This window comes from Pocillopora verrucosa, chromosome 4 (genome assembly GCF_036669915.1).
Source record: "Pocillopora verrucosa isolate sample1 chromosome 4, ASM3666991v2, whole genome shotgun sequence".
In the NCBI taxonomy this organism is placed as follows: domain Eukaryota; kingdom Metazoa; phylum Cnidaria; class Anthozoa; order Scleractinia; family Pocilloporidae; genus Pocillopora; species Pocillopora verrucosa.
In genome coordinates, this window is record NC_089315.1 from 2,268,595 (window position 1) to 2,497,667 (window position 229,073).

Consider the following 229,073-nt stretch of genomic DNA (forward strand, 5'->3'; position numbering starts at 1 on the left):
TAATGCTGTGCTTAGTTTCTTTGTATCTATTGTAAAAGTAACCTCAATTTAATATTTATTCTACGAAGAAAGAAAACATCAACAACGTCATCACTAGGCAAGCATGAATTGATACAAAGTGGTGTGAACATTGAAGACCACAAACTTTAAGAAACAAAGGAAAAGGCAACATTTAGTATTATTCGAACTTCATCACTGATAGTTGGGTCGGCGTTTGCATGAAAACTGCGTGCGAGACAATAGGCCTGTGAGCTAGGACCAAAGGTCATTTACACAGTTTTTCATTCGATAGCAGAGACGTACCTTGCACTTTTCGTTGTCTCGTGTTTGTTCGTCATTTATCGACTCTAATTTGATCTTTTTTCTCAAAACCTATTGTCTGTCGATTAGTCTGTTTTGGTGCTGTGCCAAAAAGCAATTGGCCAGACTTGAATAAGGTACGAATGAGGTAGCCTCTTCTGACGCGTGAGGGCAAAGTCTGTTTGTGGCCTTATTTCTCTTCAGTTCAAATCCTACTCACCTTGAAAACACTTAACAGCATTGACATCAGTTAAAGGTGAATACGTTCTCAGGTTATGCCATCGCATAAAAACACGAGAAGGTATGATATATGAGTGTATTTTTTAAAGCCTACGATAAGAATATTTATTTGTTTATTATCATTTTTAAACAGTTGAGATCTCTTCCATCTGCTACGTTACCATTTGTCTATGTGAAACAAATTTATATTTTGAATCGTAAATAAAAAGCCTGCGATGAGAATATTTATTCAGTTTTTTTTTTTACTATCGTAAAGTCTTCATTGTGCTTCGTTACTTTTTGTTATTGTGAAAAACATTGGTACATTGAATATTGAGTAAAAAAAAGAAAAGAAAAAGAGAAAAGTGGATCCAAAGTGGAATGAACACCAGCAAAGACTCTGAAAGGAAAATTTATAGCGAGCGAAGCACGCCCCTCTTATCTAACTATGCTTTCTAGTTGAAGAAGTTGAATGTTGAATTATGGACTTTGCTCGAGGCGTGTCTTTGATCAATTTATTTCTTTGCTCCATCTTTTGACACTTTCTATCTCATGGTGTGGTGCTTTGTTTTCATTTCTCCATAAACGAACTGGTGTCAATTGAAAACTTTCTTCAAAGATAAGTATATACATATATTTATATATACCAACCAAAACTGTAACAATGGGCAATCACATGTTGAGGCAAAGTGACTTGAACAGGAGAAAAGACCACTAACTTAAAAGAACAGCAGGCGGAAGTTTATTCGAACTTCGTCACTGATAATTACATTACAAGTCAGTGCGTGGTACTGGATGCAGTGGTAACTGTGAATTGCTCGCTTAATTGCCTTCTCGTTAGCTAAGACTAATTTTTCTTACACTGCTCTTTAATATCATTTTGGAGGCGTATCCGTCAACCATTTTTCCCGTATCTTTCCTCAACTGTTCGAAACCAACTGTAACTGTGTGCTTGACCCATTGTCTATCTGTTTGTTTGATTTGGTGTGATGCCAAAATACTTGATAAAAATTGCGGTTTAAACTTGTCTTAAGCGCCATGTGGCCAGAAATTTTTGTGGGTTTTGCGGAAGCGTGTGGCTTTTCTTTGACGTTATTTTTATTTAGATCGATCACGTTCAACTATCTGTACAAACGAGGAGCAGCACAGATATAATTTAAAACTGGTTAACTTGTGCCAGTTGACAAAACGTTTCGTACGATCGATGTAGACATTACTTTTAGAGTCTTCTTTTAATTTGTTAAACAGGCGAGATCTCTTCACTGTGTTTTGTTCCATTTTGCTACTGTAAAGCTAACTTATATATTGCGAAAAATTCTAATTATCTAAGTAAATGACAACCTCTAGCTTACTAATATACTAAGAACTTTAAATTCAGCAAGAGGCGTGTTTTCTGGTCTCTGTCTTTCTCTTGGCGACGCAATGCTTTCATTAATTTTGTTCCACTTTTTGACTCTTGCTTTCTTATAATATTGTGCTTTGATTCCTTTTCTATAGTAAAAGAACCAGCTTCAAGTGGATATGTTTTAAAAAAAAAGGGAAAGAAAACTAGAGAAAAAAGCAATTTAAGTACGTCAACAGTTGGCAAGCTCACTATGAAAACTGATTGGAATGTAAATTAGCAAAAGCACAAATTTTGGGAATTAAAAGGAGAAGAGCAACGTGCTATTTATCTGAGCAATTTCCACGCCTTTCAGTTTTTTCAGTAAGAGAAAGGAAAGAGTTTGCATAAAAATAAGCATTGCGAAAAGCGTGCTGTCTTTGCACAGCTCCTTAATTTCGTCATGTAGGCGTATCCCTTTTCATTTTTTCCCATGTCTGTTCGACTTTGACCGAATTAAACTCCCTTCAAGACCTATTGTCTATCTGTTGATCTGATTTTGTGCAGTGCCAAAAACAATCGGTTAGGAATTGTTTGAGGAAGAGTTGAAACTAGTCTTGGGCCCCAGGAGACCAGGCAATTGCGTACTCTGCGCATGCCCTTAGGTTGCTTATCACGTTAAGTTTTGTTCACTCACGTTTAACAGACCTCAAAAACATTGAAAAGTATTAATATCAGGTAAAGTGAATACGTTATACCAACGCTCAAAGCATGAAAAGGTATGATGTATGTGCATATTTCTTTACGAGCCCTTGACGAAAGTGCCGGTATTTCATATGTTTTTCTATATTACATAATGTCTTTGACGATGGCTCCAACTGAGTGCGTGTTTCAGGTTTTATTTTAAGTTTAAAGTTTGCTACTCTGTTTGTCTTTCAATAACGATGTGTTCATTTTTCATTGACATATGAAGTTCAAAAAGAAACTTCCTATTTCGACCGAAACATTCTTCAGTGTTGCAGAAAAATCTCAGAGCTTTTAGACGTCGCGGGTCGCGTGTCATTGCAGTGCGTGCCGGCTAGTGCACTTCAACATTTATTTCATTGACATTGTCGAGAGATAACGTTCGGACAATTCAACTTCTCGTTTATTTTTTTGTAGTAGTTTGTAGTAGAAGTAGTTTGCCAGAAGGACGCGAAAACGGCATTTATTTTTAAATATGTACGCTTTGTCTTTCCTGTCTATTCAGATTGTGTCAGTGATACCTCTACCAGTGAGGGAAAGGGGGTGTTTCTCCCAAAAGAACATTCCAGTCACTTAGCGTTTACTTAATTTTCTTTTATAGAAATCCACAAGTCAGTACAATGGGAAAGATTCTTCGCTGCATTAAGCAGAGAACGAATGACGTTCTCCAATGGGCTATTAACTGGTTGGGGCTCAATCAACTTGGCGCAGACAGACCTTTCATGACGCTGTTCCTGGCGGCATTTCTCGTCATTGGATTTTTGCCAATGATGATCTATGTGGGGTTCACGATTGTGTCCGTTTCCTTGGGCGTTTTCCTATTGGTTGTTATCGAAGGGGGGATCATTATCGTGGCAACAGTAGTGTTATTGGCCTGTCTAATCATTCCAGCTTGCATCGCAGGCGGAGTATCTGCTTTTGTCTGCGCAATCTACTTTGCTCTTTCTCAGATGAGACAACTTGTAGATACCGCTGTGAACGCTCCGCAGAAGCTGTTTTCTTTTGACAGGCAAGTAACAATGGATGAGAAGCCGAAATTTGTCCACGGCAAAGCCCGTTTCAGGCGGGCAAGAATTTCTTATACCCCTGACAATGACTCTGACAGCGAAAGTGATGATGTTAAAGGATCATTTCGATACCAAGCCCACTGGGTATTTGGAGCTGATCGTGTTCGTGCTTAAACATCGATAAATCTCTGATAGTTACAAACGTTTGCTATTGATAAAAACGTTCACTGTCTTTAACAAGCTCTATTATCCACTGCACAACGTAGAAAACAAATAACGCGCAAATCGAGTACAAATATCCCCCGGTATTGTACGGTTAATTTAGAAAGTTGGTTATTTTGTACTGTAATCCAACGCAAGCGTTATGCGAGACCTGTCACAAGCCGTTTCTCTGTTTACTTCGCTTTTCCCGCCTTCTTAGAAATGCATCTAAAATAAAGCAGTTGGATGATAGATAGGCTATTACACGTTTTGGTGTGTGGTATCGCTGAGGGTTTTTTTTTACTCGTTTGTGCTTTGACTCACCCTGCGGGCTCATCAAAATGCGGCACATCTCGGAAAAAATACGCAACGATACTACAAATCAAAACGTCTAATGAGATGTGTGCATTGCTTGATACAACTGGAAAGTTACGTATTTTGTCTATTTATTATAGATACATGCACATTTTAATGATTTTTGTTCAGTTACACTGATGTTCTTTGTATTTGAGAAAGAAGGAACCATGCTCACTATGGTTGGTCAATTCGCCGTTTTCTTTTTGTGTTTTAGGGGACTCTATGGGTACATATTTTTTAGGATGAGGGTATTAATAGAAGATAAAAAGGACATCGTATGTGTGTAATTATAGAAAGACTGTAACCTGATAAAAGATAAAAAAAACTCCTTCAAATGTGGCCGTCGTCTGGGGTTTGTCGTTGTTTGAGTGTTGCTCGTTGGTCTCCTCGGATTGCGCGTAAAACTAGGTTCTCAGGGGTATATACAGTTGTGTTTATTGAGTTACGTATCTCAGAAATTGGAAATTGGACTGAATTGGCTCACTTTCAACAAGTGGTTAGAGCGTTCAACAACTATTCGCTCTGACAAAAGGCTAAGGGTTGAAACGTCAGCTTCGGAAACTCTACGTTGGCAAATTTGCATTATCATTTCAATTGATAAAACCAAATTTTCTATTATCTGAAGGGCTCGGGTTCAAATCCCGTCGGAGCCTGGATTTTCTGTAATTGCAGCTCATCCGCGGAATCAGAGCTTTACTAGGTAGGTGGATTGGTCGCTTGGTGAGGGTTCCTTCTTTCGGTCTTAGTTTTATCTATAACAAGAAAACAAATTTCTTTATTGGCTTTGATTGTGATGAGGGTTGGACTTCATTTATAGTGTTAATTGCTTTCTTTCGTAGGTTCGGAGGTGAAGCTCGCAGTGTGAAGTCCGCAGAGGAACAAGACTAGAAGCTGAAGTTGGTTGTATAGAATGTTAGGTGACTCCTGGCATAATAGTTCATTATTACCGCTTTGATTTCACAGACGATTTCTATGGTACGGATCTGTGCTATGTTTGGGGAATAATGTCTTCCTTTCCAGAGAGGAGAACGTTCTGAGTGAGGTAGCGCTTTGCTGGACTTTGTTGATTGAGGAGATCGACGTTGTTTTTGTTTTGTCACTCAAATTTTATCCATTTTGTATGTCTAGAATTAATAAGGTTATCATCAACAGAATGAGATTTTTGATGTATGAAACTCAACAGAATAAAGATAAACTTGATAATTGTCTTTGGTTTTTATCGGTTCCTTAAATGAATGCTCTGATTTGCTTATGGTGAATTGAGGCCCTTTCTCTCATATGTTGTTCGCTTGCTCGGTTATGGTACGTTTGAAGTCAGAATGGCTCCTAGGACAAACAAATCTCGAGGATTTTGGATCAGTTGTCGTTCAATGAACGTGAAACGGATGTTATGGCGGCTCTCTGCCAGATCATACGTCTGTTGTCCAGATTCCTCGCAAATTAACTGGCTCTTGGCCCAAGGTTTTGGCATACACGATTGAAAATAGGAGATCAACCAAGGGTAAAATTCAAAACTACATAAATAGGTGTTGTCTTTCGGCTTTCAGTGTAAATCCTTCCATACGATAATATGCTATACTATAAGCAAATATGTGCTAAATTATAATGTACAAAAAAGATATTAACAGCGATAAAATATGAAACAGTGTGCTGTCGTTCATTACTTCACGCTGCTCCAATGATATTTCTTCTAGGTTACCATGTCCTTGTAACTAAACAAATCACATTCTATGTAGTTCATGGCAGAACAATTTCAGATAACTTGGTGGGAATGTTAAAAAGTTTAACGTAGTCATTTCAAAACTCGGTGAAATCAAGAAACCAAAGCATTCGATCAACCAGTAGTGTGAAATTACTCAAAAGCGGTAGTGGCCAGTTGTAGAGCAAAGAATCATTTGGATATGACGGAATAAGCGGACAACAGTTGTCTAAGCTAAGCAGAATTTTTGATTGCGAAAACATCTGATTCTCACGAGCGTTACCGGCAGGCAAGATGCCCTAATTTACTAGTAGAACTTACTCAAGGATGAGTCTTCGCTAAAACTCGTGGATCCTTTATAAATGTTTTCCTTATAACCGGAAACAACAACTCATGTAGAGCGATCCACACATGAAATCATCCCAGTAACATCATCAGGGACGGTCAAGTTGAAATCTCAGATGCATGAATACTACATTGAAGGAACACAACAACTGGAGAGCCATGCGGGAGCGTACTATCTGGGGAATGCTTCCTCGAAATGCGCCAATCATAGAGGTTTATACAAACCAATCACAGCTAAATATAATGGTTCAAAAGGTGATGCGTACCCTATACCTTTCCAAAAAACTCAAACTAAGTTGTCGAAACGTCGCGATCAAATACGGAACAATCACATCGTGAGACAAACGAAGGTGCTTATTTGAAATGTTTTCACCGCCATGAATAACCACTACCTTTCCTTTTGCGATGTTATCTCATGTAATGGTTGAATGTACCTACGCTTTTTGCTTATTCATAATTCGAATGTCTTTAAGATATTATAGCTGTTAACAAGCCACCATTAGAGCCACTTATATGATCAAAATAAGCTGCGGCGTGCGAGAGTTACGACCTGCTAAAGACGCGACTGGCACAATTTCGCTATTAGGGCATAAACAAGTTGACTGTGTTCTCTATTTCTTTATTGCAAATCTGTAAAAAGAACCTCACATTGCCCGAAATTTTGAAAATTTTATCATAATGTCTTACTCTCCCAGAGCTTGGATGTTGAGTGTAGCGAGTTATTGCCCCAAGGCATCCACTACGTATCTATTTTGCTTCAATCTCACCCGAGTGAACTTACTTTCTGTGCCCTGTTTTTTTTTTTGTCGGGTGTTACTTCAAAATTTTTAAATCACTAATTTTAAGAGAAACTGATCAGTGCAATTCAATTTTTGGGGTGTTAAAGGCATTTGTTGTCGTATAGCGGGCTGAAATTAGTTTAATTAAAATGATAAAAAATCTCGGTTCAATTATTTACAACGGAGTCAAATTGTCTAACGGTAGGGGTAAACAAAGAAAAATAAATTACAGAGCATAATACACTGTGCGATATGCTTGCGCTATACCTTTTAAAGCGTTTCTCTGATATAAATTGTACTTGTGATTTTTTGTTTAATTTTCGATACTCCGCTTTGAATTACATTTGTAGATGTGATTTGAATTCTGTTTCATTCTTTCATTCAAAAACTGTAATTGTAACTAAACTTAAGTATTTCAAACAAACAATATTTAGGAAATCTGGTTTCCTGCATGTACTGTAATCGGTCGAGACAATAATTCAAGCTGATCTTTTGAGACACAAACGAAATGGTAGAATTCAGATTTCTCTCTTACCATGAACAAAGAGTTTGAAACTTGCAGTTCCGCTGATTCAAAGAATGTAACCGAGCAATTTTTCATTTCCCCTCCCGAATCAATTCTCTAAAATTGTTTAAAGATTCCAGCTGAGATGAGAATTAAAATTTGCGCAACTGTTCATCATAGAAACAAAATCTCAGGGATTTATCTTGAGGGCACATGAAGTTTCTGTCATTTTTATCTTTTGTAATATTTTTTACTATTGTAATTTCGAAGTGTGCTGAAAATCTGAAAGCGGGAAAAATTCAGATGTATACAAATTCGATAACTTAGAGTGTCAATGTACTAACTCAGTATTACTCAAAACCAAAAACGAAAATAGAACCTCGCGCCTTCATCGACTGATTTGATTTCCGCGTTAATGAATTATTTTCACAGTCGAAACTTTGGGTGCCAAATCAGAGATGACCCGGAGATCAGATTTGTGCTCAGCTCTGGCAGCTGCAAGACGAGTACTTTGAAAAATACACACTGACGAGCGCTGTTTTATGATCGCAGAGAGTGCGATTAACAAGTGTATAAAGGGTTTTTCTTTCTAGGATCTAATTTTCCGGCACTTTTAGCAACTGCATATATTTCGCTGAATAGCTTTTCAATCTTTAAAGTTATTGTTCACTCACCGTCTGCATCTGTTAAAAGAAATGACGACCTACGAAGAGGTATTACTTAATTAGGAAGACGGAAACTAAACAACATTAGATTGTAAAAAGCCTGGGGTATCGTTGCTTGTTTAACTTATGACAGAAAATCAAAGGGTATTGAAACGCGAAAAGGAAAAACTCTCGCCGAAGCCTCAGCTTACTTAAATAGTTTTCGCTTTTGAATGGATTCACTTTGTTGAAAGTTTTGGATTACAGTCAACTGAAAGGTATCAAACCCTCTTTTTATTATTATTGTTATTTGTTATCGAAATAACCACAGCATCTGCTTTGAAATCGGCAAAATTAAAATCATTGCAAGAAAGAGATTGAAAAATGTGTAAATTACTCCTAATTAATCGCGGCCGAGAATTGAAATACAGTATTTTTTAGGTTGGTAGTTTCTATGTATTTCTCAGCCTAATGTATCACTCAGTGCATTCAATAAGTAATTTTCTTCTACTCCTGATATCCGCCCGGCCTCAGTTATTAGCGAGAACATTTGTCAAGATCTTGTGCGAGCTGAAAACACCTTAATGCCTTCTTTTGTGTGTACATAGTGCTTAACTGTGTTGCAAGGATTAGGTGACAGCCCACTTTTACCCATTAATTTATTTATGGAAATGTAAAACTACTTTCAGAGCGGCACGCACGCAAATCAAAGTACTGGTCTACTTTGACGTGACGCAGAGTGGATGATATCGACTTCACAATAAATGACGGGTGAGTTTTATAAGTGCATTAGATGAGCTCAAAAAAATCGCATTAAAATGCACCACTCTTATGCAGAATAAGTATTAGTCACACGAGCGAATATCATATATTGTTTTTCTTTTTTTTCACATGCGAATTAGTTTGTGGTTTTTTATTTTTCTTAACCTTTGTGATAAGTTATGTGCACATCAGGAATGAGGGACAACTTTCCAAACTTTTTTTTACGACTCTTAGTTTTGGTACAATAAAGTTTTGATTCGTTTGCGGTTTTGATTTTAAATCATATTCACCCCATTTCCGTGAGTGCGGGCACATATCACTTACAGAACTTTTCAAACATGCAAAATCTACTTCTTTCATTCTGGCTAATTTATTATCACAGATAGGATTTTGCATAAATAACAATGTTTTCAAACTCGTTTTGTAACTATTTCTTTCTCTGTGTTTTTCTTTATGTCGTTATTTTCAGGAATGTGTTTTACAATTTGTTCTAGTACTTTCCACGCTAGCTGTAGAATGTAAACAACACTCTTCTTGACTGTTCTATCTTTCATTTTAACGCTGCATTCTGCTATTTCGATAATCTTCTAAAAGCACCTGGTCTTTACGGAGATCATTCGAAGGACTAGGTAAAGTTCTCAGCGAAGAAAACAAATCGTTACAACTGCAATGTTATCGTTGACCAGAATTAAACCACAAACCATACCTCGTGAATGACAGCGGGATCATGCAAACTCATGCGAAATAAAACACCACATTTGTTCAACTGAGATTCGATGCTAAAGCTTAAATGGCGCGGGGCAATGCAAATAAATACATTAAATGCACGCCTTCATCACCGCCTCAATCACAACTGCTATCTTAGTGGTGAGTGATGAATGTCTATAGTTATTGTTGAGTGAGGATCACAGGATTCATTCGTACTTTCCGCTAAGTTCGGTCGGCAATTTCATATGTTATTGGTTTTATGGCAGCTAAAGTGAGTTTTAGAACTTCGTTTAGGAAGAAGCTGTTTATGTGAATCAGCTGACCGCGGGGAATCTCACTCGACACAAACAGAGCGAGTGCAAAAGTAAGTGAAGTAGTGATTTCTGTTCCACAAAATTTGAGTCCTTATGCGAGTTGCTCATTTTGGAAGTCAGCACAAGTAACGTAAACACTAGTATTTACATGTAGGCTGTTTTATGCATAAAACTTAATACTATAGAGCAGAAAAAACTGCGCCTACGTCAAACTTCCACTGGTCGTCTGTTATTTGTAAAAGTTAGCTGTAATTGTCACAGGTTTACATATATTTTTATTGAGATATTTTTTTTATACGGTGGAAACCCGTATGAAATGCGCCATGAAATAAGTCCGCCTGGAGAAAATTTGCCCAATTCAGTACTGAATCCCTGTAGTTTCTCGTCGTAGAATTGTGGCTGATCCAGATTATTTGCTGAAAAAGACTGCCATTAGATCCTCTTCTCAATTATGAATCGATTGAAAAAAAAATTGCGTACATGTCAAGTGTTAATCGCTTAACCCGACGGCCTCAGTTAAAAGCACATTAAGTAAACGACAAGGTATTCAGGGCGCCAGTAGATATAAGTAGATTAGCTGGAAATATGGCGCCGTGAAGGCGTGGACAGAAAAAAGTTTTCCCATTCTAATATAGTCATCCCATGGGCCTTGGTTTTGGTGCATATACTCTCGAAAAAGCTCTTTGGCCTTTCAATAGGTCGTTAGTGAAGCGCGAATCGTAAATATTCAACCACTATCGACTTCCTTATCTGACTGACTTCCTCCAGTCAAATTTTCCGTTTAATCATAACCAGACAGTTTCCTGCAATAGTGTATTTGAATTCTGAAAAAAACAACTCAATTCGTAGACTGCTGCAAGTGCTCGAGTAAGTGAATGCCATTTTTTTGCGCCTATTATGAGACGGTACGCATCCTAAAAATCTACACTATCCTTTCGGACTGCGAAATGGTCTTCCTTGCACTTTTTTTCCCATTGGTTTGTTGCTTTTTCGTAATTCATGATTTTTATTATTTTTTCTTTGAATGCACGAGACCATTCCTCCCTCGTTTTCCGTCACATTTAGCGATACGGTAATTTGTAATAGGTCTTCCTCCAGCTTGTGCAGTTTTCCGCTTCAATCTTGAAAAACTCCTGCCGGTAGTTTTCAAATGTTTTTTTTTTAATGTATTTGTGAGATGCCTCGAGCATAATTCGCATCTGATACACAGATGTTTCAGAATGGAGACCAGCTTTTTCGTAGAGGAGAGAAAGTAAGTTTTTAACGACGCTATTCTTAGCTTCAACTCAGATATTCCTTGATTGATAAATGAAGCATGCAGCTGACTTTATGAAACCTTTCTCAGGAAAATTAAACAGTCTTTGAATGGCATCACGAATCCGCTAATTTCATTTCTTCAAGTCAGTCTCTTTTGTACCGTGAACTTTTACATGACAAAACCGAAATTAGCCGTACCTTTAAATTTTACAAATGGGAAATGAGCCGAATATACTCGTTTTCAATTATTACTGAAACAAGTGATGGAAAACATCGATTTAATGTTTCTCCTGTCTTTGCTGTATTTGGCTAGTCAAAATATAGAGGGGTGGACGGACAAAAGCGAACGCATAGTAAATTAAACTGTGCTCGTTTTCATACACGCATAACCGTTTTTCGCTATATTAACAAGGCTTCTTTCGTCAAATAACCAGTAAATTTCATGCACCACTCAGTGCAAGCCTTCTTATGGTTAATATTTGGTCTCTTTCGATGTCAGTCAAATTTTAGAATTTCTTTTCCGAGTGTAGCAAAATGCAATTTCAGTCTCCTAAACCGCTCGGAGCTGCGTCTATTCCTTTTGCTCGTAAACAAAGCTCATTGAGTGAATTCAATAGACATACACAGCTTATATTTGCACTATGCTGGTAGAGGAACAGTATTTTCCTTCATATGTAAGCACGGATTAGTGACAATGTTTTGTCGGAATCGTGTATTAGCTGAAATTGATAAGGGAGTACATTTCAGTTAACGATGCAAGAAGCTACTTCCCTACTAAGAGCTTATATAGTATAATATCAGTAGACGGACACACACACAAAAAAACCGTAAACACCATGCGTTATATCTTGGTTTATATTACGCTTTTTTCCTCTTGCTTGTCTCAAACAATTTGAAGCGGCGAGGCAAAGTAAAATACTCTTGCAAAGTCGAAGCCCCGCTAATAATTCGAAATTCATTAAGGCAAACTTGTTGTCTCAACAAACCTTTGTTTGATGATCAGTGGTAGTTCATGTTTCGCTTTATCAAGGGTGCCCCTGCAATAATTTTACAAGCTTATTTCAACTTGTCAACCGCGTAGCCGTAGGTTGATTTTTCTGTCCAATAATTAATGCTGCTCTACTCCATAATAATGCTAATGTTTTCATCAGCATTTTGACACCGTCTATTCTAAGTTTGGTTGTCAGCATGATAGAGAACAATTCTTAGAGATCTTTTCGATGTTTCGTTTTGTTAGGCAAGTTGTGAACAGAGTATTTTCATTCCTTTATTTGTTCACATTACAAATAGCAAATGTGTGTAATTAAAAAATGAATAAAACGTGAATTTTTCGCTTACTTTAAAAGCCGATCGAGCAAGTGAAAATTCTTGTATTGGACGTAAAAACTGAAGGGATAGATTCTCGCTCTGTATTCACTGTATTCATGGTAACACCGTCAAGAATTTCCATTGAAATATCCATCTGTGGTTGTTGGTTTTTGTGGTTGCAATATAGCAAAATGTTCAAAAAGGATTAAGAGCCGTCAAAGAAAAGGAGAAAAAAATATATGGATATCTGTAAAGCAGCCAATTCAAGGATGCTTTGAGTTTCTTATCAACTGAATGGAGATCACTCATAATCTGGCAGCTGCTAGCCACATTGTCGAACAAGAAATTTCACAAAAACTGTTAATTATCCCACTGTTTAGGGGAACGCGAACGGTTATTAAGATAAAAAGATAAAAGATAAACCTCTCCGCCATTTATCCGAAACAAAAATAAAACGAAGGTGCCTGCAGCCAGAGGATTTATAGAGACCATTGTTGATATAAATTATCCCCAAGGATATACGCACGCGAAGATGAATTAAAGAACCGTTTAAGCTTACTCCAGAAAGCAATGTTTCTTTGCAATATCGCATTACAATGAAACATGAAATTTAAATGGGGAAGGCTTTTCATCAGAGAAATAAAACAGACTGAAAGTTATTTTTATTGAGATTGTCAGTGTGCATGAAATTATAAGCTTGAACGAAGCAAACCATCTTAGATTCACATTTTAATATTAAATACCCTCATAATCAATCAAACTAACATTTATAACCCGCTTCGAGGTTGATATCCAAAAAAAAAAAAAGATCAAAGACAGAGAGATTCACAAGTCAAGCGACAAAACTTACACTTCAATTTTTGTCGTGATAAATATATGTGTTTTATTAAGAATCTTTCGCCGAATCGTTCGCGATGTTTTATCGGCTGTTTTGTCATGTTTTCAAAATCAACTTCTCTATTCTCTTTGTCGATATCTTTTTCCAGTTTTAAAGGAAAAAAAAACAAATGAAAATACAAAATCAAACGTTACAGTCTTTAAATAACTAGAAATATTAGGATTTCATATTGCTGAGAAAAACTAATTTTTTTCCCGTTGCGTCCTAATATGTGTGATTTGCATTAAAATGCTTAAAGGTGAGTAAAAAGGGTCTTATCTTACACACAAAACATCGGTTTGTATTCATTAGTATTTCTGCATCAAAATTTTTTCCTAATTTCTTTCGGGAGAAGCAATTTTCTTGAGCTGGGACGCGATTATTTAATCTAGAAGGCATCTTGTTTGGTTTCTAGTCGTGTTAAGTAGCTTAAGTGCTTTTAGCAAAGAAATTGTTTGCCTCATCATAATTTTGCTTATTAGTCAAATATTAATTCATCATTCGTGCGTAGCTGGAGAATGGCCGCGCTGCGGGACCCATTTTAGGACAATAACCGGTTTTACTCATTCGGAGTTAATTTCCCCCGAGGGGTTCGCGATAATAATTCGAAAGAAACCCACAATTGCTCGAGAAAAAAAGAAAGAAACAGTTGTTTAACGGCGCCGATGACAATGAAATTGTCGAAGAAATAGTCAACACGGACGCGCGCCTGTTCAAGTTTCTTGAATTTACGGCTGAGGTAGTGCTGATGTAGCCTCCTCTTAATTGCCGGTGACTAAGATTAAAAGTACGTACAGCTTAGTCGAAATGAACTGATTAAAAATCCCGAAAAGATTCACTTCCGACGATAATTTAAACTCTTCGAAGTGAATTATTGAGAGAAAAAAAGAAAAAGCGAAGAGCGACCGGGTGGCGATTTCCCATACTGTGAGGGTTGGATTTTCAACCCCGCACTTAAACATTTTTTTTTAAATTTAATAATATAACATTTTCGTTTCGCTTGGACGGGAAGCAAATCAAAACGAAGAGACAATATTACGCAGATTTGCACGGCTTACTAATGGATGTAGTTAAAATGCCTCGTCCGCTAAATCTGAAATCAATTACGAATCAGTCTCTTGTCACATCAAGCACTTCAATTCGCAAGTTCTTATGAATACCCAGCTCTAATTCTACATTCATTAGTAAGATCCCTAGAGCGCAATTTCTTGAACTTAGCTGGAAAACGATAGAAGAACAGAGTTCGATATGTTTTTATTGACTTGTTTTAATCGGTTGGCACATCACCACAGTAGAAAAATCATAAGGAACACAGAATTCACACTTCCTCCATAACTGATCGATCATATCGCAGTGTTCATTAGCGCGCGACAGCCAAAATGATTGCAAACAAATCGCATCCTGTCGGGATTAAAGGGTGAGCAAACGTTTCTGAATTTAATAGTCACTTTACACAACTTAGCGGTGAATTCAGAGCAAGCTTCGCTGAACATGAATTTGATTTCGCAACACGCATTCATCTTACGAATTAATTTGATTAAATTTCTGTAAAGAAGACCTGCTTGCACCTGTTGCAGCCTTGGTAGAAGAATAATGAGCTTTCTCCCACGTCCGTGATAATTAGCGCGTCATCGTTCTCCCCCGCAGATTAAAGTGGTGTTTTCAAGTGAGATCACTCCGTTTGACGGATCCAAACACCGTTTATTGTGCGAACCAATGACTGTAGCACGTGGATCATTCATGGATAAACACACATCAAAGACTAAATTTATCATATAAATAATTTATGAAAAACAGAAATAAACTCCAAGATTTCCCTTCCCGTCCCAGCTTGTGCGGAAACGGGCTGATAAGAGCATTTTAAACGAAACGTGATCAAAAAAAACGGCTCGATATAACAACATCGGTTATCGCAAAAAGTGTGGTTTTCTGTATCGTTTGAACTGAAGTTGTGTTTTGACTGGCTCTTTCCTTAATGACCTCCCTCCCATCATGGGCAGTTAAGAACGCGGAAAATCCGACGAAGTAGACAGAGAACAATTGAAATCGTTTTATCAAACCGCTAATGACGAACTCCATTCTGAGCTTGGCACCACCAAAGGAGCCACAAATCTGACAAAGCGGGCGATGTCCGTCAGTTCTATCAGCCAATCAAACGCTCGCTCCTTGCGCTTCGCGCGTGTGCGCCAAAACGTTGTTGCTATGGTGTTCACCTGCCGCATCTACTACCGCTGTGATAGGTTTTGTTCTTACGAGTTTAAAAAGGCATGACATCAAAAAATGCCTTTATTGTAAAACGACCGCTTCAAGTCGCTTTTGCACTCGAGACAACTCACAGATTTCTTGAGTCGGACTCCGCCGAGCGAGATCAAAAGATGCCTAAGTCATTCTTGGTCAAAAAGCGGGTAGCGATAACAGCTTGCATAGACTCCCAAGAAATCCCAGACACTGAGATAAAAAGCGAATCTGGTAAGGTGCAAGGATTAGAGTTGCTCTTTTATGGAAGGGTTTTAATGGTCATGATTTATTTTTCCGTGTGATCGAATTTTTCGAGACAGACATTCAGTACTTCAGATGTTCAACCGGTTATTCTACGAAAAAAGTCTTTTTGAGGTAATTTTAACGCAAAGCTAAATGAAAGTCAAAATAGAATTTGCTAAGGAATTTCTAAGGAACAGAATCGTGCACCCGGCTGTAGGATTTTTTCTTTTATTGGTGTGAAATCATAACTGATAAATTGGGGATTTATCTTATTCGAGATTGTTCACAAAAGCGCAGTGTTCTGTGAAAACTAAATGCGGTCAGACTTTAATGGATCTGAATATTCAGGCTTTATTTTCCATCTTGAGTGCATGATGATTTAAACACGCGCTAGTTAACCGTCAAGTTTTCTCTTCTTTCTTTTTAAGGACAAACAGCTGAAATGGTACGAGATGACTCGGAGGAGAAAGAGACGAAAAGCGCCCCATCAAATAGACCTTTTGATATTGTAAACTTATTCGCGCCCGATAAGCTGACGAAAAAGGAGACCAGTCCTACACAGTGGAGACCCTTCGTTCCAAATAGACCAAATTTGGGGCTAATGGAACCGAATGTACTTTCTGCAAATGGTAATTATAATTTTTGACTTGTTGCGTATCAGTTTGGGTTGTTAAGCGAACGCCGGTCTTAAAAGCCCGTTTTCCTTAAGTAAATGAGAGCTCTTAAAATCAGAGCAAGAATATTTGCCTCGCATTAGTATAACTCTTATCGCATTGGCGACATTAGAATATTTTTCTCTGTCTCATGATATATTGCCAGATGGTGAAGTATTTTACTAAACTTTCAGCAGAAAATTTGCTGCTTGAATTAGGGATATAAATTCGGAACGCGCCTTCGTCGAAATTTACATATGAGAATTCTTGGCCCATGTAGTTCTAGTTTTAATTTAGGAAATCAGAACTCGCGAATTGCCGTAATAAGGCACACAGGAAATGATCCCGCTTGCATATAGACTTTGCGTGTAAATAGCGCGTATTTTCACGGCTCTATCATAGACAAGATTTAAAATCTGCAAACAAACCGCTGCAAATGGTGTAAAGTCGAGCGGAACACTTTTTATTTGATTACCAATCGCGTGCGAGTCTACAAGATGAAAATATTACTTGTATTGGGTTGCTGTATATCATAGAGCCACAAGACATTGACAAGTAAATAAAGATTAATTAACCCGGAGAAAAACCCTAACAATACCACAAAGACTGTATGTTTAACTCGCTGGAGTTTAATTGTTAAAACAGTGTGTATACTTCGACCTAGTGTTGAGTTTATTAAAAACAGCATATGAAACTAGTGCCACCTATAGAATTGTCTCCGTAAATTAAATTGGAACAGAGTGGCTTAAGCTCGGTCAGAACGGAAAATGAAGCTGGGAACAAACCAGAGGAAATGGAAGTGAATTCGTTTTGGTGCCTTTTATATTTTTTCCGTTCAGATTAATCGACACAGAGGCTTAATTACGCCTCTTATTTAGAGGAAATATCACACAAAGTCATTTCTTTTACACTCCCTTTCAGCCATTGTTACCATTTGGATGGTTTGTTTCTTCCTCAATCAGGGCTGAAAACACCCTTTTAGAGTGTAAAATGAAGCGGTATCTATAAAGGGTTTTAATTTGAGTGAATCATCACTCAGCTTTTTTGAATTGACCCGGACTCTAGTGAAAAGGTTATTACAATAGGCCTCTCTAAACGAATTTTACATTCAAATGTTCTACGCAAACACTATAAAGGGAAAACTTATCAGGCGCGCAGATTGCCCGTCTCGTTTAGGATTTTTAAACATGTACGAGATCTCTGTATTTGAATAGCCCTTCCGAAAGCACTTTTGATGTTTTTGTTTGTTCGAACCTGGTCATAAATCACGAAAATTTAACGCTGTACTCCGTCATTAATCCGCAGTAAAACACAAATCTTGAATCCAGTTTATTATTATTATTATTATTATATTTTTTCGAGGTTCGTGGGATAGAGCTACAGAATTCATAAAGTTAACACAGTGTTTTTTCGTTATCTCTTAGGTGGCAGACCTTATCTTCCTCGCTTTTCAAGCCCATATACACCCGATGCGTTCAGTCCATTCCTTGGTTTGTCTCCTTTTGTACGTCTCCCGCCTCAGCCATTCTTGGGCGACCGCAGATTACCTTTTCCTTATTGGCAATCAACATTCTTTGCAAACCCTTTCACAAACTCGTTCGTGCGTGTCGGAAATGGAACAGAAAACGCGTTTAAACAGACTTTGCGTGGAACCACCCCGTCAAATGTAAGCGAGAAGAAGAAACCCGAACAGGCGTACAACGGTCAAACGTTCGATTGCCTCAACTGTAAGAAGGTTTTCAGCACACCGCATGGTTTGGAAGTACACGTGCGACGTTCGCACTCTGGACAGCGACCCTTTGCTTGCGACGTGTGCGGGAAAACGTTTGGCCATACAGTTAGCTTAGAGCAACACAAGAACATCCACACGAACGAAAGATCGTTCGAGTGTAAACAATGCAATAAGACTTTTAAGCGCTCATCCACCCTCTCAACTCACATGTTGATTCACTCAGACACAAGACCCTTTCCTTGCGACTACTGCGGAAAAAGATTCCATCAAAAGTCTGACATGAAGAAACACACATACATTCACACGGGAGAGAAGCCTCACAAGTGTCTGCAGTGTGGCAAGGCGTTTAGTCAGTCTTCAAATCTTATCACACACAGTCGCAAACACTCCGGTTTTAAACCGTTCGCTTGTCGCCACTGTGATCGAGCATTCTACCGCAAAGTCGATTTAAGACGTCATGCTTACACTCATGAAATGGACCCGCTAGCGATGAAAGATTCGCAGAATAATTTTTAGTGACATTTTCTGCTTTTATAATCTGTTAAACTAAAAATGCTAAACCAAGACATGATCTAAATTTTGTAGAAAAATTAACAATAATAATTATGATGAAATAAAATCCAAATAGTAGAGTTAATGACCTGGTCTAAATTCTGGAACACTTCTTACAATGAATTTGTTGCCACAGGAAAAAAAAAGAGGAAGTTTGTTCGTAAATAAATGTAGAGGAGATGCTCCCGTGGTGTATTTCAAATATAATACAAATCAATCGTTCGTATAATACAAATCAATGGTACGTATAAAAGCTAAGCTCTTTCTAAATCAAATTGTGTTTCCTTTTTTGAAAGCTTGTTAACCGTATCGTCTGCTTATATTAAAAGGAAGAACATGTGTTGAATATATTTAGGATATATGCATCAGCCTTTTAATAAAATGTGATTTAAATTCTATCGCGAGCTATCCTTTTTCGGTTTGCTGTTTGGTATTGTGAAATCCCATTTATTGTGTTCGTCGCTGTTGAATCGTTCATTAATTTATAATCAATAGACGAGGCAGTTAAAATTGCTCGTGTTTAACTTTCAGTCAATGTGATAAAGAGAAAAAAGAATTTAAATGTCCATGTCAAAACACACGTCTTACAACTGTTCCCGACGCGTCTATGAATGAATTTTGCAAATGCTAAAACCAACCTTTATCAAACTGTGTTAAAAAATTCATTGAAAGTTGAAAATCACTGTATACATCCAGTTGCATATTTGTTTAATTCTTAGGGACGGGTTTAATTAAGAAAAATATTCCAGAATTCAGAATTTCGACTCGAAATGAAATTCACATATATTTAATTTTGGTTCAGAAACTTTATCCGCTGTTCGAAAGTTTAAAACTTCACGTTGAGACATATGGACTTCCAATTTTTAGCATCAGAAAAATGTTTGCCGAATTCTGGGGGATGATATTCGGAAAACACCTTAGTTACTGCTACGTCCAGTATTAAATCATTATTCTTCTTTTACATCCACTGGGTAAATTTTAATTTTTTTTTTGAATGAAATGTTCCTATTCAGAAGTCTGAAAGAAAACTTGTTAAAACTCTTAAAAACAAAGGAGATATTTAACAGATGCTCACACTGTGTCAATAACGAAACTCAACAAAGCGAAAATGTAAACAATACATAAGAGAATGGTAATGATCTGGTGGATTTAAGAAACAATTCTTTGAAAAAAAACTTGCGGCGTTAAATTTGGCATAGAAATTCCGACAAGTCCATTTAAAATTGACTTGACCATTTTTTTTCCATGGTTTACTTAGATTATAAAAAAACCCACTTCAATATTTAATAATTGCCGGACAGGCTGCACAGTTTTCTCAATAACGGAATTTTGGTTGCGTAAACACAAATGCAGTAGTGGTTTGAAACCCACAACACGACAAAGATAAATTTAGAACGAGGTAAACTTGAAAGAAGGAAATTATATCAAACAAAACCAGTTCGAAAAACATATGCTGTTAAAATGCCAAACTAAAATAATAAAAGGTAAATTTCAAAGTGTCTAAAGTTGTCTTTATTTTTTGTCTCCGCAAAACTTTCGTCTTTAATTGACGAGTGTCTAAACAACTGCAAGTTATTGATTAATTCACGAATACGGATCACACTTACTGTCAACTGAAGTATTTTAATCGATTTGCGGTCTTTTCATGTTTGAATACGTCATGAAGTTAACTAAGATTGAAGTAAATATAATGAGCACGAGATCGTGTTTTCAAAACAACTTTGGTTTTTTACATATTCCTTCCAAACGCTTTAAAACATATGTTTCTAGGTATTTATACTTCCAAATTCCTATCTAACATTCATTTCTCATCTGTCTCTGTCAAATATTACTCAAATCGAAAGATTCCGGCGCCTGCATGTCGTAAGAATACCAGCTCTTATCTCTCTTTCTTTCAGCCGGTTTGAAGGAAAGTTTTCACAGCCGTCTTGACAGACAATATTTATTACTTGTTCCAATAAAATCCGTTGAATCTTCCGCTGTTTAGGAAGAAAGGTTGTGGATATAGAGTAAACTGTAATCATTAGTTGACGGAATCGTCAAGTTGCACGACTCAGGTGAAAAATATGGCTCTCACTTGCTGGAAAAAAAAAAAAACAGGAAAACGAGAACAACAACAACACGCTCTTAACACAGCAATTCGTATTTCTTCACTATTTCCTAACGATCTCCCCACATATAGGACTTCAACTTCAATCAAGCGGAGACCAAAGTACAGTATAGGAAAAAGAATAGCACTGCGGAATTTTTAATGTAGCTCTGTATTCATTATGTATTCACTCTCTCTCTTTCTTGGCATCGAAAAATCATAACAACAACAATCGGAAATAAAAGCAACGAAACCTGTAAAGTGGGTTCTTCGAAATTAAATAGTATTCCTTCCGTTAGAGGGGAAAACAAATGGTTGCAAACCAATTGTAAAGCACTTCATTTACGTTTATCTAATTTGTTTGGGCGCGTGAAGAGTGGTGTGAATTTTTAAAGCACCAACGAACACTCCTGGCAGAGAAGAAAGAAAAACACCTCTTTCGCTGCCAGGCATTTATTCTTTTAAGATTTTTATCCGTTATGGGTAAGGAAAAATCTTTGAACAACGATCACATACAATTTCCTGGAATCGGATGTGATGACTCTCAATAGAACAAGTTATGGAAGCAACACTCCGGAAAGTAAATTTCTAATTTTTGACGCTTCATTGATAATTTTGCAAAGAGAGGGACAGATAAAGGAGTTCAATTAGCGCTGAAAAAAGGCTACGATTTAAACGAAGAAGCTCAAAATCTAATCAATGTTCTCTTCAGAAGAAATACCGGGTGGAAGACCTTTATTATTTCAAATTGATTTGAGAGATCTTTGGCTAAAAAATGAGCGGCAGGTTTCAGATTGAAATCATGTTGATATAAACGATATGAGAAATTCATTCCCGGCCACAGGTCAATCTCCATGCCTTATGCTCTGATATTAAAATCAGTGATTCGGAGTTATAATTTTGTTTTTGCTAAATTTTTTGTTTTGATCTAGTACACTCAAACACGCTCAGGCAAATTTGTTCATTGCTCATTCGTTTGAAGGACTAAAGAAACCTTTTTCCATCGGAAGGTTTTACCTTTCTCATATTTTGCTTGTTTTAATGGAAATATTCCTGCACTTGGCAAGCGGAATAGAGTATTTTCATGATTATTGTAGCATTAATAGGCAGTCCAGCATTTTTATCAGTCCCTTTTGGAAACAGATCGGTCAGACAAGATTATTATAAATTTGACCAGTATAGAATACAAGTTTATTTTAAAACTTGTAAACATACCTGGTTTAAGCAATGTTATTTTTCCTCTTATATTAATATCTCGTTTGAGAAATAGTGAGGAACCATAAACACCGTTCATAATATGCCAATGATCTCTTTAAAAATCCTGATGTGTCGCACGAAGTAAGCAAGTTTTTTTACCAACACAGAATTGAAATTGTCGAGCAATAATTACATCTACGCTTAAATAGCTTTCTTTTTAGCCCCTATGTAAAAAAAATAAACATATGATAGAGTAAATTTTCGAATCTCCAGGTTATCATAAATCAACTTTCAGGTGCCGCATTTCAGCATGGCTCACGCTGAAACATCTCAAATTCCGAAACGGAATTTCCGGATCTACATCCGTTTTTAGGATCAAAATATTATTTTGAAATATCTGTCTGGTGTGTTGCACTTTTCAACTTTGCGCAGATAGCACCACATGACATTTTCAGTTAGCATTGAGGGCCTCAAGACCGGTGAAAGTCTCAATAATTATCTCATAATTACCGATGCAGTATAAATTACTATTAGCACCTTGAAGAAAAAAAAAACCATGTTTGCCTCCTGCATATATAGAAGTGAAAGGTTTTCAGCACATTAAAATTGACGTCCTGAAAACTTTCGATGCATCCGTGCCCAAACATGCCGTTCCATTTTTTGAAACAGAATTTGATTCTCGAGCAATTTTGAAAATAATATTATACCTAAACACTAATAAAGATATGCAAGATGGCCGAGCTCAAGCTAACAACAGCTTCACTCTTCACGTTAAATATTCTAAGGGAGGGTAAACGTTAATAATTCTATCTTAAGTAAAACATATTTCATTCAGGGGCGTAATAGTAATTGACAAGTAATTTTCTGGAGTAGTTTATTGGCGGTTATTCAACTTTCAGTTCAAGGCGCTGTTTTCATTGAAACCCCAGAAACGATCTCGTTCTATCCGTTTCCGGTGATTTTACGTCTATTTTATTTCGTTTTATGTCAACATTTTTTTTTGTAATAAAGCTAAACATCGGTTACAGTGTAGCCAGAAAAAAGTGGCACAATAAATTCTATGGCTTCTTTATATTTTTTATTGTTATTCAGTTTTATGCAAATGCATTAAAACAAGTTTTTGACGGAAAACTTTTTAGTTATGACAGTCGGAAAACTTTTCAAAGGAATAGAAATGAACTCAAAAGACGTCTTACATCATTTATTTACGTTTTTCTGTAGATATGACAAAGCTATATGCCAATTAACATGAATGAAGATACCAATATTGGTTCAGTTTAATTTCGAGTCATTTTCATGCCTGTTTACCAGGTCAGTTATTAACTTTGTCATTGATATTCTTTCACCTGCTTAAACATGAATTGAAAAATGAGGGATTTGGAAAGATCTTTGTTCTGTTTGGACTTTAAACGCTGTTATTTACCGAATGAGGCCCACACCGGCGTGTATGTCGCTGGGTTGTAAGTGATGACTTAGAACACTGCTAATGAGAGATTCGATCGATTCCAAATTCATGTATTACAAATAGAGGGAGAAAATTTTCCTGTTCTATGAAGTGACAGCGCTAGATCAATTTTCAGCGTTTTCATGTTCTCAGTCTGATTGGCTTTTTGAACTCTCTTTAGAAATGTGAGAGACTAAAGTTTGACAACGTCACTTTTCAAAAGAAGAAATGTCGAGAACAGTTTTCAGTACTTAGTTGTGTCTTTATAAACCGGAACGCTATGCAGCGCAATGTAACTGTTATATTCTGAAATTAAAGCATATTCTGTAAAATAATGTCCGATTTGAATGTAGTGAGCTGATAAACGTGCAAGTTTTACGGCGATCTAAATGGCACGGATTGAATTACTAACACGAATGAACTTAGAATCCGTGACACTTGTAGCTGGATCACCAATGTAAAAACAAACTTTTTCCATAATTCAGTTGAGATGGAAATGAATGTTTGGTCGGTTTTAGGTATGAAACTTGAGAATGTTTTGTGTATGTCTCTCTCGATGTACTGAATGATCGCCAAGCCTGTTTTAATTTTAACAGTATCCCTGAAGTGTTTTCGCTGGGCGAGTTCAAACTTTTTGACATCGAAAAAGCTTCAGTTAATTAAGAAACTAATACACTTCTAAACTTTGAGGCGTGGGAGCCTCAAAGAAATTTGTAATAAGGAAAGTGTTGATGCGTTACTCTATCATGCTGTTTTTAGCCCATTTCTTTCGCAAATTAGACATGTTATTTAACACTCCTTTATTAACGATATTGATAAAGACTTAAAGTGTGAATTTCACGCGCCGGCAAAGGTTTGTGCCTCTCATCTGTTCTTGAATTTCTCTATCTGACAAGGTAGTACCGAATACTTATGCGAGTGCAATCGAATTGAAGATTATTTGTCTGGGAAAGCTGTTCAAATGTACCAAGAAATGAGAAATTATTGCCCACGATAGGTTTGCATTTGTGTCTTGTGTCTGGTTTTCAGATGAAAAATAATGCAGTTTGGTCAAAAGAAATATTGTTTCGTAGGTTCAAGTTATATTGAATATATGCTGTACATGAGTCAAGATTTAAAAAAAGATCTTTTAACGATGTTGTTTTAGCTGTATTTCTATAATTCATGGGCACAATTTTTTCTACTGTATTGAATAGTTTCTTTAGTTTACAATTCCTGTCTCCAGACACATTTAAGCCTTAACAAAGACAAAATTGATATGGCGTCCCTTTTAACTTTCATAGCTTAAGAAAAATTTCATGCTAATTTTTGAACATGGCAACCGCGATCAGGGTTCGTAATAAATTCAGAATCGAAGCTTCGAGGAACTTAATCGAAACAGGAATATGAAATCATATGAAACGAAAGAAAGAAATTAATTTTTTTCTTGGGGTAAAGGTTTTTGTTGTTAGTAGGTTAAAATGTTTTTTTAATTCTAGGCAATTTTAGATTTACCAAGCGAATATTTTTTGAATCTGATGATCATTCGACAACGGTGAAACAAATACATCTTCCAGTTGGTCTTGGATATCAAATTACTGTTTAAAAGCTGATCATTAAAATGCGAAAGCCACTCGTTTTTCTACGCCAATAAAATGTGTCATTATCAATAACAGTTGGTAAACAAAGGCTAATAAGCTAATAACTTTGCGGTCGTGACAAGTTTAGAGCTTATTTTAATTATCATAGAGTTTAAAAATAGGCTTCATTACACAGTTCAGTAATCATAGAACGAAACAGACATCTTTGTTGAAATTGCCCAATGAAATCCTAAGTGGTAGTGATAGTTAGTGTTAAAATTAGGGGTTCGCTTTTTCGGAGATTAAGGTGTGGAACATTGTTGTGTCTTTGGAAAATGTGTTAATCGGCTTTATTATCAGAAAATAGCTTCAGTTTGTTTAATCGTTTAAAAATGCATCGACAGAAGTCTACTTGTTACGCAATGTTGCTTTCCTAAGCACCCGCATAGCAGGTGCGCGTTTTGGGAAGCAGATGTGACTACAATTTTCAGCCTTGTTAGGCGATTCATATCGCTGACGCACGCTACAATATTTGCAACCCACGGTCAATTTATTACATGAATATGCTTCCCAATATTTACATGATATTCTTTTGCGGCTTCTTCCCCAACTTAGTTTTCGTCAGGTGCACAGGCGCCCTTATTAATGAAAACTGTCAATAACTTCCCACGAGCAGTGCAAACATGAACGCCGCGGAAAAAATTAAGTTGGTCTTAGACAAGACAAGACGAGACTTTCATTGCCGTGCCATCAATTCTTTGATTATGGGCTCAAAAAGATTTGTTTAACCTCCCCCTGTTTTCATTAAGAAACCTTCCTGATGTTGGCGTAGAAAAAAACAAATGTTTTGTTCGGACAAACCAATAACGTATTAATTTCTGCAGAGAACTCACGATATTCTGATTTCAAACGCCTTTAGGCCTGGTTTTTGAAACGTAAGCAGATTATAAATACTCCTTCAAAGTCAATTTAGAATATTTTCAGCATCATGTAAGTGTGGTCATGAAAACAACCTAGTACCTTGAGAGAAAAGGCCGGCTGCAATTTAGGTAAACTCTAAAAGAATAAAAGAAGGTTACGGAATGGACGCGTGTATGGGAAAACAAAGCTTTTTCCTCAAGGTTTTTTGATGAGCCGACCTAGCCTCATTCTTAAGCCAATTGAAATGAAATATTAGATGTCATGCGAATTTGATGGCGAAATATTACTAATCTATTGTTTGCTTTTAAGCCCGTTTGGCCAAACAAACAAATTATGAACAACGGCAGTTAACAGCCGAATTTTTGTAAATGTGATGAGCTATTCAACACTTTTTACGCTCTAAATTCCCGGCGCCTATTGCTAACCTATGATCACCTTTGCTGTTAAATAAGAAGATCACTTTTTTCTTTGTAGTTTGCCGCAATTATTCAAAATGATGGTGCGGTTTCGAGTTTTAGGTTAACACGACGAGGCAGCTGATGCATAATTATTAACTTGAGCAAAGATAGGTGACAATTCTCCTTGAAAAATGGAAGGGTCGCACTCTTCTTTGGTGGATAAGAAACGGGAAAAAATATCACTCTCTGAAATAGTAGTTTTTGAACAAGAGGAAATGTCAACGTACTAAAAACTTTATCAAGGACAATGCTCGGGGGTGTAGATAACTCAGCGAGAAGGAAACTTTTCAAGGAGGAAGTCGTTAAGCGGCTTAAGATTAATTCTTTTCTGGCAAGTTTTTTAATTGTTAATGTAGGTAACGAGGGTCTAGAGTTAACATGCCTATTTATCCGTCTAAGGATGAGGTAACGTCAATAAAGCCGGTGTTTTGCACGTGTTATACATCTCTAGGCAAACACGCACACTTGTTTGCTAAGCGTAATTACCTTTACAAAAATGTAAAAGTTCTAGGTAAATGGAGACCCTACGTCGTCCTACTGCAAGACAACCTTTGTCTTCGAGAATAACTACGAGTTCTGAAAAAGTATCTGGATAGGATCCATAAAAATTAAAATTAAAAAAAACCACTCCAATACTGGAAAATTCGTAAAGAAAAATCATCCTTTAACAACTTGAAGACTTAGGGTAATTTTCTGATGTTTTGTTATCTAAACAAAAAAAAGTCAAATAATGAGGTCAAATTTAAGGCAGTGGCTTGTAGACAGTCGAGATGTCATGTTTTTCATTGTAATCATCTTGAAAGAAAAGACGAAATAAGTTTTCGACCATTTCGGGGTCTTTTCTTTCGGCAGAAACGGATCTTACCAAATAATAATGGACTATTTCAAGAACTGTACCATTTACATATTACTTCAGTACTGATTCCAAGCTTTAACAGCATTTTAAGGCAATTGTTCTGTCGTTAATGGACACCGTAGCTTATGCAGACAAATTTCGAATTTTCCGCATTCAAATAAAAATTTCTTCTCTATTAAGTGTTGCAAACGATCCATCCACGATGCACTTAATAAGGGAAACATTTCAAAGAACTCTTCCGTTATCACTGAAAAAAGCTCTTGGGAAATTAATACGTGAAGAAATTTCGTGCTTTACTCTTTAGGCCATGTTAAACATTGTGTGTTTTGTGAATAGAAAAGCATCTAAGGGCGTTCAATACAGAGTCCTTGCAACTAACAATACGTTGTATGCTGATCGCTTAGCGTTTCCGTGTGGCCGAATGTGCTTGCATGGTGATGCAGGTAGTCTTTACGGCCTGACTAAACACTCTGCGTAAAACCTTTCAAAGGTCGTTTCGTCGAGCATGAAAGTCTTACACCTAACTTCGAGAGAGAACATTGCAAACATGCATTTCACTGTTCAACAACAACTAACATTTGACTGTAAATTAACAATAATTTTATCTTTAGCGAGAACTCATGTCCTTAAAACAATAATTCTAATATTTTTGTAATTTTTGGGATTAAAATAAAATTGAAAAAGCCGCTAGTTGCATTTTTAATATTGTACAAATATGAACAAACATCTTTTTATGCTTCTATCTAGCCGCAAAAGTAAAGCATTGTGCGTTTTGTGAATAGAAAAGCATCTAAGGGTGTTCAATACAGAGTCCTTGCAACTAACAATACGTTGTATGCTGATCGCTTAGCGTTTCCGTGTGGCCGAATGTGCTTGCATGGTGATGCAGGTAGTCTTTACGGCCTGACTAAACACTCTGCGTAAAACCTTTCAAAGGTCGTTTCGTCGAGCATAAAAGTCTTACATCTAACTTCGAGAGAGAAAATTGCAAACATGCATTTCACTTTTCAACCACTAACATTGACTGTAAATTAACAATAATTTTATCTTTAGCGAGAACTCATGTCCTTAAAACAATAATTCTAATATTTTTGTAATTTTTGGGATTAAAATAAAATTGAAAAGGCCACTAGTTGCATTTTTAATATTGTACAAATATGAACAAACATCATTTTAGACTTATATCTAGCCGCTTCAGTGACTGAATAAGGCTTTGCTTCTCGATCTCTAGATTTAGAGGTGCATGGAATCGCTACTGTCCGAGAAATGCGTTCTGTGTGAACAGGTTCGAAATGCAATGAAATTGTGTCATTTAAGCAAATTTTCATGATAGATACAAAGCGTATATGGATTAATCTATCGAAAACAACATTGAGAGAAACTCTCTCTGTTAGAGTTTGACTTAATCTGAAAGAGAATATTTGCTGTAAGAGTTTTACCCTAAAACCTATCTTTTGGTCAGCGGTCGCTCAGAAGACGTAACAAGATGGCGGACAATGGCAACAAACGTGAAAGGAAGGGGAGGCGTCAATTGCTTTCTCAAGCAATAAGAACTCATAAATATAGCTTTACACCTCTAAATTACAGCTCATCCCTTCCCTGCAACAACATAGAAGGTATGAAATAAGAGATTTTGTTTTATTTTTATTCTTAAAAACAAAGTTGCGAAAGGCAAGAGGGAAATGAGAAAAGTTATAAGGCTGAGAAGTGGAGGGCTTACTTGTTCGAATTTTATTCGGGATAATCTAGAAATGCAAATTCATATCAAGTTATTTGCTTGAATTTTAATATACTATGAATTAGAAGCGTTTCACCCATTTTCAACCTGATGTATGTTGTGCTTCCAACAAAATAGAAAAACAGAGAGAGAACCGATGCGATTTGTGTGATTCAGTATACATGGAACAGCTAAATCTAACTTTTTTTCTAAGCAGGGTCAAAGAATACCCCAATTAGTCAACTTTAAGACCCATTTAAAGACCTGATGACAATATTTTCTCCTTCATGCTCATTCGTACAACTTGCCTACTTTACTACTCAAAGTACCTCTTGGCTGCACCCCTTAAATCTAAGTCCCCTTTATTCGTTCCTAAACCCACCCGACAGAGATCAATACTTGTTTTCTTCTATCAGTTAAAACGTATTATCAAGCAGATGGTAACGAGAAAATAGAAATGACAGGCAAAACAGGAGAAAATTTATTTCCTGACAGTCGGAAGAATCCTTCTTTAAGGATTAGGTATTTAGGGGCTCGTTTCTCGAAAGTCTTGTTAACTTAACGGTCCCGAAACCAATCTTTAAAACCAAAATTTAACTGATAGAGAAGCAGTTTCTGGCACCCGGCGTAACTAGTCCGTTTTGTTTCTTAAACTGATAGTTTTTTTTTTTTTGTATCGTTCTCAAAACCTTTGAAAGCACAATCTGTAATGAAAATTAGAACCGCTTTACGGGCCCGCCAAGTTACAGGGACTTTCAGGGTTAAGTTACAAGGACTTTTTGATCCAAGCTCTTTCGTCAAAGTTCTAATGAACTGCGGAGCAAGAACCACTACAAAAGTTTGGCACACTCAAATGATGCTATTTTAATGAACAGTCTCCTTTATTATGTTGGTACATTTTTTATTTGTGGGTTTTACAGCCAATTTCTATCAGAAGAACAATGTAAACGGTTGTTTGGGTTGCGTAATTTTTTTATGTATGCAAATATTCGTAACGAAAATGTAGCAATGGCCATAAAAGTCTTGTAAAAATGCGATTGTGACAAGAAACTTAAATCATTCGAGGCTATAAACTGAAAAGATTCGCATGCAGTGCTTCAAACGAAAAATCGCGAAGCACTTAACATACAATTATTTTGTATCAAGTTCGCTTACATTTGGAATAGGCTTGTAAGTTTAGTATAAGTGAAAATATGTTGCTTGTCTATAAAACCAAAGTCTATACAAGTATTGTCCCTAAAGCAGTAATATAACAGTATAAATAGGTAAAATCCATTTTTTTTTGCACTGGATACACTTATAAATGATAAAAGCACTGAGTATTTAAATCAAAGCTAAAAACAGTTTTTTACTGAACTGCACTGCTTTAGGACTACTGAGAGAAATAAACTTCCAAACGTAATATATCGAAGAGTTTTACAAAAATCTTACGATTTTAGCCGGTGGTACAAAAGCGGCTAAGAGAGAAATAAAACTGACTTCAAGTCGGTTTTACTGAGAATTTTTTATCTATTTACACCTATACAATCATCATGGATTTACGTTCAGACATATATTATACAATTTTAGCTAAATTTATCCAAATTATTGTATTAATAAATAATATCTTAAAACGACTTTGGAAGAAAAAATCTCTAATTCTCCTTAACATTGTCAAATTACTAACACTGATATAGATATTTTTACTTTTGGACTGTTTAAAAGATATGCAGCTCAGAATACAATGATGAATTTAGGCTTAATAGATTGTAAGCTGTCCTTCACTAGGGACATCGTAGCATCTTAATGAGAAAAATTATTTACATTCCTTCTTTATTTGCTTCTATGATATAAATTGTCTCTACAAATAAGCTACTTAGTCAAGGATAAAATTCTGATAATGTTGTTCTAAGTGTCCCTGCTTACGTATCTGGGTCTTTTATTGTCCCCATATGGTGCAATACTAACATGAAGGAATGCTTGCACGTTTCTCTTTCTAATGTTTCTTTGATGGTCAATTTTACGTTTCTCGTGTTCTTAATGGTATAGTATCTCTGAGAAGCCAAGGCTACTGAAGTAAAAATAAATTTTCGATGCACTTTATCAGAACTGAAGAAAGCCAATTATAATCAAGGGAACAACTGACATTGCTCTGGAACGAAGATATTGGGTTCAGTCTCAAACGAAGGAAACTTTTTTCTTATGGCGCGGCTGCATCAAGAAATAACTGCTCGTTTTTACAGTTTCAGCGATGTTATGTTCGCCTCTTTGCAGCTGGCTATATCATAATTTTTTTTGATATTGATCAAAATAGAAAACCCTAGCTTAGTGTCATATGAAATGGGAAAGGGTGCATTTACAGAGTTTCAACGACATGTGGAAGGTAGTGTTGAAAAATATAAAAAAAACCATAAGAAAAACGTTTTAATTTTCCAGTTCGTGGATGTACATATGTCTTCTCAAATCAACTTTTCGCATGAAGGACACTCCGCAGTCATCGCAGGAAAATGGTTGAAAGCCTTTGTGTTTCCGACAATGTGTGATCAGATTTGAAGACTGACTGAACGACTTCCCGCAAAAATTGCATTGGTGAGGCTTCTCTCCTGTATGGATGTACGTATGCTTCTTCATATCAGACTTCTGATGGAATTTCTTGCCGCAAAAGTGACACTCAAACGGACGCGTGTCCGAATGAATCAACATGTGTGTTGATAACGTCGAGGAGCGTTTGAAGCTTTTCCCGCAAACCCTACATTGGAATGGCTTCTTGTTCGAATGCACTATCATATGCTGCTTCAAGCTGATGGAGTTGTTGAATACTTTATCACAAACTTGACAGTTGTACAACTGTCTTGTTACTGACCCAGGCATCTTTACTTTGCCTTCTTTTGCAATATCTTTCGATTCAGCCCCGCTTTCGTTTAATAAGTGGCCATTTTCTTTCTGAAGTTCCTCGTCTTTTTGATCGTTCAATTTGTACTTTGGTCCTCCCTGGGACATAGGTGCATGGTAGAATCGATACAAGCCAGCGGATGGATCGCTTTGAAGCCTTCTCATCTCCGTCCATTGCTGCATCCACCGTGCAAATGGGTCGAGTCCTTTGTAAGGCTGCTGCCTGCAGTTCCACAGAGGGAACTGTGGGAATTTCAAATGTGGGCCTTCATGTCCTTTAGCGGTGGAAGGGGGGAATGTTTGCAGAAATCTTAGACCAGATCCAATAGGTATGGCTTAAATTGAAAAATAACATTGGGAAAGTCAGATAATCAGATTAATAATTACTCTTGAAGGCGATGGAGGTCTGCATCGGTTTATAGACTTACACTCAACCCTGTATTAAGCGGTCAGCCATGGGGAATGGCGTGGTGACCGCTTACAACTATTTTCACAGAATAGGGTTGTTATGAAGAAACAATAAAAAAGCCTTATTATGCCATATTTGACCACTTAATGTACAAAAATCCAAATTACTACTGACGTTGATTTCGGGAGATAAATGTGAATTAAATTCGAACGATTATTGTTAGTTCTATTTGAGTGAGTGATCGTTCAAGAAAGATTTAGGACAATTCAAACAGGCCTTTTGAACTCAGTAAAAGGGTGACCTCGAGCGCTTGACAGAGGTGACCGCCATAGAAACATGAAAATTACAGTAATAAAGGGGTAAACATTTCGGGACTTTGAAAACCGCCCGCTTAACACAGGGTGAGTGCTTATTACGGTGCCGCTTAATACAGGTTCGACTATAGTGAGACCTAGTAAGGAAATGGTCTAAGGGATGAGATGGCAAAAATGGCTACAAATTCTCTCATCAATAACATGTTGCAACTCTTATTTCACCTGAGGAATAAGTTGGGTATCTGCCTTGTGATTGGCTTCCATGGCTACTGTTCCCATCATCTGTGTCCTCCTCTGAACTGGACTCATCATCTGGGTTTCCCTTGTAATTTCCATTCTCATCAGTGTCACTTTCATCTAAAATAAGAAATATATACATAAAAAAAATGAATTACATAGCTCTTCAAAGAAGTGATCTCTATACAGACTTATGGGCTTAATCACGACTTGAATTGCTATCGTTTTGGAGTTTCCACAAGCAAACCGAAAATCTACGGTTGTAAATACCTTCCCGCCTTTGTAGCGGTTTATAAACCTTCATAGACCCAAAGTTATGAAATCTATGTTGCTTCACGATTAGGAATAAAAAAATTGATTTTAAACTGGTATCTAAGCAGTGATTACCACCAGCACTGATACACCGATATAGTTGCTCTCACCAACAACCTGAGTCTAACATGACACTTGTTTACTGGACCCGCTTGAGGGAAAATTTGCCATTTTCCTGAAATTGCTCGGAGAAATTCCAAGAATTTTGAATAAAAGAGTCGAGAACATGATTTCATCTTCCGGCCATTGTCTCTCACGAATTCAAGAGCAATCGCTTATCATCGATCATCACAGAAAGGCATCGCCAGATAAACAAACAAAAAAGATATGGTTGTCTTAGCTCTGGTTTTAAGGGAATAATGCTGAAAATGAAATGCTACCCCTCTCCCTTTTCAAAAACTCACCAGTTCTTATAACACTCAAGTCGCGCCCCTTTAACAGGTATCAATTAACCTCAGGTTTTGAGCTGTCATTAACTTGTGTCATGATTGCCTTTTGATAAAAACTAGGTTAAACTCTCCGAGCGGGGCTGCTTCCATGTGAATTTTACGCGATCTAGAAGCTAAGGTTTAGGGTGATTAGAAGTGATCAAAAATTAGGAAACGGTTATGTGAATCAATGCCTTTCAGTCAAAGACCTCAGAGGGAAATGGCCTTTTTATATCAGTCATGATGTCATTTAAAGAAACTTCTTGGAAAGGTACGAATTATTTTTTTTAGCTTGTTTTGTTAAATAAGATTCAGTTTTATCTGAATGTTATCCCAGAACCCAAAACTCAGTTAGGAAAAAATCAAACAGTACTACACCAAAAGAAAGAAAACCACAAAGTTTTTGTCACACTGAAAATGAAACAATTGAACCTTTAGGTTCCAAGAGATTACTTCCGGAACGAATCGGCGGAAAACACGATGTGCCAGAATAGGAAATATGCTGTGATATTTTTCTGTGATTAAAGAAAAATGTAACAAAATTAAAAGAATGGAAACGCGCAAGCCGCCGAGAAGGAAAATACCTTCCATTTTAGATTCGCGTGAAGATGAAAACAATAGGCCCTATTTGGCGCGAATTATGCACGGATATTTGTCCACGGATCGACTTTATCTGTTCCAGGATACAAAACGTTTTCCGAGGGTGAAGCTCACCGATTTAGTTGCAGTAGAGTCCATTGTGTTTATCACCATTCAAATATTTTGCAACGCGAACAGCTTACTGATGCGTGGAATGTTTTCTGTTCAGTGTTCTCTGGTACGACTTTGTGAACAAAGAAACACAGCCAAACCTGTATTCGGGGAATTTCGGCGTGATCGCTTAATACAGGTTGACCACTAAAATAGATTCCACAGATTAAGGGTATTATAAAATAATAATAATAAAAAAAAAGCCATAAAAAACGCCATTTTGTTGCATAATTGACCATTTTATGTTCAAAATCTTGTTCGGAAATATCACTTTTGGGAGTGAATCATGGACTAAGAGTTACTCGAAGTAGCATCCTTAGTTTTATTCGAGTGGTGTCGCTTTCGGTGACAGTTCAATACAGGTGGAGAGCAATAAAAACAGGCCTTTAGAAGTTAGTAAAGGGTGATCAGGAACGTTTGATAAAGATGACCGTTTCGTAAAGGTGAAAATTACAGTGATTAAGAGTAAACAAATTCGGGACTTTGAAAACTGACCGCTTATTACGATACCGTTTCATACAGGTTTGATTGTATTTGCCTTCTTCTGTAACAACCATAGAACACTCTCTTATCTTGAAGAAAATTTTAAACGAAGACTTATAGTGATTGACGTACGGTTTGAAAATTGGAAAAAAAAGGAAATAGTATTTCTTTGATTAAGAAGACATAAAAACTAAATTTTACAAATATTGCATGAAATGAAATAAAAAAATTATCCAATTCAATGAGCCATTGGGTTTAACTCTTACACGAATTAATGATATTTTACCGATTTGTCAATGCCTCTGAATTTTCCTCCTTTTTAGAGAGGTTAACGTAGCTTCTGTTAGCTGGAAATAACCTTGTTATACATGTATTGTAGCCCTAAAATGAAATCGCGTTGAAGGACAACATCCGTTTTTTGAAGATTTCTAAAAGGTCAGATTTCTAAAAAGTGCGTTGAAGTCTTTCGAGTGTTATTTTGTATGATTTTTTCGAGCAAAGATTCGATAGAAAACACTACATAGATTCTTTGCGTGAATTCAAAGCTGTAAAATCTAAACATCAACCGCTCTGAACACTTGTAGAATCTGGATAGCACCTTTCGCGAAATTAATGAGAATGTTCCCGCGGAAAAGTTTTACATATGTCTTCGATTTTCTCTTTTATCGGTAAAGCTAACATTCTACACTAGTAATGCTCCCTGGGAAAAGTTCCCGGGGGAAAGTTCCCTACCATATTTGTACTCCCTGTGGCTTGCACCTTCATTTTCCGCCTTCGATGAAACTTTGGGTTTTATGAGGAATGATTTTGGCATGGCCAACGAATCTGCAGCGACCGAGACACGAAATGAGAGTGCTGTTTTGTGCAGGGCTTCATATCAATTGGGTTGTTACGACAGGGTGTGGTCCAACGTGGACACCAGCGACAATTGAGGAGATTTTACACACATACGGCTCCACATAATTGGGCAGAACTAGCGCTGACGACAACATTCAATAAAATGCTCATAGACTAACTAGGAGAAGGTGTTTATTGAAAAGATTCTAATTAAAGTTTTATCTCACGCCAGAATGAACAGGATAAAACAAAATAATGCTATAGGAAAAATGAAATACGATATTCCGTGAAGGAAATTTAAGAATGCTTATTCTTAAGAGGTCGTTCCGCATATTTTATAAACATTTTGTTTAGAAAATTAATTTTTTCATATCAACCCTCCGATCCAAGAGAGTTCTAGGTTGAAATCAACTTTACACTGAGTTTTTGGGATCAGATGTACTTATGGGAGAAGCTTTCTGAAACTATTCTTTCTTTGCTGTTTAAAGGCTATTTTACCGATGAAGTGTTGCATTAGGGCGTTATCCACTCGATAGCGAGAGCAGTTCTCACCATTAACACTTATGGTTCCGATTTCTTTCCCTTTAAAACTCTACTGGAACATAATGTCAACAAAACTTGCGACGTTGTTTTCGGAAATATAAGCAAGAGATTTATTTGCTATGGACCGTGAATTTCAACCAAACCATTATAAACAAAGTACATATAGATTGCAGGGGTTTAAATATTTTATTTACTCAACTAAGGCCGGACAAAACACGCATGAAAACACGCATGAATAATTGCTGAGATTGAATATGCACATCAAAGAGGGAAACAGCGCGCAGAGCAGAAATTTGCTTTCCCTTCAAATACAAGGATTAATTTCGGAAAATGGTTAAATCGGTAAAATTCAGTAAAATCTCTCTCTCTGTGGCTCTGGATTATCATTAAAACACTCGCTTTGTTGACAATTCACCTCTCTCAACATGACATACATAGGTTATCACTGAAATTCTGAAGTTTAACTGTTGTATTTTGAATCTTCTTATCGAAAACCTGGTATCTGAATTACGAAAAAGGTCGTGTCGATATCACCTTAAATACCGAAATCCTCTCCAAAATACCCTTATCTAGATTTTTCATGATTAGCTGGAAAGATTTCAAATTGTGTTTTTGCTAACGTCAGAACAGGTGCTAAATAGAATCGTATTTCCTAAGACATGTTTGTTGATGGATTAACACATGTCGAGAATCATGAAAATTTCAAGAAGAAAATCACTGAAATAAAGATTTCGACGAAATAATTCTTACGTTTTAAACCAAAATTTTGTTTTACTCAAACGGACAAGAGAGTCTTCGTTAAACAGCATGATCATAGCCGCTTTTTAAATGAAGGATTTATGATTTAAGGCGCGTTCTCGAAGAAAATGCACAATTTCCAAGATCAAATTTGCAGGATTTATCCACACAAGAGAACTCTTTTGTTACTTGAAGTGTGCTTGAGGGAAATGTGACGAGCATCGAAGGTTCTCGAACGAAAGTCTGCTATCAACTTCTCGAGCGATAGGCCTTTGTAAATGTCAAAAACGTCATTAATTTTGTATCAAACGGTTTTTGCCTTAAGGCTTCAGAAAGTGACATGCTCCTAGAGAACTTTATATCTAAGCACCTGGGTATAGAAAAATTATCGATACAATAATACTGCAGGGATTATATGCATTGTTGGTGAAAATCTTGACTTGAAAGTTTGGAAATCCAAAATGAAATCTGGGCAAAAACTGATTAATAGCAACGTCATGCTGTAAAATGGCTCGCAGCCAATAAAACCCTTTTAGGAAAATCCTTTGACAATATGCCGCCAGCATTAACGGGGCAAATTATATTTGATAATGAACACAACAACGTTATTGATAAAAGGTAAATCCAATACTCAAATAATTTGCATTCTTAGTTTTAATGATTTTTCTTTTGGTCAACATTAAACAAGGCTAAAAAAGGTTCGAAACACCCACTCCGTGGTAAAGAAAAACTTGAGAAATTATTAGTCAATGATCATTGGAAACCGCGACCTAAACAGTATGTCAGTGCACAAATGTGGAAGGAAGTAAGTCTGAAAATGAAATGGGTGATAAAATTCGCCTAAAATCAAATTAAAATTGAAGCATTCAGAAAACAGAGAGAGATTGAAATATATACGGTTGATGTTTCAGCACAAAGTTAGTCATTTGGAATCTGTTTGCTTTTAGAGTGGATGGGACTCAGTAGAAAATGAATCTAACAAAATTTCAATTTAATTTATGAATGAGGCTCAGCTTGAGGAGTGTAGAATTTCAAATCCTATCCCCAACTTAAACCTTAAAAGGTAGTTAATTTAGCCAGTCCAGCACAGATTATTGCATGAAATTCACTCCTCATATTTATCCTGCCTTGTGTTTTAAATATAACAAGTAAAAATTTATCGAGGCTTGAAAAAAAAATTAAGAAAGTCTGTTTAAACCCTACGCAAGATGTTCTGTTCACGTTCCTTCAAGAAGCTTCACGACAAAAAATTTATCAAGACATAGTCCAACTAAATTGTTAGTGACACAACAGTTAAAGTAATGGTATGCACGATTTCAAGGACGTTGTTAGTTATTTGCTAAGAGACTTAAGTTTATTTCGCTCTTTAAAAGACCAACAACATTATACATTTTATGTTACGGAAGTGTGAGAAAACAATTTTTATCTCCCAGGAGTAAGCAAATTCTTTTTCGTGTGTGTTATTAATTTAATTGTAAATGTGTTATTCCAAAAAGACTACTCGTGCAAGTTGTACATAATCAAAATCACATCCAGCTAAAATATAGCAACAAGCTAAGGCGTGCATACGCGATGAACATGAAGATATTCTTATCTGGACCAACTGCAAAATTATAAAATTGCAACTGTCAGGCTCTGCTTAGTTTACACTGCATTGCGCCAAAATATAACTCAGGGCGTTCCAAAGAAAAATAGTAACTTTTTATACAAATACTTCTAAGTTTAACAAAGATTCGTTTGCAGATTCAATCCTGCTGCTGCAACTGACTTGTTAATACTAAATTTTGATTATGAATGAAGCTTTTTAGGTTCTCTGTCAAAAAACTGTAACTGGTTAAGGGCCACTCTAAATGACTTAATACAACAACTTAACTCATCAAAACTGGCCGTGAGTAGACACTTTTTTTGTCTTCCTCTCTGCCATAGCATATTGCCTGAAACCGCGGGTAGAATTGCAACATGGCGCGTTTCTTTTCAATCCACATGCATTATCGTCTAAATGCTCTTTCAAAATTCTTGGACAAGAAATGATTTTAAGGAGTCTTTTCGTTACGGATGACCGAAAAAAAGGATATACCGTGTCTTAGCCGTTAAAATCATCTGTAGTTTTAAGAGTTTAGCAAACACTCGTCTTTAACACGCAAGGTGATTTTCAGAGGAACTCATACTGTTAGCTGTCAAGGATACGAATCTACTACTGATTAACAGAGATTTAAAATACTGTTTCATTGAATTTACAACTATGATTTAAGAATAGAATAAATAAGCATTTTTTTTTAATTTTTCGAGGAGGAAGCTTAAACAGATGTTTATTAGGTGTGGCTACAGGGGTAGAAAATTGCAAAAGTTGCGCAATCACTTAAAAAAAGATTTTTAACCAGACAGCAGGTTCTCTATTCAGCTAGCTTTATAGAGTTGTCTTTCTAGCCACCCAAAACCTCAAACAGAACGTTCACAGGCATATTCTAAATTTTAGCCAAGCATAATAATAGTTTTTAAGAGAACTCTTAACAATATTTCAACTTGAAATTGCTTCAAATTACCAATTTTGGGAAAAAAACACCAATTTTGCTTGAATCGTAATTTAATATATTTGAATCTCAATCAACTAGGCTTTTCTGTATTTAATTAACTTTGAAAGCGAACCAAAATGACGACGCTGGAATTCTATTAAGACATGAAGATTTAAAACATTTTATTAAGCGTGCGAAATCAGATTTAATTCAATGGCATAACTTTGAAAATTGATAATGTTTTAACGGAATCAGAACACCAATAAAAAAGCTTTTGAATTTCGAAGTTTCTCGCCCTAACAGGCAAAGAAGTAAAGAAAAAATGACATGAAACGATTCGTTTTTGATGATGCGCGGATAAAATGCATAGAAAAAGGCATTACGACTGTAAATTCGACACATAAGTTATGGCCACCAGTTGTGAATAAACAGTAGATTTTGGCCTTGAAATCAAAAGAGGCAATTAGCTTGCCAATGATTTTACCGATATTCTCTAGTAGGTAGAGAGATTTTTCTATTTTTTGGGGTTGCTGTAAAACGAAAACGCCTTCAAGAAATTCTCTTTTCATTTGTATTCGGAAAAGGGCACAATTCGGGAAGCAAGATTACGAATTTGTCACATATCAATTTAATTTGTCAAAATTTTCAAACTTAAATTTACGCGTTCTGATGTGAAAGAGGTTGCGCCTGAGTACTTTATTTCTAGAACCAGAAGATCAGCTGAATTAAAATAATTCGAAGGATTATGAAAACAAAAATATCCATATGCCTCGAAAAGTACCTTTGAGGTCCGTGTTGCTGTTGGAGGTATTCGGTGAATAACAGTCATCTTTGGAAATTTGTTGTGGGACGATTGCCGCTTCATCTCTCTCTGTAAGAGGAGAACCACATTTGATCTCATAATGTCGCGCGGAGGAATTTTGTTTTCCTAAAATGCCAGACAAAACAGAATAGGCATACTACTTTAAACACAAATTTCTAAATCATAGAATTTCGTTAAGATAAATCAAACTTTGAATAAGGGCTAACGGAGGGATTCTCGAAGCAATCTCGAATTGCTCGCATGTGTTGCCGTCAAATACATGATCCGCTCAGAAGCGAGATGGAAATTGGAATCTTTGATGCGTAACGTCTACGGGTACCGGAAAGAAGTTGACTGGAAATGTGCAACTCATAACAAAGGAAACCTGACTGAAAAATCACAACCAGGTATTTACCTTGTTTATTTCCCTTTTCAACACCCTGGTGAGAAGCCTCGCTGGAAACTGCGGTAGACTTCGTGCGCACGAGAAAAGCTCTTGGCATTTTGATTTCTTGTCGTTTAATACTCCAGAAAGACCGAGTATCGTCAAGTTGCTCACGTTTTGAATTTGCGTGCAGAGCTCAGAGAGCGGATGTTGCGAGCTGTGAGTTATACGTGGGTTGTTTATCCAATTGGCGAATGTATGCGGTAAATATTTGATACACGTAAAGATTGAACTCCACAGCCTCTTCTTGAAGCAGGAGGGCAGGTGTTCCGATCTTGCAAATGTTCCAAGATTAACTGCGGTTTTGTCAAACTCCACCTGCTTGTAAACTACGCGTTTGGAAACTCTAAAGGTAATTTGCCATTTACTTAAAATACGCACACACTGAATGACATCAGCTCGAAGTGCTCTTGGCGAAAGAATAGAAGTCCACGCCCAGATGTCTCTGTATGACCAACGAAATGTCCCATAGTGCCCTCATTTCGATTTAAATTTTCAAACAGTGCTTGTTTGCTTTGCTTGACTATAAATAAGCTCTTGCGCGAGCTCTATTGTTGTGCAGATCCGGGCAAAAAGTGGCGCTTGCTTCTCATAACTAATTAAACAGTGCCCGTTTAAATGAGGAGCAAAACCGCGAATCTCTGTCACAAGAGCCGGTATGCGTAATGACTTGCGCTCTCAATGTTTACTTTTAACAGAGCTAAGCTTTATCTCACGAAACTTTCAACCCTGAAGGTTATCGACATTTTCAAGTGAGACAGCAGAAGTAGTCCTCAGCGGTATTTGTTTTTTGGACAGAAACAATCCGTCTCCGCACTGTGCCCAACATATTCTAACCTTTTCATTTTGTTAATACATGAAATATCTTTTTCTAGATTTTATTCTTTACTGTATATATAGATACGAAAGGTACATGCTATTTAAAAAAAAAGGAAATTGAATCAATAATCAAAAAATTTCTTTCCTCTCTCAGCGACACCCACCAGGCGGGGAGGTTGTCATTTACTTTGTTGGTGAACTTGAACTCGATATATTGATTTCGGTATGTAAACAAATTCAAGTCACATCCCTTAAAATTTCAAGTTCCTCTCGAAAATTTTCATACGCGGGGGGGAGGGGGGGGGCGGCTAAATAACGCGCTTAAACAACTTTGGGCATTAGGTACTTCATATTCTTGGAGTAAACTTTAATATTCCCGTTATATTTGCTTCGGCATGGTTACTATACCATAAACATAACATTTATACTTAAAGTAAAATGTTATTCAACTAAAAATTCTTATTTAACAAGCTAATCAAGGCAACTTATCAGAAGTAATGATGACACTCTCTCGTTTGCGTAACCCAAGGTACGGTCGAATTAGGAAAATGCAACATATTTAGAAATTGTTACTAGAGATTTGACCCAGTAACTATCTGGTTTTCCACGTGTTTTCATGTCGAGTTGCTAATTAGTTGACTTAGAAATAAGTAAGGTTTGATCTAAGCATAACTCCCCTAGCGTTTTATTGTTTCTATGGTAACTAAGTCGATGAACGTGGCTGTGCCTCCTTAAGTCTACTTTACGATAGAAAGCTCTACTGCATGTTGGACAAGCGAAAGGTTTAAATCCCAGATGCTTACGGCTATGAGTAATGAGATTAGAAGACTGACTGAAACACTTGCCGCACTGGCGACACTTATGGGGCTTCTCGCCTGTGTGAACGAGCATATGCTTTTTCATGTCCGACTTCTGATGGAATCTCTTCCCGCAGTAATCACAAGAAAAAGGCCTGATATCGGCGTGTATCAGCATGTGCGTAGATAACGTGGATGAGCGCTTGAAATGTTTCCCGCATGTCTTGCATTCGAATATTTTGACGGTTGAATGTGTCTTCCTGTGTTGCGCAAGGCTTACGTAATGACTGAACGTTTTTCCGCATGTAGAGCAGCCGTACGGGCGATTACCTGCGTGCGATCGTCGCACGTGTACCTCCAGACCATGTGGTGTGCAAAACATTTTCTGACACGTATTGCACGCATATGTGTCATGACAGTCGGACTTCCGAGACTCGTTTTCATGCTGCACTCGCGCTTTATTGTTTCCATCAAATAGCTCAACTTCATGGCTAAATAAGCGTTTTATGTCTTTGGTGCAAGATTTACTTTCGGGCGGGTGACTGATCCTCTGACTGGAAGCGTTTACAATCACTGAAGCTCTTTGTTCCAATAGCCATTGTTCGTTCGACTTCGGAAAAATGATTGGAACATGACTTTCTTGAATCTTGAATTCTGGGAAAGGATGAAGATATTTAAACGTTAAATGTAAACAGGAGGTGAATCTAATTAATTAGTATGTGCGTGAACGAAGCAATTATTTTGCAACCAGAAATTTTAAGCAGACTGCAGGGAATAGAACGCTACGAATTCCAGAATCAATTTATCGCTCTTTTTTCACAGGAGAACTTATTTTCGTCTGATAGAAGTTACAATTTGGACTTTTTAAGTTGATGTTGGAATACAAATGAACTCTTTTATCATGAAATAGTAAACCAAGAGCTCTTGTCAGCAGAAAGCCTCCGGCTATCTTGTTTGGTCATTAGAGTTGTAACTCAGTGTGAAGCCACAGACTCATTTATGCCGGAGGCCACACGGTGAATTTGTAACCTTGGCATGATTTTGTAGCGTCCTTAGGGACATTTCATCATTAAATTTTAAGCGTATGGAAACAACTGAGGAATTTTCGTCCCTGTCGTGTCATTTTCTCTTGTTTAAGTTTGAGTAACTTGGCGCACCACTGATAAAGCATATTATTTACTCGACTTCTGGCAAGTTGACGAGTTTCCTTCCTTCTTGTTTTCGGTTTGAAAAAAATATTCTTATTTTTAAGTGCCTTTTTGGGAAAATCATCAACTCTAAGTGTGACAAAAAAGCATAGTTTTATGCTTCTATTAATGTTTCTAACTATTCAGGAAAACGTTTCTCCGAAATTGATTTTTTTTTTCAGAGAAAGTACTTCACGTTTCCGGGGAAGAACCTGGTAAAAATAACCGATTTTGTTTACCAAAAGCCTAACAATTTCTTCACATCACGCACTTTCCTGAGTTATTAGCTCATTTTTATAACAGATAGCGGATGAGATTTGGAGACTCGTTAGATATCTCTAAAGATAGAAATTTCCTGATTGGAAAATGTCGTGTTTTTCTGCCTGTTGGCGTGTTTTTTAGTCAGTTAGTTTTTTTAGATGGAAAATGGGCATGTCAAAAGAAAACAAGAAGAAAGGCAATCACATGACTATGGGTTAAAATTTGGAAAAGGGGTAAATGAAATAAACTTAGGTAAGGAGAGACGTTATGGTCTACATAGCGACAAACAATCGGTTTTTACATTTTCACGTCCTGTAATCTGAACAAGTTCTTTTAAATTGCTCAAGTTTAATTCCTTCAAAACCGTTTTCCTCAAGCCGAGGCTAGAGATAATGTTTCTGAGGCTTCCGAAAGCACTGGGGTGAGTATAAGAATCTACTAGAAATAGACTTGTTCATTTGTGATTCCTAGTCAAAGGTAAAGGATAACTCTGTTTATTTTTTTTTCAGATATGCTCTAAAAACGCAGAATATAAGAGTCCGGAAGCATGAAGATTCTAGTGTTCAAAAGACAAATTCACATTAAATCTGAACATATCATAGGAAAGTGACTGTTTGAAATGTACTCCGGAGAAGTCGGAAAGACAAGGAAGTTGCTTTCAAAATTATTGATTTTTAGTGTTGGTTTTATCTCGTTGATTCTGAGCGACTGTCCTGGTGTTTATCCAACAACGTCTTGTGGTGACATTTTACGCAAAGAGGAAGTTTTAACCCGCAAATATCTTCTTGCTTCAGCAGTGAGTAGTTTTTTTGTTCGATTTATCTGAATTTTTGCAACGAATTTTAGTGACTAAACCACCTTGCAGAATTGTTTAAGACAAGAAACCTGAAAGATCTCTGAACCGGGCCCTAACGGACGAAGTTCGAGAAAGCTTTTCTAAACCCGAGAAAGGAAAGGGCTTTCAAAGAAAAATTTCCCCCATAAGAAATTTATAAAACGAAGTGAAGAGAATTTTGTTTCTGATCAAAGTTTTCTTCATTAACAAAAGAAGGAGTGCGATAAATATCTTAGCGTCTTTTAGACCATGTACTCTGTGTAATTTTGGATAGAGCATGCAATATCTCCCCAAAAAAATTCCTACTATTTTTTTTATTCATTGCGAGCTAGGAGAGTCGATTTTTTTCCCGATGACATATAAAAATTGAACTTTCCGTTTGTTTCGACAGTCAAATCTAAAATACGATCTGATTTAAACACTTCAAGCGCTTCTTGAAACCTCGTGCGCAATATCACTCGAGCGATAAAGAAAGTTTGAGACTGAATAATTGTCGGTTACGATATGAATGGAGCAGGTGAACTGAGTGTATGTTTCCACTTTAATCACTGACTATTTACTCAGTGGAGTTAACTCATTATGCAGATTAACTTCATTGAAAGTAAATTGTACAACATGGTATCTTTAAATCAACCGTAAAATGTTTTCCGTTTCTCGCTCAAGAAGAACTGGTAAAAATTCATTTTTTCTTGTGGTAGCTTATAAATTCTTCATAATCCAAGTTCATCTCATTTCAACCGGTAAATATCGTCCTTATATAGACCTCCTGCGGGTTTAAATCTTCAATAGCACCGGATCCCTTCCCACGAAGGTAGCACAAATACGAAATCGGCTTTATGTGCTTTATGAAGCCAGCTATTGTCCTACAAATAAGAGACACTTTTCACCTTTCTTTTCTGTTTTGTTTGCTTAAGCGCCGGCTGAAAGGCGAACATCTCATATCCGGCCCTGAACCAAATGAGCTTTTTGACTGAACGTTCAAAACTGTGATTTTGGAGGAAATCAAATTTCTATAGGAAATCAAATTTCTTCAGTTCTCTCAGCTGGGTGTAAGCCAAACAAAGACACAATTGTGAAGGAATACGAAAACTTTATAAAGCAGAGCCATGAATTATTTAATGCACTGAAAGGAGAGAAAATAACGAAGGCGTACGATGTCTGACATCGGCTTCTTTTTGTCACATTACTTGTGAGAAGTTTTCTTTTACCAAACTCCCGTCATGACGCTGCGCCGAGCGCCAAATTTTTTTTGATGAAAGACTTTGTTCTTGAAAAATGTTAGCGTACGCTTAACATATACTTCAATCTTCCCTTTTGATGGAATATTTGAAGAAGGAGTGATAGATTGCGACCAAAATTCTTTACATTTCGAATGCTTTGAGCAGAAAATCCCAACATCATCTTTAGTCTTAACTTCCGTTGAGGAATCACATGAAGAAGTTTTCAATCTCAGGGCGGAGAATATTTCCAGTAAAAGAAGCGAATTAAAACTGCTCTTAGCCCGCCCAGAAACTAGAAAGTACCGCATTACCTTTAAATTTAATGTGGACAGTTTTAAAACTCAGTGGCGGAAAACAAAGTCTTGGTTTTTAACAAAATTGTTAAAACTAACGCACATAAAACAAAAAATATTCATTTCAAACCTTCAGGCGTGCTGTGAGAGATTTCTGAAAGCCCCTTGCGGACTCGAACAAGGAAGGATTTTGGCATGATTTTCATATGATTTTGGGAGATTCTGATCTGTTTTCCTAGCCTGTTGTCGAAGAGCCGTCAGAGTTATAAAACATTGGCGTTTCAATGGAGAAGTGTTGACTCTTGAGCTCTTGGCAGAGTTTGAAGGCAGTTTCAAGCTGGCTATCAAATTTATTTCAATCAGTCGGGGTGAACAAATGTTACTGTAATTACACACATCAGCTGAAAATCTATTCTGGTTTTGCTATACACAAACTTGAGATCACTGCTCGCATCCCATTGGCTATCGCTCAAAAGGCAGATTGTTTCATGCTAATGAACTGGCCGAAACTGATTTGTGAGTTATTTGGTAAAGAGAGGAAATTGAAGGCGAACTTGATTATAAAGATTACCAACAAAGTGAGTTCGATTGTAATTACAATTCTCGCCCAGTAAACTTTTCCTAAACAAGCAAACGCGAGTGAACCGTATTCGCGTGTGTAAATCTCTTCCACAGCACCCTGCCTCATAGAGAAAATTTCCATGAGAAAACAAAATAAATCATCTGTGTATTAGGTATTCTTTTGACTTCAAAGTGTAATTTTAACATTGAATTAAGGGTATGACTTTAATGAAACTTGTTAAATGAAGACTAAAGTGAGTGTCCTTGCAGCTGAAGTAAATATTAATGCCGACGGGATTACACCGACGAATCTGGTTTCGTTCGTTACAATTTGGTATCTGATGGTTTTGGTGGCACACCTTGTGGTCTTGGAGTAATCGATTTGAGTCGTAAAAATATTGAACGGCTCAAGCAAAACATCCCCAAGTATTTGACCTGACTTTGTAATTCTGTTCTCCGTACGTTAATTCGTTTTAGATAAAACAAAAGAAAAAAGATTACAAAAACGGAACATTTTTATTGAATGGATTTCCCAACTAAAATTTGTCACGCTAAGTTAATAAAAGAATCGCAACACCTTTTGCCTAAGAAAATTTAATTTATCTTTCAGCTTACATACAAAATAAAATTTAATTGTTTCATTAAAGCCATTAGTTTTATCAGCACTTTGAAACGTGCCAGTGTGTAACAGATAAGAATATTTAAGAAGCTCAGCAAAGCCCGATAAATTTAATTCATAATTCTTATTTCGCGGGATTATGAATGAAGGTGCCGCAGGGAAAAGTCAATTAAAATGTTAGAATAATCAAATCTGCCAGCTCTGCTTTGTTAAGATAATACCTGTGATAATCGCAGAGGATGTTTTCATGATGCAGGGCGTCGATCAAATAGACTGTGTAGTGATATAGGTAATGAATCTGTGAACAGCAGATCTGTGATATGTTCAAACAGTGATATATCTTTGTCTAGTTCTGGCCTACCGCATTGTTCAATTTCGGCGTGAATTAGTTATTACACAGATGATTTATTTTTGCTTTTAATCCCTTGCTGAGTTCAACTAAGAAATTATGCGACGGTTTTGAATGCGGCATTCACAAATTTCCATCGACTGTTTTAATTGATGATGGATTAATTGGGATGACTCACTTTAAGAAAAATTCATTGTGACAAATTCACTATGAGGTTCTTGAATTGACTGCTTCTTTTCTGAGTCATAAATTATCGTAAAGTGAACTCAAACGGATAAAAATCACTGAGAAAATTGAACACTAATGTAGCTTGCCAAATCTTGCCTTTGTTGGAAAATTAGCACAAAATTTAAAAGGAATGCTAGTCTTCGACGGAGAGTGAAATTAAGAGCAAGGTTTCACTGATTAGGATTGATTTATTTTATGAATTAAACCACGGTATTTGATTCATTTTGGAAAGGGAATCTTGGTTCAATATTTCATTTTTAATTAGTGGCTTCAAATTGTTAAAGTATCCACTTTAGCTGCATGCTATGATCATACCAATATAGGGTGAAAAACTAAAATTATTTCAAATCAATACTTGAGGTTAACTGAATTCCTTAGTCTTTGAGTTAAGAGAACGTTTGACTCAAAAATCTTTCTTCAAGCTGTTAATCCGCTGTTAGGCAAACGGGAGAAAAATTGTATTAGCATGAAAAGTTACGCACTAATAAAACCAAGAGTTCGCTCATGTTTCCATAACAAAACTCAAAGCTCAAGAAAGAAGCGCACGTTTCAGGGTAGACGAAAAACAAATCATGAAAATTGATTCATTAAAATTAGTTCTGGATTCATCAGAAGACTAAGTGACATCCATTTCCTTCCATTTGCAGTTTACTCATCTTTATTAATTAGATTTAACTCCGCAAGACATTTTAATTGATGAGCCTTGGAAGGTATATTACAACATCCTTCTGCAGTTAATTTAAGCCGGAGGGGCCTGTTGGAGTGTTTTCTATTCATTACGTGAAACAATCACTTAAACCAAGTTAAGATTTCAACTGATTCGATCTTTAGACTGAGTGTATATGACTTTTTTCAATGAAAAATGAATTATTATAGTATACCTTCTGTTTGATAAAATTACTTCAGAAATATGGTTAATATGGCATAAATAGCTCGAAAATATGATGCTGATTAAAGACATTTATGAACACAAGTTTTGAGTGGCGTACATGAAGAGTTTCGCTAAAAAACAAGCTACAAAATTCTCCATGGTAAAGAAATCGAGAATATAGTGACTGTGAATATTTAGCTCTTGACGCCAATGAGAAGTTCTCCTTCGGATGACCTTTTTGGGAATGAGAAGATTTAATCTTCCTCTTTCAAATACCAATTTTCTTTGTCAATATTTTAAACACGCTGTTACTCAGACCATAGTGATATTTTCTATGTTTACACTTTTCATTTCGGCTCGTAAAAGGAAAATGTTGGTCTCCATCACAATGTGTAAAGACAGTTCAAGCCACATCTGGTTGTAAGAGGCGATGCTTGCTGTTCATGGTTTTCGGCGGAAAAGAATGGAAAAATAGAACAAACGGAAACTGCTCCCTCTTAATTCAAACCAACACTCAGAAACTTTAAGATACCTCGTGATCCGCCCTTCTATATCACCTGCTGTCATTCTTTGTTCTGTTGTTTAGAGAAAAACCGCAATCGTTAAATGTGCGTGATATGAGAATATTGTTGCGTGATACGTCAACCGAAAGGATGAGCTTTTGTATATTTTTTAAACTGTGATCGAGCACGCAATACCGGTACCTGCCTTGCACCGAAAATCTACTAATTTAAACCCGATTTTCATTTCTTATACAGGAGTGAAAGATAAATCGGTCTCTAAACTAGATGACAAGTTTCTCTGTGATCATTCTACTCTAGAATCCTTAGCTAAAAGCCATGTCATTCTTATAATTGGAAAATTTTTCCATCTCGTTAAGGAATTGCGTTGATACACCGCATAGGTTCCTTCTGAATACAAGACCGCGACGATTCCTCGTGCTTGAAAGTATTTCATCAATACACTTTTAAGTAAAAAGATGTTCAAAGTTGTTAACCGCGGCGAAAACTTTGGGTATGTATAGAAGTGTATCTTTCCTAAGCCAATCCCTCTAGCATCGCCAAACTAGTTACTGCTCCATTTTTATCATTAGAGATCTTAAGTTAAGACGTTTTCCGGTCGTGGACGTCCGCTGGAAGTAAACGATTTTTTTCTCCCGAGTGCTTGCCACATGATTTTTGACTTCAAGGTTAATTTTCAAAAGTAAAGGACTCCGTGGTTGATTTGTTGATGTCGAAGCGCGCCGGAAGTAGTTTTTATTCTCCTACCAGCCGCTGTCCACGTCTCAAAATCGTCCGGGCTTCAGGCATGAGGAGGATGTGTGTGCGGGGGGGTTGAGGCAAGTTGTTCCAACGTTTAAAATCCGAATATAATAGTCTTCAAATGTAGTCACGCGTCATAGCTCAATACCAGTTCAATTTTTGTTTTTGTACTGACGCGCAGTTAGTAACAGATACTCTTATCTCGCCCCAATGTTAATGAAGACATCAGTTGATTTCCTATTTTCCTCCGTATATGAGTTCAAATGCAAACTTGCATCATTTGAGAAGAAAACATTGAGAGACGTAAAATTAAATGGTCTCGCAATTTCTGAAGATTCTAGACTAACATATCATCAAGAGGATAAGAAATAAACACTTATGCAACCGCATTTTGCCCTCTGTTTGGGATACAGTATTTGTAGAAGGTTACTCACTGTTAAATTTGCCGGAAAATACTCCACTTTACTTACTTTGTGATCCTTTTTTGTATCCGTTTATTTATTTTTTTTTTTTTCTGCCGTTTGAAAATTTTTAGGTCTCGCTTGAACGCTTCCTTGCGTTTCAAGTTTGAAGGTCAATTAGATTCTCAGCATTTGCGGTTTTGGTGGCCACCTGTAAGGTCCATTTAACAGGACCTCTTGAAAGGGCTGTAATATATATGCATATCGTTAGCTAGGACGCCATAAACGTGGAAATTTAAATTTCAAAACAGAACATCGTGGGAAAATAATAGCTTTTAGTGACAAAGCAGAAACTTGTTTATTAAAGACTATGGAACAAAACTTACGAAGGACCGAAAAAAAAAGAGAGGAAGGAAAGGAAAAACAGAGGGAAACCGAAATTTTCCCTTAAACCTTGGCCGACACTTTTTTTAACGGTCGTTTTATTGTTTGTTTATTAAGGTTTGTCCAAAGCTCTTTAAAAGTGAAAATAAATGGTCATGGAAACTTGGAAAAATTTAGTTACGCTTCAGTTATACAATACATACTACATTTCTATCTGTATAAAGTAAACAGCAAAAAATATCCTTTATAAAAATTTTAAACTTATCGGATGTTTGATTTTTCAAATTCCTTTCAAATGACTAATTACAATGAGTTCGATAAAAAAAAGAATCATCGATGTTGAAAAGCTTTCTCTAATGCGTAAGCACTTTGCCTCACCCTTAGGGGTAACGCTTCGACCACAGTAATTTGTCTTAACTTCACTTTTTTCAGAATCACTTCTTCAAAAACCACGACTACTTCTTTAGTGAAATTATGCTCTTCTGGATTTATGTTTTAAATGTTTGTCAATTCCTTTCTCTAAGTAGGCAGAATGGAGCTTCTATTCTTGGCGAGTTTTCTTGGCTGCACTGAATTAACTCCATTTATCCGCCTCGCTTAATTGAAGAATAATTATAGGATTCAAAATATATATGGCGACATCGCAGTTCAACGGTCCGACTTCCACTTAAAACACTTGAACAATATTGGTAGCTATTGGTTTAATCTATTTCCTCCACCTCTAAGATTACCAGTTGTTTGGGTACGTTATATAAATAAATGATTCAGCGAAAAAACGTTCAAAGACACGCCACTATCAAGCAAGAACGAAGTTCATGAAAGGAGGAAAACACACCGTCAATCGTCAGTCTTTCTACTTTGTGATGAAGGCCATTCTTTGTTTCGCTTTTATCAGCCTGCTGGTATTAAGTATTGCTCCGCATGCCGTGGAAATGCGTAGGATTAATAATACACCCTTTAAGTGGAGCAACCGTTTGCCATCGCAGTGGAAAAAGAGAGAGTTCACGAACGAACATCACAACAAGCTGGACACAGGCTTTCAGAGGAGGTACATGTTTTCTCTTTTAATCTGAGATTTTGAGATTTTTATTCTTAGCGTTTTCCAAGCATCTCAAGTGTACGATACTGTCTTCAATGAATGTGTCAGCTAGAATAAGAGATTTTCTTATCTTTTCTAACATCTCTATTCATGTGAAGCGCAGTGAAGTCAGAAATGGGCTCGATCAGAACTTCTGCATTATCATATTTATGAAGGGCTTCCTAAGAACAGTGCGCAGAGACAGTTATGCGGCAAATTTGATCGGCCAACCTGGGAGAAGACAAAAAAAAAATAACTAAGGGAGGGTAAGGCTGCCAAAACCCAGCCTGCCTTCCCTTCCAAGCTTCCAAGCTTTCCTCCCCCCTCATTGTTCATCTAAAAATCCAATCTTCAGTTCACCGACAGTCCGCATGGAGACCCAAAGATTTATGCACAAAAGTGAGGGGTTGCGTCGACCGTCTAACTAAACAAATATGGGTTGAGAGGGGAGGGTGGGTAAGGCGTTCATCGATCGGGAGAGAACCCCTCGGGAAAATAAAGATTGTAAGAGGTCGAGAAATTATAAACTGTAATATCACTTGAAGAGATCCAATTGATCTTTTTTCCCCTTCATTTGTCTCCTCAGTGATGAACTTTCCAGACTGGATAAAGTGGAAGGAAACACTTTTGAGCCGCCACAATTCCCTCGACCCGGGAAGAGACAGATCCATCCAGCGTAACTGTGGACTACGATGAATAACTTCAAAACTCCAGTAGAGAGCCTTGTAGGATCTAGCAATTATAGAATTTATGAAGCGCAGTGTGTTATGTTACCTTTGTCTGTTTTTTTGAATTCTAGACTGATAACGGCAATTTTGCCATGGACTGATTTTGTTGTAGAGAACATTATTGATCTGTTGATTTGTTTCTGTTAGTTGCATGCTCCAATTATGATAGGGCTCCCGTTACGCTGTCGACTTTCAGCTCCATAAAATTAAAACCTTGGTTTCATGTACTATGTGGTTGACCAATCAGCTTCTGAATAAAGTGGGTAACTCTCTCAAGAAACTGTGGTACTGCGTCGGTGGGAGAGTATAACAGGGTAAACTAACATTATCATCTGAGCTGATAACGTAAATTGGCCATCGTAAAGAGTTTTAAAGCTGACATTTCGAGCGTTAGCCCTTCCTTATTCGCTCTAAGGGTTAACGCCCGAAACGTGAGCTTTAAAACTCTTAACGGTGGCCAATTTACGTTCTCAACTCATTGATAATACGAAATGACCTAATCAGCTACTAGTTCAGCTGTTGCATACCAAATGGTCTATAGTGTGTTCAGTTGCCAACGCTTTCATTTCTTCCTCAGAACGATCGCGAGTTTCTTGTGAAGTTCTCCGTAAACACTTTACGTTCAAAATGCATTACTGCGGGTGAAAAATTACGTGCAGGGCAAGTGGCAAACGGCAAAATTTCAACTTATTTCCACCTTCTGTGCTCTACCACTGAGTTATAGTGTCTCTGTGGCTTAGCGGTAGAGCATCGGAGCGCGAAATCCAAAGGAGTCTGAGGTTCAATTCCTCATGGGAACTCAGAATTTTTTCTTTGTCCCACGCTCGTAACAAGACGAAAAACATTTTTCTAGATGTAGTATTTTGTTTATCATATAAACACAATAGCACTTCATTGACAAGAAAAGTCGACTTTATGAACAAATGAAAATAAAAGGATCGCCAACCCCGAAAAAAATTGTGAATAAGTGCGTTGGCGCTAAGGTTCAAGATAAAAAAACGCGTTGAATCATAACAAAACAGCAATGGCCGTAATCTTCAATTTACAAAATTCTCAGTTATGGACTTTGTCCTTACCGACAGAAGAAATCTTTCAGGTACACAGCCAAAAGCGGTCTATGGTAAATCTTTCAGTAGTCGATTTTCGTTCTCAGCCGCGAGAAATACAATTACCAAAGCCACTGAATACGAAACTTTCGGTTTTTCTTTTCTTAGTTTGGTTTTCTTTCCCTTCTAAGAAAGTATGAACGGCACTGTCAGTAAGCGATACGAATTTTTTCAGCGTTTTAGAGGCCTTAATCCGAGAAAATTCCAACAAACAACCGCGGATTGAGAGTAGTGAAGGCTTTGCTGTTAATTCATCAACCTGACCGAGTGGCGCGAAAGGCAAGTGACGTGTCAGCAGCTGATTGACGATATCAACCACACCAGAAAAAATATCGTATTTTGTGACGTGTGTTGTTACGACTTTTCTCAGGGCTAGAAATCCTTGTGCAACACCTTAGTTTATATGATAAAACTCATTTTCTCCTTTAAGGTTTGACACTTAGCCTCGTTTTGAGGGTTTTTGTAACTCGGAAATGGCCGATTGGTGTTGAACCTATCGACTCGTGTTACCTGTGCTCGCTGCGCTTTTTGGCGCTCACCAAATTATACGACGATCAGTCTTTCCTTCTTGACCCGAACCTTTGTGCAAACCAAATAGAAATTGCCGACAAGGAAATGTAATATCCTGGCTACGCTTGAGTGCGACACTGAAGGATTTTTGGACGATTTCATTTGATTCGCCCGATGACTTTGAACTCTTTGTCTGGAGGACCTTTATGATCCTCAATTACCTTTATCATAATACCGACTTTACCCTTCCAATGAACCTCTCTACAGACAATTCTCCATCTTCATATTGGTGAAAACCGTTTTATTATAACTTACCGCCCCGTTATTATATTTATATGCAAATTCTCGCAAACAAAATGTTCTTTTTTTCTGAATACAATACGAATTGAAAGTAAGTTGTGTGATTCGAGGAGAGTATTTTGCGACTGAGTTCAGTTACTGTCTACTGTATCACTTTATTCTTAAACTAGCATTGTTGAGAACAGAGCTCACAAGATTAAAACGTGGCCCCAGATCCTTAAGAGCGCACAGAATAAAACGGCTATCAGAACCAAATTAGACAAAGAACAACTGAGCCATCATCCGTCCTGAAACAAAGTGTCTATATGTATCTGACTCCACGAAACACAACAATTGTTATACCTGGAATAATAATAAAAATAAAACGGATGTCACTTAACGAGAGAGATCAACAAGCATAGAGAAAATGAGGAACATATATATCGATTTTGGCGAAAGATTGAATGGTAAAGGGTAAAAAATAAAGAGGTTTCAATAAATTTGCCAATAAGTGGCTGCCGATGGTGTAATAGGAGGTTGTGTCCAGAGGGGTCTGGGGGCAAGCTAATAAGCGGCGGTAGACCGCTGGTCACCGACGTTTATCGATACCCCTGGAATTGGGGACTGGAGAGTGTAAGGAAGATGGGAAGAGAGCTAAAGGGAGCGACTTTAGGAAGGAAGAGGAGGGAGGATTTGTAGGAAGAGAGGATGGAGGCAAGTAATGAAGGAGATGACAACGGAGGGTGTGGAGGGAGGGGGAGAAGAGCAAAACAAGAGAACAACAACAACAACGACAAAAATGAGGGTTTTACTTACTTGTACATGAGTATCTTTCTCAAAAGGTTCTTTTCTTCTTTCACTATAACTCCGCATTCTGGTGAAAAAATGAAACGAAAAAAAACATTCAATCCAGTGAATGTTTATGGTTCACCAATTGCAATTAAAGCCTCTGTCACTGAGGCGAACAAACCTTTTTCTTCCTTGATCAAATACTGTAAAGAGAGTCAGGACAACAACCTAAAACATAAAGAAAACAGTATACTCTCTTATTATTATCACAATTTTTTCAAGCTTATCATTTGTTTTATAGTTTGTCTAGTGACGAAAATTATCAAGGGCTCATATACTTTCAAACGTTTTACAACGCCTCGGAACCAGAGCCATATATGAAGAACTACTACACAGCTTCACTCATTTATTTCAACCAACTAATACTCATAAACTTTCTAATGGTATGAAGTTCACGCTAATAGTAAATTTATGATCTTGCAAAAGCACCTGTTCGAACCTGTTCTGAATTGAAATGCCTCTAATCGTCAGCGGAGCAAAAACATACGATAGCGAGTTTAAGCAAGGAGTTAGGGCACCGGCAAACGGCCTCAAACAAACTCTGAGTTTAATTCCCCAGTAGAATCTATAAATCAACCTTGTACAAAAGGTACTCTGATCACAGCCAACGCAAACGTCGTTCAATCTTGAGGGTCAAAGGGGCTGTAAGCAGACAGAAGAGGTGTGACCTTTGATGTTTGCCCTAAACGGTGTCCTCAACCCCCCAATTTATTAGGCCTTAGAACATCATGTTTGTAGTTATTGGTCTTGTACTTCAGTTCTTTTTTCTTTTTTTTTTTTTTTCACTTTTGTCATACTTTCGCAAGCAAGACTAAATTTCTAAAAGATCCATTGAGGTTACCTGAAATCCAAGAATCCCTGCTAGCACCTGAACAGAGACAAAGTACAAAAAAGGAATCAAGTCTCCTTCAACTCCACGATGGCTACCTCACATTTTAAAATGAAATATCTAGCGTTGACTCACCACCAATAAAAGACATTTCACTTCTGTCTTACCGCTATAATTGCAACACGAACGCGTTGAAAAGCGACTAAAAAAGCGTACTGCATTCTAAACGACCGATGCGTATCTCACTTCCAACCCAGAGTGTGTCAAACACGAAAGGTTACGATTATAGATGCCTCAGTCTTAGCCTGGAGACAAAGATTTCCATGTACTTACCACAGTTGACCACTGAAATGTCAAATAGTTTTCTGTCAATCCACTGATGGTTGGTCCTAAAAAAGCACTACAACATGAACCAAAAGGAGTAAAATTGAATAAAAGAAATGAAACAAAAGCATAGACAAAATGTGCAAATCGTGGAATTGGAACTTGGAGTGTTTGGGTTCTGTGGGCTCGATTATCGCTGTTTCTCTCGGGTTCGAGCTTCCGTCCTTACCCAAAATGAACGAGGAGCGCAGCTCATTTCCCGAACAGCGGCCGGTAATCGAGCCTTGGTCTCTGTGACAGGAGGATATCTGACAATTCAGATATAAACCCTTGCAGCAAGGATGACAACCTGTCGCGAACTCGATCCATATGTGATGCTAGGTACAAAAATCGAACGAGAATGACAAGTGGTGTGAAGCGAGCGCTCAAGGCACCGCACTCGAGCTGTTCACTCCTTACCCTATACTTGCCGTCGCATTGAAAATACCGGAGAGCACTCCATGGGTAGTGATGTCATCGGGCATTCCATGTTCCCTGAAGAGATACATCGGCACAAGTCAATTTTAGGCCACAAGGAAGCTCTCCCAACCTCGCCCTCCATGTGTCATGTTATGAATAGATCACAAGAATTATATCAAAGTTTATCCTTTTCACTTTTCTTGGAAAGGGTTGACTAATATTTGAGCATAATCGATTTTAAACCATATTTTTCGCAGTGAAACATAACAAACTACAAAGTAGCGGTAGTTACTTAGTTCCCAGGAGAATTCCCCAAGGCTTTCTACTTGAGGAGTGGTTACTCTGCACTCTGCAAAAGAAACACTTCTAGTGTAACGGTGTAAATTATTACCTGGCTGTTTCCAACATGTCTGGCATACAAGGTACTTGATACGCACTGACGGCAGCACCTAACATACCCATGGATACACACACCAACCATACCTTCCTGGAAATCATAAGAAAAAGAATGATTGCCCTACGCATACTTTTCCGACTAAAGACCTCTGTTGGAGCATTGAGAACTACTAAGCTTAGGGTGTCGGGCGCCATAATTATGACGATCAATTGGAACAGTATAAATACATAAGAAGGCGTGCGCATTTTAATTTAATGAACAGCAAACAATTCCAAGTATCACAATGACGAACCTTTGAGGAAGAAATGTTAGGAATGGAGCCGGAGCCAGCATCAGAATCCCAATAATTACGAAAGCTGCGCCAATAATTATGACCACACGTGTTCTCCCCTATAGTATAGAGACCAAACCATCTGATTAGAGGTAAAAGTTGTAAGTATTAAGACTTAAGACTAAACCGTGCAACAGAACATGTTTCTTACCGTCTTATCACTTATCCAGCCAACCAATGGAGCTGAAATAGCGTAACATCCGGCACAAAGGAGGAAGAGTAAACCAACTTTACTGGGACCAAGTCCAAACTAAGAAACAGACATTCAAACAGCTTTCGTAAAACCTTACAGCGACTCGAGACTACTAGTAAAACGGACAATTCAATAGCCAAAATTGCGTTAAACCCTTATTCCAGCAAATGAATAAAAGGGGGTAAGTTTCTGTGGTAAGAAACTGTGGTGCTGCGTCGGTGGGAGAGTATAGCAGGTAATTTAGTGTTAACAACTGAGTTGAAAAGGTAAATTGGCCACCGTAAAGGGTAAAAAAGCTAACGTTTCGAGCGCTCGAAACGTTAGCTTTTTTTACCCTTTACGGTGGCCAATTTACCTTTTCAACTCAGTTGTTAACTCTAAATTACCTTATTCTAGCAGTTATGTAAATTAAGATTTCGACAGATTAAACCAGATTACCCGGAAAAGTGCCAATGACGAGGGGAGACTGACGAGCTGAATAAAAGTTAAATAAAATTAAAGAATTAATTAATCCTCACAATATCATGCAAAAAGGCGAAGAGATGAAAGGAAAATGCTAACACTAAGTACCCAGTGGTATTTAGTCGGAAATTAAAAAAAAGAGAGCCTTAAAAAAAAAAAAAAAGGAAAAAGTTAAATGCAGGTAAATTTCAGTTTTTACTGATACCTTCTTCATATAGGGCGCAAATGTTGGATCTAAAAAACCCAGCACTAATCCCGATACAAGGATAGATAAACCTGAAAATATAACGAGTGCAATCGTCTTTAATAAGTTCACACATGATACAGTGAATAAAAAACTTGCAGCCGGCTAGCATCAAGATGTTTTTGCAAAAGGCACGTTTGAATAATCACGTGACAAGCAAATGTTTCAGCTCGATGGTTACATATTTCCTTAGATATGGGGCCCCTTTCAAGTGCATCTCAGCAAGAAGGGGCACAAAAATGAAAGACCTCATCAGTTAAAAGAGGGCAGGTAATGATAGCTCAAAACAACTGTAATTCACAGGGATAAATAGCAAAACGAAAATGACTGTTTCAAAGGAATCGAAGATCAATTTCACACACATACCTATCACAGCAATTCCTGGAATCTTTGTCATTCGAAATAGTGAGCCAGTGTCTACTTTTCGCGGAAGGTCTATAAAGCAAGTAACCAAAGTTTGACACTTTGTCAATTAAATTTGGAAAAGGAAAAGAATGAGGATGAAGTAAGAGAAGAATGAAAATGATCATGAAGGATCAAAACAAGGAAGAAGGTTAGAGAATTGAAGAGCCAGTGGGCCAAGACATTGAGACAACAGCAGGTGCTCGGGGAGGAAAAGACATGATGACAAGAGGACAGAAAGTTAATAAAGAGAGTGAACAGCAAGTAAGAGCAAACAAACATAATTTGCACCTTGGTCTTTTGGTAAAATAAGCATAACCACAGGAAGTATTGACAAAAGAAGGCCACCAAGCACGATAAACGGAAGTTTAAATCCACCAGCCTAAAACATTAAATGAAAGAAAAATTGAGGCTTGTTCAAAGAAGGAAAAAACTTTGAAAAATTTAAGACAAATTCAAAAAGGCTCACAGTATTTTGAGCAGGAGTTAGTATTGAAGTAGTTTTTTTTGTCACTTATCATGATTATACTTGTTATCAAATATTGTTAACAGCATTTCACTGATTAAGAATCTCAGAAACATGAATTTTTGCAATGCAGAGTAAAAGTTTATCAAAATCACATAGCAGTACAGAGCAAAATAATTGATGAAAACTATAACTTGCACTTTGCAGGATAATGTTTTAAAGGAGTATGGAAACAAGCATAGATTCTTAGATAGAAAAAGGACAATTTTAGTATGCCATCATAAACCCTAAAAGAAGTTGAAACCAATCAGTCATTTCATTACTCACAGAATATAAAACTCCACCCAGAGGTGGACCTAGCATAAAGCCCAGACCAGTGAATGTCTCCATGGCTCCCTACAACATCCACAAATGGCATGCTAATTAGTATGAGGATTACAGGATTGTACAAACTGAAGAGCTTAGAGAACACTGTCAGTACAATCTTTAATTAATAACTCAGTTTGAAACTGATAACAACATACTTGTAAACTTTGCAACTAGCAAGCATTTTTAAAATTGATCATGTGATGACTGAGATTGCAGGTCCTAAACACCTCACACTGTATATGTTGTGGTTAAAATTTTTCTTGGTTTTAAAATTTTCAAAGAAATTTATGTTTTGTGTTCTACTGTCTCAGAAAAAACTGGTTTGAAAATTTTAAATCAGCTGGGAAAAAGTTGGACTATACCGAATACGCTGTCAAAGCTTGGATCATTTTATAAATTCTTCATCTCTGAGGACCAAAGGAGAGATGATGTACAAAGCTACCTCAAAAGTTGAGCCCACACAAGACTCATTCTTAATTGAGTTTGTGGTCTGTTATTGCAGTTACATGAAGAGAATATCTTCTATACATTGCACTGCTGTTAACTATTTTTGTGGTCAAGTAATGTTAGACACACTCAAACATAAGAGCCACAAGACAGTTGATATCTCGTCAACCCTTACCGTCACTGTGCCTATATTGGAACCAAATTCTCCTGCTACGATAGCAAATGATGCAGTGTCTGCTGCAGCTCCACCCATTGCCATCACAACTCGAAGGAGGAAACAGAAAACCACAAAAACTACACCCTTGGGTAACATTGATACAAATCTGTCAAGAGGAAGAGATGAAGGCCATAAGTTATTTACAATTTCTTCTCCCAAAATTGATTAATAAGTGTAAATTTTTTACATTGAAAACTTGTCAATTTATTGAGGTAAAGATATAACAGAGCTTTTGCAAATAAATTGCAAGTTTAGTCATAGGATAAACTACAATGGTATAACTACAATGGTATAACTGAAATACCCAAATAATATCTGTGATCCAGCACAAAGGAACAGTCCTGCTGTCAATGTGAATCTTGGACCAACTGTTGGGAGCTAAACAACAATGAAAAGAAAGAAATCATCACCTTAAAAAATGGAAGCAAAGTGATTAAAGTATGAGGTCATTTCTCCTTTAAAAAATCACACACAAGTTGCTGTAGACATTAAACTTACCAAGACTCCTATTAGTGGTGCCACAACAAACACCACCAGGGGATATATTCCAAAGATGAGACCAATCTCAGTACCTGAGGCATTCATTTTTTGCGCCTAAAAAAAAGATGAAATGTCAAGGGTCAATATTAAAAAACAATCAGTATAATTCAATTATGTATTTGCTCCTTTTTTGGGTTGCTTTTTTTAAATTTCATTGGCAATACACTTGAATTACTTGCAATACAATACAGACATTACTTAAAAGCTACAGCTACATGTAATACAATGTAAACAATACCTATAATACTACAGCCACTTACTACTAACATTACTTATAAAACTTATTACTTAACAACTACAGATTTTACAATTACAGTTATATTGTATGTACAGACATTTGAATTGACCAGTGCTGATAAAAAACATGATTACAGTAAAGTAATTATTGTTGCTCAATACAAAAGCTAAAAAAAAACATTACATGGAAAAAAAAGAAACCTAAAGTATACATGTCAACTACATGGCATTTATTATGCAGTTGTTATACACTGAGATGTATGCTGCCAGACCTGTTATGGATTATTATGACATTTTCTACAATCATCCTACAGAAAGTGTTACTTTGCAAAACTGGGTATTTAATTCCAAGAAGGCATTCCTTGAAAAATTATTTCTGTTTCTAGAGAGAAATTAAAAACGTTTAAAAAAAAAACACGATTGTTCAGAAAACTACTTATCGTGAGTAATAACACTTAACCAGTGATCATTTTCTTCTACTCAGGCTTAGTGACTATTTTCAATACACCCGGCCCTCTGAACTTCCTGTGACTTTCACCTCCCCTCTCATGCAAGTCATCCTTGATTGATTTAAAAATCAGTTATCCAGAATTTCTACCTCTCTTCAGGAAGGCAGTATGAACTGAAAACTGGATATGCATCCAATGGGATGCAGGGGTGTGGAATGGGGGTCGTTTCCTTGCTGCCGCCTTTGTCACACTTGCTCGCAGGTGCATATAACAAAACTGAGCTTGTGTGGATTGTTGAGATTTGGGCACTAATACCTGGAAACAATCTTCACTTGCTGACTCAGCTGAGAAGTTTCCATGTAATCACAACAACTATCAAGAGCTCGACTTACCAAGCGAGCCCACCTCATGCGATCTCGCCGCTTCACAAAAAGTATTTAGAGAGATTATGAGAAGTTAATTAACACATCAAGGAGAGTCAGTTGAAGATGAGGGGAAAAAAAAAATGACGATAAATAATGTTGCTTTTCACCAAAATTTTTAACCAATTTGAATGAGAACGATTTCCCAGTGGAATTTTGCATAGTATTATTCCCTGCATGCACAACCTTACGCAATTTGTTGTCGGATTTCAGCTGCATCGTGAAGCAGTGAACCGGTATATTTTTTTTCAGGCTCCCTTTGAGTGGAAAGTAGCACAATGTACCCTCGTTATTTCAGTTCCCTTCCCATAATAAATTTATCATACCTCTCCGGGAAAAAAGGGAGAGAGAATCGCGAAAGAGGCTGTCGCCGCGAAGTAAACAAGACACAGAGACACCAGTGTGAGTTTACTCCTCGTCGTATTCCAGATGCCATTTTGTGTTCCATCGGATGATCCGTCATCTGTATCATCGGGCGGGTGCTCCCCAAAGAAATCGGCTGAAGATACACTGGACTGCTTGCGGAAAATGGGACTGGCGTTAACACTTGCGATACGAGAATAACTTGGCCTCCGGGTCGACATTGTATGCCGGATACATTCCCTTGTTTGACGGTATGTTGGAGGTCAACTGGAGTGAGGACAAATCTATTCCACTCTGGGGGAGGGTAACAGCTTCAAACGTTTTGGCGTGAAGCGAGGGATCATTGTTGTAATTTTTTTGTAGAATTACGCATAGCAGTCTCGTTTCTGTACAGTTCCTAACTATTACGTAGTCAATATCCGGTAAAGTCGAAAACTGCAAAGCAATCATTAATTCAAGCTGTCTTCCTCCACTCTCCTAGGGCAAGGTTTTCTGTGACTCAGGGAGAGAGAGCGAACGGCGGCCTGATGTTCTATTTAAAATGGTCAGAGGTGCTGAATGAAATGTGACGTTTTACTTCCGAGTCAAGTAGCTGTAAATGTTTTTGTTTTATCTGACGTGATCATCCCACCCCCTAAAGGATATTTCTTTCAGCCAGTTGGATTTTGGTGTGGGGACAACCATGACACAGTCCGAGGGAGACATCTAAATCCCTAGGGGAACTCCCCTACGAAAATGACCTGGACATCTGTCACAAGTTCATTTGGAAAACTCTCTTTAAATGATTAGCCTACAGAGCAGGCGTAATTTTGGCGAGCGAGTGCTCAGTGTTTTCTTAACGGAAATTATTGCCGCCATCTTTTATTTTAATGGCAGCGGAAGACTGGGGAGAGAAAGAAATTTGTATTAAGGGGGCGAAAGATGATCAAAAATTCACAGTGGGATGGGGGTAGCGGAGTGAAGATCGCCTTTTCTCCGCCCCCTACCCCCACCGTCCACTCCAACTCCAATTCAAACATGGCGGATCGAATAAACGATCGCGAACCCATAACGCTAGCTGGCACTGATAAGACGCCTGCACTGCAGGCTTTTAAATGATCTGAATATTTTTCTGGGGGTGCAACCCAGGGAGAGGAACTTCCCAACCAGCTTTTGACCTTGGGATGACTTACAGGTATATATTCAATGAGGAATTACAAGGTTTTTTTTTCATTATATGGAAGCCTGAATTCTAATATTTGACAGATCAATATGCCCTTGCACCAGAGAAACCTTACCAGCAGTATTTAAGCCCTTAATAGTACCAATACAGATAATTTACTATTTCAATGGTTATGACAATTTTAATAAGGAGCGAAACCCATGTCAAAGAAAGAACTACTGTGCATAAAAAACACAAACTTTGTTAATTAAAAACAAATTTTGATAACTTTTCAAGCATGAGCATGACTTCTCAAATTTTGCTAAGAATAGTTACAAATGCAGCATATTAGCTACTGTATGAAACCAATAAAAATTACAAACTTTGATTATAAGAAAAAATTATAACTTTTCTATCAAAAAGGAGACTCCTTCATTTTGCTAAGAATAGTTATAAAATTCAGCATATTACCTAACTTATGAAACCAATAAAATAACAAAATTTGATGACTAAAAGCAAATTTTTATAACTTTTCTATCAAAAAGATGACTCTTCCATTCTGCTCAAAATAAGTCATAAATTGTAAACTCTTTGCTAACTTAGGAAGCCAATGGTTGAATGCATGCTTAGAAGAGAATGGGTTTAAAAAGGGAGTCTTTTTTAATGAACCAGATCTCGTTGTGGCGGTTAAAAAGTTTAAAAGGGCTATCATAGCCAGCAGTGAAAAATATGTCTTTCCTAAATGAATCACCAAGTCCATCCTTCACAAGGTCTTCACTCAATTTTTCAGAGTACTCCTGAACTTTGTTAATTTTGGAGAAGCCTCCATACACTATAACGTATGCACAGAACCTTTTTAAGGTTGAGATGTAGACATCCTTGTCTGTAGGTGCGGCAGGGTTTTCTTGATCCTCAAAAGGTACAAAGAAGTTGATTGTGAAGTTGTTTTTGCAGAAAGGACCCTGTCCTGGTTGGACTTCTACAGCAACTGGGGCAGTCATGGGGATTTTCTTCTTTGGTACGTTTCCGCCCTCTATGTAAGCAAACAGTCGCTCGAAACCCATACTAACAGCCTTGTCGTACTCGTAACCTGCCGAGAAAAATGAAATGAAAAATTTCATTGACTATCAAAGGGAATTAGAAGGTCATTTCAGAAATCAAAGGTGAGAGAAAAAACACATATACAATAGAAAAGATCCGTAGTGAGATTGGTACGAATAGACAGTGATGTGACACCCTCTTACAAAATTGCGTCACACAACCCCTAAGAAGGAACGTTGCATAATAGTATAATTGAAACATAAATTTCTAGAGAGTAAATAGGAAAGATATAAAATATCATACCAGCTACAATTGTAGAGGCCCACTTGTAGTCTTCTTTGTAACACCGGAGTTCATAATTAGCTGTTTTGTTAACAGTTTTAAAGTGGGGGCATTCAAGTCCGTTGCAAAACGCTGGTTCGCCGTTCATCGGTTTTGCTTCGGTAAACGCCAGAAGGCCAACGGAAAGTAGGGCGATGAGGCGCTGCATCTAAACAACAGAATTGTATTACATTTCTGTGATTTGACTAAAGGAAACACTATGTTTTACGTTGAAACTTACAAAATAGCTGCGATGAATTACGTAACCGATGTAATCTCGAGTTCGCAAAGAAAAATCGAAACACATTTGACTTAAAGAAAAATCATTAGCTACAGACATAATTCATCCCCAAGTGCACCTCGCTATTGCCAAGTTAGTCAAAAGAACTGTTTCACAACAGTTATGTTTTGGTGCTGTAACTAAGTTTTCGCGATCCGGTTTTTCCTAACTTCATTACTCTTGGGACAATAAATATTTCATTCACTATAGAAAACTCAAATACATGCAAATTCATTTGTATTACAATCGAGCGCTGTGAACAACATAAAATTGAAAGCTCTTTGAGAATAAGCTCTCACCTTTTTGAAAAGCTTCACAACACTTGTCCGCGTAACACTTCCTTCGTCGCTAATTTTGCAGAAGTAGTTGTACTTTCAAAAGTGCTGCAGCATCTTTTATATGCAAATATACTGTTGTGTTGCAATATTAGTCATGTGACTTCATACAGGAACCGCAAAACGTGACTATATCGCATGACGAGAATTACGTTGTGACCGTTCTCCACGTGATTGAATACCTGTCATGGCTACGGGAAGGCAAAAGCAACTATTTGGCTTTTTCTTCTTCTACGGACGCATCAGGATGTCAGCAATTTTAAATTTTTGATCGCACAATTTATGTAACTCATTTATTCAATTTCTATTACTACTCTGGTAAAAAAGAAGTTAATTATTTCCTCTTGGGAGGCACCTGAACGGACCATTTCTACGTGGAATTTCTTGATGTTCGTGAGAAAAAAATTCAGGAATTTTTTAGAACTATTGATATTTTCCTTTCAAGCGAGGGGACAGAGTTTCTCGTCATCCACTGTCTGTAAAAGTTGAAGTTGTTGCATACGGTAACTTGCATGTGACTTAAAAATCTTTCCTCCTATCACAATCTCCTGACCGTAACTGATTGTAAAACTGGTGTTGTAGCTTTCTGGCGAGGGGAGATATTTGACCTAAAAGTTATCAAATATGTCCAAATATTTGAATTAATCGAAAAGTTCAAAAATACAGTCAATTATTTGCCTCTTTTGATTTAAAAGCCGTCAATCAGATGTTGATAATTAACACCCATGTACCCAAGCCGACCACTTGTCAAACGAATTAAAGGGCTTACAGAAGCGCACTATGCTATCATATCAGGGCTTACTAGTTTAGAGACACGTTTTGATCGGACACAGGCTCAAACGGTCAAAATGTTCCAGGACATCAGAAACAATTCTGATCACAAACTAAACAGATATTTTCCAAAGCCAGATAAACTGATGTAGTTTTAATCTGAGAAATAATCGTAGATATCACGATTTGGAAAACGAACAGACTCAAGGAAAGTTTTTTTTTACACCAATTGTATATAGACGATTTTATTTGGTTGTTTTATTGGGTATTTTATGAATCACCTAATTCAACTCTAGAGCTGTATTTTCGAAACTGCAATAAACTATCTATTGACTGACACTTGTTGCGTGCATTCCGATTAGGGATTTACCAATATGTGAACACTCAGAGTAATTGGTTAAATACAGTTGCAGTGACAACTTCACACATTCTAACTATTCTGAAAACCTAGAAAAGCCGGGATCAGAAACAGAAACCAGTTAGTTTGGGTTAGACCCTTTATGTTGGCAAAGTTTTATTTTAACGGGTGGGATGGCATGTAGCATGATTGCCTGGTGTTCTCGTAGACTGGCAAAGTTTCATTTTAATGGGTACGTGAGATGGCATATACCATGACTGCCTGGTGTTCTTGTACACTGACAGTCTTGATCGAAGAGGTAAATGCCAGAAATTTCAAAAGGGGAAAATATAGGAGGAGGCGGGTTGAGAAAGAGATACACTTGAAAAAGCTTGAGGGGTGACAAGGGACATACAAAAAGTGCGAGACTCTTAAAAAGTTCCGTATCAAGAGAAATATTTTTGGGATGTTCTGATTACGTCAGCTTTAATGTTGCTGACAGCTATACTAAAGAAGTTGGATCAATATCAGTATCTGGGCAACTGCCCACCTACCCCTCCCCTAACTCAACGATAGTCAATTAATAACAGCTTAGGGTTAATGTTGGGTTAGGGGAAGGGTAGGTGGGCAGTTGCCCAGATACTGATATTGATCCAACAAGTTAACGTTGTAGACTCTCTGAATTCTCATCTTTTGCTTTGAGCTCTAAACAATGTGACAACACAATATGTTAATGAAGTCAGTAAATTCTAGAGACTGTTAATTACACGCATATTTCGCTTTTTTTTTGTCCATGATAAACAAACTCTGTGAACCGTGGGTCTAAAGCCTACCGTAATCTTGGACCTTGCTCTCTTTAAGTCTGACGAACTTCCACATGTCTTAGGGAATTAACGGTGGCATGGAACCGTCCTAAAATATGTATGGGATCCAGGCCATCAAAGGTTCGTAAGTCTCCGATCAAAAGCGCGCGTCCATCACCGCGCTCGGTCAAGGAAAATCACGACAGTCACCAGCGTCAAGGTAGGAAGCTACGTATCACCTTTTTTCATCCTTTGAGAATCGAAATCCCTACAGACTACAGTTAATGCTCTGGCACTTTTCACTTCCTCGCTTTCAATTCTTAAGTATGCTTCACATTAATCTTAACCGACTGTGCATCTAAGTCTTAAGTATAATCCTCAATATTGTAAGAAAGTCTTCAGGATATTTTCCCTGATCAGGTTTTTAATCAGTTCTTCAATTTCGTTCTTGTTGATTCTTTAGCTACTTCTGTGCGTTCTTACGTCCTTGATGTACGTAAATACTACAATGTTTTGAATTGGTACTTGAAATGCTATGGAAGCAAATATTTGCCATCTTCGTAAATGTCTAATGAATAAGCCTATAGAAGCTCTCTTAATAAAAGTTTTGGCGAAGAGTCGTTAAATAGACTGAAATAAGCTGAAAATTGAACAGCTTTGTGCTTATGGACACCAACATTTTGCGACAACTTAACTTAACGAAGTAACCTGAGTGTTATGTAAATTTCAGTCTTCAAGCTTCACTGATTTTCTTTCATGGTTTTCTAATCACGCTTATAATTAATTAGTCGAACTTGGGTTGCAACAGTTTTTTTCTGTGACGTAACAGAGCAGCCGTAAAACGTGACTTCCCTGCGTGACGAGGACTAAGTCGTGACTAGACTTTACCGCGAGTAATTCGCTCTTGGTAGTGACCTTTCTGCAAGTAATTTGTACTTTTCTTTCAACATGAAAGATCCACTTCAATATGGAGAATATACTTTGCTGACTAAGAAATATTTAGATCAATCCATTGCAAAGGGAGAAGCAATTTTTTTTTTCTACAAAAGGGAAATTCCTTTTTTCACACATTATAACTTCGGGAATTGTAGGTAAAAGGCGAAATACACAACTTTCGTATCTTATGGCAATGTCATTTTAATCCGACACTGGCTTATCAGTTATGCAAATCATGATCCTATCATAATTTGACAGGATGTATTATATTTAATAATTCATATCCTCTTAGACGTTGCCTTCACAGCGTTCTCTAAAATTGTCTGCTCGAAAATCTGTTTGTGATGTTATTCTAGGGCTCCACAATCCTTTATTTAAAGCTACATTTCTAGGTTTTAGCAAATTAAATCCTCAGATATTTAGGACATATAGCTGCTCATCCTAGTCAGCTTGCGTAGCAGTCGGTCAAGCACACTTCAGCGTAAGAGCCCTATGAACAAACATTCTCAACGGGAACCATGCCATTGGTTCGATCACTCAAATTTGTCTCAGAATACATTTACAATAGAAAGATCATTCTCTTGTTGGGGATCCTGAGTGAGTATGAAACAAGGAGTTGATGTACCCGTACTGAACAACGTATCCTCAGTCCGCTTTAATTTTCATCCTCGGAAATACTTGAGAGGGAATAGTTACATTTTTTGTTTCAGTTCTCCTCCTAATTTGACATGCAATCTTTGCAGCTGGGAAAAAAAAGCAGAAGGTATTCCCTTCCTAACCTCTCAGAAATTATTTATTTGCACAGAATATTTCAACAATAATGATATACAAGTGAAGGATCTCTTGTGATATAGTAATTGAGGAAGGTTTTTCGTCTTGTCACGAGCGTTGGATTAAGGGTAAAACGCTTTTCCCTGCTGATCCTAGTACGGTATGTAGGACGTGTGTCATACACGAAATTGATAATACCTTTGCTCACCAGAGTGTCTCTGTGACACAGTTGTGGAGCATCGGAGCGCGGAAACCGAGGGTCTGAAGTTCGATTCCACATGAGAACTCATAATTTTTTCTTTATTAGTCCTATGCTCGTCGCGAGACGAAAAACGTATATTTCTCTTTTTCTTTTTTTTTCTTTACCGCACTCTTAATTTACTATTTTTCATTCTATGTTTACAAATAAAAGAGTAGTTCCTCTCTCAAACGTTTTCCAGTATACGGTGAGAAAATAAGAGCGAGGGAAGGGTATGAAATGTTATACGGCAGTGATGAATCTAAAGGGGCAGTAATAATACGTTGCTGATCAATTCTTTTATCTCAAATGTGGAAATTCGGCGACATATTGTTGGAGGGGGTGATGAAAAATACCTTTGGTAAAATTTTCCCCTGCCAAACAGTTCAGTCGCGTATGGATCATTCTCATAGTAGCAGTTTTTAAGAGAGCTTGCATTGCAATCTTTGAGGCATTCAAAATAGATTCGTTCCACCTATAACAATTGCGTTAAAAGGAGAAATGGTGGAAGGGGTGAGGGAATTTTTGTTCGGTTTGCCAAATAGCCCTTTTAAACAGTTCTTGCATGTAAAGAGGTCAGTTTCTTATGTAAAAAATACATTTAATATGCATTATGGAGAACAATCACAACCACTATTTATATATACTAAAAATTTTGAAGGAGTGAAAGATAATCGAAGACTGAGTTATGCTGATTTTGGTTCTCATTAATTTCTATTTACTTCAGACTGATTTCCTCAGTTTTTGTTACAAGCTCTACTGCAGTGTTTTAAGGTATCAAAAAATAACATTTGCAAACATTTATTGCATGTCACTTCTGAGAAAACCGTAAAGAACTTTTGTCTGATACTAAGGTTGCAACTAAAATACGCTCAAGATCTACAAATTGCCGATTTCAAAATCTTCTTCAATCTCCTCACTTGAATTTGGGCTGTGCGTCTTACTCACGATCCAAATCTCGTTACGGCGGTTAAATAACTCCCATGGGCTGTTGTAACCAGCAGTGTAGAACGTATCGGTGGAGATATCCCCATCAAGTTCATCCCTTTTCAGCGACCTCACCAAAGCGTCGTAGTTTTCCTTCACCTTCCTGATGTTTGAAAAACCACCGTATACCTTTACATACGCGCAGAAGGGCTGCACGACTGACAGATGAACGTCCTCTTCGGATGGAGCAGGAGCGTCTTCCTGATGCTTGTAAGGGATAAAGAAACTCATGGTGAAGTTCATCTTGTAGAAGGTGTTCGATTCAGGGTCCTCCAACTGCATGCTGTTTGTCACTGGTACTGTCATCTCGATTTTCATCCCTCCTTCGTTGTTGCCTTGGATGTATCTGAAAAGTTTCCAGAAGGCAGTTCTGCTGGCGTCTTTGGAAGCTTGGCCTGGTAAATACAAAAGTATGACGAGGAATTATCATCGAGAGACGCAGTCGTAAACATTGAGGAAGCTGAAAACGTCGCAACATAACGCGCGCACCGAAAAAGGGAAACCTCAGAGCAAGGCGTATCAGTTTCAATCCTTGTGTTGGCGCTTGCAGTGTTCTTGAGGTGAATGTTTCAGTTTATTAGAAACATTGAAGGTATGTATTCATTTCTGTTTCGTTTGAGACTAATGATCAGTTCTATACAAGGATAAAGTACAAAGCGAGCCCGAAGCAAGGAGGTGTGCAGGACCGGGAAAGGATTACAGAAACTTCCATTCTTAGAAAAATCAAACAAATTGATTTAAAGCAGCTAACAGTTCTTGCACAAAGAGTTTCGAAAGTTTGCAAAGTTTTGCTTGTTGCCTAAAAAGTACCGATTGCGACTGAAGAGGCTATGGGGAGGGGGGCGGGGGGGGTTTGGGGTACCCTATGAAATATTCCTCTAATTTCAGCCACCCCTTCCCCCCCCTCCCTTATCACAATCCGCAATCTAACATCTTCATTGTTCTACTTTTCATCTGAGCCACTTTTCTACACAACTTCGAGGCTTCTGAGCTAAGTGCTGCCAACTATATTACTCAATAGCTTGAACGATTTTGTTTTACCTTCGACAGTGGTTGAGACCCATTTGTATGGCTTCGGATAACAGCGTAAAGTATAATCCGATGCATTGACCTTTTCATAGAATCGAGGGCAGTCGTGCTTAGAACAGAATGAAGGCAAGCCATCAGGAGAAGGTGTACTTGTCGGTGAAACTGGCCTCTGTTGTCCAAATCCGAGAATCTTTGGAAGCCTAGACAAAATTTTATTTGCAAAATCAGCAACGCTGAATCCTCCTGAAGGACGTTTGCCAAATAAGCGACCAAGCTTTAGGCTATCAGACTCTGTCGAGACCAGGAGTAGCACAAGAAGTGGGAGAACTAACTTAATCTGCAAAGAAAACACTTTAAAGTCAAAAGATTATGTAGAAAGCAATGATCTTGTTTGCATGTCAGATTACTTCTCTGATTGGCACGCAAAGCGCCCACAAAATGCCAAAAAAAATAACGCCTGTTCTGCAGGCTACTGCGTGATGGCCAACGTGCATAGTTAGTAGATTTCCAGGAAGCTACAAAAACGAGCGGCATCAAAGGAAAGTATTTTAAAAGTAAAGATACAGAGAAAATATTCACACCCTTGTCGAACTTTAAGTCTGAACTTGAGCAGCAAAATTTATTCCTAAGGAACACAGAATCCATTCCGCAAACAAACCTTCTTCGGAAGTTTAACATTCTGAACTGTATATTGTCAGCAGTAAACCGGGTTTAAAGCAACTCGCTCTTCAGGCCCCCTCGCATTTCAGGTTTAAAAAGAAAAGAAAATTGAAGAACGAAAAACAGGATATCTTTGACATGTTTAAAAATATTTTCCCAGAGATCGCTCGAATAGAAACAACACGCTTTGGAGAGCCAGCGCTTCGGATTACGTAACTAAAACATCGTAATTTTGCCAAGCTATAAAATCTCAATCATGTCCAAACATAAGACACAAGATCATTCCTTCAGCTTGTGGATTTTAGGCTGCATCAAAATTTCAAGCACATGGTGACGTTTGCCAAAAAACCTTTTTGCTGACGCAAAATGTGGAGATTTTCAGCGATCATTTAGTTCAATTAAACTGCACCTCTAAATTACTTCACCTTCATTTGTTATGCAAATTAATTACGTAACTTATTACGCATTCGACTTCGATTCCCTCTTTTAAACATTGATACTTTCAGATCATTCGCCATCATAACGAACACAATAAAATGTTGGAATAAAGTCACTTTAAAGAGAATACAACGCCATAGAATCTTACCATAATCGTCATTGCTGTGTACCTATAGCTTATCTGTCGCTGTCCTCAGGGATTCATGAGCCAAGTGTGTCAGTGCTGGCCTTTATAGCAGACATCTCGTGCCAATGGCCCAAAAGGATTGTTGTGCACGTGCATGCTTTGTCATCCCGGTCCGTGTCAAATAACATTTCTCACGGTGAAGCTTTACAATAACCCATTGATGCACAATTGGACTTTGAAATTGTAACTTAAGAGGCGCTTAAAAGCCGGACGTTACATAATGTGCGAGTTACATAAGATAAGATAGATTACATACAGATAAGTTTCTGTTTTCCATTGTTACGTAATTCAACGAGATATCTCGAGAACAACAACAACAAAAAAAACAAAACAAAAGACAAGAAGTCTGACACGTGACACCAAGTTATTTTTGAGATTATGATATATTGTCAGTTGTGGAAACAAGCTGTAAGCTTGCCAGAGTAAACATGGCCTCCTACAATTCTTACTAAGGCATGCACCTTAGATCAAAATGGGGGCAACTTCGTTATTCTTTTGTCTCTTCGTTAATTTACCCTCCTTGCCCTGTTTCAAGCTAAAGATTGTAAACGAAGGTAAAAAACCGTTGCTTGTCGATGCTCCCTCGTCAAACCATTTTCAGACGACCCTAGCCCAGGGCTCGTTTAATGGCAGTCCGAGTAACTTAACTTGCCCGAAGCCATATACTTTGAATCACAATCTTTAAAATGTTGGTGTCGACTCTGTTTCAATCATTATTCCTGTCATTTTTTTATTGGTGGTAACAAAGTCCTTGATACCATCTCGATTGAAAACATAATCGACTAAGATCAGCTTGTAATAACATTGACTTTCGAGAAATGGGCTGGTCTGGCCTGGCCTCTTAAATCAACATTCGGTTGCGATATACTTGGTTGCGCGATCCATTACGCTTAGTTTATGTTGCAGAGTGACTGAGCTTCGCATCATGGCAGAAGTCAAGAACTTAGTAGAATTCACCTGAAAACTCAGTCCAAATGATACGTTTTGTTAATTTGTCTTTCATCGGAGAGTACTTTGACCCATTCATATCGATTTCCCTTTGGCAACACACAGTGAGGTTACGGTTGGGCGACATCCTAAAGAGCGGCGGAGCGGCTGGGAATGTAGATAGGACTTGATACAACTGGCAAGATTAATGCAAAATGGAGAGTGGGCGACATATTTATTCTGCAAGCCACTTTAATTCATGTTCCAAGAGAAGTATGCGTTTTGAGATTGCATACTGTTACCTACTAGTACTGTCCAGCATTGTTTGATTCAGGAAACAAATTTTGTGTAGATCCCATTGTCCAAAGAGATCGCTGAAAGATCACATTTCGCTCATTTGAAGACAGTCTTCGTCATCGAAGAGTATAGTCACTCTTTGGAATCTAAAAATGTGACCAAAGTTCTAATTTCATCTATATGATTAGCTGAATTCTACGTGCATTTTGATTGTTTCCTGTACTTATAATCTATTGGAATGACGGCACAAGTTTTTGCTCCTTTATTTCATAAAACAAACCAATTCTATGTTGATTCTATGTTGCCGTGGATCTGTTCAATAATAGATCTTGATACACTTTTCAAAGACGGAGGAAAAAATTGTATGGTTTTTAGAGCATACGTAACAACATAATGCGGTCAATTTTAATTGCTAGTAGTTTATGGTGATGTTTCCGGGAGGTGCATCTTTCTTTTTTCTTCTTTTTTTCATTCAGTTTTCACAAATGAAAAACGTTATTATTATACATATAAATATATTTTTTGTACTCTCTCACTTTAAAGTTCTTCTTTTCATCTCGGGTTTTAATCAAGTCGAAACATGGGGTTTTATCAGAATGATAAGTAAAGAATGATGCAGGACTCTAAGCGATAGAGGGAGAATTGGAATTTGGTCAACGTGTTTACGTAGGAACAAAAATTGTCTTTACAAATTGTGCGTTTATCAAAGCAGTCTTAGCGTTCTGTCGCAAACGCTGCAAGCTGAGCATGATTGGTTGCTACGTTACACACTATCCATTCCGTGATAGATGTTGAGAAAAGTGAGTGGTGCCTGGTTTGACTTTACTGGTATCATTATTCGATAGAAATATAGGCTTGGCTTGTAACATATAAGTTTTGAACGACCAGTAGCTTTCTGCTGAGATAATCAGATTATTTTCTTTTCATTTCTAGGCGTGACAATTGATTCGAAATTTGTCCACATCAACTATCACGCGATAGAAATCTCGCGCTCATAATCTAATTTACAATTATATTAATTATGGTGCACCAGATTACGATGAAGCTCGTTTGTATTTATTATGAAAACAAACAAACAAAAAATGAAGCAAAACATAACAAAAAAAGGAGAGAAACATTCTATATAAGAAATAAATCTTAAAATACCACAAACCGTGTAGCAATTTCCTGTCTTGCTAAGAAACCTCGGTGATTGGCTCCCTCACAGTTTCTTCGTCATCCAAGAAACAATAATTGCTTGCGATCTCCTTTTCTTAAATGATATCTGAATGTTAGGGAGTGATATATAACATTACCCGACATGGGTATAACGTTATTCATTCAAGAAAATGGATTGAAAATTTCACCCAAGCAACAAAAAAACTTTGAAGTGGGAACTTAGTAACTCAAATTGCTATATCACGCAATGTTTACTCTCCGACAGATTGCGTGACGAACGGTATATTTAAAGAACCTACGTCTTACATCCACCCACTCATTTACGTACATGCAGATGTCAGCAATCTGTTATGTTCGAAATAAAGCATGATCCTTCAATTATTTTTTCCATAATTTCAAACAGACGTTGTGCCGTGGAAATTTCGCGTCGATCTTCCTCAAATTGGATTGTTCGCTGCACCTGCAGTTGATGTGAGTCATTGCTTGTACCCATAATGCAATTGAGAACAAAATGGCTGAACTTGGAATTATGGTGAACATCTTTTAATTTAAATTGTCTTTCTTGCTCTTCTGGATCACAGAGATGCCCCTTTTTAAGTCAAGAAAAGTGAGCAAAGACGAGTCAAAGAAACGAGTGGAAAGATGCATGGTCGTGGTTAGTAAACCATCGATTAGTGTCGTAGAAATGTTTATTTTGATTTCGTCAGAGACTGAACTTGGTTGTTTCATCTTTGTGCATGATTGTCAATTAGCCAAGGAACGGTACACACAGCGGTTGTCATCCCTTAATACATACTCTTTTAGTGGTTAGATAACTCGTACGCCTTTAAAAGCATGTGAGAAGAGTTTATAGTGAAGACGAATCTGCCAAATAATTGAAGTTGTACGGGTGGCCATGGCTAATGCATAAGTGACAGTCGACTGTGTTGGGGGATTGCTTCTTCTAAGATGGTTCGATAAAAAAAAACAAATACCGCAACAGTTGTACAGTTGTCTCAAGTTTGCGTTTTATGATGCTTTTTCTTTCGTTCCAGCTTTGATTATTCAACTTTTAAGTCAGATTTCTATGCTGTTCTCCGAGTTTGTTTATGCCGATACTTTTTACAAGAATGCAAATAATTTGTTGAACAGTGATCATGGCTGTCAGAGGTCTGATTAGAAATAAGCTCTGGGAGAGGATTGCGTTTTTTAATTAATATTTGATGGTGGTATCAACAAGATATTTATCTGGCCTGGATTGCTTGATAGTTGGATTGCACTATCCAATGACTACATGTAAATCTTTATCTGGTGGATAGCACAGTACTTTTTGCTATCACTCACTGCTGGATAACGATTTATTCAACTGAGCCCAGGTGAACTCAGTAGATTCTCCAATTATAATTGACATTTTGAGTTAAGTTATATTCAGTAAAATATTTGATATATAGTCAGGTTAAGTTTACTTTTGTTTGATGTGGGGCAACTGAGGTAATTTTCTTGTAGAGTTTACATTTTAAATCCATGGAAGGTGTTTTGAATTTTGAATGTGTTTTTGAATCATATACAAGAATGTGTAAAGCAATATTGAAAATTGACTTATTTTGAATGTTATAAGAATAACATGATATGCAATTAACTAGTGAAATAGCTCTCATCTACAGCTCCTTTTTTTAAAAAAAAGTATCAAATTTTCTGTGGGTGCCATAAATCATGTAGTGAAATGTCTTAACACTGGTTGCTGTGGGCAAGCAACATTATATGATCATTTCAAGGTAACTTGTCTTTCAGTCAACTTCACTTAATGGTGAGGTGTCACCTCCCCTAGCATAATTATTTCCTCAATTTTGTTTAGTACTGCATCATAATTTATAGTCTATAAAAGATGAAATGGAATCCCTTTCACTAGTTTTAGATTTTATGTTTTAATTTAAGCCATGAAGTACATTGTGGTCTGAGATTTTATGTCTAAGCTTTCTGTCTGTTCAAAGAAATCTGTCATCAACTGCTACAAGCTCAAACTTTTTTTGAGCAACTGTCATAAATGATTTGGTTTTTTGTACCAAATACAAAAATTAAGCCAGACTATTTGTTTTATGCCATTTATGAAGAGGAAACTTATGCTTCAAAATAAAGAATTTTGTTTTTCCTATGTAGCCAAAGGGTACTGACAGTTGTATTTTTGATGAATGATATTTAAGTTAAATTTGTAACATTTTACAATGTTAAATTATTAGGCTAAATTGAAAAAAAAGTGCCAATGAACCTCCACGCAACTATATGTAAACAAGTGTTTTTCAGGGATTTTAAAGTCATGGGCTTGATGACTAGTTTTGTACTTTTAGAATTCCTGTCTGAGAAAGGTTGTGTGAAGGTTAGAGATAAGGGTGAATATGGAGCTGCTCACATAAAGTTGTATGCCACTGATCAGTTGAAATGAAGAGAGCTCTGACTGACTCTTTCAATCTGAAAAAATATTGAAAAAGAAAGGAAAACTTAAGTCTTTGAACCCTGCCGGCAGGTTTTGATTTATTTGTAAATATAATTGATTGCATATGGATTGAGATGCCTTTTTTGTCAGCTGGAGCATTGTAGCCATGCTAATTCTTTCTAGAGTCCAATTTGCAGGTGTTGAGTTGTCACTGAAAATTGGTTGCAATATTCTTAATTCTCTCTTTTTCGATAGGTCCCCAAGGGAGTGTACTCATTATGTAGGGTACTTCAAAAAGAGGTATGTTCAAACATAACTTGATCTACAGAGCAAATAATTTTATTGACAAGAGTGGATCTGTCAGTACCTAATTTCAATAGTTTAAGTTTTCCATAATCAATGTTACAAATTGTGATTAATAAGAACTTTGGTTGACAGAGTATATAAGATCAATAATTCCTGGGTTGGTTTCCACAAGGATGTACAAAAACTTATTTTCTTGCTACGGAAAAATTGTTTCCCTTCCAGCGTCATAGACAGGATTATCTCAAGACATCTGGCCAAGAGCTATAATCCTTCTCCCACGCATAACGCCACATTAAACTCCGGAAACCCTTCTTCGCATTATTTTAAACTTCCTTATGTTGGGCGGTTTTCTGACATCGCTCAAACCAAGTTAAGGCATCTACTGAAACGTTATTGTAGACCTGATTTAGATATTAAGTTAGTCTTCAATACGTTTAAGCTCAGAAACTTGTTCAGTGTGAAAGATTCAGTACCACCAGGTCTACGTTCGCGTGTCGTTTATAAATTTTCGTGTGCTGGCTGTAATGCCAATTATATTGGTGAGACCACTTGCCACATCTGTACACGGGTTCGTGAGCACCTCTTGTCTGACAAAACTTCACACATTTACAAGCACCTACAATCATCAAAGGCCTGTCTCGACTCTTGTGGTACAGAATGTTTCACCATTTTAGATTCTGCCGCTTCGAAATACAAAATTAAGATCAAAGAGGCATTGCATATTAAGTGGGACAAACCCATCCTTAATCAGCAATTGAAGCATCTAGAGTTGTCTCTTTCCTTTTGATTCTGTCATCATAATAATTTTTCTTATTATGATCATTATTTTTCTTTTCTCCTTCTTTCCCCATCTGGCGCGTGCTATGTCACGTTTTTTCGTATTTAATATTCAAATTGTAACGTAAACAATATGACGTAATTTGTAACGTAATCTCATATAAATTCAAATGTACAACCGTTAAAATCGCATTTACAACTGAAGATGACATAAGAATGTCGAAACATGTCTTGCAAACTAAAAGTTGTGGTTTCTTTATTAAGAATTATTGCCACTCTGCTGTCTTTACGTCCTTTTGGTATCATTTTAATGAATGTTACTGCTACTACTGAACAATATGATAAACATTCTAACCAGATATTGTTCTTCTTAATACAGAAACTAAAGATATTTAATGCCATGTTGCATTTTGGGGATCAGATTTTTGGGTTGGAGATTGTGGAAACAACTATTTTTCAGTTTGAACCTGGCTTTGTTTTGCTAGGACCTTACTTGTATTTTGCTGGAGAGAGATCCATTTGTAAAATCCACAAAAATTAAAATCAGCTTAATTTTCAATGCCAATTGTGTTATGACCAAGTTGTCACCATTCTCAGATGTGAATATGCTGAGAGCTTTTGCAGAATTCAGTCAGACTGAAAGATGTGATTGTTAGTATTTAATTCAGAGGTTTTCAGTACCTTTTCCCATAAATGGCTAATGGCTGGCAATGTTGTAGTAACTGGCTATGCTGATAAGTGAAATCCATACACCATAGCCTGCTTGTAAGCTGAACAGACAGCAGTGAGAGGTTGTATAGGTAACTATAGACCACCTGTAACCAGTGTTTAACAAAACCCTGTAAATGTACCATTAAAATTTTTTCAACATGCTTTTGTATATTTTAGGCACTTTTATTGTTTGACAATGATTTATCAAATCTAAAAGGTGGAGGAGACCTAAAGGATCTGTCAAATCTAAGGGTGAGATATGACAATCATAATGATTTTTGTCAATTTGTGATATTTTTTTAAGAAATAGACTTAAATTTACCAATAAATTCTGAAATACTAATGTAGCAATTGATAAGATATTTTCCTTTCTTTTCTGAAATAATTTTAGTTTGATCATGAGAATTTAAACCAAAGAATAACACTCTGACTACTGATACAATTTTTAGGTTAGCTAGTTTTAGCTCCAAGGAAAATAGAGGGTAATTTAGGTTGTCCAGCTTGACTGATACCCAAACTCTTCCTTAGTAATTAGTATAGAACTTTAAATTATGTGAAGCGCTTCTGAATATTGTTTATAGTTTTAGCCCTATATAAATTCCTTATCCTTATCATTATCATTAGAGTGTGCGGCATTTTACACATTAATAACCCCTTGTTACTGGCTAGTATAAATTTAATGTTCCTTCTCATAGATTATCAGAACTGTTTATTTTAATTATCGAATTCAGAGTTGAAAGTATTTTAAATTTGCCTCCTCCCAGGTGTTGGATCTTCATGATAACCATATAACAACCCTTCCTGCAGCTATTGATGAGCTGAAATCACTACAGGTATGAAAAATGCCCAATTAACATCATATTCATTTGGTAAATTATTAGTTATTAGCCCTTTAACCCCCAAGATCTGATAGTTAATTCTCCTCTCTAGCTGCTACTCATTAACTCATAAATTACTTATGAAAATATAATTTTAAATCAAGATAAGAAATTCCAGCTGATAAGTTTGTCTGAGTACTGTCAGTAATGATTCAATTTTGTGCCCTCCTTTCAACAAGTGCTCCCTCTTTAATTAGAGCCCTCCACCCTTAAATTTGTTTTTTTAGATGTAAATAAGCATCCCTATCCTAATAAGCACCCCCGTTGAGTATTAGCACCCTCATTCCAATAAGCACCCCTTAATTCCAATGAACGCCCCCGTTCTGTTTTTCCTGTGTACTGGATGCCAGTCCATTACTGGTTATATCTATTAGCTTGCCTTTCTTCCCTCCCTCCCTCCCTCCCTCCCTGCCCTGTACTTTTTCAGATTTCACTGACAGTTGATTAGCAGCCACACTCTTGGATGGAGCAAGACACTGTGAAAGCTTAATGTTTTGTTTCAAGAACACAGTACAATGAGCCAGTCAGGGCTCAAAACAAAAACTTCTAATCCAAAGTCACCTGCTCACGGTTGTCTATTAGTGATACAAAGACTTGGCAAACAATTAAGCCACCTTCTTTATCAAGATACATGTAATTAAAGCAGTGTAGTTACTTGCTTGTTAATACCCACCAGCAAGCATGGGTTGAATGGGGCAAACATTGGACAAAATTCTCTTGTGGGAGATCTTTCAGATGTGAGAGATTTTAGGGGCCAGCTACGCTTGGTAAAAATAAATACAACACAACAATTTGTATGCGTCCAGATTCCTTGTATTCTTATAAACAACAACCACAAGAATTTACATACAGAGATCTATTCAGTGATTTGAAGTTATTACTTCTAAGAGGATAGCCTTAAAATTGTTTACTCAAAACTTATCTTGGCAAGAATTACAATCAGTGTACATAATGTGGGAAACTGCACCCTAGGTATATTGTCAGCTGTTCTATAAACTGTATTTAAATGCAGTGAATCATACAATCTTTCCACTATTGAAAAAATCCCCTCTATTTTCCTTGAACCTAAAACCAGCTAACCTAAAAATTGTAATTTACTGAACTTTTATTTGCTCTGCTACAAGAGGAAACAGTGATGTGCTCATCAGTAGTCAGAGAGTTATTCTTTGGTTTAAATTCTCATGATCACACTAAAATTATTTTATTAATCCCATCCTGCCAAAAGGAAACTTTCATAATAAAATTTTACAGTTACTTCCCTTTGTTATGTCTGAGGAGTAATTTCTGGTTTTTCAGGTGCTAAATGTTCAAGGGAACAAACTTAAAGCTGTTCCTCCCAGCATTGGAAACTTAGCATCTCTTCAAAGCTTAATCCTTCAAGGTACAATTGTATTCTTTCCACCTGCACTCAGTCAAATTTATGTCTTCTCATACAAGTAAAGAGGCTTATGGAAGACTTTGATGTTGTTGTTATTTACAGCAAATGACCTTCGTGGCCTCCCACCTGAAGTAGGAAATCTCAAAAGCTTGAGGACACTGAATATTTCTGAAAACAGCAATTTGCCTGGAGTTCCCCCAACTTTGGCTCGTGTGAGAACTTTGGAGGTAAAGTAAAGTTCAGTATATTTAATTGTCCATGGAACGCATGTACTCAATTCAATTTATTGAGACCTCCAATACCTTGCTGAATATCTTTTTGTAACCCAGGAGTCCCAAGATTGAAAGTACCATGCACAGACCTTATCAGATTTACCAAAGCCTGTACACTTGAATAAAATATAATCCCTTTTTTTTCAGAACATTATTCTTGATGTAAACATAGTATCATTTCCACCCAGAGGTAATCAAGATCTTTATTTGTTAGAGATGTTTGCAGTAATCATTTCTGCAGAATTACACAGATCAGTTAAGATAATAAAAATGTTTGGAAGAATTGTGTGATTGTCTGTTCATTTTCATAGATGTGGCAGCTGAGGGAACAGCCTCCATTATGAAATATCTTTGCAAAGGTATGCCAATTAGGATTTAGTTTCAAACTTGTATCAAATGTGTATTTTCCCCTATGACCAGTATATTGTTTATTGATGTCAAACTTGGTGTCATCATTCAATCTAATAATGATCAGATGGTGATTAATATGAGTATTAATGATTTTTTTTTTCATATAGTGGCTGAAATTGAGTATGTCCCTCCATCCAAGCATCTACTAAATGTTCTGGGTATGCTCTATCTACACATAAGAGAGTTTTTCAGTTGAGTGTTGTAAAACCAAAGTCAAAGTAATCACTGACAACAGCTAATGCGAAGAAAGGAAAATTCCCCTAAGAGTCAATGAGAACTGAAAGTAAAACCAACACATCAGCAGATGTAAACACGTCTTGCTGCACCCACTTGTGGGCTGCCACATATAGCAATCTTTGGCTTCTTGATTTCATGGCCATGAAAACCAAACCCAGGGTTCAAATTTTTGTTAGGGACTGCCCACTTATTTAATTTATTTTTACACATGGTATGGTCAACATAGTTGGGCAGATTTGTTTTATTTTTACATCTGATTGGTTGAGAGAGTAGTGCACATTTTCTGGACTAATCACAGAGCAAAGTAAAGAAGATACAAAGCAATCCCACATTACTTTCAACACTCAATTGAAGCTGCTCTGATTTATTAATGAGTTATTAATAAACTGAAATAACAAGTATTGACGCTCAAGTTTTACTGTTGTCCAGTGAATTAATATTTTTATTGTGTGAGAGTATTCTATCATCCAATGGTGCAAGTATTGTTTTGATGTTACAGGTTTTTCATACAATGCTTTCATTTCATTTTCTTTTCTGATCCAATAGGAAATGGAACAGCTTCAAATAAACAATTGAACCCTACACCAGTGGATGATCTTGTGGCAGTAAGTTGCAAATTATTTGAAGTGATCAAATTGAAGATGACGTATTTTGTTTTTGCTTGTTGCACAACTTTACTTTAGTGCAGGCAGGGCTTTTGGGTTAAGATATCAAAGGTAAAATTACAGTAACTTTTTCTCCTGACATTGACACCAGTTGTGCAACTGACGACACCTGCTGGTCTCACTGATTTGTATGTACCATTTCACCATTTTCACAAAGCTTTCCCTGTTATTTCCTCATCATTTCACACACGAACATTTTTGTTTTCAGAGCACTTTATCAAAGCATGAAGCAGAGAAGGTTTGCATGTCACCTTTTTTTTTATTTCCATGAGTCGTTTTTGTTGTTACTTTTCCTTGTTTTGTTCCCGTTTTATTTCAATCTGGTTTTTGCATTTAATTTACAAAAACGGTTAGCACTGTACATGTTTATCATTAGTATCATTCATGTTTAACACATTGACATATCACATGCCAGTGACTAAGTATTTACTTGAAGATGGTGCAATGTTTAATTTTTTAACTTGGAAACAGAGGTGAAGGTTTCACTCGATCAAGATACTTAATGAGTGCTTTGCAGAGTTGCTGACTATCTCCTAAGTCACCATTAGAGCTTTCTGCTCAGCCGGGGTTTAAATGACATTCACTTGTGAAAGTGTATTTTAACCTCATGACGTCTTGATCCACAGGAAAGGAGACGACAGCAAATGATCGAAATAGAGAAACAGCTTCATGAAACAGAGCTGGAGCAGCAGGCTCTCGCTGCAGCAGCTAGTAAACAACGTACTGACCTTATGGACAAGATACGAATGGTAATCAAAGCCTGTTCTTTACCTTAAGCTGATTAAAAAAAAACAAGAAAAAAAAAACAGGAATTTCTTTCTAAATCACAGCTGTGGCTTTTAATGAAATGATCATATGATCTCTGCTGGGCAGTTTTCTCGTAATGTGTGGGCCTTTAATGTTTCCTCCCACCCTCTTGAAAGATTTCTGAATTTTTTTACTAGAAAAATGTAATTAATATGTACAATTATTATCAGTGTCTTGCCAATTGTATAATTCTCAATTTTCTTGATGTGCATGTATAACATTTCTTTGTGGGAAAAACAAGGTCTTGGCAGTCAGCTAGTCTTATATAATTATTAGGTAATTTAGTGTTAACAACTGAGTTGAAAACGTAAATTGGCCACCGTAAAGGGTAAAAAAGCTGACATTTCGAGCGTTAGCCCTTCGTCAGAGCGATAGGAGGAATTGTGGGTTGTGTGTGGGTTTCTATGCAGAGAGTGGTGCTACGCTATCGGTGGAAATATGTTGACGAGAAAACAGGAATAAATTAGTTGAATGAAAAACGCTCGTTGATTCCGTGGGGATTAAGGGTGCCGATTTGGAGGATAAATTTTTGTTCTAGTGTTTAGCGGAGTTCTTGACGTGTGATGGGTGTGAAGATGAATACAACAAGTAACTATGTGAATCTGTAGGTTTGTAGTAAACACTAGTGCATAAACCGTTGTCTTCAATTTAAATTTTGATGTCTAGAAAAGCCAAAGAAGAGTCGGAAATTTCCCAGGTATATTTAAGAGCCGGGTGAAAGGAATTGACGGCAGTTATAAATTGAGTGAGTTCCTCTCTTGTAGAGGAGGTAGCGCCCATGCAATCGTCGATGTAACGGCGGTAGAGTTCAGATTTTGGCCGTGGTATTGACTAAAAAATTGATGTTCGATAAAACCTATTAAAAGATTGGCGTAGCTGGGTCCCATTTTAGTACCCATGGCCACGCCATTAGTTTGTTTGTAGTAGTTACCACCGAATGAAAAGCAATTGAGTGTGAGTACTAGTTCGGCCAAACGGAGTAGTGTTTCAGAGCTAGGTTCCTTAACAGTGCGAAGATCGAAAAAATGTTTGAGGGCCCGGAGATCTTCATCACTGGGAATGACAGTATAAAGAGATGGAATATCCATAGTGAAAATAAGTTTGTTTTGGCCGAGGAAACTAAAGTCACGAAATATTTCAAGTACGTGTTGGCTGTCCTTAACGTAAGATGGTAAAGTTTTGACGATAGGTGTCATGATTTTGTCTAAATAGCTGGAAATAAGTTCGGTGGGACAACTGCAGGCAGAAACGATGGGTCGACCTGGGTTGTTAGGTTTGTGGACTAAAACAGCATATGGCAGTTTTCGGCCTTTCCTTACATCTAGGCAGTTCGGAAAGTTGCAAAACAAATTTTTGCCATCTCCTTTTTTTCTTTTTTTATAAATAAATATTGAACAATGTGTGAGGCCGCTGAGGGGTAACAATAGTTTCTCGTGCACTTAAATGCACTTGTAGGCTGAAGCAGAAATAGATGACCTCACATTGATGCAGCAACAGCAACAAGAGGTTGAGAGAAAAAAGCTTGTATCAGCAATGGCAGCAGGTACTATGTGTGTTTAAGTTAGATATGCCTTACAGTGTGTGCAATACGATAGAGAGCACTTGGTAGCGTTTATCACTTTTGGTGATCTGGCTGTTTGACATTACTTCTGAGTTGTTGATCGTGTGTCTTATGAGATGGGATATGGAAGAATCTTTATGGCTAACAAAAAAGAAATCAACCGCAACAACAACAACAAAACAATACAAAACAACAACAACAACAAAAATTCATTGCTCTGCCTTGTTGTGGCATTTTTCTTCAACTTTATTAGAAGCCCTCATTCTGTTATATCCATCATTCCTTTTTATCACTTTTTTGATGAATTTTCAATACTTATGTTTCAGATGAACAACTCACCAATGACACTGTGGCTATGATTTTGCAAGTGAATGAACGGTAATGCTCCTGCTTTTCTTTCTTTTCTCTCATCGTCAACCTCATTATTCATTCACACAGTACAGTGCACATGCATCATTTATACCTTACATCAAGGGCCATGATCAGGTTTGTTTGTAGTCACTGCTTGGGTATACGTAGACTGCGAGTAGGCCCTGATTATCAGCGCTTCAACACGAGATTTTCTTCGCCTGCGGGACAATGTGACGCCTTGAGCAATGGGAACAGGCGAGAGATCTGCAAGGGGTCTGGCACTGATAATTATTATAGTGCTCAGATCTCCGGCAAACCTCTCCAAGACTCGTCTCAAATTTTCCCTCGGATGGAGAAACACGCGTCCTGCAGCGCTTATAATGAGGTTCTACTTGCTGGCTAAGTTCTACGTTTTTTTGTGCACGAAAGATTCCACTTGATTAGTATATTTTGATTGATTTTCTTGGAGATACGTGCTGTTCTACTCCAATACTGCGTTGACAGTCTCTCAAAACTCGACCTCGATCCATGCAACATTCTTGATCCTCGATTCTCGAAAACTTTGAGGATCGAGAGTCGAGGGGAGTTTGTAGACGTCCGAGGCCGTTTGAGAAATTTTTGTGGGCTTTTAAGAAAGTTCGAGTCAATAGAAAAAGGATACCTCGCGCGATCAATTTTTCACACGACTGAACTAGATTACATTGTGGGAACTTAAATTACACATTCTTCGTTATTATAAGTTTTACATCCTTTTGAAAGCTGTTCCACACTGTTATTAACTTTTGGCTGTTGGACTCTAGAGCTCAGAAGGCGGAAATGATTTTGGATGAGATGGAAAAAGAAAGGTAGGATTTTTGTTGTTTTCTTTGAGAAATTTGAGAATAGCTGTCGTATCGTTAGAAGAGGTTAATGATTGGTGGAGATCAGTCGGTTAAAGACATTTTGTTTTTTCTGTGCAGAATGAGAACTGAGCAACTGGTGAAAGTGACTCAGGAAGAGGCCGAGAAACTGAGAAAAGAAGAAATGTTAGGTTGGTAATACTTAATTACAATCTCTATGACTTAAGAGGTTGCTATTTGCGACTAAATCATTAGAATCTATCATCGGTAAATAGGCTCCTTCGTCGTAGAAAACACGGGCATTGTCATGATTTTTTGCCTTAAAACATATGATAAAATTTCTCTTGTAGAACCGTATTGACGGAAATGATTTAGGGATGAACCTGTCTTAGTAAGCCTTCTGCTTTCTGGTGTCTCTTTTCAAGTTCTTTTCCTACCTTTCTTCGGAAAGAATTCAGTTTTTTTGGTTGTGTCTTCATAGTATATGGTAGACTGAAGTCATTTCACAAAATGTTACCGCTATTTTGAAGCATTTGTTATCCAGAGTTAATAAGAGGAATCTGAATACATCATAGTATTGAACACAGTGTCCGTCGTAATGCAACAGATTGTCAATTTCCTGTTTCATTTCCCTTAGTGTCCATGGCTCGTCTTTTGGAAAGTCAAGAAAGTCAGAGTCGTCTCATTAGAGAATACGAACGGGCAAGAGATAGGACTGCTAGTCAGGCCATGAATGAGTAAGAAATAAGTTTTTATTTCCAGCGTGAATACTGCATAATATTGCTTACATCGTAGTTGAGAAACTGCGCAAAACCATTTTATCTACCTCACTAATTCAATCAGTTTGATACCATCAATGCAATAAAATGTGCTACATAGGCGCCACTCCTTTACACAGTGCTGTATTAATGTTTTAAGAGGGTAAGTTTCTAAACTAAACTGTGATGCTGCGTTGGTGGGATGAATTACAAGATAATTTGGTTGTATCAACTGAACTGATATATATGAATGTAAATTGGCTACCGGAAATAGTTTCTAAATCTGACGTTTCGAGCGTTAGCCCTTCGTCTATCGCTCTGAAGGGCTAACGCTCGAAACGTCAGCTTTTAAATCCTTTTCGGTGGCCAATTTACGTTACCAACTCAGTTGATGATACTAAATTACCCTGAATCTATGAATAGCTGCTTAATCGGGTGACGTGAAGTGATGACGTCACAAGTGTTATGACCACTATATTTTGAAAAGGCACTTTATGCATCAGGTTACTGAGCTCTATTGAAAAAGAAAGAAATAAGGAAATAAAAGAATACTATCAAGAGATTATAACACTTTATTATCTCTTGGTACTTGTCAGTCTAGTATTATGAATAATGATAATTATCGTTTCCGTACTCTGTACAAGTGTCTTGTTTAAGTTTCAGTTTTTTCTGTTTTTTTTTCACCAGGGCTTTGGAAGAAGACGTACGGTTGCTTGGCATTCTGAATGAACAGTATGAGGACAGAGATACTTTGATCTCCGAGATTTCCAAAGAGGTTTGTTAATAGGACATACATTGCATTTAAATTCTTCAGTTTCTTTTGGTGTAGTAGCGATGATGATGAGTCAATAAACAAACTACTCCTTTGCAACAAATCAACAACACACATTTATGACCTCGTGGTTTCCGACTCACTTGCGCGTGATCATTAGAAATTTTCACCTAAATTCGGGTGTAGTGGCCTAAGGCCGAAATAGATGGGATCCCCAGTGAAACCGTGACTTCGCCGCTCAGATTTGTTTCGCATTCCTTTTTGCTTACTTGGTAATAGAGGACCTGTAATTGTATTATTTTTTTTTATTTAAGGAACGCGCACAAATGGAAGCGATCCAAGTTCTCCAGCTACAAACGGACGCAAAACATCGTAGAATTACCGGCCAGGTAAAGAAGTCGTGTCGATGTTTTTAAGTCAAATTTAATATGTTGAAAGATTGTATTTTTTTTCAACTAGCGCCCAAAGTAGTTTAAGTAACATATTCATCTTTAAGTAATGACATTCTCGTGTAATTATAGTTTCTTTTTTCGATTTCCTCATGTACTTATAGCTCACTTCTTCCGTATTTCCACTTTACGCTGGTCTCCCTTGTGGTGACGCTAAAAATCTGTACAACTTTTGCCTTGATTTGAAAGTTTGTAGTACTTTCCTTTAGATAATTTTTACACACGAAAGTCTTAAATTTAACTTCAGATTTCAATGCTACAAGACGAGCTCACGAAATTGACGCTAACAGAACTGGAGAAAAAAGATGAACGCCAAGATGCGGAGAGGGTATGTCGGTGCCTTTCTTATCGTTTAACTTCTTTTTGATTTTTCCTTTGGTGAAGCGAATGTTTTTACTTTTTTTCTGCCTCGACTGCATGGCTCTTTTTTCTATTCTTTTTTTTTTCTCTCTCTCTCTTTTTTATATTTTTTCCAAATCCTTTCTCTCTCTTCCTCCGTTTAAAAGTTTTTGAGCGCTATACTCACTATTGTTGGTACCTCAATGCACTGCGAAAGTAGATCTTTGAGAAAACGTTGAGATATACACGGGATTTGAACACGAAAAGTTAAAAGGGATTTTTTTCCACGCGTTAAGAGTAAAAATGGCTGTCGCCGTCAAAAACTTGCAGTTAAGATTCGTTTGCGTTTGATTTCGTAAGCGGGACAACGAGGCACGCTGCAATCTCCTGTGCAAGTGTTTTTGTGCTCAGACATCTCTCACTTTTATTGTCTGGAATGATAAGCGACCCAGCTCAGAGGGGCATTGTCTTTTTCGCTGTAGAACATGGTAATGTACCAAGAGTGCATTATCTTTTGAGGACACTTAGTTAACCGTTTCGTTGTTGTCATTCAGGCTGCGCTGGAATCGAGGAGAGAAGCTTTGACAGGTCTGATGGTTCAGCTTGTTAGCGAACAACAGAAGAGAGAAGATGAGCTTATGAAGAGACTTGTAAGTTTTTGGTGTATAAGCTTACCTTAACATCAGTAAAGTAATGAATTTAGCTGACCAATGTTTTATGGTAAAAATGAAGTGGTATTTTAGTTACATTTGTTTATTTTCATGAATGGTTCGATCTAAACCTTGCACTTATGGTCACGTAACAAACAACAATGTTTCGGAGGCTTAATTTACTCAACACTTCATTCCAATTTAAGATAAACGTTGAACAAATCGGGTGACATACATATATTTCAAGGTTAGACTCACTGTTTCACCTGTCCTTTTTTCTCACATTCATGTTCCTCTCTAACATTTTTGTAAGTTTATTCGAGTTCTTCTACAGTTTTAGTCTGTGGTTTCTCTAACCCGGTGATCAGTGCTTAAATCAATTTTTGTTTGAGTGCCTTACACTCCTTAAAGGAACCTCTGTGCTTTTCTTGGTCAGGTTGAGATGGAACACAAGAGAGAAACGGATATTGAGGATTACTGGCTGATTCAGTATCAGAGGCTCCTTGAAAGCAAACCAGATACTCTGCTTGCGAAGGTACAAAGAGCCTTGTAATTATGTGAGAATTATGTGATCTTTTATTCGATTACTAAAAGGCGCTTATAAAATTTTTCTACCTACAGGGTGGGCGCTTATTCAATCAAATACGGAATATCGAACGTTGAATGGCCTTGACTGATTTTAAATCTCTACTATTATTTTAAAATAACTGTAATTTCGAATAATGTCTTGAGTTAAGGTTATTTGGAAAAAGGGCTAGTGAAAGTAATCATCAAGTTAGAATTAAGAATTTTTTCTTTGAAATTACAGCAGTGCGATGGTGTGATTTCCGATATCCTCGCAGAAGCTGAAGCTCAGGACTACGCCTCGCACTTTGCCCGTCACCGAATCACGTGGGAAATGCTTAAAACCATGACAGACCAAGAACTGAAGGAGGTGAGTGATGAAGTCTCCGTTTGCTGTCTGTTTGTTGTTAAGGAGCTGCAGGTGGTTAGAGTGTAGGAGATTCCATATCGAGAGATCTGGATTTGAGCCTGGGTAGAGACATTGTGTTGTATTCTTGAGTGAGACACTCTACTCTCGCAGTGGCTGTCACCACCCAGGAGTTCAACGGTTCGCCGGCTGGAAGTTAACCTGCGATAATCTTGCTTCTCGCCCAGCAGCTGCACCATTTCTCCTCGTATCCTGCCTCATGTCAGGGAAACGAGGGCATGCTGAGGCAGTAATCAGCCGCTCTGTTCAACTCCTGTCTTGAGAGTTACTAAAGGGTTATGAGGTGTCGTACGAAGAGGGTTCATAAAATTTGTAACAGAACATTGCCCCTATTTTTAGTAAAGGAGATGATATCCTATTCCCCTGCCCCTCCTCCGCCGTCCACTGGCGTATTTCCGCTCTTCCCCCCTCAACCATGGCTGAATATCATTCCTGATACATCGTAACGCTTTGTTTTGCTTTGATTAGCTGGGTATACACGAGCTTGGAGTTCGCAAGGCAATAATGAACGTTGTCCAGGAACGGCTTCGCTTCGATTCAAAGGCGAAGGAAAAAGAAAGCAAGATTGAAAACCCTGAGGTGAGTTGTACATAACATGTGGTTGCGTGAAGATAGTCGACGTTACTAGACTTCTTTTCCTTTCCTCTACCCTCTTCCCTCTCTCTTTCTCCCTGACCTTCCCCCACCCCCCTTCCCCCCCTCTCCCTTCCTTTCTTACTTTACTCCTCATTCTATCTTTCCTAATTCTTCCTGGTCTGAAGAGCAGAGCTAGTGCGACTTGTGAAAGCGTTTGCTATAGTAAAGGCTTACCTTTTAATATGAACGTGGTTAATTGACTCGATTACCCAACTCTGAGAAGCTGCTTCGCGTTTTATTTCATCCCCATCCGGTAAAGTTACTTATTGTGTAAATACTTTTGGTAGCGCCTCAAATTATCTCACTGTCTTGAGGATGGTCTGTTAGCCTTGTACGTTATGTAACGGTCATGGAATGTTGTGCCTTACAGGTACCAGTCCCTCAACCACCTAGCTCCAACACACCGGTGGCACCTATAGTTGAACACCGTGACATGACTACGGAATGCGTGATTTGCATGGACCAAAGGGTAAGTAGATACTCGCCTTTCGCTACCTAGCGTGACGTCTTAGAACTGGAATGTGAAGATGGAGAAAAAAGTCAGGTTGAGACAAACATAGACATTTCTTTGTACTTAAATCTCATTCATTTTAAGGCAATTTTTTAGCTGCGTTGGCAGACTGTTTGAATATTTTGTAGTTACTTAAGGGAAAAATATCTTAGAAAAGCTCACGTTTTGATCGTTAGCTCTTGAGCGGAGCTAGGGGGAGGAAGGGGGGGGGGGTCAGAGGATTTGGTTGTAACAATAAAATTTACCTGATCCCCCCATAAGGTTCTGTTGTATTCGAACGATCCCCCCTTCCGTCCCCCCTGAAAACCATTTGACCCCCCACCATCCCCCCTCCCTCCTTGATGAATATTGAGTGGTTCTTTGGAGGAAATGCGTTATTTTTCTCGTTCATGGCACAGGTATATCTTTTTCCTTATTTCACTGACGTGTTTTTTTTTCTTAACAGTCGGACGTGGTATTGCTGAATTGTGGTCACGTTTGTTGTTGTTTCAACTGCTCCAGCTCGATAACCAGCTGTCCAATGTGCCGTAACCCTGTCGTACAACGCATCAGGATATTTGTCTCTTAAATTAACAGTAGTTGTGTGCTTTGTTTCTGTGCACAAGGTATATATTATTCCATAGCAATACATTGTCGACGTTAGTCGGGAGAACAATTGTTGCTTTCGTTAGCTATCGTTTCGGAACCGGAAAAGGTCGTTTTTTATATTTTTTAATCAAAATATCTCTCGGATTGTAAGGCGAGATTGTCTCCTTTTTGTTGAAGTCTTGTTTGTTCCTTTACAACCTCTCAAGTTATTGAAAACGAAGTTGTTCCCTCCGACTAATACAAGTTTATATCAGGGCCTGCATGATTGCGATCGGTATTTCTATTCGGATCTGATTTTTTCATCTTTCGAGGGCAAACCATCCTGATTCTCAGTTATCGTCATGTATTTGTTGTCGAGGTTCTCATAATACGCGAAACGTATATGTAGGATTAAGTCATTATTATTTAATATTTTGTTTGCCTTACTGGCCAAAACGCCCAGAAAATTGCAAACCACTCACGTTAAAGAAAAAATTGTCCTGATACTCAAAAGAGGCGAACATTGTTGAATTTAAAACGTCGTATCTCTCGTATTTTGCAATGTAGACTTGAGATTTGAGAGGATTATTCATCCCTCGGCTTATATTATCAAATGAGTAAATGTGACTTAAGGAATTGTATCTCTGACCCCCGAGCCACGTTTTAAGTGGATATTTTTTTCCTCTTTACAATTAGTGCTAAAGGTTTCACTGTTTCAAAGCTGGCGTCCAGCCGTAGTCTAGAAAAATCCCCTAGTACTGATTAAGCGTAGTCAAAGATAAAATTTCTTCCTAGAGATATTTGAATTCCTCAACAACTGAATATTTCAACAATTTTTTAATTTCATAAAAACTGTAGTTACATGCCTTTCTCTCTGTTTTTTGATGTATTTCGAGGTTTTATTTGTGAAATTTTTCTCTTACATTTTCAAACAAAGCTTTTAAGCTTCAACATAGCAACAATATACAATTTAACTACCACCGTAGATTAGGTGAGTTGTTTCTCTGTCACCCATACAGGCGGAGGTGAGAAACGGTTGTAGTTGCGATTGAGGACTCGAACTCCTAAAGTTAACAGCATAAAAAGTATCGAAATTGCTGCTTAGGAACTTGAATATTAGTAATGAAAATCAGCGAAGTTCTCTGAAACAATGAGATTGGCCTTTGAACGTAGACCGAAAGTTTTTCAAACTTTCGAAATATATGGCAGTAACATGTCATTATCTTTGTGCATCGAATAAATTCAACATTTATATGTGTAGTGTTAAGAGCCGAACCTCCTTGTGCTTAAAGAGGCCAGTCATTTCGGCTTCTCACCCCCATAAAAGGTGACATCTATTTAAGGGATAATCGAGACGCAGATGTTATTAATCGAGACGCAGTTTATTTTAAACACGTAAATAATTTAGATTGAAATGGAATGGCTGCATTGATAGTGCAAAGGAGAAAGATTAAGCAGTCGGAAAAACGAATTTTGTTGGCAGAAATCGGTGGAATTCAATTTTTTTCTCATTCCTTAAACGTGAGCATCATGTCTCAATATTACGTCATGTTGCGTAGCGACGTTTCTGGCTCAAAAAAATTGTGTGCTCAGTGTAGTTCGGATATTTTCCCAAGATATGGTCAGTGGCAACTACTGAAACGTGCTTAGGAAATGAAGGAGGTTAACTTAGGTTCGTTTTGCAAAATATTCAATGAAAGTAAAGTAATGCTAAACGTAACCGTTCCCGTATAGTGTGTATCATACTAAAACATATTTCTTATAATTTGTAGAAAGCAAATAAACGCAAAATGTAACATCGCATTCAAATAAAAAATTTGAAATGTAGAGTAAGTTTGTGGGTGTAGTCGCTTGAAAATGAAGGTGGAAGGATTTCTGACATTTTAGTCTGTCGAAGGCCGCTGTGACGTTATGCAAAATTAGCGCGAAGTGAGTAAATGGAGGTTTTGAACGGGTCAAATCTCCGCCTTGTTTTTCGCTCAGCGCCGTCTAATAACTATACACTTGGAAGAGGTTACCTGGAATTATACTCACAGTCATAATCTAATGTTAATCTCGGCAATTATTAAAAGAGTCTCCTCTATAGAAACCAAAAAAAAAACATAAATCAAACGAAACCATCATGTACACGACAAAAATCTGACTAAAACCTATTCACTCCATTGTGAATGTGACTCCTGCGGGTAAGTGCGACGTTACTCGAGAGACAATCGGCTCGGATTTCTAGCAATTTTTGTCATCGCTGTTAAGTATTAGGTCTCGAGGATCAATTATAGGTATAGAAAATACACTTTTTGTTGGTGAGCTTCCTTTAATCCAGTGTGGCACGATCTATGATGGACAGAATCCATCATCTTGACGATGGAACGCTGGCAAATTTCAACATGAGATTTAAAAGCCAAAACATACCATTATATATCACTTTCTGATGCTGAATTGAATAAATCTGCAGAGTCGAAGTGGAACAAATTATCAACTGCGAAACCATACTCTAAGAAAAGCTCTTTCGTTTTCAATCGCTTAAGGATTGATGCCTTCCGGCTCAAGTTTTTCAAGGCATTAAGCGGTCAGCGGTATCTTGAACTCTGTAGCAGGTTACCAAGATTTTTGAGAACCGAGCTTTCCCACCACATATTTTGTCTTTCAACCATTTACCATCCTAAGGTGAAAGGGGCACTGTAAAAATCAAGTTCCTCGCCTTGATAATACGTCACTGATTATGCTTGTAATTGATTAGGAGTCCTTCATCTCTATTTTTATTCAGAGTTAAATATTCTTTTTTTTTACTTAAAAGTCAATGGGTATTCTAAGTGCACCCGTAACAAGAATGACACAAGAATATCTAGGTACGTTTTTAATGTGCCAGTTTATTGATTACAATTGTCTGTGTTACAGCAATGGTGCTCACATCTCAAAACCTCCCCCCTGAGCAGAGTGGTCACCATTGATTCGAACCCCTCACAAACACTTTCATCATGGCAATAGTAGTCTGCCTCTGCCATGGTGTAGCAACCTTTCTGCAGATCATCGGTCAAGCCGTGTTCTGGGTCTAGGTCCCTGGTGTTGTAAGTGAAGCATTGTCCATCACAATCTACGAAACCACAATGCTTATCCCGTGGATCACATTCCAGGGGCCACACTGCGCATGAACGCAATCCATCCCTTTCAGGCTTTCTCAGGTGAGATTTCAACGCCCCACCTATGAAAATAAAAAATAGTGGAATCAGAATCTAACCTCACGAAAAATTGTAGAAACGAAAACGAAGAAAACAACTTGATATAGCTCTCAGTTTGAATTTTCTAGTTTTAAAAGATGTACATATGAATAAGGGAGAGGAAAAACTTCAGTAGTGTACAGTTAAATTATTTGTTTTTTTTTTTTTCTGTTATTCAGTTTTTTTTAATGCAATTTAGCTTCTTTATGGTTTCAAATTCTCGTGAATTCAATAGAATGCCTTTCGTCACTCCATTATCTCGTTGATTCATAATTAAAAGATAGTCTTTGGCTGAATATCGATCTCATCAATGAAATCTTTACTTGTCATCTGGATTTCCGTTGGATAACCATAACCTGATCGATAAGTCGTTTTGTCTAAAATTTTCTGTTTCCGCACGAACTTTTGACGGAAAAAAAAAATGAAATTTCAATCATGAACTAAAGGCATAGAATAAAATTGGTTATCTAATGTGGTGGTTTTCTCTATATAGGAGTCTTGAAAGAGGCGCTATTATAGACTTTGAAGATGCACTTACCCCGAACAAGTTGTACTATCGACACGATGGCAATTATCAGAACAATAACAAGCTTTTGCATGGTGTTCGATCTGAAAATTGAACACAATAACTTGTAAAGTAAATAAGCCCTTCTTCCACCACGGTTCGTTATTGATCAAAGGCACAGGGGTTTATTGGTTAAAGGGTGTCTTGCTCATTCTGTTTATGCCGTAAAATCCCTTTTTTAATTGACTCTTTCCCTAAGCAATAAAGTCGTTTCTATTACATAAGAACTAATTTGCAAAATCATCACTTGAAAATAAATAGGAATTTTTTTTACTGGAATTCTTTCTTTCTTTAGTGACGAATAGATTGTATATTTCTTCTCATGTGATTTACGTATGTCCTTTCTGAGGAATTGCGTATTTTTTCCTGCATGAATACCAGTCATTGACCAAAACAAAGTTGACGAGGAACACTGTGGCTATGATTTTCTTCTGGTTAGGCCGCTCAATCTTCGACCCGAATTGTTGGAATACAACAAGTGAGTTTGAGGGTTTTAATATTTGGCATGAAATAACGAATATGATTTTTCTTAGAGATCTCGAAACATCCAACATTTGGTTCAATTGCTGTGGGGTTTGAAGCCGGACTCTCTCTACCTGAAACAGAAGTACCCTTGTGCAGCATGAAATATGCAGAGATGTTTCGCGTGCCATGCGGAGTTACTTCTAGGTTCCCATAGAAAAAAATTTTGCACTGTCTGTAATGATTCCGATTTATTTTAGGCTGTAATCAAAGTTTAATCCTTGAGATAAAAGCTATATTCCAGGCATAACTGCATGTCACAATGCCAGTTGCCTTCAGTGGCTCATTTCTTGAAACCTTCACAAAGCATTTCCTTTCGAATTCTGATATGAATTTTAAATCCTTACCTCGACTTCCGATGAAAGTGAAGTTCTGTTAATCTTGTTATACGTAGTGGCAAGTGGATGGTATTGGTTGTCTTTTCGAAACCTCCTCTGTACGACCTAACCCTGCATTTTTACAACAGTGCTTCCCACATAAGTAACAAGCGAGCGTTGTGGTTGGTCGAATAACTCAGCATATGACCAAAACGAGCCACTTTACGACAGCTGTTGACCAGGTAAGCGTTGTCATAAAATATTTAAATCAAAGAGCTCAGGAGTAAATGGAATATTTTAAATGTTCCTTTCTTTCTTAGCCGTCAATTACTATTTATGTCTTAAATAAAGAGATTGCAAGGCTTTAGGTATTATTACAAGGTGGTAAATTTTTCAACCGGGACATTTTTAACGACGCTTACTAACAACGCGTTAAAAATAATCATTCATAATTCATATGCGCGACAGCTGGGATATTTCCCCTTTTGGAGGTATCAGCAGTAATTTATTTAGTGCGATGGTTTTTCTTACTCTTTTATGCACATCAAACACATTTATTTTAAGTTTCCTCTGGGGCTTGCGATTGCATACGCGCGTTAAAAGGATAGATACGATACGAAACTAAATTTATTCTATAAAATAACTCCCGTCACTGAACTTCTTAACACCCGATTAGTGGCTCACCAGAAAAGAATCGATCACAATCTATTCTACCAAGGTATACGTTATCAATTTTTTTTCAAGTTTCCAAAACCGAGCAAAAATAGAATTTGAGCTTTTTTCCCGCTGTCATCTGCTAAGCGTCCTCGTTGTCAGGATGTTTAGGGATTTTTACAGAAGTTAGCGCGCTTTTCAAGTGTATGTTGTAAACCCAAAACCAAAGTTATCACACGACAAATGAGAAGAAACTGAAGTTCATATGAAAAAAGAAATTTTCAATTGAGTGTCGAAAGTAATCCAGAATTGCTTTGGTTTTGCATTAATTTGCTGTGATTGGTTCAGAAAACTTGCGCCACTCTCTCAACCAATCAGATGAAAAAGTGACGCCAATCTTAAAATGGTTGCCCGCGCTTTCCCGCGCTTTAGGCAACTTGCTCGTTTTTACTTGGAGTTCTCATTGGCTCCTCAAAGTATTTTTCTTTCTGCTGATTGGCTGTTTTACTACTTACTCTGGTTTTGGAGTAGTTAAGCAAAACTAAAGCAAACGGGTGGATTAATTTCGACACTCAATCAAAAAGTCCTCTCTTCAACAACAACTGCGTCGATTTCTTCACAGCTGACAGAAATCTTCCCGTACGATCTACAAGCCTACTCGGCAGTCTGTCGCCATAACACTGTAGCACTAAGCTCTAATGACTCGTGATGGAAGAACACTATGAAATAGTGCAATTTTCAATTAAATATCGAAATTACTCCCGGATTGCTTTCGTTTTACGTAACTTTGCTTTGTGCTTAATCGAGAAAACTTTCCCGCGCTACCAGCAATATACTTGTTCTCATTTTGAGGTTTCATTGGCAAATAATAATATGGCTCTATGTTCTAATTGATCGTCGGGATTACTTTAATGCTAGTTTTTACGACAGTAAATTGAAAACTGCTTTATTACATCGTAGTCTGATTTTCTTTTTCCAACACCACACAGATAATAATGAAGCAAAAAAGTGCGTGGATGCTTAAGGATGGCAAAATTGAGCTTGAATTGTAAACGATAGATTGAGGAAAAAGTGAAGGTTCATTGTTCCATAATGTTCAAACTGACAGATTCCTTGAACAATGACTCCAAATAATATCGAAAATAGCCACACTTTACAAGACATTTTCAGCCGCTGTTTATTGATAAAAATAAAATGCCCGATTTAATTCTTAAATAAACTCTGAAAATAATAATTTCACAAGGCCTTAGTGATGTGAGAAAACTTTGACCCGCATACACCAAGAAAAAAACACAGTCAATAAATAAGAAGTAACATTTCTTTAAAAGAACAAATGCCAGTATGGTGAATAATCGTGAGAACTCTTAGAATAGTTACATTTTTATTCAAAAATTACATATCAAACGTTGGGCGTTTGAACGAGGTCACAAAATTCAGCCATGATTCCAATTTCCTTCCCTTTTCCTTATGATGAAGAAATTCTTGTCAAGAACCAGAGTCATTCATTGAAAAGAGCAAGCGCCCTCATTCGGAACTCTCGTTATAATACCGCTAATTTCATCACACCCTAGATAAGGTGTTTAACATTTTTCCTTTGATCACCAAACTGTCAGTCAACAATTATTATTTAGGAATGGAAGAACAAAACAATTCCATCAACGCTTAAAACAATTCAAACGTTTGTGCTAAAAATGACTCTGATATTGATCAAGCAATATAACAATACTTTATATTAAATCTTCTTATTGTGACTAAATTGTGTATAAATCAACACTTATATTAAATAAATAACCTTAGTGTCCACTTAACTTATAGCCCATTTATGTGAAATAAATTATTTGCATTTATATGACATTTTTTTTTTCAGAAAATGTGAAAAGACCTTCTTTCAATAAATTAACTAAAACACAGAGAAATTGGTCAAGATTAATTTCAACCTATGTGAGTGAGTTATCAGCTTCTAATAACTCCTTACAGTATCACTGGAGAAACCAACATTAGGGTTATGAAAATAAAGGACCTGATCACCACATCATTTCATTGGGCAAACTCTTGCTAAGGAGGCTAAAGAAAACACCGTCATATTTTTGTCAGAAGGTGCTCGATTCCCCAATAAAGTGCTTCTTCCTTATGAAGAATTGGTTAGTTTCATAAAAGTCTTAGACACCTGAACTTAATGCACTTCTGTGAGGGTGAAAAAATGATTTTGTGCAAATTAGGATCAATTGGGAGAAATATGCATTCTCAAGAGAGACTGGTTTAATAATGAGCATTAGTGGTAAAATGTAATAAATAAGGACCAAGTTTTCTGATAAGAATGAATAAACCAAATATAATTTGTCATTAAACATTCTCCTGAAAACACAAATGTTTGTCTTACCCCTTAACTCCAAGAAGCGATTAACATGCAAATTCTATAAGCTATCTTGTAAACAGGTGATGAGAACAGACAAGCTTGTCTGCTGGATGGTGTTATTTTGGAATGAGACCAAATTCTCCTGTTGAATTTACAAGAAAAAGTATAGCACTAAGGACAAAGAATTACTAATTGGATCTTGGAAGTTGAAGGGTTAACAGTACCAAACTGTTTGCAAATACATGTAGACTTTCACTTGAGTTAGGACATCTACAGTCCCAAATTTGAACAAAGAGTTGAAGGCACAAAGCTAACTGTAAATATCAGTTGAGACTGCCCATTCACAATCTGTAATGGTAATAGGAATGAGTGGAGTCCAATTCCTTCCCTAATCATACAAGTGATAAACAGAATTAAATTCCTGTGTCACAGTCCTCTGATTTGTTAATCATGAGTATGATTATAGACAGAATTGGACAATATGAAGTCTTAATGTTACCAATTAATCAAAACCACAACAAAATCCAAGAAAGAAACTAGACATCTGTTTCATGTTTTCATAAAAAAAGCAACAGCAGTGTGCACACAAGCATGACAATTACAAGCATGACATGTACACTGTCTTGTTAGTACTCAAATCAGGCTGGTGATAACCAGTCATGTTAGAGAATTTTGTTATAGTTTTGATTAAATATTTTAAATTTAAATAGAACAGTGAATCTAGAGACTGTTGGTTTAAATAATACAGTCATGAATCTCTGATTGAATTCAAGGTCCTGCTTCTTCAACATAATTTGGATCACCTTTCTTGTCAACAAGATTAGTTTTCATCTCAATGTCTTCGGAATTTGTAGTCTTGCTGGCATCTGCTCCTCTATCACAAGAAAGATGAAGTATTTTTAAGTAAGGACACCAAAGTACAAAGATTTCTTGTCCAATAGAGAACAAACATGTACCATTATGATATTACAAGAAAAACTTGGCCAATGTTAACACTAGACTGGTCATGAATTGAATAAATGCTTTAGAATGCTCATGGTCTTGCTGGTGCTTTCAGTGTGGGCAGGTGAACTTGGTGGCTTATTAAGTCTGGTGAGTGAAGAACTCACATTAAATCTCTTAACCCTTTAACTCCCATAGGTACCTAAGACAGAATTTTACCTTAAAATGTCAAAACAATATCATGCAGGCAAGTGACAAGAGTAAAGAAAAATATCATTTAACATGATTATTACAGAATATTGTTGATACAGTATCAAACTCTCCAAACTAACATCATAAGAATTTTATGTCAGTCTGTAGAGAGAACTACTCATGAAATCTTGTGAGTGAAAGGGTTATAAACAAAGAGATGAAGAAAAGATAAGGGATGTACCAAATAAATTAATTTCTAATGTGCATCTTTTGTTGAAGTACGTCAGTGTACTTATTTGTAAACAAATGGCACATCAATTGTCTAAGATAATTTTCACTTACTTTTTCCCAATGGCCAAAACACCATACAAAGCAGCTGTGATCATAACAGAGCCACAGCCAACAAAGGTGGAGACTTCTAGGCAAAAAATAATTGGAAGGAGAGCCAACCTAGATAATTAAACAAAAACTGAATTCAGTAAACATCAAGCTTATATATTGAAGGCATTGCACTGATTGCACAATGCATTAGCAATTCATGAACCCTTAAACTCCCAAGATCTAATTCTTCCCTCCAGCTGCTTCACATTTCTTAGCAAAAACAGTAACAAGAATTTGGTGTTAGACCAAGATAACAATTATTGTGTGATACATGCAAGTTTAAGTGTTTTCAATATCTGTTTGCTGTATATTGTGTGGATATCATAAGGAGAAAATACATGTTAATCTTTTCTGAGAGTTAAAGAATTAAGCATACATGTGCTGGGTCATATTTCAAGCTCATACTGTTAAAACCTCTTCAAAGTGTAATGCTGATGGGTAACTTGGCCTGAAGAGCAATCTTATGAACAATAAAAACTTACAGAAAATACAAGCATCCTCTCATCCAGAATCTAAAGTGACTCTCAATCCAGTTACTCATGGTTACTAGAGCTGGTACATACTGGCAACACATTGGAGCCTCAAAAGCTAAGATAACTGCACCCATCATTCTAAAAAATTACACAACAACATTACAAACAATTTCTCATCCCCATAAATTGAATGACTACCTCCTTAGAGGGTGCGTTATGAAAAGGTATACAAATTGAGAATCTCATCAAGTCAGTCAGCTAGTAAATGTTTTGAGTCCTGCTTCTGAAACGTTAATTATCTTCAAAACTTGTATTACATGCTGTCAAAGCAAGAGGTGGGCAGTAAAAAATTATTTCTGTGGGCCGTTTATTAGGTAGTTAGTAATAATTAACAATTACTCACCAAAGTGGAGGTGTATAGTGGTGGATGTTTACTTAGCCTCAAAACAACAAGGTAAATATCCACCACTTTTACTGACACTGAAGTGAATAATTGTTTTAGTATATACCACACAGATACCAAAAAAATTATTTTCTTTCTGTCATATCCCAAAAAATGGCCAGAAATTACAGCTGTAAATTGTTAATGTGTGATTTTGTCTCTTTAGCTGCTAAGAGGTGAATAGTACTTGCTTATCACTTCTGAACCAGCCAATCACCATGCACAAAAAGAACTATTCACCTGTGGTATAAACTAAAAATCAATATTCCAATATTTTTTAAGCAATGAGGGGTACAGTCAAGTGTGTGTGTGCGCAGTGTAGTGTGCAAGTCAAAAGCTTGATTTAAGGTTAAAAAATATCTTTAGGGCCTCCCTAACCCTACCTTGATGCAATACATTCAAGCATATCAATCAAACATGAAACCTGCTCCCTATACAGCGCCTTCAATGCAAGATTTAAATTCTAACAAATGTTAACTCATAATTGTACTTACATCATATAAATACCCATTCCTAAACATGTTGCTGATAATGTAAAAAGTACAAAGAAGCCAAGTGCTGCTGAACCTAACAGACAATAACATGATAGTACATGTAAGTTATCTATAAAATGTTCTGCCTAAAAACAAGACTCTGGTCTAAAGGCAAAGTACAGGTACATGGTAAGTCAGCTGTTTGATAATGGTAAAATTGTTATACAGCTCATAACTAATTTCAGACTCTTATAATTGGAAACCACTCCCAAAACTGTTGTCAAGGAAGCCATCACCCCCCGTTCAATTCCCTAAAAACCTGATTAACAGCAGGCCTGTGTTGTTTGAAAAGGGATGTTCATCTCCTTAAATCTTAGATAAATCCCTATCTGATGGATAGCATGGTACATTTTGTCCACACTTAATCCTTCAACTCCCAAGATCTCATTAGTAATTCTCCTTACTATCTAACAAATGATTCTTATTATGTTAGTTTGGAGAATACGGTATCAAATCAATTATTAATCCCATAATTGATATTTTTCTTAATTATCATTACTTGTCTACATGGTATTGCATATAATATATATAATAAGGAGAAATTCTGTCTAGATCTCTCAAGAGAGTTAAAGGGTTAACCAATGAATAGGGATTTATCCATTAGTTTCCCTTGTCTAGCCTTAGAACTACTTGATTGGCCCAGTAGAAAATATCCTTTCCCAAACAATAAACAAATCAAGTATTTCATTCCTCCAAAATGTTAGGAGTGCAAGTGAACTCAGTTTCACTTGCCTTGAGGTAACAAATAGTAACCGGTTATTTCCCTCTGCAGAACTATATTTGGAGGGCAACAACTTCCTTCATCACAATGTGGGGAGGTTAATACCACGCCACAGTTATTCAACTATAATTACCAAACAATTCAGAGGAAAGTTGCGCTTTTGATTACTTGTTGGCCTCTGCTATTATGTTTATTATTATCTGTACCATTTTGAAACACAACGCTCAAAACACTTCCATATTAGACCCTAATAATTCAAAAGAAAAAGTACACCTGAAATAATCATCACTGAAATTAATATTTCCTCATTTCTCATTTTCCGTAACAGTAAATATCCGGGAATTACATGTACATGGAGCAATTTCGATACAATTTGCCCACCATCTTCTAATTCTTGCAAATACCAAGATTTAGTTTGCAAAACATCAGATCAATTGTTATGCACTGTCGATGGAGTACCAAGCTAATGAGATTTTTAATCCACTTGCGGGTTTTCGTATCGTTTGGCAGCATACAACATAAATTTAAAGCTATGAAGGTTCAATTGAATTTTCGAAGTTAATTTTCGATTCGCAAATGAAAATTAAAAATTCGCTCTCTATTTGAGAGCAATCGTGGTTAAATGCATCGTCAACTCCTGAAAACACCGGACTAAAACGACGAAAAGTTTAACACAATCGTGATCTTTGACAAGCCGTAAATCAACTCTCAATTAATGAAGCCAGTAAGTTTCCCTGCCAGAATATATTCGACGACTTGAAATATCTTGTTGACTCAGACCAGACAAAAAACCAGCAAAACAACTAAGTCATACTCGTCTATTAATCAAAGAAAAGAAAAATCTTAATAGAAAAACTGTCAACAAATATTTCCTAGAGCGATCAAAATATCGAAATACGAACGATCAAAATTCAACAACACTCACACAGCCCGGACACGGCGCCCCAAAATCTCACTACCACTCTCAATCCTCTGGGAACTTCTGTCGTGTTTGTCTCATCTGCCATCCTTCAAACAGAAAGTGTATTCAATGTATACCTGAATGAATTTTTGCTTTGATCCTAATTCACATTATTCATGAATTCACAACTCGCAGTATCAACTCATTTCCATAGCAGAGACCGTGAATACTGTCTGCGTGGAAAATGCATCGTACATATTCGGAAATCACGACGCTTTCCGATCTTTTTGAAAGCCCATATTTGGTTGCAATATTCATTCTTGTAAATGGTCGGATTTATATGCGCATTACTCTTAAAATCTGGTCAACATCTGCGCATGAAAGTCAACTTTGTGTCACGAAAGTCTTGTTTTTCAAAACTTTAACTTGGAGATGAAAAATAACGCCAAATATGAGGGAATTTGAACTTCAAAGCTTGAAATCACTTCGATCTGTCCCTCTCGTTTGTATAAAAATCATTAGCTCGTCAGGAAAAGCAAGTAATCTAACAGTAAGTTTACGTGATACAGTGAAGGCCGTGAAAGATAAAGCACTAGGGGGAGAATTTTCGAAGGAATCTCCGTGCTATAAACTCATCCTCGCCAGATCGAGTAGTGAACTGATTGACCAGAAAACTCTAGAGGAAGAGAATGTACAAGATAATGGTAAGTGCCGAATTTCATATCAAGACGTCTAAGTGGATATTATTGTATCTTTAGAGCAAACCCTATAATTCAATTTACTGTTGTTGTTTGTCTCGCTTCCAGACGAATTAGTACTCATCAGAAAACGACCTCATACTAGTGCTGATATCGCCGAAAAAGTAAGTGTTTTCTCGAACATTTTGTATATTCAGTGTAGACTAAATGATCACGATTCTAACTCCTTCATGTTTTGAAGGACGTTATCTGGAAAATTTCTCTTGGTCCTAAAGCTAATGGTATTAAATTCGTATTCAGTCCAAATCAAAGCAATCTAAATTTAGAAGTAGCTTCTATTTTTCTCTGTAATGCTTACAATATGTGGGTTAAATTAGGAGGTTATACTGTCGGAGATATTATTAAAAGGCAGACTGACTAATATACATACAGATTTCAAAGCACTTCAATATAAGTCATAAAAGTTGTATCGCATGCACACATTTGCCACTTTGTCCCCCTAGAATTTTTTTTGAGTTTCGAGCTTATAGTTCTTTGTCTCTTTAATCAAGTCATCTTTTCTGTAGACTATCTTTGAGCTCCTACTCTAGAAGCTACATTAAAACGACTCACTGTTGTTTTAATGTGAGGGTAAAGTTTCCTTATGTTTCTTTGCTGATTTGTCATTCAAAAAACTACATAGGAGTGTAAAACAAGTCCTTACCAAGTGCCTGACCTAAAGGGGGTCAAGAAGCTGACTGCCAAGCTTGTCGCTGGTAAGATAAAGGAGCCATCACCCAGCTTGTCACCTCTCACTTTAGATGTAAGTAAGATCTTCATTAGATTCATTTATCCAGTAACCACTAAATAAATTCATTGAACAACTATGTGAGTGATAAGAAAAGGCAACTTGGATAGGAAACAATGGCAAATTACAACTTGCAGACTATCTGTTTAAATTAAAGAGGAAAAAAATTGTCTAAAGTAGGATTTGATAGATGCAAACTTCACAAATGGATTAATTAGCAGACCACAGGAGGTGGAAGAAAGTGAAAAAATGTAAAAGCTATTGACAAAAGAACAATGGAAATGACTGGCTGATTGATTAAAGCCAATAAATGATCATAACAGTATTAATAATTTAACACTAATGTAAGAGTTAAAAGAAAAGTTAAGATAACAAGGATCTTGAATTTAAAACAGCATACTAATTCAGCTCAGCTGGGTTTTCTATGTGCCCTTGTGTATCCAGTCTCCTTGAGATGGGACTCCTGGAGATATAGGCAGCTGACAGTTTCACTGCTGAATCCACTGTGTGCAGAATCCAACATATTATAACAAAACTGTTATCTTTCTTTTGATAAAACAATGAGGTATACATGATATTTGTCACTCCAAAGGGAATAATTTAAAAACATGGTAGTTCTACAAAATAATCATGCTGTTGTGTCATCACTGTTTGTTAGCAAAACAGAGGGTTGTATCAAGGTGTTTGTAAGAAACCTGTTGCATTGTACAATCAAATTCAAACAGTAAGCCAAAATGAAAAAAAGAAAAAAAAAAGGAAATAATCATTTGAACAAATTTTTTTTCCACAACAACAAAATTTGGACTGTAGATCATTTGCAGGAAAGATCCCAACATGAGGTTTCAAACTTGACTTTTTGCTATTGCTTATACAATTTGATGTATAATTTTACCACTTTATTAAAATAAATTTACTTATTTTCACAAAGGATGATGTTGAGCTGGGCAATGATTTTTGGGTTCTGCAAATTAAAAACCAGTTCCAGTTGTATCATTAGTATTAAAATTGATAATTGTAACAATAAACTATAACTTGATGATTTTTTGAATTTAGTTCAATTCAGAACTCAGGAGAATACTCATCTCCTTGATTGACTCTTCCATACTTCTTCAATCTGTGAATGCTGCTGATGAAACTGATAGCTCAGGTATGCGACAAATGAAATTATCTCGATTCTTTGGAAAAAGATCAGATTAAGAATTTCAGTTTTTCACTATACTTTCCTTATCACATACCTGTCTTTCATCTGGATTTTTCTTTGACTGTCTCAAATGGGAGTAATCCTTAAAGCATTGAATTAAGCTGAAATTCCACTTGAATCTTTGATAATAATAATTTAGTGGACTTCGTTTCTTTCTGTTGGAAGTCTGCTAAATGTTTAAACTTTTTGCTAATTGTGATCTGTGAGTCATTTTTTTCTATCACACAGTACTGAATTTGTTATTTTATGCACAATCACCAGAGGATCTAATTGATGTTGTTTGAGCACACCTTTATGTTTTATGTACAGATTTTTATATTTTTACTGGACTATATTTCAGGTCAAGAAGAGGACAATCAGCCTAATGTTGATCCAGTAAGAGAACAAACACTTGCTTTGTTTTTTTTTATATTTAATATGAGGAATATTTGCTATAATAGAAAGTGTTGTTGTTCATCATGGTTTTAAAAATAGATGAACATTTAATTGTTTGTTTCACAATGTAAGAGTCAGGTTAGTCAACTATGTATTGATTGCAACTTTTTGACATGTAAACTTTCGATCTTGTAGCTGTATGAAGAGTAGCAGTATATATAGCAGTTGAAATTTTGTGATCAAGACTCAATTGATTAGCCTGACTCTTACATTGTGAGACAAATGATGAAACGTTCACTTGTGGAGTATATTTGTTGTGTTTCAGTTTTTTGTGTGGTTGCAAATTTGTCAAACCTCTCATTACAAACATGCATGTACTTGTCTCTAATCTTTACCACTGTGTTGCAACTTGAAACAAGGCAAAATAAAAATCAAAACAGTTTGAATGAAAGTAATGAAATCACATGAAAAAAAATTCGAACTAGAGCATCCTCATAAATTGATGCAGAGTCATAAATTTGTTCAATTGTTATTAGTAATTTTTATCAAGTACATATTTATTGTTGATTTTGCAGACTGCACTCAAACAATTAGTAGATATGGGATTCAAAGACTCAAGAGCTAAAAAGGCTCTGATATTGAACAGGTAATTTATGTAGAATTTATGAATAATTATTATTATTTTTCTGCTAAGCACAGATGATGATAAGGGAGCCCAAAGACAAAATATTTGCCTTGCCTAATAAATGTCAATTACTGTCTCAGGATACATACATGTGTATTATCTGGTTAATGATTTTTATAACAATCCATCAAGCACTTTTTTCTTATTCTTTAGTCATCAATTAATGTGAGACCAGATTCCCTTATAGGGAATGTTGCTTCCTTTCCTAGAAGTGGTCTCATAGTTTAGTTGGTACTCAGCACCCTTTTAGAACATGTATCTGGGAGGCACAAGTTTGAACCTGTCAAATCCTGAATTTTTCTGGCTTCTTTTTCTCCAAATTGCAGTGTATCTGTGTGCGCTATTTGTTTATTTGTTTGGAAATGTCAGGTAAAAAAGAAAGTGGCATGGCTCAGATCTGTAGTTTCATGAATTGATGGAACTGCATTTTTTCCTAAACTCTCTGATCCTCCTTTTATTATGACAGAATGTCTCCTATGCTGGCTATGGAATGGCTTCTACAGCATGAAAATGATGCCGACATAGACGAGCCTCTGACATTAGGGGCAAGAGCTGGGAAGAGTCGTAGGAAAAGGAAGGAGTTTGTTCCCAATCCAAGGGTGAGTTGCCTTCAGTGCACAAACACTGATGAGATACACTATATTACACATGTGCAGTGGATAGGGCAAGTTTGTAAATGAACAGTGTAGGTCACTATTTCCAGTGGACTTGAGGTGGTTGTATGTATTGTTACAAAGTGGTGGTAACTTGTTTTCTTAGGACCATTACATTTAGGAAAACCAAGTGAATCTTGAATGTCTGAGCGGATTGGGACTTCCATAAGAAAGTAAATGTATTGCGTGATAAAATTTATATACTGAAATATGACAGAAAGACAAAATGAGATTTAAATTGTGCAGTGGATAGGGCAAGTTTGTAAATGAACAGTGTAGGTCACTATTTCCAGTGGACTTGAGGTGGTTGTATGTATTGTTACAAAGTGGTGGTAACTTGTTTTCTTAGGACCATTACATTTAGGAAAACCAAGTGAATCTTGAATGTCTGAGCGGATTGGGACTTTCATAAGAAAGTAAATGTATTGTGTGATAAAATTTATATACTGAAATATGACAGAAAGACAAAATGAGATTTAAATTGTTGGAGTTTGTTTGAGTAAACTATGAAGTTATTCTAATATGACAAACCCTTTAGAATGTAATGTATCTGTCAATCACCTTAATTATTGGTTTGTAGCATGACTACTTAACCTGAACAAACCAACAAACTGTTTATGTTAAATATCTTTCAATAACAGTGTGAAAATTGACGCATTATGAAGTATGCGTTCATATTTATAACTTGTAATCTGTGAACATTTACATGTACAGTGTATTGTGCATCAGGATATTGCAATTAAGTCTTCAAACAAAATATGCTCATTATAACAAATTGTTAATTTTTGATATGCAAAATTTTAAATGATTTTAATAAGATGTTAAAATGAAATTATGTTTTTTTCTGTGTTGCAGGCTGTAAACAACCTGAAAGAAATGGGCTTTCAGGAAGAAGAAATTCTAGCAGCACTCAAAGCAACTGGGAACAATCAAGAAGCTGCTGTGAGTATAATATTCACAATATGGTCTATTGAACTTAATTTATTTTTGATTACAGTGAGTTCCAGTTCTTCAACTGAAAGCAGTACGCTCTATCCCTAATTGGCAAACATTTTGTTTCTACAAAATTACAAGGTTTTGCATGCCTTTATCTGGAAAGCTGATTCCACAAACTGAGCAACTTGTAACATAAAAGAAAAAGTTTCTTACAGTGCTTTAGTTAAATGTTGCTAGAAACAACTGTAAGTAGATACCTGTTTCAATCATCATCATGTTTGCATAAACATTAATGACCTCTCTATTAAAAAAAGAAATACTTTGTAATGGCCTTGCTCACTGTAGAGTCTCTGTGGCTCAGTGGTAGAGCATCAGAGTGTGGAATCAGAAGGTGTGAGGTTTGATTCCTCATGAACATAGAATTTTTTTCCTTTGTCCCATGCTCTTGTCAAGATTTAAAAAACCTTTTTTCATTTTTTCACTGAGCTCAAAATTTACCATCTTTTTCATTTTATTTGTAACTCATGTTATACTTTCAACAAATTATGTACATGTCTTTTTCAGAAGAATATACATGTGAAGTTTTATTTTTTGATGACAATGGTTACAATCATTGGTGTAAAATAATTCTAAATTGATTGTTGTTTTCTGCAGTGTGATTGGTTGCTTGGTGACAGACAGGGAGGAATAGGAGATATCAATGAAGGCTTGGACCAGTCTAGGTACAGATGCTGTAGATTAATTTTCAGGTTTTCCAGAGGGGTGCCCTTAGTTAAAATGAAGGCTTTCTATAAACTATTTTTGAACCAAAATACCAATCTCCTGAACTATTGCTCTGCTTTCAGGTACAGGTACCTTTTTTTCTTTTGCTGAAATGTTACCCTGTGCAATTTCAGAACAATTTAACAATATCATTAATTGTGTTGCATTGTGCAAGAATGTCAGGGGCCGCCTTTTTGCTCCCTTTTGAGATTTTTTTTTGTTATTAGTACTTCTAGGGGAATCATGGTGGGGAGGGGGGAGGGGAGTGGTGGAGCTTTTTACCCATTTGATTTTAAAAGGAGGGATGACTACAGGAGCAGAATCTTTTCAAGCACTTATGTTATGCATTTGTTCTGCTTTTTTCTTTGATCAATGGTGTGTATTGAGTGAAATGAACTTGTCAAGTATTGTTTCCTGTCTGATTTCTTACCTAGTCCATTGTATCAGGCCATTATGGAGAATCCTTTAGTCCAGCTTAGTCTTAATAATGCTCGAATTCTAGGAGGTATGTATATACGTCAAAAACTTGGGAATTCAATTATGTTCCATTTTGCCTTGTGTCAGTTCTGTTTTAGTAACAAAGAGGTCAAAATGTGACCATAAACAAGAACACGAGACGAGCTGCATGTAGTTGTATCGCTGATATTCTTAAACTACATTTTGGAAGTCGTTAGGGATCTTTAACTGAACAGACCACAGCAAAATAGATCTATCTGTTTAATACTTACAATTAAAAAGAAGGAAAAGTGAGGGAAATAATCACCAATTGCCTGGTTACGCTCGACCATTCGAGTTGTATATTTCTATTTCGGTAATTTGCTTGCTTGTGTAAGGTGCTACGGATTCCGTTTCTCTTTCTTGCTTGCTAACCGCTCTTGAAAAGTTTTTCGATGCTATAGTTAATCTTAGTAAAATGTCACAGACATAAATTTTCTGAAAACTGCATGCCATGATGGTCAAAGTTTAAATAAAATTTTGAATGACGACATCAGTTCGTCTTTACTTTTATACACTATAAAAGTAAAGGCTTCGACCAATCACGGTGCACATAATATAAACTTCATGATATAATTGAAAGAATAACAGCAATTTTGCGCATTTACTCTTGTGTTTTAACGAAGTGCTGTTTTACGATCACGCTCTATAACTCAACTCTCAGTCATTCTGTAAATTCTTGTTTTCTTCTTTTTCAGCATTTGAAGACATGCTTGAAAATCCGTCGACAAGTTCATTCTACATTAACGACCCAGAAACTGGGCCAGTCTTACTACAAGTCTCACGGATTGTGCAGGGATTTGCTAGATGATACTGAATCATATTACTAAACCTGTAAATATTTCATGTATATCAGTAGTGCAGTCTTATAACTCTTCTGAAAAGAGCGCTTATTTGCTGATCACGTTAACATGGGTCTAGGAATGAAACAACCACGATTGTGAGTTTCACGGGAACTGCTCGACGATGAAAGTGGGACAACTACTCAAGTTACAAAGTTTTTGTATCTGTTTTCAATTAGTTTTTTACGTTAAGTGTAAGGTAGCTAATTTTTGCCGCACAGTGCCCGGAAACTGTGGAGAATTCCAAATCACGGGCGACAAAATTGTGTACAACAGGCAGTTACTGTGAATAGGTTTCGCTGGTATAAGGTCCTATAGTTACTGTAATACAACATTAAATTTTCTACCACATAGGTTTTAGCTTAGTACTTTGCTGATTTTTTTTATAAAGTGTTGAGTTCTTGAGATGTTCCAGAATCCATTTGATTTATATCTCCTTCATCACAAAGTACATATTACAGTAATGACAGTGACCGCGTTTTGAGATTCTAGGGATCAGCATTACCTTTGACTGCTCGCGCCCGCCGCTATTCTCAAGCCAGCTGAGCAACCTGGCTACTATCAGATCTAAGTTGAAAAACTAGTTTGTAACATTTCTTTCTGTGATATTCTTGCCGTTTGAACTTCAAAATTGTCAATATCTCGATCTTTCTTACTATGTTACTGGAAACTTTGAGAAACATGCCCCAGGTGGCTGAATTTTTGGAGTACATATATTTATTTCAATTTTTTTCATTATAGCGTGGAATTTTCAGAGCATTTATCGTCAATATTCGAAGGGCTAGGTTACCTTGTTGAATCTCAAAACGTGGTGAGCTGTAATCAGTTTTAATTTGTACTTGTCAATGGCAGTGATTAAAGAAGGAAAGGAATTTAAGATGTTATTTGATTTTTGGAGCACGTTTCTACTTTGAAAGGAAACTGATATTTTTTTGGCGACAGGAATTTCTAGAGAACGTTGCCATCAATTTTCTCTTTAAAAATTTTCCTTGGTATATAACTCACAATTGAATAGTGCTTTTCATGCGCGTTGATTGGCTTGTTCGGAGGTGAATAGCGAATACTATTCACCTCCACAGGTGAATAGCGAATACTGTTCACCTCCGAACAGCCAATAAGACAAAATCGCGCGTCAAGGGTTAAATTTCTGACCATTTTTCGGTATATTGAGAGAAAGAAACTACGTTTTTTGGACCTGTGTGGTATGAACAAAAGCAATTATTCAACATCAGCGTCGGTGAAAGTGGTGGATATTACCCCACTGCATTTCAGCTCGGTTAATATCTACCACTATTCACCTCCACTTTCGTGAACAATTTTTAATTATGTGCTCCTTTCTAAAAACCGATTTTGGGACATTGTATTGTCTATTAAAAGTTACTAAGAGTTGTAACAGAGAATGATCTGGCTCCAATCCTCTGAGGCAAAAACAGGGTGCTCTTTGGCCTTTTTTGGTTTGCAATTTTTTTTTGTTTTTTTGTTTTTTCAATATTTGCAAACCAAGGCAATTGATGTTGAATATTTTGTTCAATATACTATTTATACTTTATTTTGGTTGAGATGTTAGACCATTGGTATCTGATTATATAGGGTTTCACCCTAAAATCAACCTTTCGCAGGTGTAAGTAGTTATAATTTTGGAATAATTTCAATTGAATATTTTTTAGTATTTTTTTTAGGGAAATTTTCAAAAGAACAAGATCTCCATGCTATGGATGCTGTAGTGCTTAAGTGCGGAAAATAAGCGATAAAAAAAGGGCTCCTTGTACGTCACGATAGGCAAATCTATCACCAAGCCTAGATAGATTGTTAGACAGGAAGTGAAGTAAACAAGATGAAATTGAATTGAGTTCTAAGCGTGTTTTATCTCTGAACCGAAACACCAGACAAGGTTTTTGTTTGTGGATATATAGGCGTGTTTTTATCTCGTGCTTCTTTTGCGCCTTCTGCCTCTGTTCGACGCTGATCTCCGCTGACCCTCAACGGTGTACAAAAGAAGTCACGCATGAGCGATCTTGAGAAATGAATTTATTGGATTCTCTCCTTGCCATAGTTGGTAATAAAACCGGGCCTCGATCCAATCCCCTTCCGTAGGTTTTTGGGGGGGCAATTTGTCACTTATCATCCACTGTGGGCAAGATGATTTATCATAAAAATTGTTTGTTAATCAAACAAGTGAAACATTTTAAAACATTTTAACAAGTGATAGAGATAATTTATTGAAAGTCACACAAAGTTTTGGGCGGCTTGTGATGTATTCAAATCCCTGAGATCGGTTTTACGTCAGAAGCATATCTTTGATCTCGTGGACGGGTGAACTCAAGCATCACTAATTTTACAGAATAGAACACGTAGCGTAAAACGAGAGGCATATACTGTATCTCTGTTACTATCCAGAGTTTTATTCAAAGCCTTACCCGACATTGATCGAGAAATGCACAGTCATTCGAGATTGAGTAAGGCTAGGAAAACTTTTCTTCTCAAAAAACATTTTATAAACGGAAATCCTGTCACTCTTGAAATAGAGAGGCCCTTTGTTTCTCCTTTCCGAGAAATTGATCGTAACATTAAACATACAAATTAAATTTCCGAGAAAGCTTTACAGTTCGGGTCATTATCTATTTTTATTTCCAGTTAAATGTCCGCATCTGTCTGTTGTTCGATGAAAGTTATAATTTTGTCGGAAAATCAGGTCTGCCCTATCGCGTAAAGTCCCTCTGGTGCATGGAATGGAAAGGCCATAATTTCCTTTTCTTAAAGACAAATGATTGACTTGCAATGGCCCGGTGTCTCTTGACCTTCAATTTTCGACAGCAAGGGCCTCATCCATGTGCACACATCCGTCATGCTAAATTTCGCTCGCATACATTACATACCAGCAAGATTTCATTGGCTAAACTAGATCTTAGCCCAAGGGGTTGCCATGGACGCTAGATTTATGCAGATGCTAATTAAGTCTTAACCAGAGAAGTAATAATTAACTCGATGTTTCCTGTAGACAGCATGCTCAAAATAAATTTCCATCGCGAAACAGCCGCGCAATATGAGGGCAACTCATGAAGCTTCCGCTTTCTCAACTAGAGGCATTTACTTTAGACCACCCATCAGGCTGGACTTAGTTCTGAAGCGTCTTAAGCAGTGACTTGTTTTACTTGGATAAAGGTTTGTCTGCAACTTTGCGACTTTTTGATTTGTGTTATCTCTTCTGCACGAAGGTTTATAAAATAGATTAAAACCGTGCAGCTATCAGTCATAGTTAAGTAATTTACTGTTAGCACGTGCTCTCTTCAGTGTCTAACATAACATCATGATGTCGCTTTTAAAATTCTCTATTCCTCCTATGTCTCTGTCTCTGGCGTCGAAGGAAAGTTTCCCTCGTCTGCTAATTCTTGGTGAACCTGTTTATTTCTTAGTTCATGTCCTTTTACAGGCCGTGCCTTTGTGTTTAGTCCGCTTTCGTCTTCGTATCTTCGCTTTCGGTCCGCTGCTCTCACAAATTTAGTCACATTTTATTTTCTTCCTGCCGGTCTATAAATCAGCGTATAACTGCAAATGTAGCTAAAGTGAAGTGTTAAGCGAAGAAATTTGTCTGATCCGATGTTTTCATGCTTTGGGTTAAAAATACAGAGTATTGTTTGCAGAGCGGTACCGTGGAGCTACACATTACATTTCAATCAGTTCTACTCTTTCATCCGTTGAAACCTTCATAAGGCAATATTCTATCAAAATAATAAACTGCGTTATATCGCTAACGTTAGTAACTTCCAGACAAGGAAGGAATCGTGAGCATGCTGATAAAAAAAGAGTTTATTTAATATTTGTTCTTTTTGATAACCTAATCAACAATTAAATAGAAGAAGTTCACTTGTGAAAATTATCCGTGAGTTTATTTGATTCGAAACCTCGCGTGATCTAGATGAAATTCGTTTTTACTTTTGTTGACATTTATGTGTATGACAGTATTATGTTATGGTAATTTCAAGGGTCGAATCTAACGTATCTTTCCTTCTCGAAACTGTGATCGGATTTCCATAATTCGTGAGTTTGTACATAGAATCATTTAGGCAATCATTGATAAATACCTTGTCGCCCGGCTTCCAAATCGATCATGTGACGTTTTGACATTTGAGAAAATAAGCGGTGCAATTCAAATTTTTATTCTAAAACCCTGAAGTTGAGCCTGCCTTATCGTTTTATGAGATTTGTGATCGAGAAATACTCATTCATACAAGACATTTGAGAACAAAGAATCTTTGAAAGTCAAAACACCTCATTGCTCCTTAAATCATGCATATCCTTTGATAACCATTTCGGAGAAATTGATTGAGTTATTCTAAGAAAGCTTTCGTCATTTATTGTATTTTTTCCTGCAGATCAAGTTTCCTCGTTTGAATATCATCTGCAAAAGTGCTCTTCTAATTATAGTAAAGAAGATTTCGTCGGGGAAATATCTCTCAACATGGAAATGGAGTGATATTTTGTGATACAAATTAAGGAAATATGAAGTGCAATTCTCTCCTTGGACATACGAGATAAGATTATTCTCTAAGACATATCCCTGTTTATTATTGAGTGGTTTCCGGAGAAATTGATCGAGGTATTCCAAGAAGGCTTACGACATATCTATTTTTCCTGAGCTGAATTTTTCTTGTTTGAATATTATGTGCGAAAAATGCTCTTATTGTAAAGAAGATTTAATGAGGGAAAAATTTTTTTTGATGAAATATGAAGTGCAATTCGTATTGTGGAAGAGGTTAGCTGCTCCTCTCTCCATCCATTTGAATTTACGCATATTTTGCTGCTAATTTTTATCGCACTGGCTCTTGAACACAGCAATTTTTATTCAAGGCATTTCATGGAAGATAGAAAATCATTGTAAAACCGTCTCAAAAACACGCCGACGCGGCTGTGAAACACTTGACCGCGCACAGTAGGGTGATCCACCCTCTTTCATGCATTTTTCGATTCCACCACCCGAGGTTTTTCTTAGTAACCATTCTTTCAATTAGCTGGTCTCAATTTTTAATTGTTTCACTCTGTGACCGCTCCATCTACTTGATGAGGTGACGCTTTTTTGCGAAACTTCGTACATTACCTTCTGTAGGCAGGTCTGGATAAGAACTTGTGGCTATTAGTTCAGTTAACTAAGTGACTTGCATGCAAAGAACGATTAGAAACGGAACTGATATGAAGCTGATCCGTTTTGTAGCAATCAACATATCGAGGGAATCCGCCTTTACCTGCGCAAACCTTGCGTGATCGGTGGACAGGGATATGTATAACAGCATTATGTACACGCTTATTTTACAATTAGATATCCAAATAAGAACTTGAACTATGATTAACTTCCTTTGTATAACCATGCTGTTTAAAACTGTAATCAAAGTCCACGCTTATTTTACAATTAGATATCCAAATAAGAACTTGAACTATGATTAACTTCCTTTGTGTAACCATGCTGTTTAAAACTGTAATCAAAGTGATTAGTCCTCTATTGTCTGGTTTACAACTGCAACATGATAGCGAGTACATGTAATGTTTTTACAGTTTGGATAATTTGTGACATGTGACTCACTTTTTTTTTAAACCCCAAAATTGGGAGTCTTGCTTACCAGTTGTGATAGAATATTCATAGACATGATGGAGAAATGGGCATTTATTCAAGACTTTGGGTACGAAGATGATTAATTTTTCAAATTCAAAGCTATATAGCAGAACATCCTATTTTCTCTCGATAGTGTTCCATTGTTAATCGACCATTTCCGCGAAAATGATCGAGAAATTCCGAAAAAGCCGAACTCGCGCCGAGTTATACTCTCTTAAGACAGTTTAAATACTAACTCCCTTAATCCGGCCTTTGTTCTATCTTAAAGATCCTTGTGCTTAAAAAAAATTTTGATATATGAAATTTATCCGTCTTTAGCCATGAATCCTTCGTATGCACTTCTGGATCTACCCGTGAATGAGTGCAAGACTCTTGACGAAGACGGAGTGCTTTATACTTTTAAAAAGGCCGATCATGCCAAAATTTTGTTGAAGAACCTCGCCTTGATGCAAGCAAATGAAGGACTTTTGACAGACGTGGTCCTGCGCTCTACGTCCAAAGATTACGAGGAGCCCCTTCATTCCATTCTGCTTGCTGCCTGCAGTCCTACCCTTAAACAGAATCTTACAGGAAGGGACTTTGATATCACCGGTGGCAAACTCTCTTTGAAGGGATTGAGCACAGATGCACTTGTTGCCTTTCGTGTTTTCCTTTACAAAACAGAGTTCCCATCACGTCAAGAACTGGTAGATGGCCTTCGAAAGGTTGCTGCAACACACGGAATCGACTCTCTGAAAAAGCTTTGTGACCGTAACAGCAATGAACAAATGTCGGTGTTGTGGAATAGTCACCGTGAAGATCTGCTTTTGCAACTGTACGAAATGTACCAAAAGTCTGAGTTGACCTCCTGTTTGTTAGACGATGGTCATGGTGTAACACAGAAAGTCCATGCACCAGTTGTCGCAGCAGCATCGCCAGTGTTGTGGACAAATTTGGCAAATGATCTGTCCTCATCAGAAGAGACAAGATATCGTCTAAAGGAGATTGCGTCCCATGTCTTGGAGGATTTTGTGAAGTACATATATACAGGTAATGTTGCAGTGAACGGGGAAAACGTGGTTGGTCTTCTTAAAGCTGGATGTGGTTATGAGATTCCCGCACTTGCAAGAGCCTGCTGCGATTGGCTGAGTCTAAAGATGGATTGCTTTAATGCAGTCAATATCCTGTGGCTGGCACGTGAGGAGAATTGTAAAGAAACCAAGGTTCTTCAAGAAGAGGCCAAAAATTTCATAATTGGCAACTTTACAAGCGTTAGTGAAGAAGACGAGTTCGTCGAGCTTGAGTACGAAGATCTGAAAGCGATCATACAGTTCGACAATCTTAATGTGAATTGTGAAGAAGAAGTCTTTAACGCGGTTGCCAAATGGGTTAGTGCTGAGGATGAGCGCATACGTTACCTACCAGAGTTGCTGAAGTGCATTCGACTGGAGAATACAAGTCCCGAGTTCCTTCGAAGTCTTCTGCAGCATCCTCTTATAATGAAGAGTGCTACGTGCGTTGAATATGTTCAAAATGTCCTGGAAAGTCAAGTCTTGTTTCATTTGCAAGAAGACACAACTCCAACTGAAACCTTTTACGAGTCTGAGCAAGCCTTCTACCCTAATCAATACGGCTTTGAAGACGCTATTGCCAGTGACCTGACACCAGAATTTCTGACGTCGAAGTTAGAGTTTTTCGAGTCAGAGATACCAGCTGTGCAGACGCCAAGGAGGGGTCAAAGGAAGGATGGAACTCCTGACATGAGGTTTAAAGAGAACAGGCGATCGTTAGGCCTGCAGAATAAGGACCACTCTCCCGATATGCGGTTTAAAGTTAACAAACGAGGCCTCAACCCCGCTGTAAAAAAGGATGGCAGTGCAGACATGAGGTTCAAAACAAACCGTCAATCCCTGGGCAGAGATGACGAGGGGCGACCACTGACAAAGGCAGGTACGCCAGATAGAAGATTCAAAGTAACGAGAGATAAAGAAGCCATGGTGCAATCTTCTTTAAAGAGTGACAGAACACCAAGTACTGGCCCTGTCAAGAAAGACGGTACGCCTGACATGCGCTACACTATCAACAAAGATGACAAAGGGCGACCACTGACAAAGGCAGGTACGCCAGATAGAAGATTTAAAATAACGAGAGATAAGGAAGCCATGGTGCAATCTTCTTTAAAGAGTAACAGAACACCAAGCACTGGCCCTGTCAAGAAAGATGGCAAGCCTGACATGCGTTACACCGTTAACAAACACCCCAACAGCCTGCTGACCTCATCACAATCAACATCGGCAAGTGCTCAGGTGAATAGTTCCCCGCGTGTTGGTGGACCTTTAAAGAAAGACGGAACTCCTGACATGAGGTATGCAGTCAATAAACAGTCTTCCTCACCCTATCTTTCCAGCAGCTATGTAGGTAGTCCTTTACAACTCTCATCATACGTGGATTCACTTGGCCCACTGAAGAGAGATGGAACTCCTGACATGAGGTATGCAGTCAACAAACAGTTTTCCTCACCCTCTCCTTTCAGCAGCTATGGAGATAGTCCTTTGCAGCTCTCATCGTATCTGGATTCAAGTGGCCCACTGAAGAGAGATGGAACTCCTGACATGAGGTATGCAGTCAACAAACAGTTTTCCTCACCCTCTCCTTTCAGCAGCTATGGAAGTAGTCCTTTGCAGCTCCCATCATACGCGGATTCACCCTCTCCTTTCAGCAGCTATGGAGATAGTCCTTTGCAGCTCTCATCGTATCTAGATTCAAGTGGCCCACTGAAGAGAGACGGAACTCCTGACATGAGATATGCAGTCAACAAACAGTTTTACTCACCCTCTCCTTTCAGCAGCTATGGAAGTAGTCCTTTGCAGCTCCCATCATACGCGGATTCACCCTCTCCTTTCAGCAGCTATGGAGATAGTCCTTTGCAGCTCTCATCGTATCTAAATTCAAGTGGCCCACTGAAGAGAGATGGAACTCCCGACATGAGGTATGCAGTCAACAAACAGTTTTCCTCACCCTCTCCTTTCAGCAGCTATGGAGATAGTCCCTTGCAGCTCTCATCATATGGAGATTCAAGTGGAGCTTCCTGTGGTCCCTGTGGTCCCTTAAAGAAGGATGGTACCCCAGATATGCGATATAAAGCTAACTGGCGGTAAAAAACTCCAAGTACGAAAGGTATCAGACTATTTTTTTAGCCCAATAATTCCTTTGTCATTTCGTAATGATTCTATGATAGGTGTATTAAAATCTCATTTTTCTGGTTCCAAATGTCAGATCTCAGGCGGGCAGAAGGATCCATACTTTCAGTGAAAATATTTCAATCAGGTTCGAGTTGTTCGAAGCTTGATGAACAGTAATCCATAACCAAGTTCTGTGGCAACGAGCCCTCGAACATCATGGCTTTGTCATCTAAGCCCTGTTTAACCTTTTTCAAATAAATAAATTTTCTTTCCAAACAAAACAAATGTGCATATTAGTTTTTGAAATAAGCCTGAATGCAGCCTGTGATCATTAGCCAGCACTAAACAATAATGATTTAAATACAAAACCGCTTAACACTGAGACATAGCTAGTTACCTATACAGTTAGGTGAAGTCTGAAGTATGCGCCTTAATCTCGTCACGTTAACCACATACCACCCATATGATAGCTAGAGTAAGTGCCATTATATATCAAGCTGGGTACTCTTGTGTGCAGAACAGGAATTCTTTTGATAGCTACGCGTTCAATGCTAACAGTTATCTTGTTGAACATCGGTTATCTTATCACTCATGTGTGTTGAAGTACTTGCGCTGCAAGTACTTTGTCGATAGAGCAGTTTTTAATTCAGTGTCGAAAATCATCCGGGATTGCTTTGATTTTACTTAAATTTACTCTGTGGTTGGTCCAGAAAACTCACACTTTTCTCTCAACAAATCAGATGAAAACTTAGAACAAGCGCAATTTGGTCACTCGCGTTTTCCCGCGCCTCTAGCAGTTTGCTTTTTTTCACTTTGAGTTCTTATTGGCTAAGGGCAATATGCACCTTTGTTATGATTGGTCGCTTTGATTACTCTGGTTTTGGTTTATCGACTCTAAATTGAAAACTGCGCTAATTATCTTTATCTATGATAGGGAAAAAATAGTGAAGTATTGTTTTGAAAGGTCTCTAGACGTTGGTGAAGCTATATACAGATATACTGCCGGGTTTGTTTACGTTACATTTTTCTTTAAACTTTGCTGTATGAAGGTGATACTTTGTGTTCCTTGGCATACTTGTGAAGGCACTTGTTTAACCAAACTATTTTGCACGTTCGTCTTAATTTGGTTTAGTTGCTGGATGCCATTTCACTGTTATAATTGGCTGCCACTTCGACAGTGGGAAATAGTTCCTGTTCGACTGATACTTGTGCCGGTAATGCAGCTGTAGTGAAAATTGGCACCTAACCTACAGTTGTTGCGACTTTGTCGTGCAACCTTGTTAAAAAATACTTCGTTCAACATCATGGTGGTCATCTGATGATGATGCCTGGTTCACAGAAATCTTTTATCAGCTCACGATCATTAACGTATTTTCCAGTTGCGTATTGCATACATAGGGGTATCAATGCAAGGTGACACGCATGATTCTTTAAGACATCATTCTCACACATGATTTTCCGTTGTGATTCCCCAAAATTCTCACGACTCTAAGAAGCCTGAGAAAGCAGCTAGAGGCTGTCTTGGTGCTTAAATTTGTAGAGAGGTGTTAGCCGTTAGCGAGGTTTTGAAAATGGAACACCGGCTGACTCGTAATGTTTTTCGCCTGAGTCACTTGATTTGTGTCAGAATCACGACAGACGATCATGCATCACGTCTCTTACACTAGGATCAGATGTAGGCACAGCACTGATGTTAACTGCAACATCTAATCTTGAATAACATTAAAGCAATGACAAAAATAGGTTTTCAAAGATTTAATCGAAGAGTGGTCCAAAGTGCGCGGAATGTTAAGTCAACGTTAACCATAATACATTATGTTGCGCCAATTTGCATTAACTTCCTGGTTGGTTGAAGTAGCGCCACAGTTTCCTAGCATGGATCGAATAGTGAGTGATCTTCTTTAACTGATCACTGGCTTTTTTGTTAGCGAAAGTGTCTTCGTTTTAACTCTTCGTGGTTGGTATGGACAATAAGCTGTCTATAGTTGAAATATCAACCTTATTTTTATAACTCATTATCATTCATTGAAGTAGCGTTCTCCATATTTTTGTCTCATAGCTCCTTGAGGAACAATTTTATATACTTTGTTGCTACTTTTTTTGTAATTAAGCTTTTTCTTGTTAAGAAAGATATACTGAAACACTTATAACGCTAAACATAATATTTGTAAACTAATGGTTTCATGTGTTGACGATTAAGAATTTGTTCTTTTTAAGCTCAATTGCTGTCAACGTCAAATCTGTCTAAGACTCCTGAATCATTAACATGGAATCCCAGAATCACACGAGGCCGCAATGGGAGGCTTTTGGCCAGTGCATTCTTCATCTGACACTTTGACTTTCTTGTTGGATGGGGTTGTCCTCACGCAACTTACTTCAATCATTCTCAAACCTTGACCACAAACGGCAGAGCACTGGAACAAAAACAAGAAGTTTTGCTCGTAATGAGTATTGACCTTAGAATGCTTTTCTACTTTATGTCATGAAACCAAAACTAAAGTGATTTGGTAAGATTTCCAAGAAAGATTCGACTTACCACTTGTATCAATGAAATTTAGTTGATTCTGATTTGCGTTTTCTAGCCTAAGCAATGTTCTGTGGTTTTCGCATCTTGCACAATTCTCTGAGACACCAGGAAATTTCTTGCGATTTAATCTTTTTTGCAGCTCTACCCCTTTCTGTAGTTTAGAAACCTTAGCCACCATCCGCTAGATTTCCCCCGGAATTCTCGTCTTTCTTCTTTCCACACCATTCCTACACCGATCCCTACAACTTCGATTTATTTCCTGTGCTTTTGGTTTTTTTTAAATCAGCTAATTATAAGATTAAGTTAACCATCCCACGCTTTCTGGGATTAATATTACTTCGGCTATCCCTGTAAGCAGCTTATTCCACTGTGAAAATGCACTATACCCCCTAAAATGGAATGGCAGAGTTTATTTCTGGATCACTGAGTCTCACACCCTCCCTTAATGACTTACCGGACCTGACGAAAGTGTGACCCACTCAGCAGGACAGGGTTGCATTGCGCATGTCTCTCGTGTGGCAGGTTTTGGTCCTGCGCAGTAGGATTCTGAATCTTCCGTCTCGATTTCATGAGATTCATCGACACACATTATCTCCCGCGTCCTCTCCCCAGGGTTTCCATCGTTGCAGGTCTTGGAGCAGTCGGACCATTCTCCAGTTTTCCATCTGAGAGTGAGACATATTTTACTAAGAAATGCTCTTCGTGCCTATTATGAGGTATCATGACTCGAGGAAAACGAGAAGAACAATAGTAGTTAAGTTTTTATTACCTAGCTGGACATTTTCGAATATTGCACTCAGAATTCTCTTCATCAGGCTTTACTCCCTTACAGTAGTGGTCACTGACAATGGATCCGTCATCAGCGCGAGCACAGGTTGGTCTGCGTACCTCTATACCTGTTAAAGATCACGAACAATTTTTGTTTTGTTAGCAGCACAAATTACTTTCCTGCAGTATCAAAAAATGGTTTTCGAATTTAGAAAAATAATAAAAAACTTAGTTCCTTTTCTAGCCATTGTAATGAATCAGTTAAAAAATTTCCTACCAACCTCCACCACAGGTCTCGGAGCAGCCCAAAGATCGCCTTATCCATTGGAAAGTGACTTCGTCCTGCTTAAGGCTCCGCTCAATTCTCGTATCGTCGTCGTTTTCCTCCTTTAAACGAGGGACGAGATAACGAATCCTGACTTGGTATTCTTCCTTCCATGATTGAACCAGATACTGAAAAACACGAAATTGATCAGTGGTAAAACAAATCCATGACAAAAAAATTCATATACTCATAATTTGACGACGTCGAGATTAATTTTGGTCCCAGAATCTTTCTTCTTTCTCCCGGTCCAGTCCCCCTTTTAGAGTCAAGGGATATCCCCTTCCCTCTGCCATTGAACCCTTAAACACTTAAGAGTGACCAGCTTCTTATTTCACCTTCTAGTATCCTTGCTGAATCATACACTAAGATCATGAGAAACGAAATGATCTTGACACAATTTTCTTTGTCAACCTCATATAATAATTGTATGGAGACCAGTATGGATACAAAGGATTAAAATGTGTTGTCAGATTTTCCGGTTCCGTTTTTGGTAGATCAAACACAACCGCTGATCTGTTTTCTCACCAGCAACTCTACATCTTGGTTGAGGGGTCCTTGTGCAGTTATTCTCTCCCTTCCGTTCTCATCCCTTACGTATTTAAACCTTGTACCAGCGCCGACAAACGCGAATGAACGAGGTTTGATACGGAAGTCCATGTTGAGTAGATCTTCGCCGGCAACTGTCATCATGGCTGTTGATGGTAGCAAAGATAGTGAGCACTGAAACGGCTATGCCAAAAAAAATGTTGTGAAAAAAATAGGTTTAATCGCGCAAAGTAAAAGCTGGTTCATGAACGGGCGCGGCACACGAATAATAATAAAATTATCATATTGAATAACTAATTATAGAAGATAGAGAAGCGATAGTCAACTTACAGCCAGACCTGAACTTACCCAAGTAATTCTTGAAACCACTTAGTTCCTTAATTTGGATATTTCTCGTTCCGTCTGGAATTAGTGCGATCGACTGATAATGTCCTGGCACAGTTGATAAAAACAGAGTATAAGAAACGATGAGAGAGTTACAGAACAACTTTTTACGTCCGCAGTTGCCTGGAGGAGAGACGCTATTCTTACATTTTGCAGGCGTGCACATGTTGAGGAAAATATGTAAGCAAAGAATGACACCAGCTCTGCAAGCCACGTAAACACAGTTATACGTAGTTAAAAATAACGCCAACAGTTGAGTCTTTTTCCGAATTTCTCTCACTTTCTTTCATTTTACAATAAATCGTTTATTTCGTTCACGCTTATTGAAATACCTTCGTCCACAGCTTTTTTAGTTTTAATTTCGTGTATTTTAAAACTTTAATCCACTGACCTTTTATGGGATTAGGCAGCCCTTTATATGTTAACCTTTTGCCAATGCATGTAGTTCCGTCCCCATCACATACGCCACAACGATCAAACTTTTGACTGGAGCCGAGAACTTTGTCACAACCTAGTGGCTAGAGGGTGACAAAAACGCGGGGTTAGACTTAATTTTTCTGAATTTTAGGGAACAGCCGACATTTCGTAAGAGTTTCTGTGTATATGGCGTTCGTGTGTGTTTGAGAAGGGAGGAGTGGGAGAGGTTCAGGGGAGGTTGTGCTATCTTGGTGTGTGTAAGAAAGAATGTTATCACTTTTCCACCTAATCTCTTTGCTTGGATATCAGGGAAATTGTTTCAGCATAATCGGGTAAGGAACAACATGTTGGTAGGACTATGATTTATAACTTGCATTCAGAAATATTTTCTTGAGCATCAAAAGTCTCGCGTAAGCTATAAACAACGCTTGGATGACGGAAATAAGCATTAGCGAATAAGTTTTACAAAGACAGCATTACCTGACATTTTCCATTGACACAAAGCCCACTGTTTTCGTCATAGTCATCACACCGAGTTCCGTCGGCCACGAAACCAAATGAGTACTTGGCGAATTGCCGAATACCTACCTCAGCGATACACGATAACTTACACTGCTGACCGGCTGAAACGAGAAGCAAGATGGCAAAGTAGTTCACTCGACATACTCGTGAGCAGTTTTATGTCAATTCGTGCTTCGTAGCTAAGTGAATACAAAAAAATGTTCAAGTAATGGCGTTAAAAATCTCCAAGTAGACGTAAATGCTAGTGCATGTAATATCTTTTTGATCCCTCTAAATTGAACACGAAACCTTTGAATTTTAATTTCCTAACTGACAAAGCCAAACATGGTACTAGAGATAAAACTTTGACTTTATTAATATTTTTTTTCAAGTCTTGTAGTAATAAACTTCTCTGACGATATTCTATCTCAGCTGCTTACACTGTATTCAAACCGTAGGCGACGTGAAAGGTGGAACCACACGAGGAAAATATGTTGTTAATTTTCGATTCAATGCTTTTATTGTATGCTTTAATTTATAATCTTGCGCAGGGATATACATGTATTAAGGATCCTTTAACAAACACCTCACCTGGTACTGGAATTGCTGGATTGTATGCCCATTGATATTTGTTACCATCAATGAATCGCATCTGTTGCTTTGATTCACACTGTTCTGCTCTTGGAGTGGGTGTTCCTGCCGGACATTTCTGGGTAATATGAATCAGAAGTCAATTTTCTTTTATCTTTTGTTAAATTTGCAATGGGAATGGGTCGTCTCACAGATTTGTATCGGTGAGAAAGTTTGGCAAAGTCTTGACATGTAAGTAAAAACAGTCCTTCTCTCTCACATCTCGACCAATAAGAATTGCTCTTAAAAGGTGAAGTTCGAGCTGGGACGAACAAAAATCTAGTAAATTGTAACATGGAGGAATACTCACCGGTGTATTGCAGTACTGAAACTCCTCTGAATGTTCTAAGCACAACTTGCCACCGTTTTTGGGCCTGAAAAGAATATCTCATTGATGGAAAATGATAAAATATGACACCTACTACTCATCGTACTAAACTACTCTTTGTATTCAAATGTTTGAACAGTAAACATTTTTGAAAGCAGGCACACAAATTTCTAGAAAATCTTTTTCAATTTCTAAGTTCCAGAACAAACTTACTCGGGATTGTCGCATTTTCTCTGTCTAGTTATCAGTCCCCCACCGCACGAATGAGAACAGCCGCTCCATTCACCCCACGGACCATAGCCACCGTCAATAGCTTCAGGTCCCTCGCTACCATATGGGACGCACTTCCCTCGCCGGCACCACTGGTGGATAAACAACGAATTATCATTTCTCGTTTGACTTTCTCTGCAAATTATTTCCCACCAAAGCACCCACGATATACAAAACCTTAAAATAACCTCAGTCATTGACTACAGTCTTACCATCTGATGACCACACTCCGTGCCTTCAGCTGCAGGCTCATGTAGTGTTACGCACATTCCATTCTCTGGTTTAACACACCACAGCTGAACGCAAACTTTCTAAAAGCACGAAAACAAAGCACTACTTAAGCGCAGAAACCTTTTCTACAATGGCCTTCATTATTTTCACTTAATATAAAGTTGGTAGGGAGATTTAGCCACGTAAAACCGTCGCAAGCAGAGAAAACTCTCGCTGTATGGGTCGGCTCCGACAAATAAAAGGAAAAGATGCTAAAGGACCAAACACAAGAGAGCACTGAAGCGCTGATTGTGTACGAACAAACAACCGTTTGGGAGCACGGTAAGATATTGCTGTGTTGAAACTAAAAAAAAAACACGTTACCGGCCTATTTCAAGAGCAGGAAACACAGCTATTACCCACTCGAAAGCTGAAATAGGTTTGCCTACGAGCCCTGTCATGAAATCTCAGAATATTCAATATTTTACACTTTGTTTATGACGATGTGCCTCTTTAATGAGCTTTAATGTATCCTACCTCACTGCACGCGAACTTTTCACCACTGGAATGTTTTATTGCTTGTTCCCTCTTAACACGCCATCAATTCAATCAGGAAAATCCTGATCTGCCTTTACTTTCGACACACCTACATTGCCTGAACCATTTCCAAACCTAGCTTTGACCCACCTATTCGAACGTAATCATACCCCGTGTAGCATCAAACGAAAAGCGACGAGGGAAATCTCCTAAAGGACTTTTGTATTTCATTTACTTACGGCTTTCAAAAAAGGTGCTGGACATTCCCGCGATTCATCTCCATAGGTCCGTTTACATTGATCGTCAGCGTTATACAACTCTCCTGGCAGCCGTTGCGGTAATTCCACGGTCTTTTGTGGTTTGTCATTTAAGCACTGTGCATGATCACCGCTAGGAAATGAAAGTGCCACAAAAAATATAAGATACAATCAGATAGTTGTATTTTGTAGAATTGAAATGTCAAAACATACGTTGTAAGGAAAGGATTCTTTGGGGCAAAAGGTAGCAAAATAACGATTTAATTTAGAAGCAAACATATTCCAGCCGACCTGCAAGAAAATGAAGAGTTTTGTTTTCACAGCTATGCTTACAAAACTAGCTTCGTAAGTTTCTCAGAGAGATTTTTCCTAGTTTCCACTGACTTAGGGCAAATAATACAATACAACGAATAAGAAGCTTAAAGAATATCCCTTGCGAGCATGTCGCAAATAATGTGGTTTAAATGGTCGAGGAATTTCTAAGCGGAATTAATATCATAATGGAATAAGAACTCACGATAGGAAAGCGTGAATTGAACGTCTACTACACGAAGACCATTCAAACGCTGTTTCTTTACCACTGGCTCGTGTAGACATGATGTTTTTGACATCAGCGCAGGGGTTACCTGCACTGTCGTGCTGAGCTCCAAGGCTGTTGAAAAAAAAAAGGAAAAAAGAAAATGGGAGACATAAAAAATGAAGAAATAAGATACTTACCTTGGTCAAAACGTGAGAAGTAACGACGAAGAACGTTAACAATTCACTTTCACCCTGGCAGACCCCGGGATGTAGAGTCAAATGCAATTCGCTCATAATCATAACTGTTACCCTGGAGCCCAGTTCACGTGCCTCATTGTTTAGAGTACAAGCATTGCGTCTCTATGCTACCCAACTCTACCACTGACTTGCGTAATATAAAAGGTAACTTTCCACTCGATTCAAGTGGATCACCAAGTTCCGGAGCGTATCCTAATCTCCGTAGCATGAAGCGAATGTTACCATTCCCTCCTGAAGTGGATACCAGTCCTCCGCAGGTTACTAACCCCACCCCCTCCCCTCCCAATATTTCGTCAGGTTTCCCTTGCAGACTAGACTAAATGTCTTGCAGAAGAAGACAAAACAACAACTCGACTAGGTCTCGAACCCAGACCTCACGACTGCACTCACTTGTGTCCTGTCTCGTGTGCAATGGTGTAAGCCGTACCCAGACCTCCATCCTTGCTCAAAGTACAGCTTCCTGTTAAACTGCACATTCCTTCGACTTGTGCCAGACCTTTGCGAAAGATTAAGCAGTAATAGTCATAAAAACAGTAAAAACGACAGCTACAACAGCGACGAAAGTTGTTAGCGTAGGTGGATAAAATATAGCTCCATATTGCTTCTCAAGCATTGATCAAGGCCTCACCTAATACTTTCTCGCAGCTCTGGCTCTCTTGGTGATCTGAATTTCGGCAGAAGTCGTACCTGCAATGAAATGGGCCGACACGTGCTAGTGAACCACTTAAACTGAAAAACACGTATGAAGCGCTTTGCGATCACGATGAGAAGATATGACATGATTTTTTTTTCGTTGAGATTAGTAATTTGTTGACAGATTGTTGTTGCATAGAAATTTTGGGCAGAGGCGAGATGATCTGCGAGTCTTGCTGCTTTAACTTAAGTTCATGCCTACCTGGAGATGAGAGCTGCATGATCAAAGTGATCAGGATTGTTATCATCCTGAATGTTTTGTCTTTTAGTCCACTCACAGAAGCTTGCCATGGTGTTACCAGCATGTGGGCTTATCACAAGACCTTCCTAAAAATATCCGAACAAGTGATATGAATATACATGGCCATGTTGATACGCGCTTAGTACACTATGCGCCGCTGTATGCTAACGAGATATCATTTGAAGTAAATAAGTTCATCGAGAGTTCCCTCTAACTGCTACCAGGGCTGGAGAAAATCGGAAGCATGCTTACGAAGAGTCGAAAACGTGTGTTTTACATCTCGATCAAGGGTAGATAATTTTTGAAATTGGAAAGCAACAACTAAACGTAGTAATAAAAACGGATTTAACTGTGATCATCCATGTAGCGAATTTTCTCATCCACTTCTTTTTAGTCGATTGAAGTCTGGCGTGTTGGTTTTTGTAGTGGAATGAGATCTCGAAGAAAAGCCTTCAGAGAAAGAAAGGCGAGAAGCTGAACATCAGCTGTTTGCAAACTGCGGCCAGGTTACTCAGTTGTGTTCAAAATGGCGGCGTCCATCTTCGAAATGTTGGATTATTCTTTGGAATTTCAAAAAAGGGTTAGGCAATACATTTATGCCCTTTTTTGTGTGTTTGTAAAAATGTGAATCATGTTAACAAAGGATCACACACAATCCGCTTACCTGATCATGCTCCAGAATCAGCAGCTTCTGTAAGACGTATTTTACGTTCGCTCCAATGGAAGTGTCGCTTAAAAGATTGTAAACCTAACGTGCAATGCTATCGATTAATAAAGAAAGAAAAAACCTTCCATGCCGTCTGTACAAAATAGGTTTTTTTAATTACACATAATAGCAAATTGGTGTAAATCATGGATCGTATTCTTCTCTTGCATTTCCCTTTTTTCCCAAACGTAAAATATATGTTTTTAAACGTATGTTTCTAGAACGAGAGGTAAACTTACAATATTTATAAGACTTGGCACATAAACTTTGAGCTCTTCAATTCCATGAAAATCTGTCATCTTTTTGTCGACAACGACAAGCGTTTCTATTGTGAAGTCCCGGCTATAATCCGCTGAGGCGGGCAGATCAAATATTGCGCGTTTTATTCTAGGGCTTGGTTCGTCTACAACGGCAAAAAAAAAGATATTCATCACGGTCGACCCTAACTTGTTTAAAGTTCAATGAAATAGTTATGAACCTTTGTGGCGAACTTTAGAATTATTGCCTCTTGAGTTTCTAAAGTTATCCGGGGCTGTGAAAGTTTTATGCAACTGGCTCTGTGATTGATCTAGAAATTGACTTATACTATATTTTCAACCAATCAAGTGCAAGCCTAAAACCGTGGCTACTTGCGACTTTTATGTGTATTCAGTTCGATTTCTTGTTGACTCCTAATAATATTTATTTTCGTACTGATAAATAGCTTTTTCCGAATGCTCAAGAAGAAAACCGACCTCAAGCGAAGTCTATTGGCCAAGACTGGGGGTATTGATCATCAGTGGCGACAATCGAAAATGCGGGCGAACGAAAGCAGCGCGGGTCTTCGGACGAAAATGGACGCTCGTCCGCCTGCTAAATTTCGATCGTCCCCACTGGCCTGCTAAAGGGTAAAGGAACTCATTCCAGGGGAACATGAGCATATCCTGCTGAAAATGTTTTGTTTGAAATTAAAACGGTTATTGCAATGAATTAGAGTTTCATCTTCCTAAAACGGCCACATTTGATACTTTGTCAATTACTCGCTCGGCATTTGCTGAACACAAATTAATCTGATACGCTGCACTAAACGGATTGTTCCAAGAACCCCGCAGTTTCTCTGTATCTAGGTTAGATCTCTAGTTGTTTTTCGGGAATTGAACCTGCGCTCCTCTTTCTTCTTGAGAGAATCGGAAATTGGAGGTAAAAAAGGTGAACATTGAGTCGACATTGTGTTTGGCTTAGAAATGAATTGTTCCACAATAGTGAAAAACTGCCAGAAAATTACATTTTATATAAGTATTCTTTTTACGTTAACTACTACCTTGAACTCCACACCAGTTTTCGGATCGTTTCTCAACTCTGAGAGCCTTCCCAACACTCTCCAGGGGTGTGGTAGACCTTCTGTGGATCACGTGAGCTCGTGTTTTGTTCTTGTCCAGTCCTAATCGGTCGGGTAATGGATTTATTGTAAAAACGTCCTCAGGAGTACGAATCAAACCTCGCTAGAAAGAGAATTGTTGATCGGTGAAAGTAAGTATCAAGACATTTTGTCATTGCAAGGAATTCAGCAGTATCAAAACATTACTCACCAGTCCATCACAGTTACTCACGGCCACTCTAGTTCCTAATCCTTTTGAAGATACTACCTGGCCGGTGTAATGGCAATGTTCAAAATCCAAATGAAATCGAGAACTCTGATTTCCTCGAATCTCGACCACAAAGTTGGGTGAGAGTAGTTCATCATTTAAAGTTACGTTCAAGTGAAAGTTTTGGCCAAACGCTGACAAGTGGAAGTACATTGGTTCTCCTTTTGCTCCTGCTAAATCTCGGCGCTTTCTTTGATTTCCATTTGAGAGGTCACGAGTCAAGAAGTTGGCACTTTCGTCAACTTGAACGGGATGGGTAACGTGATAATCTGGAACTAAATTAATGCGTTGTTGAGATAGAAGCTAGATTTTACCCTTAAAAGCATGGGTTGTAACACTTCTTAGAGTTCTTAAGATCACGAAATGTTTTCTCAGGAGAAATGAAAATGTAATGAAATGGTGCACGATTTGAGCTCATCATCCAAGAAATATTTCATGGAGGGACGGCATAGGCGTAAGAAGTTATACCAAAAATTCAATAAAACAGTAAAAAAAAATCCCTAAAAAAATTAATATTATCATGATCTTTGCCTCTTTCACAAAGACTAGTATTCAAACGAACTACACTTTATATTAGGAACAAAATGCTATCAGCCATTTCACTCATATGTACCTTTCATGATTTGCATTTGCAATAAATATTTATTGCAAGAAGAGAAAAACTTTTTTGAGCAATGAAAACTTGAAATATCACATTTGACTGAATGACCACTTAATCTATACTTTTCTGATGGACAGAGTCATGTATTGATCTCAAAAAGGCGTATATTACAGCTTGCATTTAAACGTCAGCCAGGAGAATATTCCCCGCTTTTCTACCCATGCTGAAGTTGTTACATGTTACATTGACCTAATAAATGTTCCCTCTCATTATGCTTTAATCATGGTTGAATAATCTTCTGAACTTAACAGTTTCTTTATTTTAGTCTGAGCCGTTAATGATACTTCACTGGATTTTTACAGTTTTAATTAGCCCTAATTTTATACCGCACGCATTTATGCAGAATTGATGACTCTTGTTGCGGCTAACTGGAGTAATGCAACCATTAGTACTTAGAGCATTGTAAGATAGCGTTTTGAAGTGTGAATAGAGATAAAAGGTAAAAGTGTAGCTGATTCTGAATGGAGATATGAGGTACATATTTTTAAAAAAATCGATTGTTTGCTTATGTTTTAAAGTTCAGTTATAATTTCGTAGAACATTTTCCAAGAACTAATGTGTTTCTATCTCAATATGTAGATACATTGTAGATATAGACAGTCTTAACCGGAAAAGATCACATTAGTCATGGCTCGATCGTTCTTTGTTTAAGATAACAGACATGATCGGAGGACAATATGTCGCCAGCAGATATTTATCTACCTGCATAGGACTGACTTATTGATTGGCGAGTCTTTATGCGGCCCGCGCGATTGAAAACCAAATCCCCGACAATGCTTTTACCATTGAAATATCCATTGTATGATCAGTACGTACTGTGAGATTTAAGTGGCAATTATGCAGATATTTATTGCGTAGTAAAACCAGAAAGTGGTATTATGTCGACTTGAAGTATTTGGAGACTCTTTTTCAAAAATAAGTAATCCGATGAAATAAAAATGACAGACCTGTGACCGCAGTAATTTTGCAGAGTAATTTCAAGTCAATAATTTTTCTCAATAATATAATTGCACTATTCGATTAAATAGCATTTTAAGAATTTTCGACTTGCATGTGTCGAATGATTCGATCTGATCAATTCGTCAGAAGTATTCCCTCTTCGATACCGAAATTATACTTGGACCTACTCGTATTTTTTAACTGTTTCATCAACTAAGAGGAACGACTTAGAATTCCTAACTCTGTCAGTAATCACATAAAATTTCAAATTTCATTTGATTAAAGCTTTTATCGGACTGAATTGATTAAGAAATGCGATAGCCACCATTTCAGAGGAAATAGAAAGAGTTCCTGCCAAAAAACGTGCGACTTAAATCAGTTTTAATTTTCCTCAGCTTAGATTGTGGTCAGATTATTCGAAACCACTTTTAACATATGTCTTCCAGCCAAGTTAATCTAAATAATTCTTGCCTATATCTTTTTCTCAGATCGTGTCGGCAGGAATCAGACACGAAGATCCATAGCTTTTTTGAGCTCCAAACAAAGGGTTCTAATTAAGCCGTAATCTTTCCAGTCTTTGAAACCTTTGATAAAATACTCCTATTCAATAATCCTTGAAATTAGCTTTACATCTACTGATACCATTAGATTATGGCAATTTGCGCTTAAAAGTCACAAAATTGAAAAATTTCAGTGGTAAATGTTTTACTGGTATCGGCTGTGTGAGGAAAAAATTCATAAGATCGCAACAGCTCTGCCAAATAAAAGAGGCTTTCTGATCAAACACATGATCTCACACGTGGTTGTAACGGTTTTGCACACTGATACATTTCCCTTCCTGTCTTTTTCAAAACAAAACCTTTGTTCTTAGCTTCGCGACAGTTCAAAACATGAACAAAAAGAATAGAATTCAATCATATGTTTTTGAAATAAAAAGGTTTATCGCCATTTGTACATCTGGTGGCGGAAGAGAAAAGATCCGAGGAAACTGAGTAGCTAAGTTGATAAAATTGCCAGATGTAACTTGATGTGATTTATATCTTGATATAACCTAAAAAATAACTCCTTTTTTGTCGCAAGATTTAAATTGAATTCTTAAAGCTTTTTACAATGCAACACGAATAACTGAATTAATTTTTATCTTGTGTGTGAGAATTTGTATGATGAGTTGGCTTCCTAGATTAACTACGATCGTTACAATTACAAATCTGAATGATATATTGCCACTCCTCCCTGTTCAAAAATTGGATACAAGACAAAAAGAAACCTGAGCTGAGCTCAAAAGAACATTTCACAGTACTCACCACTTTGTGGAAAAGGTTCCCCGAATATCTTCTCCCTTTCGTCTGGTGTCAACAAAGTGTGCACATTCTCGATTCGAAACAAAGCAGTAACATATAAGCACAGTTTTACGCATTGAATCCGAGTGAAAATTAAATTAATTCATATTTGAAATTGTTTTGTTTCTCACATTTAACCTCTCCTACCTTGTAAGGATTTGCTGTAGCCCGCGGAATAAAAATTAAAACGAAAAACGGTGTAAGAGAATACAAGATCATCTTCCCATGAAAGCCACAAGTTACTTGCCAGCCGACAACCCTTGACTAAATGAAGTCGTATTGAGGTGCACCTCAGTGAGTATGTGTGTATTTCCTGAGATAATTATACTTTCAAATGAGCAAAAATTTCGCTGTTGTTTTGATGTTTTTATTCGATATTGATGGAATATTGCTGGCAGCTCCTCAATGATTTTGTCTCAGTCGGTTCCTCTCCAAACTTCTGCCCATTAAAGACCTAAATAAACAAAGAAACACAATTAGAAGGCACAACCTGCCTCCTTTTAAAGCTTCTGAGGGTGTCAGGGAGTTCTTTTCGATATGACACTTTCTAATGTTGATAACATCTTTTCCACCTCGCTTGCTTCAAAAAAATATTTAAAATTGTCTTATTTCCTGTAGTAAGAATACCCAACAGAACGTCCCTAATAGTTCAAATTATTATGCTCTCACATCTGTAGGACAGTAAATGGTATAATGGCTAAAAATAAAAGTTAAAAGAATTCCCGCTGTTTCTTCGAAAAATTCGGGTTAACCGCAGTACACCAAGCCATCTCAGCAATAATTTGACCTTAAAATGGCAAAATTGGCGTGTTGACTGTAGTAATTTTACTTCAACAGGTTGACTCACCAATTCTTAATTGCAACTTCCATGTTTTCGAAATGTTCCCAACGCTAGCAAGGGTTTCGCTTCACCGTATTTTACCGAGGAAGTCACAGATAAACTTACTCATTCCTTTCGCGATTGACGAAGATCAGATTTTGGTTATAAGTAACATAATTTCTGTGGAGGAAAAAAATGAAGTACGCTCGATTATGAAGGTAGCTAGGGCATAAGTTATGTGTGTTTTTTTTTCACCGCAGAGGGAGAACGAATGCATGAAAGCTTCTGATTCTTGTTTACTCTATTTATATTTCTTGTCTGTTATTAATTATCGTTCTGATACAAGACATGGCAAAAGGAATTGAAAGAGAGATATTTATGGAAAAAAAGGAGCTAATCAGATAAACATCTGTATGGAAAAGGAAGTTTTATTTCCAACAAAATTTGAATGGTACGGGATCTTTGGATCTGTAAGGAAAAAAAAAACCGTTGTGAATTTATTGTAGTAATTGTTTTGGATTCACTTCATATTAAATTTAAAAGAAAAAGTCTTTCTTTTCATGCAACATTTAAAACTTTCTCGCGGAAACTGCAGAATACAATTTTTCTTTAAAAAAATATACAGCCGCCATACACTCAGGATTTTTCTTTCCGGATTGCTGCAGGTTACGCCCACAAAAGTGAACGCCCTTCTTGGCCGAACTTGGCTTTTCATTTAAGTTTATGTTTTGAAAAGCATAGTCTGTTCTGCTAAAGGTCTGAATGAATCCTAGGCGGAATTTCTCAATGGCATTGAAAGTAATCAACTATTTAATTGTTATTTGCTGTGTGGTGAATTCCGATTAAAAAGGGACACAACACGACAATTTTCCATTATTTTCAATAAAGGCAGCAGTAAGTAAACATCTGAGGTCTCGTAACCACCGTTCCGTCGATTAATTACGTTTACGGTCTTTCCGGCGCCTGAGGCACTCAAAGTGGGCTGAACTTAATATCAGAAGATCTCTGGAAAAATCTCTAATTTTTCCGAATAAATCTCTTTATCGAGGACACATAATATCAGCTGATTTTAAGTGAAATTAACTCGAAAGTAAGCATGAAGGACAGTATTAGGAAATTCGGTAGGATTCGTTGAATTATAAATTCGGAATGATCAATTTATTGTGTGAAATATAAATTGACTGAATTTGATAAAAACTATGACATTTATCAATGAAGGACACCAGAGGTAGCTTTCAGCATTCAGAGAATCCACCTTCTTCAATTTTTGCCGTTCTTCCGTGTGGTGTCAATCAAAATTTTGAGAATGACTTTGCCCCTGGATGAAGAAATGAAAAGAGAAGATTTTGAATTTGCTCATGATTTTCTTTCGCCTCTAACCTGGTTTCAAAGAAAATCAAGGTCCAGATATACGGAGGGAATCAGATCGTTTCTCTTCATCACGCCAGTGACAAACGAACAATATCATTCTTTCTTAATTTTATCGATAGTACATTCGCCGTTGAGGAAGTGATATGGCACTCTTTGAGTGAAGAGGCGAAAGTGAATTCAAATAACTAAATGTTTGTGTTTCTACTCCGGGAATTACCCACAAAATGCGGAATATACTAGGCCATAGATTCATATGCAGTGACATATAAGTTACAATTTACAGCATATAAGTCAATTTCTACATAAAGTTCGATTATATGTAGCCTTTCCAAACTTATGCGATAAAAGTCGAATAGGCTATCATAATTCAATATATCCCTGACGTCGACCTTTGAATGCAAAGCTTTCTCAATGACATATCATGTTCCGGCCTACACCTTTTGATTACAAGCTTATGAGAGTGCATGCTTAACTTGGCCGCACGTCTAAGCGTTTTAGTCACCCCACGATTACATTTGGACTCTGAGACAAAAATAGTTCACAGTTTCTTTCGCGTGGGCGAAAATTCAAATAACAGCCAAAAATACATGTTAGAGGCTAAGAATAGAGATTACCCACACCGGTGAGGTCTGCGAAGTCTTAAAATTTTGATTACGTTTTGAAATACAAGAGTGAATTCGATCACTCAGGAAATTATTCATGAAAGCAAAACCATGATTTTAACTTGACTTGGTTCCATGATGATTTATATATATTCGTGAGCGAAAGACCTTTGTTCACCTACAGTAAGATTGTCATTTAATTACTGTATGGGTTTTTTCTTTTCTTTCTTTTCCTCATTAATGTATTCTTTCCATTTGGAGCATTGTAGCTTGTGCATTGTTTCGTTTAATCCAAGCTGTCGAATTCAATTTGATTCCGAGTCCTGTAGAGTTTAGCTGCTTTCGATCAACGCTTACGATACGAAGACAACAAGAATCATGTCAAATGAGTCACATCCCCGATAACTTTACAGGATTTTTCAAAACACCAAAGTGTTTAAATACTGACATCAAGCTGTGGCTACGATCAATGATGAAACTAGACCAAAGTATAGTTCATTCCGGATGATTATAAGCCACATTTGTTACGTTTCAATCGGCCTTAAAACTTCCTCAAATGTTCTCAGTAAACTACTTTCAAGTTGCGCTTATCTCTACATGCCCGAAAGTTCCACACATTTCTCACCGACGCGATTTTCACGGGAGATTCTAGGGTGATACATCACGTTCAAATACATTGCCTGAAGCTAAGCGTCACCCACTGCGACAAAGGAAGTACAAAAGATACTTCCATTAACGAAAAATAAAACCCTAATCACTCTTTGTCACGGAATCACGAACATTTTTTAACATATTTAATTTAAAATATAAAATAAGGAGTATCTAGAGAAAAAAAACTCTTATAGCTGTTCTATCGTTGGAAATAAGTTACAACTATTTGAAAGACTTATAAAGCATTTAACTTCAGGTTTCAATATTATTTATTTGTCTTAATTCGATGAATGAGACCCGATAATTTAGATATAATTTAACAGATCTAAATTTCTGACTGGCTTAATAGTAAAATCGATTCCCGTTACCCATATTAAAAGGTTATCTGTTCCGTGAAGAAACGTGGCTCGCTAATTTCCTTTACAATCGATACTTTCGGGTCGAGACGTACTAAAATACGACTCTGAAAACGGTTTCCCAGTCTCGTTTCTTGGTAAGCAACGTATTTTTATAAGGGGAGAACCCTATTGAAAGCAAAACTGCCTCAACAAACAAGTCTAGAATGTAAACTCATAGACAATGTTGGAGTTCTTGCGGCTCTTTTTTCATTTTTAATAGTGAGAAGAAGATCATCTTGTGCTCCATTTGTTGTACTGTCTAATTTGCCGCATCAATCCTTTGTCCTTTCCCCATTTCATAGGAATAATATTTAACCTCTTTAAATCACCATTGGGCTTAAGGATAGAACTGTTTTAGTTTCAAATGACAACGATAAACTCACACATTTAGCGACTGAAAAAAGGCGGAAATTTTATTGAAAAGGTACTACTAAATACAGCAATCACCGAAGGAGTCACCTTTTAAGTTAGTCAATTTTGAGGGATAGCCTTTTACAAACTCTTTGCTATTTACATTGTACAAATGACTAAGTTGTTATTACTGGCAACAAAGAAAGTCAATAAATACTTCTAAACGTTAAATTCTATTGAATTCAATCACTTGTCAGAGGATTTCTATCAACAAATTAAACTGTTTCCCAGGATAACCATCTATGAATTCATCAATCGATTAGCCTAGAATCTACCAGAAACTCTATACGGAAATACTGTAGATTCAATTATCAACATCTAAGATTTGCTTTTAATCGATAAAAACTTGTGGAACCTCATGTTCCTTCATTTTTTCCAATTTGCCACATCAGAAACACGAAATTTCCTTCAGACGTCAAGACCAATGAGCGACAGAATACAGATTATGTGAAGTTTACTAGACGCGACAAAAACTACTTGTTAACTTGATAGCCAATCACAATCCAAGTTGCAGAAGCCAGAGAAATCAAAAGAACCACGTGACAATAGGTGGCATTGCACATGCGTGAAAAAAAAAAGGAAAAATCTTAAGCATCATGCAACGAAAGCTTTAGCAGAATCAGCCGTACGAATGCTAACAATGATCATGATCATCCCTATAGGTCCACCTCTGCTAACAATAAATGTTCCTTTCTCCTATACTTGTGTTGTTCTAATAAACTAATCCAATATTCTACGAAAATATCAAAACTTCGTTATGTAGTTCAATAAATCAGGGTAATTCTAACACAGGAGGTTTCATTATTTACATTAATCTTCTTCGATCCATCATCCTATCGTTGTGTCTGCTTCTGAGAAGAAAAAGAAAATTCTTACGTCACAAAGATAAAATCAGTAACAGCATTGCATTTGTTTCGTATGCAATTTGCGTCATCCGCTGTAAATCAGCTCCAACGTAATAGCTCATGCTAATGATCTTGTAACAGTGACTTTTACGATGAATATTACCTGATTTATTCCTTATTAACAGTGACTTTTACGATGAATATTACCTGATTTATTCCTCGTCATCCGACTGACCATCACAAGGATTCTCAACATTACACGCCACATGTGTAGGTGGTTTAATGTCAGTGCATTCCTTTGGATCCACAGAGTTTGTTTCACCTGAAGAGTTTATTTTCACACATTCCACCTCCAAGGGTTGGACACCAGGGCCACACGAGGTTGAACACTACAGGAACACCGTAAAAGCAACTAATAAACGGACTGATACAACTTTCTTTTGAATGTGCTGCAAGAAAAGGGGGGAGGTCCTGCAGCTTTGAATTAGCGTTAGGGGTGTTGTTCTGGTAAGAAGTACCAGAGACGAAATACGAAACGTTTCAGTAACATGCGGATACAACTATTTTCAAAAGTGCAAAGGAAAGCGGTTAGTGATGAATGCAGACAAGATATGGCTAATGTAAAGGGAATAGAAAAAATTGGCAAAATAAAAGCCCCAGAAAAAAACATCACAAGTAAACATTAACGCGGAAAATAGGGCGGCTGGCGAGAAAGAGATGGACAGCTGAGAAGGCATCCGTGCAGAGCTCAAGGGAATATGACCTGTCAGTGCGAGAATTTCAATGAAATTTGTTACGAGCGTGTGAAAATTAGTCAACGATGTCAGTTAAAAGAAACTGGGAAGCTAAAATTGGGATCAGGCTTCGTTTGTATTGTATGCGAAGGAAAGACTGAAAGCCATCACTTTGATTGGTTCAGTAGGATGCTTTGAATAGCTCTCCTAAACAAACGAAACCTTTATAATAAAATCAAAATGAATCATGGTTTCTAACTACCGAGAAGATCAACTGACGGCGGTTTACCTGTCCAATATGCACTGTGTACCACTCTGCCGGGCACGGCTGATTTCCACAAGCTTCTTCGCTGGCTGGTTTAGTTTCATTACAATTGCTATCGTCAACTTCCAGCTCAACACCTTGTGAATCTATCACACAGAAAACTTCTCGTGTTCTCATTCCGTGCTCGCCGTCATTGCAGTTCTTTGTACAATCAGTCCATATTCCTATCTCCCACCTAGATGGAAAGTGAAACCATTAGAAGGTTAAAATAATTAAAGTGGATTTGTTTCTTAATTGATCACCATTTTGAGGGTATCATAGTCTTAACTGCCACAAGCTCAGTGGTAGAACGTCCGGAGCATTAATCAGATTCAATAACTGATGTTTACTAAATTCCAGTTCAAAACAATAAACTGTCACATGGATTTTTTTTTCAACCGCCCAACGCTTCATTTGCCAAAAAAAATTTTCACCTCTATATATATATCACAGTGAATTTCGTCGAATAATTCTCGAGACGAAGTCTGAGAGATCATTGTACAACCTTTGTTGAAGAGATCTGAATTTAATCTCGTTTAGTATAATTAGTCAGGTAACCTACAAGAGCAACTGCATTTTTAGAACGATCGAAAACTCGCGCGGATGTCATGAATATTACAATTAGTGCTTTAGTATCATAATCGACTAGCTTGGGGTGATTCCAGGAAAATATTTAGTGATCATCGACTACTTAGAATGCATATACCAGCGGAAAAATAATAAACTGAAAAACATTCACTTTGCCAAAGTTTTGGTACATCTCGTTTTCTCACAAGTTTATAGTAGAAAGCCGATGAATGCTAATCAGATGTTTGGCGAGGTTAAAAGCCATGTTCCAGACCAATACAAACCTGTCAGGGTACTTAAAATATGAAATGCAAATAGAACATCAACGCATGTGCATAAACACCTTCAGCCTCACCTCGCTTCACCTGAGTCCTCGTCGTCCTGCCCAAGCTCCTCATCTAACTCGTAAATCTCTCGGACGAGTTCAGGAAAATCGCTATCGAGGCCGAGACTCCTTGTGGACTGGGCATCAGGTTTAATGTATTCGTATTTCACCGTATATTTCGAATATTCGTCCACTTTCTCATACTGGAAAAATAAATCAAAGCTTAAATTAATGGAATAAAGCACAGGAACATTCACACAACCCTCAAATTTAACAAGAGTGTTTTCAGTCACCACAGTTTTAAAATTTAACGCCGAAAGTTCTTGTCCCAATTACTTTGCTAATTGCGTGTTCTTCTCTTTCAGGATTATAATGAGCAAAAAGTTATAAAATTATGATAAATCAATTACTTAACTATCAAATCAATAGATTGACGAAGTTTGTTTTGAATTGATCATTTACGTTATCAACGTTATCAGTTCATAGCCCGTGATGACGACCTGTTCTCAGCTAATTTCAGTAAAGTCTATAAATCTCCTCCTTGCAAATCAATAACTTCCACTTGCTAATGGTCAAGAAAATTCGAAAGTACATTGAAATGCCATTTATGCCAGCAATACTGAATTACCTACTCACATTCAGCACATTTGTTTTAAACAATTTTTACTTACCAGTAATGCAAAGCTCTTTGTCAGTGGGCCTTTAGCCTCGACGAGTTCTTTTTGATTTCTTTTCCGGAACTTAAACTTATTTCCATCCGCTGTGAATGTCTTTGGACCAAAATTAGCAAGGAACGAGTCGTAATCAAGAACAGGGTTGTAGTCAGCGTCCTCTAAAACTGAAGCGGTGCAACGTTGTATAATTCAGCAAGTAGTTTCCATTCATGTCTTTTGGAGATTATTTTGAGCCCGACACTTACATAATTTGTTTTACCATAATTTTCGACCGCTCCGATTTGCTTAAGACAAAGAAGTGGCAGGTAACTTAACTGATGCAGCTTTACCCATGAATTGTAAAATACAAGGTGAAATCACTGAAAAATTGTTTTGGTAAGAATGTTCATTCAAACTCTCGAAAACGTTCAGAGTAAAGTTTCGAGACGTACATTCGAAACGCCTAACAAGAAGTAGTAGTGTATTAAGTTCGAGCCAAGTGAGTACGTCTGTATGTGACACGCTGGCAGATGGCACAATGGGATCCTTTAGAAATTACATGAAGTTATGAATGGAGAAATAGGCGTAGACCCATTGTCACGTGATTTTGTGATTACTCGACTATAAAAGAAATCGCAAGGGACCAATCAGAATTCAAAATTGTGTCACACACATCATGTCGTAACTTCAAAAGCCAAAATGCCCGATAAGTTTTGAGATTCGTTGAGGTCATAAGCACGTAAGTATTTTTTCTCATGCTCACTGTCACCCAAAGGAAGGTGAAATGAATAATATTCTGTTTAATTCTTTTGCCATACTTACCTAAGTTGTTTTCAGAAGCTGTCGCCTCTTCGATTTTGACATTCCTTGCTCCAGCTGGAATTGTTGCGATGGGGACATACCATTCATCTGAAACGCAAGAGCAATCAACAATTCTGAGAGAGTTATGATATAGATGTTAAGGAAATCTTTTAGACGCAATTGCAAGTGCTTGTGCGGATTTGTTAAATGCCAAAGGATTAAGCAGATGAAATGTGTAGCAGTAGTGCAAGACTACCCCCTCCCTCCTCCCCTCTCACTTCTCCAGTGTTCAGTGTTTTATATCATTACTAAAAGTAATGAAACGCCTAAGTTTTTTGGTGGTTAGTGCTGATTTTCAATTACTCTTCTTTATGAATAGTGGTAAGCCTTAGTATTTATCAACACAAAATGTCAATATTTCAATTAAGGAAAGCCCTGAAATGAAACTAAATAAAACACGGTTGCATGATACCAACCCCCCTCTTATCTCACAGTGATTTTTGAAAGATTGATCACTCAATTGTCAAGCGCCAAAGTAACTATATGCTCCGGTCTTTCACCAACCCCGACTCCCTTTCACGCAGTGACTGGAACAAGGAACTCTAGTGTTAAAGTATGGAATAGGGACTTTTTATCTTTCTATTTTTAAGTATCCGAAATATGACATAATATGTTTAACTAGAGAGAGAATACAGAGACCTTAGTCACCGTTTTCTATAGTTCTGTTTTCTACTGTTCAGAACTTACCTGCTGGTGGAACTTTGCTGTATGTAAAAGTTGTCTTCTTCGCAACACCGCTGGGATTGGGCTTACTTTTGTTGGGCTTACTTTTGTTGGGCTTACTTTTGTTGGGCTTTGGTTTCTTGAGAGAAAATTTTCAAAGCGAGATACGCATTGTAAATAGATCTTAGGCCCAGTTTTTTAATAATCAGCATTCCAGCTTAGGCTACAGTTTGGAATAATCAATGGGCGGGAAGATTATTCGTAATAAATTGACCTCTTGAAGTAAAATGATCGTTTTCTAATTTTTCATGGTAAGCGATAAGCCTTCTTCGCACGGGTAACAAACTTAACTTCAAGTTTAAAGTTAAACTATAAGTTTTAAAAAACGTTTTGTTGAATTGAAGGTGGTTTAGATGATGGTTTTGCTCTAAACAATGGCTAAAATATTTCGTAGTTACGTGTACCGGTGTATATGCATTCAATCTTACGAAAACTATGCAGACTCTTTTTCGCAAGGTTTCCGTCAGATCTAATGCCCATTCTATATTAATTTCCGTTTATGCAATATGAAGGGATAATACTGACAACAGTCTTTCAAAATGCACTCTCGCCGTGCTAATTAAAGTATAACTTGACAGCCCAAGCGCACACATTTCACCTGTTCAGTGAACGGGCAAAAGGAAAGGCGCCTTTTTTCTCTAATTCATTCCTTGAGTGCATGATCTTCTCAAGCCTCTTTACTTACCTGGCATTTTCCATTGATACAGACACCACTGTTAGGCTGGTCAGTGCAAGGTGTTCCATCCTTGACGTTTCCAAAGGATGTGGTATCTCCGTTAGTTGTGGCACAACTTAGAACGCACTTAGGACTTCCTGATTAAACAGAAAACGGAAAGCCATTCTAAATATACCTATTTTTTTTAGGAAATTGATACTTCGTGAAAACCATCACGTGCTGGTCCAAGAGGCGCTAATTTTTGTTAGCTTTAATCTACACTTTATTTAGTAAGTGGCAGGTTAAATTGCAATATTTCGCACATTTAAAATATCCATACAATAACTCTAATTTTTTGACAACTTCGAAACAATAACAAGATAGTATTAATCTATCAGGGTGGCTTGATTCCTTCCCTCGCAGTAAGGGTTAATACCACGAACATTGTGTGGGTTGCACATTTTTATACTTAATGTTACATTTTACTTTTCTGTTTCTGTTGTCTCAATAAATTATGTTTCTTTGTGTAATTCTTGTTATTTCCCTCACTGTGAAACTGAAGCTCATCTTTCGCTGTGGATTCAGTAGAAATTGATTTCAAATGTCCTTAACCAAAATATGCAGAGGTGTGTGCATCATCTGTGACTGGTATCAAAGTAAGTGTGAATCTGGTGACGACTCTGAATGACCAACCTTGTGCATAGTATGGATCGTAGATCCAGTTAAAAGGGCCTCCTTGAAACTGTACATGTCTGTGATCCTTACACTGTTTCATCCTTGGATTTTCGAAGCTTGATGGACATTTCTAAAAATGAAAAAAAATCGTACCATCTACTAATTAAAATTACTTCCTCAATATAGCGTTGAGATATTGAGCGGGACAAAGACTCCATTTTTTTTTTCAGGAGGATTGTATGTACAAGCTTTTTGTCTGCCCAACAGTAATCTGTTGTTATCTGTTTTAGGACATTTAATATATACACCTTATTCCCTGGTTTAACATATAATACGCACGGATAGTCCTCGCCCCGAAGAGACATGGAAAAATACGAGCAACGTTCAAAATGTCCCCTCGAATTATTTGCTAAATCATCGAGTAGAGGATTTGTTATTTTACTTTTAGTATTTTTAATTTGCGATGGCAACCATTGGCCTTATCTGTGTATCGTACGCGAAAGGCGAAAACAATAGGAACGAAAGCATTAAAATGTTCTCGTAATCATCAATGAAAAAAATCAGCCTCAATCAAAGCTCGGATCGTTCAGTGCGGCCATTTTGTTGCTCCGTGTTTTCCCCCTGTTCTCCAGTGTAATATTGTGGTATATTATACGCGTTTTCATTCATCTTGGTAAAACGACATATTAGTGGAATAATAAACTGCAATCATGACTTCAAAAACTACATATACAGACGAAATACCTATGATGAAATGCACGCGAGTGAAAAAAGTTCAGACAAAAAATTTCAAAAGTAATTACCGGGTTATTACAAATCTTGTATTCCTTAGCTTTTCCTTGGCATAGTTTCCCTCCGCGCTTCGGCCTGAAAATAATTAATTTGTCATTTTAACTTTACCTTGTGAAGGTTGTCTTACCGTTCAGTGGTTACTTTTCCACAATACCCATTTGCTATGTTTCATAACCAGATGCTTCTTTCCAAAATAGAAATTAAGATAATTTTATTACCCTTCTTGTTGTTGATGAGGAAGTAACAGAGGACCGAGGAGATTTTCGCTCCATCAAGGTTAAGGTTTATCCAGAAAGTTAGTGAAAATTCTCTCTCTTTAGCGGAAATCTGGGGCAGATTAGAAGGTTCATATTATCTGTGAAACTATCATATGATTATTTTGATCGCACAAGTAAAGGAAATCGCAGTTAAGCTGCCGAAGCTTCTTCTTCAACTCTGCACTGGTCGAGCAGGGGTTGTTTACGATCACGAATAAACAGTTTAAACTAAATCAGGTTGTAAAAATCTTTGATGATAATAGCAATCTTTTCTCAAATAAGGCTAAGGTGACTTCATGTTACTCACGCTGGATTGTCGCAAGCACGCTCCCTCGTGCTAAGACCTTGGCCACATTGGGGATAACAGTTACTCCATGGTTTCCAGGCTCCCCAATTGCCATCCACGTCTTGGTATCCCGGCTTGTTTTTTATAGATACACAGCGACCATGCATGCACCACTGAGGAATCAATCACAACAAAAAAGAAAATACGGGAGAGAGAAAGATAAAGAGACAGAAAAAGATCATCAGAATAAATCAAGATAAGCTTTTTATGATTCTACTAATTCAGATTAATTCAAGATAAGCTTTTTTGTTTGTTATATGTAACCTTTTTATTTCCGCATTTGGTTCCATCAGCGGCTGGTTCATCGTTTGAGGAGCAGTACCCATCAGGCTTTTCGCAGTGTAAATTGACGCACATTTTCTATAGAAGGATACAAAGATTTAAGTTGTAAGTTACACAAAACTAGTATTTATTAGCGGTATTTAGCGGTAATCCATCAATGTCATATCTAATAATTTCGGTTCTTGTAACATATACAAGTACTCTCTGCCATTCCCAACCAATTCAAAAATTACAACCAAGTATCAAAGAAAAGTTCGATTAGGCAAAACAAGAGCAGGTTTTCTCCTAGCCAAACTGACAGTCGAATAAAAATACGAAAATTCATTGTTTGGCAGCGTTTCAAACGAGGGACTTAGCTTTAAACTTCAGCTCGAAAACTGCACCTATCAATTCGAAGCTTCAATATCCCTCACTGACTATTATTGAAGTAATTTAAGAAAATATTCTGTTTAAAACGAGAAAGAGACTGTTTAACGCAAATTTTATAGTTACCGCTTTTAAATCCGGAATATCGCAGACTTTGGCACCTGCTCCGAACATGCGCACACACTGATCATCTCCGTCGTAAATCTTTCCTGGTAGGCCTTTTGGCATTTCAAATTTGCTCTTGGGTTCGTCATCGTTCAAACATTTAGCTTGCTGCGTTCTTAAAAAAAGAAACAAGTTATTCGCCATTTGCAACATTTCAGTAAACAGGGACAGAAAAAGAATATAATTAGAGGAAATAGCCATAGCTAATTAACCTGCCTATTACGGAGCCGTAAAACTCTGAATGATTTTATCACAGAGGAATTTTCACAGATTCGTGCCTCGGAATCATGACAATGGTTATCCTGTGGTTCACACGTTCATAAGCTACCAAAACGATAGAGGCTTACGAACCACTACGTGGCTTTGTCTTAGTCAGCTTGAAAGCATTGCTAGTTTTCTTTTCCCATTTTCTTTTTTTCGCTGACGGTGATATGATGCTGGGGATACCTCCGACATCGAGATTATATTATGTCGTGCACACTTAGAAAAGCGCAAAGAACAGCCATTGCAAACCGTAGACATGGTAGAGTTGAATATAAATTGAACCCCTCTTACTGTAAAAATTTTGTCACGTAATTCCTACTGCACGGCGACCAATCAAACGCTGTCACTTTTCCACTTGCCCTAGTCGCCATAATGTAGACGCCATCGTTGCATTTGTTCCCCTCTCCGTCGTGTTCAGAGCCGAGACTGGTAAAGGAAAAACAGGAACACACAACTGATCAGGGCTGCGCTCTTTGGTTATTTATTGCAATTGAATAAGCATTTTCATCGCGCATCGTTTTCTCTTGAGCGAGTATGGTATCGATTTTTTTGTTTGTTGATGAATATGGACCAACTCTCAGCAAAAGAAGAGGAATGGTTAAGGTACATTTGAATTATCTGATTATCAGTGGATAAAATCGCTATGATAGGTCAATTAAGGTCAATGCAAGGTGCTGTTTTCCCTTATTGTGCGATTCCACGATTTTTTGAAAAATTGACCTCTTATAAGATAAAAGGCAAATAAATAATGCTCAACAAAAGCAAAAATATTAAAGAATATTTGTTGATTTTCAGAGGAGTGACTTTTGAAGTGCGCATGCGTCGACAAGTAATCCATATCGCGGTTATCGCGTGCTTAAAGCAATAGAATGTTAATTGACTTACTTGTGAGCTGTTTCATGAGCCAATGTAAACGCAGTTCCTAGCCCTGTGTCCTTGTTTAGAGTACAGCTGACGTCTGGTCTACACATTCCCTTCAATTGCGCCAAACCTTAAAGAGAATAACATATGTAAATGATTCAAGATTCTTAGCCATTAAAAAATTGAACAGAAAAGTCTGTTAACTCCTCTCTTTTGCACAGAATTTTGATTGAACCTTTCACTTCCAAGATCTGATTGCTAATTTTCCTCGTTTGCTGTTACACATTTCCATTTAAATTAGTTTTGAGAATTTGATGTTAGATCAAGATAACAACTACTACCTGATAAGTTTAAATATTCTTATTACCTGTTTGTTGGATAATGTGCGGATATTACTGAAAGAAGTTACATGTTTATCACTTCTGGGAGTTAAGGAGTTAAGATATGTATTGAGTTACCTAAAATCGTTCCGCAACCCTGGTCTTGTACATTTCCTTTGTTTCTGCAAAAGTTGTACCTGCAAAATACTTTGCATCATTACCAGTTTGTCGCACTTGGAGGGTGTAAGGTATTGTTAGTTTAAAGAAAAGGTTTTCTCTAGTGTTTGGTTTCATCTGCTCTTAAACTTGCTCAGTTTCAAGTTTTGAATCAAGGGTCAAGACCGACTTATAAATCTATGCCGGCAAACGCTGTAGTCAAATGTAGTCAGTTTTCGTAGTTCTACCGCCTTCAAAATAACGTAGCTTTATATGCAATTATCTTGAAGTTTTTCCCATTTGAATTTATCAGAGTACACCTTGGACGATATTATTGTTATAGTGGAACTTTTCTTACTTCGAAAACAGTGCTGCATGGTCAAAATGGTCCGGACTCTTGTCGTCACCATTATTTTGTCCTGTTGTCCATTTACAGAAACTATCCAGAGTGCTGGCGGCATGTGTGCTAATAACCAAACCTCTCTTGATAGCAGAAGCGAAGGAGGAAAGAACAAATATAAATTGAAAATTCACTGAAAACGGCACAAACCATAGTTGGTTCAATTTTCCCTCTGTTATCTTCTCTCTGGTAGCAGCTTACTCATGAGAGTAAAAGGTTTTTTTCTTAGAAAATTAAGTTAAAGTCTTGCGTCCCCGCACCGAACTGTTACGCTAGCGAGGAAACATTTTTAAACGCTTATCTGTCATGAAAGTCGATGACACCAGGATAAGAAGAATCAGAGTAAAGTCACTCGTGAAGTCTGGCAGAAGTTAACCACAACGACTGTGAAATCTAAAACTTACCTCGTCATTTTGCAGAATCAACAGTTTGGTTACCACATATTTGACGTTAGCCCCAATGGAAGCGTCGTCTAAGAGACCGTGAGCCTAAAATATGAATGTTGTTAGTGTTTATTATTGTTTTGTATGTAGTGGCAAGTTCTCTCTAACAGGTGAAAATGGAACTGAGGGTTCGTTTAAACGAAGGTTTGAGAGGTCTTTGTTCACTGGGTGCACCAGTTATGCGTGAAGGGCGCTAAGCTGGGAACGAACAAACACACAAAAAAAGACTGGGTAGCCTGTCGTGCTGTGATAAAAGAGAAAAGGGCGGGGTCGATCGAACCGAGTGATTCGCAATGTAGCGGAAACAAGTCTCTGTATTTGTACTTCAAACTAACCTCCGTAGAGAAAAAAGGAAATTTCGAAGGAGCAATTCCTCACGACAATTGGACTTTCCACGAAAACAGGTATGATTACGTAGAACAACTCGAATGGCCTTTTTTTTTTTTTGCAACATACCATATTTGCCATGGTGGGCACATATTTCTTTATTTGAGGAACACCGTAAAATCTTGTCATCACTTTCTCTACCACTAGCATGGACTCGATGGTTCTTTTTACACTCGGTTGAAAAGAGCGTTCGGAGTTAGTATGGGTGTCATCATCTTCGTCAGACTGCTGAACAGCTGCTCCGCCTAGAAAATCAGGTTATCAAAAAGTGTTTGCTAGTTTGATACCGATGCGTTGCTGAGGGGCTGGGGGTTGGGTAACCGAGACGTTTCCTTTCTGAGATGATTTTTTTTCTTGACTGTTCGACTCACCGTAATTCACTTATAACCCAGTTAGCGAAAAAGCATGAATCCGAAGAATTTGTCGGGCATATCTCACTTAATGCTCATCTCACAAGATGTCACTTTTTAATAGAACACAGAATGGATTTCGACACGACAGCCGCGTAGGTACCCTCCCATTATTTCATGATAATAAACGATAACCATACAACTGTTGTAAAAGATGGGAGGGAATACATAGCCTGTATTCCTCGAGGGAAATATTCTGCGTGGGAGGGAAGACGAGGGAAACGCGAAACTGGGAGAGCCCCCTTCAAGGGAAACAAAAAGTGCAGCCAATGCTGAGGGCGAAAAAAGAAACCCATGGTCTCTATTAATACCTTCCACTCCACACCAGCTATCAGATCTTTTCTCATCCTCGAGAGCCTGTGCCAGTGACTGCGCATGCGCGGGTGATAAAGACCTCCTGTGGATTACGTGGGCTCGAGTGTTGTTCTTTCCCAGTTTAAGTCGATCGGGCAGAGGATGTACCATAAAAACGTCTTGTGGCGTGCGAATCATACCATGCTGTACAAGGAATAGAATTGAACAAATTAACTGACTGCGCGTTTAGAAGTTAGGTTGAAAACAATTTCATCCCTGGAATTTGAAAGGGTTTAGTCTCGTACCCAGTCCTTCCACAGTGGAGCAGTAACGTGGTAGGATCTGGGTTCAAGATTAGGAGGGGTTATCACCAGTTTTTGAATTAAAAAGTGCCTTTTTCCTGTCGATATCTCTCCCAGGATTGTTGAAGCCGGGCAAACGCGACGGAATTTGCTCATCGAACCCCGATCTAACTTGTTCTTATGCTTTGCATAACCGTGAATGAAAACGTTCTCGTGCAAAACTCGAATCGCATCAATGCAACGTATATTATCGTCAGTTGTGTTCTCCATGTCAACATAAATTTCTCCCATTTTGAAATTATTTTTGCGGCTTATACAGACTTTGTCAACTACTACACTTGTCTATTGAAAAGCGACCGCCTCTGGTGCCAAAAAATGTGTTTGAACGGCACTACGTACCAGTCCTTCACAGTTGCTGATGGCCACTTTGTTCCCAGTTCCTCCTATGGGAACCACCTGTCCAGTGTAATGACAATGATCAATCTCGTAATGAAATTCCGACGTGCCGTTACTACGAATTTCGATCTCAAAATTGGGCGAAAAAAGCTCATCATTAATTGTGACGTTCAGGTGAAGATCTTGACCAAACGCTGAGATCTTAAAGAAGACGGGTTCTTTCGACTTGGTACCGTCAAGGTCTCTCTTTCGCCGAGCGTTCCCATTTGCCAAGTCACGTGATAAAAATCTACCTCGCTCATCAACTTGAACAGGATGGGAGACGTCGAACTCTGGAACTGTGGGTGAAGTTAAAAATGCAAGATATTTAACTGCTTTTCTAAACAGTTTTCTGGTTTTTATCTTGCGTCGGCATTTTTGGAAAATATTAAAAAACGTCACGCATGGGTTGACTGGCCTTCCTATCTTGATTCGCTACGTAACAAAAACATTAAATCGATAATAGCAAAGAGCTAGGAATGAAATTAAATTCTTGATTTTTCGAAAGTGTGTTAGTAAATAAATTGAATGATGCGTAAATTTATTAGAGTCTAGAACTAACGAATTACAGCCTGATTGGCTTTCGGTTAACTTTTTGTTTTCTTTTTGCACAACCTTTTTTCTTTTTTTTCCCAAGCAGAGCAATTAATAGCATCGTACTGTGCATTTTATAATTATGTTCCGTTTTTGCCGCTTCTGAGCATAAATCGTAAAAATGAACAATCAATCACTTTTGTTTCAGCTACAATTAAGACACACGACCAGGAGCCCATTACTTAATGGGCTCCTGACACGACTCATTAGACCCCTGGATGAAGTTAATGCATGACTACCTAAATTTGACTGCATAGGCGGAACAATTGTCACGGAATGTCAAGAAGTTAACGGTTTTGGTGGACGACATGTGGCTTGGCGTTCGAAATTCCCTGCAGGGGAGGGGGGAGGGGGTTGTTCATCGGAATTCTTGTGAAAATGTGTCGCCAACCGTTCCAAATCCTGACTATGTTTCAAACCAAAAAATACCATTTCTCTTTTTCATTTCTTTTACTTAAAGTCATTCGCGGTTAAATTCAAAAACCCGTTTATATGTTTTCTTTGAAAATCGTAACTGATTGAAGACGTAAATGATCAAACAGTTTGCCTGTAGCTATACCAAAACGACTCAAAAAACTATTGAGAGTACCCACGGGCGAGTAACGTCTTCTGCCACCAGATGTAACGCGGAATACTGGGGCTTTTTCAATTAAAGCTTACTAGAATTGAATCAAATTAAACTTGCAAAGTCCTCAGAAAAGAAAACAAACATTGGAAATGAATTTCATCGTTGATGAAGCGACTAAGTCGTTGTTATATTGAATTAAACATGAATGCAAGTTCTGCTAGGGATCGATGGTGTTGGAGAACACAATGAATTTGCATTTTTCTTCTTCAAGGTGTTATATTATACCATATTATACAAAAAAATTTCCCAACGGAAACTAGCGTTATGTTGGTGGGTTCCGGAAGAGGACTAGGATTCTGCCAAAAATAATTGAGACAGCATTCTACCTGACCTATCGTGAATTATGCATAAATATTTCGTCTACGGTTTATATAAAAAGTATCAGTCACCTAGTAATTGAAACACTAGAAGGCAAAGAACATCATATTTTTTTCTCACTTTGAAAATTGCAATTTTAAACGGGCAGCCGGGATCAAATTTTGAATTTTGAATTACGACTCTTTCAGTTGGTTCAACGGTCAATTGCAATAACTACATACTTATATCACAAAAAAAAAGATATTACTTTAAAACTGCTTTCATGCAATGGTACCCACCATATTCTACAAATGGATGTCCAAAAATCATTTCCCTTTCGTCATCAGTTAGTAGATGGTGAATGGCCTTAAAATTTTGCGAAAAAAAATAGTATATTGCAAAAAATGACATCAAAATTGTAATCAGCGACTGCAACACAGATTACATTCAGAAAACTTTGTTTACCTTGTAAGACCTTGCACACGAGAGCTCGATGTACATAGACAAGGAGCTAAAAATTACTATCAGCGTCAACGGTAACTTAGTGCGTTTCATTTCAGATGTTTCGTTGTGCGAGTCAAACCTTCCCTTGTAAGAAGCAAGTCTCAAATGAGTTAGATTGCTAAGTTTAGTTGCTTTATTTATTTACAGACAGATTTGACCGTTAGATGTCCAGCCGGGAAAGGTATTTGCACGTAAGGACGCGGTGTTGTTTGAGTTCTCAGGGCAATCTTTCTCGCTTGATTGGATTTAAAATATATGATATTTCGTTTAAGGAACCACTTCTGCTTTTGTTTAGATCATTTATTCATTTAGTCCTTTGTGTTTGACTAAGTGACATGCACCACTGAATAATAAAGGTTTGAGCGGGCCTTCAAAAATATGTTACATAACTTGTATAAAGCGGTCGATACAAAGTGCCGCAGAGAGTTATTATGAATCTATTTTGGTTGAAAACTGATCTGATGAGCCAGTTAGGATCAGTATTAAACAAGCAAATTGTTGAAGGCAATCTTTTCAACACTTATGTCAGCAGCGTTAATTTACTTAAGCGCACGCAAGGACGAAAACCCATCTCAGGTGATGATGAGATGTCAATATTTGAGTATCAGGGTCGCAACTTGCTCGGATTTGATATTTTCTTCCTAAAATGTACTGTCTGATCGATAAGTTCTATGGCTAAGGTTTCATGTCCCTAACAGAAGAAACGTTATTTTTGAAATACAGATTTAAAAAAAGGTATAAAAGACAATTGAAAGCATTTTGGGGGCGAGTTAAGCCTTAGGCATTGGACTGCAGGTTCGTTGAACACGATATTGATTAACAGCTCTTCACAGTTTTTTTTTCTTTTTGTCGTAAATCAGCATAACCGAAATACTCATGAAATAAAAGCATGAACTTGAACCGTCACTGAATATAGATGTACCGCACCGTTGCTCAAAGGAACCACTTCCCGCCTTTTGCGCTCCCAGCCGCTCAGTGATTTTTTAAATTTGATCACATCGGTTTTTTTGTTTACCTAACATTCTTTTGTCGCCATAAATGGTAGCAATAGTTAATAGACGAAAAATAGTATACAAATTTGAAGTGTAGAATAATTCTCAGTGATTATGGACCCGTTTTGTATTTCTGATTGCGAAATTGTCTTCTTTAGGGCCCGGAATTTTAAGTAGACAAAACTACTGTTTGCGTGAGACTTGAAGACTTGAGACTTGTGCCATAAAAGGAATATTTTACCCTTAAGATTTTTCTTCTCAAAGACATTATGAGTCTCGTGGCCGAGACGAAACACCGCGTTATACCATTCACGGAGTAATTTTTTCACTAGTGTTAAACAATTTTTTTCTTGCATAAAGTTTTGCTCTAGTTGCGTTATTAAAATTTGAAACGAACTTCAGTAAAGCCCTGAACTCGATCTGCGAACGAAAAGGAAAACCAGAACGAGGTGACAGATTCACCAAGGAGTTCTAATTCAAGAGAATATGAACTGTGAATAAATCCTTGTTCTCAGTTTTGTACTGTAGAGTCGATCAGTGTAGTTAACTCCTTTGCAATATTTCATTCTTAGCCTCGATCAGTAGTTCAGGCTCTGATTGACAGCAATAACCTGGAGGTAAGGTCGTGCGCGAACCCTTTTCTCGAGTGGACGGTTCGGAGCGGTTGAGTCACGCGGGACCTCGCGCGGTGTTCGCGCTGTTGCTTTAACTTGGTAGCCTTTCCTTGATCAGTGGTGTATTTCATGACAGAAAGTTATGTCATGTATTTGGCACCAAAAGTTTTAGCAACTTAATTCGTGAGGAAAGGAATTTCGATATGTCCTACAAATTAAGTAGTGTACTGCGAGGCCATGAACTGGATGTTAGAGCTGTTTGCCCCGCTGTTTTCCCTGAAGGAGGAATCGTTTCAGCGTCACGGGATAGAACAGCTCGATTGTGGATTCCCAGTGAAGGGAAAGTTGGTTTTGAAGAAGGTCACGTTCTTAGCGGACACTCCAACTTTATCTCTGCCGTTTGTACAATTCCTCCTACGGACAAACACCCTCACGGTATCTTCTCTTTTCTCATTTTTTTACGTCACATAGATGGAGATCGGTTTCCCAACCTTCATAGATAGACACTGATTGATTGTTAGAATCGTTTAAGTTGATATAAAAACTGAAAAATGCTGACGTACATCAGCTGTTGATTCATTGTAAGTTACCAGTTGTTTTATTTCTAATCTTTTGAATTAGGCCGACTTGACCTGTAGTTATAAGACCATATAAATAGCAACATCCATTTAAAGGTGGTGTCAATTACTGTGGCAAACCTCTCCTTTACCTTAGCTTATCGCCATTCTAATGGTTACTGTGATAAAATTGAAATTGTGAGATTTCTTCACAACATAATCCTAAAGAATTATTTTGCGCGTTGGCTTTGAATTATAAATAATAAGAAAGTTGTGTGCCTGAATTGACTGAGAGCAGTATCTTCTTTGGTACAAGAAGTACTGAATATACAGTATGTAGCTTTAAAAATAAACAAAATAGTTAAAAGTGATAAGTTTGAATGAATTAAATTTTATGGTGTAAAAATCGTATGTACAATGGAACTTCAATTTAACAAAATGCCAAGGGACAGAGGAAATTAGTTTGTAATATCGAGGGTTTGTTATGATATAGCAAACTCTCAATATAAAGAATTTGCTGAAAAACAACCAAATTGTTTGTCATATTGAGGGCTGGGTAATAGTTATTTTTTATTTTTATGTGTTGTGAGATGTCATGCTGCCCAGCATTTTGAGATTGTGTTTGTTATAATGAGGTTCTTTCTCATACATTTGACTGTAATTTTGGCCAGGCTGAAGAGTATCTTTCATTAAACCTAGGACTTCTTTACATACATGTAGAGATGTGTTAAATGGAGGTTCCACTTTACTTCATTTGCTAGGTCTTGTTGTCACTGGTGGTCATGACAGTGTGATTCTTGTGTGGACTCTGGATTCTCTTGGTGGGTAAACAACAGTATTTTAGAATTACCACATCTTCTCTCTTAACCCTTTACACCCTAACATCAGTCTGTATATTCTCTATACTGTTCTCTATACATTCCCTTTGGTGCTGACAAAGAGAATTTGTTTGCCAATTAAGAACTTCTTTATTTGGTGATCACTTCTTTTGTTCTTGTGGCCTTTATGTTTTCATTCAGGGATTATACCATCACAGTTATAACTGTAGATGCTACACACTCATAGGAGGTGAAGGGTTAACCCTTTTGCTCCTTTCAGATCTGAAAGTTGACTGTGACTGATTGTGACTGATGCTATATGTTTTGTTAATTTGGTTTTATCAACTGTGTTGATTAAGTCAATTAGCCACTGTAAGCTGATGTTTCAAGTGTTAACCCTTAGTCAATCTTATTGTTGACTGCTGTAGCAGTGATTAGTTGTTCTTAAATCATTGCCACATCACCTAGCCTATAATTTTTTACTTTTCTTCTTTTGCTGGACTATATTTCGCAGTTTACATCTAGATTTTTCAATCACATTGGAAGAAGTCTTGATATTGAAGTGCTGTATTAATTTATCACAACCTTTTTTAGTTGTTGTTGTCATCTTGAATTTATTCCCTCCCTTCAGAGCCTCTCCACAAACTGGAGGGTCACAGTGGAGCAGTGTGTTCATTAATTGCTGGAAAGTTTGGGACACTTCTTTCTGGATCATGGGACAAGTGAGTACAATAAATCTAACTGGCATCCTTCACATGCTTTGTGTTCAAGGTCAATTGCCCTCTGATTAAGGCACAGGAGCTTTTCCTAGTTTACACAGGAGAACCTGACTGTATGTAGTGTTGCTACATATACACTAACCATTCTTTCCAAATGTGGTAGGAGAGAGGGGATCCATCTCAATCTCAATATTTTTCTAAGGTTTCCCAGTCAGTTTTCAGGCACCCATTTATACTCATGGGATGAGAGATGCTCTGCTACAGTAAAGTTGATCTTTTTAATGGAAAAGCACCTCAAACTGATCCAGCGTGACCTGACCCCAGACCCTACAATTCAGATTGTAGTAATGATAACCTTTAGTCTTTCACATCAGCCACTCTCAATATTTTTTTTGTCAGAAATGATTTTCTCCTTTATATCTAAAATGATTTACAGCACAGCACGAGTGTGGATTGGAAGCAAGTGTATGATGAAACTACAAGGCCATGAAGCAGCAGTATGGGCAGTCCAACTAATGCCAGATCATGGGCTCATGCTAACAGGTACATCTACGAACACTGTGGAGTAATGTAATGAATGTACTTTAACCTTTTCACCTTAACATCAGTATGCATATTCTCCGTGTTCTTTATACATTTTGTAAGGTGTGGACAAAGAGAATTTGTATGCAATGAAGAGCATCTTTAGTTGGTGATCATTTCCTTTATTCTCCTGACCTCAATGTTCAATTCAAGGGTGATGCTGCTGAAAGGAATTTGAAGCCATTCACTCTAAGGGGTTCAAAGGTTAAGATGAATTACTGGTCAAAATGATTTTAAAGTTGTTTGATGTGTTCTCTGTTTGTTCTTGGTAAAATGAAGTGTTTCCTTGCTTGAATTTGTCCAAATCAGAGTGATTTTTATTTTCCTCTAATTATGGCCAACTCTGAGATATTCCTGAGTATGTTGTAGTTATTGATTGAAGTTGCTGTTATTCAACTGAGAACTTTTTATTAGTTTTAGGGGAAGCCTCAATGGGGATTCCACCTCCACTTATCTGTACACTGTACAGTGGTTGACAAATTATTGTCTATAACTCTACAGGTTCGGCTGATAAGACCATCAAGATGTGGAAAGCAGGGACATGTCAAATGACATTTACTGGACATAGTGACTGTGTTAGAGGTCTGGCTGTTCTCTCAGCTCTGGAGTTTGTGTCCTGTTCAAATGACTGGTAAAAAAAAAAAAGAATTGGTTTTGAGTTACTTCATGATCTTAGTATTTATATCAATTTTTGTGGTTTGAGTGAAAAGGTTTGCTTCCCTTCACCAGCACCATTAGAAGATGGATGAGCACTGGTGAATGCCTTCAGGTTTATACAGGACACACAAGTTTCATCTACAGGTCAGTAAGCTTGAGACCTGGAAGATTATGGACTGTAAAATTTCTTTTAACCAAGTCTATCAGGATTTACTAACATATAATTTATCCATATGGTAACAATGCACAGTAAAGCATAGAAATGACAAGAGGAAATACATTTTAAGGAGATACAGAATTATTTTAATTAACACAAAATTTTCATGCATGTATACTCTATCTAAATTAGAAGGTGTATATGTCAGAAAGTTATGGAAACTGTTTGAGATCATGGGAGTTTAAGCATTAAGATAATTTTGGTAATTTCCTGTTCTAAGTCAGCCAATTGAAATAAATACAGTACTCAAACTTAAAATAATAATAAAAGTTTTATGTACCTGTGGCATTTTCAAAAGTAATATGGTTGTCTTCATTGTCATTGTGTTACTTATTTTGACAGCATTTCAGCTCTTACAAGTGAGGATGGGAGCTTTGTTTCTGTCGGGGAAGACAGGTCACTTCGAATATGGAAAGGTAGGCTCCATTTATCTAGTTTTTATCAGGTTTAATGCATTAAACTGTCAATTGATATTATCTAATTATTACTGGCTCTTTCGACATGCACTGAAGGGGGGAAAACTTAGTCTGATAGTGTAGACCTCAGACTAGGTTAAGCCTTTTACTCAATCCTAAGATCTTGGTGGTAATTCTCCCTACTTAGTTTTCCCATCACCAAATTCTTGTAGAGGTAATAAGAGGTATTTATACAAATTAATGTTTATAATAGGTGTAGATGTCTACTTAAAGATTAGCTCTGGTTTATTCTATCATTGGTAGTGCTTGTGGGCATTATCCTGTGTTTGCTTGGCTACCTTAGCAGACAGATGGACTTATCTTGCCTGCTCAGGTTTGCCCCCCGTACATGTAGACTTGGGATAGTAAAAGATTGCCTGGAGTTGTAGTTTTTAGACGATGTCAGCAATTGCAGTTACAAAAAAGCGGTAGAAGTCAAAACAGTCAAAACAAAGAAATCATAAATGATTCTCATGGTTTTATTGTGTAACTAACACACCAGCTTCTTGTTTTTTTGTTCTTTTTTATGGACCTGGACTTTGTCTTGGTGCATAAGTAATAAGAAAAAGAACTTGGCCAATATCCAGCCATCTTGACCTCACACTTGGTCAATAATGCTGATATACACAAAGTCAAGTTAAATAAATTAAGTTAAATTTAGGATTGTGTCAAACTGAGTTTTGTTTTTCTCCTTTATGTCAGGAGGAGAATGTGCTCAAACAATCACCCTTCCTGCTCAGTCAGTTTGGAGTGTTACATGTTTGAACAATGGAGACATTGTAACTGGCTCAAGGTTAGATAAAGGCTAAGACTTTCTTAATCAAGTAACATTTGATACAAGTTTTTGTTTTTTGCTTTCAATTTAGTTGAGATTTCACTTTTTCTTTTTAGACCTATCTGTAGTTTTTCAGATTTTATGATTGAGTGAACACCCTGTATAAGGCTTATGTAATTTACACTGTTCATATACTCATTAGGCTTCTCAATTTTGTTGTTATTAAAGGAAAACTAATCACATTTTAATACAGTTAGAATTACATGAATTATGTAAATGTACTTTCTCCTCTCTAGTGATGGTATTGTGCGCATTTTCACTGCTGCAGATGACAGAGTGGCATCAGAAGAAGAATTACAGGTTTGTGCAGGATCAAAGTGGGCAATCCTGATAGGATAAGATGGACCCATCTTGCTTGCTCAGGTAGCCAATCAGAAAACAGGATTCTCTTCATCTTATCCATAGTGGCTTTCAGTGACATATTATTTGCTATATTAAGAAAAGGTAACTGGGTAGTAACCTGCAATGGACTGGCATCTCATGTGGCAATACCACTGATTGGTTCAAGCCACAGAAAGCTCTGGTTATATAGGCCTTTTGGCTGACATTTACCTTATTGGTGTCAGGCTTTTCTTGTTTTTAACTGCCTTTTCATGTCTACAGCTATTTGACGCTGAAGTTGCAAGTCATGCTATACCAGCAGAAGCTGCAAGGTACAGTGGATTCTTAGCTGTGGTCACTTGCTCTTTTGTTCTATGCTTACACATCCCTTTTTATTGAACATTAAACTCTCAAACTATTTTACTGGCTGTACAAGACTCTGTACAAGACTCTGTGCAACACATAAGTAAATTTCAATTCAATTCACATTATTGATGCATATGGGATCTTTTCTCTTGCAAGCAACCACCTACCATTAGTGATAAGAAACTCACCAAACCTTAAATCAGATGTTCTCTTCCACAGGGTTTACTACTTTGTATTTTTTTTTCTGTTCAGTGGCATGTTAGGTGATGTCAAACTTGAAGATCTTCCAGGACCAGAAGCTCTTCTTAGACCAGGTAATCATGCTGAAAAAGGTGGATTTAGTGTGCCAAGTATGACATACATGTACATGTAGTTGCCAATGCTATACACTGTGGGTGATAACATGTACTGTACATTGTCAGTTTAGTTTTCCCAGCCAAATAGTTTTGAATTAAATCATCCATAATGCTTATTTTGCATTGTTTATAAAATGACACAATACAATTCTGTGCTCAGGTGACAAAAGTGCTCAAACAAAGCTCATAAGAAGAGGAAATGTCATTGAATGTCACCAGGTAAATAGAAATCTCTTAAGCTTTGTGTTTGTTTGTCTGTTTTGTAATTGTTTTACAGCCTCTCTTAGTGATATTCCTGTGGTATTGGCTAAATTTATTCGTTGTTCAGAGAGAGACTTTGAATATGTTCCCATAATCAGAAACTTGGGATCATGCTGCAGATATAATTTTTTTCTTTCATGAATGTACACAGCAGACTAAATCCAAAGACCAAAACGAGTTTTAAATCGCGTGATCTATCTATTTTACGTCATGTACTCCGTGAAATTACAGCGCACCGCTGGAAATAACTTCAAGTTCTTATGGAGTAATTATTTCTATTTTTAGTGGAATGGCATGGAAACTAGATGGGAAAAGGTAACAGCTCTTTGGTTAAAAATAATAATTATTGATTTATTAATGATCTACGCAAGGAAGGTTGCTTGAGGTTTCTGTTTGTGCCATTATTTCTGCTTGATGATCCTTTAAGTTCCTTTTCTTTTTATAATCAGGTCGGTGAGGTAGTAGGGTCAGCTGGAACAGAAGGCACAGCGAGACAAACCAACAAAACAATGTATAATGGAAAGGTATGATTCGACGGTTAACAAGCAGTTTAGCTCTCAAACTAGAGTTTTAGAGGGTTTTGGTTAAGTATCGGAGTGAATGTCTTGCAGATTACTGATAAAAAAATCCTCTAAATGTGTTTATATTCTTCCTGTGCTGTATGGTCGACTCCACGTAAGATGACGGGTTATGACAAGAACGTCTTTTGGTGACATCCTGTTTTTCTGGTCTCATAGGAATACGATTTTGTATTTGATGTTGAAATTCAAGAGGGGAGCCCTCGAAGGAAGTTGCCTTACAACCTGACTGGTACGATACCATTGATGTAATTTTATGGTAACTAATGACTTCGCCCGATTGCAAGTTCGCTTCCGTTTTGCCTTTGTGAGTTTGCCCCCTAACGGTTTTTTATAGCAGTACATAAATTGCAAGTTGGTCGAAACATATCAGGGAAATTTCGACAAGAAATGAATACGTTCTGTGGTGAGGAGGCGAGGGAACGAGTCGAACGTTTTGGGGACAAACTGGTAAAGGTTGGGCGAACTTGTTTTACGTTGGGGAGTGAACTCGCAAAGGCGGTTGAGGCGAACTTGCAATGGGGAGAAACCACTTGAAACAAATTTGACTTACCTCTTGATATTAATGTGAGAATTACGCAAAAGTTCTGACTGAGTTGTGACAGGTTGTGAGGAGTGAAAGAGGATATGAAATGCTTCCTTTGAACGTGTGTCACTCATGAGTCCTCATTACTGTCTGTAGATGATCCTTGGATGGCTGCGCATCAGTTTCTAGAGCGGAATGATCTCAGTCAGATGTTCTTGGACCAAGTGGTTGATTTTATACTAAAGAACACCAAAGGAGTCACGATAGGTCAGCAGAGCTCATCTGCGTCTGATCCGTTTACCGGTGAGTTGCAGAGCGGTCGTAAGCAAAGAAAACCGAGGTTCTGGTATGATCTCTCTCCTACACCGCACTTCTAATTGTTTTCATAAATTCTTGGATATTTCCAAAACGCACCCATCACTTTTTGAGAAATAAAAACTTATCCTTGAAAATTACAGGACATGTTACTGCTTCTATATTTGAAACTACAGTTTTTAAGTAATGTCAACTTTTATCGTTTCGCTTCATCGAATTTACTGCTCTTTTTCCATAATTCGGCTCACAATCAGGGCAACATTAATAATTTTTCCACAAGTACCTTCCCTTCGTTGTGATTCTCTAACAACCTCGGTGAATCGCTCGTCCATTCTCTGATGTTATCCTCTCGATTCTTGCGATGTTGGGGATATGACATAATTGCTCGCCTTAAATTAGTCTAATACATGTAATTGGTCACTTTTTAGTCTTCTGATCAGTCTGAGTACAAATATGTTACCTTTTTATGTTTGATGTTGCATTGCAGGAGCAGGTCGGTATGTTCCATCTGCAACGCCCTCTCAGGCAGTTACGGATTTCAATTTGGGAGGAGGAGGTGTCGATCCCTTTACAGGTATTTGACTGTCCCTACCTTCATTTTATCCCACAGTTTCAGCTTTGTTATTATCTTTTTGGAATGGAAATTGTGTTGGGAAAAACAGATAGATTAAAATAAATTTTGCCTTGGCATAATTAAGAATGGAAACAAATTTTACTAATCTCTAGCACGTTTAAGTAAACTTGAGGTGATTTTTTCAGAGATTATGTACCTCGTGCTGTGGATTGAAAGGTTAAACTTGATGCCGGCATCGTACTTAAAGTTATTTCTTTACACTTTAGGAAGTGGTAGCTACAGACCGTCGTACACATCTCCGCAGACTAACACGGATGGGTTGGATCCATTTACAGGTCAGTACGCGGTAAAAACAGTCAACTAATCAATTAATATGGGATTCAGCGGTAGCCGTAAGCAAAGTGGCTCTTCTTGACGATTGTTTGTAGTTTGTTTTTACTGATTTTAGTTAGAAAAATGGATTAAAACCCCTAGAGCAAGGACGGGAACCAACGAAAAACAACCCTGCGAGCGTTGTCAATGCATTTACGATTAAAAAGCTGAAAATTAGCTGCTAAATTGAATTAAGGTTCCCATCACAAGTTTACGAAAGTTTTTATGCTCAACCGCACTCGAAGATTTCACAGCTTTTCTTCTTAAAAGTTTGATCTTAAACATATTGAAGAGAGAAGGACGTGAAGAGCAGGCATATGCACGATTCAATGTTTACAGTTCCTCGTTTACTTCATTTGTTTGTGGAATTTTTTTTATTTTTTTCAGGTTCCAGTAGTTATAGATCAGGACAGGCTGGTAGTCAAGTCAGTCCAGCTAATGAAAGTTCCACAGGAACACCCAACCCTTACTTTCCTAAGGTAAAACTGGAGCCCAACTATTACCTGTTGTTTGTTAATTATTTTTGCGTAAAAGATCGTATCACTGAACTCGTGCAAATCAAGATTGTTGAGCACTCTATTTAACTTTATGCAGCCGTTTATGCGATGCGCAATTTTCTATTTCCCCCGTCATTTGGGTTCGTCTTTTACACAAGGGGAATCAAATGAGTGTCGTAAGAAAGAAAACTTCGAAATGAATGTGGTTTGTGGTTTGCGGAATAGTATATTGGATTGGCTAAGGGAAGTTACATGCTAATCTTTTTAGGGAGTTGAAGGGTCAAGATTCAGACCGCTAAGCGCTACCATCTTAACCAAAGAAATATTTCTTAAACCGCCTTTGGCCCCCATTATTTTAATCATTGCAAGGTTTGATTTTACTGGTGAACTAATTCGACGTAATTGTTAATTTTTTTTAAGACATCATGTGTGTCGTTTGATAGCGCAAACGTCAATGCGATCGCTGGGAAATTGAAGGAATTTAATGAAAGTTTAGAAGAGGTTAGTAAAGCTTTTTTTAGACCCGGGAATTTTTAGCTAATGCAAAAGCCTTGGGAAGGTATGAGGAATCTGAAATTGCAACCTATTAAATTTAAGCCAAGGCCGTCTGCGTCGAGCTGAAATCGGTTTGCAATTCTACCCATTGAGACTGCGTCAATTATTATATGATCAATTCTTATATAAACTGTTTTCTCAACAGTTATAGTTCTTGAGCTAGTTATTAGCTTCGTGTGTCATTTTGTTTCCGATTTTTCTCTTCAGGATCAAAAGTTATCAGAAGATGAACTTAAAAACTTAATAGGTGAGCCCCAGGATATTGCGACTTGCTTTAAGCGTAGCGCGTATTTGTAGCCTCCATTTGTGATCAGTTACCTGCACTTATTAAGAATATGACAAAATTTTAGTACTTGATGGGTTATCAGGCGTCTGATTTCAGAATTCTGAAGAGACAACGTACGCATTTCACTGAAATTGGAAATTTTAGATATAGCTTTCTCGTAAGGTGTTAATTTCCTCGTGAAAAAATTCCACTTCATGTGCCTTTATTAAGTAATGGATATTTTTAATCGATGGTACTTCGCTTCTCAAAATATTTCATAATTTTCAATTGTTGGTAATATGTAATTTGTCATTATGCTGCAGATGAAAAAAATTAAACTTCTGTTCGCGGTCGTCCGCGATTGTTGATTGAAGACCGAATTGGACTTAACACGGTCTTACGAACATATCATATCGGCGAGAGAGCAATTCATCCTCTCTTGATATTGGTCAAGGCAGCGCACAAACTCGAGCACAGTCCTTTATTTTTATTCATAGAACTATTAAACGACGTGGGAGCCGCTGCGGATAAGTGTAAATCACCAAAGGTTTCGCACATGTCTTTACTCGTGAGAGCACTAAAGTGGCCACAAAATCAGCTATTTCCAGGTGCGTAAGATGATTGAATACTAAGTTATTATAAACTCTCTTTTAGTTTCATTTGGTCGCTCTTTTCTATTCTTACATTTGCTGCTTTCTGATGGGAGTTTAAGTGGTTGTTATTTTTTAAATTTATTTTTTGTTTTGGGTTTACATAACGGTTTCACAGTCGTTTATCCTTGATAGTCGTGAGAGGTATATTATCCAATTGGCGGCTCTTCGAAATCTGAAATCTTAAATGACTAATTATATAAGTGAACGCAATTTGGAATTAATTTCTATTTCTTGGCTTTTGTCTTTAAAACCCCTCTCCTGGCCTTTTAAAGCGTTTCAACCAACATGTTTGAGTTTTAGAATCATAATTAATTAAATGATTCGATGAGAGCATCTTCAGCAGAAAGGTATGAGGGATTTTTCCTCGAAAGCAGGATGACCGAGGGTTTGTTGGCCTACTTGTTCCCGCCCGTACCTCCTCAAATTGAAGGTGGTGTACTCGGAGCTAAGTAGGTAATAATCATGCTTGTTGTTGTCTTTCAAATAGCTCTGGATATTCTGCGTCTGGCTGTACGTTTTCCATCCATTGCCAACATGTGTTGTAGTGGGTCTGAGGGAGATAACCTGACTGCTCATTTACTTGCTTGTACAAGGTACAGACATATTGTCAGTCTTAACTGTGAGATGTATTTTATTACTATACAGTAATACCACTGCTGAGAATAAGGAAAAACTTTTCTGTTCCTTAAGTCTTGCAAGGAAATGTAGTATTTGACAAGTTTGTGGTCTAAGGTGGCCGAAAGCGCTCAAAAATCAATCAGTCAACGGCAGTCAGTCATTGAAGTTTGAAATAGTGGGCTTGGCATGGCTATCGGTATTATTATGCTTGTAGGGGGAAGTTAATTTTTGAGCGCTCTGAAGACAGCTGTTCAGAGTGTAGGAAAACTGCTCAAAAACCGGCTTATCAAAATTCATTTAGTTCTTTCTTGGTGATTTTAACAAATAATTTTCCTCTGCAGGGACGATAATCCACCATCCAATGTGCTCCTGTCATTTAGAATAATATCGAATCTATTTTTGTCTTTTGACGGTTCAGCTTTAGTTCTGAAACACAGAGAGAAGGTAAGTACGTAAATCTAGGCCCGGGTACTAAATGCCATGATGTATCAACGACCAAGTATGAGATCAAGGTCCTTAGAAATTTGTCCAATGGAGTAAGTTTTATCTGACGTTCTTATTGTCCAATTCAAAGCCAACAGACAGTGCACGAAATGCATAGATAGCCAATCAGAAAACTGGATTTACTTCATCTTTTCCCTCCAAGCCAGTCATATAATAAATCTAAGCAATCTCGTGAGTGACTGTCACTAGAACTGCCGGAACAAACGCCGTCAGCACTCCCATGCAAACTCTTTCTTAAGACACGTCTTTACCCTTTGTCCACTAAGAGTGACTGGCCTTTAATTTCTCCTTGTAATATCACCAGCGAATAAAATATCAAGATCATTAGAATAAAGGAAATAATCACCAACTTGAGAAGCTCTTGATTGTTAAACAAATTCTCCTTGTCAGCAGCTTTGTAAATAAAGAGACGAGTATGGAGAATGTGCACACTGATGTTAGAGTATAAAGGGTTCACCGGACATTCTTGCTGGAAAATTGCTTGTCGGTAATTCCACTCTTCATAAAATTATGTTCTATTTTTTTTTTCAGATAGTAGAACATACAATATCGTGGTGTAAATGCTCTAACAAGAACATCAGGGTGTCCGTATGTACCATTTTACTCAAGTAAGTGTTAAATCTTGTACATAATCATTAAAATACAGTGTTGGGAAATGCAGTTAGCACAAAGTCTGTTTAATCCAAGAGACGGAGAGAAGAAAGAAGGATAGGTCTATGCAATATAAGAGAGACAAAACTTGGTCACAGTGGGTAGGGAAACCTCTTACGTGCAAACCAATTGAGAGAATGGCTAAAGGTTAACCATAATCTCAGCAAGGGAACAAATAGTTTCCGCTCGGTAGGTTCTTTACAATCCAAACGAATACCTTCTTTTGGCGTTATCTATGAAGTCCGTGAATTTTCAAAGGTCTTTAGAGTTGTGTAAAGAAGGATGCATGGTAACTGTGTGTTTTTTAATGATATCTCCTTTCAAAATACCCGAGTTGATTTTGTGCCAAACAAAATGGACTCAAACGGGCAATTAGAGGGAATTTGTTTTGAGTTGTATTTCTTGTATCTTTTATAGTTATTCTGTTCTTTTACGGAAGCATCATGATTTTGAAGCAAAGACTCAATGTCTATCAACCCTTGCAGACGTAAGTTTCATATTCGAATTTTTAATAAAATTTTACATATATTAGTGCTTAGTTCCTCAACATACTGCGGCAATGTATGATCTTTAATACAGCGATCTCTGTAGATCCTAGAAAGTGAAACAGACAATGAAGCCAGGTTCAGATCTCTTGTAGCAGTTGGAACTTTGGTAAGTGAACGGTAATTGAATCAAGTTGACTTAGGACAACTCTTTTAGTTTTCCATCTAAAAATCGTCAAATTGAACATGTGCGATCGCGTTTTTTCTCTTAAACAGGTATGGGGTGATTCCGAAGCTCTTTCCTTGGCTCAGTCGTTGGGAATTGAAGATTCATTGAAGGTCTTGTCGTCCGTCAGTGATCCACCCAAGGTAGGTAGTACATCACGGCTTCCAAATGATAAATATGACATAGAGCCTTATTATTAGTTCAATAAGATAGCACCACTTTCCCAAAAGTGAAGAAATGAACTTCATAGATTTGTTAGTGTGAACCAATTCTTTCTTTTACGGGAAATCGAACTCCATCATTACCAACTGAGCTACGAAGCTTCGTGCTGGGAGCTATGTATCTTTTTTTAAGGTTCTTTGTTCTTCTATAAAGGAAGTTGACCACAAATAACTTATTGAAGATCAATAATACGGTGACCTTGGTTGAGGTAACGAGTGGCAAATTGATTCCACAGGGTAGCTCCAATGAAAGTCACAGCTTAAAAAAAAAATGTCTGAAAAAATTAGTCAAGTTTCGAAGGGGATTGATGAACAAATCTGTTCCTGTGAGATACTGGTTGAGTGCCACTATCAAATACAAAACAACTTCCCCAAGCTCTTTCTATATAAAATTTATACATTTTTTAATTGTCTTTGAATATCATGTATGTTACCGAAGAATGGAAAAAGTTCACGGTCTGCGTTAGGGGTATTTTTGTTGGAATAGCTTACAAGCAAGCGTTAGTTTTCTAGCGGCGAGCAGAAGACTCTACGATAGGGTTTCTGGTAACCAACCCTTCAATCCATCTTGATATACATGCTTAGGATTGTAATGAAGAATAAATGTGAGGAAGACTTCAATAAGCGAATGTTAACGGTAAAAGGTAAAACTTAGGGTTAAGAGTTCCTAGGAAGTACGTGGCCATCGGTAAGATGAACTAATTTTGAAACAGAGTTGATTACGATTTATCCTTATTTATTCGATTTTCTAGTGGTCTAAAGAGTTGGTGTTGTGTATCAGAAGAGAGGTTTACGAGGGAAAGCCCCGTATTTATTTTTTATTTACGATTTTCCCTTTTTCGCGGCGGAGTAACATCTCGTAGTTGCGTAGTTTCTAACAAATAGCATCGACCATTTGCAAAAAGAACAAGCGCGTCTCCGCCCGAATTTCTAAGGATTCGCTTCTCTAACCTCCGCCCAGGCGATGGTGAAAATTATGTTTTGGTATTTTCCTTGCAGGTTGGTGACTGTGCGTCTAAAGTTTTAGCCGCTTTAACGACCAAATGAATTTTTTCATTTGTTTTCACGCTATCTTTCTCTTTGAATGTTCACGCTGTTAGACCAGACCACGGAAGCGCCCAGCATTCAGTGCTGTTTAAGACAGTGGTGCATTAAAAAAGAACCTTGGCTAGTTTTATCATCAGAGAGATTTTTTAAACCTAATGGAGGATACCTGCTGGTGCCAATGAGAAGCCGGTCACTTAATGTCGAGTATAAAAATAATTGTGAAGTATTTGCGTCAGTGGTTTAATTTATGATCTATCTACATCCGAAGAGACAAGATTAGCTATTCTCCCTTGACGTTTGGCGGCTGTAACGTAGTCGATGTTCAAAAGGCTTCTGAAAGACACAAAACCTGTGACCCACTGACACGTTGTCGAGTTCTGGGATGATTTGGGTATTTTTTTTTTTTTTACGCAAATAAGTTATTCCCGCGCTTTCAATCTAAATGTTTATCATCAGATGAAAGTTTAATTAGATGAAGAAAGAGCCTTTTGAATAAACAGTTCGGTTCTATTTGCTTCGCTGTTATTTACAATAGCAATGTAGTCTCTCAGTGGGTGTATTGTTGAAATGATCGCTATTCCTGCAGAGAAAGCTTTATTTGTTGTGAACAGCACAGTGTTTAGATTTCTTTAAGCGATTGTCTCGCGTTCTCATTTCCGATGAGTTAGACTGAAACTGCTTCGATTAAAATTGTCCTACACATCACTGAGTTTTTTCAGCATGCCTAAGATATTTCACGGAATACACAATCTCGAAAGATTCGTCTACATAAAACCCAAAACAATTTTTGAAGTCGCGTGACATTTTTGAACAAGGATCTAACTAAATAACCTTCAGTGGAAATTATATGGAAATTTCTGACTGCTGGGCATTTGATCCATTTAAGACCGTGCCCGGCCGCCGGGCATTTGGACACAAAAATTATACCGAACGATTTATGCAAATAACACCTATATCCAGCTCTCTTGATGAATTTAACGGCGCTATTGAATTGTCGCTGTGCGGGTTTAAGAAGAAAGCTCAGGCAGGCCATAAACATAAGACAAAATATTGCTGATTAGCAACCGAGGTCGCATTTTGAAAAAGTTTACTCTGGATCTTACAAATTTAACGTTAGTGTAACTCTTTTTCTCCATCATTTTCAGACATTTTTTGGGTGATTCCAATATTTGTACTGCACTTTAGACCAACAAGAGTTCAACATTTATCTAGTTTAAAGATTATCTTGACACATCAGTGGGATCATTACTTAACAGTCGCGGCATGGAGAAATGCACATTTATATCGCCTTTTTTTTTTCTTTTAAAATATTTTTATGCATATGGTGTGCTCATAATTAGACCGGATGAAGCCAAAACGTTTGAAATCAAAGATTTTCTGCACTAATCTCTCTTCTCCGTGAAGAGGGAAGACAACACATCTTAAAGGTCAGTGTTAAGAAGCAAGAACTTTTTTTTTTTTGTCAGAGTAGTCGGACATTCTTTCCGATAGCTTTGCCTCTCTCGCGTTGATTTCGCTTACAACTTTATGAATTCCACGCCTAAATTTCTCGCTCTTTTCATGCCCTAAATTTTTAGTTTTTCTTTTGGAATTTGTTGCGTTTCGGCTGAAGTGTTTTACTTATAAACATCTGCAGAGAGCCTTAGGCCAAAATTTGTATTAGTGAGACATCGAGACTGAAATACGTATTACTTTTACACATTAACTTCCTAACCAGCTGATAATAACTTAACTTTTGAATACTAGACGTCGATGAGGGGAACAAGCGTGAACGAGGAGGGAGGGGGGGGGGGTGCAGGGGTGCATCGAATTCGCTCGTCAGGTCCCAACGCCTGACACGTGTGTGCATCATTTTTGTCAATAGTTTTTTTGCTTGTTTCAAGGAGCTGGTCGGTCTTAATGTAATATGTGGCTGGATTTTTTTGTGTCAGTAAGGTCCAAGAATGGGTCTGCATGGGTCCGATACAATAGAGATTTGCCTACCTCAATATAGCACGGAAATTCGTTGGAATTATTAAAAATCGCTTCATATTTTTGTCTGTCATTAGTTTTCAATGTATAAAAAGAAAAACGAAAGATTGCAAAAAAATAGCAAAATACATTATATTTAATTTCCGGCTGAATTTTTCAATAGCAAAAACTTTTTCTTGCGATGCTAACTGTGCATGATGTCAGAGACAGAAAGTGAATATCAACATTTATTAGCCCAATCTTTGTCTTAAATACGGTAATAAAACTGATATGAAAGGGTTGAAGACCAACTCTTATGTCTGCTTTCAGTCGTGACCTTAATTGTGCAGATATTCAAATTCACAATTTGCATTGTGAACGTGCTGCTTCATCTTTATTCAAAATCGTAGAGACTTCGATATTTAAAAGAAAGGAAATCCAGTTTTGAGAGTGTTTTGCCCAGCTTAACACAAAGACTCTATACATCAAGTAATATTAACATTTTTCAAAAAACAATAAACGAAGATATGTCTATTGACATTCACTTTACATTTAATTTGACCCAAGAGAAAATAATTATTTCCTCTTGTTTGACCGCCGTGTTTTTCCTTACAGGAAGCGATGCGTAAACAGAATATTCAGACTACTTAATCTTGTGTCCAATTTAATGCTACTTTCCATGCAGTCCAATAACATGTCTATTTTAGTATATTTTATTAAAAACAACAGTTCTTTGAAACTAAAACCGAAAACCTTAGAGAAAGAAGCTAGTCTATCGATCTCTTCCGTTAACAAATGTTCTCCGAAATACACCATGACGCAATTACGCAACGCGAAATTTTTCCAGTCTTGTGCAATTATAGAATAAGATCTCAGGAAAGTTTTTAAAACTGCATGGTGTAGAACCAAGCTTACGAGAAGGCGAAAACTGGCTAAGTTAAGTTCTTGTTGACAATAATCTGACACACGACAAAGTAAGTTTGCTTCATTGTTTTCATGGGGTAATTGTATCTTCTCTGGTTTTGGCCTTCGGTCGAATTTTTTGTCTAGTATTCTGATAACGTACTTCCTTAAAATTATTAGCTTACTTGGTTTTATACATATGTAGTTTTCATGAATTATTTCAATCTTTGGTGCTTCATTCAAGGGAAAACTGCTTGTTCAGGCTTATTTTTTCTGCATTTGCTGTCTTCAGCTCACAGTTCTTTCTCCATGTTCGCTCTTTGCAAGTTCAAAACATTATTTATTATTCTCGGACAGGAACATGCGCAAACACCAGCGCTCTCTCCGTGCGCCACAAACCTTGGAAGTTGCGCCAATTTTAATCGATTGATCAGCAAATTTTACAACCATTCTTAGTAAGCTGCGGCCAAAAGTATTCTTCTCTAAATAATTATGTTGATTAACGGATATTAATCGTTTCATTACCTTTTCGGTGTTCGCATGAATTAATTGAAATGGTTGGCGGAAAGGACTCACTCTTAAATACTTTCCATAATGATACATGCACTCCTTCTTAATTCTCGTATCCTCATCACTTTTTTTTCAAGTTTACCTGTAGTCAAATTTCCCTGCAGAATAACAATTTTTGATATTGGTAATGGCCAGTGAGAAACAATTTAGCCATGAAATTCAAATGGATCATCATTGCTTCCTTATCCTTGCTGCAGTTTGCATACTCAGTACTTCCTGATTTAGACACTGCTGAACAGTCATGTATTTAACAGGGTTTGAGCTAGTATTTGATCACTGGGGGACAATTTGTCCCCTTAGCAAAAATTTTGGAGGACATTTTCATTTTTAGGGGGACAGACAAATTAATTTTTATTCGACATTTTCTTTTTTTACATTCATACAGGCAAGCCGACAAAAACATTTTTTTACCTGATCCTTGTAAGACTTGTAATACAAGAAAAGTGATGCAAAAAAGAAAAGTCATGTTATTGATGTCAAATTTCTTTTTCTCGTCATATTTAAACAGAGGATCAATGACTATGCTTTAGACTACCGCTTGGTTGAGCATGAGACGTACGTGTTCAGTAAAGTGTGACTGAAACGTGACTTTAGAATGAACTTTAAACGTGCAAGAAAATATACTTTCCACGTTCTGTTTTAGCTTGCAATTTCTGTACCGAGATAAAACTCTTCGTGGTTCTAAAACAATTTATTGATGATAACTGACGGTGTGGTCCCCGGCGAGGCTCAGTTTGAAAAGGAGGTAGGGTTTCAACGGTCGTGTGTCAAGGTTGATGTGGTCGCGGGCTGTAAGAAACCTCTAAACTAGAAATTTTTGAAGCAAACTGCGGCTTAGCGTCGGTTGCACGGGGAAGATTGAGTTTGTAGTGAATTGAAATGAAACTACAGTATGTGTGCTTGGATTCTGTGTTAGATTTGTGGCCGCCCGGTCATTTTGAGCTTGGATTTTTTCGCTTCTCGGATCAGGCGTTCGGAAATGAAGTGTTCAGCCTTGGGCTTTTCTTATGTACGTTGAAAACCTCGAAATGAACAACTCGCTCAAATGGGCTCTGTGGAAGCAAGGTGAGGTATTTTTTTTGAGAATTTGACGTATTTTTTTTATTCCTGAGGGCGGTCGTAAATATGCCCATACAAACTCTTATAATTCCGCCGTGACCGTTATTGCGTAAGATGAGGCCTGGCTCAAACCCTGATGTATTTTTTTCTTGAACCAACTGAAACACGTAAGTCCCACAACACACCTACTAATTTTAAATGTATGAAATTGTGTTCTTAAAATTGTTGTCGAAGCTTTTAAATAACTGATTATGAATGGGTTCCTGTTTAAATCTGGTGTATATTACATAAATACATTGCTTAAGAGTTTCAATCCTAACTCTACAGTCAACGATCATATTTATACTAGAAAAAATTGGAGTCTTCAACGACAGATAGAGGCAGATCTAACAATTTTAGGACGGACCACTCTTGTTACTCAGATCAATTTCATATAATGTCATATCTATATGATCGGTTTCTAATTTTCGAACATTGTGGTACTAATCTCGCAGTTTATAATAAGTTGAAGACACCGTGAAATTAAACAGACGATTTTGAGGTGAGAACAGCTATAACAGCTATAGATGCTTTTGCTCTGCCAGAAGATAAAATAATGTCGCAAAACAAAATAGATACAACATTTACTCCAAAATTAAGCCGGTAAATATTAAGATGAAATGTATGAGTAAATTTCATTAACTTGCTGGCGGCAAAATTTCCTGAGGAGAAATGTTCCCGTGATACTCCTTTTCAGAGCGGTAAAGACCGCCGATCATTGCATAAATTTAAAGGTTTGTTATCTTGCAAAAAATCTTCCTTCCGCCTTACATTCCCCGAGGTCCTCAAAAACCAAATTGGAATTCATAAACAGTTCTCAGTACGTAATGTACTGCAACTTCTTTAAGAAAACCTGGAGAGCCATGGTTAATTTATGAACTAGTCAGTAAAGATAACTTAGTGATATCTTTACTACACAAGGGGCTGAAACTCATACACTCGTGATGACCGCGGCAATCTGACGTAGAAATAAGATGTTTAACGGAAAGGTTTTCAATCTTCCATGCAACCGCTTCAAGGCAAGCATTAGAGCAGCCAAAGGCATGACTTAGATGTTCAAAGTTTTTTAGTTTTGTCCTTGAAGGAAGTCTTTGATCTAAAATTTCCGCGTCACGTGGTGTATTAAAAAAAAACGGATATCGATGAAATTGTTATTAGAAACAAAGAAGAAACCTTATTTATATCAATGTCATATACATCATGATTAGTATTTTCAGCTTTTATCCATTTGAAAAAGTATATATTTTAGAAGCATCTGACGAAGGAATACAAAGTAACAGTGTAGAATTAAAAATTAGACGAATTGGTCATAATTTGTGTTGAAAAACGTTGACGAATTTTTCATTCTCTGACGGGGTCTCGTACGTTAAGTTGCTAAAAACAAAATACTGCATTTTCGGTTTTTGCATGAACTTTTTTTCCACTTGGAATAAACATCTGGAAGGAGGAATTAAGAAACACACCCCCATCAATACACTCAGTCGTGTATTATCGTCGTTGCAATATTTTATTTGATAGACACACTAAATTTTGTTTTAGGAAACGACGCGAAAAAGAATTGCACTCGCTCGGGTTATTATCTTTTTCTTTCTTGTCACATTACACTGGTGTTTATGCATCTTTCTTTATTTTGGGCGAAATTGAAAGTTATCAGTACGTTGTAATCATTAGTTTCTGTGATTTCCGCGTATGGTTGAGATCCATTATCGTTGAACTTTTTGCGGAAAAATCATTGACATTTTTTCTTCATTGTTTTTTGGCGGCCAAAACAACTTTAAAGATAGTTGTTGGGGAACGAAATGAATGAAAGATGCGACAGCAATAATACAGAAAGGAAAATTGAAATGGAAACATGATCACATTTGCCTTCTAATTACACTAAGTTATTGTGAGATTTGTTATATTGTCTCATTGGGTAGCCCCAAGGAAATATACGCTTTCAGTCATCTTGTAATGCAGATATAGGCACTCGGCTCACTTATCTCTTCTCATTCATACTAAATGAACTGAGTATAATTTTGGAAAAAGTAGTTTTTGAGGTATTTTTCACGGTCGACACCGACCACTTTTTTCCATTGGATTTGAAATTGAACAACAATTCAAATTTAATGTGAAAATAGTAAATATCATGTACGTAAGAAAATGTGCTTATATTGTGGTATTAATCGCTTATGTTTCAGGCGTTAATATTTTTAAGAGGTTTTTTACCCGTTCGGTATCCTTTTATGTTCCATGATATTGTTTTCTCACATGATATTCTTTCTCACATAGAGATCACTTCCTCGAAAGCCTCCAACTTCAAATACATCGAATATCTAACCCACTGTATATGTGTTGTCTTCGTATTCAAATGCTTATTTCTCCCCAAAAATTTATCACATTTAATGCAATCCTTTGTGTAACAGCTATAATTAAGTTTAACTAATTTCTTTAACGGTTCATAAATCTCCGCTTACCAGAAATCGAAAAATATTTATGTTGTTTTATCGGTCAATCAATTTTTTTTATGCTTCTCAGTCCACATTGTTCTTACCTATAGATCCTTTGGATCTGTAACAATGCAACGGAGCAACTTTGAACTTCCTTAAGCTGTGCAAGATAGCTGAAATACTGAGTGAATTCGGCGCCAAGACGGAGTTGTTTTGGTTGAAATATTGTCTTTCTTTCAATACACATAGAGCGATGTAAAAGACACGGTGTAAAATAATACTTGTTTCATGAAATGTTAAGGATCTAAGAATGATCCCACGCTCTGAAGGTATCAGTGTAACCAGGAAATCACTGGTATTTCTGTTAGCAAAAAAAAAAAAGAAGGAAAGCATCACAACACAATATTTTTATTCTAACCTGTTATGTAAAAATAGTGAAAGGGCATTACTCGATATGTTTACATCTTTCGCCGAATTCATCCGCAATGAAACTCACTTAATATTTCGGAAGGCAATTTGATAACAACTTTGGATGTCATTAAGCTCACTGAATTGCCGAACCCGCAAGCACTGAAATGAAAACCTCTGAGATTCAGTTAATCCGCCTGTAGTAATTAGTTGCCACAGGAGGCGTATTTGGCGACAACATGCGATAACGCGCTGTAAAGATTACTCATCAGAAGGGTAGATTTTCTTCATAAACTGCATGGCTATTTCTTGCAGAATTGAAAACAATAACGTCTAGGAAGGTATAAAGGAAATATACAACATAATCAGCCGGCACAATAGCAAGTTTTTGCGATATGTATATTCAAAACATAATCATATTCATTCAAAGATTAATATTTTGAGCTTTGAACGCCATGACTCCAGGAGAGAATTGGTGAAAGTCATTCGATGAGAATGGACCTTCAAGTGACGTGGGTTGTATTAGAGACCGTTAGTTCCTAAAATTTGTTTTTGTTGAGTTGCGTGCTTTAGGGAGTTTTTCGGTCTGACGATCGACTCAGAGGGCTACGAGTGCACGATATGAATTCAAGTTCAAAATAAAAGCAATACCGAAAATAGAATTATTCCCCGTAAAGATTACTCCGTCTCGCAATTAAAGACACAGTTGTTAAGTTATTAAAGGAAGTAATCATGAACTTATCAACAATGAAAAAACTTTAAATAAAAACTGCGATATGTTGGTTCCTTGTTTTCTCTGTCAATATGATATATATTTGCTAGCTTACTGTTTAATTGGAAAACTTCGAACTTGTTGGCTTGTAAGTCTCAAACACTTAATCTTTCATTAAAAAAGGTAGCATTCAACATCAATCAAAATATGCTTTGCTATGAAGTGGAACCAAAATGTGTTAATTATACCTTTCCAAAACTCGCAAATTTTTGCATCGGTTATTTTTTTTAGCCGCCCATCCAGATCTTTAGAACAATACATTATTTCATGAAAATGCCTTCCCTTACTCTGGCCTCCTTTCCAAAAGATTGGTTTTTTTAATTTCAAATGCGTTACTTTCTGCCTATAAAATTTTTGTACTCATTCGTGTTTGCAATGAATCTACGGGACAACTTTGCGCTACGATTCTATTGAAAAATATTCGGATACTTATCAATGAACCATAGACGGGAGGAAAGCTTGTATGCTGCAAGCGAAACCTATTAGCATTATTCATTCCTATTCACGAATTAGCTTCCTCTATAGCTGATTATGCCTAGCTTAAGCCAACCTCTCTACTTCTTATCAAGAACTAAAATAAACATATTCTATTAACCTTCTCTTGTTGTTGCCGACTTTAATGACAAAGTGCTTCATATTTTTTTCATTTTAGGGGTAATTAAGGAGGAGAATATCTCTCATTTATAATCAGTCTTGACAAGTCAGTCTCGTAAGGTCTTAAAACACTCTTGGTAACTTTCCGGTACTTAGAAAAAAGGCACCTTGTTTTTGAAATCAAGTGACTCACAACAAGACACTTAATGGACTAAGGATAACAAAGACTGTTCATTTTGGCTGAGGAAACACCGAGATAAGGACGGTCACCCCGTAGAGCTGAACGGACGAAGCCGGGAAATTCAATTGAACCCTTCTCTAATTTTTTTAACAAGTAACGCAATGAACAACTCGCTCGCACAGCACAAACTCAACTCAAGCGACGAGGAAATTCAAACTTTTGATTTCATGCCAGGATTCGTGTATCCAGTCGCGACGTGTCATATAATTATATTAACAGTAGCTGCAGTGGGAAATCTTCTAGTTTGTTACGCTATACTCGCCAACAGAAACTTGCGCACCAATCCAACGAACCTCTTTATTTTCTCCCTGGCGTTGTCGGATCTCCTGACAGTCACACTGGTTTTGCCATTTGATATAGAAGGGATCTGTCTTCAGTGGGTTTGGAATCATGGAGAAATTATGTGCAGAGCATGGATAACGATGTACCTAATAACCGTACCAACCTCGATTTTGACCCTATTGGCCGTCAGCGTGGATCGATACAAAAGCCTCAGTGATCCTCTAAATCGTTTTAGACGTTGCAGATTCATGACTCGGAAAAGAGCTTTCTTTATCTGCTTTATAATCTGGCTGTACAGTTTTTTGTGCGCTTTGCTTCCTGTCATGGGTTGGCGGACAGCTGACTATTTTGTCCACGACAAAGTTTGTTATTTCCCTTTCACCCGGGTTTATTTCATTCTGACTTCTGTTCTGAATTTCATTTTGCCACTATTGGTAACATGCGGAATCTATATTAAGATTTATATGATCGCTTCCACTCATCACAAGAACGTTGAAGGAGATGACAGCCGAAAATTTCGTTCCACCGAAGAGAAAAAGGTGTATTCCAGAAATGTAAGAGCAGCTAAGACAATATCTATTTTTGTGGGGGCTTTTTTCTGTTGCTGGGTGCCATTTTCATCGGTCAGTATTATCGCGTTCATTTGCGGCGAGTCATGTACGGGCAGTATCCCCTATGAAGCTCGCATCGTTTTGTTAATGTTTGGGTACCTAAACTCGGCGCTCAATCCGTTTCTTTTTGCATTCCGTAACCGCAGATTTAAGGCCACCTACTCGCTGATGGTGAGATCACTAAAAGCTCGTTCTAAGCCCGAAAGAAAAATTAGCCGCTCGACACTGACGCAAAGCACGATCGGCTCCGAAGTTCTAGATTCGCAAGATATGAATGTTCGTCTCCAATCGGTGAGGCCGAAGCGGGAGTATTGAAGAATTGTATGCTGCTTCGAAATTGTTTAGTGTCATTCGGAGTATTTTGGTTCAGTGTCAAGATAAAATGTATTTATTTTATCTCCCCCCCCCCCCCCCACATAGCCTCTGTAATATTCTGAAACCCCCTTCCCTTATATGCAATTTTCTAAAGTCCCCACTCCCTTATACCCTGTTAGTGACAACTAATCTCCCTTCCATTCCCCCCTGAAAACCATGTAATACCCCCCAAATCCCCCCCTCCAGCGATATAAAAATGACTGTTCCCTTATATACAAACAAGGATTTTTACAGAAATTGACAAAAGATTGGCTGAAGCGCACTTCATTAATTTGCAGTTGTCAATTCTAGCTGTCCGTTATGCCTATCTTGCCAATCTAAAAGAAGAAGGTTAAACCATTTATTTACTTTCATGACCCGGCATATATATCTGTCAAAGTTAAAGTGGAGAGTTGCCACATTATTATTAAGTACTGAAACTGGAATTGCATGGGGTATATAAATTTCCTAGATTTTCTGGTTACTTAGATTAGTTATATAGGTATGTTGTTACATTCGTATTTTTAAAAAGTTAGTCTTAGAAACGATCATGATCACTACGGCTTGTCAACAAACGAGGTTTTACTCAAACTGAATTCGAAGTTTGAGATGGAGTAAATTGATCTAACGGATACGGCTTAGCTGTGACTGCTTCTCGCGATTGAAAAAATTTGAGATTCCCCGAATTTAAGATTGGATTTCGCTCACAATGCTGATTTTTTGCGCTATTGAGGCGGTTATAACGTATTTAAGAAGAAACCGCGCGGGATTTCACGATTTCGCGACTTAAAATTTCATTTTCATAAAGGCTTAAGTTTGAAGTTTGTTATCGCGTTATAGGAAATTAAAAAAGCCATATACAGGGTGATGAACGCTAAATATACTGTGAAATAACAGAAATTAAAGTTAGCATTGTTTGCCGCAGAGCGATCGGTTAATCATGAGAAACAGCTCAATTCATGAAGTTAGTAAGTTCCAAAAGAAACTGTGGTGCTATATCGATGGGGTTTATCACAAGATACGTAGTTTGATTTTACCAACTGAGATAGTAATGTGAATTGGAGAGTGAAAAGTTGCTAAAGCTGACGTTATGAGCGTTAGCCCTTCGTCTGAGCCTAAGAAACTCTCTACAGGCGCCGATTTACATTACTGATCAACTCAGTTGACAAAACCAACAATCTCATTGTTCAGTTCATGTCAATTTTTTGTGATTAGCAAGTAATGAAAGTTGGAGCGGGTATGTGAAGAAAAAGAAATTGGATTTCGTGCGCAATAATTAGCTCAAAGCGCAAAAAGAATCAGAACGAAAACGATGCAACTGTATTTTTAGCTCGACTATAATAGTTAACACCATTAAGGTAAAGAGATGCTTAAATCGAAATCACGCTCCATATGCAGCGAGAAAAAACATTTAGAGCCGTGTTAAATAGCTACTATTGTAACTCAAATGCATATATAGTGTATACATCAATTTATATTTAGTTTATGGTGAAACTTAGCTTTAATTGCTTGGAATCGATAGCATTATTGGGTTAAGCTGATCAATTTAAATAGGCAGCTTTTTAACCTGAACTGAAGACAAACAACCAGTGGATTTTCTTCGACAAACTGCAATCTTTTTAAGGTCTATGGACAAAGACCTCCTGTGTGCTAGGCCCCTTTCAAGTTAACAAACTTAGAGTATCACGTACAGGGATGTGGTTGTAGTCGTTGTACATACAGTTTCTTGACTCAGGACTAGTTTCAATGCTGAAAAAACTGAATCATTGAACGAGTTTGGATATGTACTTAACCGTAAAAGTATATTGTTCTACTATCACAGCCATATACATGTATTGTATTATGTATCATAACTGTTTATATCAGGCTACGCGTCTTGGGAATAAAAACAGAGATGAAGAAAGATGGGGAAAAGCTTAAAGAAAGCTGTCATTTCGTTATATTACAACGCAGATCAAAGTCCTTTTTGAAAGCGACAAATTTTACTCACAAGATTTAGATTTAAATTCTCACTATTTGCCATAAATTAACTGTTAATTTGGCCCGCCAGAACCGTTCGTTGGAGGCCTGGAGAAAAGTGAACCAGCGCGAGGCCTGCTAGGGGTCTGGTACTGAATATTAGTGCAAGATCACTCCAGATCACTAATAGCTATCAGTCACACCCCCAACTTTGCGCATGGCCTTTAACTTACCCGCGAGCGAAGAAACCCTCGTCCTGCAGTACTAATTATAAGGACCTGTTCGCAGGTTTGAGGTTAAGGTAAACAATATCCCAAAGTTGATACTTTTCTTTCTTCTCTTCACCCTCAACTCAAAAATGTGTTGATCCTGTAAGGAAAAAGTTTTCTTTGTTTACTTCCTCAATTAAACTGGCAGAACTGAGACTAATGAGAGAGTTTAATCCCATGTTAACCTTAAGCACCCTGTCAAGTGTTATTGTTGATGCTTTTAAACTGTATGATAGCATAATGGCTTGATATTTTGATTATTGATTCTTGCTCCTTTTATTTTGAAAAATGAAAAACCCTTTTTCCAAGTTAATAGACTCAAACGCGCCAACGTTTTGATTCGCTGATAAATTATTAAAAAAAAAAAGACCATTCATTTAACGACAAAGAATTGCCCTGGGGTCAAGAGCTGGCTGGTGACGAAACATTTGTAATACATAGTCTGGGTCAGCCGGGGTAACTTTGGTCGACGAGATACCTTTTCCCGACGATGTTAGTATTGGTAACCAAGCTGTCGGGCAAAGGAATAAAGGGGTAAGTTTCTAAAGAAACTATAGTGCTGCGTCGGTGGGAGAGTATAGCAGGTAACAACTGAGTTGAAAACGTAACTGAGTTGAAAACGTAAATTGGCCACCGTAAAGAGTTAAAAAGCTGACGTCTCGAGCGTCAGGCCTTAGTCAGAGCGATTGATGAATCTGACATAGCAGATCATTGAAAATAGCAACCAAAAAACGTGAAAACAGCAAGAACTAGGACACAAGGTGACTGCAGAAAGAAAGATGTCCAGGTGGAGCCTAAATGTAAGTTAAAAGTTCCTGGAAGGTCTGTCAACCCTTTAACTTTTAATGCGTAATGCTTTTTATTGCGAAGGACCAGCATGGTTGTTTAAAGGACAGAGATTTTGCTGTGGAAATAATGAAGCCTCGGTGTCATCATATGTTTGGCATTCAGCACTTGGAATAGAAATAATGAGGGCAATAATAATAACAACAATGAAGGTAATAATAATGCAACGTAATGTTATGCAACATAATGATGATAACAATAATTATAACGATAATTATATTAATGACCATAATGATATTAATGATAATAGCATTCAATTGAAAAGCAGACCAAATATATATATATATATATATATATATATATACACACCTATATATATACATATTTTTTTTTATTTCTATTTTTTGGAACGCTGACATCAACCGTTTACGAAAGCGATACTTACAATGAAACGCAAATTTGACGCAAAAGCCGCTTTGACAAGATTTTCACACGGGCTGAGCCATAGGTCGGTAAAATTATCTTGGGAGATCAGAGATTGTGCCTTCAAGACAATATTCGCGAAGGTTGATTGCAGATTAGCATAAATAATGCCTCAGTAAATCTCGATTTTGTTTTCTTGAACGATATTCGTGACACGCAAGAGTATATTCATCAATCTTCCGCTCTTCCTGCAAATTTATAGCTTTAACTCGCTCCCATTATGTCTGCCCTCTGCCTCGTTAGCCAATGTCGAGAAGAAATATCCTCTTTTTCTCCTTTTCCTTGAGCACAGTCTGTAGTAAAAGGTATACGTGACAGTATCACTAATATCACTTAAAACGGGGTCAGTATACTTCATTGTCTCGAAAATCTAATTAGACTTGGACATCAATATTTTTTTCTAGCTTAGTAAAAGCTTGATTATTAAGCTCTCGGTTGGTTTGAAAGAGCGAAATCGAATTATTCTCTTTCTTGAGAATTTTAGTCATCTCTGAAATTCCAATCACACGTAGACGTTTGGTATTTCATTCACAATGTTGTCTGGGCGGAAATCGGTATTAGTTCAGAAAATAGATACTAGAATATCGTTATAGCATCCATAATATTTTGATTATGGAAAGGATCTATCATTCAAACCTTCAAACTCCCAAATATACAACATTTTTAAACGGGTTAAAAATATACGGCAGACGTGACTCCAAGGAAACAAAAGTTGGTTACTTTAGGGTCAACTATGACCAGCTAATAATCTTGAACGATTTAGCGCTGTCATCTCGTTATGCTCCTCAGTGTGTATTGAATCTGATATGTATTGATTTTTCATGGGAATTGATTCCGAAGGCAGACTTGCAAAACAACTTGATTCTCTCTGAAACTCCGGCGAATATGGTTACAACTTGACGACGCAGAAAACTTCTTTTTCGACCAAGAAGTGAAAGTGAGCTCTCAGCAAGGAGAAACATCATTGATATACTCAAATCAGAAGATGAATAACTCGTCTGGATCACATCCAAGTGTTGCCCGTGATGAATGGAGTTATTCATTTACAGATGCCTTCAAGTTTCCTGTATTGACCGTTTATATAATCATTGTAGTGGTGGCAGTAATTGGGAACATCATGGTTTGCTTTGCGATCCTAGTGGACAAAAGCCTTCGAAGCAATCCCACAACAATCCTCCTATGCTCTCTGGCGTTCTCTGATCTGCTTACCGTGACTACCGTCACTCCATTACAAACAGAAGAATTTTTCCTACGAGGAACCTGGTTTTACGGTAAAACTATGTGCAAGCTATGGAGTACTGTTTTTTACATCGCTGTACCCACCTCAATTCTGACCCTTCTTGTTCTCAGCGTCGACCGTTACAACCACCTAACTGACCCGTTAAATCGGTTTCGTAAAACAAGGTTTATGACACGGAAAAAGGCCATGATGATCAACTGTTTGATATGGTTTTACACCGTTCTGTTTGCTTCAATTCCTTACACTGACTGGGGAGATTTCCACTATGAATCTTTCGCCTATGACAAAAGATGTTGGTTCCCATACATTAGCAGTTATACAACAGTAACAAGTTTCCTCAACTTTTTGTTGCCTCTGCTTATAACTTGCGGAATTTACATCAAGATTTATCGCATTGCGAGTGTGCGAAATAAAAACGTAACTACCGCCCGCAGATGTGAGTGCGGCAAATTAACTTTCACTCAAGAGACGAACAATTATATAGGAAACCTTAAAGCAGCAAAGACTATATCTATGTTTGTAGGGGTGTCATTTTTCTGTTGGGTCCCTTACTCCACATTTACCATAATCAATTTCGTATGTATACACTGTCGGCAACACATACCACCGGAAACCTACCCATTCCTGCTAATGTTGGGTTACCTGAGCTCTGCGTTGAACCCTTTCCTTTTCGCGTTTCGAAGCAAAAGCTTCAAATTTATATACTCCAAGATGCTGCGTTCAATTATGGTACTCAAACCAAAACCCAGTCCTGACTCTCGGCGAGTCTCTTCCATATCGCAGATGACTCTCGCTTCTGAGATTCCATGTTCAATGGAGGAAGGTATTATACTTCAAGCAGTGCAATCACGTCCAATAACACTTAACTTCCAGAACTGCTGATTAGCATTTTTTTTCGGATATCTACACACATTAACTAGCAAACAAGACAAGAGAACCGACAAATATATCAATTGGAGGGCGTTATCTTTTACATGGTGTAATTGCTTATTATCAGTGATTATAGAGATGGTTGCGTTCTGGTTGGTCGAAGATTACGTCATATCTTGCGATAGTCATCCAGAATAAGTTGGTCAGTCAATAATGAAGCACAAATTTTTAAAATAGGCACTGCGTGATTCGCTCATTTTTCATGACGGGGAAAATAAAATGCATTTGCTCATAGTCATTATTCTAAGACAAAAAATCGCCACCGCGAGTGCACTTACAAGTGCTTAAAATGTTTTGGTTAAACACGTAATTCCTTGAACTGGTGCAGCTGTTGATACAGTCCGATCACAGTGCGATCACCCAAATTCGGTTACAAAACCTATTTTCCAGACGATCCTGCCAAGGAGCCAGTCTTTTACTTGTCATCTGGTGTGGGGGAGGGAGGGGATGAAAGATTCTAAAATTTACCTTATCCGATAAGGCTCTGCAAAATTCTAATGATCTTGCCCTCTCTCGTTGGCAGTAAATTTGAAGTCAATTTTATTTATTCCCCCAGTTATACTCGTAGAGCGGAGACAGATCCCTCTTCGTTTCCCCTGAAGACCATGTGACCCCCGCCCCTCTCCCCAAAAAAAATTATCCGCCCTCCCAGGCAATAAACAATAACTGGCTCCTAATTATTGTTCTTTGAGCTTAGCAGTCAGTGCATGCGAAAAGCATAAGTTTGCAATCTATAAAAACAACATACACTGTTCTGGGGATTTTCGGATTTTCATGGGTTTGTAAAAGTCAGAGAACAAGGCCTAACTGACCACACACAGGTTAAAGAGACCATAAAAATTGACCTCATCATGATACTCATACAACTACAGCATTAACCTTCTAAAATGGGGTTAGTAAGCTTTCGCGACTCCCCAGTGCGGGTTTTAGCCTTTCCGCAGTTTGGCTCTTGTGTATTACTTTGAGCGATCTCCCTCTTTAGGAGGAAATTAGGTGCGAATCTTTGTATATTTCACACAGCAATTTTTGTTGTTCTTTTAAATGCCAGTTTTTCACGAGGATTACTTTTAGTCTAAGCACTGATGGTTGACATTGTGTGACATACTAAGGAACTCATAAATTAACAAACTGTATTTCTGTGACGTTCATATAAATCACAAACATTAAAAATTACCTGTTTAGAGAACTGGTCATCCTCTTAATCTTGCATCACGACGCGGCTTTCACTGAGAGAGCGGAATGGCGGGTCACTGACATTACGGCCTGCCTCCTCGACCATGTAGACAAAAATATTTTAGGTATCTTTTCGCGAGCTTCATTGCTATCACTGCAACAAAAATTCGATGACATGACCTGCAATCTGATCAGCTACCCTTCTCGCTCTCTATCCCGTGATTAATGGTGAGTTAAGCAGACAGTCTAAAAGTACGCGGTCCTAAGAGATTCAAATATAAAAAATTTCCCAACTTGTTGTTCAGCTTGATGGCTGCTAAATTTACTCCAAGACAATTCGATTAATCGCCCTCGATTTTCACACATAGTTTGTCCGTGCTTCGCCCTACATAAACTATTACACGATCTCGACCTCATTACGACCCTGTCTTAATCTAATTGTTAAAATCTTGAGAGGTAAACAATTGTCATTGTTTAAATGTTTCCTCTGGCCTAAGAACAAATAAGGAAAGAGAGATAGGTTTGAAAATTTTCATGTATGTGGGACAACGATAAATTTTAGTCTTCAGTTGAGATTTGCACCCGAGCCACTTCCTAGCTCTCAATCGCATGGTCCACCTACTTACGTACGGAGTACTCGTCAGTTGTCGACAGGGTTACAACTGTCGGTCATTTACTGAGTTGATTTATATCAGGAATTCACCAAAGGTCAATAAATACTTTAACTGCTTATTTTCTCGTTTCCATGAACACATCGAGTCCTTGTACACTCCTCGATCCTATATAAAAAATGCCAACAGTGGGATGTAATTCCATAGATATTTGTCGAATGTATATTTTAATGGATTTTATGAGCCTAAAACGGTAAACATGATAAAGTTTCTACAGCTTTCGTAACTATACTCTTAAAAACATCTATACTACTTTGAAATTTTACATTATTTGGAAAATACATAAAGTTCTCATTTACGTTTTTTAGCTGTCTGCGAAAACCGTTTTCATGTTTACATATCTCAATCATAAAACTCGACTTGTTAAGTTATTTATGGATACGCAATGTGCACGGGACCTTAATTATGATCACTGTTTGACAGAATTAGCTGGAATTAATCTTATTAATGAAGTGTGTTGACGTTTTTTAAAGCCACGCAGACCACAATCAATAACGGCAACAGTAATTATTCCTGTTGCATAATTACAAAAAAAGACGATGGGACTCCTACGCTTTGCGCACAAGAGCCTTCCTGTACGTATATTTCCGCCACTGGTGTCAGACCCCTTGGTTAATTAAATAAGTGTTAATATATCCTGGTTTAAATGTTTTTTTGAAGGTATCAACGCTAAATAATTGGAGAGTAAAGACATGACGAAGGCCAAATTTACCATAACTCTGAGTTTTACCAGGAGAAGCAGGTAGACACTGAACTCTCCTTAGGGAAGATAAATAAGTGATAATTCAATATACATATTGTTGTTTATTGTTTTCAATATTTCATTTTTACTAAATTTGACTTTCTTTATATCTAATATTCGAAAAATCTCCCGGGATCATGATAAGCAGGCGTTTTTCTAACGTCAAAAAAAGTGAATAAATAGAAAGAAACCCGTGCCATTATTATTTAAAAAAAGAGCTGTCATGAAAACGCCTCAAAAACGTCGTCTTACTTTACCTCGTGGAGAAGAAACAATTTCCATTTTAATCACGTTACATAGTATATCCACCAAATGTAATCTTTTCGTTAAATACAGGTAACGATCTACAAAACGATAGGCCGATATAAGCGAATCTTTTGAGGTTCCCCTTTGAATTACACAATGGGCAAACTTTACTCCTTCAAGCAACGTGGTTGCCCATAGATATCATTTTCTTTTGTGGAGAATTCTTTGTAATCAGCATCCCACCATGGAACATTCGAGAATGCGTAAGAGGTTGAAATCCGTGGAATGATCCCCGAGCTCAAAACTTACAATCCTTCTTATCCTATTTACAAACATGACGCTATCGACATTGCTGATCCTAGCGGTACGCAGGATCTGTGTCAAACACGAACTTTGTAATAGACCTCGCTTACCATAGAGTCTCTGTGGCTCAGTGGTAGAGCATCGGAGCTCTAAGGTTCGATTCCTCATGGGGACTCAGATTTCTTTTTTTGTCCCACGCTCTTGACAAGACGAAAAACATCTTTATGTATTCTTTTAAGCTCTTACCGAACTTAAAACTTACCATCTTTTTTATTCGATTTACTAATATCGTACTTGTTTTATTTTTATTCCTATTGAAACAAATCTAAGTTTGACCGCAGCTTTCTTAAGAATGATAGAGATGGTTCAAATTGGGTTAAGTGAACCTTCAATAATGTCTCTAACGCACAAGCGATGCCGGACAACAGGAGTGAGTGACTATCTTGTGAAAAGCCACAACAACAATGGATTACGATTTAAGCTTGACCAATATCAAGTGCTCCTCAAACTGAAATGCTTTTACAGTGTAAAGTACCGAACTTTGAGATAAATAGAAAGTTTTCCTTGACAACGAAAAGGCTTCTTAACTCTATATTGGAACACAGATCGTTCCCTTAGCGACATGAAAAACGTTTACAATCTCTAGAAATGAGTGTGCAAATACCGCGCTATTTTTACAACTTGACACTCAACTTAATATATCATTTTCCTGTCCGCAGAGTCTTGAAGATCTTTAAAGATTGGCTGAAATGCGCTACTACGTTAATAAGTAAAAAAAAAAGCTAGTGAAAATGTAATTCATTTACAATTTCAATCCTTCTCTCGTTTACGATATATATGATGAATTCTGAAGTAAAATGACAAAGAAATTCGAAGTGATTCTCTCTGTTTCAACATATGTTTTATATCAGTCACAGTCACAATTCACTGCTCAAGGTCAATCCTACACACGAAATCCCGACGAAATCTTAAATCTTACACTCAGTCAAATAAGTTCGTTCAGCACTTTGGAGTGTAAATATCTGATTAAAATTTTTTCTAAGGATGCAATGGAAATTTCAATTCGGCTATGATGGCAGAACGACATTCTAGCTGTTAAATTCATGTTTTGGTAAAAGCTTCTTGAACAAATCAACATCGCCGGATGAGTCCACTTATTTCTGTCTTTCGTATTTCAACAACACTTGAAGGAAATATTGCAACACATAAATTGTTTTAATGACAAAAATAACCATGAAACGTCGAGACTACTCCCGAGTTATCTTGTGAATTACTTTCGTGCAATTGCTGTCCATGAAACAAAACTCGAGTAAGTCTTCCGAGAGAATTTAACAGTGTAGCTGTAGCAACAACTGTAACAGTTGTAGCTGTCATTTGTACTCTCACTTGACCCTTTACTCAATAATTCGCTTTGTATTCAAGATTGTGTTTTAGCGATATTACTTCATCTTGTCTGTGCAATGATGATAGTCACCAAAATCAAAACCCGTCTGATGCATTAAGGCCGCTGGTAAAATATTCCGCGTTCAGTTTCCCGTAAACAAGGTTCGCGAAATGCTTTTAGTTACTTTGTAAATTTTATCAGGAAATATCATAAATCGTGCGTGGTCATTATCTTGTCAGACCTCTTAAAAACTACTCTTAATCAATTAGAATTTTCTCCTCAAAAATCCGTATTTGTCCAAGATTCCTGAAGTTCTATTTCTAAACACCCAGCGGTAGTGATGATAAAATTAAATTGCCAAACACTATATCTTAAAGAAATATTGAGCTTCAGTTGCAGAAAACAGCAGTAACTCAAAATATGCCGGAGATATTGGTCAGGATTAAGACGCTTACCTCTTTTAAAACGATTAATCAAATTCACTAAGACTTCTCGGGTAATATAACAGATATTTGTCTCTTCGTCAGGTAAATGCTATCGAATGCATACATAAAAAGATTGTTTTGGTACTGCAACACTCATTCGCTTCAGCGAACACCACACCAAAGTTCAGTTTCCGGAGATTTTCATCTACACACTCTCAATCGTTGGCTCCCTTTCAAGGTTCAATAACATTTGCAGAGGCCGCGGAAACGCTTAACATTACTCAGGATGAACAACTCTTCTGATCACAACTCCAGCGGTCTTCAAATTCAAGAACCTTTCTTCGGTTTCTCCCCGCTCTTCATTTACCCAATCGCTTCTCTGTATATTGTCATCGTGGTAGTAGCCATCATTGGCAACCTGATGGTCTCTTACGCTATCCTTGCCAACAGAAATCTCCGTAATAACCCAACAAACCTCCTTCTCCTGTCTTTGGCAATCTCGGATCTTCTCACCGTAACTCTTGCCGTGCCATTTGACATTGAATTACTTTTTCTGAACGGAAAGTGGAAACATGGCAAAACGATGTGTATTACCTTTCTGACGGTTTACCTCATCACTGTACCGACATCGATCTTTACCCTTCTGGCAATTAGCGTGGATCGTTATAAGACCCTTAAGGATCCACTCGGTCGATTTCGACGCTCGCAATTTATCACTCAACGAAGATCTTTGATTGTTATCGCTGTTGTTTGGTCTTACTGCATTGTGTGGGCACTCCTTCCGATCATGGGATGGCGAGATAGAAGTGTCGAGCCAATTTACAAAGGTACCTGTTCGGTACCTTATACCATTGTCTACAACCTTCTCACTTCTATCATGAATTTCATCTTTCCGCTCCTTCTCACATGTGTGTTTTACATCCTCATTTACCTCATCGCTCGCAAGCACCACAACGTTAACAAAAGAGGGGGCTTGCCGTCAACCTTTAAGCCCACTAAAGAAGATAACAAGATGTACTCAAGGAACATGAAAGCAGCCAAAACGACATCCATGTTTGTAGTTGTCATGTTTCTCTGCTGGCAGCCTTTCACCTACTTCAGCATTATCGCTAACCTAATCGGTGATACATGGGACCCATATCCCTTTGAACTCTACTTGGTTCTTCTTATGTTAGGATACCTTAACTCGGCGCTCAACCCCTTTCTGTTTGCCTTCCGTAACAAGAGATTTCAATCTGTATATCGGAAGCTACTTAGGTCGACCACACTGGGTAAATTTAATTCACTGGGTACAGTACGTCGACGTTCCACTTTTTCACAAAGCACCAGCAATTCCCAGATTCCAGAGGAGGAGAGCAGAGAAGTACGTCTCCAATCGATAAAATTGAAGAAGTGACGTATGTTTTTTTAGCATCCAAACCTGGCAAGATTCAAATATTCCTTTTTCAAATCTGGTTAATATTCTTTGTTTACCAAGCAGAACTAGTAACATGTTATAAACTGCAAATCAGCAGAACGTGACAGTATTTTGAACAAGTTTTGCGCTCGAACTTTGATTGAACTGAAAAGTGAACTTTTTACACCCTAACATCAGCATGCATATTCTCCATACTGGGGTCAATTTGATAAGGAAAATATACTGGAAGTTTTTACACGAGTAATGTACATGGGTAAAGTCCGACTTGTAAATATCAATATTTAATAAAACAATATTCCTCACCAGAATTTATACGTGTATCTCGGGTCATTACACAAGTGTAAATAACAATAGTACGAACTACAAGAGGATCGCAATGGGATGATGGATTTTACGGCTTATGATAATTTTTCTCGTTGATTTTAGAGGAAATTTTCACGATTAAATTTTTTTGCGACTAACGGCCAATTTTTCTTGGCTGTTTTACAGCTAAAGGTTGACCCCAATGACCCCTCTTACAACTGTAGATTCCGTAGATTTTACACATGCGATTAAAAATTGTTGCTGTCCTCTCAATACATGCGGCTTTGCTTCGTTTGCTTTCTGTTTTATTCGTCAAGAGCCGTTTAGCATGTTATGCAAACCGGCAGTAAAAGTTTCCCATAACTGAAATGATAGTTTTGGTGCCATGTTCGTCGACCGTGACGAAGAAAGTAAAGCAAGCAGCCTGGGAAAAGATTTGCACGTAATAAAACAGCCTTGGCGCAAACATAGACAGCGTCAAAACACTCCGAAATATTTAATGAGCCAACATTCGCAGACTTACACTCAAAAAAATAAGCGAATCAAGACTATTGCAAGGAGGGAGGGTGGGGAGTTGAGAGCTCACTGAGCTAGATGAGACTGTCCTCGATGTTTTAGGTCGTAAAAGCGCCAATATAGAGCCAGTGAAGGTCAACGATTCGGATATTGTATTTGGAGATCGTTGTCACGACAGCTCCTTGCGTTGAAGTTAAAATAATTATAATCCATATGTAAATGATTCAACCCTGTTAAACGTGCAAGTCCTGTTGGTAATGAAATGAGAATGCTACTATCGTCATTTTATACTCATGCAAGGGGAAAGAACTATCATATGTTGCCAAACTGGAGTAAAAGTTTTATAAACCAACTCAGATCTTAAAGAAACCCTTAACCCCACCCTGCAACACTTACCCTTTCCCAACACGGACGAAACGGAGCGACCGCTAACCCAGAGATAATAAATTTATTGTTATGTTCAATTTCATTGTAACAGGTGACGTTGGAAGTTACACTGATGAAGTGCAAGTTTCTACCGTAGAAACTGAGAGTGGTGAAACGGAAGAAGTAAGTGTAACGTAACGGTGCCCGCTCACTACAAGTATTACTCAAACAGGCAGTCGCCGAAACACAAACGCCAACAAAAATCAGACGTGAAGCTTTGCCATCAGCTGGAAAGGAAGGTGCTCTCATGGCTAAAGAGAGATCATCAATTGTAACTGCAGACAAGAAGACAACAGAAGACGACATACTGCGCCTTAAGAGAAACCTCCAACTAAAAAGAAATAAGCTGAGATTGGAGACAAAAAGACTTAAAAAAATTTAATTTGATTAAACGGCATCTAAAATGCAAATTAAAATGATGATATTGATAACCATTTGGACATCTACCAGACTTATTATATAATAATGCTATTGATAGTCGGAGGAGTACTTTTATTGGTGATAGATAATATCAGAATTATGACCCACATGTACACTTACTTTTTTTCTTCGGGGGTTAGGTATATGTGTACTTTGTGCAATATAATGTAATAATTATCGTCATTGAATAAAAAATAGCTTCTTGATTTTGCACGATATTGAAACAGGTGCAGTTTTTAATTGAGCGTAATTTGTATCAATCCTCACACTGGAATAAGTGCTACAGCAACTGCGCCCCTCTGTCTACTTGTTCCTCTCCATCACCGATAGCCAACTCTTCGTAGACATTGTCGAGATCTGCGGCGTCCAGCAGATCTGTTAAGTGTCGTTTCTATGCTCCAAACACGGGCCTACTAATTCTAAAAGGTGGACGAGGGCGTGCACAGGCAGACGAAACTTCTCTAGAAATTGCCTTGAATTTGCGATGTCGAAAAGCCGGCTTTTTTGGAAATTCCTTGGTTGGCGGATAACTTGACGTCTCAGCAGCTTGTCGAGTTCCTCTTCACCAGAAAATGGCATACTGTGACGTTCCAATGTCCTTTTGCAGAGTCTAACTTAATGTTTGCAAGTGACATGCGACTTATATTTTGCACTTGTGATTTACAAGTTGGACTCTGGTAAAAATCCAAGTTGGACTCTTGTAAAAGTGTTATTAAATTTGATCCCTACCATCTTTTACACTTTTAGCACTACACTTGTAATTACAAATCGGAAACTTGAAACCTGGACTTGTAGCAATGTTTATTGTACTCGTTTTCGTCTGCACTTTGAAACACTATGGTCCTAATTGGAGATTACAGGTGTCGAAGTTTTATTAAATTAACACCTGCTTTCTATACGTTAAGTTTCTCAACGTGCTGACAAGGAGAATTTGTTGAACAATCAGGAGATTCTTTTGTCGCTGAAAATTGCCTTTATTCTTATGACCTTAAACCTTTAGCTCCCAGGGGTGATTAACATGTACTTTCTCCCTATAATATCCAAACGTTATCAAACAAACGGGTGGTGAGAATACCAAAACATATCAGGCAGAAGTTGTTATCTTGATCAAAAAACCAAATTCCCATAGCTTATTCATAATGAAATATGTAACAGCCAAAGGGAAGAATTATCAATCAGATCTTGGGAGTTAAAGAGTTAATGTGTGATTCGGGGGTGAGAATGTAAGGAGAAATTAGATGCTAGTCTAAAAGGATTAGGCCATCAAAATTTGAAGTTATTCGTACACATGTTTTAGGAAATCCTTATTTTAAAATTTCCTTTTCTTTCCTAACTGCAAGGAGTTACTGTAATCAAGCCACTCTGGGGTATCTTATCATTCAGTTATGGTAGTTTTGAACATGGCCTTGTTGCGACAGTGTAGGTATAGTTATTAAATCGCGTGTAGGGACCGTTCATTATTTCCCGCCTGGGGTGGGGTGGGGTGAAGTTGGGTCGGAGCATTTTGGTTGTGTTACGTTAAAATCTACCAGATCCTCTCCCTTATTGGCAGTTAATTGCAGTCAATTTTCAATCGTGCCCCCTTTATACTCTGTTAACAACAACTCATCCCTCTCCATTCTCTGTTCTCCCCTGAAAATCGCATCATAATCATCCAACCCCCCCCAACCCCCCCCCCCCACCCTCTCCAACCCCTAACCCTCCATTTGTTCGCTAGACAATGACTGGTTCGCTAATCGGAAGCATACAAGTTACGGCCACGGTAAACACCGGCGTATAATGAGCCGCACGTCTTTACCCAAAATTTTCAAAATGTATCAGGGTTGAGCTTATCTGCGAGAAAACCAGGAAGTCCCGCCATGATATATGTTTCTGGTTTATCGATACGTGGAAACAAGGAATTCCAGTAATGTGTCGATCACAACCTCGTTACTTTATTTTCAACCGCTCTAAAAACACTTGTGACAAACCTGTATTTACCCAAAATTGCGTCAATGACAAAAACGCTCGAAGCAGCCTTTATCTGAAGGCTCATGGCTATGACTATATCCCTATATATCTGAAAGTTGGACAAATCAATAAGAAAACTTTTCTGTGACTCTGAGTTTCACGCTTACGCGATCATTAAACAGATTTTAATGAAGATTATACCTCACTTAGTTTAAATATGTACAGTAGTTATTTAATTAGTAAGTCTATAGTAATCTGGTGTCGATGTTCACTAGGGAGTATTTGTTCTCATGGCGGCGTTTGGAAATTAATTAAGTTCTATTGTTAAGGTTGCTTGCTTTGTCGGGTTTAATAATTTATATATGTATATCTATAAATTCTGTGTGACTGTGAGGAAAAAAAACTCAGAGTTACAGAAAAGTTACGTGTCATTGATTTGTCCAACCTTCAGATATGTATACATATATATATATATATATCTATATATATATTTGTGTGTGTGTCTATGTATTATAAGAATATCAGCAGTTGACATTCTCTTGATAGATACAAAACCAAGATTTGTAGCATTTGATCTCTTTGTTTTTGCAATTTTGTAAGTCAAATTTTGTCGAGTTTTATGTCTTACAGAAATAACCCTGAGACCACACGTCACTTCACCTATACTATCTCCATGTTTTACTGATTATGTATCCCTAATTTCAATTTTCTGTCCCGTTAATTTCAACGATAAAGCATCACATTAATTTCAAACAAAATCTTAGTAAGCTCAGAAAATTTGCATAAAATATGTTCTCACTAATAGAACATTTTTACCATCAAATCTCAGAGAGTTACATATTAGGTGATTCCTACCCCAAACATAATGATTACCGCTACTGCTCAAGCAGGTACATTGCGATGTGATTATTTACAAAATGCATATGTTGTTATTACCTGACAGATCTATATAAGTGCTTGGGAAAAATTCTTATTTGTAATGTAATTGCTTTACAATATTCAAATTAAGAGCCTCGGAGTAATGCAACAATATAATGTTTGTTGGTAAATCACATACAAATAACCCAGCTCTTTTAACCAAAGTTTCTAGATCTTGAATTACCTCCTTGAGTTCTCACTACAGCTACCTCTCTGCCGCAGGCATTGATTCAAAAACCGAATCTTCATAATAGGATATGGATCGGAGACGGACACCGCTTCCCAGCTCCGGAATCTCGGAGGTGACAGTGCTTTGTGAAAACGTTGAGAGCCGACGTAGTGATATGCTGGGTTCAGCCCGTTTTACAGCTTGTTTACGCGATGTAAAAAGCTTTCTATAAACGGCCTTAAAACTTTTGTTGGAAAAGGCAAAAAGAAACGGATTAAGTGCTGAGTTAAGGTAACCGAACATTAATAACACCAGGTAAACCTCGTGAGGAAACGATTCCCAGTTTTCGCTGTCAATAGCACTAGCAACGACAAAATAAAAGTAAGGTTGCCAGCAGAAGAACAGCGCCAAAACGAACTTTGAAGTCGTCTTAGCCGCTTTGACATTTCTCAAATACACCTTTTTTTCATCCTTGGAGGGCTTTCGGGTCGAAGGAAAGGTGCCTCTTTTGGTGGATCGATTGTTCTTGACAGCAATGCGATATATGAGGACGTAAAAAAAGCATGTGATCATCAGCGGAAGAATAACATTAAGAAAGGACGAAACAAGGACAAAGTTCTTTGTGTAATTTAGTATGCAGATGCCATCATCATCTGCTTCTCCTTCCTCTCGCCAACCCATGAGGACAAAAAACGGCCATAGTGGGCAATACAGCCAGATGATCGCTATGACAATTAAAGCTCTAGTTTGGGTCATGAACTGTGAATTCTTAAACCGCGACAAAGGATTACTGAGGGTTTTATATCGATCCACACTGATGGTCAATAGGCTGAAAGTCGAGATGGGTATAGTAATCATGTACACCACCTGCCAAACTATGCAGAATGCTCTTCCATGATTCCATGCACCATCAAGGAAAAGTGATTCTATATCAAACGGTACCACTATCGTTGCCGCGAGAAAATCTGAAAGAGCCAAGGAAAAAATGAAAAGATTCGTCGGATTGTGGCGGAGATGCTGGTTAGCAAGTATTGCGAAACAGACCAAGAAGTTTCCAAAGACTGCCACCGCTGTGATAACTGTGTAACAGGCTGCAACGAGATACGAAAACTCTGGTCTGAAACCAAACAAAACGTCTTCGTCGGTGAACTGATCTGCGGCAGAACTGTTGTTCATTCTTAAGAAGCTGTTTTGGAAGGTAAATATGTCGCGGCTCTCGGTTGTAAAATCGAACTCAACTTTTCCCGTAGTTTACTGGAGTTTTCACCTCAATACCTCACCAGTCACTGCAGTATTCGATTTGCTCATCACAACAAAGCGCCAAATCAAAAATAAATTGATTATCAGCCGTCTCAAAGATTTACGTGACCACTTGAGATATTTTTAAGGCTTCATTTAACCAGTAGCACTTGATTTTGGCAGAGTATACCATACTCAATATCACTCTGACGTCTCCTTATTCATTGGAATTGCAAAAAGAAACCTAGGATTAAAATTTTCGAGGACTATGTCCCTATGAAAAACTGACAGATTCAAAGTAAACCAGACATTTTGAAAGATGTATGGTTCAATTTGCATGCAGCTTAAAAGCTTGGGTTAGGTTAGAAAAATCAGATTTTCGTCTGCAACCAAGTGGTATAACTGAGTCACAATGACAAATAACAAAAACAATAATAATAAGGAAACTTCTCTTCAGGCTTGAAAAAAAAGGATATTGCATGATATTTTAAAATCTAGAAATATCTGAAAATACAATACTAACACAGAAATATCCATTATACTGTTGTGTCTTATTTTGCTGCATTCACACTTGATATTTCACATATGCTGAAAGATTATCTTTTCCAGACATTGATGATTGAGTTGACATCATGCATTGTCTTGTATACTGGCTGGAGAGTTTTCCATCAAAATATCATTATTGTGTTAAATCACCTGGTGCAGTTCCCACCAATTTCCTAAATTAAAGTTAAGTATTACAGAATGTTGACCGGGCAAAAAAGGATCAGTTACGTTTTTTCCTCTTATGGAGAAGTTTTAGTTAAGAGAACAAAAGTTTTGTTTACGTTTCCGAATGAGAAAGCCTTCTTTCGGATATTTGAACAAAACAAATTTCAATATATGACGCAAAAGTCTGCGAGTCAACAAAGCCACAATATTTCCAGCTAAGTTTTTTGCCAAGCGTTTTCCGTCGCCATGAAGGTGTTTAGCCATCAAATCATGACACATATACACAGAGAATGAATTTAAAATAATTACTTCCGGTAGTTGGTCAAAATCAGCGAAAAAAAAAAAAACAACAACGAAAACATCAAATGAAAGATCTCTCTTTTTCATTTCATGATATCGTTGATTAAAGAACTGATATCACTTGTTTTTTTCTTTTGAACTGAGTCAGTACATTGAAATGAGGTTATTCCTGTCACCTTGTATCTATCTTTATCCCTCAGCTTCCCCATATATTGTCACACTGACGTCATCGCACTTTTAGTTTTGTAGATAACATTTCATTTTTAGATCGGATGTGGGCTGCAAAGCTTCCTGCAAGCAGTGGCGCGCTAAGTTGACAGTTTCGATAACTTCCACTGCCTAAGGTGATTGCAATGTTACATTGGTGACAGATGGATGGTTAACGAAGAATAATGTACAACAGCACTTTGGAGAATTCTCATTGCGACAACATTTATTTAGGGAAATTAAACAAACTTTTTATTCACTTTATTTACTAGTTAGTATTAACGGTTTATTCAGAATTCGCAGTAACTTTAAGGTGATCGTGTCACTGTAACTTTAAAATAAAAAATCAAGTGATGGAACTCAAGTGTACTTCCCGTGTAAAAATTGTTTTGGTTCTCACTGGAACATTGTTATTTTGAATCAGGCAAAAGTCATACCACAAACGAAATATCAATCATATCAGGGGCATTATTTTCTTTTTATAAAGTGAGATAAAACTTAATACCTTTCTCTGAATGAATTAAAAGCAGCTCTCAGATGTGCGGACAGGATCGCATGAATCTCCCACTGCTTAGATTTAAGAACAGCATTCACTCCTCTGATAGGGTTAGCTTTGATCACTTTGATCATGTTGCTTCAAAGGACTCCTAATTTGTTTTCTTCCGAAGTGAATTTCTCGGTTCTTTTGATTGACCAAAAGATTTTGGATCACTTTTATATTACTACTCCAAAGTGACGCGACCGAAGAAAGGCGTCCTTTACATTGCAAAAAGCACAGAAAACAACTTCCACAGTTATGAGACTTTTGGTTCAGTGATGCTTCATCCTTCTGCCTTTAGACCTATTCCTTTCAAACAATAATTTCTGGAACATTTGCAATTTCAAAAAGGTATACTTTCGAGCTCGAAGACAGACATTTTCCAAGTCCTTTGCATTTTTTAAATATCTCAGCACAAAATCGTCACTCTTCAAATATGCGTGGTTACAGCATCTTACTCGACTTCACTTCATTAAATTTTCTCAGTTTCTTTACAATAGCATACATATTGATCGGTTTGAGTCTATTTGGCAAACTTCAGCTCATCCTTTAGATGACATCTAGTGAAGTCTTTGTCATAAAAACATGTCGAAATCATTTCACATTCACATACAGTATAGCTATAACCTATTTCATAAAACTCCAAAGGTCAACTTGGCAAGAAATTAACTATCTGGAGGCAGCGGGGTCCCGCTGATAGGGAACTGGGTCTATGTCCTCTTATCTTGCTTTTCATCGGAAATGATCTTGGTTGAGGTGAGTTCTGCTCGTCAGCTGTAAAACGCCTTTTAGTATGATTCAAACAGTTCGATTTTTCCTATGTAATATTTGTTTCATTGTTTGCTTACATCGAACCTTAAAGATCCCTATAATTTAAGTTTGGAGAGTGGTCTTCTAAGCTGTTTATCAACATTCGCTTTGCTGAGAAAACGAACAGCTGTGTACTAAAGAAAAAGGCGAATGTTGTCGTGCTAAAAAATCATTTCTGTCTTCTAAAAGAACAATTGTCGTAATTTAGACGACCAAACTTAATTCTGCTTTGTTCCTTTGATATATTGTTATTTATGTACCAAATTATAAGCGACAATCTGTTCACCATCATTTATAACTCTCGGGAATTATCATCAAAACTAATTTTAATTAGTAGAGTGGAGAATGGTGACAACAACAATGCAGTTCAAAACTTGGCTCAGTCATGCAACACTAAAATTCTTTTTATGATGAATGCTAAACAAATAACTAAGAAGTTTGGGCTGAAACTATGCTGTTTTAGTATCGTGGTCAAATCTATCCAGCTCAGTGACATTTGAATCCTGAATTGACAGGTGCGATCGATGTTCTGAGGAAGGAAACCTTTTTGCATACACAGCTCTGAAGTGCTTGTTCCGAAATGCGAACAGAAAGGGATTCAGCGCCGAGTTGAGAAAACCAAACATCAACAGCACCATGTAGACTTCGTGGTCAAACGATGTCCACTTTTTGCTAGTGATGGTGTCAGAGACAAGCCAAAGGGCGTATGGCTGCCAGCAGACGTAAATAGCCAACACGAATACTGAGCTCTTTTTGGCTGCCTTGATATTCTTCAGATACATCTCTTGTTGTTCTTTCGTGAGTTGTTGGGATGAATTATGCTCTGTATTGCTTAGAGCCTTCTCGTGCTTTCGTATTATGTGATATACTAGAATGGAAAACCCGCACGATACTTGGAGTGGAAGAATGATATTCAGAAAGGGGCTGACTATGGTGTAGGTTTTTGTGTATGATAACATGCAGATGCCATCTTCAAGAAAGTCGCCTTCTCTCCTCCATCCCATGACAGGGAGAAGAGCCCATAAAATGCTGTAAAGCCAGATTGTCGCGATCACTATAAGCGCTCTTTGTTTAGTCATGAACCGTGAACACCCAAATCGGCCGTGAAAATCGCTGAGGGTTTGATATCGATCAATAATGATGACCAACAGGCTGAAAATGGAGACAGGTACAACGAAAAGATACACCAATTGCCACGTTAGACACACAGCCCTCCCGTGTTTCCATGCGAAGTTCAGGAATAATGACTCTGTGTCAAATGGCATCACAATAGTTGCCGTGAGGAGATCTGCCACAGCCAGGGACAAGAGCAACAGGTTTGATGGATTGTTGCGCAGATTCTTATCGGTGAGTATGGCGTAACAGACCATGAGATTTCCTATGGTTGCCACAACTGTGACAGCAATGTAAAAAACGGCTACTGGATACGCAAAGGAGGGTTTAAAACTGAAGGAAGTTTCCCAATCATGAGTGAAATTCGAAGTTATGTTCATTGTAACTTTTGTGTCTTTTTCTGGTGTAGAGAAATAAGTCTCGCAATCTGCCTAGCTTCTACTCTTAAAATGCGGTCTTCGTTAATCTGCACGTAACTCTGCAGACCAAAATGTGGAAATAAACTACTGAAGGCTAATCAGTTTCTTGATATACAGATGAAGTTTGTCTATTTTCGGCTGGAATGTATCTATATTAGTCAGGTGAAATATCCTGACACGGTTTGCGTTGTTATTAACATTTGTGGGCGACTTGTGCAATACTCAGTATTTTCCGCCTATTTCTTCTCTCCAATTAGTTTGAATTTGTATATCATCCGCTCTTGTCTTTGCAACCTTAAAGCTTTTGTATAACACCCCTGGTTTTTGAACGAAAACAAAATTTTCCTCACTTGATTTCTGTTTCGTGTTCTTTTTGTGGAAAAGTGCTAAAGACAACATCGGACAGACATGTAAACCACTTTGAAGGCACTATTGCAATTAGTTTGACGTAAGTAAGTGACATCATTTCATCTTGTTTTCTACTTGGAACGAAAACACTTCAAGTCTAGTTACGAAATATTTTCATTAGCAGTTATATTTGCATATTGGGAGGCATTTCTTAAGTTCATTTTATACATAACATCCCTTTTTTTAAGGGTTTGGTCGTTTATTACTTCTGAGGGGAGAAGACGAATGAAGTTTTTAAATTTATGCAGAGGCTAAACCAGTTGATAAGAGATAAAGCAAAACTGAACGAGCAATTATTTATCAGTTGGGCGCCTTCTTCTCAATCATTTCCTCTCTAGTATCTGTGAGGGAGACTGACATTTCTCGTTGAGCCTCTGCAGCAACTGAATCTAGTATCTTTGTGGTATGTCATCACCTCCAGTGCGTAAATGTTTGTGACGACGAGGACAAATCAAGATTTTTTAAGTCAAAATGTTTTTATCTTGTCATACAAGACAGGGGATATACACACAGGGGAAGTAGCTCACAACTGAAGTCCCGGAAAAAATGTTTCACATTAGAAAAATAGATTTACTGAAATAGAGCTATGTAAAAATTTCTTACGAAGCCTTCTCATACGATGGTACGGTTTCTTCTCGATGCCAGTCTTAAAGTATATCAATCTACTCAAAAAGAAATATATTCCCTGAATGGCCAATGGAAAATGTATAAATTATTTATAAAGTAAAATGCCGATGATCCACATCTTAAAGATATCTAGAATCACTGCTGCAAGTTCAAGATAGTGTTTTGCCATCGTTTCTAAGGCTTCCTTCAACGTTTTTCAAATCAATGACACACACCCGACACGAAAACGTGAGTGGGCCAAGTCTTTTACTGGCTGCGTATTTCTAAATCAAATAGAATTGTCACTCTTCACCCTTCATATGTATATCTACATGCATCTAAATTGACTCACTGATTTCTTATTGGAACTGCTTCTTTATTGCGCATGATGTTAGAATTCAATTTTCGAAGGACGATACGGATCGGAGTCGGACACCGTTTTCTAGTTCTGGAATCTCGGAAGTGACAGTGCTTTGTGAAAACGTGGAAAGCCGGCGCAAAGATAAAGCAGGCTCGGCTGGTTTTAAAGCAGGTTTAAGCGAAGTAAACAGATTTCTAAACGTAGCCTTAAAACGATTGTTGCTGAAGGCGTACAAAAAGGGATTAAGCGCTGAATTAAGGTAGCCCAACCACAACAACGACATGTAAACTTTGCAAGGAAACGACTCTTTCCCTAGAATGGTTTCGACGATGATGAAATAACAGTAAGGCTGCCAACAGAAGAAAAGCGCCAACAGGAAGGTGGCAGTCGTCTTAGCAGCTTTGACATTCTTGAAATACATCCTTTTTTCTTCTTTAGTAGGTTCCCGGATGGAGGGAAAGCCATCTCGTTTGATAAATTGATTGTTTTTGACAGCAATACGGTAAATCAAGATGTAGAAAATGCATGTGATCATTAGCGGAAAAATGATATTGAAAAAAGAGCTAAGAATGTTGTATTCTTTAGTATAGGGCAGCATGCAGTTGTCTTTATCATCTGGCTCTCCCTTTTCTCTCCAACCCATGAAGACAAAAAGTGCCCATAAAATGCTGTAAAGCCAGATTACCATGATGACTAGTGAGGCTCTTTTTTGAGTCAGGAATTGTGCGGTCTTAAACCGAGCCAAAGGATCTCTGAGGGTCTTGTATCGATCCACGCTGATGGCCAAGAGGCTGAAAACCGAAATGGGTATGGTAATAAGATACACAACTTGCCAAATTATACAGAATGCTTCTCCATGATTCCATTCAAAATCAATCCTAAAAAGTAACTCAATATCAAACGGCATCACTATGATTGCTGCAAGAAAATCCGAGAGAGCGAGGGACAGAATGAAGAGATCCGTGGGATTATTGCGGAGATGTCTATTGGCAAGTATTGCGAGACAGACCAACAAGTTTCCAAATACCGCTACAGATGTAATTGCTGTGGCGCAGGCCGAAACGGGATACGAAAACGTTTGTTCGAAAATGCACGGAGTGTACTCGTCGTGAGGTAAGTTGACAGCGGAGTTATTGTTCATCTTCACTTGGCGGTTCCAACGTTTAGGCTTTCTTGGGGAATTGGAACAGACTTCTCGTACAGCCAGTCAGTGGTTTTGTGATAACACAGCCTCAAGAGGTTCTTATGCAACGACGTTTCCTTTTTGGATTTTGGATTACTTTTAACAATTTGACACCAGTGATGGAAACAAGCTAAATATTTGAAGCATCAATAATATATCCAATAGTGCTGATCTGTTCAACCGCGATAATTGAGTTTTGGCAGAGTTCACTACTTTTGTTATCATTTTTAGCAACGTCTCGATATCCGTTTGGAGTGACATTGGATGAGTAACTGACACTATTATCGGTAAAACATGCACAGCTGTTATCTAACTTACTCGGTGGGAAACGTGACAGCTGCTGTATACAAAAAGGACTGAACTTTAAGCTGTAATCACGTGAATAGGTCATTCAAATCCGATCTTGGCGTATTCACAAGCGTGTCCTTAATTTACCTCGGCGTTTACCTTGGCATTATTGAGCGATTACATAATTCAATCACAAAAACACTTGAAAAATTGTCAAAGAAAATGCTTGTCCTTAAAATAATAGTTCGTATCCGGAGAAATCTTAAGCACAATATAAGCATCACATTTGCAAGTACATGATTAAGTATCGCGTTATGTCTTATTTTCTAGTTGAGTCCAAAGCATTCGCGTTTTTTTTTTTCAAGAGCTAAAGAGAGATGTTTTTAAATATTTTTAAAGATTAAAGTTGTAGTGAAATCGCTTTGGTGCGCTTTCCCTTTATTAGGTATTGGCTGGAGATCGTTTCCATCAAAATGGCATAATCGTGTCGGTGTTTTTCTCTCGCTCACTACAGAGAGGAGACATGTCGGTAAAATGGCAGCTGTAGAAATCCACAACAATTTATCATTTGGGTTGCTTGATTGGCGGATTTACCTTTTTCCCGAAAGCGTGTCTGGTCAGAAAGCTGCGGCTTCAGGTCAGGTTTTTTTTACCTATGGAGTTGATTCCTGCCTCTCTTCGCTCCGTCATCATTCCTCTTTTTTTAGCATCGCGCAGAATGCCTATTGTTATCCTGTTCTCGCGACATTAACTTACAGTAGAAAAACAATTATAGATCTCTAACATTAACAGCAAAGCATAATCTGGCGAGCTATGATTGGTCAAAGATTACGAAAGCAATCATATTGATATGCCGTTAATTTTAGAATCTACTTTTTTTTGTGATATAAACTCATGGTGAGGAAAGGAAGTCGGAAAATGAACAAAGCCACAGCAATATTTCCTGTCAAGCTGTTCCCTTCTTTGAAAAATGTTTGCCCAGAAGGCCGGAGCTTTTGACACGTTCAATGACTGATACTTGTGCGCTTAGAATATTGACAAATCGTTCAAAATCAGGGGGAAAAGGACGCCGAAATGAAATTCGAGATACCATTCTTTCTTCAAAAACAAATTAAACACTTCCTTCTTAGTTTGCCATCATCACTTAAATAAATATATCGTAGTTGAGTGGGAAAGCTAGTTTACTAAACTATCTCTTTCAATCAAGTATTAACCTTGTAGGCCAAAGTAACGCTCTTTGTCGTTAGTTGATTAAACCCGCCCTGACTCTCTCCTAAGGCAACTGTGTCCTCATAACAAAGCCTTGGGCTTGCACTTATTGGCTACAAAAACCGCATACAACACATACTGTGGGCTTTGCTAGAAATTCGCAGGTTGACCGTCGTTGAGGATAGGGTTGCATAGAGATGGTTGCTCTCTGATTGGTCGTGGATTACGTCATATCTTGCGATAGTCATCCAGAGCAAGTTGGTCAGTTAATAATGAGGCACATATTTTCAAAATAGGCACTGCGTGATCCGCTGATTTTTACATGACGGGGAAAATTAAATGCATTTGATCATACTCATTAGTCTAAGACAAAAATTCGCCATCGCGAATGTGCCTACAAGTGCTTCAAATATTTTGGTTAAACACGTGTTTCCTTGAACTGGAACGGCTTTGGATTAGCAGTCAGTGCGTTCGAAAAGCATTATACATAAGTTTGTAGTATATTGAAACAACGTACACTCTTCTGGGGATTTTTGGATTCTCGTGGGATTGTTAAAGTCAGAGAAAAAGGCCTGACTGACCACACAAAGGAGAAAGAGGCCATGAAAATTAACCTCATCATGACACTCTTACAACTACGGCATTAACCTTCTAAAATGGGGTTAGTAAGCTTTCGCGACTCTCCAGTACGTGTTTTAGCCTTTCCGCAGTTTGGCTTTTGTGTATTACTTTGAGTGATCTCCCTCTTCTGGAGGAAATGAGGGGCAAATCTTGTATATTTCGCTCAGCAATTGTTGTTGTGCTATTAAATGCCAGTTTTTTATTTATGACGATTAATTTTAGTCGAGGCACTGACGGTTGATAATGTGGGACATACTAAGGAAGTCATAAATTAACAAACTGTATGTTTCTGTAATGTTCATATAAATCACAATCATTACTAGAAATTACCTGATTAGAGAACTGTTCTTCCTCCTAATCTTACATCACGACGAGGCTTTCGCGGAGAGAGCGGAATGGCAGTCACTGACATTAAGGCCTGCCTCCTCAAGAGCCTTTTTGTACATATATTTCCACTACTCTGTTGTCAGACTCCTTGGTTAAGTAAATCAGTGTTTATATATCCGTCTTTTTGAAGGTATCAACGCTGAATAATTGGAGAGTAAACACATGACGAAGTACCAAATTTACCATAATTTTGAGTTTTACTAGGAGAAGCGGGTAGACACTGAACTCTCCTTAGGGAAGATAAATAAGGGATAATTCAATATACATATTGTTGTTTATTGTTTTCAATATTTCATTTTTATTAAATTTGACTCTCCGAACTTCTATGATTCGAAAAATCTCCTTTTGTAATAAGCGGGCGTTTTTCTAACGTCACATAAAAGGGAATAAATAGATAAAAGAAACTTGTGCCCTTATTATAAAAAAGAGCTGTTATTAAAATACCTTGAAAACATCGTCTCACTTTACCTCGTGGATAAGAAACAATTTCCATTTGAATCACGTTACATGGTATATCCACCAAACGTAATATTTTTGTCAAATACAGGTAGCAATCTACAAAAGGGTAGGCCGATATAAGCGAATCTTTTGAGGTTCCCGCTTGGAATACACCACGGTCAAATTTACTCCGTTAAAGCAAATTGGTTGCCCATAGATATAATTTTCTTTTAAGGAGAATGATGTGTTAGTGGCATCCCACTTTTTTAAATGGAACATTCGAGAGACTGATCGAAATTCGTAGACTGATCCCAAGCTCGAAAACTTACACTCCTTATTCTATTTACAAACATGGCGCTATTGATATTGCTGATCCTAACAGTATGCAGGATGAGTATCATACAGGAACTTCGTAGTAAGTCTCCCTCACCACAGAGTCTCTGTGGCTCAGTGGTAGAACATTGGAGCTCCAAGGCTCAACTTGAGTTCCTCATGGGAACTCAGATTTCTTTTTTTGACCCAAGCTCGTGACAAGACGAAAAACATTTTTCTCTATTTCTTTATCGAGCTCAAAACTTATCATCTTTTTTATTCGATTTACTAATATCGTACTTGTTTTATTTTTATACCTACTGAGATAAATCTAAGTCTGACCGCAGCTTTCTTAAGAATGATAGAGATGGTTCAAATTGGGTTAAGTGAGCCTTCAATAATGTCTCTAACGCACAAGCGATGTCTGACAACAAGAGTGAGTATCTTGTGAAAGTGCTCCTCAAAGTGAAATGCTTTTACAGTGTAAAGCACCGAATATTTAGATAAATAGAAAGTTTTCCTTGACAACGAAATGGTTTCTTAACTCTATATTGGAACGCAGATCGTTCCCCTAGCGACACAAAAAACGTTTACAGTTTCTAGAAATGAGTGTGCAAATACTGTGCTATTTTTACAACTTAATCCTTATCTTTATATGTTATTTTACCGTCAGCAGAGTCTTGAAGATCTCTAAAGATTGGCTGAAATGCGCTACAGTAATAAGTAAAAAAAAAAAAAAGCTGGTGAAAATATAATTCATTTACAATTTCAATCCTTCTTTCGTTTACGATACATATGATGAATTCTGAAGCAAAATAGCAAAGAAATTCCAAGTGATTCTCTCTGTTTCAAGATATGTTTTATATCAGTCACAGTCACAATTCACTGCTCAAGGTCAATCCTACTAAACTCAATCAAATGAGCTCTTTCACCACTATGGAGTGTAAATATCTGACGAAAATTTTGTTTAAGGATGCAACGAAACTTTCATTTCGGCTATGATGGCAGAACTACAATCTAGCTTATAACTTCATCTTTTGGTTAAGGCTTCTTGAACAAATCAACATCGCCAGATGAAACCACTTATTTCCGTCTTTCCTATTTCAACAACACTTGAAGGAAATATTGCAGCTCATAAATTGTTTTAATGGCAAAAAATAACCATGAAACGTCGAGACTACTCCCCAATTATCTTGTGAATTACTTTCGTGCAATTGCTGTCCATGAAACAAAACTCGAGGAAGTCTTTTCGAGAAAATTTAACCGTTTGTAGCTGTCGTTTGTACTCTCACTTGATCCTTTACTCAATAATTCGCTTTGTATTCAAGATTGTGTTTTAACGATATTACTTCATCTTGTCTGTGCAATGACGCTAGTCACCAAAATCAGAACCCGTATCATACATTAAGGCCGTTGGTAAAGTATTCAGTTTCAGTTTCCCGTAAACAAGGTTTACGAATTAACAATTGGTACATATGTCAGCGTTCGTTCATCGAGATATGAAGCACGCGGGAAGTTTGGAGAACACGAAAGATGCCAAACTTCCCGCGTGCTTCATATATCGCCGAACGCACAACTGACGTATGAACCAATTGTTTTATAACATTTCAATTTTTTTTCTCAAAGGGATTTGTTTGCTGACGTCATGAGCTTGCCCAATAGGAATATGAAGCACGCTCACGCAATTGAATTTGATTAGACAAATTTACTAGCTATGCTATAAATGCTTTTAGCAACTTAGTAAATTTTAACAGGAAATATCATAAATCGTGTGTAGCATTATCTTTTCAGATCTCTTAAACACTGCTATTAATCAATTAGAACTTTTTTCCTCAAAAATCCGTATTTGTCCAAGATTCCTGAAGTTCTATTTCTAAACACCCAGCGGTGGTGATGATAAAATTAAATTGCCGAACACTATATCTTAAACAAATATTGAGCTTTAGTTGCAGAAAAACAACAGTAACTCAAAATACGCCGGAGATATTTGTCCACCGATTAATGTGTGATTCGGGGGTGACCATGTAAAGATGAATTAGATGCTAGTCTAAGAGGATTAAGCCATCAAAATTTGAGGCCATTCGTCCACACTAGAGACTATAGCGTGAACTTTCAATTTCTCAATTAGTTTTAGGAAATCCTTATTTCAAATTTCCTTTCCTAACTGTAAGGATTTACTGTAATCAAGCCACTCTGGGGTATCTTATCATTCAGTTATGGTAGATTTGAACATGGCCTTGTTGCGACACTGTAGGTATAGTTATTAAATCGCGTTTAAGGAGTGGTCATTATTTCCCGCCCGGGGTGGGGTGGAGTTGGGTCGGAGCATTTTGGTTGTGTTACGTTAAAATTTACCTGATCCTCCCCCTCACTGGCAGTTAATTGCAGTCACTTTAGTATAGTCCCCCCTTTCACACTCTGTTGGCGAAGACTGATGCCCCCTCCGTTCTCTGTTTTCCTCTCTCCCCTGAAAACCATATCATTACAAATCATCCAAACCCTCCCACCCCCTCCCCACCCCAAACCTCCATTCGGTCGGTAGACAATGACTGCTTCATTAATCGGAAGCATATAAGTTACGGCCACGGTAAACACCGGCGTATAATGAGCCGCGCGTCTTTGTCCAAAATTTTTACAATGAATCAGGGTTGCAGATTATCAGCGAGAAAATCAGGAAGTCCCGCCATGATATATGTTTCTGGTTTATCGATACGTGAAAACAAGGAATTGCAGTAATATGTCGATCACAACCTCGTTACTTTATTTTCAACATGTCCTTTATAAAAACGCTTGTGACAAACCTGTACTTACCCAAAATTGTGTTAATAGCAAAAACGGGCGAAGCAGCCTTTATGTAAAGGCTAATGGCTATGACTAGACTAAACTGTGCGTTTTAACATGCCAGCTTTTCAACATTTCAAATTTTATTGCTAAACTGAGCCAATGAAACAAAAGCAGCTAAAATTATTAGGCGATGAGATAAAGATAGCTATTCAATGACGACCAAGAAAAAATAGCTGTGGCTGTGAAAAAAGATCTTTAGTAAACAAGGTATCTAGCTTTAGCTTGGTAAGCAAAACAAACAAAAAATATAAAGCAGGTGATTTCAGATCAGTCCGAATTGTGTTTCGTATAGTCCAGTCACAAGCAGAAAGCCTGTGAATATATGTATTATGTACTGAATATTTGAATTATGTTTTAAGAGAACGTCAGCAGTTGACATTCTCTTGATAGATATAAAACCAAGATTTGTAACATTTGATCTCTTTGTTTTTGCAATTTTGTAAGTCAATTTTTTTCGAATTAAACATGTTTGCCCATATCTGATAACCTCCAATATTTTGTAGAGGTTTATGTCTTACAGATATAATACTGAGACCACACGTCACTTCACCTACACTATCTCCATGTTCTACTGATTATGCATCCCTAACTTCAATTTTCTGTCCCGATAATTTCAAGGATAAAGCACCACATCAATTTCAAACAAAATCTTGGTAAGCTCAGAAAATTTACATATAATATGTTCTCGCTAGATAGAGCTTCAATGGTCCTCTCAAAGTCCATCACGCTAATAATACATTTTTGCCATCAAATCTCTGAGAGTTACATGTCAAGTGACTCCTACCGCAAACATAACTTATGATTACCGCTATTGCTTAAGCAGATACATTGCAATGTGATTATGTACCAAATGCATATGTTGTTATTACGTGACGGATCTATATAAGTGCTTAGGAAAATTCTTATTTGTAATGTAGTTGCTTTACAATATTCAAATTAAGAGCTTCGCAATAATGCAACAATATAATGTCTGTTGGTAAATCATATTCAAATAACCCAGCCTTTTTAACCAAAGATTCTAGATCTTAAATTACCTCCTTGAGTTCTCACCACAGCTACCTCTCTGCCGCAGGCACTGATTCAAAAACTGAATCTTCATAATAGGATATGGATCGGAGACGGACACCGCTTCCCAGCTCCGGAATATCAGAGGTGACAGTACTTTGTGAAAACGTAGAGAGCCGGGGAAACAATGTGCACGGTTCAGCCCGTTTTACAGCTGGTTTACGCTTTTTATAAACAGCCTTAAAACTTTTGTTGGAAAAGGCAAAAAGAAACGGATTAAGTGCTGAGTTAAGGTAACCGAACATTAATAACACTAGGGAAACCTCGTGAGGAAACGATTCCCAGTTTTCGCTGTCAATAGCACTAGAAGTGACAAAATAAAAGTAAGGTTGCCAGAATAACAGCGCCAAAACGAACTTTGAAGTCGTCTTAGCCGCTTTGACATTTCTCAAATACACCTTTTTTTCATCCTTGGAGGGCTGCCGCATCGAAGGAAAGGTGCCTCGTTTGATGGATCGATTGTTCTTGACAGCAATGCGATATATGAGGACGTAAAAAAAGCATGTGATCATCAGCGGAAGAATATAATTAAGGAAGGACGAAACAAGGGCAAAGTTCTTTGTGTATGGCGGTATGCAGATGCCCTCATCATATGCTTCTCCTTCCTCTCGCCAACGCATGAAGACAAAAAACGGCCATAGTGAGCAATACAGCCAGATGATCGCTATGACAATTCGAGCTCTGGTTTGGGTCATGAACTGTGATTTCTTAAACCGCGACAAAGGATCACTGAGGGTTTTATATCGATCCACACTGATGGTCAATACGCTGAAAGTCGAGATGGGTACAGAAATCGAGTACACCACCTGCCAAACTATGCAGAATGCTCTTCCATGATTCCATGCACCGTTAAGGAAAAGTGATTCTATATCAAACGGTACCACGATCGTTGCCGCGAGAAAATCTGAAAGAGCCAAGGAAAAAATGAAAAGATTCGTGGGATTGTGGCGGAGATGCCGGTTAGCAAGTATTGCGAAACAGACCAAGAAGTTTCCAAAGACCGCCACCACTGTGATAACTATGTAACAGGCTGCAACAGGATACGAAAACTCTGGTCTGAAACCAAAGAAAACGTCTTCGTCGGTGGACGGATCTGCAGCGGAACTGTTGTTCATTCTTAAGAGGCTGTTCTGGAACGTAAATATCTTGCGGCTCTAGGTTGTAAAGAATTGAACTCAAACTTTTCCCGTAGCTTACTGGAGTTTTCTACCTTTGTAACGCACCGGTCACTGCAGTATTCGATTTGCTCAACACAATAAAGCGCCGAAAGAAATTGATCATCGGCCGTCTCTTACAGCTTGTGATATTTTAAGGTTTTATTTAACCAGTGGCACTTGATTTTGGCAGAGTTTACCATACTCAATATCACTCTGACGTCTCCTTATTTACTGAAATTGCAAAAAGAAACCTAGAATTTTCGATGACTATATCATTATGAAAAACTGACAGATTCAAATTGAACCAGACATTTTAAAAGATGTATGGTTCAATTTCAATGCGGCTTAAAAGCTCCAATGACTTGGGTTAGATTTTCGTCTGCAACCAAGTGATATAACTGAGCCACAATAAAATATGACAAAAACGATAATAATAAGGAAACTTCTAAAAATAACTCTTCGGGCTTAAAAAAAGGGATATTGCGTGAAATTTAAAATCTTGAAATATCTGAAACAATACTAACACAGAAATATTCATTATATTGTTACGTCTTATTTGGTTGAATTCACACTCGATATTTCACACATGCTAAAAGATTATATTTTCCAGAGAATAATGATTGAGTTGACATAATGCATTGTCTTGTATACTGGGCGGAGAGTTTTCCATCAAAATATCATTGTCGTGTTAAATCATCTAATGCAGTTCCCAATTATTTCCTAAATTAAAGTTAAGTATTATAGAACGTTGACCGGGAAAACTTCTTTAAAATTTCTCAGTTTCTTTACAAAAGCATACATGTTGATCGGTCTGAGTCAATTTGGCAAACTTCAGCTCATCCTTTAGATGACATTTAGTGAAGTCTTTGTGATAAAAACATGTCGAAATCATTTCACCTTCACATACAGTATAGCTATAACCTATTTCATAAAACCCTAAAGGTCAACTTGGTAAGAAATTATCTATCTGGAAGCAGAGTGGTCGCGCTGATAGGGAACTGGGTCTATATCCTCTCATCCTGCATTTCATCAGAAATGATTTTGGTTGAGGTGAGTTCTGCATCTGCTCGTCAGCTGTGCCCTGTAAAACACCTTTTAGTATGAATTTAAACAGTTGGATTTTTCTCATGTAATATCTTTTTCGTTGTTTGCTTACATCCAACCTTAAAGATCCCTCTGATTTAAGTTTGGAGAGTGGTCTTCTAAGCTCTTTGTCAACATTCGCTCTTCTGAGAAAACGAACAGCTATAACTAAGAAGTTTAGGTTGAAACTATACTGTTTTAGTATCGTGTTAAATCTAGCAAGTTCAGTGACATTTGAATCCTAAATTGACAGGTGTGATCGATGTTTTAGGGAACTTTTTGCATACACAGCTCTGAAGTTCTTCTTCCGAAATACGAACAGAAAGGGATTCAGCGCCGAGTTGAGAAAACCAAACATCAACAGCACCATGTAGACTTCGTGGTCAAACGATGTCCACTTTTTGCTGGTAATGTTGTCAGAGACAAGCCAAAGGGCGTATGGCAGCCAGCAGACGAAAATAGCCAACACGAATACTGAGCTCCTTTTGGCTGCCTTGATATTCTTCAGATACATATCTTGTTGTTCATTCGTGAGTGGTTGGGATGAATTATGCTCTGTATTGCTTAGAGCCTTCTCATGCTTTCGTATTATGTGATATACTAGAACTTAAAACGATTGTTGCTGAAGGCGTACAAAAAGGGATTAAGCGCTGAATTAGGGTAGCCCAACCACAACAACAAGGAAACGACTCTTTCCTTAGAATGGTTTCGACGATGATGAAATAACAGTAAGGCTGCCAACAGAAGAAAAGCGCCAACAAGAAGGTGGCAATCGTCTTGGCAGCTTTGACATTCTTGAAATACATCCTTTTTTCTTCTTTAGTAGGTTCCCGGATGGAGGGAAAGCCATCTCGTTTGATAAATTGATTGTTTTTGACAGCAATACGGTAAATCAAGATGCAGAGAATGAATGTGATCATTAGCGGAAAAATGATATTGAAAAAAGAGCTAAGAATGTTGTATTCTTTAGTATAGGGCAGCATACAGTTGTCTTTATCATCTGGCTATTCCTTTTCTCTCCAACACATGAAGACAAAAAGTGCCCATAAAATGCTGTAGAGCCAGATTACCATGATGACTAGTAAGGCTCTTTATTGAGTCATGAATTGTGAGGTCTCAAACCGAGCCAAAGGATCTCTGAGGGTCTTGTATCGATCCACGCTGATGGCCAAGAGGCTGAAAACCGAAATGGGTATGGTATTAAGGTACATAACTTGCCAAATTATACAGAATGCTTCTCCATGATACCATTCAAAATCAATCCTGAAAAGTAACTCAATGTCAAACGGCATCACTATGATTGCTGCAAGAAAATCCGAGAGAGCGAGGGACAGAATGAAGAGATTCGTCGGATTATTGCGGAGATGTCTATTGGCAAGTATTGCGAGACAGACCAATAAGTTTCCAAAGACCGCTACAGATGTAATTGCTGTGGCGCAGGCCGAAACGGGATACGAAAACATTTGTTCGAAAATGCACGGAGTGTATTCGTCGTGAGGTGAGTTGACAGCGGAGTTATTGTTCATCTTCACTTGGCGGCTCTAACGCTTAAACTTTCTTAGGGAATTGGAACAAACTTCTCGTGCAGCCAGTCAGTGGTTTTGTGGTAACACAGCCTCACGAGGTTCTTATGCAACGACGTTTCCTTTTATTTTGGATTACTTTAAACAATTTGACACCAGTGATGGAAACAAGCTAAATAGTTGAAGTATCAATTATATATCCAATAGCGCTGGTCTGTTCAACCGTGATAATTGAGTTTTGGCAGAGTTCACTACTTTTGTTATTATTTTTAGCTATGTCTCGACATCCGTTTGGAGTGACATTGGATGAGCAACTGACACTATTATCGGTAAAACATGCACAGCTGTTATCTAACTTACTCGGTAGGGAAACGTGACAGCTGCTGTATACAAAAAGGACTGAACTTTAAGCTGTAATCACGTGAATAGGTCATTCAAATCCGATCTTGGCGTATTCACAAGCGTGTCCTTAATTTACCTCGGCGTTTACCTTGGCATTATTGAGCGATTACGCAATTCAATCACAAAAACACTTGAAAAATTGTCAAAGAAAATGCTTGTCCTTAAATAATAGTTCGTATACGGAGAAATCTTAAGCACAATATAAGCATCACATTTGCAAGTACATGATTAAGTATCGCGTTATGTCTTATTTTCTAGTTGAGTCCAAAGCATTTGCGTTTTTTTTTTTCAAGAGCTAAGGAGAGATGTTTTTTAAATATTTTTAAAGATTAAAGTTGTAGTGAGATCGCTTTTTTGCGCTTTCCCTTTATTAGGTATTGGCTGGAGATCGTTTCCATCAAAATGGCATAATCGTGTCGGTGTTTTTCTCTCGCTCACTACAGAGAGGAGACATGTCGGTAAAATGGCAGCTGTAGAAATCCACAACAATTTATCATTTGGGTTGCTTGATTGGCAGATTTACCTTTTTTCCCGAAAGCGTGTCTGGTCAGAAAGCTGCGGCTTCAGGTCAAGTTTTTTTTACCTATGGAGTTGATTCCAGCCTCTCTTCGCTCCGTCATCATTCCTCTTTTTTTAGCATCGCGCAGAATGCCTATTGTTATCCTGTTCTCGCGACATTAACTTACAGTAGAAAAACAATTATAGATCTCTAACATTAACAGCAAAGCATAATCTGGCGAGCTATGATTGGTCAAAGATTACGAAAGCAATCATATTGATATGCCGTTAATTTTAGAATCTACTTTTTTTGTGATATAAACTCATGGTGAGGAAAGGAAGTCGGAAAATGAACAAAGCCACAGCAATATTTCCTGTCAAGCTGTTCCCTTCTTTGAAAAATGTTTGCCCAGAAGGCCGGAGCTTTTGACACGTTCGATGACTGATACTTGTGCGCTTAGAATATTGACAAATCGTTCAAAACCATTCTTTCTTTAAAAACAAATTAAACACTTCCTTCTTAGTTTGCTATCATCACTTAAATAAATATATCGCAGTTTACTAAACTAGCTCTTTCAATCAAGTATTTACCTTGTAGGCCAAAGAAACGCTCTTTGTCGTTAGTTGATTAAACCCGCCCTGACTCTGCGAAGGCAACTGTGTCCTCATAACAAAGCCTCGGGCTTGCACTTGTTGGCTACAAAAACCGCATACAACACATACTGTGGGCTTTGCTAGAAATTCGCAGGTTGACCGTCGTTGAGGATAGGGTTGCATAGAGATGGTTGCGCTCTGATTGGTCGTGGTTTACTTCATATCTTGCGATAGTCATCCAGAGCAAGTTGGTCAGTTAATAATGAGGCACATATTTTCAAAATAGGCACTGCGTGATCCGCTGATTTTTACATGACGGGGAAAATTAAATGCATTTGATCATACTCATTAGTCTAAGACAAAAATTCGCCATCGCGAATGTGCCTACAAGTGCTTCAAATATTTTGGTTAAACACGTGTTTCCTTGAACTGGAACGGCTTTGAAATTAGCAGTCAGTGCGTTCGAAAAGCATTATACATAAGTTTGTAGTATATTGAAACAACGTACTCTCTTCTGGGGATTTTTGGATTCTCGTGGGATTGTTAAAGTCAGAGAAAAAGGCCTGACTGACCACACAAAGGAGAAAGAGGCCATGAAAATTAACCTCATCATGACACTCTTACAACTACGGCATTAACCTTCTAAAATGGGGTTAGTAAGCTTTCGCGACTCTCCAGTACGTGTTTTAGCCTTTCCGCAGTTTGGCTTTTGTGTATTACTTTGAGTGATCTCCCTCTTTTGGAGGAAATGAGGGGCGAATCTTGTATATTTCGCTCAGCAATTGTTGTTGTGCTATTAAATGCCAGTTTTTTATTTATGACGATTAATTTTAGTCTAGGCACTGACGGTTGATAATGTGGGACATACTAAGGAAGTCATAAATTAACAAACTGTATGTTTCTGTAATGTTCATATAAATCACAAACATTACTAGAAATTACCTGATTAGAGAACTGTTCTTCCTCCTAATCTTACATCACGACGAGGCTTTCGCGGAGAGAGCGGAATGGCAGTCACTGACATTAAGGCCTGCCTCCTCAAGAGCCTTTTTGTACATATATTTCCACTACTCTGTTGTCAGACCCCTTGGTTAAGTAAATCAGTGTTTATATATCCGTTTTTTTGAAGGTATCAACGCTGAATAATTGGAGAGTAAACACATGACGAAGTACCAAATTTACCATAATTTTGAGTTTTACTAGGAGAAGCGGGTAGACACTGAACTCTCCTTAGGGAAGATAAATAAGGGATAATTCAATATACATATTGTTGTTTATTGTTTTCAATATTTCATTTTTACTAAATTTGACTTTCCGAACTTCTATGATTCGAAAAATCTCCTTTGGTAATAAGCGGGCGTTTTTCTAACGTCACATAAAAGGGAATAAATAGATAAAAGAAACTTGTGCCCTTATTATAAAAAAGAGCTGTTATTAAAATACCTTGAAAACATCGTCTCACTTTACCTCGTGGATAAGAAACAATTTCCATTTGAATCACGTTACATGGTATATCCACCAAATGTAATATTTTTGTCAAATACAGGTAGCAATCTACAAAAGGGTAGGCCGATATAAGCGAATCTTTTGAGGTTCCCGCTTGGATTACACCATGGTGAAACTTACTCCGTTAAAGCAAATTGGTTGCCCATAGATATAATTTTCTTTTAAGGAGAATGATGTGTTAGTGGCATCCCACTTTTTTAAATGGAACATTCGAGAATGCTTAAGAGGTTGAAATTCGTAGACTGATCCCAAGCTCGAAAACTTACACTCCTTATTCTATTTACAAACATGACTCTATCGACATTGCTGATCCAAACAGTATGCAGGATGAGTGTCATACATGAACTTCCTAGTAAGTCTCCCTCACCACAGAGTCTCTGTGGCTCAGTGGTAGAGCATTGGAGCTTCAAGGCTCAACTTTAGTTCCTCATGGGAACTCAGATTTCTTTTTTTGACCCACGCTCGTGACAAGACGAAAAACATTTTTCTCTATTTCTTTACCGAGCTCAAAACTAGTCATCTTTTTTATTCGATTTACAAATATCGTACTTGTTTTATTTTTATTCCTACTGAGACAAATCTAAGTCTGACCGCAGCTTTCTTAAGAATGATGCAGATGGTTCAAATTGGGTTAAGTGAGCCTTCAATAATGTCTCTAACGCACAAGCGATGTCGGACAACAAGAGTGAGTATCTTGTGCAAGTGCTCCTCAAACTGAAATGCTTTTACAGTGTAAAGTACCGAATATTGAGATAAATATAAAGTTTTCCTAGACAACGAAATGGTTTCTTAACTCTATATTGGAACACAGATCGTTCCCCTAGCGACACAAAAAACGTTTACAGTTTCTAGAAATGAGTGTGCAAATACTGTACTATTTTTACAACTTAACTCTTATCTTTATATATTATTTTCCCGTCAGCAGAGTCTTGAAGATCTCTAAAGATTGGCTGAAATGCGCTACAGTAATAAGTAAAAAAAAAAAAAGCTGGTGAAAATATAATTCATTTATAATTTCAATCCTTCTTTCGTTTACGATATATATGATGAATTCTGAAGCAAAATAGCAAAGAAATTCCAAGTGATTCTCTCTGTTTCAACATATGTTTTATATCACTCACAGTCACAATTCACTGCTCAAGGTCAATCCTACTAAACTCAATCAAATGAGCTCTTTCACCACTATGGAGTGTAAATATCTGACGAAAATTTTGTTTAAGGATGCAACGAAAATTTCATTTCGGCTATGATGGCAGAACGCCAATCTAGCTTATAACTTCATCTTTTGGTTAAGGCTTCTTGAACAAATCAACATCGCCAGATGAAACCACTTATTTCCGTCTTTCCTATTTCAACAACACTTGAAGGAAATATTGCAACTCATAAATTGATTCAATGACAAAAAATAACCATGAAACGTCGAGACTACTCCCCAATTATCTTGTGAATTACTTTCGTGCAATTGCTGTCCATGAAACAAAACTCGAGCAAGTCTTTTCGAGAGAATTTAACCGTTTGTAGCTGTCGTTTGTACTCTCACTTGATCCTTTACTCAATAATTCGCTTTGTATTCAAGATTGTGTTTTAACGATATTACTTCATCTTGTCTGTGCAATGACGCTAGTCACCAAAATCAGAACCCGTATCATACATTAAGGCCGTTGGTAAAATATTCAGTTTCAGTTTCCCGTAAACAAGGTTTACGAATTAACAATTGGTACATATGTCAGCGTTCGTTCATCGAGATATGAAGCACGCGGGAAGTTTGGAGAACACGAAAGATGCCAAACTTCCCGCGTGCTTCACATATATTGCTGAACGCACAGCTGACGTATGAACCAATTGTTTTATAACATTTTCAAATTTTTTTTTCTCAAAGGGATTTGTTTGCTGACGTCATGAGCTTGCACAATAGGAATATGAAGCGCACTCACACAATTGAATTTGATTAGATAAATTTACTAGCTATGTTATAAATGCTTTTAGCAACTTAGTAAATTTTAACAGGAAATATCATAAATCGTGTGTGGCCGTTATCTTGTCAGACCTCTTAAAAACTACGATTAATCAATTAGAATTTTTTTCTCAAAAATTCCGTATTTGTCCAAGATTCCTGAAGTTCTATTTCTAAACACCCAGCGGTAGGGATGATAAAATTAAATTGCCAAACACTATATCTTAAAGAAATATTGAGCTTCAGTTGCAGGAAACAGCATTAACTGAAAATATGCTGGAGATATTTGTCCACCGATTAAGACGCTTGAAATAATTAATCAAATCCACCAATACTCCCAGGGTAATATAACAGATATTTGTCTCTTCATCAAGTAAATGCTGTCGAATGCATGCATAAAAAGATTGTTTGGTACTACAACACTCATTCACTTCAGCGAACACCACACCAAAGTTCAGTTTCTGGAGATTTTTATCTACGCACTCTCAATCGTTAGCTCCTTTTGAAGGTTCAATAACAGTTGTAGAGGCCGAGGAAACGCTTAACATTACTCAGAATGAACAACTCTTCTGATCACGACTCCAGCGGTCTACGAACTCAAGAACCTTTATTCGATATCTCCCCGTTCTTCACTTACTCAGTCGCTTCTCTGTATATTGTCATCGTGGTGGTAGCCATCATTGGTAACCTGATGGTCTCTTACGCTATCCTTGCCGACAGAAATCTCCGTAATAACCCAACAAACCTCCTTCTCCTGTCTTTGGCAATCTCGGATCTTCTCACCGTAACTCTTGCCGTGCCATTTGACATTGAATTACTTTTACTGAACAGAAAGTGGAAACATGGCAAAACGATGTGTATTACCTTTCTGACGGTTTACCTCATCACTGTACCGACATCGATCTTTACCCTTCTGGCAATTAGCGTAGATCGCTATAAGACCCTCAAGGATCCACTTGGTCGATTTCGACGCTCGCAATTTATAACTCAACGAAGATCTTTGATTGTTATCGCACTTGTTTGGTCGTACTGCATTGTGTGGGCACTCCTTCCGCTCATGGGATGGCAAGATAGAAGTGTCGAGCCAATTTACAAAGGTACCTGTTCGGTACCTTATACCATTGACTACAACATTCTCACTTCTATCATGAATTTCATCTTTCCGCTCCTTCTCACATGTGTGTTTTACATCCTTATTTACCTCATCGCTCGCAAGCACCGCAACGTTAACAAAAGAGGTGGATTGCCGTCAACCTTTAGGCCCACTAAAGAAGATAACAAGATGTACTCAAGGAACATGAAAGCAGCCAAAACGACAGCCATGTTTGTAGTTGTCATATTTCTCTGCTGGCAGCCTTTCACCTACTTCAGCATCATTGCTAACCTAGTCGGTGATACACGGGACCCATATCGCGTTGAACTCTTTTGGGTTCTTCTTATGTTTGGCTACCTTAACTCAGCGCTCAACCCCTTTCTGTTTGCCTTCCGTAACAAGAGATTTCAATCTGTATATCGGAAACTGCTTAGGTCGACCACACTGGGTAGGTTTAAGTTTCCCAGATTCCAGAAGAGGAAAGCAGAGAAGTACGTCTTCAATCGATAAAATTGAAGCAGTGACGTGTGATTTTACAGCATCTTAACCTGGCTAGATTCAAATACACTTCTTTCAAAGCTGGTGAATATTCTTTGTTTGCCAAGGAGAACTGATAACATGTTATAAACTGCAAATCAGCTGAACGTAACAATATTTTGAACAAATTTCGCGCTCGAACTTCGATTGAACTGAAAAGTTAACTTTTTACACACTAACATCAGCATGCATATTCTCCATACTGGGGTCAATTTGATAAGGAAAATACACTTGAAGTTTTTACATAAGTAATGTACAAGGGTAGTCCGACTTTTAAATATAAGTATTTAATAAAGCAATATTATTCACTAGAATTTAGACCTGTATCTCGGGTCAGTACACTAGTGTAAATAACAAATGTACGAATTACAAGAGGGTCGCAATGGGGTGATGGATTTTATGGCTTATGATTAATTTCTTCTCGTTGATTTTTTAGGAGTTTTTTTTCCACGATTAACTTTTTTTACGATTAACGGTCAAAGGTTTTTTGTTTGCCGTTTTACAGATAAAGGTTGACCACATTAAGACCCTCTTACAAATGTAGACTCCGCTTGAATGTAAATATATTTACATGTGCAATTAAAAATCGTTGCCGTCCTCTTAATACATGTGGCTTTGCTTCGTTTGCTTCGTTTGCTTTCAGTTTTATTGATCAAAAGTTGTTTAGCATGTTATCGATACCTGCGGCAAAAAAGTTGCTTTTGGCTCAGCTCGAGAGGGAACATAGTTGAAATGATAGTTTTGGCGCCATTTTCGTCGACCGTGAAAAAGAAAATAAAGCAAGCAGCGTGAGAAAGGCTTTGGCGCAAACATAGACACTCTGAAACATAGACGCTCCGAAATATTTTATGGGCCAACATACGCAGATTTACACCAAAAAATAGGCGAATCAAGGAAGACTGGTCCAGGGAGGGGAGGGGTGGGGAGTGGAGAGCTCATTGAGCTAGACGAGCCTGTCTTCGATGTTTAAGGCTGTGAAAGCACCAATATAGAACCAGTGAAGGTCGGCGATTGGGACATTAAATTTTGAGATCGTCTTCACAACAGCTTCTAGCGTTGAAGGTAAAATAATTATACTCCGTATTTAAATAATTCAACTCTCTTAAACGTGCAAGTCCTATTGGTAATGAAATGAGAATGCTACTATCGTCATTTTTTACTCATGCAAGGGGAAAGAACTATCATATGTTGCCAAACAAGAGTAAAAGTTTCATAAACCAACTCAGATCTTAAAGAAACCCCTAACCCCACCCTGCAGCACTTACCCTTTTCCAACACGGAAGAACCAGAGCGACCGCTAACCCGGGGATAATAAATTTATCGTTATGTTGAATTTCTTTGCAAAAGGTGGCGTTGGAAGTTACACTGATAAAGTGCAAGTGTCTACCGTGGAAACTGAGAGTGGTGAAATGGAAGAAGTAAGTGTAACGTAACGGTGCCCGCTCACTACAAATGTTACTCAAACGGGCAGTCGCGGCTTGTATTTTGCACTTGTGTTTTACAGGTCGAACTCTTGTAAAAATAAAAGTTAAACTCTTGTAAAAGTGTTATTAAATATGATTCTTACTATCTTTTACACTTGTAGTACTACACTTGTAATTACAAGTCGGGCACTTATAATCTGGACTTGCAACGATGCCTATTATACTCGTTTTCGTCTGCACTTTGAAACACATTGGTCCTAGTTGTAGATTACAGGTGTAAAAGTTTTACTAAACTAACCCCTGCTTTCTGTAAGTTTCCGAAAGTGCTGACAAGGAGAATTTGTTGGCAATCAAGAGATTCTTTTGTCGGCGAACATTTCCTTTATTCTTGTGACCTTAACCCTTTAGCTACCAGGGGTGATTAACATGTACTTTCTCCCTATAATATCCAAACATTATCTAACAAACGGGTGGTGAGAATACTAAAACTTATCAGGTAGAAGTTGTTATCTTAATCAAACACCAAATTCTCGTAACTTATCACAAGGATATGTGCAACAAGGAAATGTGTAACGGCCAAAGGGAAGAATTATCAATCAGATCTTGGGAGTTAAAGAGTAAATGTGTGATTTGGGGTTGAGAATGTAAGGAGAAATTAGATGCTAGTCTAAAAAGGATTATGCCATCAAAATTTGAGGCCATTCGTGCACACTAGAGACTATAGCGTGAACTTTCAATTTCTCAATTAGTTTTAGGAAATCCTTATTTCAAATTTCCTTTCCTAACCGAAGGAGTTACTGTAATCAAGCCATTCTAGGGTATCTTATCACTCAGTCATGGTAGTTTTGAACATGGCCTTGTTGCGTCACTGTAGGTATAGTTATTAAATCGCGTTTAAGGAGTGGTTATTATTTCCCGCCTGGGGTGGGGTGGAGTTGGGTCGGAGCATTTTGGTTGTGTTACTTTAAAATTTACCTGATCCTCCCCCTCACTGGCAGTTAATTGCAGTCACTTTAGTATAGTCCCCTTTTTTACACTCTGTTGGCGAAGACTGATGCCCCCTCCGTTCTCTGTTTTCCTTTCTCCCCTGAAAACCATATCATTACAAATCATCCAAACCCCCCCACCCCCTCCCCACCCCAAACCTCCATTCGGTCGGTAGACAATGACTGCTTCATTAATCGGAAGCATATAAGTTACGGCCACGGTAAACACCGGCGTATAATGAGCCGCACGTCTTTGCCCAAAATTTTTACAATGAATCAGGGTTGCAGCTTATCAGCGAGAAAATCAGGAAGTCCCGCCATGATATATGTTTCTGGTTTATCGATACGTGAAAACAAGGAATTGCAGTAATATGTCGATCACAACCTCGTTACTTTATTTTCAACATGTCCTTTATAAAAACGCTTGTGACAAACCTGTACTTACCCAAAATTGTGTTAATAGCAAAAACGGGCGAAGAAGCCTTTATGTAAAGGCTAATGGCTATGACTAAACTAAACTGTGCGTTTTAACATGCCAGCTTTTCAACATTTCAAATTTTATTGCTAAACTGAGCCAATGAAACAAAAGCGGCTAAAATTATTAGGCGATGAGATAAAGATAGCTATTCAATGACGACCAAGAAAAAATAGCTGTGGCTGTGAAAAAAGATCTTTAGTAAACAAGGTATCTAGCTTTAGCTTGGTAAGCAAAACAAACAAAAAATATAAAGCAGGTGATTTCAGATCAGTCCGAATTGTGTTTCGTATAGTCCAGTCACAAGCAGAAAGCCTGTAAATATATGTATTATGTACTGAATATTTGAATTATGTTTTAAGATAACGTCAGCAGTTGACATTCTCTTGATAAATACAAAACTAAGATTTGTAACATTTGATCTCTTTGTTTTTACAATTTTGTAAGTCAAATTTTGTCGAATTAAATATGTTTGCCCATATCTGATAACCTCCAATGTTTTGTAGAGGTTTATGTCTTACAGATAAAATACTGAGACCACACGTCACTTCACCTACACTATCTCCATGTTCTACTGATTAAGTATCCCTAACTTCAATTTTCTGTCCCGATAATTTCAAGGATAAAGCACCACATCAATTTCAAACAAAATTTTGGTAAGCTCAGAAAATTTACATATAATATGTTCTCGCTGGATAGAGCTTCAATGGTCCTCTCAAAGTCCATCGCACTAATAATACATTTTTACCATCAAATCTCTGAGAGTTACATGTCAGGTGACTCCTACCCCAAACATAACTTATGATTACCGCTATTGCTTAAGCAGGTACATTGCAATGTGATAATGTACCAAATGCATATGTTGTTATTACGTGACGGATCTACATAAGTGCTTGGGAAAATTCTCATTTCTAATGTGGTTGCTTTACAATATTCAAATTAAGAGCTTCGCAGTAATGCAACAATATAATGTTTGTTGGTAAATCATATTCAAACAACCCAGCCTTTTTAACCAAAGATTCTAGATCTTAAATTACCTCCTTGAGTTCTCACTACAGCTACCTCTCTGCCGCAGGCACTGATTCAAAAACTGAATCTTCATAATAGGATATGGATCGGAGACGGACACCGCTTCCCAGCTACGGAATATCGGAGGTGACAGTGCTTTGTGAAAACGTTGAGAGCCGGCGAAACGATATGCACGGTTCAGCCCGTTTTACAGCTGGTTTACGCTTTTTATAAACAGCCTTAAAACTTTTGTTGGAAAAGGCAAAAAGAAACGGATTAAGTGCTGAGTTAAGGTAACCAAACATCAACAACACTGAGTGAACTTCGTAAGGAAACGGTTCCCAGTTTTCTCCGTCGATAGCACTAGCAATGCCAAAATAAAAGTAAGGTTGCCAGCAGAAGAACAGCGCCAAAACGAACTTTGAAGTCGTCTTAGCCGCTTTGACATTTCTGAAATACACCTTTTTTTCATCCTTGGAGGGCTGCCGCATCGAAGGAAAGGTGCCTCGTTTAGTGGATCGATTGTTCTTGACAGCAATGCGATATATGAGGACGTAAAAAAAGCATGTGATCATTAGCGGAAGAATAACATTAAGAAAGGACGAAACAAGGATATAGTTCTTTGAGTATGGCAGTATGCAGATGCCATCATCATCTGCTTCTCCTTCCTCTCGCCAACCCATGAGGAAAAAAAACGGCCATAGTGGGCAATACAGCCAGATGATCGCTATGACAATTAAAGCTTTAGTTTGGGTCATGAACTGTGAATTCTTAAACCGCGACAAAGGATCACTGAGGGTTTTATATCGATCCGCACTGATGGTCAATAGGCTGAAAGTCGAGATGGGTATAGTAATCATGTACACCACCTGCCAAACTATGCAGAATGCTCTTCCATGATTCCATGCACCGTCAAGGAAAAGTGATTCTATATCAAACGGTACCACGATCGTTGCCGCGAGAAAATCTGAAAGAGCCAAGGAAAAAATGAAAAGATTCGTGGGATTGCGGCGGAGATGCCGGTTAGCAAGTATTGCGAAACAGACCAAGAAGTTTCCAAAGACCGCCACCACTGTGATAACTATGTAACAGGCTGCAACAGGATACGAAAACTCTGGTCTGAAACCAAAGAAAACGTCTTCGTCGGTGGACGGATCTGCAGCGGAACTGTTGTTCATTCTTAAGAGGCTGTTCTGGAACGTAAATATGTTGCGGCTCTAGGTTGTAAAGAATTGAACTCAAACTTTTCCCGTAGCTTAATGGAGTTTTCTACCTTTGTAACGCACCGGTCACTGCAGTATTCGATTTGCTCAACACAATAAAGCGCCGAAAGAAATTGATCATCGGCCGTCTCTTACAGCTTGAGATATTTTAAAGGTTTTAATTAACCAGTGGCACTTGATTTTGGCAGAGTATACCACACTCAATATCACTCTGACGTCTCCTTATTTACTGAAACTGCAAAAAGAAACCTAGAATTTTCGATGACTATATCACTTTATAAAATAATTCAAACAGTACGCGCGCTCTGATTGGCCATAAAACCATTTTACATGAGCGTATGTAAACACGGTTTTCGTTCCTCTTTCATTAGTTATTTTATAAGAGAAATGTAAAATGGTTTCCGTGTTTACATAGCCTGATGTCCCACCTCCCAAGTGTTTACATCAGGCTATGTAAACACGGAAACCATTTTACATTTCTTCAATGAAAAACTGACAGATTCAAATTGAACCAGACATTTTAAAAGATGTATGGTTCAATTTCCATGCGGCTTAAAAGCTCCATAGACTTGGGTTAGATTTTCGTCTGCAACCAAGTGATATAACTGAGCCACAATAAAATATAACGAAAACGATAATTATGAGGAAACTTCTAAAAATAACTCTTCGGGCTTAAAAAAAGGGATATTGCGTGAAATTTAAAATCTTGAAATGTCTGAAACACAATGCTAACACAGAAATATTCATTATACTGTTACGTCTTATTTGGTTGAATTCACACCCGATATTTCACACATGCTGAAAGATTATATTTTACAGAGATTAATGATTGAGTTGACATAATGCATTGTCTTGTATACTGGCCGGAGAGCTTTCCATCAAAATTATCATTATTGTGTTAAATCATCTAATGCGGTTCCCACTTATTTCCTAAATTAAAGTTAAGTATTACAGAACATTGACCGGGAAAACTTCATTAAATTTTCTCAGTTTCTTTACAAAAGCATGCATATTGATCGGTCTGAGTCAATTTGGCAAACTTCAGCTCATCCTTTAGATGACATCTAGTGAAGTCTTTGTGATAAAAACATGTCGAAATCATTTCACCTTCACATACAGTATAGCTATAACCTATTTCATAGAACTCTAAAGGTCAACTTGGTAAGAAA

General features: G+C 37.5%; 21 protein-coding genes, 2 long non-coding RNA genes and 1 pseudogene across 32 annotated transcripts; 11 read left to right on the top strand and 13 right to left on the bottom strand.

The window, feature by feature from the left end:
- The first annotated feature begins 9,746 nt into the window (after window positions 1-9,746).
- LOC131784655 (zinc finger protein Gfi-1b) lies at window positions 9,747-19,115 on the top strand. Of its 3 annotated transcripts, none has more exons than XM_066165171.1 (3): window positions 9,747-9,955; window positions 16,257-16,457; window positions 17,906-19,115. In XM_066165171.1, the coding sequence occupies exons 2-3, from the start codon at window positions 16,271-16,273 to the stop codon at window positions 18,727-18,729; spliced, it is 1,011 nt and encodes a 336-aa protein (XP_066021268.1). In that variant the 5' UTR covers window positions 9,747-9,955; window positions 16,257-16,270; the 3' UTR covers window positions 18,730-19,115. The 3 variants fall into 3 exon arrangements, with proteins under 3 accessions (XP_066021268.1, XP_066021269.1, XP_058957455.2); XM_066165172.1 differs by lacking the exon at window positions 9,747-9,955 and adding an exon at window positions 10,815-11,157; XM_059101472.2 differs by lacking the exon at window positions 9,747-9,955 and adding an exon at window positions 15,535-15,816.
- Window positions 19,116-29,869: 10,754 nt separating this feature from the next.
- On the bottom strand, window positions 29,870-41,265 carry LOC131784767 (zinc finger protein Gfi-1b). Of its 4 annotated transcripts, none has more exons than XM_066165528.1 (4): window positions 40,659-41,265; window positions 40,223-40,312; window positions 32,823-32,957; window positions 29,870-32,212 (listed from the first exon to the last, which is right to left on the bottom strand). In XM_066165528.1, the coding sequence occupies exons 1-4, from the start codon at window positions 40,744-40,746 to the stop codon at window positions 31,410-31,412; spliced, it is 1,116 nt and encodes a 371-aa protein (XP_066021625.1). In that variant the 5' UTR covers window positions 40,747-41,265; the 3' UTR covers window positions 29,870-31,409. The 4 variants fall into 4 exon arrangements, with proteins under 4 accessions (XP_066021625.1, XP_058957573.1, XP_058957583.1 ...); XM_059101590.2 differs by having other exon boundaries at window positions 40,223-40,369; window positions 40,659-41,264; XM_059101600.2 differs by lacking the exons at window positions 40,223-40,312; window positions 40,659-41,265 and adding an exon at window positions 35,543-35,714.
- On the top strand, window positions 33,662-52,839 carry LOC136280436 (uncharacterized). The gene is made up of 3 exons (XR_010717225.1): window positions 33,662-33,848; window positions 51,303-51,823; window positions 52,440-52,839. It is a non-coding gene; the product is annotated as an uncharacterized lncRNA (long non-coding RNA).
- On the bottom strand, window positions 41,860-46,666 carry LOC131784781 (zinc finger protein Gfi-1b). The gene is made up of 2 exons (XM_059101610.2): window positions 46,231-46,666; window positions 41,860-42,958 (listed from the first exon to the last, which is right to left on the bottom strand). The coding sequence occupies exons 1-2, from the start codon at window positions 46,304-46,306 to the stop codon at window positions 42,135-42,137; spliced, it is 900 nt and encodes a 299-aa protein (XP_058957593.1). The 5' UTR covers window positions 46,307-46,666; the 3' UTR covers window positions 41,860-42,134.
- A 1,706-nt stretch (window positions 52,840-54,545) lies between the features above and the next one.
- Window positions 54,546-62,789, bottom strand: LOC131784622 (MFS-type transporter SLC18B1). The gene is made up of 17 exons (XM_059101444.2): window positions 62,440-62,789; window positions 60,964-61,059; window positions 60,770-60,843; window positions 60,424-60,571; window positions 59,760-59,828; window positions 59,258-59,348; window positions 58,931-58,999; window positions 58,526-58,596; window positions 57,817-57,915; window positions 57,627-57,724; window positions 57,329-57,424; window positions 56,938-57,012; window positions 56,488-56,554; window positions 56,167-56,193; window positions 55,447-55,493; window positions 55,293-55,350; window positions 54,546-54,839 (listed from the first exon to the last, which is right to left on the bottom strand). The coding sequence occupies exons 1-17, from the start codon at window positions 62,695-62,697 to the stop codon at window positions 54,834-54,836; spliced, it is 1,449 nt and encodes a 482-aa protein (XP_058957427.2). The 5' UTR covers window positions 62,698-62,789; the 3' UTR covers window positions 54,546-54,833.
- Window positions 62,790-63,799: 1,010 nt separating this feature from the next.
- On the bottom strand, window positions 63,800-72,871 carry LOC131784284 (uncharacterized). The gene is made up of 7 exons (XM_066164844.1): window positions 72,713-72,871; window positions 71,479-71,803; window positions 70,334-70,832; window positions 66,148-66,202; window positions 65,559-65,630; window positions 64,962-65,148; window positions 63,800-64,707 (listed from the first exon to the last, which is right to left on the bottom strand). The coding sequence occupies exons 1-7, from the start codon at window positions 72,722-72,724 to the stop codon at window positions 64,244-64,246; spliced, it is 1,614 nt and encodes a 537-aa protein (XP_066020941.1). The 5' UTR covers window positions 72,725-72,871; the 3' UTR covers window positions 63,800-64,243.
- A 2,597-nt stretch (window positions 72,872-75,468) lies between these two features.
- Window positions 75,469-94,216, top strand: LOC131784129 (E3 ubiquitin-protein ligase LRSAM1-like). 2 transcript variants are annotated; one of them, XM_066164764.1, is made up of 27 exons: window positions 75,469-75,604; window positions 75,715-75,788; window positions 77,799-77,843; window positions 79,515-79,589; window positions 80,102-80,170; window positions 81,512-81,596; window positions 81,696-81,820; window positions 82,013-82,055; window positions 82,177-82,224; window positions 82,384-82,434; window positions 83,060-83,118; window positions 83,387-83,416; window positions 83,805-83,927; window positions 85,441-85,528; window positions 85,873-85,924; window positions 86,698-86,742; window positions 86,857-86,927; window positions 87,374-87,473; window positions 88,182-88,269; window positions 88,581-88,655; window positions 88,963-89,043; window positions 89,609-89,704; window positions 90,141-90,239; window positions 90,513-90,638; window positions 91,164-91,274; window positions 91,702-91,800; window positions 92,288-94,216. In XM_066164764.1, the coding sequence occupies exons 2-27, from the start codon at window positions 75,717-75,719 to the stop codon at window positions 92,408-92,410; spliced, it is 2,079 nt and encodes a 692-aa protein (XP_066020861.1). In that variant the 5' UTR covers window positions 75,469-75,604; window positions 75,715-75,716; the 3' UTR covers window positions 92,411-94,216. The 2 variants fall into 2 exon arrangements, with proteins under 2 accessions (XP_066020861.1, XP_066020860.1); XM_066164763.1 differs by lacking the exon at window positions 75,469-75,604 and having other exon boundaries at window positions 75,635-75,788.
- A 1,060-nt stretch (window positions 94,217-95,276) lies between these two features.
- LOC131784043 (uncharacterized) lies at window positions 95,277-97,153 on the bottom strand. Its single transcript, XM_059100825.2, has 3 exons — window positions 97,059-97,153; window positions 96,163-96,233; window positions 95,277-95,608 (listed from the first exon to the last, which is right to left on the bottom strand). The coding sequence occupies exons 2-3, from the start codon at window positions 96,221-96,223 to the stop codon at window positions 95,277-95,279; spliced, it is 393 nt and encodes a 130-aa protein (XP_058956808.1). The 5' UTR covers window positions 96,224-96,233; window positions 97,059-97,153.
- Window positions 97,154-99,050: 1,897 nt separating this feature from the next.
- On the bottom strand, window positions 99,051-104,881 carry LOC131785072 (calcium channel flower homolog). The gene is made up of 5 exons (XM_059101923.2): window positions 104,648-104,881; window positions 102,963-103,035; window positions 102,036-102,164; window positions 101,515-101,622; window positions 99,051-100,912 (listed from the first exon to the last, which is right to left on the bottom strand). The coding sequence occupies exons 1-5, from the start codon at window positions 104,727-104,729 to the stop codon at window positions 100,807-100,809; spliced, it is 498 nt and encodes a 165-aa protein (XP_058957906.1). The 5' UTR covers window positions 104,730-104,881; the 3' UTR covers window positions 99,051-100,806.
- Window positions 104,882-104,936: 55 nt separating this feature from the next.
- LOC131784556 (ubiquitin-associated domain-containing protein 1) lies at window positions 104,937-113,902 on the top strand. The gene is made up of 11 exons (XM_066164979.1): window positions 104,937-105,327; window positions 105,430-105,485; window positions 106,004-106,123; window positions 107,162-107,255; window positions 107,650-107,684; window positions 108,260-108,330; window positions 108,836-108,968; window positions 109,878-109,964; window positions 110,613-110,676; window positions 111,151-111,225; window positions 111,914-113,902. Exons 1-11 carry the CDS (start codon window positions 105,075-105,077, stop codon window positions 112,024-112,026), a joined length of 1,101 nt encoding a protein of 366 aa, XP_066021076.1. The 5' UTR covers window positions 104,937-105,074; the 3' UTR covers window positions 112,027-113,902.
- A 1,191-nt stretch (window positions 113,903-115,093) lies between these two features.
- On the top strand, window positions 115,094-122,165 carry LOC131772969 (uncharacterized). Of its 2 annotated transcripts, XM_066164992.1 has the most exons (3): window positions 115,094-115,219; window positions 117,981-120,818; window positions 120,918-122,165. In XM_066164992.1, exon 2 carries the CDS (start codon window positions 117,983-117,985, stop codon window positions 120,797-120,799), a length of 2,817 nt encoding a protein of 938 aa, XP_066021089.1. In that variant the 5' UTR covers window positions 115,094-115,219; window positions 117,981-117,982; the 3' UTR covers window positions 120,800-120,818; window positions 120,918-122,165. The 2 variants fall into 2 exon arrangements, with proteins under 2 accessions (XP_066021089.1, XP_058957964.2); XM_059101981.2 differs by having other exon boundaries at window positions 117,981-122,165.
- Window positions 122,166-122,563: 398 nt separating this feature from the next.
- Window positions 122,564-136,483, bottom strand: LOC131784295 (A disintegrin and metalloproteinase with thrombospondin motifs 6). Its single transcript, XM_066164991.1, has 24 exons — window positions 136,353-136,483; window positions 135,653-135,959; window positions 135,470-135,536; window positions 132,509-132,840; window positions 132,241-132,421; window positions 131,180-131,343; window positions 130,899-130,982; window positions 130,196-130,320; window positions 129,929-129,987; window positions 129,691-129,796; window positions 129,041-129,175; window positions 128,506-128,656; window positions 127,732-127,830; window positions 127,463-127,611; window positions 127,232-127,295; window positions 126,883-127,000; window positions 126,271-126,413; window positions 125,765-125,891; window positions 125,338-125,421; window positions 124,969-125,135; window positions 124,400-124,571; window positions 124,120-124,246; window positions 123,805-124,015; window positions 122,564-123,237 (listed from the first exon to the last, which is right to left on the bottom strand). Exons 2-24 carry the CDS (start codon window positions 135,722-135,724, stop codon window positions 123,085-123,087), a joined length of 3,090 nt encoding a protein of 1,029 aa, XP_066021088.1. The 5' UTR covers window positions 135,725-135,959; window positions 136,353-136,483; the 3' UTR covers window positions 122,564-123,084.
- Window positions 136,484-139,751: 3,268 nt separating this feature from the next.
- LOC131772972 (A disintegrin and metalloproteinase with thrombospondin motifs 6) lies at window positions 139,752-154,721 on the bottom strand. 2 transcript variants are annotated; one of them, XM_059088932.2, is made up of 23 exons: window positions 154,565-154,721; window positions 154,399-154,465; window positions 152,545-152,879; window positions 151,861-152,047; window positions 151,209-151,384; window positions 150,714-150,797; window positions 150,268-150,392; window positions 149,892-149,950; window positions 149,458-149,563; window positions 148,864-148,998; window positions 148,270-148,423; window positions 147,760-147,855; window positions 147,457-147,608; window positions 146,904-146,967; window positions 146,119-146,230; window positions 145,456-145,583; window positions 144,735-144,849; window positions 144,009-144,095; window positions 143,205-143,371; window positions 142,564-142,736; window positions 141,627-141,837; window positions 140,811-140,992; window positions 139,752-140,606 (listed from the first exon to the last, which is right to left on the bottom strand). In XM_059088932.2, exons 1-22 carry the CDS (start codon window positions 154,652-154,654, stop codon window positions 140,816-140,818), a joined length of 3,000 nt encoding a protein of 999 aa, XP_058944915.2. In that variant the 5' UTR covers window positions 154,655-154,721; the 3' UTR covers window positions 139,752-140,606; window positions 140,811-140,815. The 2 variants fall into 2 exon arrangements, with proteins under 2 accessions (XP_058944915.2, XP_066022075.1); XM_066165978.1 differs by having other exon boundaries at window positions 139,752-140,609.
- Window positions 154,722-156,377: 1,656 nt separating this feature from the next.
- LOC131772971 (phospholipase A-2-activating protein) lies at window positions 156,378-170,950 on the top strand. The gene is made up of 29 exons (XM_059088931.2): window positions 156,378-156,644; window positions 157,528-157,587; window positions 158,216-158,306; window positions 158,740-158,846; window positions 159,387-159,516; window positions 159,615-159,686; window positions 160,102-160,175; window positions 160,917-161,007; window positions 161,286-161,349; window positions 161,653-161,702; window positions 161,989-162,050; window positions 162,253-162,311; window positions 162,639-162,668; window positions 162,803-162,877; window positions 163,091-163,163; window positions 163,614-163,760; window positions 164,260-164,346; window positions 164,613-164,681; window positions 165,106-165,197; window positions 165,636-165,716; window positions 165,978-166,017; window positions 166,533-166,643; window positions 167,176-167,281; window positions 167,648-167,750; window positions 168,342-168,418; window positions 168,879-168,948; window positions 169,053-169,115; window positions 169,223-169,315; window positions 170,393-170,950. The coding sequence occupies exons 1-29, from the start codon at window positions 156,413-156,415 to the stop codon at window positions 170,438-170,440; spliced, it is 2,457 nt and encodes an 818-aa protein (XP_058944914.2). The 5' UTR covers window positions 156,378-156,412; the 3' UTR covers window positions 170,441-170,950.
- A 2,298-nt stretch (window positions 170,951-173,248) lies between these two features.
- LOC131772970 (D(1A) dopamine receptor-like) lies at window positions 173,249-182,493 on the top strand. 2 transcript variants are annotated; one of them, XM_059088930.2, is made up of 2 exons: window positions 173,249-173,364; window positions 179,223-182,493. In XM_059088930.2, the coding sequence occupies exon 2, from the start codon at window positions 179,507-179,509 to the stop codon at window positions 180,611-180,613; it is 1,107 nt and encodes a 368-aa protein (XP_058944913.1). In that variant the 5' UTR covers window positions 173,249-173,364; window positions 179,223-179,506; the 3' UTR covers window positions 180,614-182,493. The 2 variants fall into 2 exon arrangements, with proteins under 2 accessions (XP_058944913.1, XP_058944912.1); XM_059088929.2 differs by lacking the exon at window positions 173,249-173,364 and adding an exon at window positions 174,466-174,928.
- Window positions 182,494-183,364: 871 nt separating this feature from the next.
- Window positions 183,365-194,550, top strand: LOC136280187 (uncharacterized). The gene is made up of 3 exons (XR_010717162.1): window positions 183,365-183,414; window positions 183,751-183,878; window positions 193,978-194,550. It is a non-coding gene; the product is annotated as an uncharacterized lncRNA (long non-coding RNA).
- Window positions 185,134-186,274, top strand: LOC131772973 (beta-1 adrenergic receptor-like). Its single transcript, XM_059088933.2, has one exon. The coding sequence runs from the start codon at window positions 185,135-185,137 to the stop codon at window positions 186,269-186,271; it is 1,137 nt and encodes a 378-aa protein (XP_058944916.2). The 5' UTR covers window position 185,134; the 3' UTR covers window positions 186,272-186,274.
- Window positions 191,284-193,130, top strand: LOC131772974 (histamine H2 receptor). The gene has a single exon (XM_059088934.2). It carries the CDS (start codon window positions 191,550-191,552, stop codon window positions 192,657-192,659), a length of 1,110 nt encoding a protein of 369 aa, XP_058944917.2. The 5' UTR covers window positions 191,284-191,549; the 3' UTR covers window positions 192,660-193,130.
- A 2,305-nt stretch (window positions 194,551-196,855) lies between the features above and the next one.
- LOC131772957 (histamine H2 receptor-like) lies at window positions 196,856-198,780 on the bottom strand. Its single transcript, XM_066166184.1, has one exon. It carries the CDS (start codon window positions 198,556-198,558, stop codon window positions 197,419-197,421), a length of 1,140 nt encoding a protein of 379 aa, XP_066022281.1. The 5' UTR covers window positions 198,559-198,780; the 3' UTR covers window positions 196,856-197,418.
- A 1,273-nt stretch (window positions 198,781-200,053) lies between these two features.
- Window positions 200,054-202,874, bottom strand: LOC136280459 (octopamine receptor beta-2R-like). The gene has a single exon (XM_066165651.1). It carries the CDS (start codon window positions 202,678-202,680, stop codon window positions 201,637-201,639), a length of 1,044 nt encoding a protein of 347 aa, XP_066021748.1. The 5' UTR covers window positions 202,681-202,874; the 3' UTR covers window positions 200,054-201,636.
- A 430-nt stretch (window positions 202,875-203,304) lies between these two features.
- Window positions 203,305-213,732, bottom strand: LOC131772975 (uncharacterized). Its single transcript, XM_066164845.1, has 3 exons — window positions 212,433-213,732; window positions 206,322-206,376; window positions 203,305-205,301 (listed from the first exon to the last, which is right to left on the bottom strand). The coding sequence occupies exons 1-3, from the start codon at window positions 213,554-213,556 to the stop codon at window positions 204,132-204,134; spliced, it is 2,349 nt and encodes a 782-aa protein (XP_066020942.1). The 5' UTR covers window positions 213,557-213,732; the 3' UTR covers window positions 203,305-204,131.
- Window positions 213,733-214,696: 964 nt separating this feature from the next.
- LOC131772964 (histamine H2 receptor-like) lies at window positions 214,697-216,694 on the bottom strand (annotated as a pseudogene).
- Window positions 216,695-221,604: 4,910 nt separating this feature from the next.
- Window positions 221,605-223,145, top strand: LOC131779571 (histamine H2 receptor-like). The gene has a single exon (XM_059096133.2). It carries the CDS (start codon window positions 221,715-221,717, stop codon window positions 222,759-222,761), a length of 1,047 nt encoding a protein of 348 aa, XP_058952116.2. The 5' UTR covers window positions 221,605-221,714; the 3' UTR covers window positions 222,762-223,145.
- Window positions 223,146-225,810: 2,665 nt separating this feature from the next.
- Window positions 225,811-228,007, bottom strand: LOC131779560 (5-hydroxytryptamine receptor 4-like). Its single transcript, XM_066165741.1, has one exon. The coding sequence runs from the start codon at window positions 227,857-227,859 to the stop codon at window positions 226,813-226,815; it is 1,047 nt and encodes a 348-aa protein (XP_066021838.1). The 5' UTR covers window positions 227,860-228,007; the 3' UTR covers window positions 225,811-226,812.
- Window positions 228,008-229,073: the final 1,066 nt, after the last annotated feature.

Coding starts and splice junctions, on each gene's coding strand:
- LOC131772972 (XM_059088932.2), bottom strand. CDS start 154,654: ATGAAACGCACTAAGTTACCGTTGACGCTGATAGTAATTTTTAGCTCC. Junction 150,798..151,208: donor TGCCCACCATGGCAAATATG/GTATGTTGCAAA, acceptor TTCATATTTTAG/GCTCACGGTCTCTTAGACGA. Junction 148,999..149,457: donor GCTCATGAAACAGCTCACAA/GTAAGTCAATTA, acceptor TTCCTTTACCAG/TCTCGGCTCTGAACACGACG.
- LOC131784622 (XM_059101444.2), bottom strand. CDS start 62,697: ATGTCGACCCGGAGGCCAAGTTATTCTCGTATCGCAAGTGTTAACGCC. Junction 60,844..60,963: donor CACCACTAATAGGAGTCTTG/GTAAGTTTAATG, acceptor ATTGTTGTTTAG/CTCCCAACAGTTGGTCCAAG. Junction 55,351..55,446: donor TTTGATCAAGGAAGAAAAAG/GTTTGTTCGCCT, acceptor TTTTTTCACCAG/AATGCGGAGTTATAGTGAAA.
- LOC131772969 (XM_059101981.2), top strand. CDS start 117,983: ATGAATCCTTCGTATGCACTTCTGGATCTACCCGTGAATGAGTGCAAG.
- LOC131784781 (XM_059101610.2), bottom strand. CDS start 46,306: ATGAAAATCATGCCAAAATCCTTCCTTGTTCGAGTCCGCAAGGGGCTT. Junction 42,959..46,230: donor CTCTCACAGCACGCCTGAAG/GTTTGAAATGAA, acceptor ATCCTTTCCCAG/AATTCAAGATTCAAGAAAGT.
- LOC131772975 (XM_066164845.1), bottom strand. CDS start 213,556: ATGAACAACAGTTCCGCTGCAGATCCGTCCACCGACGAAGACGTTTTC. Junction 206,377..212,432: donor GTGCCTGCGGCAGAGAGGTA/GCTGTGGTGAGA, acceptor GACCAATCATAG/CTCGCCAGATTATGCTTTGC. Junction 205,302..206,321: donor TCTATAATTGTTTTTCTACT/GTAAGTTAATGT, acceptor CAAAACCACTGA/CTGGCTGTACGAGAAGTCTG.
- LOC131772970 (XM_059088930.2), top strand. CDS start 179,507: ATGAACAACTCGCTCGCACAGCACAAACTCAACTCAAGCGACGAGGAA.
- LOC131784295 (XM_066164991.1), bottom strand. CDS start 135,724: ATGATCTTGTATTCTCTTACACCGTTTTTCGTTTTAATTTTTATTCCG. Junction 131,344..132,240: donor AAACTGGTGTGGAGTTCAAG/GTAGTAGTTAAC, acceptor TTGCCGTTGTAG/ACGAACCAAGCCCTAGAATA. Junction 130,983..131,179: donor TGCCAAGTCTTATAAATATT/GTAAGTTTACCT, acceptor ATTGCACGTTAG/GTTTACAATCTTTTAAGCGA.
- LOC131784284 (XM_066164844.1), bottom strand. Junction 65,631..66,147: donor CAGTTTTACAATCAGTTACG/GTCAGGAGATTG, acceptor CACTTTTGAAAG/TACAACTACTTCTGCAAAAT. Junction 64,708..64,961: donor GGCCTCTACAATTGTAGCTG/GTATGATATTTT, acceptor TTTTCTCGGCAG/GTTACGAGTACGACAAGGCT.
- LOC131772957 (XM_066166184.1), bottom strand. CDS start 198,558: ATGAACAACAGTTCTGCCGCAGATCAGTTCACCGACGAAGACGTTTTG.
- LOC131784767 (XM_059101590.2), bottom strand. CDS start 40,746: ATGCCAAGAGCTTTTCTCGTGCGCACGAAGTCTACCGCAGTTTCCAGC. Junction 40,370..40,658: donor TGAAAAGGGAAATAAACAAG/GTAAATACCTGG, acceptor CTGGCATTTTAG/GAAAACAAAATTCCTCCGCG. Junction 32,958..40,222: donor CAGCAACACGGACCTCAAAG/GTACTTTTCGAG, acceptor TTCTTATTTTAG/ATGAAAGTGACACTGATGAG.
- LOC131784129 (XM_066164764.1), top strand. CDS start 75,717: ATGCCCCTTTTTAAGTCAAGAAAAGTGAGCAAAGACGAGTCAAAGAAA. Junction 77,844..79,514: donor GTAGGGTACTTCAAAAAGAG/GTATGTTCAAAC, acceptor TGTATATTTTAG/GCACTTTTATTGTTTGACAA. Junction 88,656..88,962: donor ATCGTAGAATTACCGGCCAG/GTAAAGAAGTCG, acceptor ATTTAACTTCAG/ATTTCAATGCTACAAGACGA.
- LOC131772974 (XM_059088934.2), top strand. CDS start 191,550: ATGAACAACTCTTCTGATCACAACTCCAGCGGTCTTCAAATTCAAGAA.
- LOC131772971 (XM_059088931.2), top strand. CDS start 156,413: ATGTCCTACAAATTAAGTAGTGTACTGCGAGGCCATGAACTGGATGTT. Junction 162,669..162,802: donor TGGAAACTAGATGGGAAAAG/GTAACAGCTCTT, acceptor TTTTATAATCAG/GTCGGTGAGGTAGTAGGGTC. Junction 163,164..163,613: donor GTTGCCTTACAACCTGACTG/GTACGATACCAT, acceptor TACTGTCTGTAG/ATGATCCTTGGATGGCTGCG.
- LOC131784655 (XM_059101472.2), top strand. CDS start 15,615: ATGACATCAAAAAATGCCTTTATTGTAAAACGACCGCTTCAAGTCGCT. Junction 15,817..16,256: donor TGAGATAAAAAGCGAATCTG/GTAAGGTGCAAG, acceptor TTTCTTTTTAAG/GACAAACAGCTGAAATGGTA. Junction 16,458..17,905: donor GAATGTACTTTCTGCAAATG/GTAATTATAATT, acceptor GTTATCTCTTAG/GTGGCAGACCTTATCTTCCT.
- LOC131784043 (XM_059100825.2), bottom strand. CDS start 96,223: ATGCAAAAGCTTGTTATTGTTCTGATAATTGCCATCGTGTCGATAGTA. Junction 95,609..96,162: donor GATAGTACAACTTGTTCGGG/GTAAGTGCATCT, acceptor TTATTTTCATAG/GTGGGGCGTTGAAATCTCAC.
- LOC131779571 (XM_059096133.2), top strand. CDS start 221,715: ATGAACAACTCTTCTGATCACGACTCCAGCGGTCTACGAACTCAAGAA.
- LOC136280459 (XM_066165651.1), bottom strand. CDS start 202,680: ATGAACATAACTTCGAATTTCACTCATGATTGGGAAACTTCCTTCAGT.
- LOC131785072 (XM_059101923.2), bottom strand. CDS start 104,729: ATGGCAGATGAGACAAACACGACAGAAGTTCCCAGAGGATTGAGAGTG. Junction 102,165..102,962: donor GGAATGGGTATTTATATGAT/GTAAGTACAATT, acceptor GTAATTTTTTAG/AATGATGGGTGCAGTTATCT. Junction 101,623..102,035: donor AGAGGATGCTTGTATTTTCT/GTAAGTTTTTAT, acceptor TTAATTATCTAG/GTTGGCTCTCCTTCCAATTA.
- LOC131772973 (XM_059088933.2), top strand. CDS start 185,135: ATGAATAACTCGTCTGGATCACATCCAAGTGTTGCCCGTGATGAATGG.
- LOC131784556 (XM_066164979.1), top strand. CDS start 105,075: ATGAGGGAATTTGAACTTCAAAGCTTGAAATCACTTCGATCTGTCCCT. Junction 106,124..107,161: donor TGTCACCTCTCACTTTAGAT/GTAAGTAAGATC, acceptor TTTTGAATTTAG/TTCAATTCAGAACTCAGGAG. Junction 107,256..107,649: donor TGATGAAACTGATAGCTCAG/GTATGCGACAAA, acceptor ACTATATTTCAG/GTCAAGAAGAGGACAATCAG.
- LOC131779560 (XM_066165741.1), bottom strand. CDS start 227,859: ATGAACAACAGTTCCGCTGCAGATCCGTCCACCGACGAAGACGTTTTC.